The following is a 264,473-nucleotide window of genomic DNA, read 5'->3' as shown; positions in this document are numbered from 1 at the left end:
TGGTTGGTCGTGCCGAGGTGATGCCGCGGTGCCCGGTGCACGGATCCGAGACAACCCGAAGCTCGCCTGAAAGGCCTGAAATGCTCGCTTGGAGGCCTTTGTTCTTTATGTGAGACCTCGTCTCTGTTGCCCTGCCTGTGCTGATGGGCCAGGATGGGGCCGCCGACCTGGCCTTGTGGGGACGCAAGGTGGACCTCGAATGGAGGGTGAGGGTCTGTATACATTCAGATTCCTGAACCCCGATCCTGGTCTCCTGAGTCAGATGCGGCAGGGGCAGAGCCTAGTGTCTGTTTTCAGAAGCTCCTGGATCTGGTCCCATCTCACCACTGGAATGGTGGCAGGACGGCTGTGCCGGTCGGTGTCCATGACATAGCACAGAAATGGAAGAGGGGGCAGTAACAATGGGCCTGAACAAAGGGCCAGTGAAGCAGGAACAGGGTTTCCATAGCGCCCGCGTTTCCCAAAACCGTGATGGCAGAACACTTCTGAAGGGGGTTGATAAATGCTCGATTAAAATGGACTTTTATTTGTAATTTGCCTTGGAAACTACTGAACCCCCAAAAGTGTGTACCCTGGCTGGGTGGCTGAGCTGATTGGAGCGTCACCCCATATGCCAAAGGGTTGTGGGTTCGATTTCCGTCAGGGCACCTACCCAGGTTGCAGGTTCAATCCCTGGTTGGGGCACATGGGAGGCAGCTGATGGATGTTTCTCTCTTCGATGTCTCTCCCTTCCTCTCTAAAATCAGTTTAAAAATGTCCTCAGGTGAGGTTTTAAAAAGGCAAAATCTTTTTTGAGGTGCTTAAATAGGGTTCTTTTTGAAGAAGCTCTCAGATCCTATAAGGCTTCGGCGCGCCAGGGAAGACAGGACTTTACTGGCTTCCTGGCTTCTTTGACCCCAAACCACACAGACCCACAGGGCTCCTCTGTGACCCGCCCCCTGACGCCAAGCCCTGTTAGCTCAGTGTATTTTCTGAGGGCACCCCTGCCCTTGGCCCCTTCCCCTGACCCCAAGGAAGCACCAGTGCCTGCCCTTCCCCCAAATCCCAGGCTTCCGTGTCTCCCTGTCAAGGTGGAGGGGGGGGGGGGCGACGCAGGGCCTGGAAGTGCCCCAGGGCCCAAGGACACACCTGGCCCTGGCACCCATCCCACGGCACAACGTACAAGTTGTGAGTGTGTCTTACCCCTGCGTCTGATGCTGTCAGGTGGGTCAGAGGGATTACCCCAGAGAAGGCATGATTGCTTCGATTCCTTGGCTTCTATTACAGTAAAGCGGAGGCATTGAAAATGCCTTCTGTGGGGCCTGTGTGGGGTAAAGGACCCTCCCCTCGGAGTCCGCCTTGTGACCCACAGGACAGTGGGCGTGCTGAGGGGGGGGCTGGGGGAGAGCGAAAGCCATGCGGGAGCCCCCCCGAGGTCCAAGACCACAGTAACACAACCCATGTGGACCAGCCGGTGGAGGGATGGAGCCCTCGGGTTGACCGGCTCAAGGGCCTTCCTGACTCAGGCCCCCTTGGAGCACACCTCACCCTGCCTGGAGCATAGCTCTAATTCAACATGTTCCCACCTTCGATTGTGGAGATACTGCGGTGGGGACAAGAGGACAAAGGACCACTTGTTCTAAAGACTGGGAAGGGGGCCTTTTAGAAGGTGGTGGCAGTGGCTTGGCGCGGGAATCGTGTGCGAACAGAACCCTCCCGTTGTGCAGGAGTTTCTCATGAAAAGAAAGTGGGCTCAGCTCCAGCGGGGTTGAAAGCTGATGACTCAACCTGGGATGAGAGAGGAATTGAATCCTCCCTCTCCCCACCTGCTGCCAACGTGTCCTCAGAAATCATAGATAATTGGGGGTTTGGAGGCTGGAGAAAGCTTCACCATCCAGGTTGAAAACTCCAGTGGTCAAGGAGTCAGCAGGTAAGTTAACCACATGGGGCCCGATGCAGGCAATAGGGAGGGGTGGGGAGCAGGGCACACCTGAGATTCTGCATTCTATCTGAGAGGGGAATTCTTGTCCAGGGGAATCTGGTTCTGCTGTTGCTGTTCAGATTTTCTAAGAAAATCCTGATATTGTGTGAAATCCCCCAACTTTTTAAAAAATATATGTTTTATTGAGCCCTGGCTGGTGTAGCTCAGTGGATTGAGCATGGGCCTGTGAAGCAAAGGTTCGCTGGTTGGATTCCCAGTCAGGGCACATGCCTGGGTTGAAGACCAGGTCCCCAGTAGGGGACGCATGAGAGGCAACCACACATTGATGTTTCTCTCCCTCTCTTTGTTCTTCCCTTCCCCTCACTCTAAAAATAAATAAATAAAATAAAATAAATATATATATTATTGATTATGCCATTACAGTTGTCCTATTTCCCCCTTCATTCCCCTCCACCCTGCACACCCCTCCCCCACTGTTCCCCCCCTTTAGTTTATGTCCATGTGTCACAAGTTCTTTAGATTCTATATCTCCCATACTATTCTTGCCCTCCCCCCTATCTATTTTCTATCTAGCATCTACGCCACTTATTCTCTGAACCTTCTCCCCTCTTCTCCTCCTCCCACTCCCCTGTTGCTAACCCTCCATGTGATCTTCATTTCTATGGTTCTGCTCCTGATCTAGCTGTCCTTAGTTTGCTTTTTGTTTTAGGTGTGGTTCTTAATAACTGTGAGTTTGCTGTCCTTTCACTGTTCATCTTTTTCATCCTCTTTTTCTTAGATAAGTCCCTTTAACATTTCATATAATAAGGGCTTGGTGATGATGAACTCCTTGAATTTGATCTTATCTGAAAAGCACTTTATCTGCCCTTCCATTTTAAATGAAAGCTTTGCTGGATAGAGCAATCTTGGTTGTAGGTCTTTGGTTTTCATGACTTGAAATACTTCTTTCCAGCCCCTTCTTGCCTGTAAGGTCTCTTGAGAAATCAGCTGACAGTCTGATGGGAACTCCTTTGTAGGTGACTGTCCCCTTATCTCTTGCTGCTTCTAGGATTCTCTCCTTTATTTTAATCTTGGCTAATGTAATGATGATGTGCCTTGGTGTGTTTCTTCTTGGGTCCAACTTCTTTGGGACTCTCTGAGCTTCCTGGATTTCCTGGAAGTCTATTACCTTTGCCAGACTGGGGAAGTTCTCCTTTACTATTTCGTCAAATAAGTTTTCCACTCTTCCCCTTCCCCTGTTCTTCTTCCCCTTCTGGTACCCCTATAATTCGAATGTTGGAACATTTAAAGATGTCCTGGAGGTTCCTAAGCCTCTCCTCATTTTTTTGAATTCTTGGTTCTTCATCCTCTTCTGTTTGGTCATTTTTTTCTTCCTTCCGGTCCACTCCCTTGATTTGAGTCCCAGTTTCCTTTCCATCACTATTGATTTCCTGTGCATTTCCCCTCATTTCAATTAGTTTAGCCTTCATATGTTCCTCTAATTTGTGACTAAAATCAACCAGTTCTGTGAGCATCCTGATCACCAGTGTTTTGAACTGTGCATCTGATAGTTGGCTATCTCTTGGTTGCTTAGAAGTATTGGCTCTGGGGCTTTGAGCTGTTCTTGAGTCATAATGTTTTGGTCTGTTCGCACCTGTTATGTATGAGGGGCGGAGCCTTAGGTGGTCACCAGGGCTGGGCAGCCCAGTTGCAGGGTTGTGACGCTGTATTTGGGGGCGGGGTCAGAGAGGGGCAATGGCGTCTGTTCTGCGCTCTCTTGGATTGCGGTCCCCTCTTCTGCTTCCCGCAAGCAAACTGGGCCCCTCTGGTGCCAGCTCCCAGGTGTGTGGGCTTGTGCACCCTCCAGGACCCTGTGGGTCTCTCCAACAAACTGACTGTGAGCCTGGGGGCTTCTCTCGGCACCTTGACCCCACAAGTCTTTCCAACTGGTGCTTTTAGGCTCTAATTCGCGTGGCTGGGGCCCTGGCCTGTGAGGTGTCTCTCATTGCTCACTCCTTCGCCTAGTTTATCTGCGTGCAAATGTGTGACTGCACTCAGCCAGCTGTCTTGCGCTCTCACTGGGTCTGCTTGTTGCCACCCTGCATCTGGGATCTGCCAACCGCTGCCTGTGCTCCTGGGTCAGTCTGGCCAATTTTTCCTGCTCAACCCCACTCCGCCAGCCACTGACTCCGCCCCTCTTACCGGTCTGGATGAATGGTTCATTGTTGTCGGACTTCCGTACAGTTCAATTTTCTGTCTGTTTTGGTTGCATTTTTGTTACTAAAATTTTATTGTCTTTAAACTTGATTGTGTGAGGAGACACAGTGTTTCCGCCTATGCCTCCATCTTGGCCAGAAGTACCCCAGCTTCTCTTTTAAAATATTGTATTTATTTTTAAAGAGAGGGGAAGAGGAGGAGGAAGAAAGGGAGATAAATATTGATCAGCTGCCTTTCACATGCCCCCAATCAGGACCTATGCACGTGCCCTGACCAGGAATGGAACCGTTGACCTTTTGGTTCATGGGGCAGTCAGTGCCCAACCTACTGAGCCACATCAGCCAGGGCACCCCCAATTTCTTTAAAAATCTTACTTATTGATTTTTTTATTATTTAATTACAGTTGTCCCAATTTCCCCCGTTTCTCTCCTCTGCCCCGCCCACACCCCCTCAATCAACCCCCACCCTGTTGTCCTTGTCCAGGGGTCCTTTATACATGTTCCTTGACTAGACCCTTTTCCCTTCTTTCCCCTGTTAGCCCTTCCCTCCTCCCCTCTGGTCACTGTCAGTCTGTTCCTTATTTCCATGTCTTTGGTTCTATTTTGCTTGCTTGTTTGTTTTATTCATTAGGTTTCACTTATAGGTGAGACATATGATATTTATCTTTCACTGCCTGGCTCATTTCACTTAGCATAATGTTCTCCAGTTCCATCCGTGCTGTCGCAAGGGGTAGGAGCTCCTTCCTTCTTTCTGCTGCATAATATTCCATTATGTCAATGTATCACAGTTTTCTGATCCGCTCATTTACTGACGGGCACTTAGGTTGCTTCCAGCACTTGGCTAGTGTAAATTGTGCTGCTATGAACACTGGGGTGCATAGGTTCTTTTGAATTGGTGATTCAGGATTCTTAAGGTATTATCCCAGCAGTGGAATCACTGGATCAAAAGGCAGCTCCATCTTTAGTTTTTTGAGGAAATTCCATATTGTTTTCCACAGTGGCTGCACCAGTCTGCATTCCCACCAACAGTTCCCTGGGGTCCCCTTTTCTCCACATCCTTGCCAGCACTTGTTGTTTGTTGATTTGTTTATGATGGCCATTCTGACTGGTGTGAAGTGGTATCTTGTTGTGATTATAATTTGCATCTCTCTGATGGCTAGTGATGCTGAGCATCCTTTCATATGTCTCTGGGCCCTCTGTATGTCCCCCGTGGAGAGGTGTCTGTTCAGGTTCTTTGCCCATTTTTAATTAGATTGTTTTCTTGATTTTTAAGAGAAATGAAAGGAGAGAGAGAAATAAAAACTCATCAATTTGTTATTCCACTTATTTATGCATTCATTGGTTGATTCCTGCTTCTGTCCTCAGTGGGGGTCATATGCACAGTCTTTGTTTATTGGGATGGCGCTCTAACCAACTGAGCCACACCGGTCAGGGCAGAAACCCCCCAGTTTCTAAATGTCAGGTCGAGTTCAAATTGTTTTACCTATTACTTGGGTCACAGGAGAGATACCTGAGGGCAGCAGATTCTGTCAGGAACTGCAGACCTGATTGTGTGACCCAGAGGAACCAGCTAGCGCAGAGGCTGCCCCAGGTGCAACAAAGGCTTAAAAACCGAGTTCCTTCGGGAAAGTGGGAGATTTCAATCTGGCCTTGGAACCTGGGCAGAGTCAGGTGGTGTGGACAGAGAGCTGGGCACTCGACAGGGGCCATACCTCGACCACATCTGAGTACAGGGATGGCCATGTGGCCCGCAGAAGTGCCCTGTTCCAGGGGTTACCCTGACACAGTGCCCAGTGGCGCTGGCTTGTCGAAACCCTCCCTGTGATTTCTCTGACACCCTGGGTACCCACCCAGGCAGACCTGTTCCCTGTGGTCACCTCAGGGCTAATCTGGGTCATGGAAACAGCAGCAGTCCCTGGGGAGGAGGTGAGCTGGGCTTCAGCGCCCCTGAGCCTGCTGTCTCTACGGGAACCTGGACACTTCTAATTCCCTCCTTTCTTAGGAAACCAGGGCCCCGAGAAGGGACTGGCTTGCCCACAGTGCCAGAGCCGGCCGGCCCAGGGCACTTGCACCTACTCAGCACTCGCAGGGCTGGAAGCTGCTGTCGGTTTGCTCTGTGGCGATTTCCAGGCTCTGCTGTCCCCTTCCCTGTCACCAGCCTGGGCTCCTGGAGCTCCGACCTCGCGGCTGCCAGGGTCCTAGCTGCCTCTTGTGGCCCTGCATAGTCACTCTGACCACAGGCTGAAGTGTCCCCACTGAAAGGTTTTCTTAGGCTCTGCCGAGGAACAAATGCCAATCAGCCACAAAGTCAGGCAGTATAGAGCTTTATTAGGGTTTGTGCACTGGGGCGAGGTTCCCTGGTCCACAGAGTGGGGCCTGGGGAAGCCACACCCAAGCAGGGAATGTGGGGGGGGATTTTTGTTGGCTCCCCGTGGGAGCTGGGGATTGGTCCCCTCTGAACAAAGCAGCAATATATCATTGGTGGCTTTCCTGGGGCTCAGGTTGCTATGCGGATATCCGCTTTGGCAAAGCCCGCCCTTTCGGCGCTCTGGTTTGAGGTCAGCCGTCTCTTCCGGGTTGTAGTCCAGCCGCCATTTTGTCCTGCCCCGCCCATCCTGACACCTGCCTCTCCTGCTGGCCCTCCTCCTGGCGCCCCTCCTCTGGGTTTGAAAACCGAAGCCGTGGTGCTTTAAGAAAGGGGCTGTTTACAATACTTGATGGTGGGCCTGGCTCTTCGAAGGGCGAGAAGGAGAAAGCTTTTTCGAGTTCGGCCCAGCGGGGCCTGACTGGAGATGAGGGCTGCGTCCGTGAAACTCTCAAGGGGTCCCGGCCATCCAGCCTGGCCCCTTGGTCCTCCCTCCTGGCCCTGTGCGGCTCTGGTTTTACGGAAGACGCTTATGGGGACAAAGAAGAGGCTTTCTTTCGAAAAGAAGGACAAAACTTATGGGGGAGAGAAAACTCAGGAGCAGAGGTTGCAGAGAGGAAATGGTAAGGCCATTCAAATTCCAGAGAGGTCCAAGGGGGGAAGGCTTTATAGGTTTTTCATTCTCCTGGGAAGTGTTGCCTGAGATGAAACAGGTGTATGGAATCCAGGGGAGCACCAGAGAGTCACCCCAAGTTCTGAACATTCCCATCCCCACGCACACCGAAGTCGCCACCCAGCCAGGAAGCAGCCCAGGGCACAGGACAGTGGGGGAGGTGCGTGGGCAGCCACTTTGTGTTTTGAGGGCTTGCTGAAGAAAGCTGCCAGGCCACAGATCCTGGGGAGGAAGGGGCCCCAGGCTCTGAGGCTGGATGGCCCTTCTGTGCACCTGGAGGGCGGAGCAGGAGGCCAGTCCCCACTTTAGAACCACTTCTGCCCACACCGGGAGCTGGACAGACAGCCCGTCCAAGTGCAGACCAGTGTTAGGGACTGAATGTGTCCCCCCAACCCACCAGATCCATGTGTTGGAGCCCTAACCCCCAATGTGATGTTTACTCGTGGTCATGGGGGCGGGGCGGGGCGGGGCGGGAGAGACATCAGAGCTTCTCTCTGCCCACGTGCACTCACTGGGGGAAGGAACTTGAGGCCTGGGCAGGAAGGCGGCTGTCTGCAAGCCTGGCTGTGGGCCCTCGCCAAGCACTGAATCAGCCAGCGCCTTGATCTTGGACTTCCAGCCTCCAGGACTATGAGAAATGAACGTTGTTTAGACACCCAGTCTGTGGTACTTTGTTAAAGTAACCACGCCGATTCAGACCACCGGTGTCACAGATCTGACTGTGTCAACACGGCAGAAGCCAAGACGGCAGTGGGCCGCTCGGACCCCTAGGGTTCTCATCCACTGGGTGCTGAAGTCAGTCAGATCCCACCCTTGGGAGTGTGGAAGCCCTGGGGCATCCTTTATTTCATTTTGGGATTTTTTGTTGTTGCTTCGTTTCATTTTCACAATTCAAAGGCAGGAGGAAGGCTCCGGAAGGGAGTTGACTGGTTTCTGGCTAACTCCCCAGGTGGGTGTTGGTGAGTCGTTTGAAAAAGACTGGGCCCTAGTTTTTGGCATTCACACAATTCGAGGTGTCATTTCCTCAGGGGTTTTTCGTTTCCTTGCTTCAGTCCCCCTATTTCCCTATATTCCGGGGCAGTGCCCTGAGGAGGCTGAAAGCAGCTGACACACAGGAGGGTCTGTCCCCGTCCTTTAAGGCCCAGGGAGCAAGTCAGCACCACAGGTGCCCATTTACCTCGGCCCCAGTGACACCCAGGTCTGGGCTCTGAGAAACCAGCTCGGCGTGGGAGGAAAACGGGGAGTAGACAGCGGTGATACCAGGCTCCCGACTCTGCACACCAGGGGACAAAATCTTGTCACACTGGCCAAAATGGGCCCCTCCACAGGTGGACTTTCAGTGGAGGGAAGGAAAGGTGGAGAGAATGTCGTTTGGCCTGGGATGGCACACAGACAGTGGGGGGGAGGGGGGAGGAAGTGTTTTGGAGGAATTTTTAACGACAAATCAGGGAAAACTCCCCTCTTTAAATTAATTGGTTAGAACTTTAAGGCAGAGGTGGTGCCGTTAAAAAACAAGGAAGCTACTTGGAGCTGGACCGATGTGCCTCTTTTTCTTGTTAATTTCAAATTGCCCCCCCCCCACACACACACAGCCACCTCCTGAATAACCTGTTTTAGAATGTTGCCAGAGAGCAACATCAAAGGTTCAGAGATGGTCTGTCATTGATGAAGCTCTTATTCTCATTTTTCCCCCTCTTGAAAATGAAGACATTGACATTGTTTATTCTCCTCCACCTCATTAATTCGTTCATTCATTCATTCACTCACTCAACACATTTATTGAGCGCCTGCAGTGTGCGCACGCCGAGAGACAGCGACGCTGCGTTTACAGGCTCGGTGCCCAGAGGCGGTCCTTGTCTGGGCTGGAGATGTTTTGCCCCTGCTCCTGTTCTGCCCTCCCTGTTCTGCCCCTGCTCCCCTGGTGGCCCTCCTTACAGTAGGGGGGGGCTGCACCTTCTGGCGCTGGGGGCTCTGCTGCCCCTCCACCGCCTACCGGGGATAGCGCCCCCTCATCCCCACGCTGTCCGTTGCTATTCCTGGCAATGGGGGCGCACTTCCGGTCTTTCTGGGCTTTGCTGCTCCGAGGCATTCGCAGAGATCCGCGCCACTCGTCTTCACTCAGTCATCTCTGCTTCTGTTTTTTGTCCCTGTACATCCTGATGTCCTTGTGGTCCCGCGGTGGTGTCTGGTTCTCATGAGCTGGGTGTTAAGGAGGAGGGTGGGGATCTTGGGTCACGGCAGGCGCCTCTGCTCTTCTGACGGGGACTGACCCCGCCGGGGTGGGCAGCGGCTGCTTCGGGGTGGGGGTGGGGAGCCCTGCAAGGGATCACAGACGAGGGGGAAGCAGAAGCCGTGACCGGCTCCAGCTCAGTTCTCGCCAGACTTCGCAGAGCTGTCCCCAGGGCCACCAGCGTAAACAGACAAAGGAGGGCAGCGCTGATTGGGCAGCGCCCCGGGACCTGACTCTGCCCGGCCACTGCCGGAGTAGAGACGCCCCGGTGACGAGATGCTAATTGCGCACGACCCTTCCCAGGATGCCCCGCAGGGCTGCTGATTCTAGTTGCTAAAGTAATTTAACACCAGGTATTGACAAGTAGGTGTTCCGGGGGGAGAGTCTTAGAAGATGCATGTAATTGATACGGTGGATGGAGTCATTTATAAACTATAACTAAAAATATCACTACAAGTAAAAATGAACAAATCTTAAGATGTTAAATAGTTCAAGCAGCAGGCTTTCTTGTTGGCTGGTCCGAAGGTAGTGAGTTATCTCAATTGATTGTCACAGTCAGTTACAGATTCAATTCCTGCTTCTACTCTCTCCTCCCTTCTCACTGCTGCACTCGACTAGTCTTTTGCAGAGCTGGGGGCGTTTGCACACTCGCAAACCCCTCTAGGTGTGACCTGCAGCAACCATTGCTCCTGGATGTATCTTAATGAAAAGTGTTTGAAAGTTAAGTCGGCACTAGCAAACAGTACTACTGTGTTTGAATCAGTGGAGCCAGGAGATGGGAATATAAAACATAAAAATATAGCCCTTTACCCCCAGGAGCTAGCTAACAGTGAATTTGAGGAAACCTGTTACAGACCCTGAAAGAGAAATAGAGACAAGGTAGAGTTACTATATGCTCTAAGAGGTCAATGCAAAGACATGATGAGAGGGTGAATTGGCTTAACCGTAAATTTCCCTCACCTTTTAATAGAGTGGCTTTTTCTTTAATTTCTCCTTTTTAAAAAATATTTTATTTGTTTATTTTTTAGAGAGAGGGGAAGAGAGGGAGACAAACATCCCTGTGTGGTTGCCTCTCACACGCCCCCTACTGGGGACCTGGCAGGCATGTGCCCTGACAGGGAATAGGACCGCCCACCTTTTGGTTCACACCCTTTGAGACTGTGCTCAATCCGCTGAGCTACACCAGCCAGGGCTAATTTCTACTTTCTTTAAGTAATTCATAAAAAAAAAAAAGAAAAAGAAGAGTCTTTGAAGGTATGTAAAGGTTTTGAATATTTTTAATATCAGCACGATGAAACACTAATATTTAATGATATGACACTTCATGGACAAAATTAGGGGACATTTCAAAGTTGACGATCCTGTTAGGGTGCGAAGATAGAGGTGTGAAAATTCTCAAAGAGGAAACATTTTACAAGAAGAAAAACCAGGTCCAAGAGTCTGAAACCAGAGGAGAGGGCGGAGAAGGGCAGAGTGTATAGGGGTGCCCAGGTGGGGGGCCCCCAAGCTGCCTGGGTCTCCTGCCCTCTCACCTGAAACTGTGGTCAGAAGACTCTCGTTTGCTGGGAGGAAGGGAAACCCCCTAACGCATCAGAACCCAGGTGTAGCGCCCTGGGGCGGAAGCCACAAATATGAGTCTAATGACGGAGAGGGTTTGGTTTGACCCTACAGCTGCTGCAGGCAGCCCAGGGCACGCTGGGACCACTGCATCTCCTTAGCCCTCCCTCGAGGATCTTTGTGTGCCGTCTGGCAGCAAAGCCCCAGAGAGGCAAGGCCTTGTTACAACACCACCTTCTAGGACTTAGAGAAAGCAAGGGCTCCCTATGAGTGTTTTGCGTCTGGACCTTGCCCCCCTTTCCTGTACCCTCACTGCTTCCTTGGGAATGGGTGTACAGGGAGAAAGCGAACCCCCTGCGCTACAGAGGATTGTGCAAGCCAACGGATGTTGCCATAGTCACACACCAGCAGCAGGACTCTCGGCAGCGTGGCAACAGGCGATGCTGTGAGAGAGTAAAAACAGCCCATTTGCACGGCCAGGGTTCTGTACTTGCCTTACATTTGTGAGATGTTTTACAGGCTGCAAAGTATTCTCATACATTTATTGGGTTGGTCAAAAAGGTCCCCCTCCCCCCGTAAGATGGCCTTAGTAGCATGTATTTGACCTTAACTTCATTGGACAATTTTGCTAGATTGTATTGTGACAGCTGTCCTATTAGCATGCATTAAAAAAAAACATCAAAATTAGTGAGGTTTTGTGTAGCCATTTTAATATTGAAGATGGAAGAAAATAGGCAACATTTTCATCATATTATGCTTCATTATTTCAAGAAAGGTAAAAACACAAACAGAAAAGATTTGTGCAGCGTATAGACAAGGTGCTGTGACGGACTGAACATGTCAGAAGTGGTTCGCGAAGTTTTGTGTTACAGATTTCACGCTGGACGATGCTTCATGGTCAGGTGGACCTGTTGAGTTTGATCAAATTAAGACACAGAGAACAGTCAACATTCTACCATGCAGGAGATAGCTGACATGCTCAAAATATCCAAATCAGTAAAGTTATTGGTGAAAATGAAAAACGTGTCTTTTATTTTATGGAACAAACCACACAGACTTTTTGGCCAACCCAATAGTTCACTTAATATTGTTTACCCATCCAGTTAGGCTGGTACAGCAGACATTGACATTTTACACTGAAGAAATTGAGCTTCTGAGAGATCACATGTGCAGCTCAAGGCCAGGCAGAGGTCATTCCTTGCAGGTGAGGTAGGAGCTATAGTAGGAAATCCTGAGACGCTGTAGCTGTCACCTGTCAGTATCCTGATAGCAATCAGCAGTGTGGTTTCCTCTCCAGTGGGCAAGCAAGGAGGGTTGTGGGAAATCCCATGTGTAGAAGCTTAAATAAAAACTCTAGCAGGAATATTCAACATTTTGGCATCTCTGGGCCACATATCAAATACACAAACACTAATGAAAACTGATGAGCAAAAAACAAAGGTGTTAAGTAAATTTATGATTTTGTGTTGGGCCTCATTCATAGCCATCCTGGGCCACAGGTGGCCTGCAGGTGGTGGGTTGGACACCCCTGTGGGGTCTGAAACCATTTGATAGAAGAGAGGCATTGCCTGGCCAGAGATGACCCGCTCCTGTATCTTGGGATGATGAGACCAAGAGAACCAAGGCTGAACCTACTATCCCTTTGGTTCCTGGAAGAAATGAGGATTTTCTGAGTCGGGGTGATTTTGACTTTGGAATTTGTAAGACGTGTTTACTTTGGAATTAAATGTTTTAGTGTAACCTTTCTGCACATAATTCCTAACTGGTCGATGCAATTCTTGACACTCTCAGTATGATTAGAGTCCCTATTCCTTTTTTTTTTCTCTTCTCTCCTGATGATTAGGCCAAGGGCTGGGAGTAGGGAAGGGATTAGCTACTAGGAGCAAAGAAAGAACTGACTTGGACCTTTTGAGATGTTCCCTACCACACTGTAGTGCTGTGCTTTCTCCTCTTTAAGTGGATTGGGCTTTTCCTGTCTTTTTGCCTGACCACTTTAGCTACAGGAAGGCACAGGGCCATTTCACAGTTTGGTCTCTCCCTAATTAAGTAGAACCTGTTTGTCAGGTTTTCCACTTATTTTCCTGGGTGTGTCGATGGTCAGTATTGGCTCTGGTGGGTGTTCCTGGTTTTAGGCTTTCTCCTATTTCTCAGAGGATTTAGCAGTTATGATGCCAGAAACTTTGTTTCCTTTGCTTCGCTTATCTTTGTTCGTGTAGTCCATTCAATTCTTTGTTTGTAACCACCAAGAGCCTGGACCCAGTCTCCATCCCCAGCACAAGGCCAGGGTGACCTTTCTGCTTTAAGAGCTCTCTCTGCTACCCCACAGTGAAAATCCCACAAGGAGACAGTGGCAACAAAATGACAGCAATGCCTGTCGTATCTCAGGCAGTGGAAGCATTGCAAAAAAAAAAAAAAAGATAGATAAATAGATAATAGAGTGTATGTGTGGGAGGTGATTATTTCTTTACTAAGACTGGTGTGCCTAAGATAAGGTTGCCAGATAAAATACAAGATGCTTAGTCAGATCTGTCTGAATTTCAGATAAATCATTTTTTAATGTGAGTATATGCCAAAACATTGCATACGCCATAATTTGAAGCCAAAGAATCTTGATTTGCAAAAGCCCTGCATTTGAGAACAGAATGGGGTTTTTTTTTTTAAACCCCAAATCTTTGTGTTTTACTAGAAAAACGAAGCTTGGTGGAACCCGGGAGTAAGCCAATAAATAATAGCATGAACCTGCTGCTCAAGCTGGTGCACGAGACATGGTCCATTCCCTAGGTCCCCTTAAACGGCTTCTCAAGAAACACTCCAGGGACAAGGGGACCTGCCTTTACAGACTCATGAACGCTGAGCCTGCTGCTGTCCACTAGGCTTCCCTGGCAGAGCGTCCTGTGCCGTGCATTTTCTGGTATTAAAAAACCATCAGGCAGGACCTAGAAAATTTTTTTCTCTATTTCCCACGAGCAGCAAAAGGCTAGTCAAGTGAAGCAGTGGGAGTGGAGAAGGAACAAAGAAATCTGTAACTGGCTGTGATCAATTAATTGTAGGCACCACTGCACTCGGACCAGCCGAAGAAACCTACTACACCGCTCCTTATATAAATCCTAAATATCTAATTTCTCTTTGAGTTATGGTGATTTTTCACAGCTGGAATGTTTCGTAATATGAACCTATGCGTCATATACAAACTACATATTTAAAAATTAAAGCATTAAACAGAGGAACTTTCAAGAAAAGAGTCTTTTCCTCCTCGACGCAATGAAAGGATCGCCAGGCAGCCGTCCTAGAGCATTGTGGGGGATTTGCATGCAAAACAAGTTCCGGCCACATCCCCCAGTATCCCAAAAGTGGGTCCCGGCGGTTCTCGAGAAGTGACGGAGTCCCACGTAACTCTCTCGGGGGCCAAGGCGTGTTCCTGGGAAGGACGCCTGCGGAGCTGGGCCGGGCAGCCCCGGGAGGGAGGTGGGCGTTCCCAGGTGCAAACAGAGAGGGAAGCAAGTGGGGTTCGTCCACGGAGGCCGACAGAGGAACGGCGGGATTGGCAGTAGTTTTTGAGATGAGCCGGTGGGGAAGAGGCGCACTGCTGCCGCGGGCAGAAGTGCCGGTCGGGCCGGTTTCTCCCGGGGAGCGGGCGCGCGTGCTGCTCGGTGGCCCAGAAAGGGGAGCCGCGGCCGGTGGACCCCCGGCGCGGCTTTCGGGCCTTTTCATTTTCAGGGTCGGTAGCCGGTACCAACTAACTTGACCTCCGGAGCAGGTCATTTTGGACACTCGGCTCCGAAGGGCCCGGGAATTTTCAGCAATATTCATGTAATAACCACCGTTCCCTTCATTCATCCTCTAGTTTTAAAACAAGCATCTAACAAGGTAAAAAAGGAAGACATTTCCATTTGAAAAGATTCTTTAAAAAAAAAAAAAACCTCAATATTTTCAAACTCAAATACTTCATGTATGAATTAAAAGTTGTAAAAAAAAGTTGTAGTAGTTAAAAATATTACACCTTGAAGTTCTTTCCCTCTGTTCTCCTGTTTTAAATAGTGTGTGTTTTAAAATTTTAACTAAATAAAATTTAAAAACCAATGTAGGCCTAGCCGGGTAGTTCAGTGGGTTAGAGCACGTTCCTATACTCAAGTTGTGGGTTCAATCCCCAGTCAAGACACCTACGAGAATTAACCAATGAATACATTAAATGAGTAGAACAACAAGTTGTCGTTTCTCTCTCTCCCTCCCTCCCAACCATCCTCTCTCTCTAAAATCAATCCATACATTAAAAATTTTATTTAAAATTTTGTATCAACTTATTTTAAAATTAAACTTTAACATTCATTTAAATAAATTTAATCAAATAAAAATTCCGAGTGGCGACATACAATGGTAGAAACGAAGTAACTCAAGTTCTAATGCTTGTCTGAATAGTCACTGTCCTATGGTGCTTTTTTTTCTTAATAGACTATTTTTAGGGCAGTTATTTATTTTTTTTTAATTTATTGATTTTAGAGAAAGGGAGGGAGGGAGGGAGAGAAACATCTCCCTGTTATTCCACTTAATTCTGCATTCATTGGCTGCTTCTGGTATGTCCCCTGACCAGGGATCTAACTGCAGCCTTCGCATATGGGGATGCTCTAATCAACTGAGTACCCAGCCAGGGCTTTAGGGCAATTGCATGCTCACAGCGGAACTGAGCAGAGTATGGAGATTTCCATCAGGCCCACCCACGGGCCGACACACTGTCACCATCCTGGACCAGAGGGGTGCATTTGTTAACAATCCACAGATCGATACATCGGTATCACCCAAGTCACACTTTATATTAGGGTTCACTCTTGGTGTGGTACAGTCTGTGGGTTTGGGCAGATGTGTCACGACAAGTGTCCACTATTAGTGTATCATACAGAATAGTTTCACCGCCCTAAAAATCCTCCGTGCTCCACCTGTTCGTCCCTCCTTCTCACCTAACTCACGGCCCCCACTGACGCTTTTACTGGCTCCATAATATTGCCTTCTCCTGAGTGTCATATACTGTGCTTGGAATCATACAAAGCATAGGCTTTTCTATTGGCTTTTTTTTTTTCACTTAGCGATATGCCTTTAAGTTTTTTCCATGTCTTTGGATGGCTTGATACTCATTTCTGTTGAGCACTGAGTAGTGTTCCATCGTCTGAATGTACCACAGTTTATGTATCCATTCACCCGCTGAGGGGCGTTTGCCAAGTGTTGCCAAGTTTGGCGATCACGAAAAAAGCTGCTACGAATAGCCAATACGCAGGTTTTTCTGTAGACATAAGTTGACGCCTTTGGGTAAATACCAAGGCACGTGATGAGGTTGGATCAATTAGTAAGAGTATGTTGAATTTTGTAAGAAACCGCCAAACTTCCCAAAGTGGCTGCTTGAATTCCCATCACTATCAGTAATGAATGAGAGTCCCTGTTGCTCCACACCCTCCTCATTTTGTGTGGTCCGCGTTTTGGATTTAGGCCATCCTTATAGGTGTGTCGTGGTAACTCATTTTTTTAAATTTGCAATTCCCTAATCATGATGTTGAGTTTCTTTTTAAAAAACGATTTTTAGATAGAGGAGAGGGAGAAAGGGAGAGAAATATCAGTGTGTGGCTGCCTTTCACATGGCCCCCGCGGCGGACCTGGCCTGCAACCCAGGCATGTGCCCTGACTGGGAATCAAACTGGCGACCTTTTGGTTCACAGCCCATGCTCAATCCATTGAGCTACTAGCATCTTTTCAATATGCTTATTTGTCATGTGTGATCTTCTTGGATGAAGTGTCTGTTCCTGTATTTTGCCCATTTTTAAATCGGATTGTATTCTTATTGAATTTTAAGCATTCTTTGGGTAGCAGTCCTTTATCACATGTGCTTTTTGCAAATTTTTTCTCCTAGTCTGTGGCTTGTCTTCTCATTCTGTTGACAGTGCTTTTCCCAGAGCGGAAGTTTTTAATGTTAATGAAGTTCAGCCTGTCAGTGATTTCTTTCACAGGTCCTGTCTTTGACATTGTAACTAAAAAAGTCATCACCATCCCCAAGATTACTTAGATTTTTTCCCATGTTATTTTCTAAAAGCTTTATATTTTTAAAAATTATTTTAAAAGATTTTATTTATAAAGAGGGGAAGGGAGGAAGAGGAAGAAACATCAATGTGTAGTTGCCTCTTGCACACCCCCTACTGGGGGTCTGGGAACGCAGGCATGTGCCCTGACTGAGAATCAAATTGGCAACCTTTTGGATTGCAGGCTGGTGCTCAATCCCCTGAGCCACATCAGCCAGGGCTAAGAGTGTTATAGTTTTGCACTTTACATTTAAGTCTATGATCTATTTTGGGCTAATTCTCATGAAGATCATAAAGTCTCTGTCTAGATTTATTTATTTTTTTGCATATGGCTCTCCAGTTGTCTCAGTGTCATTTGTTGAAAAGGCTATTTCTCTATTAGAATGCTCCTTTGTCAAAAGTCAGCTGACTGTGTTTATGTGAGTCTGTCTCTGGGCTCTCTGTTCTGTTTTACTGATCTATTTCTCCATTCTTCAATCCCACACTGTCTTGATTATTGTAACCTTACAGTAAGTCTCGAAGTTGGGAATGGTCAGTCCTGTATTGCTTATTAAGATTTTTTATTCATCTTCAGAGAGGGGAAGGGAGGGAGAAAGAGAGGGAGAGAAACATCAATGTGTGGTTGCCTCTTCTGTGCCCCCTAAGTGGGGGAATCTGGTCTGCAACCTAGGCATGTGCCCTGACTGGGCATCAGACCAGCGACTCTTTGGATCACAGGCCAGTGTTCAGTCCACTGAGCCACACCAGTCAGGCCCTCTTCATATAAATTTTAGAGTTAGTTTGTTTCCATACACAAAATAATTTACTACAGTTTTGACTGGGATTGTGTTGAATCTACAGATCTAGTTATAAAGCACTGACATCTTGGCAACATTGAGTCTAATAACTTTCCACTTCTTTAGTTTTTTTTATTTCTTTTATCAGAGTTTTATAGTTTTATAGATCTTATATATATTGTGTTATATTTATACCTAAGTATTTAATTTTGGGGGGTGCTAATGTAAATGGTACTGTGTTTTTAATTTCAAATTCTACTTATTCATGGCTGGCATATAGGAAAGTGAATGACTGTGGTACGAACTTTGTATCCTGCAACCTTGCTATCATTGTGCACTAGCTCCAGATTTTTTTTGTTTATTCTTTAAGATTTTCTACATAGATAAGTGTATAACTGGTGAACAAAGACAGTTTTATTTCTTCTTTCCCAATCTGTATGTTTTATTTCCTTTTCTTGTCTTACTGCATTAGCGAGGACTTTTAGTATGATGATGAAAAGGAGTGATAAGAGTGGGACATCCTTCTTTTCCCGATCTGAGCAGAAAATTTTTCAGTTTCTCACGATTAAGAAATTCTAGGTTTCTTGTAGATGTTCTTTATCAAATTGAGGAAGTTCCCCTCTATTTCTTGTTTGCCGAGAGTTTTTATCATGAACAGGTGTTGGATTTTGTTAAATACTTTTTCTGTGTCTATTGATATGATCCTGTGATTTCTCTTCTTCATCCTGTTGATGTGGGTGGATTACATTAATTCATTGTGAAATGTTCAATTCGCCTCATGTACCCAGGATAAATCCTATTTGGTCATGGTGTAGAATTCTTTTAATAAATTGTTCAGTTCAGTTTGTTACTATTTTGTTGAGAAATTGTGCATCTATGTTCATGAGAGAGACTGGTCTGCGGTCTTCTTCTCCTGTGATGTCTTTGTCTGGTTTTGACATTAGGGTAACACTGGCCTCATAGAATGAATGACTTAAGAAATATTCCCTTTGCTTCTATCTTCTGGAAGAAATCATAGCAAATTGGTATGACTTCTTCCTTAAACGTTTGGTAGACTTCACCAGTGAACCCATCTGTGCCACGTGCTTTCTGTTTGGGGAGGTTATTAATTATTGATTAAATTTCTTTAATGCCTCTAGGCCTGTTCAGATTGTGTATTTCTTCTTGTATGAGTTTTGGTCCTTCCCAGGTCCCCCGTACTGTAGCATGGCTCAGGGTCACATTCTTTCTTAGGGTGCGATAAGCCTCAACTAACTGTATGGATACACCACATTCCATTTAAGTGTTTGGCAATTGGTGAACGCTGGAATTCGACTATTACGACTAACGCTGTTATATACACCCATGTGCCAGTTTCCAGTGCAAATGTAAGTGGTTCTCCAGTGAGGCAGGTCTTGTTATGCTTTTTAGAACTGCGGGTAAGTGGATTGCAGGAGATAAAAGATTCTTCATGCCTGTGCTTCAGAATAAGAGAAGGATGGCCCACTGGGAGGGATAGACAGAAACCTCGTGTGTATCCATTGTGATTTAAAGCAAAGTTAAGGGGCAAAAGAATCCAACAGTGGTAAGTGGGCAGATTGCCCTCCCCAGGTGGTGGTGGTAGAGCCAAGTGGATTAGATACAGGATATGCAATGCATTAAATATTGATATCCTGTGAGCTCTTTGTGTACAAAAAAGAGAGGGGGGAGAGAGAAATGAGGAGAGCCCTTAGAAAAGCCCTGCACCCCCAAAACTCAGGGGAGACCCAGAGCCACGCAGTCCCGCCCCTGGAGCGTCTGTGCCGGAGACTCAGGAGGGCTCTCTGAGCTGCTGGTCAGTCGAGTGAGGTCCGCAGGGGGCCTTCCGAATGCACATCTGGTCACTGCGGCCCCCGAGCCAGGGGAGGGAGAGCTGTCTCCAGCACGGGCACCGTGTTCTGTCCTCCGTCCGTCCCCTGAATCCCGCCCTTCACTGCCATCTTGCAGCTTCCAGAGGGGCCCCTGGCTTAGCCCATGATGAGGAACAACCCGACTGTAGACCAAGGCCTGGAAAATTCTGTACCTTATAGTCAGTCAATGTTTTGAAATGTTTATTCACTCAGTTGTTCATTTATCCCCACAGCACTCTTGCTGAGTTATCAGTGGAGTGGGGGTTTGGGTGCAAGGCTCGGGGATGCATGGATGACAGAACTTGGGGGACATTTGCTCTCTGGTGAGCCAGAAAAGTGGGTGGGTGATGAGACTGTGACACATTAGCCTCAGTCAGTGGATTGAGCACCAGACGGAGAACCAAAGGGTTGGGGGTTTGATTCCCAGTCAGGGTTGCAAGCCAGGTCCCCAGGTCTCTGGAGGCCTCAGAGAGGCAGCCAATCCATGTTTCCCTCACACATCTGTGTTTCTCTTCTCTTTCTCCCTCCCTTCCCTCTGTAAAACAAGTAATATGAAATCTTAAAAAATGATAGCTGTGGTGGCTCAGTGGATTGAGCACCATGCTGGACTTCAAACCAAAGGGTCACCAGTTCTATTCCCAGTCAGGGCACTTGCCTGGGTTGCAGGCCAGGTCCCCAGTAGGGGGTGCACAGTGGCAAGCACTCATTGATGTTTCTCTCCCTCCCTTCCCATTTCTCTAAGTAAATAGATGATGCATGCTCTTGCTGTGCTGGTCTCTGGAACACTTGTCCTACACACGCACACACGCCTCAGGGAGCAGAGGTCACGATCTCAGGCAACTGAGAAAACGCTATTCAGATATAAGAGGCCAAGGGGTTTGAAGAGCAATGGGCAATCATCCTTAGTTATGAAGGCATGTGCTTTGATTCCTCATTTCCTGTAACAGTTGAAATCATGATGCGATTTGGACTAGGGATCATTTAAAGTGGTATTTCTGGGACTCGGACTGCTTCCAATGCAGGGGGGAAAAAAGGAAAAAAGTATATATTATGTATTATTTCCCCCCTAATCAGGAGTTTTTGAGAATGATCTCATCCTTGTTATTTGCTTTGCTTTGCTCTGATGGCCAGTCTCATTCTCAAGGAAAGGCTATTCTAGCTGATTATTATTAAAAATAGTTTATTTATTTATTTTCAGAGAGGAGAAGAAGGGAGGGAGAGAAACATCAATGTGTGGTTTCCTCTGGCGCACCCCACACTTGGGGACCTGGCCCGAAACCTAGGCATGTGCCCTGACTAGGAATCAAACCAGCGACTCCTTGTTTCACAGGCTGGCGCTCAATCCATTGAGCCACACAAGCCAGGGCGAGCTTTATTATTATTTTTATTATCATTACTATTTTAAACTAAAGCAACTATAGTAGAACAGGGTCGAGGAAAGGCTTGTGGACTTTGCCTGGCAGGCCCTGCACCTTCGCCCTCATCCCTAAACTGCTCTAAACCCAACGCTTCGTTAGAACTGAGAGGCTGAGAGATGCTTACAGAGTTAAGAGAAATGACAAGAGTTTGCAGCTCGATATTGGATAACCATGTCTGCAAGGAGACCTTTGATGCCCAGAGAGACAATCAGGAGAGACTGTACCAGATCCCCTGAAGCCTGCTCCTCCCCTCTGAGTGAGTAAACAGTCTGCGGGAACAGCCCCATCTCAGCCGGTTACCACCCGGGAGGTGTGCTCCGATCCTGCAAGCCATTTGGGCTCAGCACAGATGAAAGAATCAGATCTACAGTAGCCCTTTTCTGGTAAAACAAATAAAACAGAAATATTGTGTAGTTGTTATTAAACTTAGAAAAAGGATGGTTTTGTTCCTAATTGTCATGAGTGCTTGCAATTAGATACAAAAGCCAATAGGATAAAAGCCAGTCAAATTGAGTAGTGGGGGGTTGTTTTCCAACTTTAGTGACACTAACTTTAGTTGAGTTCTGATAATCCACTACCATCGGACCAGCCAGGAAGAAGGTCTTCCCTTCCCTTATATAAAATCCTCAAATTGCTATTCTATGTAAGTTAGGATGAGTGATTTCAGTAATTTTTAAAAAGTTATTTCATGTTATGTAAACCACATGGTATAATGCTATAACAAGCAACACGTTTTCTGATACTTTTTCTTGGATTTTTAGCAAGTCAACACAAACTGATATTCAAAATAAACGTAGATGCATGATGGGAAATAGAAACAAATTACCAGATGGAAGCCTCTTGTCATCCACAAACACGGTGAGATGTTCAGGGATCACAGAAAATAAAATAATAAAAAAACAATGAACGTACTTGGACCAAATGTTTAGCAATAAAAATATGAGACATTTAATGTCAACAAAATGAGCTTTGATTTTTTTCTTCTAAATCGTCTTCCCGTCTGTGATTTGCACAATGCCTTCCCGATTCAAAGCAGCAGGTGGCAGCAACGCGCAGAAGGTCCGGTTTCCACCTGCTTTGGTCAGAGAGCGTCTTAGCCAAGGATACATTAAATGTTCATTCACACTTGTTCTTATCTATATTTTCCTCTTTTCCTAATAACTTCTAATAGTTGTAACCACTCAAATAGTTATGAAAAATTTAATATGACCACATCCTTTACCTTTCAGATTGCTGCTTTGTGGAAGTTCCCGTAAAATGTTGAGAACAGTCTTTTATCAGTGGTTTTGTTGTGAGAGGTGGAAACCCACTCAGTGATCAGCTGTGAGCACCCTCATCAAGTTCCAGGTGAAACCCCACATTAGCCAGAAGAAAAGGGATGAGGAGGATTTGAAAATGACCAATAAATAGTTCTGATCTTTGCCTGTCAAATCTTAATGTTCCCATTTTAAAATATCCGTGTTTTAAAATACAAAACATTAAGGCAAACTGAAGTTTTCAAGGACAGAAGGAAAGGTGTGTTCCATTCACTTATTTAAAGAAAATGCTGTGTAAATAACCGCTGAAGTGAGACTTGGATTTCACAAAACCCACGTGGTGAGTTCCAGATGGCTGGGAGTGCGAATATAACGGATTTCAGGCAGGAGCTTCGCAGGTGCCGGAACCCAGGAGACCACAGAGGAGCAGTGCTGAGCCCGGGAAGGTCTGCAAGCAGGTGGGAGAGCAGACGGCACAGCTGGCCTGCTTCGTGCTTGGGGAGCCGGGCCACTGGGCCATAGGGGTCACAGAGGTGGAAATGTTTCATGTGCTAACTGGTGCTGTTCTTCAGAATGGGCTGGAAACCCATCCGTGCCCCCACTGCCTTCAGAGAAGTTTAAATTCCCTGATTTCTCTGGTCCTGTCTTCCACAGGCGCCTGTCTGCCTGCTGTCCCCACCCTTGCCCAGGACCTGTGCTCTCCAGCGAGACTTGAGGGTAGTGGTGGCTTCCTGCTGTTTTCTCTCCAGTCCCCTCTGATGACAGCCCACCGATGGGCAGGGAAGGAAACACTGATTTTGGAGGAATCGGACAAAAAAATCCGTCTGAGCTTTTATCCGACGTGTTCCTCCCATTAGGTCTCTGGGCCTGGAGCATCGACACATGCCTCTTCTAAAACGCCCGGGAGGACATCGCCCTGGAAATCACGGTAGCAGCACAGGGTCACCTTTGGGCGAAGGCACAAAGGAACGTGGCAACACGGCAATGGTGGAGCTGCGGGGTGAGCGTGCTGGGCAGGGCTCTTCCTTCTAAAGAGATACCGGCGTGAGGCCTTTCGGGGAGGTGAAAACGAGGCCCTGGAACTATGTGGTTGTGGCGATGGTTGTGCCACTCCGACAAGTTACTACGATTACCGAATTTGGTGGCACACAAGTTGCACCTCCAACAGTGTTCTGTATAAAGTTTGACTTGTGTTCTTACATGGTTTTAGCAATGAGTGAAAAGTCAGAAATTTAAAAAAAAACTGGACAGCAATGAGGCACTTTATTTTAGTCATTGTCCCAATATGTGTCTCGGTCCTGCCAGGTTCTGCCAGGACGATCAAGAATGCCCAGTGTTACTGTAGGAGTTTAACTGGACTCCAGAGTCATGGAGTCGGGGAGCTGTGTCCAGGGCCAGACGGGCCGAGGCTCCTGGCTTGGGTCCTGAGCAGGCTGGTTCAGGTGAATAATCGCTCAGATCCGTGTCAGCAAGAAAGGAAGCACGGGGTGGGGTGGGGAGTGAGGGGGGAGAACCAGCCTCAGGGGACAGGGAGGAGGTGCCGCGTGCCCGGCTGCTGGGAAGGGTAAAAAGCTGCATCTGGGGTTGGGGACATGGGGCAGGTCATCTGAGCCATCGGGGCTTTGGCTGGACTAGGGAAACAGGAAGAGGCATCTTGTTTGGCCACCTGAGTCACCCAGGAGGTAACAATGACACACAGCTGATAGATACGCCAGGGTTTTGTTCTGAAGTGATACATCTTAAACCCCCCAGCCCGACGCCCCCCTCTCTCTTTATCCCACACCTCACTGGCATGCGGCCAACCCTCCAGCCTCCCCAGGAGAAGCACAGCTGACCTGATTCCCGACAAGCATCTCTGCGAGTTCCTCTCTCCCAGCAAGCCCACCACCCTTGTTTCCTCTTCCCCTCGGTGGCGCAGGGAGCTTCCCTCCTCTGAACTCCTTACAGTGTCTTAGGTCATAATTTAGGAGGGGTATAAGTTCACATCCCCCGGCCCTCCTTCTGGTGCCTGTTTGCCGGCGTGGGGAGTTGGTGTAGAAGCTTCGTGACCAGGGGGGCTTGGCCCTGTGTCACTTTCCTCTCCAGCGAGTACTTCTCAAAATCTTTTAAGGATTGTTACAATGTTCAAGACTCTGGTGAGAGTGATACATGTATGTCCACAGAATTGTACACATTCTCAGACGTGCAGACATTCTGTGAGCAGTGTGTGCGTGTTCATGAACCCTGCCCTGACTGTGAACCCTGCCCCTGAGGGCTGCAGATGGCTCCCGGCACAGACAGGACATGGGTGTCACTTCCTCCACCCTTTCTCCACTCTCTTCTCTGTGATCCTGTCCCACGGGAGGAGACCCCTTCCCCTAGACTGCACCCAACAATCAGAAACCTTTTGGGTATATATTTTTACACATCCGCTTGACAGAGGATGCACGCAGATTTAAAATAGAGACTCTTGAAGACTGGGTGGTACAAGGAGAAATTCTTACGTGTCAAGGTCATTGGGAAAACAACAAAAATACTGTGCTCGCACCTGCGGGTGAACTCGGTGGGAATAAGGGCAAAGGAAACTGAGAGTCACGGTCACGGGTGTGACACTTTGGGCCAGGACCTACACTATCTGCCTGGCTGCGAGGTTGACAAGAAGTCTCATTCCTTGGCTGCCGCCACTCAGGTGCTTAGCATAACAGCAGCAGAACGAACAAGTTCCCACGGGGTGTGAAGGAGCCCATACACACACCGAAATGAACCTGAGAAGGGACTTGAAGCAAGAGCCTGTGGCGGGCCTTCTGCGAGGCCGAACCGTGCGCCTGTCCGAGCCTTGTTTTCCAGCTTGAAGAGGCAAGAAGTCGGCGTGGACCCCTGGCCCTGCGGTCCTGCCGAGCCCATTGGCCGCCTCCTGGGGCGGCCTGGGCTCGGAGGGCGCCCCTGTGGGTCCCAGGCCAGGAGCCCGAAGGACCCCGCGGCCCCCGAAAGATCGAGGTCTCGGCGTCGCCAAGTTTCTCTGTCAACAGGCTCCACCTGGAACCTGCCTCGCAGCCGCGGGGCCGGGCGGGCCGAGCAGGGGGCGGCGGAGCCCGGAGCCACCAGCCGCAGGGAACAGCCGGCCTCGGTGCCGCGCTCGCCGGTGGTGGTCGTCCGGGGCAGGTGGCCGATTCCGCAGAACCGTCCCGCGTCCGGTGAGCCAGCCGCGCGGCCCGCGCCTGGCGCGCGTTCCGGGTGCCGGTTCGGGCAGGTTGGCCCCGGCAGGAGCCTTCCCACCTTCCCAAACCGAGTTCCCGCCTCCTCCTCCTCCTCCTCTGGACCAGTCGCTCTGATTCCGTCCAAACCTGTTGCCAGGTCCCGGCGACGCAGCCGAGGGTGGCGCGTCCCCGAGGCCGAGCGCACGGAGTGTGCGCGCCCCCGGCCCCCGCCGCTCCGGGCCGTGCGCGAGCGTTTGGTCTCCTGGGGTCTCAGTCTCCTCCTCCGGACGATGGGAACGAGAGTAATTTCGGGCGCCCGACGGTTGGAAGCGGGACCGCGGGGGGGCCCGCCGGGGGCCGCCCTGGCACCGTGGCCGTGACCACCCCACTTTCTCAGCCTCCCCCTCGAAGCTTCGACGCCAGCTCAGAAATGGCCTTGCTCGAGGCTGTCAGTGGGTCCGGTGTCACGAAGCGTCACAGTGGAAGTTTTCCTGCCCGTGTCTCCGTTGCATCAGGTAGGAACCGCGTCCCCACTGGGCTCCCCAGGGCGGTCACCCGGCGGAGTCCCAGGCCCAGAGCGCGCGGATGGAAGTGCGGTTGGCGGCTGAGACGCCGCGCTGGTCGGGGACGGAGACGGAGGGCAGGGCCCAGGGGGCAGGCGAGACGCCCGGTGCCCGGTGCCCGGGCCCTTAAGTTCCTTCCCTGCTCCGGGAATCAGCGGAGTCCAATGATACCGCTGCTGCCAAAACGATGCTCACCTGTGCAGTGTAGCGCACGCCACGTCTCCGAAATACAGAGCAGGTGACGATCGTGATGGCTATCGTAGTTAAATGGCGTTAATTGCGCTCTTGCTGATTTGGACTGTGCTAAGTATAATTGTTCTCTTCTCCTATGAAGGAGTACTATTGTTATACCCACTTTTTTCTTTCTTTCTTTCTTTTTAAATTGAGATACAATTGACATAACATTATATGAGTTTCAGGTGTGCGACACATAATGCTTTGATATGTGTAGCAAAATGATCACCGCAAGTCTAGTTAACATCTGCCACCTCATTTAGTTGCAATTTTTTTCTTATGATGGGAACTTTTACGATCTATTCTTAGCAGCTTTGGGGGGACACCTGAAGTGTGTTCCCCAAAGGGTAAGCACCATGCTGTGCATGCTGTGCATGACACCCCCATGACTAACTTATTTTGTAACTGAAAGCCTGTTCCTTTCGGCCGCCTTCACCTGTTTGGGTACCCCCCTCCCACCCCCAATCTGTTGTCCACGTGTAACATGCTCCGGTTTTGTCTTACATTCCACACCTGGGTGAGGTCAGCCAGTATTTGCATTCTCTGTCCGACTTACTTCACTCAGCGTTAGCATAATGCCATCAAAGCTCATCCATGGTATTGCAAACGGCAGGATTTCCTTGTGTTTTTTTTTAATGGCTAAATAATATTCCAATATGTATACGTCTCACACTTTCTTCGTCCATCCATCAGTGAACACTTAGGTGGGTGTCCTGGCCATTGTAAATAAACACGGGGGTGCCAATCTCTTTCTGAGTTCATGCTTTCATTTTCTTTTGATAAATACCCAGAAATGGAATTGCTGGAGTAGACAGTAGTTCTGTTTTTAAAAACGTTTTCCATGGTGGCTGCACCAGTTTACATTCTCACCAACACTTGTTATTTCTTGTGTTTTTGGTAATAGCCCTTCTAACAGGGGTGAGGTGGTATCTCGCTGGGGTTTTGATTTGCATTTTCCTGATGACCAGTGACATTGAGCATCTTTTCACGATGGCCTGTGAGCCATCTGTGTGTCTCCTCTGGAAAAGCGTCTGTTCAGATTCTCTGCCCATTTTATTAATTGAGGGTTTTTTGTTTTTTTTTTTTGCAACTGAGTTGTATGAGTTCTTTATACATTTCAGATACTAACCCCTCCTTGGATGCATGTTTGAAAGTGTTTCCCCCCATGCAATAGGCTGTTTTTCATTTCGGGGAAGGTTTCCTCTGCTGTGTGGAAGCTTTTGAGTTTGATGCAGTCTCATGTGTTTAGTTTTGCTTTTGTTGCCTTTGCTTTGGTGTCAAATTTAAAAAAAAAAAGTCATTGCCAAGACCAATCTCAAGGAGCTTACCACCTATGCTTTGTTCTACCCGTTCTAATAATGAGAAAACTGAGCCTCAAAATACTGAGTTGTGCGTGATCACGCTGCCAGCAACTGGTAGAAATGGAATTTCAGGAGATGCGTCTCGGCTCAGACTGCAAATGACCATGGACGGGGTGGCTCAGACAATGAATAGCAATGTCTTACAGTTTTGAAGGCTGCAAGTCCAAGATCAGGGTGCTGGCAAGTGTGATTCCTGGCAAGGCCTCTGCGTGGTTTGCAGGCAGTCTCTTTCTGCTGCACCCTCATGTGGCAAGGTGGGGGATGGGAGGAGGGAGAGAGAGGTCGCCTCTCCTGTCTCTTCTTAGAAGGGGACTGACCCCATTCATGTGGGCTCCGCTCTCATGACATAATTATCCCCCAAAGGCCCCACCTCGAAAACCATCCTGTTGAGGATTCAGGCTTCGGTACATGAATTTTGGGGGATATTAACATTCAGTCCATAGCAAGGGGGCAACAGCCTTTTGGTTTTAATGTATCAGTCGTCCCCAGGCACTCAGGACTTTCCTCTGTAGGTGACTTTGAGACCAAGACACCTGCAGTGAAGTCGCTGGATCCCGACAGCACTTGTGGGGTGCAAAGGGAAATGACAGGTTATTTCAAGGAAGGGGACACTGAAGCTGAGACGGTGCTAGATCTCCAAGTCTCTCTTCCCTGTGGTACGACCACTCTGTGTGGCCTTGGAGACCACTGTCCCCTGCTGTAGGAGCCCCTCTACCAACCTCCCCTCTGTGAGCACATCCTGCTGAGTCTGAGGCCAGCAATGGCCTGCATTTGCCATCTGTGGTCGTCCGCCAAAACCTGCAGATGTTCTTTACTTAGAAATATATTTTTTCACCATTAAGATATAAGATATATTGGCCCTGGCTGGGGAGCTCCACTGGTTAGAGCATCGTCTTCACATGCCAAGGTTGTAAGTTTGATTCCCCCATCAGGACACAAACAAGAATCAACCAATGAAGGCATCAATAGGTGGAATGACAAATTGAAGTCTCTTTCTCTCTCTCTCTTCCTTCTGCCCTCACTCTAAAATCAGTAAATAAAATTTAGAAAAGATATACATACTATTACAATTTTATGTAAGTTTTTTTTTTCTGTAGTCACTTTCACAAACTGAATAGCCTACCCTGGAAATTGGATTGTGCTTATAATTTTCTTTAAAATGCAGTAGAAGCTCTTTATTTAAGCTGTGAATAGTCCCTCTCTCTCCTTGGGAATTCTGCAGACTGAATGTATGTTTCTACATATCCTCCAACATTCTGGGAAGATGAGCCCTGGGTGTGGCATCAGACAACCGGAGCCCTGTCCTGGTTGGGTCCTTTCTCCCCACTGAGCATCTCCGGATGCACAGGTGAGAGTGAGTTCTACTCAACCTGCCCAACCCGTGCTGTCTGGGGTTCCTCATCTCTAAACTGCGCTACGGTGGGGACCTTACATCGTACTTCGGAGTTACTTTGTGCTTTAGAGAGACACAGTGGCAGGTGAGTCTCAGTATTTAGCCAGTGACAGAGGTCATTTCTCTGGTCTCATATTCCTTGCTACAGTGCTGACCGACAGCAGGGGCCAGGAAATATTTGTTGACAGTGTCCTTGTTCAAACAAGAGTGTTTATATCTCCATGCAAAGGGTGGAAAAAGGAGAACTCAAGGGTTAGCGTATGGACACATGGAATCCTTTTTGAATTCAAGTTCTTCCGGATTGAGAGATGTGCACTTGAATCAAAAAAAGTCCCTGTGTGCTGTTACGCATGTTGTTAAATAATGCACAAGTGTATGTAACTCAAGTCACCATTGTTAAATAATAGGGTCCGCTGAGCTCTCATCTGGGAGCTCAGCAAAGGGGTCAAGTTCATGACCGATCCTCAGTCATGCCGAGTTCCGTGAATGTGCCTAGCAGTTTGGAATCTTTGAAACGTTGGCTGTAGCAGCTTGAAGACTGGACATCGAGCATCTTCTGGTGCTTGAATGACCTCTGAAGCCAACCTAGATCCTGCCGCAGCTGATTCTGTGGCTCCCTGGGCATCGAAAGTGTTCATTGATGATGAAAAAGTTTTCTTAAAAATGAGCGATGCCTACGGACAAGGCATGGCGAGGCTCGTGAAATGGATCCAGTTGCGGTCTTGCCACTAAGGAGGTTCTAATCTACCTGGGGACACTAACCATGTTTGTAAATTATTATGAGACAACAATATGCTAAATGGCAACATACAGGGAAGATGAAAACAAGGGTCTGAGGGTTGGCGGGAGGACGGACCTTCCCTTTGGTTACAGCCAGACGGGATGGACTCTCTGCTAGGCAGCAGCAGACGAAAGGGAAGAGTTATTGGCGAAGGAGACTTCTGCTGTAGCTCCGTACTTCCTTTTTACTTCTTTTTTCCAAAGGTTTTATTTATTTTTAGGGAGGGGAAGGGAGGGAGAAAGAGAGGGAGAGAAACAGCAATGTGTGGTTGCCTCTTGTGTGCCCCCTACTGGATACCTGGCCTGCAACCCAGGCATGTGCCCTGACTGGGAATCGAACCAGTGACCCTTTGCTTCACAGGCCGGCCCTCAATCCACCGAGCCACACCGGCCAGGGCTCCATGCTTCCTTTGAGGTCTGAGATGGGAGCACACCCTAAAGCTCTCTTCTCAGAAGCCAGCCTCCAGCCCTGACATGAGCTTTGCTAGCACTGGAGTTAGACCTATGAACCCCGGGTTAGCCAAATGCACGGACAGTTCTACGCAAACTGATATGTTACTAATTTTTTTTTAAGAAAAGGTCATTCAGTTCTACACAGAGACCAAACTCTTTCCTTGCCTGTTTGGGCTTGTACCTTCCTAAATTCGACCATCAGCTGCTTTCCCCTTCTGTTACAGAAGAATGTAGGCAGGATCATCAATTTGATATGCCATGTATCTTGTAGACCCATCAGTTTGAAATGTTCTTTGAGTAGAGGCAGAAGTGCATTACGATGAACAAGAAACTACCTGTGCTTTGTTGTGGTCTTGAGCCCGTCACGGTGTGAGATACCACTAGAAAACAAAGCGAACACAAAGGAACAAGAGAGCTTTGTAGCAAAGGGCAAAGCCCAGGCCTGCCAGGGTTAGATCCTGGCCCTGCCACTTCCTCTGTATGTTCCTGCAAGTGTTTTCCACCTTGGTTGCCTCATCTATGAAACAGAGATGCTGGCACCACACAGAAGGGTCACGTGTTAGTTAGATACAAAATAAACCCAGCCCAGATCTTTCGTGGATCGACCCGTGCGTTAAACAGCCAATGTGAGGATTCTCCCTTTCAAAACCATCACCTTGCGCGAATGACCCCAGTGGCGGCATTGCCATTGGCCAAAATAGATCCGAAACCAAGTGAAATCTGTCTTCAGAAGCCACGGCGTGTTCTTTTTCAGAATTCCTAGTTGCAGTGAATCTTCCTTATTGGAAAGCAGGTTTACTTCTAAAATAGCCCTAAATCCGTAAAAGTCAAGGATGGTGAATGTGATAAGATCGAGCTGGGAAGCACATTCTCAGCAAAAATGCGGTGTGGTTAAAGTAACTTGGTCCTTCTCCTTTTGTGGCTCCCACTCTGACTCTGAAGAAGACTTTCAAAACAGAAGGAGGGTTCCAAATATGCATCAGCAGGGACAGCCCTTTTCGGAAAGTGCATCAATGAGGTATCTATTGCTGCCTAATAAATTAACCTAAGACTGAGCAATGTAAGACAATGAGCATTTTCTCGCAGCGTCTTTCATGGGTCAGGAATCGGGTCATAGTTCATTGGGTGTTTGGGGTCTCTCACAGGGCTGAAATGAAGGTGTCGGCCAGGGCTGTGGTCATCCCAAGGTTCCCCTGGGGAAAGACCCACTTCCAAGTTCACTCATATGGCTGCTGGCTCATTCACATGGTCTCAGGCCCCGATTGGTTGTTGGTTGTATACACAGATTCTTGTCTCTGTATTATAGGGCTGTTCTCTACAGTAGCTGGCTCCCCCAAAGGGAAAGGGGAGTAGAGAGAGAGAGACAGACAGACAGACAGAAAGATCTACACTCTTTTTCTGACCTAATCTTAAAAGTGACACCCCATTACTTTTCTTTGTTGTTTGTTTTTAATAGTTATCTATCTGTATATACAGCGTCTGGCAGTCGTAACACTTGTCTGAGAGTGGTTGGTAGGGTAATAATATGAGTGTAATAATTTAGAGTTTTACTGTGAACATTCCACCTAAAATGCCATATGGTGTGGTTGACTGTGATACTGTTATGTTACAGAATTATACACTTATGATTTTGTAATAAAATATTTTTGTAATAAAAACAAGGTGTTATTTGTGCCAGACCCTGTATAATTATAAGCAAAAACACCAATTCTCTTCTATATAGAATATATATGATGTCGTTGATGCTGTTCGCTCAATTTCCAAAAACAAAGTAACATAGTTACATAATAGCCAATAGTGGAAAGAGAAAAAAACATAGACAGATAGATAGATAAAATGCACATGGACACTTCATTACTTCTGCCTTATTCTTTTCCTTACAATGAGTCAGTAAGTTCAGGCCTCAGTCAAGGACACAGATACCAGAATGCAGGATCATTGCATGATTCCTTGCATAACTTTTGTGGGAAAATTACGGCAATAAGAACATGATCTTAATCATTGTCATCTTGGGCCTAGGTCATGGGTTGAAATTACAGAAGCAAAAGCTTAGTTCTAGTCCCTTTCCTTCCCACTGTGCCCGACCTCTGATAGATTTTACTTATTTATTATTATTTTTTAATTCTCACCTAACGACATGCTTATTGATGTTAGAGAGAAGGGAAAGAAGGGAGGGAGAGAGAGAAGGAGAGAAACATCGACTGGTTGCCTCTCTCACATGCCCGACTGGGACTGAACCCGCATCCCAGGCATATGCTCTGACCAGGAATCCAATGCATGACCCCTGGGTTTACAGGAGGATGTTTCAGCCATCTGAGCCACACCAGCCAGGTTTGTGATAGAGATTTTATAGTCACCTGAAATGGATTATTGAAATGCCTATCAAGTTTATAATGTTGAACAAGCTTCTGGTATTCTAGATCTTCTAGAATTCCTAGTGCCTAGAATTGGGGGGCTTTGCGTATGAATGCTTTTAAATCCTAGATTTAAGTATTAAGTTCAACAGACTGATTGGTACAAAGCACCCATTTTCAACGAGCCTGTGATAGGGGCTCTCCAGTTAAGCATGCTCATTACCATCAAATGATGCCCTTTTCATCTACCAAAATTTAGTAAACAGAGCCTTTACTCCAAGTATTTTTTATTTTATTTTTTGAGCACTTTTACAATAGAGGACACACATTTCTCAACAAAGCAGTCAAGTTCGTTTGCTAATGAAGAAGCCAATGTGTTGGAACCCGTTGATAGGCTCTTAGTTGATTGACTCTAAACGATCATAGCAATTGAACTATAGAGGTGACAGCTGCTGGGTAACACCTGCAGGCAGGAAAGAGGGACTAGGGAGGGGTCAGGAAGTTTTGCCACAGAGCAGGAGGAGACTGATACACCCTTCCTTTACTACCTGGTTTTTAATTGGATACTGATCCTGGTCTGTGAACCTATGCACTTGGTATATGTGAAACAAATAAACAAGCTAGTGCAAAAAAAAAAAGTCATTATCTGCTCATTCACAGACTAGTAAAAAAAACAATTATTAAATTTATAGCAGCGAATTTTGTGTATCTCCTGAAATTTTCTTTACATGTCCTCCTCTGGAATCCCACTCCCTAGAGTTATGTAAACACGTAATTATTTGGTGTATATCCTGCTGAGTTTTCTCCCCAGGCACTTGGATGATTTTTTACCAGGAAAAAAAAACAACCAAGTAGGGTATTTTGATTGTCTTTTCCTTTCGGATTATAAACTAAGGAGCTACTTTTGTATGCATTTAGGAAAAGTGAACGTACTACAAAAACCGCCGTCGAGTGGGGCAAAACACACAGTCAGTCAAGTGTGGTGGTGGGGGGAGACAATGTTAATCAGCTTAACAATAACCCACAACCGTCGGACCAACTGGAGAAAGTGTCTAGTCTCTGAGTATTTATAGTCCCTAGTGAAATTCGCTTTGAAGTCAGGGTGCTTTTCATGATCTATGTCACAATCATGCAAAACACCATGTGTACACCTTCCTGATTGAATATAATGTAAACCCCCCTCTTATTAGAGCAATATTTGTAAGGATTATGTTCATCACTAACTGTTTTGCATACTATTTTGACAAATGCATTGTGGGTAGCACCCAGCTAAATATGAAAGTAAACCGGCGGCGGGACTGGCAGCCGCGAGGGCTCCGAGAGTGGCGGGCTAGACCGGGGGAAGTGCCGGAGGCCCACGCCAGGCTGGACCGGGGGCTAAAGGACCGAGGAAACCAAGTCACGGTGCTTGACTCCCGCCCAAAAGAGGGCGCTCGGGGCCGCGGGTACTGGTCTGTTTCGGGTCAGTTTCGGGAGCACGTGGCGGCGCCCGCGGCGGCCAGGCCGGGGAGGGAAAGGGCGCCTCCCGCCCGTCCCCCTCCGGGCGTGGGCAGGTGCCACGCTTGGGCTTTGTTTCACCCGTGGGAGCCCTTTTCTCAGAAATCCCCACCGTCCACAGCCACGGCTCTGCTGCTTCGGGATTGATTGAGACGGAGCCAGCGGGGAGTCAAGCAGGTGGTTCCAGCAAGACCTGCTCTTTCCCTCCGGTGACTGCGGGGAAAACCCTCGGGCGCTACGAAGGAATTTCTCGGACGTTTAAATCGACCACGAGTTACTCATGTTCTTTGGATCCACGGCAGGGGGCCGGGTATTTCTGTGCAAGAACTCGAAAACGCAAGACATTGGTGACCTTTTGAAACTGTAAATATTTATTAGGAAAGTTTAAGGACAAACCGAGAGTTTATGCGTACTTCGGTATTTTCACATGAAAAGACAGTGCCAAGAAAACATGAAGTTACTTCCCTTAAGGGGCAGGGTTTATTGGCTGAGAACGTGGGGCTGAGCCTCGGGTTTTATGTGTCAGGTAGGAATGATGGCCCCCAAAACTAAACTATGAATTAGATATAATAAGTGAACCTTTTGGAATATTGGATGAGCTACGTTTTTTTCTAAGGATAGTTTTGCTTTTTGTGTTGCTGTTGTTATTTTAATTAAAAATTTCCTCTTGGGGAAACTGATAAATTTCCTACATCTGCTCAAACAAAAGCTCTTATTCAATATATTTTTATGGTTTTCCTAGTAACTTACTGTTCTTTCTTCCTGTAAGGACAAAACCAGGAAAAATGCCCAAGCTGACTTCCTACTTAGCTATTGTGATCAGTGAGAAAAACTTGAGAAATTGGGAACATTGAGGCTGGCTTGAGAATTTCAGAAAAATGGAAAAAACCTCAAATTTAATAAAAGATACTTAATAATTGTCCTAGAGAAAATGGTGTGTACAAAAAGCTTAGAGATTTCTAAAGTCCAAGCTAGTTGACTTGGAGATTTAACAAACATATATAATCTAAGAAGGGCAATATAGTAAGAAAGATATTAGGAATGATACCAAATGCTATATTTTAAAGGTAGACAATTGCCCTAGTGACAGCCTTATAAATTTTGGGATTTTTGTCCTTGATTAAGGTGGCAATATTTATAATAGCAATCATTGTAGTTTGTACAATAATTTACTCTTTTCTTTATATTATCTCATTTATATCACATTGGGGATATCTTTATCTTTAGAATTTAGAAGAATACATCAGCTTTTCCCCCCACTTGTAATTCTTATTGGACTTAAAAGGAATCAGGATATACCACCCAAAATATGCCACTTTGGCATACGATTATTTCGAGCTGAAGGCAATTAAGAATCAGTAGATGAACAACAACAAAAAAATAATGTTTTCTAAAGCCCCAAAAATGCTTCTGGGAGTTCCCCTTATCTGGCCAAAAGCAGCAAGTTCTGGGAAATCAGTCTGCTATATATTCCCTGCTTGGGTGGGTCTACTCATAAATGCCCTCTCTAGGGAAATTTTATGGCTCTGAAGAAGACAGGAAAGGCCACTCAAACCCGTAGCAACAACATTATCACAAGCTTTCCTACCTCTGTTGTTCTGAATGTCCATTTGTCTTTGCTAAGAAAACCTATTTGTTCCTTCCACCCTGGCCTTTTCTCTCCCTTTCCTTTCCCTGCCAAGTTAGGTGTAGCGGCTTGGTGTGCTAACTGCCTTGTGGACGCTCCAGTATGTATGAGCTTTACATTCATACATAAACTCCACTGCTTTCCTTACAGCTCAGTGTTTTGTTCGCTTAATTCATCGGCCCCCAGACACTGAACAGGAGAAGGTGGAGGAAAAGATATTTTTTTCCTCCCCTGCTGACCTAGGGGAAAATAACATGAACTATCAGAACAAGGACTGATGACAGAGGTCACTTGGGCAGGGAGGCGTTTATTAGCCCTAGATCTTTACAGAAATAGTCTTAGTTTTAGGTCTGTGGGACCCAAGTTAAGTTGCTCTCTGTAATGTTTATGGGGATTTACTGCCCTGCCCAGGACTGTGCTAAGAGCTTTGCTGGTATTATCTCATTTCACCCTCAAAACCCCCCCATCAGGTAGATACAGATATATAAATATCAGAGAAAGTAAACAACTTCCCCCAGAGCCACATCCTGTAAAAGGTGGGGCAGGTTACCTGAAGGGCTGACTAACTGGGTCATTCTTTTCACCTCTCTGAGCCTCAGGATCTGCTGTGAGACGAGAGGCTTGGGCTGGAGCCGCTTTCGCCCTGAGGATTCTGAGAAGCCAGGTCTGGTGGGCTACACGAGAAAAGAATTTTGTGGACCGTTTCATTTGGGAGATTCTGAGTTACGTGCAGTATAAAAGGGGCAGGGATTGGTTTTATTTTACTTTGCCTATTATTATTTATTCAGATGCATTTACAGGATGCCTTCTAAACTAGACTTCCCGAGAGGTAGAGGTCCCTAGTCAAGACACGGCCTCTGTCCATTAGAGTTCATTCTGTGGAGAGAGTAGGCGCTGAGCAAGGCAAGCCAGTGCCTAGGGAGTGATAGAGGGGAACCAGGAACGTGCAGCAGGGCTCGGTCTCAAAGAGACCAGAGGGGGGGCGGGTGGTTGGAGCTGCCCAGGCTGTGGGAAGCGTGGCTGGGGCAAGAGCGTGAAATGTCACAAAACTGGTCCAAGTCCAGGCTGATGCCAGATGGCAGTGGACCTTCAATGTCTTGTTGAGGGGCAGGGTTTGAACAGTATTTCAAGGTAGACAAAAAGCTATTGCAGACACCTTCCTGGCTACTCGGTAGAGAACAGGCAGATGGAGGCAGAGCTGTTAGGAGGCCTGTAGTGTTTTTGAGGAGAGATACTGGCAATGCTGAGTGGCGGCAGTGAAAATGGGGCAAGAGTATACAGATTTGAGAAAAAAACTGGAGAGGTAATTGCAGGAGGTGAGGGAAAGAGAGGAGTCTGAAAGAACCTCCCGGTCCCTGGCTTGCACCAGTGGGCGGATGGACAGTGTGGTTCCTGTGTCCGGAATACAGGACGAGAGGTACTGCTGGAGAAGGTTTACCAGGTGGTGGCGGCAGGGATGTGTTAAAACCGATGAGCTCCGTTTGGAGCTGCCGTTGCAAGCCCCTAAAATAAATAGTGTGCAGCCTTTGTCAGTTTGACCTGACGTCTGTTTCTTCTTAGCAGAACATGTCTCGGGGCCAGGGTTCCACAGAACACCCGCTGGTCAGTGCTGGACTGGCTACTCTCAGAGGTCCTATAGCTCAGATATCTTTGCCATATGGTGACTAGGAAGTAAACAGCGTTGCGTGATGTTTAAGTGGACTTTTAAATTCAAATGGAAGAAAGACATGTAGAAAGTGCCCCGTTGACGCACCCCCGGTGTCCGCTGCCTAGAGCAACAGGACGTAGTAGCACAGAGGCCTCCCCTCTGGTCCTGTTTTTAAGCGTGTAAGTCCTACACTGGGCGGTCACAGGGAGGACGGAGTGGCGGGCTGCGGGGCTGAGACACCACTTCCATCTGGTCTCTGGGGTGGCCTCCTCCCCAGAGCCCAGCCGTGGACCTCAGCTCACCCATCCCTCTGCACTCCCTGGGCCTTTTTTCTTAGAGAAAGCCGTGACCAATAAATCTAGGGAAGGACCTTCATCCAGAGTCGGCCTCGCCTGCCAAGTGCCTTCCGGTGAGGAACTCAGGGGCGGGTGAATAGTTCCAGGGTTAATGAGCACTCCAACACCCACCTCTGCTTCCTGCGGGGGAGTGGGCTGCCCGGTTAACGCCTCCCAGCAAGCAGCCTTCCCTGGCCGTTTGGTGTCAGACCCTGAATGAACAAGTGAATGGATGGATGGATGGATGGATTTATTTCCCAGACTGAAGCGTTCTTCTCTGTCTCTCTCCATGGCTGGCTCTCCTGTGCACTAGCCTGAATTTCACGGTCTTGCCCTTGGAGAAGCTATTCCCCACCCCCAGAGGAGACCAGGCCTGCTCCCTTCCTCTTCCTAACGCTGCTGGGAGCAGCCACCAGGGGTCCCTAGGCCTGTGCGAGAACCCAGTGAGACAGCCTGACAACGTGGCCACAGGGGAGCTGGACTTCCTGGGTGCAGGTCTGTTCCATGTACTGCTTACTCACCAGCTGTGTGACTGCGGGGAAGTGACTGCACTGCTCTGTGCCTCCATTCCTTCGTCAGCTGAGCAACGATCGATCGTCGATGGTTATCTCGGTACCCACATCACAGTCCTGCTGCAAGGATGGGAGGAAAGCGCATCATGTAAAGTGCTCAGGGCAGGAGGACCTCCAAACCCACCGGCTGGATGAATGAAGGCTGAGTGCATCTGTGTGGCTGTTCCGACTGAGGGGCGGTGGAAGGTTCTGTGGGGCTGAATGGCTGAGGAGAGAGGGGAAAGGCAAGCATGGCCGGGATCGAGGGCTCGGTGGCCATGAAGGTGATGCTGGGCATCTAGTGGACACACATTTCATTTCTGTGTGGGGCCTGACCTGCCTTGACCACGTTTAAAAATAATAATTTTAAAAAAGCTTTGCATTTGCCCAAGGTAGAATTAGCCTGGCCTTGGTAATAAGAAGCCATTGTTTTAATATAAAGGTCACAGATTGTCTCTTCCTTCTGCTCGCTTCTGTCTTGTTATGTGAGTGGGGTCAACTGAGTTGACTGCATTTGGCTTCAGTGGCTTCTCTGGTGACCTAGGGACAAAGCAAGGGGCCCGGAGGATCCACATGAGGTTCGTGACATTCCTACAGATGTGCACAGCGAGGTGCATCATCATGGGCCCCGGCCCTGGAGAGTTCTTTCCCAGTTCCCTTTTTGGATTTAAAAGTTTGTGGACTTGTTCCCCTTCTACATGAAAAATATTTTTACGGCCTGGGGAGGTGGAAGCGGAAAGGAATTTTGGAACAAATACATTTGGTCATTTATTTTCTGGCGTAGTTCAGATGTGGTTTTGAGGACAGTGGAGATCTGTCAGCTCTGGGCTCTGTCAGCTCTCAAGATCACTTCCAGCCCTGTAATTCTATGATCGAATAGAATTCATAACGTTATGTATTCCAGTAGTGACTTGCGAAGATTGCTTTGAAGGGATTACAGACGGTTGTGTAAGTATATACTTTTAGAAGAACATAATGCAATTTGCTTTCTAGCCCAAAGCCCTAAAAATAATTAGGTAGGGGTTCAGACAAGTGTTAAAAGGCAGTTGCTTCTGGTGAATCCAAACGGTTTTGAAAAATCAATTTCATTTATCTTCAGAGGAGGGCTTGCATTTTAGATTTCGTACGGTCTATTGAATAGTAAAAGCATAGTGATCGTGCCAGCGTTAAAAAAAGCAGCGAGAGAGATCAGTGCAATGTTCCCAACTCAAGTTACGAAGAACAGAGTGTGGGGAAGGCATCCAGGGTTCGGGAATGAGGAACGTGACCGAGCCCCGGAGTGCTTGCGTTTGGGAGTTCTTGCTCGGTCAGATGTGCGACTGTAACATATGTGCTCCATCTGACCACGTCCGCAGCCCCTCGTGCCTGGGAATGGCCTGGCGCATCTGGTTTCCTTTAATGGGGTCCAAGGGAGACTTTCTCACTGAGGCGAGGTCGGGCTGCGGTTCAGCTTGGCCTGCACGGAGAGGGTGGGCCTGTCAGAGGGAAGGAGAGGGGCGCTCAGGACCCCGGATGGGGGGGGCCCTGCACTGTGGTTGGAGGGCTGTCCTGTAAACAAGAGGGGACCATGGAGGGGGGTGTTTAGCTTCAACAGCTTATTCTAATAAGAAGAGCATGCCTTTAACGTAGAAGAATTAGAACAACAGAAAAGCATGAAGAGGAAGATTCAGGTCCCTCCTAATGGAGTCTTTCAGAGCCATTGCGGGCTTTCCCCCCTTTTCTGTTTTTCTGTTGTTGTTGAAGAGAGATATTAGCAAAGCCCTATTATCAGGGACGTGACCATGATAGTGGCAATGTAGGGTTTAGGCTATGCCGAGGGGAGAAGACCCAAGGCATTATTTAGACTCTTTAGGAAGCCAACTCATGAGTCACTGGGCAAGAGGGTGGCGGTAGCAGTGACGGAAAGGAGAAGGGGGCAGGTTTGAGGCCATCCAAAATGAAGAACTGGCAAGTCTGAGGTGTGGGGAGTGAGACCTGAGGTGGAAGAGCTGAAGGTGATGTAGAGTTCACCAAGTCATTCATTCATTCATTTGTTCATTCCACTAAGGGGGTGGGGCACACAGACAAAAAGGTGAAATAAGTAACTATGAGGCATAGCACATGAAGTGGTAGTGCGTCGTTGGGGGGGAAAATTAAGGAGGCAGCGAGGGAGCGTGGCTGGTGCAGTTTGAAACAGGGTGGTCAGTGAACATCTCACAGAGGGGATTTCATTTCTTAGATTTTATTTATTGTTAGTATTATTTTTAGAGGGGAAAGGAGGGAGAAAGAAAGAGAGAAACGTCGGCGGGAGAGAGAAACATTCATCAGTTTGATCACTTGCTTCTCGTCTGCACCCCGACCGGAGACCAAACCTGCAGCTCAGGCATGTGCCCTGGGGATTGAACTGGTGGTTTTCTGCTTCCTAGAACGTCGCCCAACAAACTGAGCCACACTGGCCAGGGCACAGGTGGGATTTAAAGTAATAATAATTTGAGAGAGAAAGAGAGAGAAGAAGGGTAGGGAGAGAGAGAGAAACAATTTGTTTTCCCACTTATTGATATATTACTTGGCTGATCTTTGTATGTGCCCTGATCAGGGGTTGGACCCTCATTGTTGACTATCAGGGCAGTGCTGTAACCAGCTGAGGTGCCCGGCCAGGGCAGAGGGGATTTTTACATGAACAGCTGAAGGGGGCGAGGCAAGGAGCCATGTGGTTACCTGACCTTCCGAGCGTGCCCACCGAGGAGGAGTGACGGGGACAGCACCGGGAGAGGGGGACAGCCGTCGGGCGCTTTTAGCAGAATGCCAGTTGTTGTGTTGAGAATGGACAGAAGAGGGGCAGAAGTGGAAGTGGGAGGATGCGGTACGCCCACAGAAAGAGGGGGCGTGTTCACCTGCCAGGGCCCCCGCAACAAGTTACCAGCTGGGCGGCCCGTGAGAAAAGAAATGTGTTCTCACGGTCTGGAGGCTGGAAGTCGGAAATCCAGCCGTTCACGGTTTGGTTCCTCCCAGAGGCTCTGAGGGAGGATGCGTTTCATGACTCCGTCCCAGTGTCTGGTGGCTGCCAGTGTCCCTTGGCCGGTAGACACATCTCTCTGGTCTCTGCCTGTGTCCTCACGTTGCCCCTCCCCTCTTATGAAGATGCCTTTCTTCTCCCTGGGTTTAGGGCTCATTCTACTCCAGGGAGATCTGGTCGCCAGGTTGTTAATTACATCCCTCAGCACCCTTTGTCCAGATAAGGCCACAGTCACAGGTTCTGAATGGAGACACTTTTGAGGGGCTGCCGTTCAGCCACCACAGGAGGTCAGGAGGAGGAGGTGGTGTTTGGAAACGGTGTTGTGTGGCTGACTGTTCTGCCCGAGGGAGACTTGGGGATTGTCCAGCAGTCCCACGGGTGAGTGCTGTCTCTCATTCTCCAAAAACTCTACTCGAGTCACCTTGGCTTCTGTCAGCAATGTGATCCTGAAAACAGCCTGACGGCAAAAGGCCAAGGTCATAACCTTGAACCATAGTTCAACCATGGCGTTTCCCCAAGAAGCCTCAGGACTTAGGTGCAGGCTCATCTTGTGATCTGCGCTGATGAAGGATCCATCCTGGGGGATCCTGTTCCTGTTCAGTGCGGATCACGTTCAGTTCAGGCCCCGCGGCCTTTATTCTAACGAGGGAATGGATGAAGAACCAGTTTAGCTCTGACCTCTGGCCAGTGCTGAAATGCAGAAGAGATCCTAACGCTTAAAGTCGGAGGTTCTTATGCTTCCTTTGTGGCATCAAGGATGCCCTTGAGAACGTGAGAGAGCACCGAGGATCTCCTTTCCTGTAAAACTGCAGTCCTGATTCTCCTTGTAAACGGGGGGCTCGCTGATGGAGGCCCATGAGGAGGTGGCCCGTTTTGCAAGGCACGGCCACATTTTTTTTTTTTTTTTCACGAGAGCTGCATGGTGCCTCAAGTCTTCCCCTTGGGAAACTGCCCGGGTCACCTCAGGTCCTGTGCAGGACAAACAGGATCTGGGCCTGGTCGTCTGCCAGGGCACCAGGTTGCCAGAGAGCTTGGAGCAGGGAACACCCGGGCAGGAGTTGGCAGGTGCCATGCAGAGGAGAGGCCGCGGAGCTCCCTTGCTGGCTCTGGGGAAGGAAAAGAAGGTCAAAGCCAACACACATCCAGGAAGGGCAAAGGAAAGACGGTTTGCAGACAGGCAAGAGGCCTGTGGCCACCGAAAGTGAGTAGGGAGCTGTTTTAGTGACTCATTCAGTGGGTAGCTTAGCATCCTCCCAAAGTCCATGCTCACTCTGGAAACTTTGGCCTCTAAATGCTGAATGTGTCACTGAACGATAGCAGTGACACATGAACAGCATTTGTGAGCATTTTGGGCTTTTGTGGCAAATGTGGGCTTAAATTTGCTGTTGGTTTTGGGGGAACAGCTTATTTTTTTCTCTACGATTTCCATTTTCCCTTGTCACAGGGCCCGTATGACATTGCCTATAACCGGGTAATGAAAGTGTCCTAAACTTAAATACAAGCTCCTTGAAAGTGGTACTTACAAATTGCTCCTGTTGAACCCGCAACCTAAACCCTAAAAGTGCAGACTTGAGTACTAGGTGAAGATCTTGCATTGTGAAAATTTTCACGTTGTATGTGCAAGCCGTGGGTAAGAGGAAGGAAGGCCTGTGGAGGTTTGGGGTTAGGAAGGGAGTGACCTTTATTTTTAAAAAATACTTTCTAAGTGCTTACGTGGAAATATTACACATGTGGAAATATTATCGGTGATTACCTCTGAGCAGGAGGGTGGGGTGGAGGGGGTGTTCACATTTTTTCCTAAGTACCTAGTATTGTTTGATTTTTTAAAAGGTTTTATTTATTTTTAAGGAGAGGGAGAGAAACATCAATGTGTGGTTGCCTCTTGAGCACCCCCTACTGGAGACTCGGCCCACAACCAGGCATGTGCCCTGACTGGGAATTGAACCAGTGACCCTTTGGTTCACAGGCCAGCACTCAATCCATTGAGCCACACCAGGCAGGGCTATTGTTCAATATTTTAAATGGAGAATATATTCACAAATTGCTTGTGGACTTTAAAAGAATTAAAGAAAGGCAAGACACCAAGGCCAACATAGCTGGCTGGTCTAGAAGACTCCTAGGTCTTCTAGAAAATGGAAAGGTCAGTTCTTCTGAGCAACTCGGCAGATAGACTTGGTCTGGGGTTATCTTAAATGAAACACGTCCTCCGCTGGTCTTCTGGTTGAGGAGTAAGGTAAGGACCGCCTTCACAGTTTCTTCCTGAACTTGTAACTCAGGCTGCAGGCATGAGACCCATTTATTGATGATCTGAGAGTGTGCAGGAGTTTGTCCTGAGCAGAAACACGGAAGGCCAAGCGACACAGTGAATCACCACCTCCCTCCCCCAAACTTGTTTCATAACAGAACTCAGAGACCCAAAACACAACCAGAGCTTAATGGGCTTTTTTCCTTCCAAGTCACCCCATGCTTGCTCTTCCCAGTCCTGTGATACCTGCCTCACAGCCCGCTTTATTCCATGACAAAGTCTCAGCAAGACAGAGGGACAAGTCCAGCGTCTCCCGGCTTCCACATGTGGGTCAGTCTCCAGGGGCTTCTGTACCAGAGCACTGTAACCTGGGGGCTTTCGACAACACGGCGTGAGCGCCTCGAAGTTCCAGAGGCTGGAAGTCCCCAGTCAAGGAGTCATCAGGGTCCCGTTCTTGGTACGATTCTGGGGGGAGCCTCCCTGGCCTCTGGAACCCTTGGCCCGTTAGTAGAGTGTGGGTGAGTTATACAGATGATCCCTTAACGAAGTTCTGGGATGAGAGGAGAGAGGGCATAAAAGCGGTTGTGGGAAAAAGTAAGAACTAGTAGGAAAGGTTCAGTTTTCGTACTACGGTGAACACTTGTTTTGAAACTTGCTCCAACAGTGCGTCATCGCAGATTCAGCACTTCCGATGGTTTGAGTCACATTTGTGCACCTACGACTGTCTTTCCTGTGAGACGGTGCATCCCCTCGGTGTCTCTGGTCGCCTGGCGATGGCGGTGAAAGTTCCGGAGGTCTTTGAGCTGCTGCCTCAGTGAGAGGCAAAGTGGTGGTTGCTGGGCCCCATTCACCAGATCAGTCGCCAGACGGCTCATACTAAGGCTTGGGTCTGGGATTCTGCAGGCTCGGGAAACTCATCCACTCTGTGTACTTACTTACCTCTTCACCTAATGAATTGGTAAGGTGCAAGTAAATTCTCCAAGTGGAATGAAAGCCAAACGTACAGAAAACTGCTTCGGAGGTATTAGCTAACTAGGTGTGGAGGTTTGAGGGAGAAGTGGAGCTTAACTGAACCCTAAAGCTCCAGCAACAGCAGCGCCTCCAGTGGCACAGGGAGGGGAGGCCGCGAGAGGCGGCTGCTGTCTGGGCTTCCACAGGAGCTTCCCTTTGGCTCCCTTTGCAGTGTGGTTGTGTGGGCATTTCTGGGGTCAGATTTAGCGGTTGGGTAAGCCTTTGGTGCACAAAAGGGAATTGAAAAAACATGGCCAAAATATTATTATTATCGTTACTATGTTAATTCAACAATGAAAATGTATCAGGCGCTTGCCAAATGTTGGGCATTCTGAAGCACGCGTTTTCACCCTATGTGATTTTATGCTTGCTCTTTTAATTATAATTTTCTTACATTCAGAGGCAGGGCTTTTTTGTTTTCTGTTTCGTTTTTGATTTTGCAGAAGACCTGATTTTTTTGAACGGAAAGATTCATTTAGCAGAAATTTACTTTAAGGAAATTGAAAGAAATTCTAGGTTAGGTGAGTGATGTCTACACAGAGCAGGAAATATTAATATGACCTTAGGCAGCAACAATGTTGCTTCACATCCAGCACGTGAGCTTAAATCACCAAACAGCAACATGTTTTGAAGTATAGTCTTTCTTAAAGAGACAGACCACCTCCTAAGAAATCTCTGCCAGGGCAGAGACGGCATTTTACCTATCTCTGTGTTCGCCACGGCACCCAGCCCAGAGCCCAGCCTCTAAAACAAGCTCAAAAGATTTTCTGTGAAGGAATGTTCGATTTGGGTATCCGAACCCGAAAGTGCCATTTCTTTTCCTGTGATGGTCAGTCATGTTTTTGGTGTGTTTCTTCGTTTGTTTGTTTTTTAAATGACATTTTTCCCTGCTCTTGGTGACAATTAATGCGGAGTTCAGACTGCGGGGTTTGAGTGAAGAAATCTGAACAATAACTAGCTAGGCTAGACAAAGCCTGTTACAGAAGCCTCTTAGGCAGGCTTCTGTGTCTATTAATGTGGTTTACAATGATATGTTAGGAGCATTGCATACCCGAAGAATATTGATTGCATTTCACGTAATGCGATTTACAGTTAAGATGGTTATGCTGGTCCAGGGAAGTATTTGTTTTGTTCAATAACGTTAGACAGAAAACATAGATTTTAATAAATACTGCATGAGAACCATGCTTTTGGGTGAACTTCAAGGAGAAAAAGCCATATGGCTACACATTGGTGGGTACTTACATTTCTAAACCTGAAAAGATACATGTGGAGACATTCTTGGCTTTGCAAATAGATTCCTCTGAATTGTTCTTGTTTTCACATAGAAACCTTTGTCTGGCATTTTGTATGTAACCTCGAAGGATAATAGTAACAGGATAGAATGTACAGCAGGATCCCACTTGTTTAAAAACACATATTTGGACACATTTATAGGGACACACACCCATATCTGAAACTCTGGAAAACTGTGTCTCTTCACAGTGGTTAGGAAGAGGAGCAGGGCAGAGCAAGGTATTTTAAAATTTAGTTACATATTTCAGTGACATTTGAATTCTTATAAAACATGTTCAGAGAAAGATTAATCAGAGAAAGATTAATACGCAGAGCTGAAGCTGATAACAGAGACAATAAAAATAGTATTGCAAAGAGCTCAAAAGTAATCTAGCTGCCCGAGCTGCATGTTGAAAAATAAATTAAAACACTAAAAGGCTGCCTTTAGGTCCACAAACTACTACAAGACGGGCCAGGAACTGAGAAAATTTGGCGCATCTGGCGGTATTCTTCCCCCGAACAGGGCTGCTCACACCATAGGTAGTGAAAGGGAAGCTTTGTTTGGGTTTCATTTCCCCACTGCCTTGCAGACTGATACTTTAATAAAATCGATAAAAACGAACTACTGGGAAAATGAAATTAACAAACAACGAAGACTTCAGGGCCCAATATTTTTATTATTAGATCGAACAGACATAAAATTCTTCTGTCAAATTGCTTTGAAACGGTGTTTCTCAGCGGGGGTGGGGAGCTGTGACTTGGCCCCCCAGGGGACGCTCGGCCATATCTGGGGACACTCTTGGCTGTCACAACCAGGAGGGTGGTACTGACTGGCATTTAAGAAATGGGTCGAGGCCAGGGAAGCTGCCCCATGTCCCGCAGTGCCCGGGACGGGCCTCCCACACTAAGGAACTGTCGGGCTCGAAATATCATTGGTGCTGATGTGGGAAAACCCCGCCTTACGGTTTTCAGGTGGCCAGTCCCAGTGTCGTATTTATCTCTCAGCAGACGCAGTCTGAGAAGGTGGCTTTAACAGACCCACTTACTTTGAACTGTGACCCAGTGAGGTTGCCAAACAAATCACAACCAGAGCTTTCTAATCCTTGAAATCTGGGAGGCTTCCAAGTCAACAGCATGTGAGGCGCAGCACAGGAAAATGGAGCAGAGAGGTGGAATCAAATGACATACATGAAATTATCCTGGTGAGACCGGGTCTTCAAGCTCACCCTGCCATGGCCCACCCGTGTGAGAAAGTGAGTTGATATCTCAGGGCCCCCATCTTCCCATCTGTGAAATGGGGAGGCCGCCCTGTTCACAAGGCTACAGTGGGGACCCAAACAATACTACACCCGTAGGCTAGTTCTCTCTCCAACTCCTCCATTGAAGGACTCTGCCCCAGGTCACTGAGAACCCAGAGTATTGTCTCAATTCTTTTAACTTCTGTGCCGCCTTAGCACAACGCACCTGGCCTCTTCTCCTCCCCCTTTGGGAAGAGTGGGGTTCAGCAGACACTCTCAGCCGCCAGACCTGTGAATGAGTGCGGGGCGGGGCCTGCCTCTCCCCTGAAGATTAAGTGAAACTGCTTTGTAAAATGCAGAGTGCCATGCAAATGTGACAGCCACTCACTGGCTTGGCCAGTATTTAGTGGGCCCTTCCCAGCTGCCCTCCCTTACTATCAAGCTGTGGGAGAGGAAACTAGAAGGAAAAAAAAAGGGGGGCTCCAGAAAACTTCTCCCCCCCCCCCGTAGCAGTGAGCATTTTGTGAGACCCAAAGCTGTTTGCAAGGCATAACCAGGCTCCCGCACATTCATGAGAAAACAACAACAAATACAACTACCAGGGAAGAAGGGAATATACAATTTGTGGAGAAGCTTCTAGTACAACTTCCGAGGCAGCCACAGTGCAGCCAGCTCAGCTCTGGCTGGAACTTTGGGAAGGATCTCACCCAAGAAATTCCAGGTGCACCTTAAAAAGGAATTGTCCGGCCCTGGCCAGTGCGGCTCAGTCGGTTAGAACATCATCACCTACACCAAGGGTTGGGGGTCCGACTCCCTGTCAGGGCACAGGCCTGGGGTGTGGGTTTGATTCCGCGTTGGGATGCATGTGGGAGGCGAGCAATCAATTGTTTCCCTCTCACATCCGTGTGTCTCCCTCCCTTCCTCTCTCTCTCAAATCAATAAACATATTTGTTTGAAAAAGTAATTGTCCAGTTGGCGCTTGTCTTCCGGTCCTAACCTGGAGCAGGGCCACACACCCGGCCCCTGGCACCGCTGACCTGGCTCAGGGAAGCGGAACACCGACCCTCCCCTGTCCCTGTTCTGGGAACCGGGGCCCTGGGGCCGGTGGGTCGGGAATGGCAGTTCTCAGAGCAGCCCGATCAGATCTCTGCTTCCGGCACTCTCTTTCTCGAGAACACCTCCCTCTCTTGCACAACTGCCAGGTGTGAGTCATGCTCTGGGTTTCGCAGAAGCCGTGAGGACCTGTCCCAGGCTGCTCTCACGTCGTGTTCTGAGTCAGCACAGGTGCTGTGTGGGGCAGTGTCAGCGGTGCTCCTGGCTGCAGCAGGGAGGCCTCGGGGAGCAGCCTCGCCCGGCCGACCAGGGGCTGGAAGTGCCCATGCCGGAGACAGGGGGGGCTGGGGGAAGCGTGTGAATGAATAACAGACCTGTTAACTACCCACAGCTGCCCAGGAGGAAAACTCTGCTCTGCCATCCACGTTACTTCGCCTGCCTCTTCCCGCCCTCACCGCCCTCGCGTCTCCACTGTTGTCATGGGAGGGGCCAGAGGAAGGCGGCTCACGATCCCCTTCTGCACCCGAGGCGCCTGCAGACAAGGGGTGCACTCGGAGAGTTAAGACATTATTTTTCTTCCACGGGCATGCACGGCCTGCATGGGGACACGCACTGGAAACTAACAATGACCACAAGTGAGCACACTGGAGGAGACTTTGGGAACAGAGAGGGAGAAGCCGCTGAGCGCCCGCCGGCAAGGAAACGGTCCTTTATCCCTCCCCGTGCGCTCCTGGAACAGACTTGTAACGTTCAAAGCCAGCAGAGGTTGATACCACACCCTGGCAACTTTGTAACATTTTCTCACTGTAGGACGTTTTGGCCGAACACACAGTCTTGAACTGTCTTCTCCTGGCGCGTTATGAAAGTATCTTCTCCCCCAGCACGTGCTTTGTGTTACCGTCTACTTAGATCTCCTAAGATGTGCCTTTCACGTCCAAAAGCAATTCACTGACACAGACGCGCCTGCGGATCCCTAAGGCTGTCTACTCTGGTACCAGGCACACTTGGACATGACCCTCAGTCCATGCTAACACATACTCACACATTTCAGGTTTTTTCCTGTTTTCAAAGAAATGATACATGAGAGTACTCATATAGTCTCCTTTTTTTTCCCCATGTTGGTCTTGTATAGCTATTTCTTTTCTATTAAATCAGGCACGGGGTGCACTTTCTAAGGCTGAGCTCTTTGCACGGGAGCCCCGTGACTCAACTGTGCCCTATGAGGTATTCTGGGGGCTTTTTACAAGTTGGGAGACTTCATTAAGATTAGTAAAAACAGGATCATCAAAGTCATGCAAACCGAAAGTAGAAAAAAGAAACACCGTAGTTTCCTGAGGGTTCGACGAAACTTTCTGTTCACTGGCTTCGTAATTCATGAGCATCAAAGTCAAGGAAATTGTGGCGGCCCAGTTTTGCAGCCCCAGTGTCTGAGGCTCAGAAATGCAGTCACTCAGCTGAATCAAATGTCGTGTTTTTTTAAAATTCAAAATGGGTAAAGTATAGATTTATGGTTTTAGCATCAGAGTCAGTTTAATGACTAGGGAGAGCCTTTGAGGACATTTGTGCCAAACCCGTCGCTTCACAGAAGAATAGTGTCAGCTACCGTGTGACTGGCAGCCCCTTCACCGCCCAGGGCTCAGCTTCCTGATGTGTGAAGTGAGAGGCTGGGCTGCGTGAACTCTTGGTCCCCTTCCACCAGCGCATGGCAGGATCCTGATAAATGGTGGGTGAATGGCACTAATGCCCAGAGAGGCTGGTTAACCTGCCTGAGATCACACAGCTAGTCAGGGACAGGCATGAGTCTTCCTGTTCCCACACTTCCTGTACTCTTCCTATACAATAGGCTTAGAATAAAGACAGTGAATTTTGTACAAAAGTACCTAGAGATTAATGAACAAAATACCACAAGAAGAGGAAAAAAACCCAAAACAACTCTGTGCTAAAACCAAGTCAAACTTCTATTTATTTCAGTTACCTGCATATCCACTTTTTAAATAAAGATTTTGTTTATTTATTTTTAGAGAGAGGGAAGGAGAAGGAGAGAGAAGCATCAGTCAGGTGCCTCTTGCACAAGCCCCGACTGGGACCGAACCCGCAACCCAGGCATGCACCCTGTCTGGGAATCGAACCCACGCCCCTTCGCTTGCAGAATGACGTCCAACCAGCTGAGCCGCACCGGTCAGGGTGTGCGCATCCACTTGTAAACCACACACTGGCTGCCCCCAGACACCCAGATATGGGCCAGCTGTGCACCGAGGGGGTGGCAGCCAGTGCTCTGGTTTCTCTTGCTGCAGAACAAACTTCTCCAAAACGAAGGGCCTTACAACAATTTATTATCACCTCTTGTAATGGGTTAAATTGAGTACCCCCCCAAACACACACACACACACACACACACACACACGTCCTAACCACCAATACCTCTGAATCAAACTGATTTGAAAACAGGGTCTTCACAGATGCTCCCAGCTGAGACGCAGTCACCAGGCTGGGCCTGAACCCGATACAACTGGTGTCCTTCTAAGAGGGAAGTTCAGACACAGAGACCCCCGGAGGGAGGACGGCTGTGTGACAGCGGGAAGAAGGAGGCAGAGGCTGGAGTGATGCTGTCGTGAAGCCGAGGTGAGCCTGAGGCCACCGCTGCTGGAAGAGACAAGGAAGGGCCCTCCCCTAGAAGTCTCAGAGGCAGCGCAGCCCTGCGGACACCTTGATTTGGGACTTGAGGGCTCCAGAGTTGTGAGACGACGACGTTTGGAGCCACACAGTCTGTGGTGCTGGGGGTCCCAGGGCCCCGGGGTCAGGCAGCCCCAGGAGTGAGCACAGTGCTCCCGCCTCCTCTGTGGTTCGACCGGACTCAGCGGGTCCTTCTCTGTCAGGCTCCCTCCCACGACGGCTGGGACCAGAGTCACTGGGAGGCTCGACAGATGTCCCAGGTGGCATGGCCACGGGGCCACCATTGACACTGTCCCCAGCCGGAGGCCGAGCTGGGGCTGTGGTCCGGAGCGCACACTGTGGCCTCTCCGTGTGATTTGGGTTTCTGACAGGATGGCAGTGTCCCGAGAGCGGCCACTCCGCAGAGACGGGAGGTGGAAACCGCTCAGCCGGCGGGACCCTGGCCAGGAACTGGGCGGCCTCTGCTCTATCAGCCACACCCTCCAAGGAGTGGGACTCACTTTAAAGCCAAGTCTTAGCGAGTGGGGGGCAGTTCTTTGAGACGTTCTGAGCCGTCGCCCCACACTGGTGATTCTGATGAGCCAGACTGAGCTGCAGAAAGCATCTCTCAGGGTAGCAATGTCTTCTTTGGGACCCAGAGGAGCTAATGAGGCCCCCAAGGGCTCCAAGTGAAGAAGGGACCATCTCCGTCTCCGACCAGGTGTCCCCCAGAGCCCCTCTCACCCCTGGGTTGCAGCGCAGGAGGCCCGGGCGGCATTTCCTCCCTCCTTGCGTTTGAATCACTCACTGCAACTGTTACACTGCGTTCGGCGACTCCCAGGCTGATGAGGACACATGGTCCCTGAAGGCCTCACAATCTTTATTCAACGAGCTTCCTTCAACGCCTGCTGGGGGCCCTGCGTGCCGGCTGCCGAGACAAGAAAATAAGTAGGAACTTTACAAGTTCAGCAGGGAGAAAGTGCCTGCAGCCTGGGGGGACGGAGTCCGGAAGCCTTCCCTCTTGCTCTTCCTTTTTTCTCTCTGCGTGTGGGAGGGTAGGGTTCTGGGTCTCGAGCCATCCTGGCCATGGGTGTCTCTAGACACGTTTGCTTTTCCCGAGGGGTGGCTGGCCTGGGACACTGTCTGGGCCCGAGCACCGTGTCCCCCCGCCGCAGTGTCCTGGGACAAGCTTTCCAGTGATGAGACAGGATAGTTAGAGGCCAGGAAAACTGCTCGGCAGGTGGAGTGGGGAAACTGAGGCAGCCAAACGCAGTGGTGGAGCGGTTTACAGGCAGAGACAGAGGTCGCCTCCCCGGAGACGACATCTGGGCCCCAGCGGAGTGTCAGCTCCTGGCCCGGAAAAGCAGCAAAGCCAGGCCGGCAGCTCCAGAACCAACCGCAGTGACCAGAGACCCCTTGCCTGGCGCTGACCAGTCGGTGGACACCTTGATCCTGAAAACACACCCGGAGAAGTGATAATGTTCCACTGAAACCCTCCCCTGAGACCTCTCCTAAGAGCCCCTCCTGCAAGAGAGAGAAAAAGACAAAGGACCTAGCACAGGGGCTCTCCCTCTGGGGCACAGCCTGAGCCGTTCCCTTTCCCTTCGTTTTGCCCACTTCTTGACCCACAGGCTCCTGCCTTCTAAGCTCTAAGGCAGCTGGCCGCTGTCCCAGGCTGACCCCCTGCACCTGCCCCCAAAACCCCCTTTTCTTTGACTGCTAAGGCAGCCCAGGCAAGGCTCCCCTGTTGCTGATTCTGTGCTAAGCCCTTCCTTGTCCCGCCGCCCTCGGCTTTAACAAACGTACCCTGCCCTGACTGGTGCGGCACAGTGGGCTGGGTGCTGTCCCGCAGAGCAGAGGGTCTGGTGCTGTTTCCACTCAGGGCAGGTTCAGGGCCAGGCTGGCGTGCACGAGAGGCAGCCCATGGGTGCTTCCCTCCCTCCCTTCCCCTCTCTCTAAAAGTAAATGAATAAAATCTATGTACTATTTTTTTCTGTCTAGAGTTTTTCCGAATTAGAAGGTAAAAAGCATTAGTTTAACACATACTATTTAGCACTTGGAGGACGGAGAAGGATGAGCAGCAGTGGAGTGCTGGAGGTGGGCAGGGAGCAGTGAAAACTCAGTAGCATCGCCTGATCCTGCACAAATGGCCTCCACTTCTCCGGTACTTTGAGAAACAATCTTTTTGCCTTTTTAGACGCAAAAGGGTATAACTGGGTCAGTTAGAACAGAAAATGTAAAGATTCTCTCCTTGTTGTTATAGTGATTGTGAAATACCTATAAATCTCACCCCAGAAGGAATTAATTTGACCAACGCAGATGTAAGGTCAGAAATAATAGGACTCCGATCACTGGGCCATCTGTGCGCGCTCTTATCAAACGCTCCGGAGGACACGGGGCACAGTGTTGTTGTTACGATACCTGGAGGGGGCGGTGTGAGTGCAATGGAGGAAAGAGACTAGAGGTCATGTGTTTGCCTTGCTTGCAGAAACCCGATAAAGAGAGCTGGAGTCCCCACTGTAGGGCCTGGGCTGCGGGACGGGGAACCTGGCCCCGGGAGCCTCTTACAGTTGTGGGAATGGGCACTGAGGCACAGATGTCGTCCTGATTGGCATCAGGGAACTGGAGGCTTATGGGTAATCCCCCGCCTGGAAGGAGATGGAGAGCACCCTTAATTAGTTAAGGTCTTATTAGAGCCCAGCAGAAAGACAGTCAGGGAAGGGCTGAATATTTAGGTATTAAATCAGTGCCTTCTATACGGGCGGCCCAATGCCAAGGATGGGAAAGGGCAGAATGAGATAAGTAGGGTCTGAGCCACCAGGTGGCTGACGGGCCAAGGACTGCTGACCAAGGAGTTCCCACAGGACTCAGTTTCCCCGTCTGTGGAGTGAAACCTCCCTCCCTCATATGCGCTGGGTGAGGATGAAAGGGAATGATGCACCTAAAGTGAGTACCAGGCACTGGGCAGCTGCCTGGTCCCCACCCCCTCCTGATGCACGAAACCGGGTTGCCCAGGGTTCCTGTGAGTCCCGCCCACTCTGGGCTGTCCCCAGGGCAGCTCCATGGACCCGGCTGGAGACCTCGTGCTGCTGTCTTAACCCAGGCGTCCCGTGGGCCCAGAACTGGCCCTTGCGGTTCACCCCACCCCCACGCCCAGGCTGCTCACTGCAGGGCCAGAGCTCATTAGGTTAGGAAAGCCACCTCTTTTCAAAATGGGAATATATTTGGGCTGCAACAGTGATTTCAATTTGTGGCATTCGCCACAGTCATGCTATCAAGCAGAGTTCGGGTTTATTAACTTTATGTGCATCGGAGTCTTTGAAATTGTTAGTTCAGACGTATGGAAATAAATTTTCATAATATGGACTACAAGCCCTGTTATATGGGACATCTTGAACAGCAGAGTGAAATAGCTTTTAAATGACTACTAGTACAGCAGATTTCTGCTGTAAAATGGTGTAGAAAGAGGGGAGAAGGAAGCGTAGATGGAAAAGAAAGAAAGGGGGAAGGAGGGAGGGTGGGCAGGAAGGAAGGAAGGAAGGAAGGAAGGAAGGAAGGAAGGAAGGGAGGGAGGGAGGGAATAAAAGTACATGTGACGGTGCTGTATTTGTGGTACTGTTCAGGGAGAAATCCCGTCCTCTTATCCCTGGAACCAAGAACCGTAGGACAGCCGCCCTGTAAAGGCCGGAGTCCTCTCTCTCAAGCCGCTAGGGCTGCGGGGAACTAGGGACCTCAGGGCGGCGTGCGCCCTGGCTGGGCTGCAAGGAAGGGTGAGGGGCCCGTGCAAGGCCGCAATCGCGGCAGCCTGCAGCAGGCATCTGCTTTCCATCACCGGCCGACGACGGGAGGAAATAGGATCCCAGATGCTCCTTGGACGAACCGTGGGTTCACGGGGGAAGGGGGTGGGCTCAGTGCTTCACTCCGCCCTCTGTCCACCTAAAATCAGGTTCAGCGGGCTCTCTGCCTTGACCCCTGCATCTGCCTTGGGGGAGGTTTCAGAGCTGCTCACACGCGGATTCATGAGAGCACCAAGTACAGACTCCTGCAGAGACCCAGGGCAGGAGCCGGGAGAGTGCCAGCTGTTGGAGGGGAAACGTGAGAAGCTGAACCAGGCTGAACTTAGATTTTTCAACAAGCATCGAGTTGCACAAGTCAGCTATATTGGCCCGACAAAGAAGGAAAGAAAATCGAAGCGCAAAGTCTTCTAATGTCGTCAGGAAAAAGACAAAAAATATTTACATCTTCTATTATTCTCTTTATAGCCCCCCCACACCCCCCCGCCTAACAATGAACTTGGAATCACCATCATGTTATTACCAGAAATCCATCTCACGTTACTACCAGAGGTGACTACACAGTAAGGCTACTGGTCCCACAAGCCACGCTCGGGAGTCAATGTCCCGATTTTAGATCAAAGCAGAGGCAAGCAGTGTGCGTGTTTCTCAGACTATTGTTTCTTGTACCCGAAACTGATACAATGTTGTGTGCTAACAGCTTCATCTGAAAGACCATATTCTGTTTTCGCAGGGTGTCTGGTGTGATTTGGGACATCACAGGCAATGTCTGATCTTACTTTTTGAAACATGGAGTCAGGATTCAACTTCAAAATAACTTTTGCTCTTCTACCCTCTGATGGAAGGAAGGAGGCTTCAGCTGGGGTGGTGAACACACAGTACAATATCCAGATGATGTGTTATCCAATCGTATGCCTGAACTTCTTACATAGTTTTATTAATCGTCACCCCAGTAGACTCAATAAAAATAAATAAAAGTCGTCACGTATTATGTAATTACTTAATGACATTATCCATTCTACCTCCCCGTGACCCAAGTGAGATTATCAGCAGATTGTCTCAGATTGTTAGTGTTGGGAGCTGGGCCCATGCAGGTGACTGAGGGCAATATTCTGCAACTAGATACTTGATAATGAGAATGCTTTGACGTAGGAACAAAGTATTCATTTTAGTCGTTTTACTTTCAACATAATGAACCGCTGTTGATGCTGTCAGGGCGGTCATTCCAAGTTCAGGCGCAGAGAGGAGCCACGCCACCAAACTCGGAACAGCAGCCATCAGACGTGCAACACGGCCCCACTGGAACTGCAGCGCCCACCCCGGATGCTGTGCACTGTGGGGACCGGGTTGAAAGAAAGACTGACTTTGGGTGGATTTCTTGACTTAGTTGCCCATGGAGGGGTTTCAGGGGCTCCGGGCATTCCGTGATGTGCCCTGCTTGAAAACTGGTGAGCAGGGCGGTACCTGTTAGTTCCTCAGATGCTCAGAGGAGCTCAGCTTGTCTCACAACAACAAACATAGCGATAACGAAGGAAACCAAAGGTTAAACCATAATCCCATGTCTTCTGTGGTCCTGCCTCCCTCAGACAGCGGAGACAGCGGAGCGCAGCTACAGCGATGTGCAGACGTGGGGTGCCCAGACTCATTTCTTCTCTTCCTTCTGCGGACAGAGCCCTGACTTTGCTTAAGAAGACAGTGGGCCTGCCCGGATGGAGTGACTCGAGATATTTCAACACTCATCATGACCATCAGATCCTCTTTTATTAGCTTGCAAACTTCCCATCCTCCCTTTCACTAACTTTTCTTTTATAGTCGTGGGCTCGTGTTCTATTTCTTGCTAATGAGAGGTAAGAGGAAGTCTGCAAGGAAGTTTCTGGAGAGGTTTTGCTTTCTTTCTCCATGAGAAAGTAGTGGCTGACTCTACCCCTTCCCTTTGCTTTCTGCTTTGAACTTGCATGTGATGGTTGGCACTGCAGCAGCCATCTTGTGACCTAGAGGTGACATGCATTGTGGGTGATAGGCCAATATGCCAAATGGAGAGACAAAAGGAGCCTGGGTCCTTAATGACAGTGGTAACCTGGCAGGCCAATTCTGATATGGACTGTGTCTGAGCTGGTCATTAAGTAAGCAATAAACATTCTTCTGGCTTAAGTTACAGTTAGTAGAGGGTTTCTGCTACTTGCGGCCAAGTGCACTTCACTAGATACAGTAAATAATCTTTTGCAGCTTAAAGTCAAGTCAGTTGATTCTGTTGGTTCAAATGCACCACTAGTAGCTAGATGATGTTTTCACTGGGCAGCATGAACCCTATTATTATTACAGCCTCCTAAATGTGCATTCAGGAAATGTGTGGGAAAAATCAGGAGAAAAAGAGTGATTTTCTGAACTTAAATAGTTCTCTTCCTGATATTAGGGGTAGTAGACGTTACCTGATTTTTTATTAGTAATCCCGAAATCAATGAACGAAAGTCATGAAAGCGGCAGAGGCTGTCCCTCTGCTCCCCACTGAAGTAGAGGTCAATGTCAGGTTTCCATGCTTCTCTGTTCCCGGTGTTTCTATCTCCGTAAACTTGTGTGCTGTTTCATCTTATGGCCTCTGTACTAGCATAAAAGACAAATCCACTAATTAAGGTTTAAATTTTTTATTTTTTTATACTCTGATAAAGCACCATTTTGACCTATAAGTCACTTGGAAAATTTGAGGAAGAAAAAAGCCACTGAATTGTTAGCCTGTGTCCAGTAAGTTTAGTCACATGTATTTCTGTGCTATTTATACAGATTTATATACTATGTTACAAATCTCTCTCATTCTGTCTGTGCATTATCCCCATATGCTGAAGGGTTGGGAGTTTATCAGTCAGCTTTTGCTGTGTAACAAACCCTCCAAAACTCAGCGGTTTAAACAGCGCCAATGTCTTTACCAGTGTCCGTGGCCAGTTGGTCTAACTGGCACTTGGCTGGGTTTGGCTCCAAGCTGAATGTTGGACCCAGGTCTGTGTCACAGTTTTTGGACCAGCAGGCCGGCTGGGACATGTTTTTCTCATGGCAATGACAGAAGGGCAGGATGCAACAGGGCAAGTCCAAGTGCACATGTCAGGCCTTTGCTTGTATCATCTCCACTGATGTGCCATTGGCCAAACTTGAGTCATAGAGCCAAGCCCAGTGTCCATGGAGCAGAAATGAGCTTCACTGCTGGCCGGGAGGCACTGCAAAGCCACAAGGCAAAGGTCACAGGAAAGGGGGTGGAGGAAGGGTTTAGAGCAATGATGCTGTGAAAGGGAAGCAAGTTGGTAACAAAGGACCTGCTTCCGACATCGTTCTAACTCTTAGTTCTTAGAACCGGACAGAACTAAGAGTTGAGGGAAAGATGCCTGGGACTCCTACTGTGAAAGATGAAATTTCTCTTCCCGAACATGTTCAGGCTAGAAGAATCGACTCAACAATGCTTTTAAATAGCTCATCATCCACCTCTATCCTACGTATGTGCCCTTCTAGAGCGAGCCTGGCATCTCTGGGAATAAGGACAATTATTCCGTTGTTGTCTGTCTGTGCACAGGATTCATCGTGTGCTAATGGCTGGTATCTTTGAACAGCAACAGTGAATACAATGGCCATGCTCTTCACGGGCTTTCTTTGCCTTTAATCTTCACAGCAACCCCGTGAAGGAGGAATTGTTTATTCTTTCTGTTTCACAGATGACAAACTTAAGTCCTGGGAGGCACAGCTAACAGGACTGGGATTTGAACCTAATTAGAGTCATCCAGCACTCTCGTGTTTGCCCCCACAGCCCCTGTGAAGACACTGCCATCGTGGCCGCCAAATCGATGCATGTATGCACATGCTGTAAAATGAGACCATGCACGACTCTGTAAGACGTAGGTGTGTGTGTTCTGTAATCCAGAAAATTGCTCATCTAAATTGCATTTGAGCCCTACTGCATCCTGAGGATTTGGATTGTTAGCAGAAGGATGCATTTTACAAAACAAATGTGAATTTTTGAAATACTCCCTGGGCCTCACCGTTCTCTCCAACCAGTGAGGCCCAGGCCAGCCACGCCCGCAGTGGACCAGCAGCCTGAAACCTCGTTCCTGTTCCTCCCTGGCAGGTCCCAGCCCCAGGGCCCCTCACTTCCTGTCACAGCTGGGGACTGTGCAGGGAGCTCTTCATGACCCAGTGCCTCTTAAGAACCTTTTTTTTTATTTCCCTCCTTGCTTCTCTAATGTGCTCTGCATCCCCGACTGGTTGACTGGGCCCGTGGAGCCCTATTTGGAGAAGCCTCCCAGAATGCAAACCCTCAAGGACCCTCTTCCTGATCTGACCTGAACCCTTCAGCTTCCCACCTCCTCCTTTGCACGTTGATCCAAACAAAATGAACCTCTGGACTTTGAAATGCTTTCAACAGTCATTTGAGAACTTGTCCTTTTCATGGTTTAAGCTGTACAAATAATTCCTCTGAAAAGTCTATTTTTAGGAAAAAGACTTTGGGCATGAACTGGAGACAGCGCCCCCCACCCCTGGAGCCCGAGGGCTTCCCTGGGACCCAGGGGCCAACAGTTACTCCGCACCTAGGGTGTGTGTTTTGCTTCTTCAACAAGAGTGTCATATTTGGGGTGGCTTTAGGGATGGCTGACGGAAGTGTCAGGGTGATCAAGCCCCCAGAAGGGGTGTGATTCCAACTATTTTTGTAAGTGAGATGGCCCACACTCCGACCGGTGATAACAGGCAGCGGTCACGAACGGGCGGGTGCTGGTGCTGGTGTCCCTCGACCCTGGTCCCTGGCTCCAGCTCCGGCTCTGGCTCCTGACTCCTGTTAGGTGCTTTTGTGAATACAGCTTACTGTCCGAGGGAAGACATTCGTCACCCTCTAGGACATTCAGTTTCTTAAGGCAATTTCAAAAGGAGGCTTGCAAACACTAATTCATATGAACATACGCACCCCTATGTTCACTGCGGCGTTATTTAGTCACCAAGATTGGGAAGCAGCCCAAGTGCCCATCAGTAGATGAGTGGATAAGAAAGCTGTGGTTCGTTTGCACAGTGGAGTATATTACGCTGAGGGAAATAAGCCAGTCAGAGAAAGACAAGTACTATATGATTTCACTCATATGTGGAATCTAATGAACAAAATGAATGAACAGAATAGGAACAGACTCAAATATACATAGAACAGCTGTCCGAGGGGAGGGGTTTGGAGGGCTGGGTGATAAAGGTGAAGGGATAAAGCAAAAGAAAGAAAAGAAAAAAGACCTCATAGCCACAGACGACAGCAGGGTGCTCACCAGAGGGGAAGGGGGTGAAGGGCGGTGGAGGAGACTTGACTTTGGGTGGTGAACACGCCATACTATATGCAGGTGATGTGTCATGGAGTTACACACCTAAAACCTATATATTTTATTAACTAATGTAACTCCAATTCAGTTTAAAAAAAGGAAATAAAAAGATTGTTTGAGCAATGGCTAAAGTATGTTACTGCTTCTTAAGGTCCACTGCTGACTGAGGACATAGGAATTCTGGCTTCCTCATTCACAGATGAGTATTGTTCTCTTGTCATGCTTCCTGGTAATTGATACACTTAGCAGTGGCTTCCATGAAGTGACTGTCATTTTGACGAAATGTCAGTCAGGTGACAGATGCCTGACATTCGGAGAACCTTGAACCTGGAGAGAACAGGAGATCTTTATTAGGTTAGAGCACTAGGTGTGGAATTGCCGTGTTCTAGAGGAGAAAGTTAGATTTGGAAAGAGAAGTCTGTTGTGCCTTTTCGTGGGGCTTCTTCGGACAGCGTGGCCTCTCACAGCTGAGCCCGATAAAGCCCCGGGGATCATGCGGCTGGCTTCGGAGTTTGGGGATCCGAGCCGGCGATGCCACCGCAGAGATGGCTCCTCTTCGTGGCAACACGTTTTACCTGACTTCACAGACAGAAGGAAATGCAAACACGCTGTTTGTTCCAAAATGCCCAGCAGCAGAGGACCAGTTGAATAATTGCGGCATCTCTGTAATTTAGAACATGAATCAGGCCCCGAAAGCTGTTTTTAGGGAAGAAATACTGTATATTTCTCTGTCCATACATAGAAAACCCTGCATGGAAACGACAAATGTCCGACTCAAATCCCTGTGCTGCTCCTGCAGACGCGGGGAGGGGGAGGGGGAGGGGGGAGAGGGGGAGGGGCTTGAGTGTGCAAGTGGAGTTTGCTACACGCGTGATGTTTGCTCTTCAGCTGGGTGGTGGGCCCATGTGTGTTCAGTATGTGAGTTTCTATGCTTTTTGTATGCTTGAATTATTTCATAATTTAAAAAACATGTTCTCAAGTTCTAAGCACATGACATGTTCCTGATAAAATATTCAATAAAAATCAATCAGGCTATAAAATAGATGCACAATATGTCAACTGTACCTTAAAATAATAGGTATACAAGTATGTGTGTCTATGTGTATACACACACGTATACAAATAGAATAAAGTAAAAGAGGCTATCTCTGGTGGCTTTTATTTTCTTAATTATTCTGTTTTATGTTATCCGAGTGTTTTATCATAATATATCTCTTAAAATCTAAGAAGTGGCCTTATAAAATACGATCTCTGACAATTAATGAGAAGTGCATGGTGCACATTCTCTTTATTAAACTCCCCACCGAGGACGTGTTTACGGACTTTGTTTACGGAGAGAGCGGAAGGAGGACAGACGGACGGAGAAACACCGATCGGTGGCCTCTTGCACGTGCCCCCCCCCCAGGGGACGGGACCCGCCACCCAGGCAGGTGCCCTGACCTTTTGGAACACGGGGCGACGCCCCGACCCGCTGAGCCACCTGCCGGGGCCAGGATCACTGTTTAAAACGCCACCGGTGCGGCTGCCCCCGAGCGGATGCCGCGGGGTGTGCACCCTTCCAGGCCCTTTCTGCACACTTTTCTTTGTGCGCATCTGCGTTGGAGCCCAGAGCTCACTTGTATTTACATGAATGGGATCGCGTGACCCATGCCACTTAATGATGTACTGTTTTCATTTTATACTGCATCATGGGAGACTGGAAAATATCACTCTATGTAGGTTTACATCGTATATATATTTTAAAGATTACACTTGGTTATTTTGTAGAGAGAAGGGAAAGGGGGAAGAAAGAGAGGGAGAGAAAAATCGACAGGAGGAAGAAACCTCCATCCATTGCCTCTTGAACGTGCCCCGACCAGGGATTGAACCTGCAACCCAGGCATGTGCCCTGACTGTGAATGAAACTGGTGACCTTTTGCTTCGTGGGGCAAGACCCAACCAACTGAGCCACACCGGCCAGGGTGGATTATTCTTTTAATATTATCCTATGATGCCCTGGCTGGTGTGGCTCACTTGGAGTGTTGTCCCATAAACCAAAAGGTCACAGGTTCAGTTCCTGGGGAGGGCATATGCCTAAGTTGTGGGTTTGGTCCCTGATCTGGGCCTGTTCCACAGGGGTGGGGGCAGCAGCTGGTCAATATTTCTTTCTCATATGGATGTCTCTCTCCCTCCAATACCCTCTCTCTCTAATCAATAAGCATGTCCTCATATGAGGATAAAAAGAAATCCTGGCTACTGTGGATTCAAATACCTGCCTTCAAACCAAAGGATCGTGGGTTCGATTCCCAGTCAGGGCACATACCTGGGTCGCGGGCCAGGTCTGCAATATGAGGCGCACCAGAGGCAACCACACGTTTATGTTTCCTTCCCTGTTTTTCTCTCTCCTTCCCCCTCTCTTTAAAAATAAACAGATTTTTAAAAAATCTTTAAAAGGATTATCCTAGGATAATCTTTGTATGAAAGTACTATATCCAAAAAGTAACTTACAAGGTCATTTTCAGTGCCCTGTTCTAAGCTCAGTGATGTTTTTGGCAAAAGTTTCCCAGGTGAGATGCGTGACAACATTGCAGAATCTATTGGCTCTGTCGCTGCCATATTGCCCTCCCTTTAAAGTGGCTGCTTTTGAAAAACATATGGTTCCCAGCTGAAGTTTTACTACTGCTACTGCTTTTCTTCCCAAAAGATTATACACCAGTTTGATCAGTTTCATCAGTGAGAAAATATTTTCTCCTCAAGTTAGGAATGAATTTCTGCAGTTGGAAACGTTTCTTATATTAAAAATATGGAATCAGAACGTGCTCTGCGTTTAATGGTAGGGAATGTCTTTCGTCAACATTCACTAAAGCACTAAGAATCGCAAAGCCATGTGTCAAAATAGTGGCAAAAGAAGAGGAATTGCCTTACTCGTCCGTCCAGCCTGGTATCCTGGGCCAGCCAAGGTCACAGTGTTAGCTCTGAGTGTGTGCCCTGCCCCTGGCCCACGGGTGTGCAAGGACACAGGTGGATGGAGAACTGTGAAGGTCTAACCCACTGAGGACATACGAGGTCTGTGCAGAAAAAGTCCAGTCATTGTTAATATAACAAGAACAGTTTGTGTGACATCGATGTAACCTGGCAGCCAAGGAGAGTGGACTGGAATGCGCATGCGTGGACATGACAGAGTTCACTGTCCTGGTCACTGGGGGCGGTAGATGCCATCGAGCGAGCATGTGCACTGTGTGGCCGTCGCATCCAAAATGACTGAGTAGAGCAACGAATGTGCATCAAACTTTGTGTTGAGTCTGAGCATTCTTCTGCAGAAACTATGCAGATGACTCAGACGGCGCAGCTGTGGGCAACTGGGGATTGGCAGCTTCATCACAACATGCCCACTCATGCATCATGTCTCGTGCAGAGGTTTTTGCTGAAACATCAAATCACCCAGGTGACTCAGCCCCCCTACAGCCCAGATTTGGTGCCCTGTGACTTCTGATTTCTCCTAAAACTAAAATCACCTTTGAAAGGGGAGAGATTTCAGACCTTCGAGGAGATTCAGGAAAATACAATGGGGCAGCTGATGGCGACTGGGAGAACTGTGTGAGGTCCTAAGGTGCCTCCTTTGAAGGGGACTGAGGCGTCATTGCCTTATGTACAACATTTCTTGTATCTTCTTCAATTAATGTCTCTGTGTTTCATATTACATGGCTGGATACTCCTAAACAGACCTTGTAGAAGAGTTTGAGGAGGGGCACCATCCTGGAAGCGGAACAGAGGGAAAAAATCCAGCTCAGGATCTAGTTGTTGGCGAGATCTATTCTCCAGAGAGTCCTGCCTCAAAGCTCGCCCACCCCATCCAGTAACTCAGGCATCCCTCCCTCCCTCAGAACCTCACGGAGCCTGGTCCTGGCCTCAGGGTCCTGCCGACGCACACTGATTTTGAAGTCCAAGGCAGTGGTGACACTGACAGGCCCGGAGAAGTGGCCATCCCCTCTGTCCCTCCTTTCCTGAGAATCTTAGGTCCCTCCCCTTCCTGCCTCATCTACGGTCCCGATCTTGTCTGAGCAGAGCATGGATCAAAGCCCGCGTTGAGTGAATGTCATTTGAGTGAGTTAATGAATGCCCCTGTGTGACTCAGGCTTTCAAATATTATGCAAACACTTAAAACTCTTTCAGGTTTCTCCAATTACACTGTATTTTTAGGCGATGAGTTTTTTAAGCTTGTCACTTACTAAATAAAACAGTATTTTTAAAGATGAATAATAGACATTTACTTGTTGCATATATGTGCACATACAGGTCTGTATATGCCAATATGTGTTTACTTTTTATGTTTAGATCTTATTTATTTACTTCTTAGAGAGAGGGGAGGGAGGGAGAAAGAGGAGGGAAAGATTGTTGTGTGAGAGATATATCAGTTGGTTGCCTCTCACACTCTCCCTACTGGGGACCTGGCCTGCAACCCAGGCGTGTGCCCTGACTGGGAATCAAACCTGCGACCTTTTGGTTTGCAGGCCGGCACTCAAGCCACTGAGCCACACCATCCCGGGTGCAACAATTCTTAATTATTTTTAATATATATTGTAGAGAATGTAAGCCATGCTTTTAAAACCGAAACACCTTGGGATTCAATGGGAAAACCTGGATTCACTTTATCCAGCTCACGCGTGTTTTCAGAGAATTTGAACCTTTGACTCACTTCTCAGCCTTGGTGCTTTCAGCCCAGAGAGTACCGACTTGTCTGTCTTTGGCAGCATCTCTGCCCTTTTCCCTCCCCGGACTCCACTTCTTATCCTTTTAGGAGCAGCGATCAAAAAAGCTTGTAGTGTTTCCTTTTGCAGATCCATCAAAGTTTTTTGCTTTAAATGTGATACTAGAACAATAATGCTTTGTTGCCATTTTGGGCCTTCAGATTTCATTTTCAAGCAACTGACTTCCTGGGGGCCTTTCCTTAGGCTTAGACTCGTGGCTCAGGGGTCTTCATTTTTCACGTACAGAGGATTTCTTTTGTCCCTGAATGAGTTGACTCCATTTTTCCTGTGAGTAGGGTCTTTTAGTGGGGGACCGTCTAAACCAGTTTCCTTATCTTTGTTCCCCTGTGGGAGTACTCCTCCTTCCTTCTTTTTAAAAATAACTTTGAGATAAAACTTGTATGCCATAAAGTTCACCCTTTTACACTGTACAATTCAGGGGTTTTTCGTATATTTACAGAGTTGTACAATCATCACCATAACCTACTTTTAGAACATTTCCATCACCCCCGAAAAGACCTTGAAAATTTATCAGTCACTCCTCCTTCCTCCCACTCTCTCCTCCCCCTCTGGCCAGGCAATGGCTAATCTGCTTTCTGTCTCTACAGGTTTGCGCATTCTAGACATCCTTATAAACGGCACCATGCGAGAGATAGCCTTTTGTGGCTGGTTTCTTTCCTTACCACAATGTTTATGAGCTTCATCCGTGTTGCAGTGTGTATCAGCACTGCATTCCTATTTGTTGCCGAAGAATAATCTATCCTGTGGTTATATCGGACTTGGCTTATCCATTCACCAGTGGGTGGACATTTGGGTTGTTTTCACTTTTTGACCCTTATGAGCAGTGCTGCTGTGGGGGGAGATCCTTTCCTCTGCCCTCAAGGTTCTTTCAACTGGTCCAATAATCAAATCGACATGAGAAAGAATAACAAGGGAAAATAACTAAATTTACGTCCATAACGTATGCCGATCTGGCAGACACGTGAAAGTCAGAAGCCCCACATACATGAGGGATTCAGAGACAGAAAGGGAAGGCGGGTAGGTTGCTGTGGCCTTCTGAGCGGGGGCTGGGTCAGAAGCCTCGGGGCGTCTGAGGGTTCTGCAGAGAGAGCAGGTTTAGTGATTAGGAGTCTGCCCCGCCCTACGGCTAGGTCAAAAGAGGTTATCCTGATAATCTCGTATTATGGGCAAGGCCCCCAATTCAAATTCTTCTAGGTAGTTAAGGGAGGGGCAGAAATTTTTCTTGAGCCTTTAGCTCAAAGCAATCCGCATACCCCAGGGGCATGTCTCCCCACCCGAGACATGTGCTTATTGCTCACAGGCTGCGGCGTTTCACCCTTCACCCGCAGGGCAGGGTGTGCGGGTTCCCATCTGCCTGTGCCCTGCACGCCCTGTTATTGCCTGTCTTTTGCAGCACAGCCGTCCCAGTGGAGGGGAGTCCGATCTCACTGTGGTTCTGATTTGGTTTCCGTAACGACTAATGATGTTTTGCATTTTTTCCTGTGCTTTTTAGCCATTCACATACCTGCTCTGGAGAAATGTCTATTCAAATCCTTCACCCATTTGTAAGGAGAGGTATGCCTTTTTACTGCTGAGTTGTTAGAGTTCTTTATATATCTCAGATACACCTCTCCCTTCTAAATAAACTACTTTTGTGTGGCTTTCAAGACATTGCATTCTGCTTTTCCTCCTTCTTCACTGTTCACTTCAAATCTTCTTTGCTGTTTTTTGCTCACTTTCCTGATCCTTTCTAAAAACAACCGACTATTGAAACAAACATACACAGAGAAATGGATTAAATAAAGTTTGTTTTTGTTTTTTTTTCCTGAGAGAGGAGAAGGGAGGGAGAAAGAGAGAGAAACATGGATCAGCTGCCTCTCACACACCCTCAGCTGGTGACCTGGCCTGCAACCCAGGCATGTGCCCTGATCAGGAATCAAACCCATGCCCTTTCGGTCCACAAGCTGGCACTCAATCCACTGAGCCACACCAGCCGGGGCCTCAATAAGTTTCACGCAGTGAATGAACCTGTTTACCGGGAACCCAGAACTGGGCTACAACATGATCAGCTCCAGCGCCCAAGCAAGGGCCCTCCCGCTGGCTCTGGTCACTGTCCTTACCCCGAGAGCCGACTTCTAACATCATAGAGAAGTACGCTTGTCAAGGAACTTTAGATAAACAAAGTGATGTGATACCTGTCTCTTTTTCCTTTCACTGAAAGCTGCACGTATCCGATTCTTTCCTGTTGTATGTACTTGTTGATCATTCATTTGCACCATCGTAGGATATCCCATTAGATACATTTACCACAATTTATTCATTCTACTGGAGATGGGAATTTGGATGGTTTCCAGTTTGCGGCTATTAGGAATCGGGCTCTTTTTTTTTTTTTTTTTTTTTAAAGATTTTACTTATTTATTTTTAGAGAGGGGGAAGGGAAGGAGAAAGAGAGGAAAACATCAGTGTGTGGTTGCCTGTATTGTGCGCCCCCTACTGGGGACTTGGCCCACAACCCAGGCCTGTGCCCTGACAGGGAATCAAATTGGCGACCCTTTGGTTCGCAGGCCAGCGCTCAATCCACTGAGCTGCACCAGCCAGGGCAGGGATCTTGCTGTTATGGACATTCTTGTACGTGTCTTTTGGTAAATTATCGCCTACCTGCCTACCTACCTACCTATATACATACCTGCTAGATACATAGCTATGAGCAGAATTGCTAAGTTATAGAGTATTGTTATTTGTTAAGTTATCAATCTTCCAAACTGGTTCTACCAGTGTATACTTCGGTTCACGGTGTGCAGCATTGTTGGCTGCAGCCATTTTCCCCTCAGACAGTGGACGGGTTGCGGCTGCAGCTGACGCTGAGGCCAGCGTTGTCGTGGCCGATGAAGCCAGGACAGACGTGGACACTTTGCAGGTGCTAGGGCGCTGGCCCAGCCGCTTGCACAGCCGCTCCTTCAGGGCCACGTGCGCCTTGAGCCCCAGCCACCCCGTGTCTGCAGCAACGCTGCCACGCCCGTGCTGTTTCTTTCACGTCATGAGATACAGACAGGAGGACCCGGAGAACCCGCGGCACGGCCGGTTCATCCTCTGCAAGTGACTGGCATTTGTTGATATGGCAATCGGGTGGCTTGGACAAGGACCGGGGGCGTGTGGGATGCCATATACTGGCAAGGACTTTGACAAGGCCAGCCGAAAGGACAGAGACGGTGTCATTTGCTGAGCAGGCCTATGACCTTGTTAAACATGACTGTCATTTTACTCTTTTGAGCTTATGTCCCCCGGACTAGAAATTACTGGGAAGGAAGAACAGAAGTGATTAACCACCGCACTTGGCCGCCAACAGCCACAGGCAAAAGATAACACTGTTGCAAACTGCAGCTCATGCGAAGCCAAGGAAACCTCCTGCGTTGCAACTCCCCTCGCAGCCCAACAGCACCCGCCCCACCATTTTGTGGTTCAGTTATAATCAGTAAAAACTCAAAGCCCCCACATTTCCCTGCTGGTGGATGGCTCCACACCAGGCCCCTTTCCCCTCCTTGGAAAGTGAATAAAAATTTGCTCTCTGCCTTTTCTTCTCTTTGTGAATTCCCTCACAGTCCGCGTCACTGACCACCCTAACACCAGCTACCAGGTGTTCTGCTGCTTAAGAGATGGTGAGTCTCGGGGGCCCCATCTGGGGGCACTGGCCCTCAGTTCCCACTACAGTCTGGATAATCTCATAGCCATCTTTGACGTGAACAACCTGGGCTACAGAAGCGTCTTGACCACTGAGAACAGTGGACACCTATTGGAAGCGCTGTGAAGTCTTTGAGTAGAATGCTTACGTGATGAATGGCCACGACATTGAGACGCTGCAGGAGATATTCTGGCAAGCCACTCAAGTGAATAACAAGCCCACTATTGTAACTGCCAAGACCTTCAAAGGCTGGGATATTCCAAGCACTGAGGATGCAGATAATCATCATGGAAAGCTGTTGTGGACTGCTCTGCCTGGTTCTAGGAATTGTATCTCCACTCCCTGTGGCTAAGGGTGAGAGACGACCTTTGGAATGCAAGCTGCAGGAGACAAAGCTTGTATCTGGTAGCAAACGCTGCCTCAGTTTCCTCTCCCTGCCCCCAAAGCTTGGTCGGAAGTCAATGATGGGTAAGACCCCTCACAGTGGGGGGCAACCTAAGCCAGACTCGATCACTTGGGAGGCCTTCATGGAAGGACTTGGGGGGCTGCAACAAAGAGCAATGGACTTTTGCTCCCCCCCCACCCCGCTTTGTCAAACCCCGGGTCCCCATGTTCTCTGTGAGAAGTGCTTCCTGGCTCAAATCCCCTTAAGCCTGAATACCTGATGGGGAGAGGTGCAGCTCCTTGCCTTGCTAGAGCGTGTCCTGGGGGAAAATCTAGCACCACAAAGACTTCCTGATAAATCTGTGAAATCTGCTCTGCTAAGAGTGCTTTCATTCATATGTTAAGGGTTCGAGCAGGAAACCCTAAAACTGTGTTCCTGACAGACTCTGACTCATACTAAGCCCTCAGATTTCTTTGAAATGTTATCTAGTGTTTGATCCTTGCCGCCCTGTATTCCTGTGTATTTATAACCCAATAAAAGCCCTTGGAGGAAGGGGCTCAACTCCTTTTTCCTCTGGGAAACTGGCCACCACCTCTCCTCCCCAAGCAGATCACATCATGTCTCAGTCATGATTACTCTCATCCGTGTTGGCTGGGGGAACTTGCAAGGAAAGTTGCTCCCACAGAAAGCCAAGGCCAACAGAAAGAGCAGCTGCAATTATCAAATTAACTGAGAGCCAGATAGAGGGCAACAGGCATCTCGAACCAAAACCCTGTGTTGGAGACTCGCCTCGAATCAACATCACAGACGTAGAGATGACCTCTCCACCGTCTTGCTAAGTCAGTGACAAGGTAAATGCTCGAAAAGCACGTGGTTTGGCTCTGGCCAAGCTGGGCTGTGAAAATCATGCAGTCCTTGTGCTGGGCGGCGGCAGCAAGAACTCCGCCTTCTCTGAGATGTTCAGGAAAAAGCACCCTGAGTGCTTCAGCAAGTGTTTTCCTGCCGAGCAGTGCACGGTGATCGTGGCACTGGGATGCACCACCCGTGGTTGGACCGTTGCTTCTGCCAGCACCTTCGCTGCCTTTTTGACCCAAGCACTTCATCGGATCCGGACGGGAGACATCTTTCGAAGCAAACTTATTGGGTCCCACGGCAGGGTTTCCGTTGATGAAGATCGCCCCTCCCAGGTGGCCCTGGAGGAAGTGGCCATGTTCAGAGCCATGCCCAACCGCACCACTTTCTGTCCAAGTGATGCAGTCTCCACAGAGCATGCTGTGTTCCTGGCAGCCCATACCAAGGGCATGCGCTGCATTCGGACCAATCGCCCAGAAACTGACGTTATTTACACCCCACAAGAAAGTTGTGAGATTGGACCAGCCAAGGTCATTCACCACAGCGTCAATGGCAAGGTCACAGTTATTGGAGCTGGAGTTACTCAGCATGAAGTACTGGCAGCAGCTGATGCTCTTTTCAAACCAGATATTTCGATCCACGTCATCGACCTGTTTACCGCTAAGCCCCTGGATGCTGCCACCATCGTCTCCGATGCAAAATGCACAGGTGGCCGCGTTATCACAGTGGAGGATCACCGGCCAGAAGGTGACATCGGGGGAGCTGTCGGTGCAGCTGTTTCCATGGAGCCTGACCTCCTGGATCGTTGGCTGGCAGTGCCTCAGAGTAGGAGGTCGAGCGGACTGATGGGTGTGTTTGGAATGAGTGCTAAACACGTAGTGGCCGTGAGCTGTATTTCAACAAACGAAAATACCTGTTGCTTCACACTTAAACAACTAGCCTCTGCATTTATGCTTGTCAACAAACCGTCATTCAAATCTGTACTGTTCTTTGTTCTTCTTAAAGGCAAAGCCTGTTCCTGTTAAACTGTAACTACATATACAAGAGCAACTCTCATCTTTAAGAAATTAAAATGGGTTATAAGATTTTTAAGTGAGCTCTGCCTGGTGTGGTTCAGTGGGTTGAACACTGGCCTGCAGATAAAAGAGTTGCTGGTTTGATTCCTGGTCAGGGCACATGCCTGGGTTGCAGGCCAGGTCCCCAGTAGGGGGCACGAGAGAGAACCAATTGATATTTCTTCCTTCTCTTCCTCTCTCTCTAAGAAATTATTAAAATCTTAAAGAAAAAGATTTTACAGAATAGCTAACAAAACAACCACTTAATATCAAGTTTTATGATGAGACGGTATATCTCTGGGCTGGGATTTAACATAGGGTAGCAGTCTCTACATGTGTGCGTTTCCCCCTCACAGGAAATGGGAGCTGGAGCCTGCAACCGCCCGGGGCGTGCAGCACCGCAGCGCCACGCTGCGTCCGGCTGTCCCAGGTGGGCAGCTGACCTGCTGCCGTCCTACCTGCAGCTTCCCGGGCACCAGGGGACTGCAGACGCCCTGGACTTTCATCCCCCCTCTGGCAGTGCGTGAGCAGCAATGAAAACTCTTAGAATGTCCTCTGCTGCTGGTGGTGACTAGCCAGTGAAGAGAGGACACAACTAGTCTCAGTCCCTACACTGCACTCTTTTGTGAGGTCCCAGAATATCTCATTGGTCCAGGGACCAGACCAACTGTCAGCTCGATTATATTTATCTACTAAGGATACTAGTTAAAGTTAACAAGCATTTAAAAATGTTGCCCTGGCTGGTGTGGCTCAGCGGATTGAGTGCTGGCCTGTGAACCAAAGTGTTGTTGGTTTGATTTCCAGTCCGGGCACAGGCCTGGGTTGCAGGCCAGGTCCCCAGTAGGGGGCGCCTGAGAGGCAACCACACATTGATGTTTCTCTACCTCTCCTCCCTCCCTTCCCCTCTCTCTAAAAATAAATAAAATCTTTAAAAAATTAAAATGTGGTATTACATTATGGTTTTATTTGATAGCTAGTGAAATTGAACACCTTTTAATATTGTTTATTGGATATATATATATATATATATATTCAATCTTTTGGGGTGCCAGTTTAAGATTTTTTGTTTTTGTTTTTTTGCCATTTCATAGTATTTTCCCTTGTTTTAAAATTCTTTTGCAAGCGTTCTTTCTATAATAGAATGGGAAGTCTTTGGTCGGATATGGGTATTGTAGATTTCTTTCATTCTGGGTCTGCCTTTTCAGTATTTTAATGGTGTCTCATGATGAACAAAAGGTCTCAATTTTAATTTGTTCTTCTATAGTGAGCACTTGTGTTTTGTTTTGCCCACTTTGAGATCATAAAGCTGTTTCTCTGTGGGTTTTTTTTTTTCATATTTAAATAAGTGATTCAGCTGGTGTAAGGTTGGAGACCAAGACTTTCTTCCTCCATAAGGTATCTTGTACCAATGAGCGAGAGACAGTTCTCTCTCCACCGCAGGGTCAGGTGCCCTCTGTCGTCACTCAGGTGGCCGTGCGGGCGTGGCCCGTTTGTGGTCTCTGTGTATTTGCCCATCTTTGTTTCGGTATCACGGACTCATCACAGGTTTAAAGAGCTCGGTTTTCATGTCTGGTGGTGAACTCTCAGCTTCATTCTCTTTCAAGTTTGTCTCGGCCCTTCTTGGCCTTTCGTACTTTACGTACATTTCAGACTTGTCAATGTAAGAAACCTGTGGAGAATTTCTGTGAGCTTATTTGAGCCAAACTGACGACAATTGCCAGGAAGCAAAAATCTGCCCAGACTGAGAAAATGCTCTGGAAAATGGCAGATTTGCGCTCTATTTTATATGTCACAATCAAAAGAAGACGTAAGGGGGTTACGTGAAATCCACTGGGGAGACATGGGAGGCAGGAGAAAGCAAAGTGGGGGAGAACTTTGGACTTAAATAAAAAGGTAAAATGGTAGACACAGTCTTCTGTGGTGCAGGTGGGTACAAGGAGTTTAACAGTGGACAATTAACATGGTAACAATAACAATGAGAGGGCTTGCGGAGAAAGGGAAGTTCGCTGGAGATTCCAAAGGTCTGTTCTCATGGGATCAAGCAGACAATAGACGGGCTCAATCAAGGCAAAGGTCGACTTTTGTCGGGAAGATTCTGGCCTAGGACGAGGACTGCCCCCAGGGAGCTGCAGTTAGTTCATTAAGTTTTCATTTCAGACGTTCTTTTGCAGTTGAGGTCTCAGAGTTGGTAAGGCTGCCACGCAGGCCTCCCCCGAGCTGCTCAGGTTTCCTATGTGGCCTCTTTTCACAGAATCACCTTGTCAATTTTCATACCCACGTAACTGCACACACGCGCTCACGTCCGTAAACCCTGCTGGGGTTTTGACTGGCATTGTGCTAACTCCATCTTCTAATCTAAATGATGAAGACATGTCTTCTCTTTACTTAGGCCTTTTGTAATTTCCCTCAATACTGTTTTATAATATTTGGCACTTAGGTCTTACACATTTTTCATCGAATCTCTTCCTTACCTATATGATATTTTCCAAAACGTAAATGACTTCACTTTCAAACTCTAATTTTGTCTTTGTTTATTGTTGGTATATACCATGGATTTTTGTAAACTAGCCTTAAATCCAGTGACCTTGCCAGCTTCACTCATTAATTCTAGTACTTTGTGGGAGATGGGTAGGTAGTATCTATGACCACAACCAGGGGATCAGTTTCATTTTCTTCCTTTTCAATTCTCTCCCTAAAACCATGTTCTCTAGTTCACAATATATTTTAGTCATTGATCCTCTCTCTTGTCATAACTGTGGGAAGATTCATCAGTCCTCAGCTTCCCCAAATCCTCGGTAGTCCTTTATGGGACAAGGGTCACCTCTGTAAAATGATATTCTGCCCAGGAATCATGTATAACCACATTTTGGCTAAGCGTTCCTCAGCTCACACTTGACTCTCTTTAAAACTCCCAGTTAATTTCTAGCCTAATTGTTTAAATCTGTTTTAGTCTATTCACTTGACTTTATCACATTTCTCTTTTAAAAGTCTGAGTGTGAATTGGTTCAGCTGAGCTGTGTCTGGGAAAATACAGGGTGTCCAGAATTCAGGGTGGCTGAAGGGTGAGACAGAAAACTGGCGTGATAGCTTGTTTCATCCAGAATTTCAGAAGTGACCTCCCTTTATGCTTGCAGCCACATTCTGTTAGTGTGAAGCAAATCACCTGGTCCAGGGCACACTCAGGGTGTTGGGGGGAGGATTACACAAAGGTGGGAATAGCGGGGGGTGGTGATAATTGGGAACGTTTTTGAGGTAGCCCACCCGCACTTGCCTCTGGCTTTCTACAGTGTGACTATTTGAACCTTATTCTAAAAAGGACCAGGCCAATCTGAATCCTGAATGTTTATGTGATGTGACATAGGTAACATACGAACTACGTTCGACGAGCTCAAACTTCTTACCTGGATTTTATAGCCTAGTGGCTCTTCAAGGGTGCTCTAAAAATCTTTTAGATTTTTCACTTCGGCTCTGTATTCCGTGTACCTAAAACCAAAACCACCAGCTTTGTATCTCTGCCGGTCCTGAGAAATTCTTTTACGACTGAGAAGGGGGAGTTGATAGCAATATGACGGTCTAGGCATTTTTTTCGCCCCAACCAAACGGCACTCATGTGGACACTGCCGTTCTCGGTCGGGTGATTTCCGACAGGTGTCTGCGCAATCAGACGTGAACCTCCGTCAGATCTTCCCCTGTGCCCGCATTCCTGTCCAAACACTGCCTCTGTCCCGGTCACCCTCTCAGCAAGGCAGCATCCTCTGTCTCCTTTTACCTGCTCAACGTGTGAATCGCTTCCTTCTAACACACTCAAGGATGTGGCTTTGGCAGTATATTCCTCTTCCTGACTCATCTCTTTCCCCATCCCCATTGCATGGGTCTGTCATCAGCGGACCAAAGGGTGTGTTATGTCTCTTAAAATCTTTCTCTTGATCCCACTTACCCTTCCAGCTGTATTTTCTCTCCCTTTTTAGCAAAACCCTTGACAGAGTTGTCTGTAACAGATGCTCTGTCCAATCATCAACTCTACTTCACTATGGAATCCACGCCAGCAAGGCCACCGAAACTATTTCAGCGAAGTCACTGATATGGGAAACTTTGAAAAACCTCTGTTTAACCTTTATTTGCCCAGACCCCAGGCGCCCTAGAGAGAATGATGGGGTGGTCTGGGAGGGCGGGTGGCCGGACAGTGAGGACTGAAGATGAACGGAGAGGTCCCAGGAGACCTTTGCTCACCCAAGACCCCAGGCGCCATAGGAGAACAATAAGGCCGTCTAGGAAGAGCAGGTAAAGCAGATAGCCGGATAGTCACTAGGACTAGGGCTAGCACCCCCGCAGATAGAACCAATTTTCACATTTAGCCTTTGAACTCTGCGTCTGCCCCGTAGATAGAACTAATTACCGCATTCTGCTTCTGTATCCTGCTTCGCCACGTAGATAGGAAGACCCCTAATCTATATATTCCCCAAGAATCCTTTGTTCTGGGCTCAGAATTTGGAGACTGACTCCTCTGGGCTCGTGCACGTAAAAAGGAATAAACCTCGTACTCCAGAATCCCTCGGTGTCTGGTCGCTTCATTTCCCGTAACATCACCAGTGACCTTCATGTTGCTAAATCCAAGGGGCGAGTCTCGGACACCTTGCTGGCCCTGTTTGCACTTCATGCAACAGTTACTCTTTCCTCTTTGAAACGCTTTCTTCCCTCGGCTGCCAGGATACCAGCTTTCCTACTCCGGCCAGTGCTCCCCCATCTTTAGCGGTTTCTCCTCACCGCCACGATTTTTCCCTGTTCGGGTACCTTGAACTTCCTGTCTATACTCCTCCCCCTGGTTTTAAATACCACTTATATGCTGACGACTCTTGGTCACAGCCTCTCCCTGGACTCCAGACCTGTGTAATACAGTGATTTCTTTATACTAGAAGTGGTGGAACAAATACTTCAGAGGAGAAACCTCTGAGCTGCAACAGATACTGAAAGAACTTCCCGGGTCTGAGTGAAGCCGAGCTTTAGGAGGGTCGGTCGCGCCCTGTCTCCAGTCAAGGAGGTGCCTGATGGACCTTGGGTACTGGGTGTATCCTTCTCCCTCCCCACTCTCCTCAAAAACATTGTTTAAACAAGCCTCTTCAGAACCTTCCATCCTTTGAAGCCTCAAAACCCTTCCTCTGGTCTTTATTAAACTGATGTGTAAATCTTTATCTCTAGCTGTTCGGAGAGTTACTCTGGGTAATCACTCCTGTAGCCGTATTAAACTTTTCTCTCATCAGTGAATTTGCAGGACCCAATAATGATAATGAGGGCCTAAATTGGTAGAGGACAAGTTTTTTTTAAATTTTAATTTATATATATATTTATATTTTATTGATTATGCCATTACAGTTGTTCTATTTCCCCCTTTCATTCCCCTCCACCCTGTATACCCCTCCCCCACCATTCCCCCCTTTAGTTTATGACCACGTGTCTCAAGTACTTTAGATTCTATATTTCCCCTACTATTCTTGCCCTCCCCCCATCTATTTTCTACCTACTGTCTATGCTACTTATTTTCTGTACCTTCTCCCCCCTTCTCCTTCTCCCACTCCCCTGTTGCTAACCCTCCATGTGATCTTCATTTCTATGGTTCTGTTCCTGATCTAGCTGTCCTCTTAGTTTGCTTTTGTTTCTGGTGTGGTTGTTAATAACTGTGAGTTTGCTGTCTTTTCACTGTTCATCTTTTTTATCTTCTTTTTCTTAGATAAGTCCCTTTAACATTTCATATAATAAGGGCTTGGTGATGATGAACTTCTTGAATTTGATCTTATCTGAGAAGCACTTTATCTGCCCTTCCATTGTAAACGAAAGCTTTGCTGGATAGAGCAATCTTGGATGTACGTCTTTGGATTTCATGACTTGGAATACTTCTTTTCAGCCCCTTCTTGCCTGTAAGGTCTCTTTTGAGAAATCTGCTGACAGTCTGATGGGAACTCCTTTGTAGGTGACTGTCCCCTTATCGCTTGCTGCTTCTAGGATTCTCTCCTTCATTTGAATCTTGGCTAATGTAATTATGATGTGCCTTGGTGTGTTTCTTCTTGGGTCAACTTCTTTGGGACTCTCTGAGCTTCCTGGATTTCCTGGAAGTCTATTTCCTTTGCCAGATTGGGGAAGTTCTCCTTTATTATTTGTTCAAATAAGTTTTCCACTCATGACTGTTCTTCTTCCCCTTCTGGTACCCCTATAATTCAGATGTTGGGGTGTTTAAAGATGTCCTGGAGGTTCCTAAGCCTCTCCTCATTTTTTTTGAATTCTTGTTTCTACATTCTTTTCTGTTTGGTCATTTTTTTCCCTCCTTCTGGTCCAATCCATTGATTTGAGTCCCAGTTTCCTTTCCATTACTATTGGTTTCCTGTGCATTTCCCTTCATTTCAATTAGTTAGCCTTCATATGTTCCTCTAATTTGTGACTAAAATCAACCAGTTCTGTGAGCATCCTGATCACCAGTGTTTTGAACTGTGCATCTGAAAGTTTGGCTATTTCTTCATTGCTTAGATTTATGGACTCTGGGGCTTTGAGTTCTTCTTGAGCCATGTTTTGGTCTGTTCGTGTCCATTAAGTATGAGGAATGGAGCCTTAGGTGTTCACCAGGGCAGGGTGACCCAGTACCTAGGTTGTGACACTGTATGTGGGGGCAGGGTCAAAGGAGGGCAATAGTGGTCCCCTCTGCTCCTTCCCATTGCTGGGGCCTGCGCGGTCTGTCTCACTGCTCTCTCCTTCTCTGGTTTATCTGCTCGAGAATGTGTGACTGCGGTCAGCCTGCCGCCTTGCGCCCTCAGTCAGTCGGCCCGCTGCTACTCCACACCTGGGGTCTGCCCATGGCTGCCTGAGCGCCTGGGTCGTGTGCCTGGATTGATTCGGTGGATCTTTCCTGCCTGACCCCGCTCCGCTGCTGGCTTAGCTCCTCTTACCGGTTTGGCTGAAAGGTTTATTGTTGTCAGACTTCCGTATAGTTCAATTTTCTGTGGTTTGGCTGTGTTTTTGTTGCTAAAACTTGTTGTGTTTAAACTTGGTTGTGCAAGAAGGTACAGTGTTTCCACCTACACCTCCATCCTGGCGGAAGTCCTTTTAAAGATTTTATTTATTCAGTTTTAGAGAGAGGGAAAAAGGAGGGAGAAAGAGAGGAAGACAAACATGAGTGTGTGATTGCCTCTCACACACCCCCTATAGGGGACCTTGCCTGCAACCCAGGCTTGTGCCATGACTGGGAATCAAACCAATGACCCTTTGGTTTGCAGACCAGCACTCAATCCACTGAGCCACCCCAGCCAGGGCTAGAAGATACGTTTTTCTTCCAACAATAACTTACCACCTTAACATCTCTATTTGATTGAAAACAGGCATCTCAAACTTATTGTGTCCCGAAGTCACCTCTGATCCCCAAACCTCCATCCCCACAGCCCCCGCAGCCTCCAGCTCTGTTCTGACCCACTTGCGCACCCACCAGCTTGTTTTCAACTTCTTTTTTGCATCTGACATCCAGTCTTTCGGCAAATCCTATTCCCCATACCTCCACATAGATCCATATTGTGAGGATTTCCCTCCCCCAGCTCCCTGACTGCCAGTTTGGTTCCCCACTGCCGTCATTTCCTGCGTGCATGATGACGATAGACTTGTAGCTGTCTTCTGATTGGGCCTCTTCCCCACTTCCGCTGCTCTCAACGCAGCAGCGAGAACGCTCTTGTCTGAACTATCAGATCCCTTGAAATCCTCTCACCTCTTGGCCTCATCTCCCCCCCCCTCCCCCGTTTCTAGAACGCCCGGGCAGGCTCCCACGCCAGGCCCAGGCAGTTGCTGTTTGTTCTCTGTGCTTAGAATATTCTTGTTGCCTCCTTCAAGTTTTTCTTCAAGTGGCACTATCTCAGGGAGGCCTCCCCTGACAAAGTGATTTTAAAATGACAGCAAGCATTCCCTCCTTCCATGCTATGTTTTTTTCCCCCATTTTATTTATCACTATCTCATATGCAATATGATTTGTTTATTATTTGTTTCTCTCTGCTGAAAAACTCAGCTCCACCAACGCAGGGATTTTTCTTTTGCTCACATTGTATTCCCAGCTCCTAGATTAGTCACTTAGTAACTGCCCCATAAATACTTGTTGAACGTGAGAATAAATGAATGAGTATGGGGGCAACTGCCCGCAAAGTGCCCCTGACCTCCAGGGATGGAAGTGAAACTATCAAGACGTGATCTGCTTGGGGAGGAGAGGTGGCTGATCTCTCCAAGGAGAAGGGCCAAGAGCCTCTTCCTCAAGGGGCTTTTATTGGGTTCGTTTGCACAAGAATACAGGTAAGGATCAAACAATAGATAGCATTCAAAGAACTATGAGGGCTTATTCCCAGTCAGGCTCTTTAGTCAGATAGCTAAAGAGCCATAAAACTTTGAGGAACAAACTTCTTGCTTGGGCCCTTATCATTTCAATGAGAGCATTCTAAACAAAGCAGGTTTCACAGGATTTTACAAATTCTTTCTTAGGCCTGATTGCCTGGGGAACCCGCCCTTTCCAGCACAGGACTGTACCGCCTTCCCCATCAAAGGCTTTGAAGCTTAAGTGGATTAGAGCCAGGCAGTGCTTCTCCCAGATGGAACTGGGGACTCCGGCTATGTCGGAATAGCTGAGGGGGTGAGGGTCCACCACTCCCTCTTTGTTGCAGGCCCCCCCCCCAAGTCCTTTCATGAAGACCTCCAAAGTGATTGTGTCTGTCTTGGGTTGCCCCTCCTCTGAGGGGTCATACCCATCATAGACTAACTGACCAAGCCGTGGGGGCAGGGGACAAGCTTTGTCTCCTTTGTGGCTCCCATTCCAGAGGTTGCTCACTCATCCTTAGCCATGGGAGGCAGTTACAATTCCTGAAACCAGGCAGAGCGATTTCCAACATGTGAGAAGTCAGTCCTATTCAGGGGGTCGAGAGAGAAGGTCTGGGGTGCCGATAGTCTGAACTTTGCACTTGACTTTCTCCTGCTATCCCAGGAAAACCCGGGGGGCATATTGTGGAGTGTGAACAGTGGGAGACCCTGGGCCTGAGACTGTGCATAAGGTGTAGCTGCATCCTGACTTCTGAGTTGAACTGTGTTTTTGGTTTTGTCCTTTCTCTGTACTAGGGAATCTCTGTCTGCGACAGAGGACAGAGTGGCCTACCATTCTCAGTGTCATCACTGTGACCTGAGCATCTTTACACAGAAATGGAAAAGCCTGGTGACTCTCATCACGCTCACCTGTACCTTTGTGTTCAGCCTGGCTGTCTTTGTGTTCTGCCTGGCTGGCTGCTTCATCCAGGCCCCTTTGGTAACTAGCATGGGAGCACTGGAGTTCCCCAGGCAGGCCCACAACACATGTGTGCACACAGTCACACTCGCTCACACACGTGGGCTTGCCTTCCCTGCCTGGAAGTCTTCAAAGGAGTTTTCTTAGTGTGGAAAACGAAATATAATGGACTCTCGAACAACAAATGTTTCAACTATGCTGGGCCAGTTATAGGTATATGTGTGTGTGTTTCTTTCTTTGTTCGTATTTATTTAGGTAAGCCTCACCCAGGGATATGTTTGTTGAATTTTTAGAGAGTGGAAGAGAGAAAGAGAGAGAGAGAGAGATCAGTTGCTTCCATCCAGTGCTCACCCCAACCAGTTAACAACCCAAAGTCTAGGTAGGTGCCCTGACTGGAAATCCAACAGCCACCTTTAGTTGTCCAGGACGAGGCTCCAACCAACTGAGCCACCTGGTCAGGGTGTTTTTTTTCTCAATAAATATATTGAATATTATTTTGGAGATTTGCAATGATTAGAAAATACTAGGATGAACTTTATGATTCCCTTAGTAACGTCTTTCTAGATTATTTTATTGTAGGAACACAGTATGTAATACAATAACATACATGCATATGTCCATATAACATAACACATATAAAATATGTGTTAATCAACTATGTTATTAGTAAGGCTTCCAGTCAACAGTAGGCTACTAGGTTAAGTTTTTGGGTCAAAATTTTTATGTTGTTGACATAAGAAATATTCTAAGCTGCACCAAATTTTATGAGTTTATTTGAACCAAACTGATGACACTTGCCAGCAAGTAAAATCTCAACAAATCAGGAAAATGCTCTAGAAAATGGCAGTTTTACCACTTATTTATTTTAAAATATATTTTATTGATTATGCCATTAGTTGTCCCATTTCCCCCTTCATTCCCTTCCACCCTGCACACCCCTCCCCCACCATCCCCCCCTTTAGTTTATGTCCATGTGTCACCAGTTCTTTAGATTCTATATATTTCCTGTACTATTCTTGCCCTCCCCCCTGTCTATTTTCTACCTACCGTCTATGCTACTTTTTACCACTTATTTTATATGTCAGAATCAAAGGGGAAGACATAAGGGGGTTCCATGAAATCCACTGATGGTAGATTAGGGAGGCAGGAGAAAGCAAAATGGGGAAATCTCTGAGATGGATACAAAGTAAAATGGACAGACACATTCTTCTTTTATACTGGTGGGTACAAGATCGTTAACAGTTACCATTTACAGCACTCAGAAACGGTGCGTGGCTGAGCAAGATAACTGAGGGGTTCTGAGGTCTTGTGGTCTACCGGGAGCTTTGTGCCCTGGAGGGTCTGGAAAAAGGGATTTACTCTGACATTCCAAAGGTGTATTATACTCTGACATTCCAAAGGTTTGTTATCATAGATAAGACAATAGGCTCAGACAAGGTAAAGATTCACCTTTGTCAAGGACGATACTCGCCTAAGACACAACTACCCCTCATGGCTTGCTTTTAGTTAGCAACTTTTTATTTCAGACCATCCTACCTTGTTCCTGTAAGTCTCTGGGTTTGTAAGGCCTGCTATGCAGGCCTCCCCTGAGTTTGTGAGGGTTAGCCTGTGGCCTCTTTTCCGTCCACAACACGGATTTAGTGTGTGTGTGTGTGTGTGTGTGAGAGAGAGAGAGAGAGAGAGAGAGAGAGAGTGTTGGCGCCCTTAACTCCCATATTGTTCAAGGGTCAACTATATTTCTCCCTCCCAACTTTCCTTTGTCAATATACAAAACAGAGCTACAAGATACCGTATGTCCTCCATGTACAATAAAGTCCTTTTACAATTATTTTTACATTATCCTTTTTTCCTGCCATAAAATAGCTTGCTTAACTATTGCAGTGGCACCACCGCATTAGAACAGTTTTGTTTTGATCTGGCACCCCTACTTCCTGCTGCAGCTCAGCCTTCATGTTATAGTAAGCATGTACATTATACACATTATATTTATTGTATTATCCCTAGTATACCCTTTTCCAACTGGAACTCTCAGCGTTAGTGGTACTAAGTGCAACCAGTCTTTGAAGACGTTTGTTCCCATCTCAAGTGTCCTCCCTGCCCACTCAACCTACATCTCATGCTTTCTTTCTTCAAGGGCCAGTAAAATTTCCTTTTCCAAGAGTTTTTTTGGGGGACATCTTGATCCCACATCATTCTGTGATTCTAAATGCCTTAGCAATTCATGATGTTTCACACTCTGCCGGATTTGTTTAGGTATTGCTTTCTGATAATTCCTGGTAATTTCTTTGATTTTTCTTTTTAAAAGATGCCCAGGTTGTTTTAATATGTAATATAAAGAACAGATAAAAATCAGCAATTTGAGAAGCAACTTAGGGATAGGCAGTTGACTTTGGAGGTTTAAATCGCTGGTTAAAAATGAAGCGTTAACTACTGGTGTAGGTGGAAATCTTTTACTGTGGAATATGAAGGTATTGGTGATTGTTGTCACATTATTTTATAGTCATGTCTCAGATGCATAATCTGTTTTCGTATTCATATCATTTATTCATAGCTGTGCTTTTATTTGGGCACATGATTGTTTTTAATCTACGTTTTGATTTTCCTCCACATCCATTTTCGATGTTGAATTTGTTGTAGTTTGTGTGTGGAATGGAATGGCGAATTCGGACAGGTGGGGAAATTATGGGCTACATCAAATGAATTGTAGTTTATTAAAAACTCATTTAAAAATGTAATTAAAATATAAAAAACGGGATTTCTGTAAGCTTTTAACGCAGCAGTTCGTTGACCATGTTTTCCCCAGTCTCAACTCTCAATGTGGGATCCCAGGTTTCATGGGTGAGCGGTTCTTTTGCCCTGCAGCTGCATCCTATTAAATATAAAGCCGGAATAACCTTAACATCAGTGCCAGATTAGACAAAAAGGGAGACTGCATCCTACGAGGAATAGTCTTAATTCCTCTGTTGAGACTTCACCCCAATATCACTTCTAAGTAATTGAAAACTTGCAACCATCTTAACACTTTCCATGGGCATTAGTTACCATGAGGCCAGTGAACCACACTTATTCTGGATAAATGATTTTTAACGTGGACACGTGCTTGGAATTGCAAACAGTGGAAGGATCTCAACAAGGCGCTGTGAGTGAGGAATTTGAACCAACTGTAACGTCGCCCTTGCCCAGGTTTCTAAGGCGATGGGCACCGCGGGCTCCAACAGCGGGCCAGGGGGATCGCGAACCGGCCAAAGGGGCAGCAGCCCACAAAAGTGCCGGGTAGTGCGCACGGCTCGGGTAGGGGCGCATCGAGCCCGCCTGAGCGCGGGATGGTCGCAGCTCCTCGCTAGAGACGCGCGGGGGACCCCAGAGAGCCTCCCTCCGGCCGGCCCGGGCCTCGGCTCCGCGCGCGGGGAAAAGCGCGCGGCAGTTGAAACCGTTACCACACTAGAGTTTTGAACTGGTTCAAACTTGGCGTTCGGCCCCGCCCCGCCCCCCTCCGGCCCCGGAACTCAGAGGCGGCGGTTCCCGCCAAGCGCGGAGAGCGCGCCGTCCCGCCCTCCGACCGGTTCCCGCCACCCCTCCCCGTCTGCCTTCCGCCCACGGACCGCACTTAGGGGTCCGCGCGCTCCCTGTGCCCTTCCTGAAAGGCACCGAGCCTTCAATAAAAGAACAAAGAGCCTGCGCGGCGCTTCCACTCTGCGGCCAAGCTGCCGCGTCCCTCGGCTCCCACACTCGCGCACGCGCACGCGCGCCACCGGCCCAGCCCGGCCGAGTCCCGCGGGCGCCTCTGGTGGGGCTGGCTCGGCGCCACGGCGCCCGGCGGGTTCTGTGATTGGACGGGAGCCCGTTCGCGTCCCGCCAATCGGGGCGGCGCTTGGTTGGACGGGGGGGCCCAAATAAAAGCGATGGCGATTGGGCTGCCTGGTTTGGCGCTCGGTCCGGGAGCGTCCGACACCCACTGGGACGCAGAAGGCGGTGGAGCCCCGGCGGCGGCGGCGGTGACGGTGGCGGCAGTAGTGGCAGCGCGCGGGAGCGGCGCGCGGGAGCGGGTCTGGGGCTCAGGTAACACGCCGCTGTTGGGCGGCCCGCCGGCCGGCATGGCTGTGGAGTTACATGCGAGGCGGCGGCGGCGGCGGCGCCGGGACCTTCCCGTCTCTGCTTTGCCCGTCCGGGTGTCGCCCTCAGCGGGCTCTCCCCGGGTGCCGCTTTTGCAGGCGGGGTGAGGGGACGCCCCTCGGAAGGGGGCCGTGAGTCAGGGCTGGCCAGCGCCACCCCGCGGGCGGGCAGTGCCGGACTCCGTAGACCCGGGGTGGGGGCAGGAGCGGGCGCCGCCGCGGGGGGCGTGCGGAGGGGTCTTCTCGCATGCCCGCCCCTCCGGAGGCGCGGGGCCGAGCCGGGCTGCTGGGGTGTTCGGGGCGGGCTGGCTGCCCAAGTCTCCTTTGTGTGGAGCGCCGGGTGGGACGGGACACATACAAGTTGGTAGGACCTCGCCGCCGAGTGAGCACTCAGACAAAGGACGGACTGTGTCTCAGGGGAGCTCGGCGCGAGGAAGGGGCAGTGACACTGGGGCCTGACAGCGGGCCGGAGAGGGGCGTGCGGGCGCGGGTGGGCGGGCTTGACCCCACGCCCCCTCCCCTCGGGCGCGCGAGTCGGCGGGGCCGCGGTGGCCGGGACGGCCATCGGGGACCGGACTCCCATTGCCGCACCTGTGACATTTCCCCCAGAGCAACGTGAAAACCCCGTGGCGGTGCCGGATTGCCTTCGCTTTCCCGTCTGGCTTTCTGTTAAGTTTGAGGGGAGGGTCGAGCTGTTCTCCTTCTTGGTTTTGTTCGTTTGGTGGGCTTCCCGTCTAGTTCCCGCGTCGTGGTGCACCTCCTCCAACCACGGACAAGTCTGTGCCACGGGGGTCACTTTTCGAAAACGGGAGGAATCGGGAAGCACGATATTTTGGGAAAACTTGGTGAACTCACGGCTAGTGAGTTACCACTTTCTAAGAAATCATGATCTTACAAAAAATTAGTAGCTGTTTTAGCCAAGTTGATATATCTGAGAATCGCGACAGGTGCTAACGAAATCAGCTGTCATTTAGCGAGTATTCCTCCCAATCCCTGGGAGTTGAATGAGGACGAGATGGTAGTTAATAGTTGATCAAAATAAAATACTTATGACAAATGTGTGTTTAGATGGTATGGTTAGCAGTTTTTTCTATTAATTGGTCTTGTTTTCCCATGAACAATAGCTTGGGTGAGTCAGAAAAGATTGGATGCAGAAGTGTTTGTTGCCTAAGAAATTGAATGTGTGCTGTCCACAGTTAAGCTAAACTTCCTTTGTTTATGATACAGGGTCTGTAAAATTTAAATTCGTTTGGACATAAAAATCTGTCATCGGTGTTTAAAAATATTTTATTACAAGGTTTACTTTCTAGGTTTCAAAGGTCACGAGTTTAATTTCATCAAACAATTGAAAAAATCTTTAGTAAACACTAAAGCTGATACAGTTAAATGTAACCTGTATTTCGAGGGGTTTTGGAGTTTATTTTCCGATTCTCTTCATGAGCATTAGCAACTATTTCATATGTAGGAATAAAATGTGGAACAAATGACTAGTTTATTGATCATTTTATTTGCAAGAAAATGAAACTATTTAAGATATATTTTGTTTTCTTTTTATAGTCTCTAAAGTTAGGAATAGATAGGATTCTAGTCCAGGATATAAGGAATCCTGTTCTCTTTTTGGAGGTGTATTAGGGAACATAATATTTAAAGTCCCAGAAACACTTAGGAAAATGCATTTTAAATTCTGATTTTTTTTTTGTTAAAAGCGAATATATTAAAAGAAAAGGAATTTAGAATCCATAGGCACTCTTCTGATTTGCATTGTTCTGTCTGATGATTTACTGTACACCTAATACCTTAGGGTTTCATAAAAACGGAGACAAAGAAACGCAGTGTGAAAGTCTTCATTACGTATATTTTACAGAGTTGGATGCAATTGAACAGACATTACAGGTGCTACCCTCAGTGCTGGGATTGTTCGTAATGTTTTCATGTAGATTACTTGCCGGTAATTACATATTAAAAAGTCCTGCGGATAATTTTGTCCATTGTTATGAAATGAGCTAGATATACAGATTTTGGCAGAAATTTGGCTCTTTCAGGCCAAGAAATTAAAATTTTTCCCTTCTTGTGTATTCTGTATTTGATAATTACTGTCTTTATACTTGCCATGAGCTAAAGTCTTTTGGGGGAATTGGTTTAAAAATTGCTTAAACATTATTTCTAATTAAATTGAGAATGTTATTTAGGCAGTTAAACTAGCCGTGATTTAAACAAAACAAAACAACTCACTTGTGATTTAGTGTAGTTAGGCAAAAAAAGTTCTAATGCTGTTTTCCTAGCTCTGCCTTGTATGCATATGTAAGGCGTTATCTTTGTGTTGACCACTTGAAAATTTTAGGGAACTTTCCCCAGGAATGTAAATTGATTTCTCTATTGGTCTAAATAAACAGTGATTAAGAAAGTTGATTTGCTTCTTAAAACCAAGAACCAAGTTTATTGGTTCCTAAAACCAAGAACCAAGAAAGGAAAACCAAGTTTTCCTTAAAACTTCTCTAAGGAGCTAACACAATCTGGGGTCAATTAGAAATGATTTATGGATTTGCCTTGAAGTCTGTCAGTACAAATGATGAAAATGTTTTCTTTCAATTATGAAGGATTCTGTATGGTCAGGTGAAATCTCTAGTTTGGATGAGAGCGTGAGTGGAGAGGAACAGCTCATTGAATTCAGAGGAAGGTTCGGGGTCAGATGATACCTTTACCTTGTAGAGGCCTTCCCTGAATTCTCAGGCACTCTTGTGTTCCACAGGGCTTTGTTCATACTTGTATTATAGCATGTATCAAATTGGGCGTGATCACATGTTTCTGTGGCCAGCTTCTTTACTACGCTCTTTAAGTGCCTTACGGCAGAGGCTGTGTCTTATTTTTTTTCTATATATCTGGTAGTTTCTAGAGAATTGGGGCTTAATAGTTGAATAAATGAAGAAAATAAGAAATGTAGAGAAATAATTTGACAAAGAAACTCACAAAGGAAAGAGGCTATATTAATATTTGTGTTCTGAGGAACTTAGAAGGTGTGTTTTCTCCCTCTTGGAGAGGCAGTAATTACAAACAAAAACTGTGTCAAGATGAACAAGTTCCAAGGTTTCTGATAGTTAATATGAATCTGTGATTGAAAAGTGGATATTTTTAGGTGTGACTGTTGGTATTCACATTTGGTATTTTTGGACAGCTAGAGAAAAGCTTGAGTCATCTGGATACCTAGCATATAGTTTCTGCTTAATTTGACAATACTGATGATCCTTGTACAAAAGTATAAGGAGGGGAAAATGGTTGAGAATAGTAAATCTTTTAATTGCAAAGTGTCTAGTTATAATGAATTTCTTTATTGGAGTAATTAATTTGAGGTAGGTTTTGAAGCTAAAATGGAAGGAAATAATGCCAGTCAGTGTAAATATGGATCATTTATTGCAATACTCATCATTTCTTTGAAAATGATATGATAAATGTAGGTTAGCAAATCCAATAATCTTTCAAAAGGCATAGCTAATAAGTTTCTGACATGGTTGCACTGTTCCATATTTTGCCGCTGTTCTACATTTGGTGCAAGAAATATGACAAAAAGGAAGCGAAAAGAAGACATTAAAGTGCCTATATTTGCCAGATGCTGTATTCATTTGATTTTTATTGTAGTAATATTCACATCAGATGCTTTATTTATTTATTTCTCCCAATATTTTATTTATTTTTAGAGAGAGGGGAAGGGAAGGAGAGAAACATCAATGAGTGGTTGCCTCTCACATGGCCCCCACTGGGGGCCTGGCCTGCAACCCAGGCATGTGCCCTGACTGGGAATTGTACTGGCGACCCTTTGGTTCACAGCACACGCTCAGTCCACTGGGCTACACCAGCCAGGGCCCAGATGCTTTATTTTTAATTCTTGTAAAAACTACCCTGTATCCATCAACAGATGAATGGTATACACATACAATGGAATATAATTTAGCCATTAAAGAATGCAATTTTAATACATGCTACAAGGATGAATTTTGAAAACGTTATAAGTGAAATGAGCCAGACACAAAAGGAAAAAAGTTATAGAATAGGCCAATTCATAGAGACAGAGTGGAACAGAGGGTACCAGGGACTAAGAGAAGGGGGGACGGGAAGTTAGTGTTCATTTGGGGTACAGAGTTTCTGTTTGGGATGTTGAAAAAGTTTTGGACAAGTATGATGGCTGGCAACATTTTGAATGTGTTTAATGTTACTGAATTGTAGACTTAAAAATGGTTAGAATAATAAATGTTATGTAATGTATATTTTACAATTAAAAAAGTTGAACAACTCACTCTGAAAACTTGAACAGATAAGAAAATTGCTGTCATGAGGCTAAGAGCTTACCCAGGATAATCCAGCTAGGAATTTGCACTCAGGATCCAAACTTAAAATCTGTTTGTCTTCCTATTATCTATCCACGTTATCTACTGATCTCCTGGATGATTAAAGTCACGTGGGTTCCAAGATGATTCAAGGCCTGTTGGTTTGTTTGAATCAGTCAGAAAAGTTATATGTAAGAGTACATAACTAGTTTTTTGGGAGGTGCAAGCTGGTGCAAAAGATGATTGTGGATCTCTTCCTTAGCCTGTAATGGTGTGCACTCTGAGTTGGTGGGGAGGAGAGTATTTTTTCTTTTTTTTAATATTTTTACCCAAGGACATGCTTGTTGATTTTTTAGAGAAAGGAATGGGGGTGGGGGGAGAGAGAGAGAGAGAGAGAAACATTGATGAGAGAGAGAAACGCTGATGTGAGAGAGGAACGATAGGTTGTCTCTCATACATGCCCCAAATCATAGGTACCCTGAACTGGGATCAAACCTGCAAGATAGGCATGTACCCTGCCCAGGAATCGAGCCCAGGAATCGAACCCATGACATTTTGGTTTACAGGGTGACGCTCCAACCTGCTGAGCCACACCAACCTGGGTGGGAGGACAGTAATTTAAGAGTGTGGTCTTTGGAGTTGCTTCGCTTGAGTTCCGGTTCCTGAGCTGCCAGGTTGCAGCCTAGGTAAGTTGTCCTTGATGTCTAAGTTTCCCTGTCCATAAATTAATCATAATGACAGACAGTATTCAATCCAAAAAGGATGTTGAGAGGATTAAATGAATTACTACGTGTGAAACCTTTAGCACTACACTTCGGACAAAGTGTTTGATAAATTGTTTTTAGTTACTGTGCCAGTATTGTTTTATGAGTTGATGTGTATTCTCATTAACGGAACTAAACACTCCTCAAGTTTAAATATGTGCTTAGGGCCAGTAAATCAAGAAAGTGGTGTTACAAATGCTTTATCTATTTGTTTATTAAGAAATGTCTCCGTTAAATACAAGTCTTATGTGTTCGGTTTAGGCATTTATAAAGTGAAAGCCTTTTGATTTCTGTAATCCCATTCCCTACCCATAACAATTTGGTGTATATTTTCCCTAAATTTTCCGGTGTATTCATATGAATTATACATATATTTTACAAAAATTGGATTAAGTTATTTAGTTCTAAAACAACTTTTTTTAAAGGTCAATACAGAGAGCTCTATTTCATTATAAATAGCTGATATTTTGTTAGGGCTTGCTGTGTGCTTGGCATTATTTTAAGTGCATTAATTTATTTAGATACTGTAAATAACAGGAGATTGAGAGATTGGGGAACAGCTAATGTTAGACTAAGGCTTTGACTTCAGGCACTTTGGTTTCAAAGCCCTGATCTTAACCTCCCCCCCCCAGGGGGTGCGGTAAGGTCCACTAGCTGCCAGTGATTTTAGCCTTTCTTAAAAGAGTTGTAAAACAACAACAAAACATCCCAAAAAGAATATACAAGGAGAGTGGATGTGGTCTACCACACCATCCTCAAGTATCGTTCATGTGGCCCTTTGTAGAAAAAATTTGCTGCTCCCTGCTCTAAGCTACCAGGCTGTGTTGTGAGCAGAATATGTACTATTTCAGTTTTTATGAGTGTGTCACCCTCTGATGGACCTGGTGTCCTCTCCTCAAAAGAGAAGTGAAAAGAGAAGTGAACACGTATCTGAATATTTGTGTGACAACTCTCCACTGGGGATGCACATTTCAAGTTTTAATTGATGTCAGATTGCTTTCTAGAAGGATATCTATTTTTTAATTAAAAAACAGCTTTATTGAAGTGTAATTTTTACTTACAAGTTTGGCACAAATAATGCCCCTTTTTATTCCAAAATCATAAGCATGTAATTCTGTAACGTAACAATATCATGCTCAAGCACACCATATAACATTATAGGTAAAATGTTCAAATTAAAACTATAAGTTATCACACCCATATTATTACTGTACCAACCACATTCCAAGTAGGTGTTACTTCTGACAGACCCTGTACAATAAAATATACACATTTGAAGGATACAGTTTGAAGAGTTTTTGACAAACGTATGTACCTGTATAACCATCACCTCAATCAGGATAGACATTGCTATAATCTGAAAGTTCTTTTATGCTCCTTCACAGTCCTCCCCTCTCAAATTCCCCTTAGATTTTTCCTGTTCAAGAATTTCATATAAATGGAATTACACAGTATATCCTCTTTTATGATTAGCTTCTTTCATCCATTGTGTTTTAAGATTTTCTTATGTCGCTTGTGTTAATACTTTTAAAAAAACATTCTGAGTAGTATTCTATTGTATGGGTGTACTGTTTTTATTCATTTACCTGTTGATGGACACCTGGCTGTTTGCAGTTTGGGGCTGTTATTACTAAAGCTGCTGTGATCCCTTGTATAGGTCTTTTGTGGACCTTCTTTTAATTTCTCTTGAGTAAACACCTTGTAGTTGGTTGGCTGGGTTGTGTGGTAGATAACACTGCAAAAACTGCCAAACTTTCCCCAAGTGATTGTACCATTTTGCTTGAAGAGTTACAATTTTAGTTGTAGTTGTAGCGGGACTTGGCAACTCCGTGCCCCCATTGGCACTTGGTATTGCCGGTCTCTGAAATTTTGGCCATTTAATGAGGGTTATGTATCTCATTCTGGTTTTAATTTGTATGTACCGGGTGATCGGTGATGTTGAACATCTTATTTATTGATTTTAGAGAGATACAGACAGATAGACATGTACTTGTTGTTCCACTTAACTTGTGTATTTGTTGGTTGATTCTTGAATGAGTCCTGACTGGAGATTGAACCCTGCAACCTTGGTGAATGGGGGAGGGGGTGCGATGCTTGGACTAGCTGAGCCGCCTGGCTAGAGGATGTTGAACATCTTTGAAGGAGCTTATTGCCCATTTGCTTACTCTTTCTGGCCAAACTTTTTGCCCACTTTCAAATTTGGGTTTGTCTCATTGAGTTGTAAGAGGCCTGTACATATTCTGGGTATACATTATCCATCAGATTTATTGCAGATGTTTTCTCTTTAATTTTCTACATTGATTTTGTGTATTTTTGATAATAATGTACAGATGAAGTTGAATAATGTTAATACTGGAAGCATAATTGTTTAAAATCAGTTAAATTATGTGAAAGCAAATTTGTTCTTAATCCATAAGTCATCTAGTTGTTAGTATAATAAAATGTTGTTTTTGCAAAACCATGGAAATGAAAATGACATTATTTGTATAGATAATAGGTGTGTGGCATGAGGGATTTTTTAAGTTAAGCTAACTAGTTTTGAAAGTGATAATATTTGGTAATTTTTTTACATTTTCAATTTTAGGTAATTCAGAGCTTTTCATTTATTAGTGAGTAAAGTTTTTCTTGATTTTTTTTTTTCTTCATGGGATAAATGAGAATATTTAAAGTAAAATAAAAGTAACCTTGACTGTAGAATCTGGTGTGATGATAAAATTGCTAAACTTGGTCTACCAGTTTTGACAGTTCAGTAAAATTTTTATTATATAAAACCAGATGGCTTTTCAGAATATATATACTTGGTTTCTGCGTACTATTTTATTTCTACAAAATATCAGTTCTTCGCGCATCACCTAATTTACCTCTGTAATAATTTTCATTTTTATTGTTCTCGTTGTATAGGTAACACATGACCCCTCCTCCTTGTTTAATAAAGGGGGTAAAAGTGCAAGCCTTTAGGCATCTGTGTGGTACCATGCACTGCTCCAGGTGATGGACCATGTGATTGCCCAGCTCTGTCCTCCCATGGCTGTGGGATCAGGTGAACTCTTGAAGCTTTCCTTCCGGGCAGTCTAGAGAGCAGTCCAGATGCCCTTCACTAAGCTTATCTCTGCAGTTTTCTTACACCTTTGCCCTGTACTGGTCTCTGAGAAGTTCCACATGGCCTGTCTGTGCTCTGTCCTCTTTCCAAAATATCTTCCCTGCCATTTTAGCATTTCAAGATGCTCTTTAGCCTGTTTGGTTCAAAAGACCCCTCCCCCTCTCCCAGCCAAACCAGATAGCTTATCTCCTGCTTAGAAAGAAACACAACACATCCCCTTGGTTTTTCTTTCTCCCTCTCCCCTTCAATGTAAGCCCAGTTCTACCCATCTATATATATGATAGAGGTTAGAAAAGGACTTTGCACGTAGTAGACAGAAGGAAATTTTTCTGAGGTTGATTTAGGACCAGAGCCCTAAAAACTTGGGAGAGCTCTTCTTAAGCAGCAACTCAGTAAATGGTTATTGAAATAGCACCACCACCCCTAAAAGCAGAACTTCTGAGATTTTATCAAGTGCATTTTGCAAAGCTGTGCTATGTGTCACCCACAGTGAACTTTGCTACTTGCTGTCAGGTACTATTATTCCAAGTGTTAATTTATGTCTTTAATATAATGATTAAAGTCAAAGAGCTTGCACTCCGATGTTGGAAAACAAGCAGAAAATAATGATTCTTCAAACTTATTTAAGGATGATCTTTATTCCTTGGTTGCATTCAAATGAGCTTAATTCATGTATAGCATTATCAAGTTGTCTGTAGTAAGTTTTTAAGAAGTGTAAGAAAGACAAACATTCATGACTATCGATTTTAGTGCCTTTGTTTTTGATACTAAAGACTATCTGAGCAGTGCTTTGTAAGCCAAACACAAACATTTAAGAAAATCGTTTATCTTCTTTAAACAGTAGAAAACACCAATCATTTCATATCAGTCAATATCATACCGAGCAGCTTTGGTATGTTTTTGATGCCATAGCCTATAGTGAAATGTCACTGTATTTGTAGGTACATTACTACCCACCATATGCCTACAAGTAATAGGACTATCTACTATTTATTGAGAATCTGGCTTGTGCTGAGTAAACATGCAGCCTCAGAACCAGACATTTCACTTTTGAAATTTGTTGAAAATCATGCGTTCTAATCATTTAAAGGCAAATACCATATATTACTTGCTAAATGAGAAAAGTATTAACTGTCCTTTGAATATTTTAAAAGATTCTATTAAGATGAACTTTATAATTTTTAAAAATCTTCATCCAAGGACATATTTATTGATTTTAGAGAGAGAGGGGGAGAAAGCGAGAGGAAGTGGGAGAAAGAGTGAGAGAAACATCAGTGTGAGAGAGAAACATCAGTTACTTCCCATATGTGCCCTGACTGGGGATTGAACCTGCAGCCTAGGTATGTGCCTTGATTGGGGGATCAGTCCCATGACTTTTTTGGTATAAGGGATGATACTCCAACCAACTGAGCCACCGGGCGAGGCTGAACTTTATGATTTTTTAACAGTATGTATATTGATCTATCATTAGGTGGCAAAAAAGCTGTAGTGTGAGTATTATAAAATTTTGATTTAAAATGTTTTCTTATTCAAACTATTTAATAGTGAAAGCAGAATTTGCAAAATTAGTTAAACCTTAATGGGTACTAGGAGATATATTGTCAGGCAAATTATTCATGGCTCAGAAAGGTTTGGGAGATACCCTTGTCAGGACTTTTAAATGGCAGAAATGTTGCTTCAGCAGGCCCAGAGAAAGGAAACAAGTCGTCCCACTGTGCCCTGGAGGTAGTAGTGCCCTTGGAGAATATTTGCCTGAAGTGCAGAGCTCAAGCTTCACTACACAGACATTTTTTTTTTTTAATATTTTATTTATTTATTTATCTTTAGAGGGGAAGGGAAGGAGAGAGGGAGAGAAAAAGAGGTTTCCCGGGAACTGCCTGGGCGAGATTTTAAAGGGTGACTTTCCAGGAGCCCCTGGAGGCTCTGCAGACAACACAGGCTCCAGGGTAGGCTCTGCCATTGGGCTAGTTCACATCCTTGGCAAGTAGATTTGTGGATCTCATCTTCATCGTGCTCGAAGAGGGTGTCTCCGTTTTGCAGGTAGAGAAATAGGAGCGTGGTGAGCGTAAGTAACTTGTCCAGGTTCACACAGCCTGTAGGATCAAGGTCTTTTAGGGAATAGGCTTTTGCTACCTTGGGTCTTTTTTAGCTCAAATACTGGATGGCGAGATGCTTGGTTTGTTACCCATTTAGAACTATTTCCCTGGAGAGTTTGAGAAATATTGGACTTGAGTTCACATTACTATCACAGGTAATTGTGAGTCTCCCTAACTGATATTTAATTGACCAATAAAAAACATGTAATGCTGATTATAAGCTTATTTTTTCTCTCTTTTGTTTCCGCCTTATAGGCATAATAGCACCTTACAGGTTTTCAGGACTGTGATGAATACGACTAAACTAGCTTAGTAAACAGTCAAATTGGGATACTGTATTTTATAATAAATATATATTTGGGCTTCATCTTGTTTCTGGCACTGAGCTTTTAAAATCCTTGGAATTTACAAAGCGGTAAGAGCCAGCAATAAAGGTGTCTTTCGATATTCGCAACAAGCCCTTTCCAACACCCGAGTTCTGTTAGAGATGACTTCTGGAGCTTAAGGGTGGGGCTGGCTTTCAGGAACTGAACGGATTAGAAGGGTGGACCTTTCAGACCCCCTTCTCCGCCTCGGGGGAGGGAGGCAGGAGTGGATGATGAGCCCAGTCACCAGTGGCCAGTGATTTTATCAGCCTGTGCAGTGAAACCTCCACAAAAACCCAGAGATGGGGTTCTGGGGTTAGTGGTATGAGTCTACTCTTGATTCTGCCATCAGAATAGAGGGTTGCATCTTATGTGGGGTTTTGAATATTAGGTGAGTGTATAAGGCAGCAATAGCATGTCAGCAGAATTACCCACGAAAAGTTCCTGGGAAGATGCTGTATTGTAAATACTTTCTTTTGCAGTCCCAAACCAGCCCATCTTTCTCTAGTACTATTAGCAGTGATGTTGGACCTTGGTTCTTGAGTTCAGCTAAGAAAGTATTCAGAGTCAAGAATTCCTGGCTCAAAGAGCTGCCCTTGAGTCTTGGCAAGTACTCCTTGGCTGGGAGGGGCTAACTACTTCTTTCCTTAGGCTGACTTATCAGAGCCCGTCCTGCCAACTCCTGTTTGACTCCTATCATTGTATGGGAGTCTTTTCGGTGGTTCTCTGGCCCCTTGTTCCTCCTCTAAGGGGGCCTAAACTGCATGTCTAATGACACGCTAGGGCAGAAAAGGTCACCCTGGGGGCGAGGTCCTGGCTTATTGAGTTGTTTTCTCTAGTTTCGCCCATTGCCAGGCACCTGGGACTTTCCACCCTGGTGACATTCTGTACCTGGTGATGTTCTGTACCTGGCCTCATTTTCCTGCTCTGCACATGTCTGCCTGCTTCCTACTCTATCATTTTCTCTTCAAGGATGCTTGACTGTGAATTCTCTTAAGAGAAGGGGGCATTGGATCTCTTCTGTAGCTACTTCCTGCTGAAGAGGGACGAGTTTTCCTTCAGAAACAAGTGATCCTTGCTCTCTGTCAGAGGGATGGTGAGGCCTGGGTGTGGAAGGAGGTTGCAATGGTGCCTGGAGTCGGCAAGGGGCGGTATTCCCAGAGTTTGAGTAAGGCTTGCAAGGTGCTGATTTGGCAGTCTCTTCAGAGAGGAGTTTGAGGTCTCCAGTTGACTCTCAGGAGTAGTCTGGATGTTGAGTGCGTGTTGGGTCTTCTGGTACCGTAGGGTTTGACTCTGGTGTGGTGTATCCAGCTTGCAGTCCCGGGGACCTTGATGGCTGTAGGAATGGAAAACAGTACAGGGAAGGGCCTTTCCAACCCGGAGTTAGCTGGTATTGAGGGGCCTGTCCTCCCAGGTATTTGTGAATAATTGAGATCCCAGTAGGAAGGCCGTCCCTCCTGGGTCATCGGCCCCAGTGGGTGGGAGTCTTTTGTTGCCACATTCCTGGGTGGACCTTTGAACCTGTCTGAGGGAGGTAATATATTCATTTAAGTAAGGGATTCAGAATCTAATAGGAGATCTGGATATTGGAAAGGTTACCCATATACTGGATTGGCTGAAAGTTTGCTTTTTTTTCTATAAGATGGTACTGATAGCACTTAGTTGTCTGTAACTTCATTCTAAACAATTTTGTTAGACTGTATTGTGACAGTGTACATTTAAAAAATTTATCAAAGTTGGTGAATTTGTGCAGCCATTTTAATATTGAAGATGGAAGAAGATACACACCATTTTTGGTGTATCATACTTTTTTATTTCAAGAAAGTCTTTTAGAAAAATAGCCTGTAGGGCTGAGTATTGTTTCTAAGGATTGGGACAAGACTCCTATTTTTCTGTAACAAATACTTGGAAGGGGTAGACCAAGGGTGGGAGCCTTGGTGAGTTCTAGTTTTATTTTTTCAAATGCCCACTCTTGTTCCCCTTCTATGTAAGGGCTCTAGGTCGGTTCCTTCTTTTAGAGCCTTGTGGAAGGGGTCTTGCTAATAGTCCATATCCTTGTGCCAACCGCCTGCAGTATTCGGTTAGGCCTGAAAAACGCCTGTAGCTGTCATCTGGGACTGGGCGATAACCCTTCGGTTGCCTGTACCCAGTAACGGGAGAGGCTTTGTTCTCCAGAAGTGAGAATTTTGTCCAAGTAAGTAGCCTCCTGGGAGATTAATTGACTTTGTGTCAAGATACTTTGTAGCCCCAGGAGGCGGAAATTTAGGGTTTCTTGGGCATGCTCTTGGGCCTTTTCCTGTGGGAGAGTTGAGTGGGTCATTGTATCCTGGAGTATGCAGGGGTAGATCCTAGAGGTTGCCGCCGAGGGCCTGACCGAGTAAGAGGGGACTATCCCAGAACCCCTGGGCCAGGTCTGTTCAGTTTTGTAAAAACTGAACTTTTTTTGGTCGGCTTACCATCTGTGTCTGCTACCAGGCGAGAGAGAGGCCACAAGGAGAGGGATCCAGAGAAGGTTGTTGGAATGAGAATGTGGCTGTGGTGTAAACGGCCTTATCTGCGACTTCCAGGGTTGCCCTGGGCTCCATCCTGTGATGATGATGTTCCGTCTGCGAGCTGAGTGGTCAGAGCTCCTTCAGTCGAGGGCCGTGAGTGGGGATGGGTCCGACACAGGATCCCTGTGCTTCCCGGGCAGTCCCTTCTCCATGCCCACAGTCGAGACAGAGTGGAACTGGAGCTGGGAGGCTTACCCCACTGGGGATACTCCTTCCAATGCCCATTTTTCTGCAGATTTGGCAGTGTCCGGGGAGGTGGGGAGGTCTCCTTCCAGGGCAGCCAGGACCTGCTCTACCTGAGTAGCTGGATTGGAGTTTGGCTAATAACTGAGCCTGTCTCTGAGCTTTACTCCTCTCCTTCAAGAGGAGCCTCTTCTCCTTCTGTAGATCCTGGTTATAGAAGTCGGATGAGCCCTGACTGCTGTAGCTCAGTTGGTTGGGCATCATCCTGCAAAGTGAAAGGTCATGGGTTCGATTCCCAGTCAGGGTATATGTCTAGGTTGTGGGCCTGGTCCTGAAGTCTGGCTGCGTGTGCGAGAGGCAACCAGTTGCTGTTTCTCGTACACATCAGTATTTCCCTCCCTCTCTCCCTCCTTTTGGATGAGGCTGCCTTAACCAGGAGGGAGGTCTGGGGTAGGAATACAGGTCCTGCAGAAAGCTTTTGAAGTTTTCTCTGGGTATTGGGGGTGGCCTGGTTAAAAGTAGGTCTCGTAAGACTAGTTGGCCTGCCTCTGGCTCAGGGTCTAAGTTGGTATGTTCAGTGACGGCTTCCCGTACTCTCTAGGAAGGTGTTGGGAATGTCCTGTGGGCCCTGGCGTATAGTTGCTGTCTTTGTGAAACTAAGTGGTTTAGATCGACTGTGTCTCCCCCCAGAAGGCGTACTTCTAGGTTGGTCCTGGTCGGTTCCAGGCTCCTTGTGGGCACTATAGTCCTGTTGGGGATCGATGGCTGGTGCAGCAGTCGTCCCTGTAGGGTTTTGGGGGTCCGTAAGCCATCCCCAACTTAAATGGCAACCTCTGCAATCTTGTCTCTCCCTTAGTTAAAGATTGATTAAGGATTATAGAGGTAGCCCTCCAGGTTAGGTCAAAGCTGAGAGTCTCCCTAAGTCCTGTTGAATCTGTTGTAAATCTTTCATGGAGAAAGAGATGCGTGCTCTAATAGGGATTCCTGTTGGTGTCCACACTTCTTGTAAAGAGCAAGTTAAAGCAGGTACGAGAGGTCCCAGGTGTGGGGAAGGGGGAACTGGAGCCTGACTGGTGGTTCCCTCTTCTTCCTCCGGGGCCAAGGGAGGCAAGGAGAAGCCTCTTCCTGGAGAGGTAAGGGAGTTAGGAGCTGTGAGTGAAGTACAGCAGTGACAGAGGGGTCCAGTTTACAAGTAGTACACAGACTGTGTAGCATCATCCCTGAGGGCCACGAAGGCTCGGATACCTGCAACCTCTGTCCAGTTTCTTTGGGAATGACAAAATAGGTCTCCCTGTAAGGTGATATTAAAATTAATGGTGCTGTGGCTGGTCAAACCTTCCTGTCGCCCAGTTTATACTGGGGCCAGGCTGTGTTGCAAAAAGCTTAGCCTCTTTTGCTTGAGGGACTCAGGGTCAGATTTCTTCCATTTGGTAAGTATGCACCCTAAAGAGTCTCTCGAGGTGTGATGGACTGGTTTCCCTCTACAGAGACAGATATGTGATAAGCCAGGGGTCAGAGGTGTCCCTGTAAGTCTCTGAGCTGTTTTGGACTATTCTGAAGTATAGTAGGCTCAGCACCCTGCACGCTGGCACCCGTGAGCTGCCCAGGGTGTAGAGTACTTAACCTGTGCTCTGAGGGCAGCCTCACCAGTGGTCACAAGTGGTAGCTACAGGAACTGTGATGTTTGACTGCACTCAAGACAGGTAGCCTTACCTTCACACTGATAATGGGTGTGGTCCATACCTCAAGTGAGGTGTTCCTTGCTTGATGCTCCCCACCCTGGCTGGTCTACCCTCCCCCTTGTGTCTTTTTGTACAAGGAGTGCCTAGTAGCTCTGTCGCCTCAGGTGAAAGACTAGTCCTGTAACTCTGGTCTTCAGTAGTTAAGATAGTGGTTTGTTGCCTTGCCTTTCCTGTTCCTAGCACCCCTAGAAGGGAGAGGGCAGTCACCCCTAGGAGAAAAGATAGGGTCCCTGGTCAGTTCTTCCTGAGGCTCTCATGGAAGTCAATAATGCAAAGATGATTAGAGGAGTGTAGGAGTTGTTGAGGGTGGCCCTTTTCCTGGTCTCAGGCGTCCTGAGGGGGTACGCAGAAAGGGTGTTTTAAAAGACAGGGGAGGGGGACCTGGGAGGGATCAGGGAAGATCCCTGCTAACCTATGTATATTAGCTGGGCGGGCCAGAGGCAGGCAGCAGCCTGGCGGTGGGGGCAAGTCCTGTCGGCCTGCTCTGTGAAGATCACAGATTGCTGGGTATCCCTGGATACGACAGGGTGTAGGGTAAGTTTGCCCCATGCCACAGTGGGAATTGGTTATATAGGGAAATTGATGGAAGACCAGTTGGTCCAAGGAAAGAAACATGTAGGAGATGGATGAAGTGCTGAAGAAGCCAAGGAGAGAGGGTGTCCTGAAGGTGCGGCAGACCAGAAGCAGGGCTTGTAAGGAAGAATCATGCTAGTGCTTGTCATGGCATTGAGGGTCAAGCAGGCCATTGGCCAGCATTGGTCTCAGGAGACCAAGTAGTAAAGACGTGGACCTTGGGAGATGCCATGAGGGCTCACAGTGCTAAGAGGTGAGGCACGTACAGTAGAACCCTGGGAACAGACAGGACAGGGAGGATCCAAGAGCTTCTGTTGTCAGAGGAAACCTGGAGGCACACAAAGAGAAAGTGGTGGCTATGTATCTTGAGCCCAGAGGCCGAGAGTCTGGGTGGGTAAAGACGTGGGAAGAGGGACAGAGCCAGGGGGCAGGCCTGAGTTTTTGGCCTTGCAGGCATGGTGTCTCACTTTGAGGTCTGGGGTCTGGACAAATTTCTAGGGATGTTGTGTAGTGGGTTGAGCTCCTTGGGGCTGTCACCTCCTGAGTAGCTTCAGCCCTCTTACATGCCTCAGTTTCTCTCTCTGGCTGTCTAATACAGCCAAGAAGGCTCACGCTAGGTAACCAGCCTCTGTGTGCGAGTCCCCACCCAGACAAGACAATTACCTAATTACAGTTGTGTTGGAGTTCCCTGGGGGCTCCTGCTCCTGGTGAGGGATGCCCTCTGACACCTCCACATAGGTTCTCAGTCACCTAAGAATACCTGGAATTTGAGCTGGAGGGAGGAAGTGCCCCTGATTTTCTGACCACAACGAATTTCAGGCTCTCATTTGTCTGGCAAGAGGTTTTGTTCAGACTCAGAAAGCAACCAACGAACAGCTTCTGTTGATGGCGTCCCTGGTTGTAGGTCCCAAGGAAGGAGACAGCACACAAAGAGGCAGGAGTGAGCCGTGCTTGAGGTGTGGACTCGGAAGGAAGTCACAGCGGCAAAGGAAGAGTCTGTACATACAAGGCTCAGGCTAGCCTGGGATGAGCTGCCTCAGCCCACTGCTGCTCTGGAACAAGTCTCACGGAGACCCCTAGAGTCTAGGAAAAAGGAAGGGAGGTTATATGCCTGAAGAAGGAAGAGCAGGCATGCTTTAGAAGAAGAGTACTCACCCAGGAAGACAACAGAGACCACCGAGTTGCAGCACCAGAAGTTAGCAGTGCAGCAGGAGCAACCCAGGGATGTTGGCAAGGACTCCTTGAAGCTGGGAGGGGCTACTTTTTGAAGTTGACCTGTCAGAGTCTGCTGTCCATGTTGGCCTCCTGTCATTGCCTGGGACTTGTACGGGGCTATTCTCTGCCCCGTTGTTTGTCCTCTATGGCGGGCTAAACCTCATGACTAATGACATGCCAGGGGAGGAAAGGTCATTCTGGGGGCAAGTCCTAGCCTATAATAGTTGTTTTTTGTATAGTTTTGCCCATTGCCAGGCACCTGGGACTTTCCAGTCTGGTGATATTTTGTACCTGGCCTATCTTTCCTGCTCTGCTCATGTCTGCCTACCTGCCTACTCTATCAGTATGAGGACAGACTGTTCAGCTGCTCAGTTGGACAGAGTTGTTGGTTTGTGCTTGGGCCAAGGATGTATGAAAAATGCTTATCTTTTAGCACTAGAATTGTTCTGAGTTGCTAAATACAGTGAAAGACACACGGAGCAGGTTGTAGGAACTGTCGCCTAGCTCATGCTCACACATACATGTACTGACTGGCTGGAGTAAGTGGGCAGATGCCTTGTCATGCTCACACATACATGTACTGATTGGCTGAAGTAAGTGGGCAGATGCCTTGTTTTTACCTGAACCGAGACTCGCTTAAAGTTTTGTTCAATGTGTGTCGTTAAATTTGTGTTAGATGTTGGCTTACTTGAGGTCTAAGATTTAAAATAGACTTCCTAGGAGGAAGAATGTCTGTCATTGGACTTACCTACCTTTTCATTACGTTTGTTTGGGTCAAGTGGAGAACTAAGGGAAAGAATATGCTTCTTATGGCTCATCCTTGAATTGTAATGAGTTATAGGTCATAGTTTTAGTTTCTTCTGGTTCATAGTCATTTGTTCTATTTCTCTTCCAGTAGTGTGTCAGTAAACTGAGTACATTTGTAACAAAATGAGAGGATTTAGCTTATTAGATGAGCATAGTTTTCAAAGAAAACTTTAACCTCTGGATGTCAGTTTAGTTAACCTGTTTTATATATTTTTCAAGCAGATTCTTTAAAACATTTGTGATCAATCTCTCCAGTTGGCATAAATTACATGGCCGTTTCTTTTCTTGAACTTGTTTTTGTAAAACCGATATAACTTTGCAATAAACACAGGAGTGCTGGTGGGTAGACTCTAGTGAACTCATGAGTTTAGTTTACTCTTCTTCTGGAAGGAGGAGAGAGATCTTATTTTTGTGGAAAATACCTTAATGCAGTCTACTCACTGTTGCTGTGACAGTCGAGTTAATAGCTATCATTCAGCTAAGATTGCCTCATTTTTGTAATGCTCCTGTGCCTTTTAACACTATTGTGCTTTTTTTTTTTTTACCACTACTTAAGCCAGGGCTAAAATATGATCTCTATTTTTTTTCCCTTTTTACTAGTCACAGCCACATCTGTTTCCTAAATACTCCATGAAAACAAATGCTGTTCATAATACTTTCTCCTCTGTAGTCACTTGTATAAGTGACCCACTAAAATTTAGTCACTTAAGTCACCTGTTGTATCTTTCACAGTTGTGTCTCTCAGAGGTTTTAGCATTTTTTGTGAATGCTCCATAAATTCTTACTGACTGGTTGATAATACCCCTATTCCTGGCTTTTCCAAGTCCTTCCCACTGAAGTTTCAGAAGTTTCTTCGAGCATTTTGCAAGTCATTTGGGAATGTTTGGGTCCAGCGCTTGTGAGCTTGTGCATTTTTTGTCCTTTTCCTTCTTTTTAAAGGAAGCAGAGTCCCTGGAACAAGACTGCAGTTTAGCTTTCTTTCATGGGGACAGAGCTGGTCGGGAGGATGGGGCGGGCTTAGGCCCCAGAGAGTCAGGAGTGGCTGTGACTGTTGGGGACATCTGACAGTCAGTGGCACAGGGTGGATGGATGGGTGGGACAGGCAGGGTGCGTAAGACCAGATTTGTTAGACATTAGTCTCTGAGTTTGGCACACGTGTATGGCAGACTATCATTTGGATTCTGTAGCTTGACAGTTATAGCGAAATATCCCTCATTAAATATTCTTCACACAGACTTTCGTTTCCTTTTTTTTTTTTAGTTGCAAGATTGGTGGTTTCTAGGCTTTCATTCTTATGTCTTAAAAATATGTAATTTTACTGTATTGCCTGTTCTAGGCTCTCCGCTAGGCACCTGGAAAAAGTGCAGAGTATTGTTGTGATTTTTGATTCGTATGGTTCTGGATAAACTTACGGCAGCTGGACTTAAAGTGTGGCCTGTGGACCTCAGGGGGTCTGTGATATCAGAACTATTTTTGTAATAATACTAAGATGTTATTTGCCTTAATTTTTTTTTACTGTGTTGACATATACACAAATAAGAAATGGTGCGTAAAACCAGTTGGCACCTTAGCACTTGGAGTAAAAAAAAACATTTTTACTGGAGTTTGTCCTTGATAAAGTGATAACAATTATTTTTATTAACACAATCCTGAGTGCACACATTTTTAACATTCTGTGCAACAAGATGGAAATATACATAAGGCACTTGTAGTTCATACCCCAAAATATGACGATTCTCTAGCAAAAGCACTTAGGCGATTAAGTGGCAAGTTACACTAGCTGCTTTTTCCTCGGAGAACACCATTTTTACTTAAAAGGAAAAGGGGTGGGCAGACGAACTATGATTATTCAGGCTTGGGTATTTGGAAAACATTTTTTGACAACATGAACCTGTCACTGCAAGGGAAACAAGTGACCTTTGTCTTGCTGATAACATTTAAGCTTTTAAGCAAAACTTAGAATTTTTGGAAAACTTGTCTTTGTCACTGTGAGCTGGACAGCTTCCCAATAAATACTTAAAAACTTATGAGGAGATCAGTGGGTTTAATAAATGTAATGTTTGAAATATGTCTGCTTCTGGAAAATCTGCATGATTCAGTGGGCCAGTATTTTTCAAATGAGGAATGGTATAGAATCATGCATGGGTTGAAGATCCATTTGAAGTTAATAAGGCCAATGAACTTGAATGTAGCAGAGTAGGAAAAGTTTATTTGATACAGTTTCAGATGCAGCTGATCTTTTAAAAAACTACCCTTGTTTGTAGAAAAGTAGTTGTCTTGGAAAAGCACCCATGAGATTCAGTTGCGAGGTCAACTAGCCACTTTTTCGTAGAACAGTTTTGGTGTAGTATCAAAGCATGAGGTAAATCCACAGTTACTCCAAAGGCTGTCAAATATTCTCCCCGTTTTTGCTACATATCTGTTGAGAATAGATTTTCTTCATACTCTTTAACCAAAACAACATATTGGAGCAGATTGAATGCTAAAGCAGATAGGAGAATCCAGCTGTCTTCTATTAAGACAGATATTGAAGAAATTGTCAAAAACGTTGAACAGTGTCACTCACTGATATTTTTAAGAAGGAAAATAATTTTAAAAATCTGTTATTTATATTAACATAATTGGCTGGTGTTATTTTTAAAATGAGTTAGTGTTTTAAGAATTTTTCAGCTTTTTAAGAAAAAATTAATTTTATTTAGTTATTTTTCAAGTAAAGTTTATTTTATTTTATTTTATTTTTTTATTTTTTAATATTAAATTTTATTTAGTTACTTTTCAAGTACATTTTTTAAAATCTATTTCTCCCATCCCACTCCCCCCCAGAATTTTTCAGCTTTTAATTTCTAATATGCCAAGTACCGATAGATGGAGCCTATACAAACTAAAGGAGTCCTGAGACCAAAATGCTCAAGAATGGTGGGTGGTGTTTGAACACACATTCCGTTTGTCTATGCTGGTCACTGCAGATAAGTGATGTCGTTTCTTTCAAATTTATTGTCATCAAAAAGTTTTTTTGTCTCTTGTATGAGTACATCTGGCTTAAAAAAAATTTTTTTTTAAATTTTAGAGAGGAAGGGGTGGGGAAAGAGAGGAACAGAAACATCAGTCTGTCACTCCACCCATTCACGAATTCATTGATTGATTCCAGCATGTGCCTTGACCAAGGTCAAACCCACAACCTTGGTACATCTAGACGAGGCCCCAACCAACTGAGCTACCTGGCCAGGGCCATCTTGCATTTTAATTTTAGGTTATCCTTGCCATCCCTTTTCTCCATTCACACTGCCATCAATCCAGTCCGAACACTTATCACTTTATTCTTGAATTATTTCAGTTTTATAACGTGGGTTTTTCAACTTGAGTGTTGAATGGAACTTCAGGGTTGACTTGACTTTATTTTTAAAAATTTGTTTCCTAAAAAGGTACAGGTATAAGCTCCTTATGGTAAAACCGAAGCAGCGTTACAAATTATACACAATCAAATCAGCGACACATATTTAATGACGCTATTCTGTGAAAACTGGGTAGTTGCTATTAGAGCACACGGCAGCCTCAGGACCGGTTTTATTATATTTCTTTAATTTGGTTTAATAGTACTAACAGAATAGCTATTAGCATAAATATATTTTATAAAATCACGTTAACTTTTAATCTTTATTTGTTCAGGATAATCAGACGTAGTAATATTGGGTTGGCCAAAAAGTTCATTTAGTTTTTTCCGCACGATGGCTTTAGTAGTGCTTAGTTGTCTTTAACTTCATTCACAGCAATTTTGTTAGAGTGTATTGTGACAGCTGTCATACCAGCATGTATTAAAAAAATATCAAAATTGTTGAATTTTTGTGCAGCTATTTTAATATTGAAAATGGAAAAAAATAAGTGAAATTTGTGGTGTATTATTCTTTATTATTTCAAGAAAGGTAAAAATGCAACTGAAACACAATAAAAGATTTGTATGGAGCAGGTGCTGTGACTGACTGTCAGAAGTGGTTTGCAAAGTTCCTTGGCACTACTGACATTTTGGTCAAATAATTCTTTGCTGTGGGGCTGTCTTATGCACTGGAAGATGTTTAGCTGCACCCTTTGCCTCTACCCACTAGACGCCAATAGTGGGAGATAGCCAACATCCTCAAAATATCCAGATCAATAAAGTTATTGGTGAAAGTGAAAAATGTGTCCTGTATTTTACAGAAAAAACCATATACTTTTTGGCCAACCCAGTAGTTAACCCGAACAGTTGACACCTGGCAATCCCTGAATGCAAGTTTTAATGGCAGTTGAATATTATGTAAAGGGCTGATCACTGGAGCCTTGTGGAGTTATTGAAGTCCGTGTCAGATAGATAATTAACCCAATTGTTTTTGGAATCTTTACTAGAAGATTTTTATTGCATACTTCACTTCGGGGTTTGCTGTTAACAAATTGTTGCTGGTTGATGGGAACGAAGTGCCTGTTGGCAGGATCTCGGTGTCCATTCTCCCATTGGCTTTGTGGCACGCACCGCACCGGGTACTGAGTGCTCCAGCACAGCTTCCTGTTTGCCAGCCTTCCCGCACCTGCCTCGCCTTACCTACTGGTCTCTCCCTAGCACTCAGCACCATCTTACATACGAAACACTTTTTATTTTGATTGTTTCCTTTCAACCAGATTTTAAGTTCTATGAGGTCACAGATTTTGGTTGGTGCATTTACTGCTAAGTCTTCAGTTTCTATCATAGTGCCTACCATGTATTAGATGTTCAGCAAATATTGACTGGATGACTGACTGGGGATGAACACCTCTCTGTACTCAGATGCCGGTTCAGATGCTCTTTCCTGTGCTAAGTGCTTGCTGCTGTCTCCCAGCGGGGGCGTGTCTGACCTCCTGTGTTCGAGTCATTGGAATCATCTGCCGTTTTCCCTTCTATTTAACATTTTATAAAGCATTTTAACTTTCTCAAATATGTTTCTGTTCTGTTCATTATTTTAAAAGGTGGTTGTCATTTAGAAAAGGATGTCTTTATGTAATGGTTGTTGTGTAACTTGATTCTCTTTAAAAAAGTATTTTTGAATGATTTTAGTTTTCTATAATCATGATACATTTGTCAAAATTATTAAGAAACCGATGTTAGTATGTTACTGTTACCTAAACTAGAGATTTCATTTGGATTTTACCGATTGTTTTTCTTTTCTGTTCTAAGATCCAGTCCAAGGCGCCACATTGCATTTCATTGTTTCCTTGGTCTCTTCCTGTCTGTGACAGTTTCTGTCTTTCCTTGTGGCAAACTTGATAGTTTTGAGCAGTACTGGTCAGATGTTTTGTAGAAATGCCCTTCATTTTGGGCTGGGCCGGTGGTTTTAGTGCGATTAGACTGAGGTTATGACTTAGGAGGTTTGTCGGGGCCACATGACAGTGACAGTCCTTATCACTGACGCTGTAACCTTGACCACTTGGCCAGTGGTGTCCTCTGGGTTTCTCTGCTGTGGCGCTATTTACCGTTCCCCTCCCAGACGCCGCTTTGGGAGCGGCTCACGGAGCCCAGTCTACCCTCTTGGGGAAGGGAGAGAGTGCTGCCTGCCAGGTCAGGGAGTGTCCACACACACTGTGCTATTGGAGTTCCCGGTGAGAAGGATTTGTCTCTTCTCCGCCATTTACTTAGTCACTTAATCACGTATGAACGTCACAGACTCACGGATACTGGGTTTTACTGATTTGGTTTTAATATGATACTGTTGTGATTTATTTTGCTGTTCAGGTTATTCGAGCTTTGGCTGTGGGGAGTTGCTCCCTCAGTATGTGGTCCTGAACTATGGCACGTTCCCGGCCCTTCCTCTTTTGAGTAGTTCCTTACTTTCTGCTACAGGCTTTGGTTTTGCCCTGTCCCAGCCCTAGAAACAGCCATTTCTTTACTGCTCTGCTTCCTTGTGCTGGAGAATGGTACTGGGAACAAAAGATACGGGTGCTGGCTGTGCTCCTGTAGCGTCCCTGCTTCTAGGCCCTCCGTGAACAGAGCTTGGAAGTAAATGTATGTCTGCTAAACCATGTGTATGTGCATGTTTATGTTTCTGAACCCGTGTGCACATGTCTTTGAGTAAATGAGTTCATACCGATATCTCTGACTCTGGTCCATCTCTACCCCTTGCTTTTTGTAATTGGAACCCTGGTGAGAAATTTAACAGCTAGAGAACAGTGTTTATGCACAGTTCTTTTTTATCTTAAAAAATTATTTATTTACTTTTAGAGAGAGGGGATGGGAGTGAGAAAGAGGGAGAGAAACATGATATCAAGTGCTTGCCTCTCACATGTCCCCAACTGCGCAACCCAGGTGTGTGCCCTGACTGGGAATCAAACCAGTGACCTTTCAGTTTGCAGGCTGGTGCTCATTCCACTGAGCCACACCAGCCAGGGCTCTTTCTTATTTTTAGCTTTCCTCTATCCAGTCAAAACACAGATTTTTGAAGTTGCCCAGGGGAGGCTCCTTTCCCACGCTGTTCCATGAGGCTGTCTCAAAAAGTTCTAATATGGTTAGATTTATTGTATAGTCTACCTGCCTTTCTGTCCAGGCCTTTCTGAGGTCCGGTGACATACATCTTTGTATTTGGGCACAGTCTACAGTTTTAAAAAATGACTTTTCACACTGGATTGTTTCTAGCTTAACTTTTTTTATGTGAATGTTGTAATTCCTATCTTATTCTTCTGCTATTTGTGTAGTTCATAGCCAATATTATGACACTATCCTATCTTACATAAATTTGCTTCTCATAACACCTCTATGAGGTAGACACTCTTGTGTTAATCTCCTTTTCATGAGGGGAGAGCCACAGAGATGTTTAGTAACTTGGCCAAGTTCACAAACAGCTGGTATGTGGGAGACCTGGGGTCTGAACCCAGAAAGGCTGGGTTTGGAGTCTCTCTGTGCTCCTGTCTTTTGTTTAAGACTGGGTATGATTTAGAATTTAATGGGACTTAGAATTTACTGTTGACTTGCTAGTTTCTTGTTGAACTGAGTTTGGAATGGGGAGTGCTGAACACCACGTTCCCTGTTCCCTGTTCGAGCTAGAACGTTGCCCAGCCCCGGAATCCTCGGAACACTCGTAGGCCCCATGAACTGAGGTCTGCGGTCTTGTTGAGTCCTGAGTGCAGGGTGCTGTGCAGTGGCTTCTGCATTTGCCTCTCAAAGTCCTCACTCACTCACAGTCTTCCTTTTCGTGGAGTGTAGGTGTTGTATATTTTCCTTCGCACATAAGACCTACTTCTCCTAAGTAATTTTTATCTCTCGCCAAAAGTTACATCTCTGTCTGTCTAGGTTCTCTTTATATTATGCTCTTTATCTTTACCTACAAAATCTATTTACTATTCATTTACTTTAGAATTTATTAAAGCAATGGATTTTTACTTAAAAAATAAATGGAATTGTTAAATGAGACTAACAGATGTTCTCAAACAATTTTAAACATAAAAGCACTATTGAAGACTGGTAACTTTTCAAAATAGGCAATTTTAGGACAGTCTTGTTGTGAAGTAAAAAGACATTTTAGTCAGAAAAGGACAGCAAGCATATTGCAATTGTATGCTTAAATTTTGTTCGGTTTGGATTTGACCTTACTTAGTGTGGTATTCAGTTAAGAGTCGGAGTGAATGCTGTTAATTTATTTGGGAAGGATAAGGAGTACATGTAATTTATTGCTTAGTTTTCTTCCAATAAGTAGGAACAGGACTCAGCAAGACTAAAGAGATGGCTAATGCCTTGGTTTGGCAAATCCTTTAGGAATGAAGAACCTTTAAAGAAAGGCATCAAGGACCTTGAAAAATGCCCAGGAAACTTAAAACAAAAACAAAAACAAAACAAAAACAAACAACCCTCAGTCATTGGCAGTTTACTAAGGAGGGGCAGGAATGTTGTCTTAGGTGAAGGTCTTCACAAGTGGGCCAGGGCTGGACCCGACAGAGAAGATCTCCGATCCTTGGGGCTGTGTGGCCCTGTCACCGAGAGGTAGTGAGGTGTGTCTTGGCCACATCGCCGGGTTGTAGACACTTGGGAGAGGGGAGGAAGCTCTTTACCTGTTGGGGAGCAGAGCTGCCCCCTTGTGTACCTGCTGCTTCTCATGATGCCATTGATGATGAGAACCCCCCTTCTGTCATTTCAGGCTTTATTGTACATTTAAGCTCAGTACTAAGACTATATCTCGGACCCCTTCTGTATTTCAAGTGGCAGAGCACCTCATCCAAACTGGTTTCAGCAAAAACGGTGGAATTACTTGGCTCACCTGACTGACTAGTTCTGGAGTTGGTTTAGCAAAGCACGCCTGCTTCAGGAATGAGATGGGATGAGAGTCCATTTCTTGAGTGTTTTCTTTGTTGTTGACTCTGTCTTTGCTGGCACTTCCTCTGTGGCTGCAAGCTGGCTTCCAGCCATCCTCAGGGCAACATGTTTCCAGGTTCACATCCAAGTGGAAAAGTGAGCGTTCTTGCATTCACGTTCCAGAGACCCTTCTGAGATCCCCACTGTGGCGGGACCACTTCTGGTCGTGTGTACAGCATGGTACCGGCGACTCTGCGGGGAGCAGTGGGCCTTGGCCAGGCCGGGACGCCAAGCTTCCTCCCGTGGCAGTGGTGGTCCTCAGAGGGGGCGGTGGGAAGCCCCCAGAGGGTGGCAGAACTACCTGTGTCTGCTCTAGTGGGGCAGAGCTAGGTTACAAGGATGTGGTGTTTGGGGTATTTGAGTTGGTTTGATAAATAACGTGGACTCTAGACTATATAAGTTTGCCTTTTTTTTCTTTTTTTTTTTTTTTAAAGGGCCACTTAGCCACACCAGTTAGGGCTTTTTTTGTTTTTTTAAACTTAACTTAAAGTTTTTTGTTGATTCCAGAGAGAAAAGAAGAGAGAGAGAAACATTGATGTGAGAGAGAAAGATTGGTTGGTTGCTTCCTGCACACGCCCCAACTGGGGATTGAACCTGCAACCTAGGTATGTATGTGTCTTGACTGGGGATTGAATCCACGGCCTTTCAGTGCACGGGATGATGCGCCAACCAACTGAGCCACGTGGGCCAGGCTATATAATTTTCCTTAATTTCATGTATTTTGAAATTCCGTAAGGCTTTACTTCATTATATGAAGGTTTTGATGGTCACCTGCTGTAACCTGGTTTACCCTTTGAAATAAACCGTAACTGTTGTTTTGGTTTCACTGTACGGAGTCTTGTTTCAGTGACTCGGGCTGTACCATAATCCGTTGTGAATAAGAGAAGGTGTTTTCATGTCCTGGATGAAAAACATATTAGTGCTATTTATTTTACTTATGAAACAAAACAAATCTTGTGATTGAGAAATTTGAAAATTGGGTGTATTCACAAATTCCCTTCCACTTAGAGGTCAGTCATTTTACTAAAGGTTTCGTTTCGCTAATACATGCATATTCAGAGCTACATCTCAATACTTGGCTGTGGTCTAATGGAAAATGGAATCAGGACCCGCCTGGAGTCTGAGGATGCCTACATCTGAAGGCTCAGCTTTGAGGGAGGTGGCGTCATCCCTGTCGTTTGAATGGGTTGGCTGTCTTAGAAAGAAATTCAAACACCTCACTCAGATTTGCACTCAGGACTCTTGGTTGGTAGGGCAGCGGGACCATGGGGTTCTGTTGCCCCTGAGACTCATCTCTTCAGGGGCTTGGGAATGGGGCACAGCGGACCGTTTTCCACGCTCAGGCGCCGTAGCCACCCCTCCTTGTCACACCCGCGACACGGGTGGACTTTATGAGCTCCTCATGACTGGTGCACGCTGACAAACCATGTGTTTGTTTGCTTTAAAATCTGCTCTCTGCCAAGTACCTGGGATTTCATAAATGAGTAAAAATGGATCTTGCTACTGAAGAATCACGTGGGGGTGAAGTGGAGTGAAGAGCACGAAAATGTGGCTTTAATATTATAAATGCCACCGTGGTGGGAGGGAGTTTTGTGTACAGCAGTCCTTTCAGTGGAGCCTCATGTTTTACTCTTCACCAGTCTGCCTGGTCCTTCCGTACTTCTAGAGTTATTTCTTAGATCGTGTTTTTGATCATTTCCCCGAGATGAATTACTCTGATTTTCTTCATTTCCTCTAAGTTGTGCGATTACAGGCCCATCCTGTAGACTAAAACCTCCGCTCATGCACTTTGTTTGGAAGGGCTTTGTGAAATCTGTAAAGGTGGGAATTTATCCATATTTACCCTCTTTCGAGAGAGGCTGATTCTAGATTCAGTTGTGCAGTGTTCTGTTGCTGATCTCACAGCTTGTTTAGTATAGTTAGACTGGTCAGAGACTGTTGTTGAGACCCACTGCATCGTGACCGAGGTGGGAACAGCATGAGTCGCTCTACAGTGTAACATGAGGAGGGCTCCGGTGCAGAAACACGCAGCGCTAGTTAGCGGGACCGCTTTGCCACTACGGAGCTGACGTGCCCGTCGGAAAGAACTGTGACGGCACCTGCATTGGACATCAGTGAGAACTACGAGCCATGCTGTAGGTTTTATCGGGGGTTGCCTCCAGGGACCAAGAATTTGTGGAGAGGTGGCAGAGCGATGTGAAATAGTTTATGAGCTAATGAAGCAACAGATAATCACTCTTTATTGGATTCCTTTTTTTCCTACTTTCTAGGCCTTTGAAGTGTTAAATGTCTAAAATAATGTGCATAGTATTACTTGAGCTCCTCTGTTAACTAGCATTATTGAATGCAAACAATTGCCACAAAATTATTTTTAAAGGAAGCTCCAATTTCTTCTTCTTTTAAAGATTTATTTATTGTTCTGACAGAGGGGAGGGAGGGAGAAAGAAAGAGAGGGAGAGAAACATCAATGTGTGGTTGCCTCTCACAGTCCCTCCCTGGGGCCCCTACCCGCAGGCTTGTGCCCGGACTGGGAACAGAACCAGTGACCTCTTGCCTCGCAGGCCAGCACTCTGTTTACTGAGCCACACCAGCCGAGGGTGATTTCTTCTTAATTTTGGTGTCTTTTGCCCTCTTCCCCATCTTTACAGCCTTCTTCTTCCCTCCTGACTTCCCACTTTCCCTCAGAGAGGGTCATCTAGTCAGTTGTCTTCTCACTTCTAAGGACTGCTGCCTTTGTTCCACTTTAGCAACCCCCAGGCAAGGCCACATTCTTAACAGTTCATAGGAAAACTGCCGTTTCTGTGATCTCATTTAACTGGTTTTATCTCAGATTCTGAAATCTCTTCATTCTTCTCATTTGTTCAGCCCTTGGAGTTTGGAGTCTGCAGGCTGCACCGCTGCCTGGACAGCCCCAGCCCATCTCCAGGTGTGTCGCTCATACCTCAGCGTTGTTTTCATTCTCTCTTGGGCTTTGAGCTCCATCTCAGCTGGTAAGGCTGCATTGTCGCCATTTCTGCAGTCTAGTCTGTCCAGTATGGCCCCTCATATAAACCCTGTATTGGAGATTCCTTTGGCTTTTTTAGGTAGAATATCAGCTCCAAAAGGGCAAGTTCTGTGTTTCATTCATCTTTGTATATTCAGTGCTTGTGCCATAATCATCGCTTACTACATGCTTTCTTTGCCCCTCTTTCAGCTCTGAATAATCTGCCATTTGCATTCTTTGTCACTGTTTGGTGGTCGAGTATTCTTACTGAGAGTTACCCTGACCTTTGGGTTCTTTCTCTAAATCTGGTCGTCTTAGGCAGTTTTCTTTGTGCGTGAGGGTTTTGTGTAAGTAGGTAGGCAAGTGAAACTGTACTCAGTTATTCAAGCCAGAATGTCATCTTCCCCTACATTTAAATCATCACCAGGTTTTCTCCTGAGTATCCTGGAGTTCCTTTTCTCCCCGTCACCAGCGTGGTGGTAGAGCCGATGTGCCCTCTTGTCTGGAGACTGTATTGCGGTCTAGTCTACCCTGGCCTCGCTTTGGGCTTCTGTTTCTCCCCTCCCCTCCCACCTTGCCGGCACCTTCCAGGGTGGAAACCCCCCTCCCCCGGTATTTCAAACACTCAGTGGCTTCCCACTGCTCTTGGAGGAGTTACAGCAAAACTCCTGAGCGTGGCACCTCTGCACTGTCTTCCAGAGAAATGTTCTAACCTTTCGAAGGTACAGGTGTGGTCTAATAGTTTGAGAAGAAAATGTTCCAGAAGAGGACACTTACTTAGACTCAAAGTGGGGACTCTAATGTGGGTGGGACATCTGGTGAACCGCAGGTTGTCCCGACCCTGGAGCAGGCGGGTCCCTAGAGCCTGGGACGGAAGAGGAGGCAGCGGGCCTGACTTTGCATGTGCCGCCTTCCTTTTTTTCCTTGCTAGCAGAGGGCCCTCATGTGAACAAATGTAGCTCAGGAGGCAGAGATCCACACTTTTATCACAGTGTTCAAGGTGAGAATCATGCTTTCAAACTGTTTAGGGGGAACACTTTAATTTTTGCATTTATTGTGTATTGTACTGTTTCTACTTTTAGTGCTGTATGTGAATTTTACTTTTTTAGATTTGTCATTTTTAATTATATTACTCAATTTTGCCAGTGCTGTAATGATGAAAACTTAGGGTCATTCTACATTTTTGCACTCCACAGTGTGGATGTCATAGATTAAATACTAGCTTGTTTAAATAGTATACTTAATTCCTGTAATGGGATCATCTTCTATAAGATGGCTGGTCTCTAGGAGTGGGGAACCTTTGTAAATATATCTTTTAAAAGTTGTGATAAATAAAAATATATAGTACTTCGAATGAAATGTTTTAAGGATTTAACCATACAGATCAAATGAGCACCCTTCTGCAAATGTCTACAGTACAATTATGTATTAATTTCTTTTGTTTATTGTTAGTTTGGTGGGGATTAAAACACAAGTGGCCGTATTCAGCTGGTTAGATGAGTGATTTTGATATGAAACCATTGCTTTTAGAATAATCATGGGCCAGACTGGGAAGAAGTCCGAAAAGGGGCCAGTTTGTTGGCGGAAGCGCGTGAAATCCGAGTACATGCGGCTGCGGCAGCTCAAGAGGTTCCGGCGAGCCGATGAAGTAAAGGTATCGCTTCCCTTGTCTTTTGTGGACATGCATGTACACTTGAAGATAGCTTTTGTCTCCCTAAAGATAAGTTTTAATTTGAAATGGTGCATTTTCAGCCAAGGCCGTATTTACATTATGATCAGTGAAGACTGGGAAGCCCAGGTTCTTATCTCTCTTAACATAAAAATTGTGCCGTGCACGGCAGTGATAAGGGAAGGATTTCCAGCCTACTTGGAATTCACTGCCTTTTTGTGTGAACCTTTGCATCGCATGTGTAGCTGGTGACTGTGCCGGGCCCACAAGTACAGGGTGTGCATGGCTTTACGTTTCTAGAGTCATTGTAATTTTTAAAAAATACGAAGTCAGCAAAGGATGGAAATAATTCCCTGTTCCCCTCCCATTTGCAATAAAATAATAGGTGTGGTGTTTTTGTATTAGGTAGATGTGGGAAACCACAGTTTATTTTAAAATCTTTATGTATTAGAGGGAATGTTCCTGATATTTTTTAAAAAATCACTAGATTTTTAACCCACAGCAGAGATATTACAAATGTTCTAAAAATGAACAATTTTTCCCCTCCTCCTTCATTTTTTTAAAGAGTATGTTTAGTTCCAATCGTCAGAAAATTGTGGAAAGAACGGAAATCTTAAACCAAGAATGGAAGCAGCGAAGGATACAGCCCGTGCACATCCTGACTTCTGTGAGCTCATTGCGCGGGACCAGGGAGGTTGGTTAACTCACGTGCTGCGGTCCTTTTCAGTGCTCCCTGCTGTTGCTTGTTGAGAGAAAGCCACTGACTTCTGGATGTCCATCTTTTTATTGCCATTTCTCTTCCTGTGTAACTGTTAATGTCTGCCTTAGGTAACGCTAATACCTGTAAGGGAGCTCTAGTGTTCGACATACTTTCCACTGTTAGTAGGCAGATTGCTAGATTTTTAAAGACTGTTGTAGTAAAGTATCTTTTAAATTAAATACTCTTCAATGTCCTCATCAGATCACTATTTAGATCAAGGCTTTCTGACTCACTTGTCTTTTCCCCCCATTAATATGAATTAGCCATGCTGTAAGAAATCTCTCCTTTGTGTTCAAATTCATAGACAAAGTTTTCCACGTTTTGTTTAAATTCTAATGTTCTTTTAATAACGAATTAAAAAAATTGTCACTGTAAGGTATATGTATTGATCTTAGAGAGGGAAGGAGAGAGAGAAACTTCTATCAGTTACCTCCCATACACGCCCTGACTGGGGATTGAACCTACAACCTTGTTTTGGTGTACAGGCTGATGCTCCAACGAACTGAGCCATTCAAGCCTGGGCTGAAGCCAGGCTTCAAGCCCTGAAGCCAGGGCTTCTATGAGAATTTTTAAATTCAGTATTGAGGATTTGGAATGTCCTTTTCCATAGCATTTCCAAGTGAATGAGATGTTAATTCCTCCAAAAAAAACCTTAAAGGAAGGTGATAAGTCTGTGGTAGATTGTATGATTCAATAGCACAGGAAAACAGGTGTCAACAAGATGAAAGCTAGTGTGGACCCGTAAACAGTGTAGGGCCATGTAAAGCATTTCTATTGGAGGACCTGTTTTATACAGGAACATGGTGTAGGGTGTCTGTCTGAATGGGCTGAAGCAGAGAGAGGGGTAAAGTGATTTGGAATTTAGATTACCTCGTGTAGTAGATAATGGTTGACCTGAGCATCTGTGTAAACTAACGATTTTCAACTGGTGTGCCACAAGAAGTTTTAAAAACACACAGTACCCTCCCAGGCTGGTGGCTCAGTGGGTTGAGCATGGCCTGTGACCCGAAAGGTCACTGGTTTGACTCCTAGTCAGGGCACAGGCCTGGGTTGTAGGTCCCCGGTTAGTGGTGTGTGAGAGGCAGCCTCTCTTGAACATCCACATTTCTGTCCCTCTCTTTCTCCTTCCCTACCCCTCTCTCTAAACAATAAATTAAAAAATTAAAAAAATGCAATACCTAACTATTTAGTCAGGGGCATTGACCTCTTTTCTCTTAGATTGTTAAATAAGAAAATGATCACAGCCAGCAAAACAGTAGCTGGTCCAGTATGAATAAATCAAATTTATACCTATTATTTTTGTCCAGTTCACACAAAATATATTTTTTGGTGTTCCGCAGAATTTTAGTAATTAGTTTACATGTGGAATGACATGAAAAAGTTGAAAATTGCTGACCTAAACTATGGAATTTGTTCTAAAATATATTTCAATGAGTAGCCACTTTTGGTATAACACGGTGATAATCAAGCACTGCTTCGCCCCAGTCTGAGACCCGTGACTCTGATGTGCTGGCTTCAGAGACTTGTCGGCACTGTCACAGTAGCCCAGGTGCTGCAGACACAGCCCTGGTGACAATATTCTGACGGTGGGTGGTCTCACTGGTGACGCCTGGCTTGGGGTCTTCTTAGCCATTCATACATTTTGTCAGGTGACTACTCTTTAAAGCTCTGACCAGCACTTGTTTGAATACATGTGACATGCCACGAACACGTCTGTGCCATCTGGGACAGGTCAGGCCTGCGTGGTGGAGGTAATGACTGTTTATTGATGTACGAGGGGTGAAAGGGGTTTTTTTCTGTGCTGGTCAGAATGGTCTTGAAAGGGTTAAGCAAGTGGCTTCTAGTAGTTCTTTGGAAAGTTTTGTCTGGTGACCTCTTGAAAATTTTGAGGTGAAAGACAAAATAATCCTCATTTTTCCCCCCTCCCTGGAGGAACAAATCTTAGACATTTGGGGAAATAAAGCAGAAACACCTGGAATACTTATTTTTGACATCTATCACAAATCTCAGAATGCTATCACAAGCCCACCATACATTGATAATAAAGGTTAGCAGCTACACCTCTGGCACTGCAGGCGCTGTGCACACACTGGTCACTCGGTCTCCAGGACGTCTGTGCCGTGCCTTCCCCCAGAGGGGGAAAGCTGAGCCGCAGGAGAGGTCAGCCAGTTTTGCTTGCTCTGATGATCTGATGTGGGCCCAGAAGAGTACACTTTGCTCAGTTACATTTAAGAAATAGTGAAGTTTGTTATTTATGTACAGCTTCAGTTGCTCATAATGTAGTTTTTGGTATTAAATTTAAGAATACAGTATAGTCAGATGAATATTTACCAGTTGAAAGTTTCTTTTGGTTTTGTCAAATGGAGATGAACATCATTGCGTGTAAAGCTATCTAACTTTTTATTGTGAATTTATGCAAGAAATTGTGAGTAGACTTAAGCATTTTAATAAAACTGTTTTCTAAACTTAGTACCCCGTGCAGGTTGAGAAACACGTTCTCACAAAATAGGAGGGGGGAGGAGGGAAGCAACCCCAGCCTCAGGAATTCAGCCTCTGTCGCATCGCGCCTGGTCGGGCACGCTGGCTCTGAGCTGCTCTGGACAACCAGTCCACTTCAGGGGGTTCTTCCTCTACCCCCACCCTCACCTCCTTTCAGGCCGTCACTCCCCGACTTTCGGGAACTAAAGCTTTATACAGTTTGTGACCAGCTTTTTGCTGTTGTCACAATAACTAATAAAACCTTACAGCTGGAAAGGAATTTAATGATCCCTGTCTAATTGCCTTACTTTTCAGATGAGAATACATCCATTTTTCTCCTTCAGTTTGCGCCTTTTCAGCTATATATATTGACTTCTTTGATAGTCTCTAAAAGCCGTAGTGTGAGGCAGCTTAGAAGCAGGGGGATCAGTGCAAACCTGTTCGGTAGCCTTGCCCAGGAGCAGACCTGGTGGGGCTCGGGGCTCAGGGCTGCAGTGTCGGCCTGGATGCCTCGTCGGTGGCTTTCAGCACTTGGAAATGCTGCTGGGACACTGCTCATTTGTGTACACTGGTCCTTTATGCATCCTGTCTCCAGTTTAAATCCTCGTAGCATGATGATGATTCAACGATGGTTTTCCATCTTTCACACGTCTTCTGCTTCTCTTCTGTGCTTGTACGTACAATTCATTTTAAAGTGATTGATTTTATCTTGGTTATTTTAGTAAAGAATGTCTGACAAGTTTACTTTCTGGTGTAATGAAGTGACTGCTGTAGATGCTGACTTCAGATTAAGTAGCTCTTGCGGTTGAACCTGGAGACAACATCTGTAATACACTGTTTTCTTAATGTGTTTTTAAGGCACTTCGGTACCTGTTGTTTGGTGAGGTTACAGAACCTTCAGCAGCGTTACCTGCAGAATATGTGTCTGTTTTTGTGCTTTTAAAAAATACTTCTGACTTACTAGAGTCAGTGACTGTAATATATGTTTTAATTTACATTTATTTGTTTATTTTTTGTTCTTCGGTTGATCTTCTTAAGGGGCTTAAAAATGTCATTAACTGAAACCTACAAGCTGAGGGACACATGGCTGATTGCCATAATATGTGGCCATTCACAGTGTTTCCAGGTGACTTTTATTCCTTTGTCTTCACACGGGTGGTCATCGCTTCAGTCAGTGTGTCTTTTTGTCCAGTTTTAATGAAGAAACTGGTTTAAGAATTACTCCTGTGGTTCTTACTAGTGCATTTCTTTTTGAGCATTTATTTATTTCTTGCTTAAAAAACACAAAGCACTTTCCCCTTCATTGATTCTTCATTCCAAGCTTTTATTACCTTTCCCCATTATGACTGAAAGAGGCTTGCTCAAATGATGCTGTCTTCTGGGCAAGTGGCATGGTTGGCTTTGTAATTTAAAAATGCCCTGCTAATGTGCATTTGTAGATTCCCAGGAGAACATCATGTTCTTGCAAGAATTCTGTGTCTTGTGTACCACAAGAGTGAGAATTTTTCATGTGCGTTGAAACGTGGGGCTTCTTGAGAATGCTCGGCAGACAAGCAGCGCCAGGAAGGCCTCCTAGTCCTCGTAGTCCTCCTGTTCAGGAAGGAGTAGACGTCTTGGGCTTCTCAGTCCGTGCACTCACTCTTCCTAGTGATGTGCGAAATGATTGTAAGTTCATCACCTGTCATTTGACATTTCTGTATTTTTTTTGAGACTTATCAAAATAACATAGAACGTGTAAGTTCTTTAATATGTTTGCAGTTTGGACTTATTTTAGTTAAAGAAGATAACATTGTTTTGTTTACATGTAAACAGTTGACATTATTGACTTGCTAATACATTTTCCTAAATTAGCTGAAAATAAATTTAATTATTGGTTACAAAGAAAAAAATGTTAGTATATACAATGTATAATTTTAGTGTTCTTTTACTTAAACATACTCCTAACTTCCAACACACTGAAGTGCATTCTTTCCTTTGTAACTTGCAGGGTTACAGTGGACCAATAGGTCTAGAGTCTCCTGAGTCCTTGGAGCAGACTGGGAGGGAGCAAGGTTGCTTTTGTCATGTCTTAGAAATAAACTGATGTCTCTCCCAAGTGTCTGTTTTGACTTTGAGTCTGAATATATCTATTCTTTCTTGGCTCCTGATACAACTGGTTTTTGAGTTCCTTTCTGCTACTGTTTGCCTCTCTTAACCATTTGTTGGTATTTTCTTGGAGAATTTGGTTTTACATCAACTCTGCTGGTCCTTCCACCTGTGTAGCTTTTCAAATCACTGAAGCTTTTGCTTCTTTTCTGGCTTTCTTTTGGCTGAAATAGATGGAGCATTTCTTAAATGACTATAAAGGAAGTGTTTCGTCTCTTTTGAAAGGAAACTAATCCAGTAAAAGCATTTAATGCACTTCCAAAGGGTCATTTAACAAAAAAGAAAAGTCACTTACACAGTGGATTGAGCACAGGCTTGCGAACCAGAGGATCGAGGTTCGATTCTCAGTCAGGGCATATTTCTGGGTTGCAAACCAGTTCCCTGCAGGCCAGTTCCCAGCAGGGGATGCACGAAAGGCAACCATACATTGATATTTCTCTCCCTCTCTCCTTCCCTTCCCCTCTAAAGATAAATAAATAAATAAATAAATAAATAAATATCTTTAAAAAATTTATTAAAAGAAAGTCACAATGTTTTGAGTTTATATTTGAAAGATTTTATTTATTTTATTTTTAGGCAAGGGAAGGGAGGAAGAGAGGGAGAGAAACATCAATGTGTGGTTGCCTCTCGTGTGCCCCCTACTGAGGAACTGGCCCGCAACCCAGGCATGTGCCCTGACTGGGAATTGAACTGGCGACCTTTTGGTTTGTAGGGTGACTTCCCATCCACTGAGCCATACCAGTTAGGGTATTTTTTAAATTGCCCTAGAGGCAGAAGGGAGACATGCATTCTTTTTTAGAGGGAGAAAAAGGGAGAGAGAAACATCAATGCAAGGAGAAGCATCATTTGGTTGCTCTTCACATTCACCCTGATCATCAGGGTTTGGGGATCAAACCTACAACCTAGGTAGGTGTCTTGACTGGGAATTGAACCAACCACTTTTTGGTTATGGGGTGAAGCTCCAACCAACTGAGCCGCACTGGCCAGGACAAGTTGCATTTAATTTATTGTTTTTATTCTGGAATTCTGTGTATATAGTTTGTGTTTAAAAATTACTATTAAATTGACTATTACAAAGATTTTTCCCCAAAATGCAAAACCAAATTTTGACAGGTATTTTAAAAGGACACAGAACAAGCCAAAAACAAAAGAAATGTTTGTCTAGTCTGCAGTGTTAAAAAATGCTTATTGCTATGAAGAAATAAGAAGATTTTATTAGACCTAGAACTTTGGCACAATTTATTTAGCTTGATAATATAGATTGATTTAAATTCACTGCTTAGGATTCTGTTTTTTTCTTATTCGATTTTATAAAAGAATATCATTGTACCATTTTGGGAGGTTTGGGTAGATTTCATGAGCTGCCTTGGCAACTGACATGGCAGTTTTATACTAGCTAATGTGAATATCTGTTGGGTCAGTGAAATGCCTCTTTTTCATCTTTCTAATTAAAAAGGCATTGCAAAGTGATAATTTGACGAATTCAGATAAAGAAATACATAAAACAGTCCAATCCCCATGGCTTTTATTCTATGAGAGTTCTGTATCTGCAGTGTGTTGATAATCATAATATACATTCTGTTTTGAAAAGCTGCCCCCAGGTAAAACAGGTCTGCCATTTGGGGCCGTCACTTCACAGCCCGCCCTCAGGCTCCCGACCAGTGCACAGCGCTGGGCACTGTGCAGAAACCACGACTGGCTGCCCTGCTGTTGTTAACTGGGAGACATTTCGGTTTTTGTGTTTCACTTGTAATTAGTGTCACGGTGAATATTCTTCATATGCGTCTTTATATCTCTCGAGCACTTTTGTAGGAAAAGTTGAGGGTATGATGTTTAAAATCTTGACAGGGATTACCACTACATAGCCACCCGAAGACTTCACCTTTCTGGTCTGGCCAGCTGTTCATGGGGGTGTCTGCTTATATTCCCAGCATCAGATGTTATCATCCTTTTAATCTTTGTCCATGTGATGGGTAAGAATTACTACAGTTTGCCTTTATTATTCAGTGAGGTTGAGTATCTATTGTTCATATTTCTTTTACCAATTGGCCTGTATGGTCTTGGATCTTTTAAAATTAGGTTGGATTTTTTTCTTAAGATTTTAAAGGACTTCTTGTACATTACAAATACTAGTGTTTGATCATATTTTGCAGATTCCCCCCTCCCATTTTGATGTTATCTCTGGTATACTTCGGTTATGCAGAAGTTTTAAAAGTTTATGTAGTTAAATTAGAATCTGTTCTTTTGATTTCTGTGATTCTTAAAGGCTTAGAAATTCTTCCTGCACTTCAAGGTTGTAAGTTATCTGTCTTTACGGTTAGGACTGTTTTCATTTTTTTTTTTAATATTTTATTTACTTATTTTTCGAGAGAGAGGAAGGGAAGGAGAAAGAGTGGGAGAGAAATATCAATGTATGGTTGCCTCTCATGCGTCCTCTGCTGGGAACTGGCCTGCAACCCAGGCATGTGCCCTGGCTGGGAATCGAACCGCGATACTCTGGTTCGCAGGCCCGCGCTCAATCCACTGAGCTATGCCAGCCAGGGCAGGACTGTTTTCATTTTTATATTTTACTATCATTTAACAAATCAGGGATTTCCTTTGGCATAGTAAGTGGGTGTTTGACTTTTAAATTTTTCCTATTTAGCTTTATAGTTGTATTAACACTTTTTACTAAATAACCATCGAGTGATTGCATAGCATTTATAAATCTTTTTTGCAAAGATCAGCCTGATTGGTGGTCACCTGAGCAGTTTACCACCCGAGCAAGGACTTTGTCTTTCTCCTCAGGGACTCTGGCTGGGTACCAGTCTTGCTGCTTTTTAACTGGGGCCTCTGCTGCTCTGTAGCCTAACCCTGACCCTGACCCTGATCCTGATCCTGACCCCAACCCCGACCCCAACCCCAACCCCACCCCCACATCCATGCATAGAAACAAGACTTCACAGTGATTGTGTTGCCATAGCTTATGGAAACCAAGGACTTGGATAATACTCTTTGCTCGGTTTCTTAGTTTTTGTTTTTCCATGACAGAAATGATCTTATTTTCCACTCACAGGACTGTTCTTGAATTAGGTACTTGAGTTTGCATGTAATGGCTGAACATGGCTGTGTTACTTGCTTAATGTCCTTTCTTGAGTGTTTTTGTACTTTTACTAACTTAGGTTCTGTGTCTGATCTCCAGTATTTTAGCAAAACTGCAGATTATGAGGAGGTGATTTACCCTAACAGCCCCTTCAGACCCAGACTGTGTAGGGTTCTAGCAGTTGATGTATTTACTAGGTTTGTGGGTTTATGATGTTTTTCATTCAGGAGCAGGTGTCTGAAGCTAGGATGCAGGGAAGAGCTTTAAGTGTCTCAGTTTCCTGAGTCTGTATTCCAGATGTTCTGTGTTGTGTGTTAAATGCTACATATGGGCCCCTCTTGCCCCCAGAAGTATAAGAACTGACACAGGATGACATCTTTTTATCTTTATGTAAACTTGTGGGAGGAGCCTTGTGTTGCAGGGTGGAGGTTGTGTCCCCAGTCCAGATGGCTCTGCAGCATAAACGTTTAACAACAAAACAGAAATAACGTACAAGTTAGAGTGAACCCCTCTTTCATCCCTTAGCTCCATCACCCTTGATGAGCTGCTTGTAGTAAATACATCTGGGTCAGTCAGGACTTTTTTCCTTGCATATTTACTTCCGACACTTGCCTGTTGCAGCCACTCGTCTGTTTGAATCACCTTCTCCTAAGCATCCTCCTAACCTGCCAATGAATCACTTACTATTGAGCTTGTCTTAACTCGATCCAGGCTTGATGCAGTTTTTCTTCAGCACTTTCTTCACGTAAGAGCAGTCCGAAATCAAGTTCCGACACTCTCATTTCACAAGAAGGGCGAGTGAATTTAAAACTTGGCTGTGTTATCTTTACTCTGATCTCGAAGAACATGGGTAGCTTCAGAAACGATGGCCAGCTTTTCTCTAGAGTTGGGTGGCGGCTGATGCTTCCTCCTGACCCATTCTCTCCCACACCTTAGACGTGAGACCGTTCCTTATTGTTTCACTTGGAAAAGCAAAAGGATACTAGACAATGCCAGCACTTCACTGTGTCTCTGGAGTGAATCAAACGGACCAACCAGTATCCAAGAGTACTTTAATTTGGTTAACTGACTGTATTTTCCCTCCTACTACACCGAGTCGGACTTAACCCTTCTGATGTCGAGAGTGTTCAGAGCCTGGAGAGCCATGGCTGCTCTCCTCCGGGGTGTGGCACTGTGAGGTGGGGAGTTACCTGCCGCATAGGGTAGTGGTGAGTCGTAAAGAAGTTAACTGTGGTAAAGTCTCTAGCACAGTGCTTGGCACATAGTAGGGTGTGTTAATTTCTTTCCCTTCCCTGCAGGCCATTCACCTGCTCTTCCCTCTACGATTTTCCATAACACAGTTTTAACTTGGAACCAGCCTTCTGCCAAGAGTCTCAGTTTGGTTGTGTACTCCTACAACTCCTAGTTTTGGCTTGACTTCCCTCTCCAGCTCCCAGTGGTCCAGCCACACAGTCGCCTATTGTACCAGCTGGTTGATGTAAGTCTATCCATCCTCAGAGGAACCTGGTTACTTACCAGTAAGTTGTGTTTCTCTGAAAATGTAGCATCCTTGATACTTAATGTAGTTTTTTTCTTTATTGCTGATAATAAATCATATACGGTAACTTCCTTGTGATGCTCAAGTTGAAACTAGAATTAGAAAATTTATTTGTTGATATAGGTGGTCTCCTAGTGAGCTCCTGAGTGCAGGACACGTGCCTTTGATCAGGTAAAATGCTGTGGAGACCCACAAGGTCAAAATCCTTTTCAGTGTGCTCTGCGTGATAGGAGGCTTAATTATGTAAACTGTCAAGGATGATACATTTTCAAAGAAAAAAAGTTACTGGTAAGTAACTGGGATTTTTGAATAATTTTCCTGTAAGTCAATAAATAAGAATTCCCAAACTTGTTTTTAGCAGCAAATGCCTTTGCATTTGAGTATTATTTCATAAGTGAGAGAAGTATGGTTATTAGTTAAGGTTGATAGCTAAAGAGTGGGATAGGTTTCTGGAGATACTGCGTAGATAATGAAGCGATGCAGACCTTTAGTTTCCTACTTAGATGCTCACTTAGCTTTAAAGAGAGATTCAAATAATAAGTTCTCCATTAGGGAGAATCAGCAAATGCAGTCTGTGTATTCCAGAAACATTTTTTGAGTGCCTACTCTTTTTTGAGACACTGTGCTGAGTATCGTTGTGAGACAGAGGTAAAGCCACACTCTGCCTCCGCTGTTTCTGCCCTCCGAGAGCTCGGGGACTCTCATGTCACTGTACTGACGTGGTGGCCCATGGAAGACGGCAGGTGTGGGTGGAGGGAGCACCGAGTGTTTAGCCTTTGCCGTCTTATTTCTGTGCTTCTGTCAGTTCTTCTGTTCACGAGAAGACGCAGGTGGCTTCATTCAGTAGACCCGGAGCATCTCTCCATGGCTGGAGCAACCAGACGAAGCGAAGCCAGCATTCCTCTCGCTTAATAGTTGAATAGAGTATCTGGCTGTCTAACCTTAGGTGGGATCTTGGATTTAATATTAAAGCAGCTAAATCAGCCAAGAGTTGGAGAGGCCACCCACTCCCCTGCATATACCGACCCCAACCCAGGCTTAATAGGGGCCTAATCTTCAGAATTGAAGCCAGAGAATGATTACCCCTGCCAAATTTAAAATGAAAGTAAAAATAATAGTTTTGGAAGAAATGAAAATTACTCTGTACTTAAAATTGCTGGACAGTGTATAATACTTGCCCCAAAGTTACCAGCTTAAGTATTCCTATTTAGGAAGGAGGGAAGCCTCAGCAGTGCCAGGACTGAGAGGAGGGTCTGGGGGAGGAGGCGCGTGTGGTGCCCACTGCACGTCTGTAACGTGATGAAGCTCTCCGTGCTGGAGTCGGACCCAGGCCTCCATCCTGGCCTGGGCGTTTACTACCTTTCTGACTAGGCTAGCGATGCCCCTTCTCTCAACCTCAGTCTCCTCCTCATCTCTGAGGTTGTGAAGCCAAAGACTGAGATGAGTGGTTAAGATAATGTCTATAAAGCACTTAGCACAGTGCCTGCAACACAGTACGTGCTCAATAAATGTTAACTCTGTTACTATTGGGTTGTTGGATGGATGGATGAAGAATTGCATCAGAGACTAAAGGGGGGGGCTGGGAAAGATTGTGGGTTCTGGAGTATGGAGCTTTCTAGTTTTATTATCTTTATCTTTGCCCTTTTGGAAAGCAAATTAATAGATGAATCACTGTCACAGTTCTTCCTAACTACTCTGTCTTTAACCTTCCCTTCCACTGAGGAACGGACTGTGTTTGTGCTGCTGTGACTGTGACTACTGTTGCCAGATGATCCCTGGCCAGATGCCGAGGGTCAGGTGTGGCCTCTTGTGCCAACAGTGTCCACTCTGATGTCACCAAATCTAGTCCTGCTATTTTTAAGACCTCTTAAATAAAAGAGGTCTTAAATGCTATGTGTATATAGCATTATTATTTGCTTTATTTTACCACTTCAATTCTCCTTTATTTTGCTCTATTTTCATTGATTATAGATTATGACCGTATGTCCAGGGTATTCTTGAGAAGGCTCTGGAGGCCTGATAATTGGGTAAAGGTACTTACTCTTTAAGAAAAGCTGGATCCCTAGACAGGATGGAGACTGTTGTGGTTATTTGGGCACAGATTTTTACCGTATTTCATAGAATCAAAGACGCGAACTGTCAACATTATAACATCTGAAGCCACTGTGCATTTTAGAATCTCTGTGATGAGAGAGCATTATGTTACAGCTTAACTGGAACAGCAGTCATGACACGGAAGTAAAGGCTTGCCTTGAAATTGGCGTCCACGTGGATTGGATGAAATACGGTCCTCAAGGGGCGGCCCGGCACTCACACCCTGGAGGGCGTGCTGTCACAGCAGGGTGTGCAGGGCTCCGGAGTCAGACTTCCTGGGTTTAAATTCTAGCCCTGTCGGTGTGACTTTGAGCCAGTTACTACCCTTTCTTCACCTTTGTTTTCTCACCTGTAAAACGGGGGCAGAGGGTGGTCCCCGTCTTACAGGGTTGGAATGAGGACTGAATATGATCAGACGTGGTGTGTATAAAACGGTACCTAACACGTGCGAAGGGCTTGATGACATTAACTTACTAGTTTAGAGAGAGTGTGCTTTGCCGAACTGATTCGAGCCCATTCTGCAGTGACTGAGACTCGGCTCTGCTACCCTTTAATGTTTGTGCATCACCTGATAACTCAGCACAGACACCTGGGCTTTTTAAAAGGGAAGATAAAGATAAAGCTTCACCTAACAAGTTTCCCCGTTCTTACTAAGTTAGATGTAAGTGGCACATTTGGTATCTGCATTAGTAATCCATGTGGGTAAGGTGTGGAAGAAATTTTGAGCAGTTAATCCGAGGCTAATGTAAATACAGTTTTTGATAGGTAAGTATGGGAAGGGGTGGAGGACTTTAAAAATTGCAAAATCTGAAGCATTTTTTTCATCCTAAGTAAAACAGAAGGAGTGAATTACTTTTGGATTTTATGAACTCTACTGCCTTAGGTAAAGACAGTAATTTTTAAATTAAAAAATTTCTATTTTAAATTTAAGTAGGCAGCATCTTTTAATGATACGATTGCTATAGCTTCAGGTGGTCCGTTCTCACAGGTCATTTACTGTTTCTGTTCCAGTGTTCGGTGAGCAGCGATTTGGACTTTCCGACACAAGTCATCCCGCTGAAGACTCTGAATGCGGTGGCCTCAGTACCCATAATGTATTCTTGGTCTCCCCTGCAGCAGAATTTCATGGTGTGTACATGATGGAGCTTCTGCTCATTTGATAATCACTGTTCTAAATAAACGACAAGACAGTGAGAGTAAAAAAAGCTATCAAAATGATCAGAGTAGTGTTTTTAAACCTATTTATATATATATATATATATATCTGTTTTAAGCATTTGTAGTGTTGCTCTTTTCCTAGTCCTTTCTAGTTTTAAAGTGTTCTTCAAAGGAAAAGCATTAAGCAAAAACCGTACTTGGGATTGGTAGATGTAAACATATTTAACAGATGAATTACAGTTTTTAGCCTTGAAGAGGTCAGTCTGACTTTGAGGTTTTGTTCATTGAGAACCTATTTAGAACAATTTTCGGCAGCATATTATTAAATGATAATGTGCACTATGGAATATTCTTAGGGCTCATGAAACACAAGTGTTGCCACAGGTAACCCTGGCCCAGTAGCTTTCTTAGTGAGGGGCTAGTGCATCGTTTTGGGTAGAAGTAGGATGGAGGGTGGAACAGAAGAGAAGTTGGAGTGTGCATGCTTGACTTGTATTGTTCAAGGAAGATGTGGTTTTATTACTTGATATATAAAACAGTGGTGTTTCTTCCCAAGCTTTCATACGATTGGATATTTTTTCCCAGCAGGAGAAAAAAAAGAATAAAGTTACAAGATTCTTTTAATATTTTTACAATGTTAAAACTAAAATTGAGCTCTATGCTATGTAAGTAGATCTAAAATGCAGATGCTTAAATGAGATTTTTCTCATTTAAAGATACAAGAATTGAAGATTTCCTTACATATAACAAACTTCACAGAACAGATACTCAAGGGGAAGAAGTATAAAAATATATTTCTGTTACTTGATATATAAAACAGGGTAATAATGTTGATGAACATTCTTGGTGAGCCTGTAGAGAATTGCTTATATTTTATTGTCTTAATAACTTTTATAGATTTTATAGTGGAGGGTTAAAGGCAGAGTTTGGATACTCTTCTGTGGTTGCATACATTTGTATGTTTAAGGCTTTATTCAGAAGCATTTAGGTTTTTAAAAAAATGTATTTATTTTTAGAGAGAGGGTAAGGGAGGGAGAAAGAAAGGTGGAGAAACATGAATCACCTACGTGCCTTTCGCCCACTCCCAGCAGGGGACCTGACCTATGACCCAGGCTAGTGCCCTGACCGGGGATTGAACCGGCAACCCTTAGTTCACGGGATGATGTCCAGCCAACTGAGCCACACCTGTCAGAGCCAAAAACATTTAGCTTGAGACTCATATTGCAAGAGCTTAAGGGAAGTTTCATATTTTCACAGACTGAAATTCTGAGAGTGTTGTGTTTAAACTTGCCAATATATGCTATTTGTGAGCCACCCGTGGGTTTTACTGGGCACGGACTGAGCACATGAGGCAGACGTCTGTGTTGTGCTAGGGTGTGTTTTGGGGACAGGGTTATATGGATATGATTGGGAAGACAAAATAGCTATTGTCACTTAATTTTTTCTTGCATCCAGAAAAATGAACTTGCGTAGTTTGAATGGGATTAGTGCCAGTGAGATGTGATGAAAACTGGACTCCAGTTGTATACAGGCTGGAATCTGAATAGATCAGTACATTAAAACATAATTTTTCATCTATACACTACGTACTTTACCCCCCAATTTTCCTTTTCTCTCTCTACAGTACAAGCTCTGCAGTTATCCTTAATTTGTTATCATGGGATTATTGGGAAATAGTCCCTTTCTTCGAACTTCCTAACCACCACAGTACTCGACAGTCCCTGTGTCTTCTTCCCTGTTGGTCACGGTCCCAGCCTAAGGCACCTCCCACGAGCATATGTTTTTATTGATTTTAGAGAGACAGGAAGGGAAGAAGAAATACCGATGTGAGAGAGAAGCATTGAAGGCCCCACCCCCCAACCCCCGCCCATGTCCCTGACCAGGGTCAAACCCAAAACCGAGGAGGTGTGCGCCCTGACCAGAACTGAACATCTGGCCGTTTGGTGGAGAGGTCCGTGGTCCAACCAACAGCCACCCGGCCGGGGCCCCTCACACTTCAAGTAGGCGTCCAGACCTCGTGGTTCAGGAATTAGCTTGTCCTTTCTGTTTATCAGAATTGCCGTTCTAAACTCTGTTTTTAACCAGTACAGTACCCTGTTCAAAGGCCTGAGACTCAGAGCTATCCCCACTGTGCGTCAGTGTTCTTAGATGTGGACTTCAGAGCCCTCTGTCCTGATGTGTCATTACTGCCTTTCTGCCCTCCGTGGAAAGCGCTCCTCCTCCCACGATTGTCAGCTCTCTTCCTGTCCCTTGTATTCTGAAGTCGCCCACTTTCTCTGGGTTTTTCTTGGACTCTTCCCAGCTAAGCCAGCACCTCATTCTTCCCTCTGGTCTTCCAAATCTTGATAGGAACTCATCTGTCATTTTCCTTAGCATTATCAATTTTGATGTGCATTGTATTCATTCATCTCAGTATTGAAATATTTTTTATTCTGGAATGTTCCTACGTAAATGAGTAAATCCTTTTGCAGTAAACTTTGGTGGACTGTCAATACTCTGTTGTATAATCCTAGACTTTATTAGATTGAATGCCAGTAACTACATCAAGTGAAATTTAGAAACTCTTATGTTAGTGTTTTTTACAGTTCATTTTGAGGAATGGTATTTCATCAATTGCAAGACACTATCATTGGAAATAAGAGCGTGCAGATAAAATAATGGAAGGTTTTAATGATTGATGGCATGTTAGATTAGGTAAGCTCAGTAGTTTTCCTTAAATTTGTTTCAGTTACACTTACTGGAGAATGGGGTCTTTTTTTAAACCCTCACCTGAGGATATGCTTATTGATTTTAGAGAGGCAAGGGAAGAGGGAGTGAAAAACGGAGAGAAGTATTGATTCAAGAAACATTGATCTATTGCCTCTCCCACGTGCCCCACCCGGGGACCGAACCCGCAACCTAGGCTTGCGCCCTGACTGGGAATCAAACTCATAACATTTTGGTTTGAAGGATAACATCTAACTGAGTCACAGCTTGTCACAGACAAGAGAGGTGTTTTATTTTTATAAAGTTTGCTATTTATTATTTTAGGTCTGGAGATCTGAGTAAAGATACAGGCTTATGAAAAAAATTGTCAGTTATTTATCACGTGGACTTTTAAAAATTTTGATAGGATAAGGGTGTTTTTTAAACATTATTTTTTAACTTTTAGGTGGAAGATGAAACTGTTTTACACAATATTCCTTATATGGGGGATGAAGTTTTAGACCAGGATGGGACTTTCATTGAAGAACTAATAAAAAATTATGATGGAAAAGTGCACGGGGACAGAGGTGAGCCCTGGGTTCATTCTCCTGGAAAAGGGGGCTGGAGAGTTGCCAGATAATTTGATTTTTTTTAAGCATAGATATGGAAAAGATTTTTTTAATGTATAAATTATGTGCTGCCTGGCTCACAAGCCTAACATTTTCATTATTTTCCTTATTTATAAATTGAAGGACCATGTTTGCCACGTGAAATTTATGCACAGTGGGTTATGACATAAAGTAATTATCAGGAGCATAAATCAAATGGAATTGTTTGAGAACATCTACATGTTAAGATTCCTTAGCAGTAGGAGTAGGAAGAACTGGAGCGCTGCCCGTGGACGTGGGACCCTGAAGGCTCTGTGCTCTCACGTGCCTTCCCGCCAGGCTGCTGCAGTACCTGGACTCCATGGGCGGAGTTCTGGCTTTGGTGTCCTGTGTCCAGGAGAGCCTGCCAAGCAGTTCTGGCAGGAGGGCGGCATGTGTAATGTCATCAGCCATCGTCATCACTAGTGGAAAGCAAGGCCTGCTAGGAACACTGATTCGAAGAAGGCCAAGGCCACAGTTAGTCTCTAGTGAGTTAGGTTACAGCGGAGGCACTGGCAGTGTTTGGGGGAGGGGCGGTAAGGAGAGAGCGACAGGCGCGGAGGGCAAATTCTGCCCTAACTCTGCCTTTGGCCAGTCCTGGAAAGGGTCTTCCCCTCGTTTTAACAGTAGTGTTGCAGTGCTGTTTGATGGGCTCTGGCTGTTCCAGATCAGAGTCGCACAGACTTGTGTCGTTACCACTTCCCCCGTATGTTTATGATACCTGACTTGGTGAATTTCAGAATGTGGGTTTATAAATGATGAAATCTTTGTGGAATTGGTGAATGCTCTTGGTCAGTACAATGATGAGGATGACGACGATGATGGAGATGAGCCTGATGAGAGAGAAGACAAACAGAAAGATCTGGAGGAGACCCGAGATGGTATGTCTGAGGTTTGTGTGTGGCCATTCCAACAGTTTAGGAAAAAACAGTCGAGTACAAGTGGATCTGAACTCCTTTTTCGGAGGGGGGGGGGGCTGTTAAAATCACATCAATAGCAGTATAGTCAAAATTAGAGTGTTACTTGCTACTTTTCACTCTGCACTTGAGCATCTTTACTTCCTTTGGCTAGCAAAAGAGTATATTGTGTTTTTAGGTTTTACAGGGCTGTCATAGTCATCATTAGATGACACATGGTCATTTCTGTGTGTGAGTCGTGTGCTCATGTGTGTGCACCAGCTCAGTCCTCAGAAGGCTCCATAGGGTGGATCTGTGTCATCGTTGGGGAGAAAGTTACACTCTTGTGAAGGGACAGCCCAGCACACTGTGATGGGGACCCCTCTGATGGCCCCGGGGCCCATGCTTTTCACTCCCACACCCGAGACCAGGGTCTCCAGGTCTCCAGGCAGAGCCGAGAGTTGGCGGAGACTTAGTCAAGCTCGTTAAGACAATATAGAAGGATTTGGGGGGAATAGCAGTTTCAGAGAAGCTGAAATCTTTTATAACAGGCACCTCAGTTATCATGTAGTTCTGTGTGTCGATTTCCAGGTGTGGTACTAGATCCAGGTGGGTCAGGGACGAGCCCAGATCATAGAACCAGTCAGCGCAGAGCTGGGATGCGAACCCATGTTCTTCTGCCTCCCGGTCTGCTTTAAACTTTTGTTTGTCTGACCCCTTGTTAGGCCATAGGTACATGTAAATTACGTCAGAAGTGAAACACAAAGTTGGTGATTTTTTTTGAAGATGAGCTGTATTACATACAGTGATGTGGAGAAAATGAAAGAGTGAAAACTTATTTACTTTCATTCTTTTTCTCCTTTTGTATTTCCCTCTTTAGATAAAGAAAGCCGCCCACCCAGGAAATTTCCTTCTGACAAAATTTTTGAAGCCATTTCCTCAATGTTTCCAGATAAGGGCACAGCAGAAGAACTAAAGGAAAAGTAAGATGTGTTCTTCCGAGGCCGTCCCAGCTCGTCTGGGACACCACTCACCATGTGGTTTGTTGGAGGTGGAACTGGTGTCACTGAGGGTCCACTCACTTCATTTGTCACACGTTTGCCAAGGTGCTTGGAGCGGTACCCGAGCCCGCGGCCCTCTGGCCTCCAAACCTTTGCTGTCGATAGAGCAAACGCACACACAGCGGGCGGCAGCTGTCCGTGCAGAGGAGAGCTTCTCCGGACACTTGCAGAAATTGTAGTGCCGGTGGTGGTTCACTTTAATACAAGAACATTTTCCATGATTCATCTTGTGAATTTGATTCTTGATGTGTAGTATTTAATTGGCTCTTCACAAGATGGTTGTGGACTTTTCTTTTATGCTTCAGGCAAGATTAAAAAAAAAAACCCATATGGAGTCTGTTGAGAAACTTTATGTTTAGAGTGTTAACATTAGTTCTCCATTGACCTGTGCTCTTGGTTCCCGTCAGGTATAAAGAACTCACTGAGCAGCAGCTCCCGGGGGCACTCCCCCCCGAGTGCACCCCAAACATAGACGGACCAAACGCCAAGTCTGTGCAGAGGGAGCAGAGCCTGCACTCCTTCCACACGCTCTTCTGCAGGCGGTGCTTCAAGTACGACTGCTTCCTCCATCGTAAGTGTGGTGATTGTGTGTTTGCGTTTCCTGTCCTCACTGTGGACTCGTGTCTTAGAGCAGCTTGGGGCTTGTAGTCGTTCATTGCACCGAGAACTTACAGTTTGTTGTTCCAGTTAAGATTGAAAAATGTTGGCATCAGTGTCTCATTTTTATTATTTTTAAATTCTTTACCCACCTATGTATTTATTGATTTTAGAGAGGGAGGGGGGAGAGAAGCATCATAGTGAGAGAGAAAAACGGCGATCAGTTGCCTCCTATGCTCGCCCTGACTGAGGATTGAACCCACAACTCAGGCACGTGCCCTGGCTGGGGATCCATGCTCCAACCAACTGAGCCACCTGGCCAGCGCAGTGTCCAGTTATTTTTTGATTTGTTGCTTGAGGGTTGCTCTGCAGTCTTTGGCACACTTCGATGGGAGCTGCGGCCTCTCACTGGCGTGGGGCCCCACAGGTCAGTGGTTTTTCTGGAAGTGCTGGCCACGCAGGCTTTTCAGAGTAAAACTGAGTGCACCAGCTGATAGCCCAGGGCGGGAGTGCAGTGTTGACGGGCAGGTTTTGTTGAGGAAATTGGGTAACAAGATGGTGACATACACTGGTATCTGTCTAATGCTAAATATTCTTTTTGGTCCTTTAAAAAAATCCTCATTTGAATACAGGGAAAGCATAAAATGTTCCTAATGAAACTGAAGTCTGGCACATAACAACATAACTTAATTTTTCTGACATGCTGGGGAATGAGGTTTCTTGGAACTGGAGCTTCTTTAGGAACAGTTTCAAAAGTACCAGCTACATTTGAGGAGCGCATTTTGAAAGTATGTTTGATGCCACCCAGTGTACTGCGCCTGGTTTACCTAACATCGCTTAGCCTTTTCCATGTGACGCTTGCTGTGATGTTGGTGGCAGGGACACATGTTGGGGCTTGGGACCTGTGTGAGTTGTCGCCCCTGCACCGAATGGTCCATGTCGCTGTGGTGGTTTCAGTTCCCAGTCCCACCTCTCGCAGAGCTTTTCCCTCCTTCTCCTGTCCTGTGTCTTCACGTGAGTTAGCCTGCCCAGGCAGCTAGTTCTGCCTCGTGTTGAGTTTTGCTGTCTACTTAGATCTGCTGGAGCTTGGCATTTGTTGTGTGATGTGTATCTTGGTCTGGAAATAATAATTTCCATGTGTGGAATATTTATTTATTTTCAGAGAGGGGCAGGGAGGGAAATACTGATCACACGCCCCCAACCCGGAACCTGGCCTGCAGCCCAGGTGCGTGGGAATCAAACCAGTGACCGTTTGTTTTGCGGGATGACGCCCGGCTCACTGAGCCTTGCCAGTCAGGGCTGTGTGTGTGTGTGAAGTATTGGTGGTTAAATTAGAAACACCCAAAGTGGGCTTTTAGAATTATTGTATTTCCGTTTGGCGAAAACGGGCAACTCGGCAGTGTCGTCTTCACGCAGCCCTTGAAACGGTCGTTCTGAATTGCGCTTAATTGCCCTTTACACATGGTCATTTTATAAAACATGTCCGGTTCTTATTACAAATATTGTAGCCCTGGCCAGGCAGTTCAGTTGGTTGGAGGGATATCCTGATACGTTCAGGTTGTGAGTTTGATCTCGGTCAGGGCACATACAAGAATCAGCCAGTGAATGCATCGTAAGTGGAACGACGTGGTGTTTCTCTCTCTGACATCAGCAACAACACACACACATTAAACGAGAAAGTGTTGTAAGTTGTATTCACATACCACATAGCGAAATGACTGAGTGAAATGGTCCCTTCACTGGGTTGGTTGTAGATGTAGCATTTCACGTCCCTTTCTGCTGCCCAGGGAGCAGGATGCCACTTGTAAACGTTATGGGTCATTTTATCGGGCTGTTCAGATTTGAGTGATTTTGATGAACCTTGAGCCTGTTGATTATCTCTTTCAAGCTGGGGAGGAGAGAGAGACCTATTTCAGTCTCAGGGCGTCGGCTTCAAGGGCTGCCCACTGGGGGTGCTGAGCAGCGGGGGTCCAGCCGTGGCCGTGGCGTGCTCCTGTGGCAGAGCTGGTGTCCTTAGCACACAGCCGCCACACGTTCTGTAGCTGTGCCTGACACAGTACTTCACACTGTGTGTTTTCCTTGGGTCAAACACACCATGAAATTACTACACTTGTAATAAGCACAGCATTTTGTGCTTCTTTTTTTTTTTTGGTCTACATGATGAGAATATATATTGTCTTGGCCAAAAAATCCACGTGGTTTTTTTTCTGTAAAATAAGACACATTTTTTATTTTTACCAATAACTTTATTGAGCCTGTTGATTTGGATCTTTTGAGTATGTCAGTTGTCTCCTGCATGATAATATAACATTGACCATTCTTAATTAATGTCTCGATTTGATTGCTATCAACTTGAGCTCGGCTACCTGACTGTGGAGATGGTCCAGCAAGAGATCTCCAGCACGAAATTTCGCAAACCACTTTTGACGCGTTCGATCAGTCACAGCACCCTCTCCATACATGGACAAATCTTTTTTTTGAGTTTCAGTTGTATTATTACCTTTAAAAAATTTAAAAAAAAAAGATTTTATTTATTTATTTAGAGAGAGGGGAAGGGAGGGCAAAAGAAAGGGAGAGAAACATCAGTGTGTGGTTGCTTTTTGTGCAGCCCCCACTGGGAACCTGGCCTGAAACCCAGGCATGTGCTCTGACTGGGAATCGAACTGGTGACCCTTTGGTTCGCAGGCCGGTGCTCAATCCACTGAGCCACACCAGCCAGGGCGTATTTTTAACTTTCTTGAAATAATAAAGCATAATGCTGGAAATGTTGCATATTTTTTCGATCTTCAATATTAAAATGACTATACAACAATGCATGTTGGTTTGACAGGTGTCACCATATAACAAAATTGTTTCAAATGAAGTTAAAGACAACTAAGTGATACTAGAGCCATTTTATGGAAAAAAACTGAACAAACATTTTGGCCAACCCAGTATATATACTTTGCAAGATGTTCTGAGGACTAAATTTATTACTATCTGTAAAATACTTAGAATAGTACTTGGCTTGTGTTTAGGTATTGTTATTTTAAGAGTAGGTCCTCATTCACATTACTTATATTTCCAAATTGTGTTAAAAGGTGTCCAGTGGGGTCTCCTTACCTCTCCTGTGTCTTTCAATGGTTTCTTTGGGCAAATACAAATGTATTTTTCCCTCACTGCCCTATTCCAGTGGGGCCATGTTATTCAGGTCTTTTTCTTTTCTGACTTAATGCCGTGGATGTGGCTCCTGTCTGGACAGCTGCAAAGTCTTCTGCAGCAGGAGGTGCTGGAACCCACTGACCCTGTCCTCCAAAGGCCAGCGTTTGGGTGGTTTCCAGCATTTGGGTGGTTTCGCGGCTTCTTCTGTGCCAGTGCTGCAGCGAATCACCTGTGTGCACCTGTGCATCATTTTGAGCTGCAAAGTTCACCTGATCCACTCCAGATATTACTGGGTGACCTGCCGTATGGGGGCGTGCCACTTTACAGACTTACCAGCCGGAGCATCCTCCTGTAGAGTGAAGAGTTGTGGGTTTGATTCTTGGTCAAGGCACACACCACGTTGTGGGTTCAGTCCCTGGTTGGGGTGTGCATGAGAAGGCAACCATTGATGTTTCTCTCCCATGTCAGTGTCTCTGTCTCTGAAAGCAATGAGAAAAACGTCTCTGGGTGAGGATAAAGTAAGTAAATACCAGCAGAGTAAGCATGGTCATTCCCCAGAGACCTGCCAGTAGAATGTGTTGGAAACCTAATTTTGACTTTTATTGATGCGTGAAAAGTGTTTTTTTTATGTGTGTGTGTGGCTATTTACATTTTTTTCTTACCGTATGTTTGAGATTTGTATTTTTTTTCTTAGCATGATTTTTATCCTTTAGCTTGTTGGTCTTTTTTTGAAACCTAGGAGCTCTTTATATAGTCAGTAAATTAGTTTTTTTTTTCTTTGGAGAGGAATTGAAATTTTCTTTCTAGTTGTTTGGTAAAATTCCCATAAGCAGTGTTTATAGAAATTTTAGGGGCAGTTGAATTTATCAGCTTGCTTTCCCTACTCCAAGATTATAAATGGTTTCTGACTTTTTTTTGTCAGGTATGTTTCAGGCTTTGTTTTTCCATCTAATTCTTCAGTCCCTTTGGAATTCTGATAGAATCCACCGACCCTCCCACCTTTAAGGTGAGACCTGGTGGCCTCATACCCAGGGACCAGCAGGTCCCTCTCTCATTTGCTGTGAGAGCCTGCCCTCGTCGCCCTTGGGTCCCAGGGTCTGCTTTTGCTCTTTGTGTTCTGTTCCTTCAGCCTGTCTGTCCAGAAGGCATTATTCAGAGATCGCCTGCTAGTATTGTTTATTATTTTAATACAAATTTTAGAGTCAGTTTGTCTGATTAAAAAAGTCCAGGCGGTGTGTTTATTGGCATCTCATTCAATTTATTTAGTAAGTGGAAATTGACATTTAAAAATAAAGATTAAGTTTGTGTCCATTAACAACCTCAGATTTTCTTCATGTAACTCGTGTATTGATTGGGTTGGCCATAAAGTTCTGTAGTTATTAATGGTGTTTCACCTTCTTTCCCAACTTGGTAACTTTAATTTCTTTTTCTTGCCTTACTATGTAGGCTTGTATCTCCATTACATTGTTAAGTAATAATGGTGCTTAGTAGATAAGTTTTTGTCATTTTGGAAAATTACCCCTTTTTTCCAGCTATTGAAATTTATTAGTATAAAGTTGACTTGCATTTTCTGATTCTTTTATTTTGGAGATTATTCTTTTATTATGTATTTTCTGTTTTTTTGTCTTGAGATTAAGTGACATATATTTTATTTTCAAAAACCTGTTTTGCATATTTTCCCCAGATTCAACTACTGTATTAGTTTTACTATTTTAAAAAATATTTTATTAATTATACCATTATAGTTGTTCTATTTCCCCCTTCATTCCCCTCCACCCTGCACACCTCCTCCCCCACCATTCCCCCCCTTTAGTTCATGTCCATGTGTCTTAAGTTCTTTAGCTTTTACATTTCCCATACTATTCTTGCCCTCCCCCTGTCTATTTTCTACCTACTCTCTGTGCTACTTATTCTCTGTACCTTCCCCCCCCCCCACTCCTCCCACTTCCCTGTTGCTAACCCTCCATGTGATCTCCATTTCTGTGGGTCTGTTCCTGTTCTAGTTGTTTCTTTAGTTTGTTTTTGTTTTAGGTGTGGTTGTTAGTAATTGTGAGTTTGCTGTCATTTTAGTATACATGTTTTTTATCTTCTTTTTCTAAGATAAGTCCCTTTAACATTTCATAAAATAAGGGCTTGGTGATGATGAACTCCTTCAACTTGACCTTACCTGAGAAGCACTTTATCTGCCCTTCCATTCTAAATTAAAGCTTTGCTGGATAGAGCAATCTTGGTTGTAGGTCCTTGCCTTTCATGACTTGGAATACTTCTTTCCAGCCCCTTCTTGCCTGTAAGGTCTCTTTTGAGAAATCAACTGACAGTCTGATGGGAACTCCATTGTAGGTGACTGTGCCCTTATCTCTTGCTGCTTCTAGGATTCTCTCCTTCATTTTAATCTTGGCTAATGTAATGATGATGTGCCTTGGTGTGTTCCTTCTTGGGTCCAACTTCTTTGGGACTCTCTGAGCTTCCTGGATTTCCTGAAAGTGTATTTCCTTTGCCAGATTGGGGACCCTGTGGGTTTCTCCAACAAACTTCCTTGTGAGGGTGGGAGTCTTTTCCTATGCCTCAGCCCCCACAAGTGTTTTCGATGGTTGTTTGGAGACTTTATTTCCCAGCGCTAGGACCATGGGTTGTATGATCTGTCTCGCCCCCCCAGTTATCTGTGCACGAATGTGGGACCGCCGCCTGGTCAGCCAGCCACCTTGCGCGCGGTGCCCACTTCTCAATATCTGCCTGGCTGGGTCTGCCCGTTGCCACCCCATGCCTGGGGTCTGCCAGCCGCTGCATGGGTGCCCAGGGTCTGCCTGGTGCCACTGTGCGTGCCTGGGTGTCTTGCTCACCCAGTGTCACCATTTCCTGTGCTGCGACCTTTCTCTCCTCGGCCACCCAACTGCACCCTGCTTACCGGTCTGGGTGAATGTGTCTATTTTAACTCCTTGGTTGTCAGACTTCGATACAGTTTAATTTTCTTTCAGTTTTGGTTGTTACTTTGTTTCTGAATTGTTGTTGTCCTTATTTTGGTTGTTCAAGGAGTCACAGTTTGTCTACCTACGCCTCCATCTTGGCCAGAAGTCCTAGTTTTACTATTTTTTAAAAAAACATATTTTATTGATTATGCCATTACAGTTGTCCCATTTTTTCTCTCCTTTATTCTCCTATGCCCTGTACCCTCCTCCCACAAGCATTCCCCTACTGTAGTTCATGTCCATGGGTCGTACATGTAAGTTATTCCCTCTACCTTTTCTTCCTTTCTCCCCCTCCCCCACTGATAACCTTCCATGTGATCTCTATTTTGGTGGTTCTGCTTTTGCTCTGGTTGTTTGCTTAGTGTTTTTTTTGGTTTAGTTGTTGATAGTTGTGACTTTGTTGTCATTTTACTGTTCATGGTTTTGATTTTCCTGTTCTTAGATAAGTCCTTTTAACACATCACATAATAATGGCTTGGTGATGATGAACTCCTTTAACTGACCTTATTTGGGAAGCACTTTATCTGCCCTTCCATTCTAAATGATAGCTTTTCTAGATAAAGTAATCTAGGTTTGTAGGTCCTTGCCTTTCCTGACTTTGAATACTTTTTCCCAGCCCCTCTTGCCTGCAAAGTTTCTTTTGAGAAATCAGCCGACAGCTTTATGGGAACTCCTTTGTAGGTAACTGTCTCCTTTTCTCTTGCTGCTTTTAAGATTCTGTTCTTATTTTTATTCTTGGATAATGTAATGATGATGTGCCTTGGTTTGTGCTTCCTTGGATATATCTTCTTTGGGACTCTCTGAGCTTCCTGGGCTTCCTGGAAGTTATTTCCTTTGTCAGATTGGGGAAGTTCTCCTTCATTATTTTTTCAAATAAGTTTTCAACTTCTTGGTCTTCCTCTTCTCCTTCTGGCACCCCTATGATTCTGATGTTGGAACATTAAAAAATGTCCTGGAGGTTTCTAAGTCTCTCCTCATTAAAAAAAAAAATTCTTATTTCATTATTCTGTTCAAGTTGGATGTTTATTTCTTCGTTGTGGTGCAGACCATTGATTTGAGTCCCATTTTCCTTCCCTCCACTGTTGGTTCCCTGTATATTTTTCTTTATTTCACTTTGCATAGCCTTCACTTTTTCCTCTATTTTGCAACCACACTTAGCCAAGTCTGTGAGCATCCTGATGACCAGTGTTTTGAACTGTGCGTCTGACAGTTTGGCTATCATTTTGGCTGTCTCTTCATCGCTTAGTTATATTTTTTCTGGAACTTTGATCTGTTCTTTCATTTGGACCATTTTTGTTTGTTTGTTGGTCTCGGCTTGTCTGTTACGTAGTGAGGGGAGGTGCCGTAGGTGTTCACCAGGGCGGGGCAACCCAGGTCACTGTTGGGACGCTTGATGTTGGGGAGGTGTCCGAGAGGGAACAGTGCCTCTTGCTATGCTCTCTGCCGGATTTCAGTTACTTCCCCCGCTTCTCACAAGCACATTGGGCCCTTCTGGTGCTGATTCCTGGGTGGGTTGACTTGTGTACGTTCAGGACCCTGTGGGTCTCTCCAACGGACTCTCCTGTGAGGCCGGGTTTCTCCCGCTGCCCCCTCAACCCCCACAGGTGTTTTCAGTCAAAGGTTTTGGGGCTTTATTTCCACTGCACTGGAACCCTGGGTTGCGAGGTCTGTCTCGCTCCCCATTTGTTCCTCCCAGTTTATCCACTTGGTCTGCCAGCCACGCCTTGCCACTAGTCCTCTCCGCTGCCTGTCTCTGCCCCTCCCACCCGTCCAGGTGACTGTTTCTTCTTTAACTCCTTGGTGGTTCGACTCTGTACAGCTCGGTTTCCCTGCAGTTCTTGCTGTTTCTGTCGTCCGCCTTTTGGTTCTGGGAGGAGGAGCAGTGTGTCTACCCACGCTTCCATCTTGGCCGGAAGCTCTCTTTTCCTGTTACGAGTCTGATTATGTTTAGATTCTCTTATGAAAACATTTTGTTTTCATTCTTTCCTATTTTTGGAGGTATGTTTAACACTGAATTGTCTAGAGCCCAGCTTCAACTTTCCTCTTTGGTTCTGATACTTGGTATTATTACTGTATGTTTTGAGTAATTATAAGAAATGCTTTATATTTTCTCCTTAACTCATTGTTTAAGGGAGAATTTAGAAAACTTCTGGTTACAAAGGCCTTTTCGGATGTTAGCTCTCTTTATAGTTCTGTGCGGGAGCCTGATGTCGGGCCTCACTTGTTGCTGAGTCCTTAGCGGCATCCACCGCTTCATCCGGGGAAGGAGTTAGAGGTTCCGTGTCTCTGCCGCGTCGTCTCTGTTAGTGGGACTCGTGTACTTTGACGAAGGGGGAATGGTTTGGTCAGAGAACTATTCCACTTTATATTCCAGGTAACTTTTAGGCCACAGTCCATTTGGTAAATTGGAAACTGATTGTCCCGCAACTTTGGAATCATAGTAATTTCTTTATAAAAGCTCCAGCCTAGCTCTGCTGTGACTCGGTTGGAGCATTGTCCAGGTAACCCGGAGGTCGAGGGTTCAGTCCCCAGTCAGGGTACATACCTAGGTTGTAGGTTCTACCCCCAGTTCGGGGGCCCATAATCCCAGTGTGTGTGAGGCAACCAGTCGCTGCCTCTCTCTCCCATCAGTGTTTATCTCTTATCCTCTCTAAAAGCAATGAAAAATGTCCTCAGGGGAGGATTAAAAAATAAGTGAAAATGTAAACAAACAAACAAACGGTTGTTCCAGCCTGAAGTTTACTGTCCCGCACAGCTTAGGTGACACAGTTCTGATTGGCTGCGTGTGTGGGTGTCGGACTGAAGCAGAACTTGGCATGTTTGGTCAGCTGCTGTCAGACAGCCTGCGGAGGAATCCGTTGTATGCCTGGGACCCAGTTGTATCAGTTTGTCCTTTTTGAAATTATGTGAAAGTCTGTTTTGTTTGTTTGTTTTTTATTTTTTTAAATTGATTATGCTGTTACAGTTGTTCTATTCCCCCCTCCACCCTGCCCCCCCATCCCCACCGTTACCCCCCTTTAGTTTATGTCTATGTGTCTCAAGTCCTTTAGGTTCTATATTTCCCATGCTATTCTTGGCCCCCCATCTATTTTCTATCTACTGTCTATGCTACTTGTTTTCTGTACTTTCTCCCCCATCTCCTCCTCCCACTCCCCTGTTGCTAACCCTCCTTGAGATCTTCATTTCTATGTTTCCACTCCTGATCTAGCTGTTCTTTTAGTTTGCTTTCGTTTTAGGTGTGGTTGTTAATAACTGTGAGCTTGTTCTTTCACTGTTCATGTTTCTTTAACTTCTTTTTCTTAGATAAGTCCCTTTAACATTTCATATAATAAGGGCTTGGTGATGATGAACTCCTTGAATTTGATCTTATCTGAGAAGCACCTTATCTGTCCTTCCATTCTAAATGAAAGTTTTGCTGGATAGAGCAATCTTGGTTGTAGGTCTTTAGATTTCATGACTTGGAATATTTCTTTCCAGCCCCTTCTTGCCTGTAAGGTCTCTTTTGAGAAATCTGCTGACAGTCTGATGGGGACTCCTTTGTAGGTGATTGTCCCCTTAGCTCTTGCTGCTTCTAGGATTTTCTCCTTCATTTTAATTTTGGCTAATGTAATTATGATATGCCTTGGTGTGTTTCTTCTTGAGTCCAACTTTTTTGGTACTCTCTGAGCTTCTTGGATTTCTTGGAAGTCTATTTCCTTTGCCAGATTGGGGAAATTTTCTTTTATTATTTGTTCAAATAAGTTTTCCACTGGTGGTTGTGTCTTTCCCCCTTCTGGTACCCCTATAATTCGGATATTGGAGCGTTTAAAGATGTCCTGGCGGTTCCTAAGTCTCTCCTCATTTCTTTGAATTCTTGCTCCTTGACTCTTTTCTGTTTGGCCATTATTTGCTTTCTTCTGGTCCACTCCATTGATTTGAGTCCCAGTTTCCTTTTCAACGCTATGGGTTTCCTGTGGAATTCCATTCATTTCCATTAGTTTAGCCTTCATATGTTTCTCTAATTTGTGGCTATAATCATCCAGATCTGTGAGGATCCTGATGACCAGTGTTTTAAATTGTGCGTCTGAGAGTTTTGCTATTTCTTTGTCGCTTAGATTTATCTCTGGGGCTTTGAGGTCTTCCTGCGACATTTTTGGTCTGTTCTGGCCCTTTAAATGTGAGAAGCGGCGCCTTGGACTCCCAGGTCGCTGGGTTGTGACGCTGTATGTGGGGGCGTGGTCAGAGCGGGGAAATGGCGGCGCCCTCTACCGCCACTTGCCGCGGGACGCTGGGCCCCGGTCCAACCGCCCACTCCCTTGCCTGTCCGCTCGCCCGCAAATAGGCAACCGCAGTCAACACGCAGCACCGCCTCCCCACTGTCTCCTCTGCAGTCGCTCACCCGGTGGGTTGCTCGGTCGCTCACTAGGTCCAATCCTGCGTTTGGAACCCGTGCGTCTGGATTCGCGCGTCTGGATTCCGTGCCCGGGTCCGAATCAGTCCTCCTGTGCAACCCCTCACGAGACGCCGGTTTCGCCCCTTACCGGTTGGGCTGAAGAATTCGTTGTTAATGGACTTCCGAAAAGTTCAATTTTCCGTGTTCTGGTTGTGTTCTCTGATGCTAATATTTAGTTGTCCCTAAACTTGGTTGTGTGAGAAGGCACGGCACATCCACCTATACCTCCATCTTGGCGGAAGTCTGAAATTTTTTTTTTTTTTTTTAATGTGTATTAATGTTGACCGAAGAGATTTTAACATTTTAAAGGGTTAGGATTTCAAGGCAGGTATTATGAGTTTATGGCTGGTGGCTGGCTTTTTTAAGTGTTTCAATGGTATAATTATCAGAGGGACTAAATCTCCCTAGACCTCAGTTTTCCTCGTCTGGGAAATGGGGACGAGGACGTAATAGTATCTGGGGACTTGTGGGGGTTGAAGGAGATGACGCCTGAGGCTGCCCAGTCAGTGTGTGTGCGCTTGGAGCACAGAACCCCTGCCAGCGGCCGCCACTGCTTCTCTTGCTCAGACGTCAGCACTGCTGTTTTCTGAGGTGCTTTTCAGTGAAAGTCTGACTATACCCAGAATTCACATGAGTTCGCTGTAAGGCTGTTCAGCAAGAAGTCGTTCTTAATAGTGAGTCCTACTCCGGAGAGACGAGACTAGTGCTCTGGGCCGTGGTCTGTGCGTAAGCTGACCCTCCGCCCTGTCTGAGCGTCGGTCACAAGAGCAGGAGCTGGCTGAGTGTGTAAGAGCAGTGGGGCGTGGCCCCCGAGGCAAGGGGGTGAGGGTCTGGTCACACCTGCAGCCAGACAGGTGGCCCCAGGAACATTCCCTCTGTTCCCGCTCCTACTGTAAGCCCCTGGAAACGGTTGATCGCTGACGTGTGTTCCAGTCCCGCCCCTCGGATTCACCGGTTGTGTGTGGGAGGCATCGTGGCTGTGGTGACAACGCAGGGTCCCACGGGGACACTCAGTCTAAGTCAGTCTTTAGTGTTGCAGTTCAATCTCAAGGACAGGTGTACGGACTTGCTGGAATTACACATGATCCTTTTTACTTCCGCTTGAAAAACCTTTAGGTAGGTTTTTCATCCAGATTTTATAGGGTGCTTTTGACATTAAAAGAAACAAAACCCTCAGTATTCATGCTCTGTCCTTATAAAATTTAAAGGTATTTTGGCTTAATTGTTCTGATAATGACATTTTATATAACCCCCTTTCCTGTATATTTAGCTCGAAATATATTTTAATAAAATTCTTACTAGAGGATATGATTTGAGAGAGGAAGTGGAGGAGAGAATTGAACTCGTGGCTGTTTTGGGTATATGGAATGATGCTCCAACCGAGTCACCCAGCCAGGGTTTAAAAACTATTTTTCAAGTATAAAGAGGAGAGTCTCAAAATTCTGAAATGCATTTTCTTTGAATCACACACAATTCAAGGACCTAGTGAGACCGTTCAGTCAGCATCTTGTTACAGGAAAATACAAGTCAGATGAAGTAGCTTAGAAGTGTTTGGAACTTCAAATTCCCGTTTCAGTCCACTGGTCCGGTGCCCAGGCGCGAGTGCACCGCAGTGAGGGCTCGAGAGAGCCGGTGGCACCAGCGTCCATCAGAACCACACAAGATGCAAACTACTGCAATGTGGATGAAAACAACTGACATGCTCATGAAACAAGTCATTGTAAAAGTGTTTATAAAAGGCCGTAGTCTGCTGTGGCTGGTGTAGTTCAGTGGATTGAGTGCGGGCCTGCAAACCAAAGGATCACGGTTTGATTCCCAGTCAGGGCATATGCCTGGGCTGCAGCTCAGGTCCCAGCAGGGGACACACAAGACACATGAGACGCAACCATACATTGATGTTTCTCTCCTTCCCTTCCCCTCTAAAGATAAATAAATAAAATCTTTAAAAGAAAAGAAAAAAGCCGTACTCTTTCCACAGAACTTAAAGGGACATAAAGACAGATTGGTAAGAGGAGAAAAAAAGACAGCCAAGTTATGTTTTTAGAGTAGCAGTTCAAGGCTCAAATTCTTTTCAAGTGTATGAGTTTGTCCCCAGAGCAGAGCCTGATACCATATGACTGACCAAGCCACGGGTTCCATTCTGAACAGGTGAGGACCCTGTAACACCAGACCGAGCACAGGGACGGCTAAGCCACACTGGCAGCAGGAGTCACGTCAGCCCAAACCGCAGGGCTGTCGTCAGCCTGGGTCAGGGCCCGTAGTGGGTGCCACGTGGCTGGGGAACCCGTTTCCAGTCTGGCACCTCGTCTGGCGCACGCTGTGTGTGCAGACCACTGTTCTCCCCCCGAGGCCGTGGCAGGGGAAGGCACCAAACGGCTCAGCTGAGGACAGTGGCCGCCGGGCCTGGGCTCGAACTGGGGAACAGCGTAGAGTCTCCAACATAAGACAAGAACAGGTTCAGGCGATTAAGGAAAAATTAGCATGCTTACACTCAGAGGTATCATGACTAGATTTCCTCAGCAGAACTTCAAACAAGTTTATCATTTAGAAAACTGTGATAAAGGATTCCCTCTTGTAGAAATGTCTAGACTATTTTAGATTTCTAGAAATCTAACTTTTCAAATTGGTATCTTAATACTTGAAGTTATTGAAAATATTTCAAGCTTGCCCTGGCCAGGTGGCTCAGTTGTTGGACCGTCGTCCTGCACACCAACACAGTTGTGGGTTCGACTCCCCGTCGGGGCACATACCTAGGTTTCGGGTCCATCTCTGGTCAGGGTGCAAATGGGAGGCAACCAGTTGATGTTTCTCTCTGTCTTTCCCTTTCTCTCTAAAATCAATAAACATATCTTTGGGTGAGGATTTTGAAAAAATTAGTTTTTAGTAAGTGGTATTCTGTTTTTCTCCCCATTTTGACAGATTGTTGACCTTTAGAAAATAAAAATTGTGGATGTCAGAATTCTTTTGGTAAAAGTAGGAAATCTGGTTTCACTGTAGAGGATGTCTCAGTTGTTTCTATGGCGATATTAATGGCTCAAGTGAATGTTTGTGGTCAGCATTTAGCGTTTACACGTGTCAGTTCTACTTGTGAGGAGAGAAGTAAGAAACCACTGGTCACCGCAGAACTCGGCGTGTGCGGCCCGACCCGGCCGGGGGGGGGGGTGCAGTGCTCGGAGGGAGTCGTGGGGGCCACGCAGTGGGAGGTCACTGGGGGCTGGGAGGGGAGTTCTGGGACCTGAACCACAGAGTGGCAAGGCGGGAATGTATTCACTAACTTTTTCCACTGAAACTGGGGAAAATAAGTAGGTAAATACTGTGGAAAATATCCAAATATTACTGTATTTTGCAGCTTTCCACGCCACACCCAACACTTACAAGCGGAAGAACACAGAAACAGCTCTGGACAACAAGCCTTGTGGGCCCCAGTGTTACCAGCACCTGGTAAGCTCGAGAGCCGCGCGGCCGGAGGGCGCTGGACAAGGACTCTGGCCTTGTGAGGCGCGTGCAGTCAGCTAAGCACTGTGGCTCCCGCGCGTCTCCTGGCCACACGGGAGGCAGAGGGTCTTACCTGGTTCGTGTCTCTGATGTGCACACGCACACTTGAGTCCTTTGCTGGTTGATTAGTCTTTGTGTATCCGTGCTAATCTTTTCAGCAACAGTCCGAGGTTTTTAGGATCAAGGACTCTTACGGTACACCTCCCTCGAAGTTCAGGAGCGTGTGCAGCACAGGTAGCCGCCCACCTCGAGACCCTCGGCCGTTCTGAGCCTTTCAGTGAGCTTCGGGCCCCTGTGGTTTGAGCCGTGCATTAGGGCCCACAGTGAAGGTTTAGGAAAATAAGAGGTAGAAAAGTTGTTTTTTATGGGTACTATCTTATTTTTTTTACCATTTCCCCTTTTTGAACCAAGCCACTCCTACCTAGGAACTAAGACAGAAGATTCATTGAATGGCACCTACAGAAGGTATCCTGTTTTTAAGCAATTTGGTTTTTGTAGAAGTATAAAACTGTTGGCTGCTCTCAGACTTCTCCCATCACTAAACAGGGACTCTCGAGCCCTGCTGTGTAATTTTGTGTGGCTCATCTGGAATGTTCCTCTGTGACCTGTGTGCTCACCGGTTTCTCACACTTGAGACTGGGTGTTGCCCTTGGTAGTGCAGAATGTAGCCCCACAGCCTTGATCCGCAAGTTCCTGCCACGTCTCCTGGGGATGTGCGTCCCTCACGGGGGCCACACTGGCCCTTCTCGTTTGTAGTAGGGCGGGAAGTGGCCCCGTCGGCATGCTCGCGTGCTCTGTGTTCCCGTGCACTTGACCACGACCACAGCGGCCTGTGCTTAGAAACCCTGGACAGGAAAGTTGGACTCCAGATGCACATTATGTGATTCTCATAAAAACTCACCTTTAAAGAGACTGTATGTTACACAAAGGGCATTTTATATTTTGACTTACTAATCAATCAGTGCATTTCACAAATACACGGATCTCACATCACTCTAGCAATATATGGTACCCAAGTCTGTCTGTCTGAAATTTCCAGACTGTCAGAGGAGATGGAAAGAAAACCAGTGTGTGTAGATACGCAACCAGTTAATTGTAGAAAGTGGGTATTGTGTTGAATTTCTTGACTAACTTGCTCATGCAGGGTTTTTTTCTTCTTTATGAAAACGAGTTGTAGAACTTGACGTCTCTGTGTTTCACTCTAGGAGGGAGCAAAGGAGTTTGCCGCCGCCCTCACGGCCGAGCGCATCAAGACCCCACCCAAGCGCCCGGGCGGCCGTAGACGCGGGCGGCTCCCCAACAACAGCAGCAGGCCCAGCACCCCCACCATCAGTGTGCTGGAGTCCAAGGACACAGACAGCGACCGGGAAGCCGGGGCCGAGACCGGCGGCGAGAACAACGACAAGGAGGAGGAGGAGAAGAAAGACGAGACCTCCAGCTCCTCCGGTGAGGCCCGCTCGCTCCGTGCCGCTGTTGGGGAGTTCCGCGGGGTGCAGGGGTGCCCAGTTCTCAGGAAGGCGGGCAGTGTCCGCGCTGGGTGTGCCCGCGGAGGACCGGGCTGAGTGCTCACGGCTCTCCCTGCCCCAGGCCCGCTGTGATGTTGCCGCCTGGGTGGCTGAGGTTCGGGGCTGCCATTCCTGTCCACTGTGCCATCTTTTCCATTGTTCTCGGTCAGGGCGCCACGAGGTGCAGGCCACTCCGGTTAGTGTCCTTGCTGTCCTGACTAGAGTTTAGGTGCCTGTATGCTCTGCGGCTTAAACACAAACAACAGGAGGGCAGCCCGTTCGCCTTCCTTGGGGAAGGAGCCCAGGCTCCCTGGTTCCATGTGACGGCGTGGTGACTTTGTAGCCCCAGCCTGTTCTCAGCGTGACTCACTTCCGCTTTCTGCTTGAGTGCACTGCTCTCTGGTCCCCCCTCCTCACTGATGCTTACTGACCTGGCCTTGCAGAAGCGAACTCTCGGTGCCAGACTCCGGTGAAGATGAAGCCGAACAGCGAGCCCCCGGAGAATGTGGAGTGGAGCGGGGCCGAGGCCTCCATGTTCCGGGTCCTCATCGGCACCTACTACGACAACTTTTGTGCCATCGCCAGGTTGATCGGGACCAAAACCTGCAGACAGGTGAGCAGGTCTGAAGAGCTTCAGAGATGGGGAGCACAGGCAACCCTCTCTCGGTTATTGATGCCTTCTGTCTGTCTCCTGGAAAGGAGTTTGTTTACTGGGGGTAAACTGATTTCAGCCTTTAGCTGTTTCAGGCTAGGTGACAATGGACTGAGAAAGCCAGTAAGAGTCTAGATTGAGCCTTGGGACTCTTGACCATATTTACCATAATGTCATCGAAGCTGCTTGAGGGTTGGGACAGCGTCTGCTCTGTTGTCCCCAACAGCGTCACAGCAGGGACAGGTGTTTCTGGTGGGGACCAGTGTAAGGCTGTAAGTCTGCTCACCCTGATGGGCCTCACAGCTGCGACTGTGCCTCTCGTCAGGTGTATGAGTTTCGGGTCAAAGAGTCCAGTATCATAGCTCCAGTGCCCGCCGAAGATGTTGACACTCCTCCGAGGAAGAAGAAGAGGAAACACCGGTAAGTGTCTGCGGCCGTTCCCAGATGGCGCCAGGACGCTGTGGGCTGAGTGTGTGACCCAGGGCGGAGGCTAGCCATAGAAACAGAGGTGGAGTCTCCACGGGCAGTGCAGGTACGAGTCTCCACTAGAACGCAGCAGCGTCAGCAGACCTGGTGTAAGAGCCAGACGAAGTAAGCTCGCTCTGCTGTGTTTAGTCGAGACGGACCTAGTAGCTTCTGCAGGCGAGGCTGCACAGAATTTGTTCTGAGAGGTCTTCCTGAGTGTGAATCTTGGAGCGGTGACCTGAGCTGGTTTATGAGGAGCCGTAACCTTCCAGGCGTGTGGTGGTCGCACTGGTGGTAGACCTTCTTGGGCCGCGGGTCTGTCCCCTTTCCCGAAGCCTGTGGCTGTGCGTGGTGAGGTGACCTGGTTGTAGGTGCAGAAGGAGCAGGCCGTGGCTGGTCTGCCAGCTTTAGTCCCCCCCCCCCCTCCCGGCTTTTCGGAGAGAAGCAGAGGTGGGTGCTGGGTCGGGGAGTGGCGTAGCAGTCTTCCCGCAGGCGTTAGGCTTTAGCAGTGCCTCCCGGGTTTTCTGGTTGGATGATCTGACCACGTAGGCCAGTGTCACCTGCCTCAGCACGAGCCCAGCAGGCAGACTGGCCTGCATGGGAGGGCCTGGCCGCCCCAGGCCTGATGGTGTGCTTGCGAAGGGCTTCTTGGCCCACAGCGGGGCCTGGTGGTCACTGCAACCTGGCACACACAAGCTTGGACTGTGTGACCCTTCTCTCAGGCACTCGGATGGAAGGCACGGCCCTGTTGCTGGCACAGATGGTCCTGTTTCAGGAGCTCCTGTGCCCGCCATGTGCCCTCGCTTCCTGGAGAAGACCGTTTGCTTCTTTGTCTTGCAGGTTGTGGGCTGCTCACTGCAGGAAGATACAGCTGAAAAAAGGTCAGTGCCTTTCTCCTGCCCACCCCCCAGCCCCTGCACCGAAGATGTCTGTAATGTGTCAGAGTAGTGGCTGGGCTAGAGTTGAGGGTACTTTGATGCATGGAGGGTGTCTGTTGAGTATATTGCCAGCCAGTCCTCTGGTGGTTAAAAGAGTAGCACTCTGGTGACCCGAGATGTGGGGACCGCGCCCCAGCTTTCCCAGCACTTGGCAGGGGGTGGGAGGTGCCTCAGGCCATTGTCGCGTGGACAGGATTGGGCACCAGGCAGGAAGCCTGCTGCACTCCGGGGACGGAGGTGGGGTGTGTTCTCGCTCATGTGCGTGTTCCCCTCCGACTGCCAACTGACCTGCACGCTGTTGTCTTGATGCAGACGGCTCCTCCAACCATGTTTACAACTACCAACCCTGTGACCATCCACGGCAGCCTTGCGACAGTTCGTGCCCTTGTGTGATAGCACAGAATTTTTGTGAAAAGTTTTGTCAGTGTAGTTCAGAGTGTAAGTATCTGTTGCTTTAATGCCATTGCATGAGAGTTAAAATAGCGAGTAAAAAAGTTGACACAGCAGCTCCTGCAGGTTTTCCTTGGGGGAGATCCAGAGTGCGGGGCACCCCCAGCACCTGTGTCCAGCCAGTGTCCTGGTGGACGTGTCATGACGACAGGTTATGCAAAACGGGATGAAAGGAGCTGTTTTTCTTTGGTGATTTAAGTTAAATCATAGTAACGCTGGCCCAGAATGTAAGGGGAATCTAGGAGCAGCAACCCAGGTACTTTGCGGGCACCGGGAACTGTCCGAGTTGGAGGGTTCAGTGCTCAGCACAGAGGAGCTGGTCATCAGGGTGGTGATTCTTTCTACTGAATGAAACCACCCGTGAAGCTCAGGCACGTGTGACGTTTCTCCTCGGGGGCAGCGGGACAGGGAGGCTGCTGTGAGGGCTCCGCGCCGTCTCGTGACAGTAACGGCAGAGACGGTCTCTGCAGGTCAGAACCGCTTCCCCGGCTGCCGCTGCAAAGCTCAGTGCAACACCAAGCAGTGCCCCTGCTACCTGGCTGTGCGGGAGTGCGACCCCGACCTGTGTCTGACCTGCGGGGCTGCTGACCACTGGGACAGCAAGAACGTGTCCTGCAAGAACTGCAGCATCCAGCGGGGCTCCAAGAAGGTAGGGCCAGGGGGGCGTGGCCGGGAAAGGTGCCACCACCGGGTGGGGGTGCAGGCAGGGGGCAGCCTGTCCACTGTAGGGTAGGAGGGACCAGCTTCCCAGGCTCAGAGAGGTGCCAGTACTGGGTTCACATTTGGAGTAAGTGATATTTTTTTTCTAGTTGTCTAGTAGATGACTTGTAGATTCTATTTATGCATTTTACACAAAGGGAAAGGGGAGGAAGAGAAATATCAATATTCACATTGATTCACAGGCCGGCACTCAGTCCACTGAGCCAGGCCAGCCAACACTGAATTTCTTTTTAAGTTTAGTTAATGGAACTAGTCATATGGTAACCAAGTTTCCCTTTTGTGCAGAGCGAGATGAATTTCCCAGTGGTTTTGCAGGGTTTGTTCCTTTAATAACCTTGGAAACATCAAAGCTGGGAACCATGTAACTGGGGGCTGCAGGCAGGTGATTTTTAATTGTAGTGACCGCTGAGCAGAGGACACCACCCATGTGCACTCGTGTCTTGCTTTTTTAGGGTAGACAGTGCATTTCAATTAGTCATTTTTATAACAGCAGCTGGTGTTTATTACTTACCATTTAGTCAGCACTGGGGTGAAGTGCCGGGTGTTAACTCGTCAGTGCTCGTAGCTCCCGGAGGCAGCATCCCCGTCGGCCCCGTGTCCTGGGGCAGGGAGCCCGGCGTCTGTGAGGAGGTGGAGAGTATGCACCGTGCGGCCGGAAGCCCTGCCCCCAGGAGTTCTGGTTCTGGCAGTGGCTTGATTTTTGGCTCTGATGTTGCCAAGTGTTTGGACGGCTTTTCTCGGGGTAGTTAACGTCCATCGAGGTCCTTCTGTCACAGTGACGCACTACAGCTTTGCGTGGCATACCCATGATGAGCCCTAGAATCCCACCATAACTCCCCCACCCCACACTCACCTTTTGCGGTCAGCTCTTCACACTGGCACGCCTTTGCGCTCAGAAAACAGCTGTAGATAATACTGTCTTACCTACTGGGTTTCATTTGCCTCACAGCTTCACAGTGTTCTTTAGCTAATTTAGTTTCTACTCAGGGAGTTGTTTCAGAAGTCCCCTGATGGGCGTCGGGGCTGGATTAGAGTAAGAACAGATTGGGAGCGTGGGTGATCGGGGACTTGCTAAAGGACGTAAGGGAGTTTGGGAGGACTGCGGCATAGTGAACCTGGCACAGAGTGAGGGGTTTGTGCCTGATGCACACTAACCTGGAACTGGCCTTGTTCGTCATCTTGGCATTTGCTGAGAGCGGAATGCTGGGCTGGCGAGATGTGCCTCTGCCTCCTGGCAGTTCTCTGGGCTGTCTCTGAGGAGCTGCAGTGCAGGGACAGCTGAGCTCCGCCGCAGGGAGCTAATGCAGCCAGGGGCCTGAACGGGAAGTGGAGGAGCTGGTGTGAGGAGGTATGGAGACAGGCAGACTTGGCGTCCTCGTGTGAAGTTCACACTGGAAGTGAATCATTAAGGGGGTCAAAGGCTGAAGAAAGGGCAGGAAGTGCAAAGGCAGCCCTCGCGGGTGCCCTGTTGGGCGGCCGTCAGAGGGCCAGGTGCCACCACGGTTGGTTTTGGGGAGAGGTAAAGCTTACTTTTAGTTTATTCACAAAATCCAAAGTGAGGTCTTACAGTTTGTTGGGGGGGGGCACTGACCCCTCAGTTCAGGCCCTGAAGTCAAGGCACTTGGTGGCGTCTGGTTGGCTGACTTGCAGGGGTCCGAGGATCACACTCGCCTTGCGGTCTCCAGGGTCGGCAGGCCGCTCGGCTTTGGTCAGACTCGACAGCTGTGCTCCCTTCTCTAGCACCTCTTGCTGGCGCCGTCCGACGTGGCAGGCTGGGGCATCTTCATCAAAGACCCTGTCCAGAAGAATGAGTTCATCTCGGAGTACTGTGGGGAGGTAAGGCCGGAGCGGGTGGTCACCCTGGGCACGCCCAGAGGGGCTGTTTCAGGCCTGGTCACATGTAGCTTTCTCTGGGGATGAGGAGGGAAGGGGAGGAGTCTGTCCTACTTCACCTGCAGCCTCATTCACGGACCCAGCAGTGAGTGTCATTTATCTTGGGCTGTTCCGTTGCGGAGTCACTGAAAACGCACGGTGGTTTGCATTGCCTGTTCGTAGAAAAGGGGCTCCTTAAATTAATCCCTTTCTCCAAAGCCCACTTCCTTTGATGGGGAAGTGCTTCCGAGTTGCAGTCCTTAAGTCCGTCGTCCTCTGATGGACGGGCCAGCTCTGCTGAGCAGTGCGCCCCTGCCCGGCTTTAACGTGGCGCCGTCTTGTCCTCAGATAATTTCTCAAGATGAAGCCGACAGAAGAGGGAAAGTGTATGACAAGTACATGTGCAGCTTTCTCTTCAACCTGAACAACGGTACGTCTGAGGTGCCACGCAGGCGTGGGCTGTTGCTGTCACTTGCGGGGAACCTCTTTGTGGCAGAGCAGGTCTGGTTCAAGGGATGTGGCCTCTGAGCCACACGAGATGCTGGGGTCTCCAGCCAGCTGGGTGCCCTTCCTTCAGTGCTGGCCTCTGACCCTGGGGTGTTTCGGAGCCTCTCCCACACTCCGGGCGCCGCTGGAGGACTAGGAGCAGGGGCTGAAGGACGCTGCTTCCCCAGTGGGTGTGGGATCTGTGATGAAGAGCAGGCGTCTTGTACCCGAGGTGTTTCAGTGACCCTTGGCTGCACCGAGGATAGTGTTTTCTGTGAACAGAATAGATTAATTGTAGCTACAAAACTTACTTTTCTCAGATTCCATGTTTTTGCAATATTTGGCTAATACATATTTACAGTTAGGTAACAGTATTTGAGAGACAGTTATCCTGAATTAGCACAATTAACTTTACCTAGAACAGCAGTTTCTTACAAATATCGTTTCCTACTGAGTGATGTTGGCTGCATGATTTACTTTTGAAGGCAAACCCCGAGCACCTCCAGGATCGTAGTAACTTATTGTTGATCGATCTAAAACTGCAATTGTTCACTGCATTGTGCTCATTTTTTCTTCAGATTTTGTGGTGGATGCAACCCGCAAGGGTAACAAAATCCGTTTTGCAAATCATTCAGTCAATCCAAATTGCTATGCAAAAGGTAGGTGCTTCTGGACTCAGGCTTCCTGAAGTCACACAGTAAATCTGTCCTAGCGTGCTGGTGTCCTTCCCTTGCTGACCCCAGCGTGTCTCCTTGCAGTGATGATGGTAAACGGTGACCACAGGATAGGCATCTTTGCGAAGAGAGCCATCCAGACTGGAGAGGAGCTGTTTTTTGATTACAGGTCAGTAGCAGGGCAGCTCTGGTATAAACCCGAGGGCTTTTCCTCCTGGACTTGGGACAGAGGCTGTCTTTCTGCTCTTCGCTGGGCCTTGTGTTGTTGGAGGGACTAATTTTGGGTCATTCTTTGCCTTGGCAGGAGTTGGAGGATATAGTTCCCATTATACAAGCACCAGTTCTTTTAAAAACAGGAAAAGCATGCAGGCCCCATTTTTCCACCTCGATGCAGGGGCTGGGTGTGGGCACACTGCAGGTTGTGAGGGTGTGCCAGGCTTGTCTGTGATGTTTCAGTGCAGGCGGACTTGAGACACCGGTACTGGCCGATGTTCTCCCCAGTGGTGACACTCGGGGTCTCCGTGACAGCTCAAGAAAGCTGAGGACACAGGGCCCCTGGTTTGTTAAGCATCGGGCTGAGGGTCAGACTAACAAGCTGCCTCCTACCACTTACTTAAAGGCAGTCAGACGCCCGTCTGGTTGAACCCCGTGGCTGAGCATTGGTCCTGTTCAGAAGCTCTGTGTTGTTTATGAACTGGGGCCCACATGTTGTCACTTTGAAAGCACAGGTGGGACAGTACCAGAGACACTGGGCGTGTGTGCCTTTCCGTGTAGTGAGTGGGTGGCTGGGCTCGCGCTCACCTGCACGGGCTGCGGCCATGCCTGTCTCCTGCCCTTTCAGGTACAGCCAGGCCGACGCGCTCAAGTACGTGGGCATCGAACGGGAGATGGAGATCCCTTGACGTCTGCTACCTCCCCCTCCTCCGGAGCAGCTGCCTTCAGCTTCAGGACCCTCGAGTACTGTGGGCGATGTGGAAAAGGAAAATGCAGTTTGAAATTCTGAATTCGCAAAGTACTGTAAGAATAATTTATAGTAATGAGTTTAAAAATCAACTTTTTATTGCCTTCTCACCAGCTGCAAAGTGTTTTTTTTGTACCAGTGAGTTTTTGCGATGATGCAGTGTGGTACATTTTTCAACTTTGAATAAAGAATACTTGAAGCTCTGCCTCGGCTGGTTTAGAAAGGTCTGTTGCTGAGGGGGGGAACGCTCACACCGCAGGCCTTCGGTTTCGCTTAATCACAACACTGCGCGTCGAACACGGGGGGCTGGCAACACGGGTGTATAGTCACGAGTCACCACTTTCACAGAAGTTCATTCTTGTATTACTTGTACCTCAACTTAAGTGTGTAACACACACATGTGGTACTGTGTATTTTGCTGAGTTACACTTAATACTGTTACTACGCAAGTAACAGAACCTGCATCCGGGGACCAGGGACGGGCGGCGAGGTCAGCCGGGCCAGTGACCCAGGAGCCTCCACCCGCAGCCGGACGACGGCCTCGGGGCGCTCCAAGTTCTTCAGTCTGGGCACTCGCCTTCGCAAGCATCCCCGTGTCCCCACCCAGCCACAGAAGGCGGTGTCCACAAGCCAGTTTTCTAGCTTCCTGCAGAGGGTCTGGGGGAAAACCCCCAACAGACAGAAAACCTCCCCCAAGTCACAGGAGCGCCTCCCGGCACACTGACACGAGCCCTCACACGCTCGTCTCCGGCACACTCAGTTCTACACCGCCCACCCTGGGTGCCCAGGACCCCCGAGATGTGCAGCCCGGTGGCCTCTGTGACACCGGCCCTTCCCCCACTGCTCTCCGGCCTCGTCCAGCCGCCCCAGGTGCACATGGCTGGGAGGCAGCACCTGGCCTCCACCCAGGACGCTCCGCTCCCCGCACACACCCCAGACCGAAGGCAGCGCCCAGCACACGAGCCGTCACTGTAACGCACAGCGAGCTCTTTGTGCCCTGGCTGGCACGCGCCTCTTCCTGACACACTTGCTACAGGAGCGCACACAGACACCTACTCCGTCCTGTGGGGACCTGGCTGGGCACTTCAGACTTTCCTTTAAGATGTAAGGTATTCAAATACCCAATTAAGGAAGATAAAACGTGTTGGACGACACAGAGGTACGTTGAACAGCGGTGTGCTTCCCCTCCTTCCTGTACGGCCCCCCCATGACCGCACACCAGGAGTTTTCAACCATTTTCACCTTGTGGCACAAACCCAGTACTAGAACTCTGTGGCTTGCCAGAAAACATAGTTTTGCCGATCTGACCGGGAAAAAAAAAAGCAATTTTGATCCACTCACACCCTGACAGCTATTTAGCGTGTTGGCTGTTACTTTTCAGTTTGGCAGCCCAGATGAAGAGCGGTCAGTGCCCCTGCTGGAACAATCGGACACTGCGCACTTTTCAACCTCCGGCGGCACCGCTGGGGACGCGCTGCCGCGTGCAGTCGGTCCATCTGCCCAGCCGGCCCCTCAGGTCTCCCCTCAGACCCCGTGAAGACCACCCGCAGCTCTAGCAGCCCTAACCCCAGCACCTGGCCCGCAGACCAGCCTCTGCACCATGAATGACACTGTTCCACTTGTCCCCATTCTCTTCAATCAGTATCTTGTAATTCCTATTTTCAAATATCAATTATACTCACCTACCCAGAAACTGCCGCTTAATTATTTCTCACTATTGTCGGTGCCTCCAGCCGCCCGGGTGCTGCCCCTGCCCCACGCTCGGGCCGCAGCACACAGACGTGTAGACAGGTGGGCAAGAGAGGGTCCCCGGGGAGCACCGGCCTCTGCAGGAAGGAGCTGGCAGGCCCTAGCCCCTGCCGCTGCCGGCCCCGGGGGCTCCAGTCACCACGGACAGGCAGTCGTGTGCGAATACTCCCCATCCCCCCAAAGCCGTGTGAAGAGTCCACTCACCGCCATGATGAAGTCACCACCTGCTCAGCCCGGGGCGACCAAAAGCGATGTTAAGGGCGTCGCCTGGAGCCGGCGCTCAGCGGAGGGGCTGCGAGGAGGAGTCTTCAGCAGCAGGTCCACTCGAATGGCTCCGGCAGCGGGTCTTCTTCACCTGTGTGTGGTGAAACCCCGAGTTCCCGTGTCCAGCAGCGAGGCTGGTCGTACTGGACTGACCTGACCCGTCAGCGCAGGTGCTTCCAGTCCCAGGTGCTGCTTTGTTCCCGTGTCAGCGGTCTACCCTCACTGGTCACTGGGCCAGCGTCTCGCTGTCCTCACCATGTCCCCACAGAGGCCAGGCCTGCGGTCCCACCCGTGCCCAGAAGGCCTCTGACTCTGGCTGTCGGCCAGCGTTCACTGGGGGAAGGTCCTCCTCGCCTGGTCTGCCCCTGGGTGAGGGGAAGTGCGCCCACAGGGCTGGTCACAGGTCCCGCCCAGGCCGGCCTTCCGTGGGGAAGGCGCTGGGGGGGAGTTCAGAGCAGCCGGGCCTCCCGAGGAGACTCCGTGTGCGTCTCTCTCCCCACGTCTCAGCAGGCAGGCACGCAGGGCACTCGACCCTCTGGCTTGCTGTGGGGGCTCCTGACCATCCTTGTTCGGTGAGGACCTACTCTGGGGAGTAAAGTGAAAGAGCTGCGAGTTGCCCCCCGTGAGGCGGCACAGATGCCTGAGGGGGAGGGGCAGGCACAGGGACAGCCCGGTCGCCCACCCGGTCCGTGGCCGCCTGTTCCAAGCATCCTCACTTGGCCGAGGGGCTGACCCCAGGGCACTCTGGTCCAGGAGGGACTCAAGGGCAGCCACAGGATGTCACTGAATGGACTTCCCACCCCCACACCTGGGCTCGACCCAAGTTCTGGTCGTGGCTCCTGGTTGTACCTGTCCCGGAGGCCGGTACAGGAGCCGCAGGGAGGAAAGGTGTGCTGTGGCCTTGCTTCCCCTTCAGTCGGGGGGCCCTGGGCCCTCAGGGTGGTGGGGGCAGGGCAGGGCAGCGTCCCTGGGTGGTCACCCTTTCTTCTGGGAATCATTTGAGAAAGGTATTTATAAATAAGCGCAAACCATTACCTAAATGCTTAGTTTTATTACTCTTACTGTTTCTACCCTGTAACTTTTCTTAAACCTCTAAAAAAACCCGTTACCTGCCAGACGGCTCCAAGAAACCCCTAAGAACTGGATCCTTGTGTGCTTCTCTGGCTGTGCCACCTTCTCTGTTGGGACTTTGAGGTTCAGGAGGAAAACGGACCTGCGGGAGCCTGCCTGGGCGGCCTTGCTCCCGGCTCCGTGTGTCTTCCGGCTGGAGAGCGAGTGTCGTGACGTGTCCACCATGGGGCTGACTGCAGACAGAGAACAGAGGAATTGTTAGGGGACAAGCAGGCTAGAACCCAGGCCCGCACGCCGGGAACAGTTACCCTTGGGGGCACCCGGCCCAGAACACGCCAACTCACCAGCAGATGCCTGAGAGCGAAGGGTGGTCCTGATGCAGAGGCCCCTCAGTCAGGGACCATGGGGGACTTGTGCTGCTGGCTGGGATCCCGGGAGTTCCCCAGGAGCAGCCCGAATCCGTCTGGAACTGTGGCTTCTTGTGTTTTAAATGGAGGAGCCCCGGGCCCCACAGCACCTCCCAGCCGCAGCCGGCTGCCCGCGGCCCTCCCAGGGCCTCCAGTCACTGGGGCCAAGTGCCTTCTCCCCAGTTTCCCCACCTGCGGCGAGCAGGGGGCCTGTCTCCCAGGACAGGTGGTCAGAGGGGCAACAGTTCATGTGGAATCAACGCGTCACTGGAGGAAGGCACAGAAATGAGCCCCCTTTTCTGGGGGAAAAATTTACAAAGGGGATTAAAGTTTTAAGATCTTAAAAAGAATTCAGTCTAAAGAATACAGCCTGTTAGGCTACAGAAAACACTGGGAATGTAAATTTTGCACAATCATTGTACCTTATATTTACATACAGAAATTAGTAAAACTGAAAACAAAACCAAATGCAACTTGTACAGAAATCCTTTAATTTTCTTTATTTCCACACATTAAAAAATGAAACACACTATACAAATGGTTTTCCGAGCAGATTACACGCGGGTCCGTCCAGACTCCGGTCGGAGCGCTGCCGACGCCGAGGCGCTGCGGGCCGGCAGCGGCGCGCACGCAGCCAGTGGGTGGATTGAAATGCAGTAGCATGCAGCCCTCAGCACGGGAGGTGCGTCCCCTCTGTTCCTAACTTGGGTTAAATGGCATCGGTGTCCTTATTTACAGACTGGAAATGTGTCGATCCTGAGCGGTTCTGATGTACAGCTGGCCGGCCGAGGGGGTCTCGGTCCCAGTCGGAAAGGAGGGCCCCCGGGGTGGCAGCTGCTGGGGACGCGGTCGTCCGCGGCGGCACGGTCTGCCCCTCCACCGAGGGCTAAGCCAGGTAGCTGTAGGTGTCCTTTTCCCCGTCCACTCGCTCCAAGTACTCTTTCTCGATCAGAATGTCGATGCACTTCTGCGCGTCATTGTGAAAAGGAAGAGGCAGTGGAGAGAGACATTCATCACCCCAGCAGAGCTCGGCACCCTCACCACGGATCCCCACCTTGGAGATCCGGCGGGAGCGCGGTCCCCCCATGGATCTGTCGGCCTGTGGCTGAGGCCGTCTCCCTGCGTGGGGCCGCCCAGGACCCTCCGCAGGAGTAGGGAACGGGCGTGGGACACTCTGGCTGCGAGAGTGGCCCCGACGCTACCGGGAATCACTCGCCAGGGCACCTCTGCGCTGGCTGTCGTCTGCCCAGTGGCCCCAGGAGAGAAAGCCACTTTGCTTCTGCTTCAAACCACCCCAGCCAAAGAGGAGCTGAGTGGTGGCCACGGGGAGTCCCCACATGGCAACTAACGCGAGGTCAGCACAACGGGAACTGCGGTTCGGAGAGTTCCGCGCTGATGTGGCCGCCTCACTCTGCAGGGGTGTCGGGGGTCCCAGCGTGTGCACGGGAGGAAACCAGCTAGCTGCGCACTTACGATTCTGCACTCCTCTCCGGACGTCCGTGGAAATTTTAAAATAAAGTCAGTTTTCTCTTGTAGCCACTGCCCATCAGTAAGCAGGCCCCTCTTCGGGAAAGACCCGCCCCTAGTTCCACCTTTTCTAAAACAGTCCACCCAGCGCCTGTCACGGGAGCCCTGTACCTTGATGACTGGGACCCGCGGCTTGAACCGCGAGGACAGCTGTGTGAGCACCTCTCCCAGCAGCTGCTGGTGCTTCAGGACCTTCCGCATCTTCATGATCCTCACGATGGCTGCCTGTGGGGCAGGGCAGAACGAGCAACTTACCCCTGACGCCCACCGAGCGGCCAGGTCCTCCCAGGCAGCCCACTGCAGGCGGGAGGGCGGCGAGTGCTACCCACCCACCCCACGTGTGGTCTTCAGGGCAATTCTAACAACCCAACCACGGAGCATTTAAAGAAAAGGAGAGAAGGCCAGTCTCCCAGCCGCAGAAGCCGCGTCAAACAGGCCCCTCCCCTCGCATCCGAGCTCCGCCCCCTGACGCTGACGTGCTCCCGCAGCTGTTTCACAGGCCGCAGCCGGGGAGGGACACGCCCCTGCAGGGAAGGACACGCCAGTCACCTGAATCAGCAGCTTTCGGTCCTCCTCGATGTTTTTGTGTGTGGTTTCTTGTTCCTGCTTCTGCTCGGTTTTCATGGGCACGTTGATGTTAACCCTTAACTTCTTACTGTCAAGGAAGCCAAGGAGACAGGCACTGTCGTGTGGCGAGGCAGGTGGGGAGGGCGGAGGGCGGGGGTAGCCCCCACCCGGGATCGGCGAGCCGGCCCTCGCTCGGCCGGCCCTCCACTGGCTCCCTCAAACCGTGTCAGGAGAAACGAATCCCGACACTGGGGCACAGAGGTCCGAACTTCGGAGTGAACTGTTTAAGGAGACTTATTTGCCCATAGAAAAAAACCAAAACCCAAGACAGTTGGATGGAGAAACACCTACAAGTGTCACGTGACCCCCGAGGCCACACACAAGCCCTGCCCACACCCTGCGCTGTCTGCAGCGACAGTGGTGCATGGGCCCCGGGGCGGGGGGCCACCTGGTCAGCTGGTTTCCTTACTTTTTATAACCAAGGTATAATTTTATTAAGGTATCTGGCTTCAGTTCCACCTCGTCGACATTTGCATTTTCGTCTTCCAAGACCTGTAAGGAGACAGCTGTCACCACATACCGCACAAAAAGGCCTTCTGTAACTTCACATAAAAAGGGCACAAACATACCAGTAACTTTGATTTCAATAAAATCTGTAGGACTTGTGCCAAAATGTCCTGCAATTAGAGAGAAAAGGCTAAATTAAAAAAAGAGAAAATGCAGTTTTCTCTGCAATAAAAACGACAGGCAACCCCATAATTCATTTCTTCCCCAGAAAAACGTCACCCAAACCGACAACTCAGAGGAAAGAGATGGTGCTTTAGGAGGTTCTCTAAACCCACTGTGTCCCCCCAACACCTTTGTCTGGAAGTGGCGCCCCCTCTTTCAGCCTCAGTCGCCCAACAGCGACAGCCGAGGACTCTGGTGCACGTCAGGATCGGGGACCGTGCCCGGCCGATTCCCCGAATTGAACCAACAGCGACCGGTCCACTCAGACGCCCGACAGCCTCCAGCACACGGGTCCATGGAGGAGGTGTGAGGGTGTTCCGGCAGGGCCAGGAAGAACGCTCTGTCCACGGACGCGATGGGGCTCAGGCGGTGACCGCTGTCCACCTGCCTTTGGTGACTGCTTAGTATGCTGCGCGGCCCTGGGGCGTCGGCCCCTCTCCACCAACAGTGGGCGGTGGGTCCCTGCATTCTCCCCGGGGCCTCACGGCTTCCTGCTCCCAGGAAAGGAGAGAGCACCACCTGGCGACTCGCACGGAATCTGGACTCCTCCACACCCAGCGCCTCACCCACGGACGGACGGACGGATGCAGAGACTGCAAGGGCCTGCCCTTGTCTTCGGGGCACCATCTGGTTCACGGTACAGGGTTGAAGCTGTCGAAGTGACCTGCCCTGAAGCCCAAGCAGCACCAGAACACGGCTGGCCAAGTCCAGAGCAGGCGTGACAGGCACATCCCGAGCCAGACTGGACCGAGCAGCCGGTGCCCATCGTGTGTGTGGGGAGACCAGCATGTCCCCACCAGGGCCAGTCCCCCACTGAACGTTGGCTGAGACCCCAGTGTGTGCGTCAGCGTGGAGGGCGGGTGTCCGTGGAGCCTGGGGTGGCCGCGCCTCCACCGCGCCCCAGCACCCTCTCAGATGGGAGGAGGGGACGGAGACAAGACCCTTCTGTAGAAAGAGCAAACTCGTTCTGTCACTGGGATTTGAAGGCGTGTCCAGGGCCGTGTTGGAGGCCTAACCCGCACTGTGTGAGACAGCTTTACCCAGACCCAAGGCCAGGCCAGCACGTCCCCAGAAAACGGCCACCCCGTACACCTTAGGACTACAGAGGCTGAAAATCCCAGCAAAATACAAAAAGCACCGAGTGCCACGGCCACATGGGGCGTATCCCAAGAAGGCAACGGCCTGACACAAGGAACCGATCACAGCTGCCGCAACAGAGCGGGACTCGCCCTGCAGGCCAGTGCTCTCCTGGGGAAGACTCAGAGCCGACTTGGAACCGGCGGGGCCTCCGCCGTCTGATGACGCCCGCCCGAGCCGGCAGGCGAGAGGATGGATGCCCGAACAGGAGAGGAAGAGCACAGCTCTGTTTGCAGCTGACGTGTATTTGCACATTAAAAAGAAGCCCCAAGGAGTCCACAGAAAGCCTCATGCTGCCGAGCGGGTGCGGCCGGGCACAGGGCACAAGGCCACCTGGCGGCACTTGGCTGTGCTGCTGTCCACCCACAGCGGACAGGACACCCACCAGACAGGACACCCGCCGACCAGCGTCGCGAAGTGGCGAGGAATCAACTGAGCCGCAGGGCCATCGGGAGCAGCACGCTGGGAACCTCCGCCGGCGGCCAAGAGGACTGCAGACGGCCAGCCGGACACGGGGGACACAGGGGAGCCACCGCCTGACCCGAGGTGCTGGACGCGCTAACTGGGACTCACGTGGAAACGGACGGGCCCGGGCACAGCGAACGGGGGCCTGAGAACCGAGCTGGAGCCTCGATGTCGAAACTCACCACGGAACAACAGTAACGGAGCCCATGCGGCAGCGGCGTGGAGATGACACCAGACAGATGGGCGGAGACGGGCGGGAGTCCAGAAGACTCCGCACGTGTAAGGACGGCTGGTCCTGACGCCGCCGTCTGCACCAGCTGCCACCAGGCCACACTGCCACAGCCCCAGTTAATCCTTCAACTGCTACTGACTTTGTCTATACTTTTCTCTCTTTTAAAGATTTTATTTTTTCTTGGAGAGGGAGAGAAACAACATTGTGAGAAATCTCCTTCTGTCGCCCCTAGAACGCACCCGAACTGGGGACTGAGCCCGAGACGCACGCCCACGCCGGTTTGCAGGACGACACCAGCCGAGCCACAAGGGTCGGGGCTCGGCTTCCCTTCCCTTGCTCTGCAAGTACCCGCCCCCCCCCCACCCGGCTGCACTTGTCAGGAAGGGCGGACACGCCAAGGCGGGCTAAGCCCGTCGGCACCCAGTAGGCGAGGAACCCCAGGACCACAGCTAAGAATCTGGTCCGCGGGGAAAAGGTCCAGGATGGTGCCCGACACCCCTCCCCAGGGACCCACGGACACGGCTTCCTTCATTACATGCTGATCGTCACACCCTGGGCAGAAACATGTGACATATAGCCAGGCGCGCTCCCCAGAAATTCTGAGCGCACCGGACCCCCTGCCCACCTCCTGCCAAGCAGAGCGGTGTCCCGGAGCGTGAGCTCGCCCCTCTGCACTCCCTGACCCAAGAGCCAAGTTTCCGCTCGCTTTCCAGAACACGGGCTCATTCTATCGGTGTGACACATGGCAGGAGGACCTCATTTTGGAGTCCTGGACCCATAAGGGTTGGTGACACAATCAAGAGGGAAGGGACAGTCTTTGACCTTGGATTAGATATGACGCCGAAACACAACACAAGAAAACACGAAGTGGACTCCATGAACATGACAGCCGCGTGTGGGAAGGGGACGGACAGACAGCCCACGGACTAGAGGAGAGCTCTGCGTCCCGCGTCCCGCGAGGGCCTGGCTGCAGAACGCACAGGCACAGGCGCCTCCCCGCGCAACGGCAGGGGCAGGCCACCGGTCGGAAGGTGGACAGGAGGCGTGGACAGGCACGTCTCCAGAGGTGACCACAGACGGCCACGGGAGGGTCTTCACCGTCACCCGCCCTCAACAATGCCACCGGACGCGGCAACGAGCGCCCGCCCGCCCGTCTGGCTGGAAGAGCAGGGAACAGGGACTGCTGGCGAGGGGACAGAGGGGCGGCCACCGGAGCAGCCTGGCGGCCCCTGGAAAGCCAGATGTATGCTATCCTGACCCAGACGTTCCCCAACCTCGGCACGTACCCCAGGGACCCGAAGACACGTCCTCACCAAAGCCTGGACGGGGGTGTTCACTGCAGCGTTGTTTGTGACGACCGAAAGGCAGAAACGACCCGCCCACGAAACCCGCCGTCCGCCCACAAGTGAGTGGATGAGCGTGACGTGGCCCATCCACACCCTGGAATATACTTCAGCCCCGAAAAGGAAGAAAACGGGAATCTGCGCCCCAACACGAATGAACGTGGTGGGTGAAAAAAGGCAGGAGACGTGGAAAGCCACACGTGACGGACTCCGTGTGCGGGAGGCACACCCCGAGACGGGGAGAGGGCCGTGGACCTCAGGGCCGGGGTGGGACTGGGTTTCCTCCTGGGGTGATGACAATGTTTGGGACAGCGGTGGAGCGGTGGTGGTGGTTGTACACCTTTGTGGAAAACTCAACTGCAGACTTTCAAACGTGCGCAGTTTTATGTGAAATACGTCTCAATAAAAAAGACCCACAGGAAGAGCAATATTAAGTGAAGATTTAAGCTCAGCAGTAAGAACACTGTTGCGGGGGTGGGGTGAAGAATGGGCCACGCGAGTGGGAAGAGCATGAGGCGCATCTACGTGCGTGTGCACACGCGTGGCGCACACCAGGCCGAGCGCGCCTTCCACAGAGCGCTCTCTGCACAGTGGCCTCGCAGGGCGCGGAGACCCCGAGCTTTACCCTGGGCGGGTCGTGGTGCGCGGCCTCCGGCTCTGGGGAAAGGCCGTCAGCCAGCCCTGCCGGGGTGACAATGTCCTGGAAGAGGGTGCGAGACCCCGAGAGCCCAGCGGACCCTGCCAGCCACCCTGTCACCCAGTCTCCACCCGGCTTTCTCCACCCCCCTCCAACGTCGAATGTGGAGAAGGAGGATGCAACACTAGGGTCCTCCCAAGCACGTGACATCTTGCTCCCCAACATATTTTTGAGTCAGTTTGACTCAAAGTGTTATAAAAACACACAAAAAATTTAAAGTTTGAAAAGTGTGTATTAAAACCCCAGAAGAGCAAGTTCCCAGGCAGATATCTACTCCAAACCCGAGACCCCCGAGGCCGCCCCACACCCGCGGGACGGAGGGGTGAGGGCGGGTACCATTTTGATCTGCGTGCTGTCCGTCAGCTGCTGCACCGCGTAGGCGTCCTCCGTGTTGTACTGCAGCAGGATGGCCATCTGGAACGTGGACGCCTGCACGGCCCCACCCGGGAGAGAAGCAGAGGTAAGCACACGGGGACACCCGACGGCACACGGTTCCACTGCAGGCCACACGCTCCCGAAAGACGCTTCCCACCTTTCCAAACACTAAAACGATTCTGAATTCTCTCCTAAAGAAGGTTTTGTCCATGTAGATACACATGTGTCCACACTCATTCACACACACACACACACCCATCTGGTACATATGGAAACACTAAGCATCCATCTTCAAATTGGTTTTTGCTCAAAGGCCAAAGAGAAGCACCTGTCGGTACACCACCGACACAGCCACCTGCGTATCGCATTAGTACTGACTCTTTTTCCCCTAAGCACTTGCCTGTGTCAAGTCTGACATGGTTCAGAGCAACCCCCAGTGCTCAGGTGTATCTTTCTGCAAACCGTGTACCAGGCTCTGTGGCATAAAGCACTGCAGTGAACAGCCGTTGCAGAGCTGTGCCCCACAGAAACCCCTTCCCCTCTCTCCCGTGGTCCTCAGCAACAGTAAAGGTCCGTGAGCAGCAACCCTCGGTCGAGGGCCCCGCAGGCCTGGGTCACCGCCTCGGAGGGACAGTGGTCCCCGCCGAGCAGAGAAATGGTGCCCGGGAGGGAGCCGGGCCCCGCGGCTTCTCCCGAACAGGTGGGCACGATACCCCTCACCTCTCTCATCAGCAACCCAGATCCAAACAACCCCAAAGAAATGTCCCCTCGCTTGGTGGCACTTCCACCCATGCACACAGTCTGCCAAAACTCAGTTCACACACTTAAGTGCTGGCTGGTGTGGCCCAGTGGACGGAGTGCCAGCCTCTGCACCAAACTGTTGCTGCTTCGATTCCCAGTCAGGGCACAGGCCTGGGTTGCGGGCCAGGTCCCCAGTACCTGGGACACTCGAGAGGCAACCACACACTGATGTTTCTATGCCTCTATTTCTCCCTCCTTTCCCCTCTCTAAAAATAAATAAAACCTTGAAACAAAACAAAACCGACATCGTTAACAAAACTCTTAAAAAAAATACAACTGCATACTTACAATGGGTACCTTGTATTATTGCATGTAAAATATCTCAACACCATTATATAAAGTTACTTAAGAAATCAACAAAATAAAAAACAAAGAAAAAAAATTTGTATCTTAAATAAAAATACTAGGCAGGGAAGAGTGGGTTCCTGTCCCGCCCTCGAACCCTCCCTGGGCCTCAGGGTGCGGCCAACACGCCCCCCACTGGGCACGAGCACATGGACTCTGGTGGGTTGATGGGTAAAGAAAACAGGATGTCGACTGTGTAGCTTCTACACTCAAGTTGACAAAGACCCGCGGGCCTGGCGTAACCAGTATCACACATTTAACTGTTTTATCGGAGCAGACTTACTGGCACTGTGCGGAGCAGAGTGTGAGTGTGTGGAACGCAGTCCGAAGTTCCCTAGCACTTAAGACCGGCCCATGGCCATCTTCACACGCTCACCAGCGACTGTCCTCAGAGAACAGAGCTACGGGTGTGAGGCGCGCCCTGCACGGGCGGTCACACAGAAGGAGCCTCTGAGACGAGGCCCTTGACTGAAGGTCACTATCACTCAGCACGTGGCACCGTCGCCACACCAACAGTCATCACAGATGTGAGACCACTTGTCGCCGGGACAGAACGGCCCAGCAGGACTGGACCACACACTTATTACTAACACATCATTTCATCTCCACACCAACTCCCAAAGCAGAGGCACCACCAACACCCTCTCGTCATGAAGAGAAAACTGCTGAGGCTCGGTGTCGTCACTGAGTGACCAGTCCCTTGGCCGGGGGGACCCAGGACTCAGCTCCTCCGACTCCCGAGACCTGTGCTGCTTTGTTAACCTCTGCTCCACTTTCTCAGAAGCTTAGCTCTGGGTTCTGTTGCGCAACTCACTGGATTCTGATTTCTGTGATTTGTCTTATGTTCATTCAGACTTAGAAAACACTCCAAAATGACAGGGTGACCTTACCTGCAAAGTGTATCTGTTCTTGAAGCAGTTGGTGACCAGCTCGCCCTTGGACAGCTGGTACAACCACGTGAGCTTCCTGCCGCTGTGGCGGCTGGCGTAGAAAGCGGTGAACCGCTGGTAGCTGCGCTCCAGCTGGAGGAGAGAGCAGCGCCGTGTGAACACCGGCCTGGGGGGGCGCTGCCCAGCACGCAGGCCTCCACAGAGCGCCCGCCCCTGCCCCCCGCCCCCCGCAGCCTGTGGGCAGATGGCCGAGGCGCGCGCACCTCCGAGGGCAAGGCGAACGTGCAGGACTGCTGGAAGGGCCAGGAGCCGGAACTCAGGACCTGGATGCTGAAGTCCACTGGGGCGGGGGCAAACCGGGAAGGCACCGCGTCAGTCTCAGAACCTGCAAACGCTCCTTCAAGGCACACTCAAGACAAGGCCCGCTCAATAGAAAACTAAGACTCCAACTTCAATTAAGTTATCAATCGAAACTAGTGAAAGGTGAGAGAGCCAGAAATTCTTCTCCTCCAAAGAGTGAGTTTCCCGTCTCGCTTCTAACTTGGAACGAGGAGCTCACAGGCCCTCTCTCTTCACTTGCCTCAGCTTCACACCACAAACGGCGACCGTCAGCACCACTGCCCGCTGAGCACATGGCCACTGCACAGTGGGCAGGCGGACAACGGGGTAGCTCCCTTCCTTTGGGAAAAGGCCGTTTTTCATTTAGAACGATGCGGGGACTCTCGCCACATCTTGGCACAGCCGCAGGCCTCGAGAGGGAGCCCTGCCCCCTGCACCAACCTGAGGCCACATGCTCTGCATTAGCCTGACCCTGCTCATCTAGATGGCCGTCCATTTCTTATGCTTTAAGAAAAAATAACCTAGAACTGACCCGAACTAAGGTTCACTGGAACTCTGCACGCAGTCCTGATTTGGCAGATGCCCCGCCAGCCAATGGAAGAAGTCGGGCTCAGGACTCAGGCTCAGCAGCCCCAGCTCTGCCGCCCGAGCGCAACACGGGCCCCCAGGAAAGGCCCGCAGGCTCCGAGGCTGCGTCTCCAACGTCACACAGGACTCAGGAGGAGTGCAGGGCACCCGGGAGGGACTTGTTTGCTGCCCTTGAATTCCTGATAAAGAACCCACCACCCTTCCTATTTGCCATCTCTCCCGCTTGCCACGAAGGGCACAGGCTTCTCTCGGGACAGGCTCATGAAGGGCCGGCACGCGAGTGGTACTCACGGTCCAGCGGCTCTGAGTTTGTCAGGTGCTTCTTGAACTGCTCGTTCAAATCTTTGCTCACGCCGATGTCCTGAAACATCCGCTGAAGTTTAGAGGTATACTCAAACCCACAGGCTTGCTGAAACGAACCGGGTAACAGCCCTGTTAGCTCCCCGGGAATGTGAGCGCACCGCATGGGCATCCGCGAGAAGTCACTGTGCATGGCACGGGCTCCACTGCTGACCCACAACTGAAGCTGGTGCCGTTCAACCACAGCTCATGGAGCAAACATGCCCAGGTAAAAATGGACACACTACCCAGTAACGGACGTGCAAACTGAACACTGACTGAAGCCCTCACACACACAGTGACTATCACTGAGCACCTAAGCGCAGGATTTGGGACACCAGGTAGAACGCAAAGATGACACGATCTGTCTCTCTCTTCACCGCTGCTCCGGATGAGCTGGGCGCCCCAAACCGCTAGCTAAAGCCCTGACCCAGTGCAGTGGCCCACTTGGGCAGGGCCACGGGGAGAGCGTCAGCTTCAAGGTGGCCACGTGGTGAACCTCGGTGATGGGGACAGCCACTCTAAGACGACACCAGGGAGTCCACTCTCTTTGCCACGTGAGGACATGAGAGATGGTGGCCATCATGGAGAGCGCCCTCACCAGAAACTACCTAGGCCGGTACCTTGATCTTGAACTTCACAGCCTCCATCCAGCACTGTGAGAAATAAATTCCTGTTACTCAAGCTGCCTAGTCTATGGTATTTTGCTATGGGTCCTGAGCCAAGTGAGACACCCACGTAACTATAATTTCAGGTCAAAATAGAATAGTCTTAACACATAATGTAACAGCACTCAACCAGCCGGCAAGCCTGGAAACAAACAGGCTAAGTACAGAGGTGGCCAAGTAAATTAAGAACTTCTCCCCTGCCTGGTGTGGCTCAGTGGATTGAGTGCCTGCCTGCGAACAGAAGGTCGCTGATTCAATTCCCAGTGAGGGCACACACCTGGACTGTGGTCCAGGTTCCCAGGTGGGGTGTGTGGAAAGGGGCAATCGATTGATGTTTCTCTCCCTCCCTTACCCTCTCTCTAAAAATAAATAGTAAGATTTAAAAAACAGTCCTTATCAAAAAACTAAACCAAACAACAACAAAAAAACGCCTTCTCAACAGCAAAGCGATGGACTCCTTCTGTCCCCCTGCAGACACCGGGCCACAGGCAGTGACCCAAAGCACGACACGACCAAACACCCCGCTGCCCAAAGGCACCGACACAGGACGGTGGCCAGGGCTACGCCAGGCAGCTCTGCTGGGTGAGGATGGAGTTGAGCCCAGGTGTGAGGAGCCAGGGGCCAGCGCTCAGATGCGGCATGGCGGCCAGGCCGGGGTGTTGGGGCCCGAGGTCCGGGGGAGGAAGGCACGGCCTCCTCGTCACAGGGCCCTGGCAGGCCCCCCGCAGTGGGGCAGCAGAGCCCACCTGGACAGGGTCCTCGTCACATGCCGACACGGCTTTGCCCGCTGATCACTGTGTTTCTGGGGAAACTAGGAACTTTTCGTAATGACCTACGAAAGGATTTTTTTCTGGAAAAGGATAACGCTACCTTTAATTTGGAGATCATGCTTGCTTCAGCGTCATCGCTCGCACTATTCTGATGCACAAGTCTTTTGGCCAGCATCTTTGCGTAGAACTTCTGGAACACGTCCTTGTCCTCGATGTACTTGAAGACGACCATCTAGCAAAGCCGCCGAGAAAGCACCCTGAGTGCGCCCACAGCCTGAGGTGGCCGGGGCCAGCCCGTGGGTGTTGAGGCGTCTGCCTGGCGCCCCGGCAGCCAACGCGGCCCCACTGTCTTTAAATATGGCTGGAGCCCGAGAACACTTGTATGAGAGCGGTTTGGTCTGGATTTGCCACAGACTCGAAATAAGATGAGTGATTCTATCACTGCCTGAATTTCAGATGCCCTTATACGTAAATAGGCTCAAAACAACCCGTTGGGTGACGGACCACTGAAAGCGATGTGATTATTAGGCACCTTACCACTTGATTGAGCGTATCTTCCAGCTCTGCTTCTTCTGGGTTCTTGGAACTGGAATTTAAGAGAAAGGCAGTGTCTCAAAACCAACCAGCAAACACTGCACCGACAAGCCACGAGGTAGATGGTTACACCGGAGCGTGGGTTTGAGCACTGCCACGCCCGGTCTCCACAGGCCTGGTGCATAAGGGGGTGACCGTCCTCACCACGGCCACTCGGCCCCTCACACAGTGAGCCTAACACGGAAGAGGGACTGGGAAACCACCTTCAGAATAACCCACGCTGAAATCAGCAGGAGATAGTTATTAAAAAGCTCAAAAACACGTTCTGAATCGTTTTCACTTAATGTAGTCCATTTGAGTACAAGTAAATGGCACTTTTCTAACTGCCTCTACAATAGGCTTTCACTCTGAAGACTTGGAAAGGCACAGGTTCCATGGCCCAGTAACAAGAGACACAAGCACTTTGTGGCCGGGCCTGGCGGCGCAGCCAGTTGGACTGTCACCCGTGCACCGAATGGCTGCAGGTTGGTGCCTCGTCGTACCACGTGCAAGAGACAACTGGTCAATGTTTCTCGCCCCCTCCTCAAACCAATAAAAAATATCCTCGGGTGAGGACTTAGAGGATAAAGTTTACTAATACTAAAACCAGCAGGATTTGGGGTGTGAAAAACCATGGCAACGGCGTGCGTTGCTGTGGCGCCCGGCACAGTGGAGATGCCCGGAGCGGCCCTCCGCCGAGGAAAACCACAGCAGACACACAGCCTGGAGGGACCCGAGGGAGGCTCTCCAGCCATAAAACACGCACATCGGTGCCCAGGGCGGGTGAACAACGAGGCGGCCAACACGCAAACGACACGGACCGCTATGCCGTCCGACGCGAACTCCCTGGAGGAGGGGAGTGCCCAGCGAGTGCAGCGGCGGCAGCGCCGGGAGAGGCCCTCCACGGGAAGGAGGGCGCTCGGCCCGCAGGGGCAGCCCCTTCCTGCCGCCGCCCCGCCCGCCACAGCCGCCTGCCCAACGGGCTTTTTTACCAACAGAACGGGCCAAGCGGCAGGTCTAACACACGTGTGACACATGGCACGCCGTGTCTTTCAGGAGGACAAAGAGGATCATTAGCTCTAAAGTATCTTCATAGGAAGCACAGAATTGCACTCGTGTGTGTCAACTGTAATACAAATGTAAACTTCTCGATGCAAGCTGGGACTGTATGGAGGTTTACGAAGAAAGACTCGAAGTCACCATACCTCTTCTTCAACAGGGAGTCGCAGTACCGAGCCAGCAGCTCAGGGGACTTGCTGGACGACTGAGCCATCTTGGTGACCGCGTTGTTGTTGATGAAGCGCCCACAAGCCTGCGTCACACGGGGCCCGGTTAGGGGCATGCCGCCGCCACGCCACCCTCCCCCCGACACCACCCTTCCCCCCAGGAGAGCCCCCCGCCGACAGGCCCACCTTGTCCAGGGCGGCCACGAAGCCTGCGTCGTTGTTGAACGCCGACATGACCAGGGCGTTGTACTTTTTGTGGACGTCCAGCACCGTCTGGACGTACATTTTGGGGTCCTTCGCAGGGGAGACACAAACAGAAGGGGTCACTGGGAGTACACTGCGCGTCACTGTGCTGCCACAGCGGTGCCGTCTCAGAGGCCACCAGGTAGGATGAGAAAGGGCTGTGGTCCCATCACCAAAGCACACGGGGTATTTTGTTTATAGATGCAATAGTATATATTCCCCACACCCGAAATTTAATACCAATTTCAAGTTTGTACAAAAAACAGCCATAGTTTCTAAAGGAATGGCTCTGCTTTGCCAATTTTTGCTGTTAAAAATTCACATTCTGGATCCCAGTCGGCCAGTTACCTAGCAGTCAGAGGACGGGCAGTGCCAAGGGTGCCGGGTTGCGGGCCGAGGAGGCAGGGCCTGGGGCGAGCCAGACCGTGGAGGGAACTGACTTTCCCACCCTCTGTGGACAAATAAAGGGAACTGAGAGGGGAAAGGCCAGGGCCTGGGAGAGAGGCAGGCAGCTGGGAAATCTCTGGACCCAGGACCATCATGACAGGAGCGGAACGGAAAGGTCGGACACAGGGTTCAGCATCTCCTCCGGAGCTCGGGCAGGGGCTGGAGCCTGCGGGATGGGTCAGAGGCCCCGGCCTCACCCTGAGCCCCAGCAGAGCCGAGGCCGTGGCACAGCAGGAGGAGGAGGTCCCGTCACCACACAAAACACGAGAACCGAGGCACAGGGAACTTGAATTAAATGGTTTGCAAATGTTTCCAATTTCTTGGCAGACAGTAATCCTCGGCATTCAAGAAGAGAAACCGGAATTCCCCAAGTCTTAAATATTCTGCATTTTTTAACACTATTTACTTGTTTTTTAGTAATACTAAGTAACCATTAAAAATAAATCCCTTTTCTGTGATGGTTACAATAAATTTCAGCGCTTTCCTGTTATAACACACATGGAAGGTTTACTGCTACTGTGAGCACATATATTGTGACAAGATAATTCCGATGTCTGAAGCGCTCTCTACCCGATACAAGCATTTAATAAGAGAACACATTAAAAGGGAACTTAACACACAATCATTGCAAAATAAAAATCACTGAAGGCACTGAGAGCTAACACCAGACCAGGTGCGCCTGCCAGGTGAGCGTGCCCTGCCCCACGCACAGGGCGCCCCGAAGCGCCTCCTCGATGGGTGCGTGTCGGCTGCACACTCGCTCATTTCTTCGGCAGTGAAAACGGTGTCTGCCCGACTTCACTCGGTTTTGCGTTGCAGCTGATAATGCTTTGCCAATTCAGATCTTAGACAGCTCTCTGATTTCACGTCAGATTATGTCCCAACATTCACATATCCTTCTTTTCACCTTTTTCTGTAGAGGTACTGACACTGACCTTTAGCCTCCAGCTAAAACCCAAGCACTAGAAAATGGCAGCGAACTCCGCTGGGCACGTTCGAAGAGGATGACATTCAATCAAGGCCAACACACCAAAAAAACTGCAGGTCCGAATCGCCAACTTAAGGACTTGTTCTGCTTCCCAAACTTACTACTTCTTGGACCAGCACCCCCTCGGTCTCCCAGAGTCGTATGAAGTACCTTACGGACATCAACACGTTAGTACTTATTTTATCTGCACGAACGACTCTAGCAGCAGGGGGCCGCTCGCGCACACTGTCACCTACGAGGAGGACGGGGAGCAGATGACCCTCGCCCCCCACCGTGTGCCCTGGCCGTTGTCAGTGGACTCCTCGGAACCAGGAATTTCTGTGTTGACTGTGTCCTGGCAGGAGAATTACAATGCTTTCCCCTATTTTCTTGATAAAATTTTCTCAAATTTACGATTTGTAAAAATAAAAGTATCTCAAAAACTGCCAGGAAAGAATTCCCCATGGAAAGACAAATCTTCCCCAAGGGCACAGAAGTCTTAAGACTCTGATTTCAAGATTCTCCCTCTGACGGGAGACCCAGCCAGGAGTCCAGCTGGTGAGAAGCCGGGGTTGGGCTGGCACCCGCGAAGGGAACCTGACTTTGGCCTCTGAGGTCCTGAGAGCGAAGGTGCTTGGGAGCCCAACAAGGGCAGATGGGGACGGCACACAGTCGGTCAGCACAGGAGAGAGTTGAAAGAAAGGGGCAGCCAGGAGTGCCCAGGAGAGAGAAGACTCCAAAGGTGCGGGACCAGCAACCGCGAGGCCGTGGTTCCCAGGGCACCAGACGTGGCTCTAACGGGAAAGGGGTGAGGAGCGGAGGGGAGATCAGCTGGACCAAACGCATCCTCAAGAAAATGAGGACTCATGACTCTTCGGTGTGTCAGAAACGAGGGAGCAGTGCCTGGTTTGCTCAACCCCCACCCCGCCCCCCGCCTGTCACCCAGTCTGACACGAGAGCACTCTGTCTAAGGCACAGACACCCTGCAGGGCTGCCCTGGGGGACGCACCCAACCCCTAGGCTCCCGGCTGTCCTTCCCAGCCAGTGCCTGCCAGACCAGCTCCCACGCCTGCCCTAGTGAGCGAGTCTCCCCGCCCCCCACCCTCTTCCGGATTGCTCTCTCTCTCTCCATTTCTCTCTTTTCTAGTTTCCATTTCTTTCCTTTTGGAATTTTTGTAAGAGTTTTTTATTCGAGCCAAACTGACGACACATGCCAAGGAGAGAGATCTCCAATGCTCTGCGTCCACTTCTCTTCTTTCAACATTTTTTGTGGAAAAAAACCAAATACATTGGAAATCACAAAGAACAGTTAGTGGAACCCACCCCATACTCACCACCCAGCTTCTGCGGCGACTGAACACAGAACCTGCCCGCTGCACGGCCCGTCTCCTCCGACTCCCGCCCTTCTCCTCCCACGCCCAGCCCCTGCCGGCCCTCTGTCACTCTCCACCCGGACCGCGGCACTGACCTAAATGGCACACTCACAGTCCCCTTCATCCTCGAAACCCATGTCCTACACAGCAGTGACTTTTAAATAAGGCAGGAGGCGGCCCTGCCTGGGCAGCTCCGCTGGTTAGAGTTAGAGCATCCTCCGATACGTCAAGGTTGTGGTTTGAGCCCCAGTCAGGGCACAGATAAAAATGGAGTAGTGAAGGCATAAATAAGTGGACAACAAATTGATGTTTCTCTCTGAGAATCAATAAATCTGATGTCATCAGTTTCACGCTTATGACAACCCTCCGGCTTCCTCTGGGCTCAGGAGTCAGGCAGAGGCTCCCGAGGTTTCTGTTTTGCCTCGGGCCACCTCCCTCCCCGCGGCACCCCGGACCTCCGGGTTCTTAGGGCGGGTGGCGGTTACACCGCGGAGAGTCTGCGGTCTAGGAGCCCCGTGGGGCCGGTCCTCCGTCAGTCTCGAGCATTCTCAGGGCAGCCCTCTGAGCTCCCGAGACAGGCCGGGTGCCCTGGCACACACACGGCCCACACCCCACGGGAGCGCCAACGGCACCGCGAGTCGTGGCCAACGGCAGCCTCTCTGGCCAAGACTGCCCGGCCACTGCCTCCTGCTCCCCTAAGTGCCTCGGGCAGCGGCGTCCACCGAGCCCGTGTTACATGGCCAACTCAGAAACGCAATCATTGTGTTATTACCTCTTACTCCACGAATTCCCACGGAGAACGACGCCTCCCGGAACCGAGCTTCTCTCTGATGCTGTTTTAGACAGTGAAGGGTGCACTGCGTGTGAAGAGGTCTGAGGGCAGGGGCCCCTGGGAGCTGGTGGGTGTCTGACCTGACGCCTGAGGACCACCTGGGACCCTCAGTAATATCCTAGTACTGCCGCCAGAGGTATACTGGGTACAGCAGGCTGGGGGGACACCCTCACCTGTCCAAACCAGCAGCAGACCCGACCACTCCACGGAAGCCTGCTGGCACCCAGAGCTCCCGGAAGCACCATGCCTCTCGTCCGGCCGGCTAACCGCCCGTCGGAGAGCGCCCCAGGCAGGGCCCACAGCCTTGCCTCCAGGTCACTTTTCTCCGAGGAAGGGAGGGAAGGGAAAGAAATGAAGCCGCACCGACCAACAAAACACACCACGTCATGCTCTGGCGGCAGCGCAACCTCTTCCCCGTCGGCACCGGCAGGTGGTCTCACTGGCACCGAACGCAGGAAGCGCAGTCTCAGGTATCTGTGACCACGGCGCAGTCTTGGACGGTCACTAACGAGTCTTTACTGTGAGCATCTCACCTGTGGATTCTGACCAACGTCAGCGAGTTCCCGACCTCAGGCACACGCTGTGGGCCCGATGCCTGCCCTGCCCCGTCACACCCTGGCTGCTCGTGCCCCTCACCCTGGCTTCGCGCTCCGCGGCCCAGCCCCAGGAGTATGAAGGCTCGACGCGGACTAGGCAGCACAGATCAGAGGAGAAATACTAAATTCTCAAAGTGATACAATGTGGACTTGCCAGGAATAGCAATGGCTTCTTAAGAGGAAGGTCAGCGTGCAGGTGCTCGTCTCAGCAGGGGAGGTGGTGAGAGGCGGGTCAGAGGCTGTCCCTCTGGTCTTCAACCAGCCCGGGCCACTCCGGGACTCAGAAACACCTGCCAAAGGTGGACCCAACACGTAGTCTGAGGTGGGCTGTGAGGCCAGATTCAGACAGGGAGCGGCTGCCGGGGCCGGTCTGCTTGTGAAAGGATTCGAGCCTTCTGGACAGATGAAAGAAAGTGGGGGTGACCCTTCTTGCACACAGGAAACAACGCAGCTTTGCGAAGCCTGGCTGTCCCAGACCAAAAACAGACGCCCGAGTGCTTTTTCCGTCGGAGAAACCGGCCGTTCTCCGCACCCCAGGCAAGGAGGACAGGAGCGCACGGACTCAGGTCTGTGCTTTCCGACCGCGTCTGCGCGGCCAGCGTCTGCTCGCTCTCTGTACGACCGGTCGGTCCGGCTCACCTCAAGACGGCTTCGTTCGCCTGCAGCAGCTTCTTGATGCTGTCTCTCCCTTTCCTACACTCTGGTAACCTCCTCTCTTGTGCTTTTAAAAAGTGTTTTATCGTAAAAAATCGTCAACCATACAAAACGAAAAATAGTAAAATCAACTCCCTGCAGCCTAGGGTGTTCTCACCTCCCCTCTTCACACGGGCTATGACTTCATGGACGTGCACCCCACCTTCCACCAGCAAGGCTAAGTTCGACACCAACGCGAGGTTCCTGTGCTCATTCCTCACAGTGACGGTCACCCCTGCCCCCGTTTCTGTCCACAGAACGGTTACTGGGCTCCATCTTTCCTGCTGTCCTTCAGGCACTTCAGGGCGTGTGCAGCCCTGGGGACTGCGGGGGCACCGTGTGTGGCGGAGACTGAAGCACCAGAGACACTGCCCTGTACAGGGCTCTGTGCGGAGCTCTGAGGACTGGAAGATGGACTGGAAGATGGACGAAGCCGTCCCGTAGGGGACATTTATGCAGACGTCTGATGTATAAAGTAGTGTGAATGTCACCTAAACAGCCCAACATGCTACTATTTCAAGGGGGTGATAGAGAAAGGTTTGTGGAGGAAATGGCACCTCAGCTGGGTTCTGAAAAATGAAAGAAGGCACGTGTCTACGCAGAGATGGAGTGGCAGGCACGGAGGGCGTGTTCCTGCGACAGCGAGGACACACCAGTTCAGGGGAGGGACAGGACGTGGGTGACAAGGGGACACGACAGGGGAGGGGGTGGCCGTCACCGATGTGCACTTTGGGAGACGCCAGCAAGAGACCGCAGAGCGTACACCGTGGTGAGGGGTCGGCTTCCCTCTCGGGGGACCACCAAGGACGGCGCAGCGACAGGAGACACAGGACCCGCACACGCAGGAGCGGCACGTGGCCGAGAGGGAGGTGTGGCCGGGACACGGAGGTGCGGTCGCTCAGCGCAGACTGGTCGTCTTCTCAGGCGGCGGCGCGTGGGGAAACAGGGAGGGGCTGGGGACACGGGAGCCTGCGGTTCCCTGGGGGACGAGGCTCGTCAGAATGGGGCACGCAGGAGGAGGATTCTGATCTGATGTTGCAGATTTAGTACATTACTGTGGGGAAGAGGCTGCACTTTGCTTTAAAACAAATGAACGTGGGGAAAAAACCGTTAACGCGTTAAGTGGCACTTCTCAAAGATCAGACTGCTTGGCGCTCTGTGGGGTCAGTGGGAACGGGAGAGGTGGCAGACCGTCAGTGAGACGAAACGACAGAGCCCAGGCTGAGATGGCAGCTTTGGGACTGGAGGGAACACGCCCGGACCCCTCACCCACGGCAGGCGGCCGACACGGCGCTGCTGCGGGGGGCGGGGAGGGGGCTGCCTCCCGGTCTGAGGGGTCGGAGTGTGTCCAGACTCAGGAGGAAATTATCCCATATTGGATTACTAACGCTGCCACAGGCCAAGGAGAAGGCAGGGGACACTGAAGGTGAGGCCATGGGACTCGATGAGAGGACAAAGGCAAGGCATTTTAATGCAGAATTCCTGACGCTGAGTACATGGCAGGAATGCCACGAATGCCTGTTGAATGAGTGAAAACAACGATTTCAACTTTATCTGCACCATCTGTTGGCTGAGTTGCAACACCAGGCAGCACCAGGCAGCTAGTTGCTTTGGGAGATTTTACACACGGAGAGAGCACCAGCCTCCCCTGCAGAGGGCCAGCCACCCAGGGGTTTCCATGTTTAAGAACGAGCGCCTGAGGTGTGCGCTGCCCTTTCAAGATGGTCCTAAGAGCCTGAAGAGCACAGGGCGCACCATCCTCCTGCACCACGATGCCCGTTAGTGTCCCCTGTGCTGCCGGTGGCCAAACACAGTCACAGGCTCCGGTCTGTCTACGAACATACATCTCCCACAATCTGACTCCCGACGGAGTTCCAGCAAAGGGTAAAGGCCCACATTCACCACACTGCCCACTGTCTCCGCTCAGTCCAGAAGTCACACGTGGGTAGCTGGTCTATGGAACAAACCTGCCCATCACAGAGCCACACACCGGAGCCTTCGTTCGGCTCTGGACCAGTCTCCAGCCCCATCCAAGGGCGTGTTTCTGGGCACCAGGTCCCCAAGTCCGACTGGCTCCCCAGTGCCAAACCCTGGCGCACCCTGCAGCCCCTCAGTGAGGCACGACGCCCTGGCCCCTGAGGGGACTCTTCCCCACACCCGGGAACTCTGCACCAGGGGAGCTGGGGGGCCCTCCTGCTCCCGCCCACACCCCTGGAGCACAGCTCGGCCTGGTGCAGGGCAGGTCCCAGAAATAGCGCACGTTCTGGACTCTTCAGGGCACCTCACTGAGGGGGTGACTGTCGGAAGGGGGAGGCGCTGCAGGGACTTCCTGTGTCAGGTATTCCGGGAGAGCCTTTATGTTGTTTTAACGATGGAAAAAGTGCCTTCGGAAAATTCTTAAGCAGATACTGAGGTCTCTAACACTTAAATCTTATTTGAGTTGCCTTACCAATTTGAAACCTGTGATGATGTCAATCTAGGCCAGACTGACTAGCAGTAAAACTGCTTTCTAACCAAACCAAAGGTGAAAAGGAAATCACGGGGCCAGGTAATGGGCTTCGGCCCTGAAAGTGCAGAGGCGGTGCGTTCTGTGGCAGTGCACAGGCCGCGTACGACAGTTCTCCTGCGCCATGACTCAACTCTGGCAGGCACTCTCTGAGTTTAAAAACTGTGCTCTCAAAGTAAGTAAATCCCTTCTAAGAGTACGTATAATTGTGTGTATGTGTATTTTTTTTAAATCTAATTCCAACAAATCCCTGCTGCATTTTTTTAGCATCAGTGGGCTCTGGAAAATTACCACGGCTCGGCCACAACGTGCCTCCTACATTTGACTGCAGACGTGATGAAAATGAACGCCTACTTAAAGTTACAGGTTAGCAGCTGCATCGCTTTGTTCTTACAAGGACTCAAGCACCTACTGTGGGCCAGGCTAAGCACAGGCAAACATGCTGAGACTGCAGGTAGCAGGGCTTCCCCTGGCAGTGAACACAGGCACAGCCACGGCCCAGACCCAGGGGACTGGGCTGCACCCACTCGAGCAGACGGCCCTGCCACGTACGAGTCCACTAAGACTTTTGAAAGAGAGTTAAGACAGAAATTTGGGAAAAAACTTCTTTTGCAGAAAATAAAAGTACTTGCTTTCATAAAAAAAAAATTTTTTTTTACAAAGAAAAAACCAGTCTCATGAGTTCAATAGAAAAAGTTCCCATGGAAATAATAATTCTAATTAGTAACATTAAAGAAATGTGTGCTTGAAAAGTTAAGGCAGACTCAATGCACGTTTACTAAGTTTTATGTAATTATTCTTCATGGGGAAATCTTTGTTTTGGTTTTTAAGTTCAGGTTCCTGAGTTGCTGACATTTAAGTAATAAAAGTATTACATTATGTGAAGATTTAACTTTCTAGTAAAATGTAACTGTTGGTAAATATAGTTTCACTGTGCTGCTGCCTGCTAATGGTTAAGTTTCCACAAAGAGAAAAACAGTTTGGCCAGAAGCTGGACTTCTGCTGTAACTGTCCACGGAGAAGTAAAGACAAGGACAAGCCGCACGGACCAAGCCAGGTGGGCTGTGGACCGCGTCCAAATGACGGAGACCACGGTGGCACTCGAGAATCACAGAATGACCCTCTCTCCAGTTTAGGCCGCTACTTTGGTTTGAGAAAAAACAGACATTAGAAGTAATATGCCCTCATTCTATGAAGACAAAAAAAGCAATTTTTAATGTAACCATATTCACTTGGAACATGAGTGCCCCGAGGCCAACCTCGCGCATCTGACACGTAACAGTTTACACAGAAAAGCAAAACCGGCTCCATTTTTCTGAACTCCTCTGACCCTCATCCCAGAAAACGACAGACGGGACCCCCAACTCACTGCAAGGGAAGTCTAAAATTTTAATGCTTGGCTCTCTGCTCAAACGGCCGACCTTTGATTGAATGGCCATGAAAACACCTTCCACTATACAAACAGCATCTTCGCCATGCCAGCCCCTTCCGAATCACGTGTGTGGGTGGGTGTGTCTACCAAGCCCTGTAAAAAGGGCACTTGTTTTGGAAACAAGATGCCAGCACATTACAAACGTTTGTTCACAAGCTCTCCGCTCGTCACTATCACTAGCCCGCTTCTTCCCACACTGACAGGAAAGGCAGCTGAAGGCCCCAGTCAGTGCCGGGGGCGGGGCCAGCGCTCCCTGGCTCCTGTCACACCCCGTATGTCCCACGGCTGTGACGTCATCCTCAGGCTTACACTAAACCCTGGTGTTCTCCCCACCAAACCCACTGCTGCGCCAGCTCCCTTCCACCTTGTAGGCATAAAATCAATTGTTTCATGAACCTAAAGGAAGGAATTTACATTCACCCGGTAACTCCCAGATGTGGCAGCGAGCGAGGCAGCAAGCCCCAGGGCCGGCAGTGGAAAGGGGTCTCCCAGACAGAGAGCGGGGGCACAAGGCTTTTGAAACACACAGTGACGGAGCGCGCCTGGCCCGAAACAACAGGACACAGTGACGGCAGGGAGACAGGACGCTCTCTGGGGCAGGCATCGGCACCAACTGCGCCCCAGAAGAGTTCCTTCTCCACTAGCTGTCCCCGACAGCTAGAATTACAGTTCACGACAGGGACACGACTGAAGACAACCCACCTGTCTCGGACACGGCGACACTTTCTGTGTAACATCGTTACGTGACACACAGGTAACCCGGCAGGCACGCCCCACACACCCCGGTGGCAGAGCAGGTGGGTGAGGAATGCTACACATTTCGGGGCCTCGCCAGGGCCAGCAGCCCTGTGACCCTCACCTGGAAGGCAGTCAGTCCTCCGTTAATGTCCCCAAAAGGCCCAGCCTGGGGCCTGGCAGGGCCAGAGCAAAGCTCCAAGGAGGCGGCGGCTCTGGCCTATTCTCCCTGGGGTGGAATCTTCTAGTGGGCAGAGCGCAGTAGAGGATATACGGGAATAAACGTATACAGAAAGGACACCCCTACTGCCTGAGGAGTGCCACAGGAGAGTTTCTGGAGGTGTCTGCTACACAGTGCTGTGCACTGTCTTTAAAGCCACACAAGGTTCTCTCTGGGGGTGGGGGTGGGTTTGGGGAACTCAGCGGCAAACGAAGCTCACACCCGGGTCCGGGAACAGAGACCCACGGCACAGGCCTGCATTCCGGCCCGGCCGCACCGCCGTGGGATGGCACTCACATTTAGAGCAGCCTCTCCGCACTTTTCGATGGCTGCGAGGCCCTGATTGTGAATGTGCGTCTCCAGAAGTTTTTTCAGTTCTCCTAGGCCATCCTGGATTCGAGACACAAGGTTATACATGCGACCCAAATCTGAAAGAAAAAGGCAGCACCTTTACGCACCGAGTTAAACTCTGCACACCCACCCCACAAGTGTGTGTTTAACCCGAGAGGAACAATACCCTGAAGTGAAATAGCCATGTTTCTAGACTTCATTACATATTTTGCAGTTAGCATAGCGTGTTTAGCTGGCAGTAACAACAAAGTCACGCATCACTAAAATTTTATTTTTCCTCTCACTGTGAGAATCCACCAGCGCAGCAGAGAAAAAACTTCTTATCAAGAAACATCTGATGCTTCCTAAGCATCAAGATTAAATCTATGCCTGGCACATACCAGGTGCTCACAAATTTATTTGAAAAAATGATTAATTTAAGGAAATGCAAACATCCACCTCAACTATACAAACAAATGAATCATGATAGAGCCCCAAGTTCCTCATTTATTGTATGGATGGCAGATGTTAATTTGTGAGCGCCAAGGAAGAAAAACCCCAAATCCCCAAATCCATCTTTTTATTGAGCTCCTAATACACCCCAGTAAAACATGAGGGATAAGAGAACTACAAAAGAACTGCTTTTTCATCTCCAAGAATTTTCAAAAGAAAAAAGTTCCAAAACAAAACCAGGGGCGCTATCTTAATGTTAAAGTCATGCAACAAGTGGTACTTCAAACTACACTGAAAAGATGCTCTTCCCCAAAGCCACACCCAAAACCTCCCCAGGGTCTGTGGTCGATCCACGACAATGCAGACGCACATCAATCTCTAAAAACTGACGGGTGTTCATAACGCCATTAACTCTGAGGCGAGAATTTCACCTTCAAAACCACAGACAGTAATAAATACCCGCAGGTCTGGAGGCGGAGCGGCTCACCTTCGTTCTTGTCGGCATCCAGCAAGTTCTGGAACTCCGTGTGGAAGATCTCCAGGTGCTTCTCGATGAGCACCTGCTCGCACTTGCGCGCCAGCTCGTCCTGGGTGCTCTCGTGAAGGTAGACCTGCACGCGCCGCTGCTCCTCCAGCAGACGGGCCTCTGCCTGCGGGTGGATGGGACTCACTTGAGAAGAACTGTGACGTGAAGAACGGCAAGCTAAACTCACACACCTGCTCCGGTAAGACACAGTTTGAGAGAAAAGGGAGGAGGGGTTCTTTGATGTCGGGGTGAACGCAGCCGTACTGAAGGGGCCACTGGTGCGTTTCCTCGTCTCTGCACCACACACTTCCCACCGGCCTCCTCTTTACACGACTGGATGAGGTTACACAGCTCAGTGTCCTTCCTCCCGACACGCAGCGTGTCACCTGGGGGGAGCCCTCTATCTGACACTGTCGTGGCCTCGGGCCTGTCCTGCGTGCACAGCGCCAAGGACCACTGCTGCGGACTGGCAGCTATTTGGACTAGAACTCTCATTCCTGAAACATCCACGTGAGAGTAATTATTGGTAATTAGATTTTTTAAAAAATTAAATAAAAAACATTATGGCCAATTTCTTGCCGATCATTAAACATGCACCTCTGTTTCTTACACTTCCCTTCGAGAAAGAAAACAAAGACAGCTTAGTTCAACAGAGGAGCAAAACTAACAGAAGTCATGTATTTTTACATCATACCAGAGACATGTGTGGTATAAAGTACCACTGAGAGACCACTAAATTACTACAGCAAAAGACGTTTCAGTGATAATCTGAAATTATTCACACAATTTGAAAGAAAAGACAGAAATGACATTCTCATTATAAAAATGCCAATAGTCTCCAAAACAATTTTTAAATTTGCTGTAATTTTGGAGAAATCTGGAAAACTTCAACTGGAAGAATACACATCCAAGAGCCAAGAAAACATAAAATGAAAAAACCAATTAGAACTGGCAACTGTCAACAATTAGCAACAGAGGGACAACCGTTTAAACTACAGAAGTTAGATTAAAACCTAAATAATTACTGGTTAACAATAAACAAACAATAGCTGTAGTAGTTATAAAAAGGTCAATACCCTTAACATATTACTGATCCCTGAAAAATCACAAACAGCCACATAAAAACATGGAAAAGGAAAAGAAACAATTTACAGCCCTGGTTGGTGTGGCTCAGTGGATCGAGTGCTGGCCTACAAACTGGTTGCTGGTTCAATTCCCAGTCCAGGGCACATGCCTGGGTTGCAGGTCAGGTCCCCAGTACAGGGCGCATGAGAGGCAACCAAACCTTGATGTTTCTCTCCCTTTCTCCTTCCCTTCTCTCTAAAAATAAAATCTTAAAAAAAATTGACAGATGAAACATAAAAAACTTTAGTTTCCAATAAGAGTTAATTAAATATAGCATATTTGGTTAAAGAAACACTATTTTACAATAAAATAAATAAGCATAAAGTAAATTATTAGTGGGAAAAAAAGCTCGCAAAAGCCCTACAGCATTACTCCATTTTGGTTTAGTATACATACTTAGTAATAGTGCCACAACCTTGTTTTACTTATATTTCCCCCAAAGCCTACAGTTATTGTGCATTTTTCTCCGATTACAGTTACTTTAAAACGCAGGAAGAGACCTTTATGTGCTGTGACTCAGGGGTCTAAGGGCCGCTGCTTTGCTATCTAGTGCTGCATTAAGCACGACACACCTCAGGAGATAAAGCTGATGAAACACAGGGTGTGCAAACCCCAAAGTGCCACTTTTTCTGTTTTAAGTTAAATCATTTCCTGCAAGAACATAATCATCTTGGGCAGTAAAAACTCAGATCTCTCTTAAAAACTCTTTCTCCTGCAACAAACTTGACCGCTTCCCAGACAAGGCCGATTCACGCTGGGGCACGTGCTCTCCGTCCGGAGGTCTGCACCAGAGGCCGCACTCTGCAGACCCTTCCCGAAGCGGCCAGGAGGGAAGGGAACTGGAACTGGTACCCTGAAGGCCAGAGGGGCCTCGGTAATCACTGGTTTTACTCACAGAGAAAGAAACCAAGGCCCTAGGTGTTGTACTAGTAGGTTTCAGGGAGGACAGCCATTTACATCCTTGGTTGATTTTATTTTATTTATTTATTTTTAAAGATTTTATTTATTTATTTTTAGAGGGGGGGAAGGGAAGGAGAAAGACAGGGAGAGGAACATCTATGTATGGTTGCCTCTCAGAGGCCCCCTACTGGAGACCAGGCCTGCAACCCAGGTATGTGCCCTAGACTGCAAACCGAACGAGCAACCCTTTGGTTTGCAGGCCCCATGCTCAATCCACTGAGCCACACCAGCCCAGGGCTCCTTGGCTGATTTCAGGTCAAGCTCTTGACTGTCACTGGACTTGGCAGTAAGTGCATGATAATACCAAGATGAAATTCAAAATGACTAAAAATTAAGCAATTAAAGACTGTCCCTATTAATTCTATTAGAATCAGTTTATGGTAAAAACAAAAGGAAAAAACCCCCCAAAAAGGTAAGCAAATTAATGAAAGCATGCCATTTTTCAAACGTTTTAAACAACACTGGAAACCCAGAAGAGCCGTGCAGATTTTCAGTAGCTCGGACTGGTCTCCACGACCTGAGACGGTGAGACGTGTCACAACACTGCAGGGGCTCAGGCCTAGTGCTGTTCGCTCACGGAACCCATCGTTCTCAGGGAGAGAAGCCACTTGAGGATTCCGAACAACACAGAAAAGGGAGCAGAGACCCCCAAGAATCTGGGCACTGGTACAAGTTGCTGCGAAAGCAGAATACATCTTTCTTGATCTCAGTATTGTTCATGAGTTCTGTGTTCTATGTTCCACTAGAACATTGTAATATAAGCACAATTTCCCCACAGGTTACTGCATAAAACGTGCCCCCAGCATCCTGTGGTTCTGCACACCCTCAGACACACTGGAGGTTCTGAACAATGTACAGTGCAACGCCCAGCACATCGTGCTTGCTCTTCGCCAAGTATAAGACATACATTTATAACAGCTTATCACTCCCATTTTGCAGATGAAGCATCTGAGGAACAGAAGGTTAAGACCAACCCCCTAGTAAATGGAGGTGTGGGGGTTTAAAGCTAGACTCAGCCAGATTTGTGAGCAGGTAAGAGCATAACTGTTTGGTTACAGATCTTTGCTCCTTGAGTTGCCGCTGGTTCCGTGCCTGATTTTGTGAACAGGCCACACCCTGCTCTGGAGCACTTGTGCAGCTCTGGCCTAGCCAGCTGAGCTGGCTGCACTGGGGACTCCACCGCTCCTCAGGGCGGGCCACTGACAGGGCCACGGCCCACAGTGATGTTCATGGGAAGAATACGCTTGCTTCCTACAGTGATGTGCACCTTGACCTATTGATAAAGGCCTCACTTTTAAAACATGCCCCATTTAAAAAGACTCAACATAAATGGCAGAGTTCAACAGATGTCATATTTATGAAATGACAGGCAATGCCAAAACAGATGGTTTCAAAAGTCTGTCTGTCAGGCAGCTGTTTGAAACTCTGAATGAGCTGGTTACGTTCTAGGTCAGCATACAAAAGCTAGCTCAAGCATAAACATACACAAAGAACTGTTACTACTCCACACTTCTGAAGAGTTTCATTTTTGCTAGGTTTTGAGATACCAAAAATTTGTGTGTCAAGGACGTCCAACTTCCAAGGCCCACTTATCATTACTATCTCCTACGGGGCAATGCACTCAGAAGGTCAACACCAGTGGGAGGGACCTGACCTGGTGAGAGAGGGAGCTGCCGCTCTGAGGAAGCGACTTACTGACACTCTAGCTCAGTGTGCAGGCAAGAGAGTCTGCAGCCTGCGTGAACAGAGCACCAGGGGCGAAGCACACGCCAGGCCAGTCAGCCCTGGACTCCCTGGAAATCTTGCATATCTCGGTTGTGCCAAAACCTGCCCGGAGACGAGTCAAGTCTTACTGGAACATGGCCACTCCAACCGGGGCAGGCACCGCCGTGGCTGTTTGGGCAGCTCTGCAGTGCAGAGCTGAACAGCTGCACGGAGACCACAGATGGGCCAAGTCTGCACCGTTTACTGCCGGGCCTCTGTAGAAAGTTTGCTGACTCCTGACCGGGGTCACTCCTCTGAGCGAAAATCTAGGATGGCTGGAGCCCCCAAGAAAGAACAAAGAACAGCCGTACTGGAACCTTATGGCGACACTGCCCGTTACGGAGGCGGCTCCACGGCCCAGGCCCGCCCTAACCTCCCACATGAGGACCAGGCTCCTATGGGCATCAGGACGGCCTCTCCTCTAACACAGACTGAAGGCCAAGCCATGGATTTTTAGGAGACAGTTTGGAAGCAAAAAAGTGAAGCTTGAGTCTGCAGATCTGAGACTACTCGTTAAAAACGTATTTTCTCTTGACACGGTGAGACTGTGGCTTGCACCAGATGACGAGACAGTGCAAACCGCACAAGTCATACAACTACTGTGGTTCTACCCTCAGGACAGGGGAGACAGCACGGGGTTGTGACGATCAGGCTCTTCTACGCAAGCCCGTTGAGACAGGAGTGTCTGTGCGCACTGCAGACACACACAGCAGACTCGCACTGCAGGCACGCACTGCAGGCACGCACAGCAGGCACGCACAACAGACTTGCACTGTAGGCACGCACTGCAGGCACGCACAGCAGACTCGCACTGCAGGCACACACTGCAGACTCACATTGCAGACTCGACTGCAGGCACGCACAGCAGACTCGCACTGCAGGCACGCGCAGGCACGCACAGACTCGCACTGCAGGCACGCACTGCAGGCACACACAGCAGGCACGCACTGCAGGCACGCACTGCAGGCACGCACAGCAGACTCGCACTGCAGGCACGCACAGCAGACTCGCACTGCAGGCACGCACTGCAGGCACGCACAGCAACAATGCCCAAGAATGACATCTGAGCGCTGGAGAGACGGGTTCCTCTGGCAGGAGTAACTTCTAATGGAAGTCCACTCGGAGTACTGTATTGAAGCTTACCTTTTTCATGTATTCCGTAACTGGGTTCTGCTGCAAGAATTCAGTACTCTCTCTGGTATAAAATCTCTCTGTGTCAGCCAAAAACTGAGACTCAAAGGATTCTTTATACACCGTTAACGTAGGGCCCTTTGCAAATGCATCATCTTCATTCAGCCCCAATTCCACTAGAAAGAAATATGAACTATATTTCAATTACTCTATTTTTTTGTTATATTTTACAGAATATATTTAGGTGTAGCATCAAGTTTAAGTTGTGTTTAAACGGTAAATATGGCCCTGGCCAGGTAGCTCAGTTGGTTAGAACATTGTCCTGACAGGCCAAGATTGTGGGGGTTCAATCCCCAGTCAGGGAACATACAAGAAACCACCAATGAATGCACAAGTAAGTGGAACAACAAATCAATGTTTTTCTCTCTCTCTAAAATAAAAAAGTAAATGTGAAAATGGCAGGACATAAAGTCTTATTTGCCAGTATCAAAGCACATTGATTACATAAAAAACAACAACAAAAAAACCCTAGACACACAAAAGCAAGTAATCCTGACTCATGGCCAGGCATGTTTCAAAGTTATCATGAGGTTTATTTAGGTAACTTTTATATTTCCTGAAAGTGTGAACATAAGAAAAATGACTAATCTTAAACTTTAAAAAAAAATACAAAGCTACTTTTTTCAAGCACTGTATTACTTTACTAGAATCTAATCTAATATAAATTTCTACTTATAATTCAGCTCTATCAATGACACTGCCATATTGTATACCCAGCAAATTCAGCATGAGACCAGAAGAGAACATAATTCAGTGTCTATCCCATCAAAATTTCCATAAAGGTACAATTACAAGGATCAAAAAATTTTATGATCAGTAATATCGAAAAGAATCACAATGACTTAAAAGAGAATTATGAGCACCTGTAACACTAACAGTATTGTTGGGGGGGGGAAAGCCTAAAATCTTTTCAAAATGAACCTGTTGGGGTACTGTTACAATTGACACTCGATGAATAAACTGAAGGAAAAGTCTTTACCGTAAGACTGTACAACCCCACTGATCAGCCTCGTGTTGATGGTTTCGCCGTTTCTTTCCTTTTCGATCAGTTTTAAAACAGCATTGGTTACCTGTAGAAAGGACACAGGAAAAAGACATGCAGGTTACAGGCTACAATCAGTATCATGTGACTGCACATCTCTTAAGCATTTCCATCCATTACACAACGCAAGATGAGAGGTCCTCCTGAGAGGGGAGACAATGGCTAAGAGGCGAGATCTGCCTGGGATTTTAGGAGAAAGCCGCCCGCACTCACACAAGCAGGTACCTGTTTGTTCAAGGGCCTGAACAGACAATCTCTCCAAGTCACCAATGCGAGCTGGAGAAAAAGAAAAAGGGAAAGTATAAAATGTCTGTACTTTTACTGTTTTTCTAATACTGAAGCCACAGGAAACAGCTAGAATCCCTGATTATATTGATCAGTGTTTTGGACTGTAACTTTATGAAAATCTATCAACCCAATGAAATAAGAGCCACTCCCCAAGTTAACATCTTCAAGAGGATGTTTAACATCCATCAAAAGTACGGATGTGTGTCAGTTCACATTTCACAAGGAACATAAAAATTGAACTTAAGGAGAATGTACATATCAGTTTAAAGGGCAGAAGTGAATGCAATCTATAAAATTATTCCCTGGGTCAAACTTGATTTTTGATCTGAGATACTTAATGAAGATAATTTTTAAAAGTTTAAAAAACTTACACAGAGGCTATATCAGAAAGTGACTATAAAAAGTCTCTCCAAAAGAAAATCGTTATAACTCACACATAACTTTTAATCTATTTGTTGAGAGGCATTATTTAGCTGAAATAATATTCAAATTTATAACAATACTCAAATACAAATGGTTGAGAAATTCATTTAAACATAAATGGGATCGGTCTTATTTTCCACAAATGCAACCATAGATAAAACTGGGTTTATATAAGATATATCTTCCCGAATTATATAAAACTTTAATTTCTATAGTGAACTTTCACTGAGTGGTATTTCCACACACACAAAGCCTGAAAAACATACACCCTTGTGTTCCTCTCCAGAGCAGGAGCGATGCAGTGACTGTGAACTTTCAGGAAAGACACACCACATAACAGTAACTTCTTCTGAACATACCCTTCCTAAACTCAGACAGCTTTAGACAGTCCTAATGTGACTCTGGACAATGTGTCGCTTTGAAGAGAGAGAGGAAGAGGAGCCAGGCAAGAGCGGACAGCAGGACCAGAGGTAAATCACAGCAGCACCGCGGGCATGCTCTGGGGAGAAGTATGCTGGGCCACTACCGTATCAACCGTGAAGTTAACTTATGTCTGCTGGTTGACTGGAAAGGCGCTAACCGCTCTTTTTACAGAACTTTATAATTACAAAAGGAAAAAGAATTATCAGGAAAAAGTAAAACTTATTTCATAAGAAAGCATCCTCATCTTCTGGAGATTCTGGAAAACACGATGAGGTTACTGTATGAAAACCACCGTGTTGTGTCTACTGAGGCTTGAACTTTAAGTGAATTAAACAGGCTCCTTGGAAGAACATACAAGGCCTGTTCAGAAACAGTCCAGCCGTTAGCCATTGTTTATACAATGAGAATGGTTTGTGTGACATCGATGTAAACCGGCACCGGCGAGGGGACTGGAATGCGCATGCATGGACATGACGACTTCACTGTACTGGTCAGTGGGGATGGTAGACGCTGCTGAGTGAGCACGTGCACTGTGTGGCCGTCACATTCAAAATGACTGGGCGAGTGGAGTAATGAATCTGCATCAGATTTTGCATGAAGCTGAACATTCCTCCATGAAAACTATTCGGATGATTCAGATGACTCAGAAGGCTGCAGCTATGGGCAACTGGTGATCGGCAGCTTCATCACGACAATGCACCTGCTCATGCATTGTTTTATGCAGAGGTTTTTGGGGAAACATCAAATCATCCAGGTGACTCAGCTCCCCTACAGCCCAGATTTGGTGCCCTGTGATTTCTGGTTTCTCCCAAAACTAAAATCATCTTTGAAAGGGAAGAGATTTCAGACCATCGAGGAGATTCAAGAAAACACAATGGGGCAGGTGATAGCAACAGGGAGAAGTGTGTGAGGTCCCAAGGTGCCTCCTTTGAAGGGGTATGAGGCGTCACTGTCCTGTGTACGTTTCTTGCATCTTCTTCAATAACTGCTTCTATTTCTCAGAACATGGCTGGATACTTTCTGGACAGGATATACTGTCTCTAGCCTTTACTGAAAATTGATGGCAGTGTATTGTATTTCCAAACAGTAACTATAGCATTTAAGAACACAGAAAAGGTGAATTTTAAAAGCAATTTTTAAAAAACACAGTTTTGTCTTGAGAAACATACTCTGTAAAGTGTATTGGCACTTCTTTATACTTTCTTTACTGCACTGAATATATACAGTTGAGAAGAAGTGAACAGAAAGACTGGCTTTCAGGACTCAGTGACACCATTAGAGGTTGTATGGGGTGCTGTAGGTCAAGTAGGCTTCCAAGAGGAAACTGACCCAACTCATGCCGATTCCTACACCAGCAAGAATGTGCTTGTAAGTGGAAAAGAAAGGGGAAGCACAAGAAGCTCACATCAGAACAATGAGCCTAGTGAGTTTTGCTAAAGCCACGTAACTCTGGAACGAAGCATCATCATCATCATCATCATCATCGTGAAGCAGTAACACCTTGGTACAGACACTGAGCTGCACACATAAACGATAGAAGTGTGCTGTCATGCTCCTGTGTCACATTAAGTTTTTCTTTCTCTCGTTTAGTTAAATTGGTCTAGAGCAAAGCAACGTCGCTGCTGTGCAACATTCTTGGACACAGAGCCATCTCACTCCCCAGAGCTGGATATTTTCGTACGACTGGTTCGAAGGGTCCCATCTGCGTCTCTGACAGCCGTCACCAGCAGGCAGGCCGGGCTGCTGCGAGTCCTCCGGCCAACGCTGCCCCACGGCTGCTCCCAGCGGGCTGTGTACCAGACGGTGTGCCGAAGCAGACCGCTGGGCCCCACCGGCAGGTTCTCCTGAAGTCCAGGCTGAGGCCCAGTCATCGGCACCCGAACAAGTTCCCAGGTGGGGTGTGAGGCTGCAGGTTTGGGGACCACACCTTGAAAACTAGAGGGCTTAGGAAAAACCTCCTTGACTGAAGAAACGTAACAACGAAGGTGATTTACCAATTTGAAGTCTGCTCTTGTGCAGTATTAAAAGAAACCCCTCCACTTTCAACTCTATGACTGTCATTCTGTGCACCCCATTACTCTGTAGGGGGCGGAGCGCACAGTCCTCTCGGTGAGGCAGTTTCCCAAACCTGGGGTAGGGTCAGGGCCGCATGGGCCTGGCTTTGCCGGGACAGCCATAGGAAAACCTGACCACACCGCCATGCAACCACAGTCCGGTTCGTTTCCACCTAAGTAAGAAGCAGTGAGATGTAAACCTGAGCTAGCCTGGATCACAGGACAGGACCCTTTGTAAAAGGCAAACGCCCGCCGACAGCACAGGCACCAGCCCCTCTGCACACACAGCGCGCAGTGCCTCGCTTTAGCACTGAAGAACTATCCCAGCGGTCACTTCACAAAGGGCTTGCAGTGCGACACGGGGCGACCCGGGCAAAACCTGGCAGCTGGTCAAGTGACCGAAGAAGGGACTTCGGTAACCAACACAGGCGTGTGCGGGTGTACTTCCGAACTCCCGTTTACTCACCCTTGTCTTTTCTTGCCACAAACTAAGGGTCATTTATTGATAAATTAAAACAAGGGAAATTAGCTTGTTGTTCTGAAACAGCGTGACATCTGCCTAGAGCCCCTCACTGAAAAGATGATGCATCACTCAGAAAACACATCTGAAAGGTGTCCTAAGAAATCTTACAGAATAGATCTCATATATTCCTTTTCGTCCTTCGTCACACTCACGGCGAACCCAATGTCTATTGAGGTAGGCACAAATTCCATTCAGGACTTTGCTGGAGAACCGGTAGTCTTCCCACTGCTGCGTGTAGAACTTCAGCACACTCTCATCCATCAGATCTTCTCCATCCTGCAAACAAGGCAACCCCAGCTTAAAGACGGTTAGTCTGTCACACGGCAGGAGTGCACTGAAACACAGCTACTGCACCAGAACACACTGGTGGGCATGGCTTCAGATGGTTCTCTGAATCACTCTGTGCACGAAGACACGCTCATTGATTTAAATTCTCATACAAATCTAGCTCGTGAGGACTGAAGAGAGAATTTTAATAATTCTTTCATCTCAAACTGGCACTTTTTTTCATGGTGTTAAATATGCATATACACTCATAAAAAGAACCCTGAACTTTTACAATGAGGGTGATTCCTTTTTGTTAACAAATAAAAATTCACCTCAAAAATCATCCTCTTGATATTTTCTGTTAAAAAGTTAACTTGTCCTATTAACAATTTAGACCATAGGCTAATACCATTTATTTTTTTAATTTACCTTCTTCATTAGATTTACTTAAAAATTATAAACGTTTAAAAGCTTTTTGTGGTTTATAACTATAATGATAGACTAGTTCTTTAACAAGACTTCATGAGGAAAATGTGCATTAATGAAAATTATTTTTACTAAGATGTCTGCAACTTAAACTACAGATTTGTATTTGAAGGAAACTTGAAAATTTTTCCTTAGGTGTTAATGACATCTACAAAATGTAGCCTTCGACGCTGAGCACGAAACTGCGGAATCACTGAAATGTCCCGTCCAGGAAAGGGGAGGCGGAGGCAGAGGGAGGGGCCCTCCACGAACGGGAACGGGGACGAGGGGCCTGGCCGGCTGGGTGGCTCTCAGGCTCTGGGCTCTCCGGCCGGGGGGGGGGCCTTGTGTGGAACAGCTCACACTGTGTGGTCCACAGCGACCGGAGAGCCACACGGAGACCTGATCCCCTGACACCACCAGACTGTTGTTCACTTACACTTAAATAAGAAATAAAATGTCTCAGCTATTTTGGATCACAGTATATGACCTTTCGTAAAAGGCAAAAATCTCACCGATAGCACAGCAACCAATACTTCTGCCAACACAATATATGTTCCTCATTTAGTCATTACGAGTTCCAGTGTCCACTTTACAGAGTGTCGTGAATAAAAACAAGGACACGGTGGCTTCAGCAAGACATCGGAAACAGTTTAGGGAACGCGAAAGGGCAGTCAATTAATTGTAGTTTATTGGAATCTTTACAAGTTTCCAATTACCTTGTTAAGATACATTTAGAAAAACAATTTTGGGGTGTGCTGAAATTTCTGCCTATTGTCTGTGTAAATCAAAAATCTTAAAAAAATATATACACAGAGGGCCAAGATGTCGTCACTCACTCAAGGCAACATGTGTAGCACCAGATGCGGGGGCCACGGGCCGGCCCTGTGGCTGGTTGGAAGGCATCACACTGCCTTTGCTACAGAGGACGGAGACTGGGGAAGAGAAAGGCAGAAGGTGCAGGGAACACCCACCGCCGCCCAAGCAAGAGAGGCTCGGAGCAGGTGGAGCCCGCACTGGCAGGCACCGGGTGTTCTAGTGAAACCCATCCCAGGCAAGGACATGACTTCACCGTAGTTGAGAAACACTACATGGTCCTGTGTCAAGGTCAAGGTTCACACTGGGAAAATGGGACTACCAAGGGTGGGAAAACCTTCTGATCACTCGTACATTTTGATTTGGAACAGCACATTGGGTTTCGAGTACAATATAGGTAGCATGAACTCGTAATTACCTGCCTTACAATAAAGGTTCTCTGATTTCCAACCCAATGACAAATGCCTAGCAGTTTAAGGCAAGCGCACTCCTGCCGTGGCACAAGGGCACCGAAAACGTCCGACCACCCTCAGGTGGACATCGGTGATAAAATGACGGAAAAGGACAGCGCAAGACTCGGCACTGAGGCTGCGTTTATCATGCCGCTGCCTTTTGTTTTGCTGTTAGAAATGGTCATCGTATATGGAAAATGTCTTACCTTAAGAAGATTTGTCAGGTAATTCTTCAAAAATTCTTTAAGTCGTTTGTATAATTCCAAGCCAACAAACTGCGCTCCCCCAGGCGTCTGCCCCTTTTTCGATTTAGAAGGAGGGACGCCAGCCCCTCGCGCCTGGTTCGACTGGTGAACACTCGTGCAGTAGTTATAAACGTGACTTGAAGGAAAGTTAAGGAAGTCAATGATGTGAACAATGATCAGTACAAATGTATTTCTTATACAATATTTCAATATCAATACCTTTCCAATGTAGCGACAAAAGCCTGTTGACCACTAGAGTAGAAAAGAGATCACATTACTCACATCCCAATAAAGCTACAAGTGCACCGGCCCCATTCACAAGCTTGTTTGCAGTCCCGGACAGCAGCCGACCCCGGGAGGTGGGGGGAGGAGGAAAGGTTCAGGGGGAAGGTCATTAAGAAGATGCTGGACCTTCCAGACCATCCACTGACACTTTGTTGAAGAAGTGGTCCCAAGTGTATGAGAAGGCAACAAGGTTCGAGGTCGCAATGATCTTCTTCAGTAAAAACAGAAAGCTAATGACCGCAGTCTATTACAACGTTTAGCTATATTTCCAGAAGTATACAGTATAATTACTAAAATAACCAAAACTTTACAATATGTATAAGTAGATTTAAACAAACTACATCTTCAGGATGAAGGATGCAAAGCTTAAGAAATAGCAGGCAAGAGACCAAGTCCACTTACTCCTACGGGAAAGTCAGAGATGCTCGGCATGGTTAACCACTAGGGCAGTACACAGATACTACTGAGAATTATGAAGATGTGTAAAAGCAAAACAAAACACAACACCCCAGAAAATCCCAAGAAACAGCCAAAGTCTAAACTAGCTGCCTCTGGGAGGGGAGGAGCAAAGAGGACAGGGAATGAGGGTGGAGGAGACTCGAACCACTGCTGGGTTACAACCTTTAAAACTACTGCAGTGTACTGGTGTGTATTTTACTTGCTGATACTTATTGAGACAGAAAAAAATATAAATAAAACTATATTCTGGTATATTTTAAGAATTTAGTAAAGGTATTTAAAATTAGTGGATAAAAAAGGATTATTCAATAAATGGCATTATGGTAAGAAGAGATTTCAAAAAAATAATCTATATTCCAAAATAATTAGAAAGAGATTAAGAAAATACACAAATTGAAACCATAAAAGAAAGAAAATACACAAGAATATTTTCCAGATCTGTTTGGAAAAGGCCTTTCTAAGCAAAGTCATAAACAATCTGAAATTTTGAAAAGATTTTAGTAAAAGATATCTTAAATTAACTGTTACTATCTTTACTTTAATAACTTAAGATAATTTAAAATATGCAAAAATTAATCTCTACAGAAACATGGGCACAGCATTCCAACAGAAAAACCCAAAAGCTAAAAGAAATATGTATTAGTGGCCACCCGTTCTCCCCAAATTCCTCAACCTTAGCAGGAATCAGAGAACTATGCCTTAAAACAATGAATCATTTTACTAAATGTTTCAAATGCAGAGAGAACCACAGATTACAATACACAATGAACTCATTAGGTCATGATCCAATTTGGAGAAATCTCACTATCTCCCAGCCTTGTCTCATTTCGTCCAACAACCCCTCTCCCCCATTTCAGGACATCAACCAGTACAGAGAGTAGCTGAGGTCACCACTACTGCTCCCCAGCCCACTCCTCCCTCCACCGCACCGAGGGGCAAAGACCCCCAGGCGTTGGTCTCTGTCACTCCTGTGGGTGTTTCCACACAGGACACAGACCGTAACAGGGGCATGTGCTGATGCCATCTGTTCCGGTCAGGACCTGTGACAGCTACAGCTCCATGCAGTGTCCCGCACGGTGCGGATGTACAAGACGGTCCCTTCTCTCATGCACAGCCTCTGCTGATACTCATTTGGTGGGCTCCAATTTTTAGCACAACTCTACGTGAAGTCTGGTTTCCACACGCAGGCTGCTCACCCCTCTATATGTGTGCAACTGCGTGAGGGTGAGCAATGGGTCACACACCGTGCACTGCACGGTCTATTCTTTCCCACCACAAGTACCGGTGTGTTACTCGGAAGTTTTCCAGTACACCGCCCCACTGTTTGGCCTTCTCGCTAAAAAGTAAAGAAGCCTTAAATAGATTTTATGATTGATTTTGCCACTGGCTACTCTATTAGTCTTTTTAAAGAACTGGTTTGGGATTTATGAATTTTCAAGTGTATCTTTAGTTCATTTCTGCTCTTTTTAACTTACTTCTTTCTTTACAATTGTCTTTCTATAAATCCTTGTCTTGGTTGCCTAGTTCTGCAATTTCTCTGCTTCTTTGCTCTTCTAAATGTCAGCTTGAAAACTACAGGTTTCCTGCCCCAGACCACTTTGGCTGCACCACCGAGGTCTGATATTTAATTCCTTTATTCAGTGAAATTTTCTTTTTTCCACTATTAGTTCTCTTAATTCAGTTATTTATAATTTTTTAAGATTTCCAAAGGGTATTCTTCTTACCTTAGAAGACTTTTTATTTCATTTTAAAATTAATTTTTAAAATGTTACCTTTTTGCTAGTTTCTTTAAAACGGAGGAGCCCTAGAGCTGTGTGGGCTTTCCCTGCATGAGCTTACGGGGATCACCCCTTCCTGACTGTGTGGACCTGCTGTAGCAAGGTGGTCGGCCTGCCTTCCAAGTCTTATCCTGATGGTTATGTGTCTGTTTATTAATTAGTGAAATTCTCTATTGAGATTTCCCTGACTACGGACCTGTACATTTTTCTTACAACGCTCTACGACATCTGTTGTATCTTCTGAGGCTCTGTTAGGAAGTGTACAAATTTGAAACTGCATTCCTGGTGAACAGAGCTGGAAGTGACATTCCTTCACTGAAGGGAGGTAACAACAGTGCCTCTAAATCCCTCACATTTGATGTCAATAGAGTCACTCCCACCTTTTGGTCAGACTTTCCCCCTAATACCTACATTCTACCTCCTTATTTCCGCCTTTCACGTCTCCATGTCTTCGTGTGACACACCGCCACAGAAGACTCCGTTAAAAACACCGTGTCTGATCATCTCTGATGCCAGCTCTGGTTTTATGGTCACACTTCCTCACACTGCTGTTTGCGCCGCCTCTGTTACTTGCCTGGGCAACAAGGCTTTGTCTCTTCTGTGTGGCCACGGTTTTCCGCCCACCCCTTGCCCAAATCCTCAAAAGCTGCCACAGAGGCGCATACATTTTTACCTAGCAGCCAGCTCTACTTTGTACCCGGGGAATTTTTTTGGCTATCTAGTGCAGCCTGACCTCTGTCTCTTGGCAGTTTGTTAATGTGCAGCTGCTACATTAACAACAGTCTTCAAAAAACCAGACCCAGAGACAGCAGGAGAACAGGAGCCTCTACCCACTGGAGGGTCGGAGTGCACACTGCTACAGGTTTTCTAGAACAAAACTGAAAAATATGTGAAAGCCTTACATGCTATCCTTTTTAATATAGTAATTACACCTATAAGCACTCATCATAGAGCAGTGATCACAAGTACATATTTACCTGGCAAACTGTCTAAGCACTGCACGGTTGGGAAGGCCGGAAGTCAAGCCCGGGTGCCGCCAGGTGGGTTTCCGCGAGAACCCTCTTCCGGGCGTGCAGACAGCAGGCTTCTCCCTGCACCCTCAGAGCCAGCGCTCTCTGGTGCCTCCCCCTCTTCTGATAGAGACGCTGACCCTGCGGCACTGGACCTGTCTCAGGACCTCACTTAATCTTACCCACCCCCACAAAGGCCCCATCTCCAAACCCTGTAAAACTGCGGTTGGAGCTTCAACACATACGTTTTGGGGGTACAGAATTCAATCCCGAACACCACATAGTATGACTGTATTTATACAAAATGCTCAGAACAGACAAATCCATGGACAGAAAGTGTATCAGTTGGACATGGGGAAGTGAGGGTGTGGCACTCTAAGGGTACATAAAAATGCTCTAAATGGAATGTAGCGGCAGTTGAACAGATCTGTGAACCCACTAAAAACCAGTGAAATGAACACGCTTTCAAGGAGTAATTCCACGGCATGTCAGTTGTATCTCAATAAAACTCACTTTAAAAAACTCAATGCAACCCCAATCATAACTGCAGCAGTTTTCCGGGTAGAAAATGACAAACTGAAAATAAAATTTACAGAAATGCAAAGGATCTAGAATAATCAAAATAATCTTTGGGGGCAGGGGAGGAGAGGGGCAAAGTTGGAAGACTTATACTACCCAACTTTAAGATTTTTCATACTACAGTAATTAAGAAATGACAAAAAATAACACCAACCAACATGTCACAGAATGTAGATACACAGTACTCCCAAAACGTAAATCAAATTAGTAATACAGCATTCCTTTAGGATGGGTATATAGATAAATGAAACAATTCTAGAAACAGAAACATACTTAAAACTGTCATCTGTTTTAACAAAGGCGCCACAGCAACCCGCCGGGGAAAAGCCTTTTCCACAGCTGGCGCTGGAGTAACCGGACAGCCCCACGGGGGAAGGGTGTGCCTCAGGCCCCACCTCACAACGCACGCCAAACGAACTCAGGACGATCACAGACCTAAGTGTAAGTGCCCAAATTATACAGCTTCAGCGGGGTAATGCAGACCCTTTGTGATCCGGGCAAAGGTTTCTTACAGGCCACATAACCATGAAAGAAAACAAAACGAAGTGGGTTTCCTCAAAATAAAAAATATCGGCTCACTCAAAGACACCACCAGTAAGAACACAGCAAGCGTCAGACTGAAAGAAAATATTAGCCAGACATACCTGACAAAATACCAATACCCCAAACAAACTCCTACAACTCAGTAATAAAAAGTGCAGTGATCCACAAATGGGAAGAGAACAGTGAGACTAGAGTACGGTACAGAAAGAGGAGACAGAAGGAACCACCTAGCACATGAAAGGGAGCCAGTGTCATTAATTGTCATGACACGCAAGTGCAAGCTGTGAGATGCCAACACGCACCCACGAGAATGGCCAACCTTCCCGGACGGACACACCAAGTGCTGGTGAAGCCGCCACATAGCACCAACTTCCCCAAACACCGCTTGTAGGAGCACCACGTGGTCCAGCCACTTGGAAACAGTCTGCAGCTTTCTTGCACACCACTGGGTTGGCTGGACAGTGCACTTGGTCTTTTCTGGAAGATGGCTCTAAGTCATGCTTAGAGGTCTTTAACGTCATTCCAAACAATCTTGTTAGACTGTGTTGTGACAGTGTTGTATCAGTGTGCATTAAAAAAAAGTTATCGGAATTGGTGAATTCTTGTGTAGACATTTTAATATTGAAGATGGAAGAAAACACACAGCATTTTGGCATATTATGCCTTATCATTTCAAGAAAGGTAAAAACACAACTGAAAAGCAAAACAAAACCTTTGTGCAGTGTGTGGAGAAGGTGCTGTGACTGATCAAACATGTCAGAAGTGGTCTGTGACTTTTGGGCTGGAGATTTCTCACTGGATGATGCTCCACGGTCAGGTGGACCAGTTGAAGTTGACAGAGATCAGACTGAGACACTAACGGAGAGCAATCAACATTATACCACGTGAGAGAGAGCCGACGCTACTCAAAATCTCCAAATCAATAAAGTTATTGGTGGAAGTGGAAAATGTCTTTTACTTTATGGAACACAGTGAGCAGACCTTTCTGGCCAACCTAGTATCACCACACATACGAACACCATCCAGCAGTCCCACTGCTACGTACTTACCCAAGAGATACGAAAACACTGCACCCACGGCAAGAACCGAACTTGATGTCCATGGCGGCTTTGTCCATCACACCCCAAGTCTCCATCATTAAAGAATGAATTAAAATACTGCTGTATTCCCACAACATGACATCAGCCAGTAATGAAAACGGAAGACCCAGTGATACCTGCTGTAGCGTGGGCAGATCTCAGAAGCAGCCTGAGTCAAGGCAGCCTCGCATGAGGGGCCCACACGCTGTACTCCCCTTTCTGCGAAGCTGCCCAGGGGAAGGCAGGCTGACTGGGAGCACGAGGGCCCTTCTGCGGGGATGATCATGTTCTCTATCTCGGCACGGCTTTAGACTGTACAGGCAAGTGAGCCAGTCAAAACGCAGCTAATGGAAACCACAAACGAGTATCAAACCCTAATGACGTACTTGCCTAAGTATTTAGGGAGAAGTGCGTGAATGTCTACAACTTACCCTAAACCACAGGTGGCAAACACAAGGCCTGCGGCCGAAACCCGGCCCTCCGCTTTGTTTCTACCCAGCAGCAGCGCTGAACTCTCGCTTAACTATTAAGGAGCATTTACAGTCACACAGTCCTAAAGTTACACTCAGCCCTATGAAGGCAACCACGAGGCCGATGTGGCCCAGGTGAGAATGAGCCCGACACCCCTGCTCTAGACTGTACCGAGCAAGATGGACAGACACACAGGGGGAGTCAGGGCAGAGGGCCATGTGATTAAGCAAGTACGATAAAACTGTTAACTTCAGAAAGCATTATGCTGAGTGAAATAGGCCAGGGGTTGAAAGACAAATACTGTATGATCTCACCTTTAACAGGAAGCTAAACAACAAAACAAACAAACAAGCAGAATATAACCAAAGACACTGAAATAGAGAACAAGGGGACAGTGACCAGAGGGGAGAGGGGAGGGAAGGGAATTTAAGGGGGAAAAAGGGGAGGGATTTGGAGAAGCAAATATGAAGGACACAGGGATGAGAACTGGGGGGGGGGGGGGGGGTGGAAATGGGAGGGAGGTGGGGAGCACGGGGTGGGGGGCTGGGATGGGCGAAACAGGCAAAAAACTGCACTTGAAAAATAACTAAATAAAATTATTGAGAAAAAAAGAGAAAATACAGAATGAAACCAAGATTAACATCAAAAAAAATTGTTAACTGCAGAATACGGGTCTTCACTGTAAAATCCTTTTCATTTTTCTCTATGTTTGAAAATTTTTATAACAAACAAACAAACAAGAAAAAACCCCACCTCGCCTGACTTTCAAGATCCACCAGAACCCGGCACCGTCCTTTATCCAGGCCAGGTGAGCCACCCACATCACCTAGTTGCTTGCACAGAGCTCTCTGAGCTGCCGAAGGTGTCCTCGGAGCATGTCACTTCCCACTCTCACAGTGGCTCTTTCCCTCTGGCAAGACTTTCCACCTTCCCCTCCTTGTCCACCGTCACCCCTTGAGGTCCAGCAAACCCTGTGGGTTCATGAAACTTTCCAGCCTTGGCAGCATCGAAACCACCCCCAGCATCTCCTCTGAGATGCCAGCTGCGATGCCACACCACCCGCCGGGCACTGGTGTTGACAAAGGGAGCCTGTCAAGCGTTCCCCATCGCAGACACGCCACCCCACGTGCACACACCCCCTCCACTGAGGGGGCCTGTGAGTTACAGCTTATAACAACACCTGAAACATACAGAAAAATAAAACTATAAGCCAGAATAAATACCTACAGAACTAGGAAGTAAAATAGCATACAAAATTTCAATATCCAGGTCAGAATCCTAAAATTTACTGGAAAAAACCAAACTGAACCAAACCCAACCCGGACCTAACTATAAATTATTAGAAGTAAACATATCATTCATTTGGAGTGCCATCTGCCAAAAGCAGTTTTGGTTTCAGCATTTCTATTGACATGTAGGTAACAGAAGCAGCTGTTAGGCAACTCCCATTTCTGACTAAAGTCCAAACATTATCAAAGCCATCACGAACTTTCCCACGGTCTCCAGCAGAGACGCCTGTTTCCAGACCACACCGGAACAGTCGCAGGTGGCTAGATACAGGCGCAAAGCGACGCGATGCCAGGAGACCGCTTCTGTTTCCTGGCCAAGACGTTTCAGGCCAAGTTCACTTTCAGGATCAATGACCAGGGAGCCCTACGTACAAAAAACCAAAACCCCCCCAGATACGTTTCCTTTCCACTAGGAAACTGTGTGTGTTGCAGATTATTTTAAATTGCACACAAGCACTCGTCTGCTCTGTGCAAGTGTAGACAAACCCACGGGCGGAGGCACCCCAGCGGGTGGCTACCGGGCTGCCCGGGACGTAAGACACGGAGGGCAGGACCCTTCCCCTGTGTACCTTTGTGCACTTCTCATGTTTTACAAGATTTACCTAGAAACCAAAGACTGCATGTTACAAAGCCCCCAATGCATCTACTCTTGAGCCCACGCAGTGTTTCTGCGAAACAGCAGTAGTCCCCGCACTGTGCATCTGTGTCCAGCGGTGGAAGAGTCCAGCCTCGGCCTGCGCCTTTGTGCGATGCTGGCCCGGGGAACTCACGCCTGTTTCTGCGAAGAGGAAGCCGACCCGTGTGTGTGCAAACAGAAGTTTGTGCACTTCAGGGGGAGCAGCGGCCGCCTGTCACACAAGAACGGTGCCGGCATGGTCCACCACCTTCACATCCCAGTTTTCACACCCTGGCCATACCACAAATGCTCCTGGAAGAGAAAAAAAAAAACGAACTCCGGGGAGCCACCAGACAGAAAGCACCACGGATGTCAGACGCACTGTTGGGAAGGGGAGCCAGTCCGTGGCCAAAGGACGCCGCGGGGGGGGGGGCGCACTCCGGCTGCAGGAAGCTCCGCCTCAGGCCTCCGGCTGCTCCTCCGTCTGCAGGATGCGGGGCTCCTTCTGCCCCTCACAGGCCACGCTGCCACCCACCATTCCAACACGCGCACCACTGCATGTTAATAAATCATTTACTTTCTATGATGAGTATTAAAACAGAGTAAGTATGATCAACAATTAGGAGAAAAACGTCAAATCCAAAAATATTTTTAAAGCAAAAACAAAACAGATGAAGAGGAAAAATTAGGCCCTGGCTTATATGGCTCAGTGTTCAAGTGCTAGATTGCGAACTGAAAGGTTGCCAGTTCGATTCTCAGCGCACACGCCCGGGTTGTGGGCCAAGTCCCCAGGTGGGAGTGTGCAAGAGGCAGTTGACTGATGTTTCTCTCACACACGTTGATGTTTCTCTCCCTCTTTCGCCCTCTCTTCCCCTGTCTAAAAAATAAGTACAATCTTTAAAAAAATTTTTTTAAAAAGGAAAAGTTAAATATAGAAGAAGAAATTAAGGAAACGAAAAACCACCAAGAGGTAAAATAAACTAAAAATGTAAAAAGCACTAAAAGACACTTCATTCAGTGGACAGTGGGTTAGCTGTTTTATACTAAGGTACCCGGAACCTGGCAAACCCACACAGCTGACCTTTCAAACTAGAGGCTCTTTTTGGGAAGGGGCCCTGGAAGCTGTCTTTGGAAGCAGACACCGGGTCCTCTTGAGGGTCCACCCAGGTTCTCTGAAGGCAGGTGGGGACGCTGTGGGCAGTGGCAGTTTGTGGTGAAGAGCCAGGTCTGCTCCTGCCTCTGAGACAGGCCAAACACCTCGTCACCCTGGAATCGGGCAATCCCTTGCCAAGGCACACCTTCTGCAGGGCTACAGGGACGAGTCGGTGTGGAAGGGTCCCATCGAATGCACCGAGATCTCAGGCAAAGCCACACACGCTCGCTCATCTTTCCGCAGACATTTCCTGAACGCCTTCCCCGCCCGGGGGCTGGGCCAGGCAGGCCTTCCTGCTCTGGGAGTGGTCTCGGCCTCACTCTGGGTGACACTCAGAGGCCCTGGAGACGCTGCGGAGGTCCGGCCATCTCTGTGACCCACGGCACAGGGCCTCCTCTAATGGGGCAAGGGGAACCAATTTGAGACTTTCAGTTACTACCAACCTTAAAATCCATTTTCGCTTTCTGAAAGTTAACCCAATTAAGAAAGCAAAACCAAACAGAACAGAACCATTTTCTACCGCTACTTCTTATGGAACTGAGACTTAAGAGTGGAAATTCCAACAACAAACTTGTATTAAGATCATTTGCAAAGATTTGCACTACAAGTTAAACTAACAATACTTCCCACTCTCACACTTCACTGTGTGGACCACCTGCAGGAGCCGGCCAGAGCAGCGGGCTCCCCCCACCCCCCACAGTGGTCTGCGACGTTAGGGAAGAACCAAGTCTGCGCCAGGCCGTGTTGGGCAGGACTCTGAGCGGGAACACCCCTGACGAAGCGACTCGGTTCACACCTGGCGGCAGACACCAAGAACAAGAACTGCTGGTAACTGCCTGGAACTGACTGTAAGATTTGTTTACGAATACGCAGTGCTCTGAGTATATACGTCATGAATCAAGAAAAAAAAAAAAAGCTGACCATACCATATTCATTCTCATAAAAAACAAAAACTCAGTTGTAGAGGCAACTATGCAATATAATTATAAATTCTGTGGGTTTTCTCAAGGATAGATACAACTTCTCAATCCTAACAACTACTCAATTCAGCTCAGTAGTGAAAGGTAGAAACAACTTACATTTGCACAAGGAAAATAAACTGCCTTTTAAAATGCCCACTATATACTGGAAATCTAGAAAGCATAGGTCATTAAGAAAAACCATCCTTAAGTAAGCCCAACACCTACAAATCACCTCTTTCAAAGTGGCGCTGGATAAATTTTTTTCAAAAGTAGAGAGGGTGTGCTGGGGGTTCATAGTACACATACCACTTTACGTCCTGCTTTCTCTCTCACTGCAGACATTATTACGTACCAACAGTTATTAATATGCTTTAGTGACTATTCATGGCCATTAAATGCCAAATCCTTATTACAGTTCAGGACTGAGGTTGCTTCCACCGTTTCCTATTACTACTGTATTCTGAATGGCTCTGCACGCACAATTTGAATACAACTATTTCCTTAAGACAGAATTAAACGTTGAAAAAACAAAGCAAAACAAAAAACACCAGACCAGAGTATGTTTTTATGTCTTTACACTTCTAAACTTCTCTCCAGGAAGATCCGAGTAACATTTCCAGGCGACTGCAGAGCGCCTGCTGCCTCCACTCTTGCCAACACGGGCTATAATCATTTCTTAAAACTCTTTTCAACCGGATATGTTAAAGTTTTTTTAGATTCTTCACCTCCTTAATAATTATGAGGTTGAACATTTCCCTGTATGCCTACTGACAACTTAGAGCCCAGGGACTGCAAACCATGCTACCAAAGTCAGGGAACTGGTTAAATGTGCATCCTGAGGACGCCACTGGGGTAACTTACTAGGGAAGTCCAGTGTGATCCTTACTCTACTGGTTGGAGAAAAAGATTTTGAAAAGACAGACTAAGAAAACAGAATAAACCAATTCAACTCACAGCACTGCAAGGAGAAAAACAGAACCTCAAAGCTTATGAGAACTTATGCAGATAGATAGAAAAAAAGAGAAAGACACCAACACAGAAGTCTACATTGATTTCTAGGGAAGCTAAAATTATGACTCGAGCTGTATAATGACGGCAGGAAAAAAAAAAAAAAAGAGAAAGATTTTGACCTGGAAATGTAGGCAGGCAGACCTGGGGCCCTGCAAAACCAGACAGCCCAGGGTCTGGACTGGACAGAGAGGGTGCTATTCCCAGGCCACAGGGACCCCGCCTTGTGCTGATTCCCTCCCCAAGACTCTGCTCCACTCGGCATGACCCAGGCCTGTCCTCTGAGCCAGGCCTGACACCAGAAATAGAACGATGTCCAAAAATGATAAGAAATTTCATTTCCTATTTCAAGTTCAAAAGTAAGGTAACTGTTATCTACCCATGTGCACAGGAATACGCCCATTATTTTACTGCAAAAAGAAAAACCCACGTTGCACCATGCCTACATAAACGCACGTGGGACATGGCAGAACACTGGGCCTGCACAGAAGTGCCCCACAGACAGGCGGAGGCTGGGAGCAAAGGCTCGGGGCTCAGCCTGTGGAAGAAAATGAAGCCTCTGTGAAGGGGCCAGAAACAAAGCTAAGTGAACAAGATCCTTCCGACTGCAGAAGCTCTGGGACCTCCTTTACTGTCTCCAAATTCCCCTCTCTTTTCCTTTGCCATTTTGAGTTGGAAAATCAGGAAAACTGTTCATGCTGCGTTAACAGTCCCTCGTCCCGTACAGCACTGGTGAGCGCCAGAGGTTCCCAAGGGCTCCAAAACACGGCTGCACAGCCAGAGGCAGGCTGCTTTCTCCAGCACCCCTGGAGGGGGGTTCTCCAGGATAAACGAGAGGAGAAAACCTAGCTGCCAGCTGCCAGCTGGACTTAGGGGACAAGAAGGGTTCCTCCCTTGTTCTCGCCTATGTTCCCGCTCCAGCCTTTCTCAACAGGCTCCTGCACCCATCCTGAGGAGCCGGGCCTCACTCTGACGAGTGACCACAGATCAGTGACACGTCCTTCTCCCCAGGACCTAGAGTGCCTCCGAACCTGAAATGTGACCTCACAGTCCCAACTGTCAGATGTCCCTGTAAATGAGCCTGTAGGAGATTCTTTTAAAGGGCAGTACAGTTAAGTGGTTCCATGGGAGACTGAATATACACCTATGAGAACTAAACCCCTTAAAAAGCTGTTATGCAAACTCAGGCTGGGCTAAAATGGCAGGAATAGCAATGCAGTTTGAAGAAGTGCTGCGCATGTTTAAATGACTTAAATGGCAGTGAAGGCGCGCTCTAGAAAACGTGTCAGACGACTCCAGATCCTGCTCTGACAACGACACTGAAGGGACATACAGGATGCAGGCGAAAGCTCTGGCCAGGTATTCATCTGCTCTGGGAATCATCCTGACATGCTAAGGTTGTGGGTTCGAAATCTGATCAGGGCACAGAGAAGAATGAACCAATGAATGGAACAACAAGTTGACGTTTCTATGTTTCTCTCCCCCCATCCCCAAATTCCACTCCTCTCTCTAAAATCAATCACCATCATCATCCCCATCATTTAAGGGCCATATAGTAGATAAGGGCAGTCTCTAGATTCGGACTAAGGTCAGGCATGGTCATTTTTCGGGTAGCTGTTGTAACAATTAGCAAGTTGCTTGAGCATTTGGAGGCCAGGTTTCCAATACCGAGAGAGAAGGGTTACCCACACCAACGCTCCCGGGCGATGTACGCTTTCAGTAAGGTGTAGCCGGTCCCTAGCATAATGCCTGACACACAGGACTCAAACTGTGCCTGTGATTCCAAAATTAATACCTAAGGATCAAAAGTCAGATTCTCCACTGTTAATTAACGTATGAAGCTGTTACTGTCTCAGACCACATTAAAGCTCAAGTTAAGAGTAGCATTCCTAAAATAATTAAAATTGCAGGTATCAGAACTACAAATTGTTAATTATTCGTAGAATAAAAGTATTCAATAATTGCTGCAAGCATACAAAGTTTCAACTTTCTTCAAGTTTTAAGGGTGAAAACATCCTATTGGGCAAAAGACCAATCTCATTTAGTCAAAAATTACTTAAGAAATCCTCAGAGACAAATCAAATTTCCTTGCTTTCTACACTAATGCTCCCTGCTTTTTGCGAACCAGAAATCAGACCAAGCACCTTCGCTTTGTCTCACCTGTGGAATCACCAGCTTCACATCTATTACTTACAAGAATTAAACAGACAAACAAGTCCATGCCCAGCAAGCCACAACCCTCTCGAGTGGAATAATATCCTCTGACCGGCACAGACTCCATCCCACCTGCGTTCTCCACATCACACAACCCAGCAGCCCCGCTCCTCCGTGTGGCCCCGGGAGAACGGGAAAGGCGGGCCCCACACAAACGCACACACAGCATTCCTGACAGCCGCACTGTCCCGCACAGCCCAGCGTGGACTAACCAGGTGCCACCACTGGCCAACGGATGGACTCGCGGCACATCCAGCAGCCCAGCCAGGAGGATGAAGAGCACCAACGCCTGCTGCAAAAAGGATGAGCCTGGAAACGTCATCCCGAGTGAGAGAAGCCAGTCACGAAAGGCCACACATGGTGTGATTCCATGTCCACAAAATGTCCAGAACAGGCAAATTCCGAGACAGAAAGTAGGCCAGGGGTTGCCAGAGGCCGGGAGGAGAGGGTGGAGGGTGACTGCTAACAGGCACAGGCCTGCTCTGAGGGGTGACACACCGGGCACCGCCGTACCGTGCACTTTATAGAGCGAATTCCGTAGTGTGTAAACGATGGTCAGCAACGCTGTTACTTTCCTAAAAAGCATTCTATGGCATAAGTGTGTATACACAGTATGAGTATATATTGACACGTATGATAAATTTTAGATTTAGAGAAAAATGTATAGTTTCATATCTATTTAAATTAATGTTAATTTTTTTAAGACTCTAAAACGTTAGCATAGTTGAGGGCATACTGAACCATCACATAAGCAAGTCTGACAACCACTGATACTCACGGATTTAAGCTTAAATATCCACTGAACTAGCAACCTGAAACTCCCGGAACCAGTAAATCCGCAGCAACCTGCTCTCGAGCAAGTGCGCTTCCACTTCACTTCCTTACACTCTCCACAGCCTCCGGGGCACACGACAGGCGCCGCGCAGTGAGCGAGGGGCAGGCTTTCCGGACGCTGTATCTGTGAACAGGGCAGAGCAGAACTTCTGCTCCGTGTGGTAACCCTGCAGGTGGGGGTCGGCTGGAGAGCAGGTGTCAGCTTTGTGCACCAGACCATTTCTGACGCGGCCCCTCCACTCGGCCCCACGGGCCCTGGAAACCGACGCCCCCGGCCCTAACCAGCCCTCCAACGGCACCTGCTGCCACGAGAGAAGTCATCTGTTATCTACAGAGCCTTTAAAATACGGCTACTGCAACATAGGAACTAACATTTGACTTAATTACCTAATTTTAATGATTTCAAATGTAGGCAGCCACGGTGTTTGGGGCCATTGTACTGAGCAGCCCAACTTCAGACCACCGACTGGCCAGTTTTACCTCTGCTCAAAAAACTTAGAGGAAATGAGTTAATTTTTAAAGCTAAAAATGAACTTGGGATTTTATCACAAGTTGAACTGGAAAGAGAAAACACGAGGCCAAATTTCTAACCATCCACAGATCATACTAGTGAACAGACTTCTAAGCAAATCGCGCTCAGCCTCCGTGGTAGGATACGTGTAGAGCTCCATGTATCTGGACTTGGCCATGCTCTGCCTGGTGTACACCTGCTGGATGCCGGCACGGAGGTCGTCCCAGATCTGGTCGAGGCCGATCTGCTTCAGTCCATGGGGGTTCTGACTCCTGTTCGATGACATTGTGCGCAGTGTTCCGACAGTGTCCAGGGCAGCGATCCTCACTCAGGGCGCAGCTAATTCTCCATGAGACGGAAATACAGTCTCATTCCAAATTCACTCACAGCAGCCTGGAAAGGATGTCCTTGAACTGTAGAGAATGAAATCTCATCGCAGGCAAACCTGAGGAAGAAATAAAGTGAATGAATTAATTCTTTCTCAACACCCTGGGGTGGGGAATAGGGGTACCTGTCACACACTGAGAGAGAGATCCCATCCGTAGGCGTTAGCACCACGCTAACCCAAAGATCAGGACCTTTGTACGTGGAAACACTCCTACTGTATGATATATCTTTACACATGTAGTTAAAATCTTGAGGACTATTAGTGCCCGCGGGAAAAGCTGGGTAAAGGTTGCACAGGGACAATTAACATATTGTTCTTTCTTTTGTCTTCTAAAACAAATAGCTAATAAACAGGAAAAACCATTTACTCTCATTAGTTATCAGTGAATTTTTGTAATTTTTCACTTAGCAGTTGGCAAAATGCAAATACAGGTGAAGCTGAAGGTAAAGGGCAATGTTCCTTCTCTTTTTAGATGGGAGTATGTTAAGACCTAGCAAAATTTAAAATTTACTCTGAATTCAGGGAGAGCTGGGTGTGAAGCTTAGCTTCAACCTACTACGTATGTGGTCTTGGGTAACTTACTTAACTTCTCCCTTCTCCAAACCTTGATCTCCTAGTCTGCAAAGTGGGGCAAATCATTTCCCTAAATAGTTGTGAAGTTTAAGTAAGCTAGTGTATGCAAAATATTTAACACATAGTAAATGCCTAACAAATGCTATTATTTCTAAGTGTCTGAAGCGACTGCAAAACACAATTTATAATGCTCCAGGATCCTGGGTCCATAGATAAGGGGCCTTAGCTATGCAATATTGTACTAAGTCAGCAGTTGGCCTGTTGCCATACCACAGACATACTTTAAGGATCGCCTACGTACGTCACATCAGAATACGTAGGTTTTTAAATAAATATTTCTAGTGTGACATTAAGAAGCACTGAGTTTTGTGATGGTGCCAGAAACAATGTTGTCGGGAGGTAAACGGTATATAGAACAGCAAGAACAGGTAGTTGACCTGACAGGGCCGGCGTGAATCACCCCAGCATGTGCTGCCGTGGCCTCAGGGGCCTTACAGCTCTTTGTAAACTTAGGCACAGCAGGTCATGTTTAGGGATTAAGTCTGAAGTACCGAAACCTAAATCACCTCCAGTGTTTATCATCTAAGCTATTGGACTTAACCTTTTATGAAAACAAAATGTCAGTTCAGATCCTGAGGGTATTTTATGGCATACATTCAAATGGGAATGTTCAAATGTGGAAGAGAAAAACGTCCAACAAGACTTCCCTCGAGTTTTGAGGAAACTAGTAACTCAGCAAATGTTTCCTTAAATATAACTTCAGTCTGAGCTTCCGTTCACCTACCTTGGGAACATCACTCCAACACCCACCAGACAGCAGTCTGGTTGTTTTGTGCGGGTGGTACCACCTGATGGCATCCCCCGTGTACACCCACATCCTCGTCTCTGGCACTTACTTAATTTTCTCCTAAGGGGAAATTACCACTTAAATTCTCCAGCCCGGATTTCTTCTCCGAACTCCAGGCCTGTCTACACGCCAGTGCTGTGGTCACATCTCCGATGTCTCGAGCCCCACAGGTGCACACTGAGCTCTGGATTTGCCCCTAAACTCCACTCTCCACCAGTGGCGCACATCTCACTGAGTGTCAAAGCCACCTATCCACAAATCGGAAACCTACCACTTCCCCATCTACTCCTTGCAGGGCAGGGAGTCTAAGAGTATAGGTCTGGTTAGATGGTCATCCTGAGAGCAATGGCGGGGTGGCAGAAAGGGGGGCAAGGTCACGTGAAGCAGAGAAGTCCTTATTAAGGCGCCATCAGATCTCTGCTGTCCCGTCATGTGCCTCTTACCAAACTGTCCCCGTCGTCCCCTCGGGCCCGCCTCACAGACTTTCCCCCTTTCTTAGACATGCCGGTCTCCTCCCCACTCCCGAGAGTCTCTGCATTTGCTGTTGTTTCTGCCCGTACAGTTCCTCTCCTTTTTCATCAAGTTGTCTTCCAGTCACACCCGCAGCCAGGCCGGACCCAGGAGGGAGCTCCCTGACAAGGTCTGGGCTTGCCCATTTCACAGGACGCCCCCTTCGCAGCTCCCACGCAAGGTTGGAATTCCATGCCCCAGCCTCACCGCCCTGGTGAGGGTCCTGGGCACAGAGGCCATCTCTCCTGCTCACCACAGAACCTGGGAGCCTAGTCCAGAGCCCGGCACACAGCTCAATCAAGATTTTGCATAAATAAATGGAAGAATAAATTAAGTAATTGAAAGCTATGTTTTTAAAGGATTTAGAAAGAAGGATATACCAGTGCCGCTGAGCATCTGAACTTGCCCCAAGTCTCCCTTTAGAATCACTACAAAATTCCATCTTGTTTCCTCTAAACTTTTTCTTTCACAAAGTAGATTTTAAACTAAATTGTTTTTCTTGCTCTTTCAGTTATTAATGGTTTATGTGACGCTAGTTACTGCGAATGTATACACAGTTTCACAGAGCTTCAACAGATTTCTGAGAGTTGCAGGAATTTAGTGACCACTACAATGTACTTGACACTGTCCTGTGCCCTGCCACACGCCAGTAAATAGCAAACAGACCTGGCTCCCTTCAGGACACCTACGCTGTGGGAAAAGCATACTTCTAACGAAACTAACCCGTAAGGCTTTGGCATGTAACATCCTTGTAAATGGTTAACTTTATGTGCCATGCATTTGTGCACCAAAAGTATTTGCTCCTAAGAGCCAATTACAGTCACAGATGATTAGAGGTTAACCTTAAAGATGATTCCGGACCTTTCCTTTGCAGATGAAGACTGACCCCAGAAGCAATCCAACAAGTTGAGAGCCCGCCGGAAAGGGGCAGGGCCGCAGCTGGCGCTCTGGGCTCTCAAACCACCGCCCCCAACACTGCGGGTCTGAGTTTTAGGTTCTTTCGTTCTTTAGGGGTCAGTAAACAGGACACCACTAAAAGAGCCATAGAAATGAAACCCAGATTCACTGCTAATCTATTTATTAATCTTAGAAACTCAAAGAGCTCCAATTAAAAAAGCTGATAGTTTGAAACAGCTAACAAATCAGCCCTAACTGCATCTAGTCAAACAGTTTGAAATTTAAGAAAGCTGAATTTTTATAAAGCCTGACATTTAAAAAAATCTAAGGACACTGCAAATATCAGAACAGCCTAAAGGATTAAAAGTTAAGACACCACTTGTCACACGAACACTCCCTCCTCACACCCAAAGAAACAGTCGATATGGGTCCTCCCCACAGCCCTCTGCACCCGAGCCAACGCCAGCGCCCGTGTTCTTCTCTGCAGGGTTTCTTCCCGGCACCGCGCTTCTGATTCGGTGCTGAGTCTTCTTCATCAAGACTCAGCGATAATCTTAAGAGGTCAAATCCAACCTTTTCATGTTAAAACGTCAAGTTTTTATTCCACACGTTGTGTCCATCCCACATGTGGAGATACGGTGCCACAGCACACCCCAGTTTACACGCGGATCCCACTCAGCTTCTACCCACGCGTGGAGATACGGCGCCACAGCACACCCCAGTTTACACGCGGATCCCACTCAGCTTCTACCCACGCGTGGAGATACGGCGCCACAGCACACCCCAGTTTACACGCGGATCCCACTCAGCCTTCTACCCACACGTGGAGATACGGTGCCACAGCACACCCCAGTTTACACGCGGATCCCACTCAGATACGGTGCCACCGCACACCCCAGTTTACACGCGGATCCCACTCAGATACGGTGCCACCGCACACCCCAGTTTACACGCGGATCCCACTCAGCTTCTACCCACGCGTGGAGATACGGTGCCACAGCACACCCCAGTTTACACGCAGATCCCACTCAGCTTCTACCCACACGTGGAGATACGGTGCCACAGCACACCCCAGTTTACACGCAGATCCCACTCAGCTTCTACCCACACGTGGAGATACGGTGCCACAGCACACCCCAGTTTACACGCGGATCCCACTCAGCTTCTACCCACGCGTGGAGATACGGCGCCACAGCACACCCCAGTTTACACGCGGATCCCACTCAGCCTTCTACCCACACGTGGAGATACGGTGCCACAGCACACCCCAGTTTACACGCGGATCCCACTCAGCTTCTACCCACGCGTGGAGATACGGTGCCACAGCACACCCCAGTTTACACGCGGATCCCACTCAGCTTCTACCCACGCGTGGAGATACGGTGCCACAGCACACCCCAGTTTACACGCGGATCCCACTCAGCCTTCTACCCACGCGTGGAGATACGGTGCCACAGCACACCCCAGTTTACACGCGGATCCCACTCAGCTTCTACCCACACGTGGAGATACGGTGCCACAGCACACCCCAGTTTATATGCAGATCCCACTCAGCTTTTTCTTTAAGTCTTGCATTAAAAAAGTTTTTATTCAAGTTATTGGAGTGGCACCATTTAATAGGTTCTCGTAGTTTCAAGTGCACATCTCCACGACACAAGATCTGTACATTGCCCTGGGCCCACCAGCCCAGTGGAACCACCCTCCGTCACCGTGTGGTAACTGGGCCCTACCCGCCCCTTCACCCCTCCCTCAGGGAACCACCACACCACTGCCTGGGTTCACCCACAAATGAGTGAAATCATATGGCTCTTAGTTTTTGAAAGGTCACCACTGACAAGACACTCTGGTGAAAACTGAAAGCTTCTCTATTTGGCTTTGATGAGCTTCATTGTTTTCTCTTTTAGTCTACCCATTCCCTCTTTCTAGTTGTCCCTGCCTAGCGTCCAAACTTCACTCAGTTGATCTGAGGGTTTCTAAAAAAGTCATGTACGTATCTTTAAACTGAGAAGTTTAAAGAAGATAATCTTACTTACGTAATACTGCCTAGAGTGCCTCACATTTAAATACTTAAACGTCAATCGTCAATATTGCAGCAAAGAAATCTAAAATCAAGTCTAAAAGTAAACGATGAAAATAAGCATAATAGGAAAATGTCTTAACTCGGGGACGGTCACACACTGACAGCAACTGTGAGCTACTGTCCCGGCTGGGCTCTCTGGAGAGATGGCAGGACAGAGTCTGGGACGAAGCCAGTGAGGGAAGGGCAGAAACAGGACTGGGTGGAGAGAGGACTGGGTGAACTGGGACCAGCCCTCCAAACCCCCCGCAGAGCCAGGCCTCGGCTGAGTCGGCCCTGGCAGAGCGACTGCTGCCACTTTGCGGACCACACGGCCCAGGCGGGCACCTGTGTGTCCCCCAGGGTATCCAGATGGACCCAAGATGTTCTGGGAATAGAGTTTTCCACCTTAGGGTGTGTCTGTGAGTGTCTAACCTGCTTATGCGTCTTTTTTGATGAATTAAAAGCAATTGTAAAACTGACTGGAGCAGCCCTGGCTGGTGTAGCTCAGTGGATTGAGTGCAGGCTTATGAACCAAAGGGTTGCCAATTCCATTCCCAGTCAGCACACGGGCCTGAACTGCAGGCCAGGTTCCCAGTTGGGGGCGTGTAAGAGACAACCTCGCAACTGATGTTTCTCCTTCCCTTCCCCTCTCTCTAAAAATAAATACATAAAATCTTTAAAAAAACTGCTTGGAGCAGTAAGATAAAATATAGATGCCCATAAAAGATTGGCTTATCAGTCGATGTTGAATTTTCAGAAATATGCCACTTTGTAAGCTATAAACTCTCCATTTCATAACTGGGCCATATCAAGAAGCTTACGCAGACTTCAAGAAAAGTCAGAAAGGTTCGAATGCTTTCAGTTACGAGTTAAAATACTTTCCTAATAGTACATCATATCTCACAGCAAGAAGACTTACGATGGCCAAAAAGCCAACAGATATTAAAAACAAACTAAACGAAATATATGAGATCTGTCCGGAAAAAGTACAGCCACTGCTAATATAAGAACAGTGTGTGCGACTCCAAGCAGGTGTCACGGCAGCTGAGGAGAGTGGACATCATTCACGTCGATGATGACCTCACTCTACAGTGCGGGAGGAAGACACCACTGAGTGAGCATGTGCACCGTGTGGCCATCACATTGAAAATGACTGAGTGGGTAGAGCAATGAATCTGCATCGAATTTCACGTTAAGCTTGAGCGTTCCTCCGCGCACATGATTTGGATGATTCAGAAGCCAGCGGTGGTGGGCAGCTGGTGACTGGCAACTTCATCAGGACAATGCACCTGACAGGCATCGCGTCCGGCACAGAGCTCTGTGGTGAAACATCAAATCACCCTGGTGACTCAGTCCCACTACAGCCAACATTTGGCGCCCTGTGACTTCTGGCTTTTCCTAAATAAAATCACCCTTGAAAGGGGAGAAATTTCAGACTGTCAATGAGATTCAGGAAAATATGACCGGTTAGCTGATGGCGACTGGGAGAACTGTGTGAGGTCCCAAGGTGCCTATTTGAAGGGCACTGAGGTGTCACTGTCCTGTCTATAATATTTCTTGATCTTCTTCAATAAATATCTGTTTTTCACATGACATGGCTGAGTACGTTCTGGACAGCAGGAAATCAGGCAGTTTTCAAAAGTACACTGGCATATATGCGGGGGGGGGGGGGACGGGACCAAAAAGACCCCCAGAATTTATTGATAAAAACTTGGTTAAACTTCAGTCACCTTCAAAGTACTCTCCATTTGATGCAATATACCTATCAAGATTTTTTCCCCACTGCTCAAAACAGTTTTGAACTTGTTATGTTCATGTCTTTTAGTGCTACTGCTATTTTTTGCTTCACCTCTTCCACATCAGCAAAAAGTCCTTTCTGAGGACTTATTTCATTCAGGGGGAAAAGTCACTTGGGGTGATACTGGGTAAACTGGGGTGGGGCATGAGGGTCCTGCTGTTTTTACTGGAAAACTGCTGAATACTCAGTGTGGTGCGGGCAGGTGTGCTTGTAGATCATCCATCATGAAATCGGCAAATGTGTTGAAAGTCTTCAAAACAAAATTCGCTGAAGCCAAACAGAGCCTCTCACAGCAAAGCCAGCCGGTGCACTGATACAGACGGGTTCCTTGCACACTCACCTAGCAGAGAAGCCTGTACTACAAGGGGCCTGCCCTCACAGACCCTTAGCATTACAGGGGTTACCGACTGTGGTCAGGGGCACCCAGAAGGAACACTGCAGTCTTTGGACACAGAACCTGCAGATTTCTGCTTGGAAGTACACAAAACTGAGGCAAAAGTGCCACACACTGAGGGCAGCACCGGCCAGTGGCCATGAAGCCTGAATGACAATGCGCACGCACGCATCCCCCCGCCCCCGTGGAAGGTAAGACAATGGAAAGCACACAAGAGCCCCTGTAAGCAGGCCCGATGGAGAAGGGGGGCTTGTGTGCTTAGGGACTTGTCCTGCTAAAAAGTCTCATTTCAGGGGACATGAAAGCCAACATGATGAAAATTAAACAAACTCCAACAATTCAAACTGTGCACTAATCAAACAACCTGTTTCTCAAGATTAAGAGTGTACAGAATTCCTTCATGGAGTAGAATGTGAACTAGCGATTACAAATTCTGAAAAACACATTCTCTCTGGTATCGGTGAGTCAGAGCTTCATTAGCAATGAAAGGGCTGCTTGAGAAGAGGACACCGACCACGGGACACAGAGGCCGTTCGGGGGAGGGCTGGCGGGCTCCAGTGAGGCTACCTACCGTGTTTGCTACGAGACTTAGTAAGAGGCCTTAACAAGCAAACATGTCTTATGAATTGCAGCCAGAAAAACAACATAAAGTATCTCCCCAAACTGATTTGGCCATAGAGTATTTTTGCCTGAACATGACTGGTTTTTCAAGAAATCCCTGTTTCAAGGAACGACACAGTTAAAGAGAAAGAGAAATCTGTGCTGATCCCTACTGATTCCTAACTCTTGGGATCAACCTCACATTCTTCTGCAACTTTTCTCACTTAGTAACAAGATATACCTCACTTCACAGTGAAATACACCTCACTGTTTTTTCGAGCTGTTGGTCCCCAACAGTCTTTAGTCCCCGGCTAGGCTAAAGAGCTTCTAGGTGTTTACTTCTTACTGACACTAACTTTAGTTGAGTTCCGGTAATCCACTACCATTGGACCAGCCTGGGTTTACTCTTTAACAGTTAAGGAAACACTACAACAAGCAGCCACTGAAGCAGTTCTCTCCTGCTGGAGTAGGTATGATAAACACCTGCATGTAGCTGTGAGCGGAACGGACTGTGGGACCATCTACCGGGACAGCACACACTGGAGGAGGGACAGATTGGTGGCAGGAGGTTGACTTCTGCACAGGGTGAGTCTGCGGTGCTTATAATCATCTCTGATAGGCACTACCTGAACCTGGAACCAGAGGAATCAGAAACACTACAGAAAGGTGAGTCCAAACTGAGTTCTGAGGAACACTCTGAAACCGACTAGATGATGGGGAACCCACAGCTTGTACTTGCAAAGTTAACACCCCAAACAGTAAGAGCCTCCCCGCCCCTCTCCCTCCTGGAGGCCTAAGGAAGAAAAGGCCACGGTTGGCCAGACCCAGCAGCAGTCATTGCCATTACTTCTGCATGTGCTTGGGGAAATCTCTTACTTACTCAGAGGTCAGGATTAAATGAGGCAGCGCCGTGTTTCATAAATGCTAGGTATTATTTTCATCATCACGATGACTTCTGAAATGATGCTTTGGGCTTTAGTTCCATGTACGTCACTGGTGTCCTCAGCAAGAACAGCTTCATTGTGGTTTTAAGGATAGAAATGAAACTGAAACAGGTTGGAGGGACCAAAATGCAGACTATCTTTAAGAACCCTGGCCATGAAGAGGGAAGAAAGTTGGAAGGGGATGTAATGTACAATGAGGATGCCCTCATTCTTTCCCATGAAAAAGAGTGAGGGATTAAGGGCAGGGGGCTGTGGCTGGAAGTGGGGTTGATGACTCTGGATCAGAAAGGAACTCTGGGAGCGAGAGGTCAAGGCTCTGGGAGGGAGGGCTGCCCACGTCAAAGCTGGATCGCCCCAGATAATGGTGGCTGGAAGTAGAAAGGAAGACCTTGAGCTGGGTGCCCGAGTGTCCATTGAATTTCTGAAATCTGGTGGTGAGCAGATGACAGGGAGGGGCATGAGCAGAGCCTCCGACAAGTCTGCAATTCCCACATAAAGAACAGACAGGAATATAAATTCTTACGACTTCATTTTTTCCCCATCTACCAACTTCTATGCAAGGTAGAAATTTACCACTGCAACTAAGAGTCATCATTCAAAAGTCAAGACATACTTTCACTGTTGCCAGCTCTAAAAGAAATACGTCAATACAGGAAGCAATCATGAAAAAAAATCACAGAATCTTCTTATAGTAACTCCTGGAAACTCCAGTTTCATAATACTTTGAGCACAAATATAAGGCATAAGATCAGGGGGGAAGTATAAGAAAAACGGTGAACCATAAATTCTTAAGACTTTAATGAACATAACTACATTTCTACTCCAGGGGAGGAACCTATAAATTTTAAAGTAATCACAGAAGCCCCGGCTGGTGTGGCTCAGTTGGTTGGAGCGTTGTTCTGTAAACTGAAAGGTTGCAGGTTTGATTCTGGGTTAGGGCACATACAAAGATCAACCAATGACTAAGTAAGTGAAAGAACAAATGGAGGTTTCTCTTCCTATGGCCCTCTAAAAAATCAACAAACATATCCTCGGGCGAGGATCAAATAGATAGATCGATCGATCGATCAAACTAAGTATAGCTTTTCTAGTTTAGTGACATTTTAAATCTAGTTAAAATGCCAACGATCCTGGGTATTACTCACAAGCCACTGCTGGTTTTGTCAGACTGACTGAAATACGCACACCGCCAGCAGGACAGACGGTCAGATGCACAAACTTGGTGCACGCACACCAGGAAATATGCAGACATGTGCTTCTGTGGCACCATCTGTGAGAACGACAACAAAACCCCAATCGTGGAAAACACCTGCACGGCCACCAACAGAGCTCACAAATAAACTGTAGGAGAGTCACGCGGCAGACCACACACCAAGTGGGTCAACTTCACATCCACACTGCAACACGGATGAACTGTCAAGAGAGACCGGAGAAAAGTGACAGAAAAACCGTACAGTGTGATACCATTTTTATACAGAAGATTTAAAAGAAAGAAAAAAGAGCAATTCTACAAGGGGAGGCTAGCAATGCCCCCGACAAGACGGAGAGACACCGTCATGACCCTGCATTACAAGTCTGGTGAAGGCACCGGCCACCACGGTTCTGCGGCGCTTTTGTTTAAAACAGCAAACACAAAAACATCGTCCTTACCAGGTACACAGTTGTCTCCCCGGGGCACTAACAAGGCCTCCTCACTCGCCGCCAGCAGCCTCACCCCCTCCAGCCCACCCTCCACGCTGTGGCCAGGCGTGTTTCTAACCTGCACACAGCTACTCGCTCTGCTCAGTGAGCAGACTCCACGACCACGCTCTGCAGGCCCCTATGAACACACACCTGTGCCCACCCCCACATGGCGTTGGTCATGTGGAACCGTTGGCTCTGTGACAGTTTACCAACCCTGTGAGGGAAGGACCTAACTAGAGGCTACAACGCTAGACTCTGTGCCAGCGGGAGTTGTAATATTTCCTCTCACCGAACCCTCACGATACCACACGCTCTGCATGGTACTGTCTACCTCTTACAGATGAGGAAACTCAGGCTCACAGGTGTTAAATAATCTGCCTAAAGATGCTCTGCTAATAAGTGGAAAGGATTCAGACCCAAGCATGTGATGCCAAAGCCATGTTCTTTCCACGGCCTCCCTGCCCCTGAAGCTGTTTCCACAGAAGGTGAAGGGGAGCTCCTCTAAAAGGTGCTACACCAAGACTTCCACTTCAATTTGCAGTGAAACCTGCTCCCAGGGGCGGCTTGCAAAAGACAAGCAAGCAGAAGCTCCAGGACGAGACTGCGAAACGACAAGCCCGGGGGGCTGCAAACCAACAGGTCGGGACAGCCTGCAAGTTCATGAACTGGACACTATGCTTACATCTCCAAAACTATTTAGGGCTTTCTACTTCATCTAAATAATCATTAATTAGCATCTGAATGTTAATTATTATTTATTTTTAGAATTCTCACTTGAGGACATGTTCATTGATTTTTTTTGGGGGGGGGCAGGTGTGGAGAGAAACATCAAATGGCTGCCTCCAGCACGTGCCCTGACCAAGCTGAATGCAAATTATTTTTAAGTCTCAGTTGTTTAATCAAGAAGGAATCTGAACTTAAAGATCTTCTAAGTGTAGACCACTTATCTGTGCATTCAATAATTAGGGTTCTAGTGTGTATCTTCTAGGAAGGGTGTTTACCACTTTAGATAAGCCTACATGACTTCATTAGGAAATTAAAGGTTTGCAAAATGTATACTTATAAAGTGTAAGTGTATCATCCCATCTCTACATAAAAGAGCATAAATACAATTAAGTTCGAATAATAACAGATTACAAGTATTAAAAAATTCCAATTAACATCTTAACAAATGGCTTTCTAGAGACAAGAGCTGAGTTCATACTTAAAGTCATTCAAAATCTTTAAATCTATGGCTATAAAGAGAAGCAAGAGAGACACACACCCAAATTGGAAATGGATTCTGTTATTTCTCGAACAACCAAGAAGCCAAATTCCAAAGGCCTGACTGTGTTAAGAATTGTTCAAATAACATTGTTTATGTCTTTATTCAAAGTTGGTCATTAAGTGTAGGTAGAAACGCTTCACTTCCTCACACAACGAAAAAGGATAACCACTAATCTAAAAATAAAAAATAACCAGAACTGCCAGAAAATCAAGCAGTATGGAAGTCCAACAACCAAGGAGTTAAAGATGCATTCATTGAGACCAACAGGAGTGGCAGAGACTGGAAGCCCAGGCGGCGAGGCCGTGCGACAAGGCAGGGCTGGCTGAGCAGGCGGTCCCACAGCTGTGCGAGGGTAAACCAGAAGGAACAAATGGTCAGCGAGACACACCACGCAACTCAGGGTTCCAACGACAGGAAATAAAGCCTCAAAAACCTCTGACCGTAAAAATCTGTAGGGCCTGCAGCATGGGAGAAACTCCCAGTCTCACAAGAGAGTCTGTTGGAGAGACCCACAGGATCCTAGAACATACACAAATCCCCCCACCTGGGAATCAGCTCCAGCAGGGCCCAATTTGCTTATGGACAGTGGGTAAAGTGACTGAAAGCCGGCCGAGAGCTGGGCAAGTTCCCTCTTGGACCCCTCCCCCACAGACAATGCCACAAAGCAGCTCTAATTGCTAAGGCTCCGCCCACAACATAACAGGTGTGCAGAGACAAAAAAATATGACCCAAATGAAAGAACAGATCCAAAAATAGAACTAAGCGATGAAGAAATAGCCAACCTATCAGATGCACAGTTCAAAATACTGGTATTCACGATGCTCACAGAATTGGTTGAGGATGGTTGCAAAATAGAGGAAAAAGTGAAGTCTATGAAAACTGAAATAAAGGAAAGTATACAGGGAACCAACAGTGAAGGGAAAGAAACTGGGAATCGAATCAACGATTTGCAGCAGAAGGAAGAAAAAAACATTCGACTGGAACAGAATGAAGAAACAAGAATTCAAAAAAGTGACTAGAGGCTTAGGAACCTTCAGGACAACTTTAAACATTCCAACATCCGAATTATAGGAGTGCCAGAAGGAGAAGAGGAAGAGCGAGAAACTGAAAACTTATTTCAACAAATAACGAAGGAAAACTTCCCCAGTCTGGCAAAGGAAATAGACTTTCAGGAAGTCCAGGAAGTTCAGAGAGTCCCCAAAGAAGTTGGATCCAAGGAAAAACGCGCCAAGATACATCATAATTACATCACCCAATGATTAAAGAGAAGAGAATCTTAAAAGCAGCAAGAGAAAAGGAGACAGTTACCTACAAAGGAGTTCCCAAAAGACTATCACCTGATTTCTCAAAAAGAAACTTTGCAAGCAAGAAGGGGCTGGAAAGAAGTATTTGAAATCATGAAAGGCAAGGACCTACAAATTTAGATTACTCTATCCAGAAAAGCTATCATTTAGAATGGAAGGGCAGATAAAGTCAAGTTAAAAGAGTTCATCATTACCAAGACCTTATTATATGAAATGTTAAAGGAATTTATTTAAGAAAAAGATGATCGAAACTATGAACAGTGAAATGACAACAAACTTACAACTATCAACAACTGAGCCTAAAAAAAAAAAAAAAAGAAAGAAATCCTCCTTCCCTGTCTTTCTCTTTCCCTTCTCCTCTTTAAAAATAAATAAATAAAATCTTTGCCCTGGCTGGTGGTGCTTCAGTGGACTGAGTGCTGGCCTGCAAACCAAAGGGTCGCTGGTGTGATTCCCAGTCAGGGCACATGCCTGAGTTGCAGGCCAGGTCCCCAGTAGGGGGCATGTGACAGGCAACTACATGCTGATGTTTTTCTCCCTTCCTTCCTCTCTAAAAATTAGAAAAAATAAAATATAATAAACTAAGCAAACAACTAGAACAGGAACGGGATCACAGAAATGGAGATCCTTTGGAGGGTTATCAGAGGGGAGGAAATGGGGGGAAAGGGAGGAAAAAGGTACAGGAAATAAGAAGCATAATTGGTGGGTAAAAAAGGATGGGGGAGGTTAAGAATAATAGAGGAAATGGAGATGCCAAAGACCTTCTATGTATTACCCATGGACATGAACTAATGTGGGGGAGGTGGATTTTAGAGGGAGGAGAGGTACGGGGCAGAGGGGAATAAAGGGGAGAAAAAAATGGAACAACTGCAATAGTGTAATCAATAAAATATGTTAAAAAAACAAAGTCACTAAACATTTGGGGCATTAAAAGACAAGATCAGTTAACGTAAATTTAACTGCACTACTAGGTCTCTGGCAACCCAGACAAAACATGTGTCCCCCCGAAGACCTGCACACGTGTGCCCACAGTGCCTTGTTTATATCAGCCAAAGAGAGGAACTGCCCAAATGCCCATCAATGTGTGAATGGGTCGGCAGCACGTCACCCAGCCACACACAAGAGTGTGGGAAACGAAGTACTGACACATGCAACAACAGCACGACCACCCTCCGAAGCATCATGCCAGTGAAAGCCAGATGCAAGGACCACACACGATATTACTCCACTTACTGTACGGCATTGACAGAACAGGCAAACCGTGGGGACTAAGAGTGAGTGCTTTGCTGGGGAGGGGCGAGGCCTGACTACACACAGGCGCAAGGGGTCCTCTGGGCCGATGGGGATGGCTGCCCAACTCTGAACCTACCGAATATCCTGAATTATACATTTAATACCAGTAAATTCGATGGTAATGTAAATTACACACCAATAAGCTGTTAAGAAAAAAAACAGCTTTAAAGCATGCCATCTCTAAACATTTAGGGGTCAAATTCAGCTCACTCACAGAAGGACGTGTATCTCTACAAAGCGCCCAGGTTCTGCATGTGCAGAGGCTTCAGCACGCAAGGGAGCGACGTGGAGCGCTCTATGGGAAGGAGGCACTGCGAACTGCGGTTCAGATGCTCCTGACGGGGGCGGTTCTCACATTCTCCAGCACCATATATAAACGGGTGGCAGTGTGAGTTAGGAGACTCGGCGGAAGCTACCAGCGCTGTCAGGTGGGACGCAGGGTTTGCTGCTGTACTAAAGGCACAGACGAAAGCTGTGACCCAAGTTCAGAGGGTCTGCGCGCTCCACGGAACTGGGAAGACAGAGGGCCCTACGGGCACTGAGATCACCCGGGAGGCTGTCAGGGTCGAGGCCTGGCTCAACTTCCACACGCAGCTTAAAACCACACCCAGAAGGGATTATGGGAAGTGAGCCAAAGGGACACGTTGGCACAGGGGAGGAACAAGTGAAGGATGACGAGGGCTGTCTCTCAGACTTGTATTTCCAAACCTCCAAATTTTTTCTCTGTGTTCCAGCATTTCAGAGCACACTAGCAATTCCAAACACATTAAAGGTTGCCGGTGGGAGTGCTCGGTGACACAAGTGGTAGCTGGGCTGACCTGAGGACATTACCGACCCGTTCACCCTTTGGCCCGCAATCTCACTCCTAGGAGTCTCTCCCCCAAATACACTGGCCCAAACCACAAATAATAAGCTCAAACTGGATCATTGTAAAGACTGAAATCAACCCAAAATCCGCTGAGAGGGGATGGAGGACTAAAGTGTGTGTGTCCACACAATGAGGCATTGTGCAGTTATAAAAAGGAATAAAGTTGAGCTCCACTTACTGATGATAATAACAGTACCGTGATTTCTTAGTGAACGCATAACTGAAAAGAAGCAAAGTTTCTTTTGTGTGGGGAGGTGGACCAGGGCAGGTAACTCCAAGCACATAGGCAGAAAAAAGACATTTTTCTTTTCAAAAAGAACCAAGCAGGAGGATAAACCAGAAACGAAAAAGGGCTACCTACAAGGGAGGGCAGACCCCGGGCGGAGGAGTGGGACTCAAGCAAGACTCCCGTGGGGGGCCCAAGGATGAGAACCTGGAGACTGTGCACGCAGATGGAAGAAAATGACATCTTAGTTTCACCGACTGCTCACTGCAATGACAGTCCCTCCAGTCACGAATGGAGGTCACAGCACGAGCGACTTAGCAGCACCCGGCACAGCCGGCATGAAACTGCAGGCCCTGGTGTGACTCCACAACAGCTGTTACTAGTGTCGTTCATGCTCAGTGATACGTTGAGAGTACAGTCAGTACAAAACCCAGTCTAGACCTTAAAGAGGTATATGTCAAATATGTTAGCGTGTAATTCTCAGAGGTGGCCCTGGCTGGTATAGCTCAGTGTATTGAGCGCGGGCCTGTGAACCATGCAATCGCAGTTCAATTCCCAGTCAGGGCACATGCCTGGGTTGCAGGCCAGTCCCCAGCAGGGGACCCATGGACAAGCACACATTGATGTTTCTCTCCCTCTCTTTCTCCTTCCCTTCCCCTCTCTCTGAAAATAAATAAATAAAATATTTAAAAAAATTCTCAGAGGTGGACATGTTTGCTACACTTTAATTGACAACTTCTATGGTTTTAAAAAAGCCCAAAAAGTTACACTGTAAAGCTACAAAAACATCTGTGAGCCATATCTGACAAATAGGATCTCAACCAATTGACTGTACCTCCGTTTTAGGTAATGCCTGGCAACGCTGTAATTGTAAATAAATACCAACTCACAAGCAAAATTTCAGGGGCAGTTCTGGGTTAAATGACCATCCAGAGATTCCTACATCTGACTATACGAAACCTTTGTACCAATAAATTGAACACTCTTTAAAAAAATTCTCATGCTGGCAAACCCCAGGGATAAAGGAACTTAAAGACAAACCACCTAAAAGAGAAAGGTGATGTTATTAAGAGAGTTTCTCTTTAATAGTAAGTTATGTGAAGAAGCCTAAATCTAAAGGAGGATGAAGAGCTTAATCTTAGATGTTAAATATAAAATGATTTTTTAAAAAATTAACACCAAAATGAAATGTCTAAGCAGGCAGTTCAGAAATGTAGCCCAAAGGAAAAATCACACTTGAAGAAATAAATTTAATAGTGTGCAAAAAGGCAAAAATTGTTGGCATTAATGCAAATAAAATCCTTAAAGCATACAGGAAGAATTTAATAGACTTGCCGACTCCAGTTTGTATTTACACGGGCAAATGAGTCCCCACTTCCCTCCTGCCCCCGGGGGTGGGGTGGGGGTGCAGAGGAAGAGCTAGGGAGACTAGAGGAAGACGGTACCGGGGAGCAGCCTGGGAGGCCAGAAAACAGAAACCAGACAAGGGTGGTTTTATGAACTTCTAGTCTTTGGCAGAGTCCAAGGTCTGCAATAAATCAAAAAGAAGGTCTAGCCCTGGTTGGTGTGGGTCAGTGGACTGAGTGCTGGCCTGCAAACCGAAAGGTCACTCATGGCACGTGCGGGTTGTGGGCCAGGTCCCCGGTAGGGGCACACAAGAGGCACCGATCAATGTATCTCTCACACATGGACGTTCTTCTCCCTTTCCTCCCCTCCCCCCAAAGCAATAAGTAAGTAAGTAAATAAATAAATAAAGTTGCCAATGAAATGATTCAGTGCTCACCATCCATTAAAAAACCAATTAAAGCCCCAGCTGGTATAGCTCAGTGGATTGAGCGCAGGCCTGCAAACCAAAAGATTGTGGTTCGATTCCCAGTCAGGGCACATGCCTGGGTTGCAGGCCAGTCCCCAGCAGGGGATGCGTGAGACGCAACCACACATTGATATTTCTCTTCCTCTCTCCTTCCCTTCCCCTCTAAAGATAAATAAATAAATAAATAAATAACAATTAAAAAAAGGAGAGAAGGCCTACTATGAAGAAGTCACTGATGGCACTGAGTGTCAGGAGACGGTGGCCTTCGAGAATGTAGCTCCCAGAGCAGACACCAAGTGACAAAGCTGTGGAGACGGCCCCCTCAGAACAAGCAGAGAAGATGCTGGACTTGTCACGGTGGAAATCAGCCTGTCCTGGTGCTGTGTCACGGAAGGATTCCGGGCCAGCTAGGATAACCTTCCTGGCTGGGACAGTAAGTGGCGACTTACTGACCTGTTTGCCGTTATACAGTGAAGTAGGGGTGAGACTTGAATTCTCCTTTTAAACTCTAAAGCTGGCAGAGAAGCATAATATCACAGTCTCGTAATTAAAGCACGACAACTACCACGCGTCAACCTCCGAAACAACCCTCACTTAAAACTAACGCAGCACCGGTAATCCCCTGCAGCAGCAGTCTGTAACGGAACTCGGTGCACATCCCACAACTGACTGGCGTGACCCTGGACCAGAGTCTGACATAAAGCTGACCGTGCTCTGCCCGCATTCATGCTTCCCACTGCCCTCAGACAGAGAGATCTCATCCCCATGACCCCCACCCTCAGATCACCCCAGAGGGGAGCTCAAAGATGCTACGCCCGCCACTCCAGAGAAGAGACCTCTGCCACTGTGCACCGCAAGTCAATCCACTCAGGAGATACCACTCGGCTCCACTCCTGATGCTGGTTTTCACTGTGCTAACTCGTTTTAAATGAAAGACCTGAATACCAGCTTCTCAGAGTTGTAAAGACTCAAATGAGACACCGTATGTAAAAACGCCTGGTTCTACACTTGGCACATAGTAGGGATTCTCCAACTGATAGCTCTTTCTTCCTCTAAAAAAAAAAATGGGGCAATAGGAGATGACCTTTGAAGACCCATCTAATTCACCTAATTGTAGACAGAAAATGATTAAAACCCAGTAAAAGGACAACTTTAGTATGTTGAACATTAGTTAAGCAGTATTCACAAAACCTCCCTCAAAAATAGAATGGGAGTGAAACCGTTCGGCTCCTAGAAGCCAACAGCGCAGAGACCCCGACGGATGTCCTCGAGGATGGAGAGGCCTCTGCAGAGAAAACACAGCGGCAGGGTCAGAGGAGTCACGGATAAGCTGAACTGCACTGAAATCAAAAACTTCTGTTCTGTGAAAGACAATGTGAAGAGACTGAGAAGACAAGCTACACAGTAGGAGAAAGTATTTGCAAAAGACACATCTGATAAAGGACTGTTAGCCAAAATATAGAAAGAACTCTTAAAACTCAGTAAGAAAACCACTCAATTGAAAAATGAGCCAAAGACCTTACCGAAGAAGACACTCAGACAGCAAGTGAGCAAGGAAATGCAACCTAAAACGAGAGCCCACTCTCTGCACTCCGAGGAGAAAGGCCAGACTCTGAAACCCGGTCCCCACCGCACGCTGGCGAGGACGGGACACAGGGACTCGCACTGACGGCTGGCGGGCACGAGAAATGGTGCAGCCCCTTTGGAACCAGCAGTTCACGGTTTCTCACTAAACACACTCTAACTGTATAACCCAGCAACCATTTAGAAAAAAATTCTATTTTAAATTTTGGTTAAACACTTTCTGTAAAAAAAAAAATTGTGTATTTTATTATCATCCACACAATTGAGCAATGACACCCCTTGGTCTTTATCCAAATGAACTGAAAATGGATGTCCATGCAAAACTGCACACGGTGCTGGCAGCAGCTCTAGCCTGAACCGCTAAACCTGGAAGAAGCCGAGCTGGCCCTCAGCAGGTGAGTGGATCTGCTGTGCACCCCCAGTGGGACGTTACTCAGCACTAAGAATAAATGAGGCACCAAGTCACAAAAAGACACGGAGGAAACCGTAGTGCATTTTACCACGTGAAAGAAGCCAATCAGAAACGGCCACATACTGTATGATGCCAACTACATGACATCTGGAAAAGGCAGAATGACGCAGATCTAAAAAGATCAATGGTCGGGGAACGGGGCAGATAAACAGAGCGCAGAGGCGCTGACAGTGGGGGAGGCTGTGTGTGTGAGGGCGCAGGGGCCCAGGGGAAATCTCTGTACCTGTCTCTCCATGTTGCTGTGAACCCACAATTTAAAAATCAAGTCTTAAAAAAAAAAATCAAAACAAACAAAAACAAAAAAATTAGAGGCTTACTTTTGATTTTCATATTTTGCTCATGAAATACACTTGTATCTTATAATCTAGAAAATACCAGTATAAAAAAACTAGCACTTAATAGCAAATGGTATATTTGCTTATTTTTCTTAATTCAAAATTAGGTTGTTTTGTTAATTACTGCTATCTGAATAATGGATATTTTAACAAGTGGATTTTGAATTTATAGCTTTTTCCATTAAAAATGGAAACAGATAATGAAAGGTTCTCAGTAAACAGAGCATCTGGCTCTGGGACTTCCAGGTTGAAAAGAAGCAATACTCTGACTTGTGGGCCGTGTTCTGTGGCTGGGGCAGGGGCTCGGCGCACAGTCGAACCCTCAGCACACTTCAGGGGCTCCAGAAATATTGGTGAATTTACTGCTCCAGATATTAGGGGACAAACCTACACCTCTGATGACACTTAAAAACAGCAAACAAAAAACCCCGCAAACACACAAACAAAGAACCATATGCTGACGGTTCCTAGCCCATCGGCATATAGGAACATGCTGAACACAGTTAATAACATCATTTTATTTCTACCAGCATAGTAACAGTGCTGAGAAAAATGGGGGAGAACAACACCTTTACATCATGTATGAAATTTAAGAGAAATACAATTATTCAAACAAGCCAAAAAACCGTAAAACTTATAGCTTTAAAAAATTAAGAAAGAAGGCCAGAAACCACCATTCTGGGGTAGGTTAAGAGCAAATGTATTTAAAGCTTCCTGGTTCAATTCTCTGCATACGTCTTCCACTTTCTAAAAGCCCGCAGAGCTTTGAAATTAGTAGGCCCTTAAACTGACACTGAATAAATTAATACAGCTGCCTTCCACTGGAGATCCGTCTTTGTCTTAATCATATAATGCAGAGACGTGCTGACCCAACTCATTCCTGTACGCGCACACACACACGCAATTTTGTAATTGTGACAAATTTCAGCTGTCATTAGTGGGAATGTTCCATGAACATCTTAGTATTAGGAAATTGTTTTTGTTCTCTTTGATTTGGTACTTGAACAATTAATAAAAGAGGGCCATTTTAATTCCTAATATCCATATACAAGCACTCAGAACCTTAAATATTGTTCAATTCAAAACTGAATCTTCATTCCGCTGGCATACGAATCCTTTCCACTTGAATTACCGTGTGACTTCCAAGGAGGGTACCATGAGCACCACTGTATGCACTGCTTTAGAACCCCCGACAACAGGCAGAGGACCACCGCCACTTAACGTTTCACGGGTGCACTAGACAGCTCATCCCCACAAACGGCTTCTAACTGCTGAGGACCAAGAGTCAGGTCTGTTTCAGCATGACGCCTTAACGGACACCTCTGCTCAACAATCTAGCTCGGTGCCTGTGTATATTGTATTAGCAAACATTCTCATTCACGTTAAAGCAAGGCAGAGTGGTATTAGGTTTGCTCCTGATACCTACACTATGTATGTTTTTCAAACTGAGAACTGTGATCCATTCATGTGTGAGCCGTGACAGTGACTTAGTAAATGGCAAGGCAACTTTTCAAATGCTGAACTAGAAAGAAGAGAGCTCTTAGAATATAAGGAAAGGGTTCTTCAGCCATCTCTGATTTCACCTGTGTCTGTGTGAGTACAGGGTCATCCCATAAAATGCACCTCTTTCTGCACAAACAATTCAAGCATGGAGCCACATTACACAGTGACATGACCATTTCATCTTTCATTTAAAAAAAGGTTTTATTTATTTATTTTTAGAGAAAGGGGAAGGGAGAGAGAAAGAGAGGGAAAGCTACATCAATGTGTAGTTGCCTCTCACACAACCCCTACTGGGGGCCTGGCCTGCAACCCAGGCATGTGCCCTGACTGGGAATTGAACTTGTGACCCTTTGGTTCATAGGCCAGTACTCAATCCACTGAGCCACACCAGCCAGGGCTCACGCGATCATTTCAAATGTATGGGGGTGTTTGTGGAACTTCAACATTCTGGCTCGTCAACTCACAGGCTTCCTCCCCTTCCGTCCCTATAATTAACTGTGATGGGGATAGTAACAGTACATATCTTATGAGGCTACTGTGAGGACCGAAGGAGGCAAACCAAACACTCAGACGAGCACCGGGCACACAGCAAACACTTGCTGCACTCACGTCACCACTTTACAAGGCCTTCCAGATGTCCTGGAAATTTCTAGCATGGTACTTAAAGAATAAACTTCAGGGGGAAAATGTCCCAACAGACATGCTTTTTAAAGTCAGAATGAAGTAAGTTCACGTTGCCTGCAATTTTCACAAAACGCTGGTAACTGACAACAGCAGGCCAGTACCCCCCCAATTCCTCCACGCTTGCCCACCCCAGACCAGGACGACGAGCTTCATGTTCTGAGGGACTTGGGGATCCAGCAGGGGCACCTGCTGAAATGAAAGTTCAGATTTTCTCTGAAAGCTCATTCTTTCTTAAAATTCATCTGAGTCTTTCATTCTACCACCAAATACGGTTGCTGTCACAGAGTGCCTTCAAATGCCTGCCTGACAGGTGTCCCGCAGACCCTTCTAGTGAACGGGGGCGGGGGGGGGGGAACCCAAGTCTGGAGAACCCAGGACAGAAGAGCTTTCGCTGCGCACCAGCACCCAAATATGGCCTCGGTTTTGTGGTAGCAACACTCTCGCATATTCCCAAGTACGAAGGGCAAGCTGCTTTCCCCTCCTGGGATGACAGGATGGTGGTGACACAGGGAACATCCTAAGGCCACCAAGATTCTACCTTCAGCTGGAAAGGCACAGGCCCTCGTCACGTGCAGGTGGCAGGTCTGCTCCAGGAAAGGCTGCGTTACCCTGCTACACATGCTGGAACTGTCGCTTGAATACGGTTCCACTCAGAGCTCCCACAATTCTGTTCACATCAGCTCCAAACGGCCCGTTTCTGGTGAGTGCAGAGGTCGCTGCCAATTAGGCAGACTTGGAAAGCTACCACATCTCTACGGGGACAAGAAGGTACCCACCGAATCCAGGTTTTCGAGCCTTTCATTACTTTTCTTTCCACTAACACCCACAAACTAACCCTCCATTCAATAACTCTGATTGGCAACTTGCCCTGTGTAAGTGACCTCTGAAAGTCACTTCCCATTTCACAACAAATTGGTTTACAAAGGACACTGCCCTTCCCTCACCATGCTTTTCTTATTTGGAACTTTGTTTTAATTTATTTTGAATACAACTCACCAATATTCTCTCCCTATGCCCTCTTTTAGGTGGATGGACAGTGGTCCTGCTACCCTGGGTCCCGATGAGCTTGCTGCCTCATACCCGCTGCCCCGGGGCCACCCGCCAGTGACCTGCACCCCATCGGTGCTCATGCTCAGCGCTGCACGTGGTAACACGTGCCCTGTGGCAAGTGTCCTTACCAGCTACTGTAACATCAAGTACTTGCAAACGTAGTATTTTCAGACATTATAAATATCGGGGAGAAGGTGTGGGAGGAACAGGACACGCTTGGGTCCATCAAAAGTAAGTAGATTCGGTTTCTTAGTCATGGGGGTCATCTCCTCCTCTCAGGAAAACATGCCATTTGATAGTTACTTTCACTGAGAGGTTTTTTTGGAGGCAGGAGGGGGGCTTCTAAAAAACACCTCCCCTGTCACGCAAAACAATCTGGCCACACCTGTGACACAGGGGAAATCTGACGAAGCCCGCACAACGCCTTCACCTGCGGCAACAATTCCACCCCTGACTCAAGCTCTAGCAATTTTTACTTAAAAAAAAAATAGATTAAGAGGGTTTTTTTCCTTTTTTTAAAAAAGATTTTATTTATCTTTAGAGAGGAAGGGAAGGAGAGAAGGAGAGAAACATCAATGTGTGGTTGCCTCTCGTGAGTCCCCTGCCGGGAACTGGCCTGCAACCCAGGCATGTGCCCTGACTGGGAATTGAACTGTGGTCATGTGGTTCGCAGGCCTGCGCTCAATCCACTGAGCTATGCCAGCCAGGGCTTTACTTGTTTTTTTAATGAATGACTCCTAGTCAAGATGCGTTAACTTATGCACTTTCGCAGGCAAGGCTTTCAAGCCTATGCTCCAAACTGCTTATTTTTGAAAACTATTAAACCATGTTCCCACTGAAAATGTAGTTAATATTTTTTAAAACAATAGCAGGATCACGGAATCCAGATTTGCCCTATCATTTTGTATCAGTAAGTTACATATAAAAAGGACACTTCAGAGGACTTGGGCTTCCAAACACGATTAATTTCCTAAAATAAAATTTAACCTCAAAACTTTGCACATAAATCAATTTATGCAAAGTATAAATGCAATGAACTATACAAAGAATCACAGCATAGGACTTTTTTTCCAGATCACTTACACTCAGTCTACACAAGACTGTGGACAAACTAATGCACCCTCTGCATTTGGGGGGGGGATCTTTTTAATATAAAAACTTCAGTTCTTGATTCCCTACCGACGAGGGAGTCATCAGAATGTTATGAAATCGCGTTTCATTACAACGATTAAGGGAATCTACTATTCTAGTGACACGCGTATTCTTTCTTTCCCTCTCCCCCCTCCTCCCCTCTCTCCCGGCTACACAGCTACCGGAAAAAGCAATGGACGCTCGTCTTAATGCCACATTCACACTTTCAAAAGGAAACATTAGTGTAACATATGGTTTGTTGGTTACAGTCTGTGAATTCTTTAATCACGGACAGTCTCCACATACCAGCCTATCAAATGAAAATTTCTGCATTTACCACTTATAGTAAGTAAAATCTCAAAGTTAACAGAGCTTCCCCAAATTGGTTTGCCTTACTGAAATTTCCTTCCATCATATTCCCCACGGGCCAGGACGGAGGGCCAGGACGGAACGCAGCCCCCGTCGGGGAGCCGTGCAGCAGGCCACCACCCTGTGAGTGACTGCAGTGCCCTGGGAGCCTGAGGGGAAGAGGTGGGGCTGTGAGGCGAGGGACCAAAGAGCACCGGGAGCGGAGCCCACTCTGCTAAATCTTGGTGACTTGAATTCCCGCTGGGGACAGATGCTGTCATGGGGACCAGAACAAACCCTGAGCACGGGGGACACGAGGATACAAGGGCTAGATGAGTAAGTGAAAAAACCCACAACAACAACAAAAAGCTACAGCAGAGAATCAAGTCAAAGAGATCTCTCCTGAATGTCCAGTAACAGCAGAAAAGAGCCGAAGTGCAAAGTGTTCTCCACAGAAGCTAAAACAAGAGCTCACTCAAGAAAAAGGAAGGGTAACCCGGCCCAGGAGTCTGGAAAATGTGGCACATTACACCCCTTCATCAGGTGGCCAAAATGCTGTAGACCAGAGACCTGGTTCCAATTGCCCAAACAAATCTCACCTCACGCGTCATGTGAAGGCTTCACTAAGGAAACCACTGGGCTAGAAACGCAGGAGAAAAAGGGATCAGGACAGAAGAAAGAGCACCTTTAAGAGGAGAAGGAAAGTCTGAGTTTCAGGGGACTGAAAGCTTTTCAAACTCAGACAGTTTAGACCTTTAAAGGAAAAACTGAAATGGTATCTCTGCAGTTAATGTGATAAAGCAGTCTCTTCCAGGTTTAAAAAGGACACTTACAGGTGACGCCACCACAAAAATGCGAGTGACGTGAGCTGATTTTGCTATTGCTGCCCTGGAGGCCTGGGTAAGTGCCGATCCGTGTGTGTGCCTTGAATCTGTTTTAGATCCTTCCTGTAATGGCATTTACAATTTAGATTTGAACAAGGAATAAAGTGAAGTGTTTCTCTTTTAGAAACTACACCTGTACTCTACCTGTCAGGATCTCACACTCCCAAAGAACACCAGTGTTTCAAGATGCTAATCAGTGTCCCACCGAAGATGGGGGGGGATGAACAGATTTACCACGTCCATCTCCAACGCAAGTCCCCTAACCGTGCACACTCTGTGACTCTCAAATCAGTATGTGCTATACTGCGGGAATAGGGTTTTCTTCCCTCAAAGGCTATCGTTAAGTCAAGGGTAACCTTATATCCACACACACATACGTACATACACACACGTACCCACACACATAAACATACACACATACTGTAAGAGACAGATCCCCCTATGAGAGCTGGGGATACATACATACACAGCAACATACTGAACCTGGCTCCTCAACCTAGCATCTCCTAAACTTGATCACAGGCTCCCGTCCCCCACGCCTTACACGTCAGAGAACACGGAAGGGCCGACAGCACTCTGCGCAGATGAACAGAGAAATGCAGAGAACTCGGTGACGCGGCAAGTGCTGCAGCTGAGCTCCTGTCTTAGTCAAGGGACTCGGAACAGGCCTGCCAGGAGGTGCCGCTCGGGCATGCAGGCTACTCTGGGCTGAAGGAGGTCCTGCTGGCTCACAGGACACTTCTACTCCTTCAACAAGTGACGTTTGGGGCCTTGCCCACAGTAGAGTTATCACCAGAAATACCTTTTTATGCCTTACCAGTAAGACAGGGCCAGTGTCTACATAATTACCGAACATCTGCTCTTATCCTGCAAATGACCCTCTGCCCCTCTGAAGCCCAGGGCGTGGCCACCTCGTCCTCTGCTCAGAATGCCAGACACAGCTCATGTCAACCTTCTGCCTCTGAACCTCTCACGCACTGGGGTCTCCGACACTGCCAGGGATGTGGGTTCCCACACACAGGCATGGAATTAAATTTGGTTATTTTTCTCATTAGTCTCATGTTAATTTTTTTCTTTAAAAATTAAATTGATTTTAGAAAGAAAGGAAGGGGTAGAGAGGGAGGAAAAGACAGGGGGGACAGAGAGAAACACTGATTTATTGTTCCACTTATTCAAGCATTCATTGGTTGATCCTTGTATGTGCCAATGGGGGATCGAACCCTCAACTCTGGTTTACCAGGGCGACACTCTAACCAACTGATCCTATGCAGCCAGGGGTCATGTTGACTTCATTAGGGTAGAAGTAAAACAACTTCCTCCCCTACATTATAAAAATAACAGTGACCCAAACAAACAGTACAATGTCCAAAGTGACTACAGGAGCAATACGCAAATGAATGGTGCTACCACATGCGGGAAGAACCTGTCAGTAAATTTTGTGAAGATGGGAGGAATCAGCAGAAATCACTCTATGTTTTCTTCTCCACCCTCCCCCCAAACCAAACGCCTCCTCCGTCCCCAACAGGAGTGCAGGACTCAAGGCGGGAAAGAGCTGGGCCGGGAGCTCTGCTCCTGGGGTTCCACTGGGGACGGACATGTCAGTGGGCGGCTGGGCACCACACCCAGGATCTCAGACCTCTCCCGTGAGGCCGAGCACAGCGGGCCTTGGTCACCCTGCAGGCAGCGGGGTAAGCGCCCTGGCCTTGCCTCCCAGGTCCCGACTTCTGCTGTTTTCCAGATCAACTTAACTATTTTGGTTACTATATACTTAACTACTTCCTGCACAGTAAAGGCATTTCTCCCCCTGGCATTTGGTGACACATTTCTGTGCACCTGTCCTCTCAAAACAGTGTCACTAATTTGTGTCATTGAGAATACACTACTTAAATCAATAGTGACCTTTCAATTTTCCAAGCTACAACACAAACTGCACCAAAAGAACTTATTTTTTCTAACTTTTAAGGCAAATTATGTTCTTAAGCACACAGGTTTAAACATTTAATTTAAAAATACAACTACTAAGGGTTGTAAATAGCAAGAAAGGAAAGTTCACAATACCACTAAGAAAACTTCCACACAAAGACAATTCATCAGTACATAAGCCAGTATTATAATTGAATAAAATGCCCAAACATAAGTGTGTTTCATGAGATTAAGACAGTTTCGTGAAGGGCATGAAACATGAAGGCACCGGAAGTAGTTGAAGGATTGAGACATGGGGGGAAGAATGGGACGATTAGATCGACAAAGGAGAAACCGACCCAGGAAATACAGCATTCAGGAAGTCAGATGTTCACCCCTGGGTGGGGGTGGCGGGGACACATCTGGAAAGGGACCTGCAAGTACAGAGGACACCAGTGATCCCAGCATTAAACAAAGTGAAAATATCTCATTCCCAGGAGACCCACAGCTTCTACTGACTTTTTTTTGGTGGGGGGGGGGAGGCTAGAAACTAATCTGCTGTATTATAAATACACATGTACTGTAAAAAAACTGGAAGGAAAAAAATAAACTAAAAACAACCCATGATTCCACTGCTCACAGATAATCACTATTAACATTTTGGTTTATTATCTTTTTAAAATGCAATTACTCGCACCAAAAAAAGTCTTATACATTATGTGTTGTTGTATAGCATGTTTTTGTCATTCACTATTCACTGAATAATCATTACACAGTATCTAAACAATGATGAAATCATCATCCTTACTAGGAAAAAAAGGGAAAATGAATGCTCGGTAAGAGGGCATTAGTTAAACAGAGTACCCATGATAGAATGTTCATCTACTTGTCATTTTTTATGTTTTCTTAGACTAAACCCTTAGAAGTAGACTGGCTATTCCAAAGTGCCCGCATATTTTATAAGCCTTTGTTACCTGGTTCTCAGAAAAATCATACAAAATTATGCTCTTTCCAGTAATGGTAAATCTCATTTCTCCACACCCTCACCAGAAGGGGCTGATTTTTTAATGAACGCCAAAATTAAAACAACTACAACAAAAACCCCACAAAAAAACCAAAAAACAAAAACCCAGTATCTTATTGATCTGCATTTCTAGGAGGACTGCAAGTGGAGCTGAAAATTTTTTCATGTTTCCTTAGCAAGAAAAGTAAATCTGCTTGCGAATTACAGTATTTCTCTCAGTTTGCCACTGCCTTTGAATTCCATTTATGGCATTTTCACATACAGAAGTTCAGTTATTTTACAGTGAGCAAACCAATCACTTCTTCCCCAGTTCCTGCTCCTGGCGCGATGCTTCTCGAGGCTTTCTCCATCCTGAGATCACTTGTATTATTTTTCAGGCCTTAAATTTTTTTTGCAATATATTTTAAAAGCACAAAGTTCACCCCCCTGAAATTAAAATGTGTTCACCAATGCATACACACTTTATGCACGCACATTCCACACAATGTTTTCCAAAACAAGTTCTGAGACAGGCCTTTTAAAAAACTGCAGCTTGTTAGAGCTGAACACTCAACTGGTTTTACGAACTTCCCACCCAACTAAACTCCAGGCCCCGAGTTTCAGAATGTCCATTTTCACCCCGTCAGTGCCCAGTTACTCTCCCCTTCAGTGTCCGCCAGTCAGCGAAGACCAAGCAGCAGCTCATTCTTGGTAGTCGACCAAGTTCTGCATGATGAACTCTGTCGTGATCAGATACCAATTCTCAGAGCGTTTTCATTTTGACCTTTTCTCCTCTGCCACTTTCATGTGCCCCCCGGGCTGAGGGGGCTCTGGCTGGAGGCTGGTGTCTAGAGTCTCTGTGTCCTGCAGCTCAGGCCTCACCGCCCGATGGGCCTGACCTGACCCACTCACAGCCTGCTTCTCCGCCTGTGAGCTGTAAGGGGGGCCCAGTAAGAGCACCTGTGGGCTTGGGAAAGGGTCACAGTGGGAGGGTGTTCATGGACAAAGCAGGAGTTAGGTGAGTGTTGATGTGAGCAGTGTGTTAAGGCACCAGGGACAGACGGGCACCTTGCAGTACCTGACCTAAAGGAGGGCTGTGTAGTGGGAGAAACCACGGAGTCCAGTCAAAGGGTTAAGTGCTGGGACAGTGACACAGGCAGGGACTCATGGGACCCCAGGGAATCTCCTAGTCTGGGCTGGGCTGGGCTGGGCTGGGCTGGGCTGGGGGTGGGCACTGAGATGAACCTTTGTAAAGGAGGAGCCCTTCAGTGACAAGAAGGAGACAGGCACTCCAGGCAGAAGGGGTTGTGAGTGAAAGCAGAGCGGAGGGCAGCCTGGGACAGCCTGGACCAGTGCAGTGAGTGGCAGCCTGGAGGGGCCGCTCAGGAGGGTACTCTACTCACTCTGGCCAACTTTCCTCCCCCAAGGAAAAAATTTAAGTAATTGTCAAAGAGTAATTGAGAGCTGGGCTTCACAACCCTCAAACATGAGGAAGAGTATGGTTTACGGGACAGTGTTCCAAATACTGCCACTATTAAAAGCCATGACATGGCCACGGAATCCACTTGTCAAAGCCCACAAAGAAATCTTAAACAGACCATCTCCTTTTACAAAGGCTGACATAAACACCCAGCAAAATTAAGCTCAAACTAGACCCCACATCTTCTCCTCAAAGCAAAACATTCTGTGCCTAAACAAAAATAACACACAGCTTTTTCAGAAGCCAGAAAGATATCTGTGCTAATAAAAACTTAAAACACAACATTGTTAAAAGTCTGAAATTATCTTTATAGTGTGCATTAAATGTGTATGTTATAAACAGGGTGCTTCAAGTCCTTAGTAACCGAATAAACTTAGATTTTATTTAAATTTGACTTACTCATTTAGTGTCCATTTCTCAGTTTTGAAAAGCAAACAAAAAACATTCCTTACTGAGCAATTACCAGCTATCAAAAAGGCAAGGTAAATTTCAACTTGGTCCTTAAAAACGGCAGGCCCTCTTCTCCAGACACATCCCAGAGCCCTTCTACGCCAGCCCGCCTGAGCCACCGAGGCGTGGGGACCCACGGAGGCCGGACAGCAGAGAGTGAACACAAACACGAACGTTCCCAGGTGTGCAGGACCCTCATTCTTTCGTGTGCAGAATGGCAGCCCCTCAGCTTAAAGCTCATCCACTTGAACTTTCTGTGCTGCAAGAAAGGCACTCCGTGCCGCTGGGCACACTGGGAGTGGACTTCTGCCACAAGGCCCTCAGGACCACCAAGGGTGGCCCCTGGAAGAGCTGCACCACCGTGGAGTTTGTCTCACCTCTCCAATAGCAAAGAGCCTCGACCACCCAAGGATTTCATTTCAGAGGCAAGGTTGTCATACTTAACTGCCGAAAAGACTCCAATCTTGTCTCAAAAATCAACAAACAAAATCTCCATCTTAAAGCTAGTTTTGAAAGGCCCAAAAATTAAAAGCTTCACAAACTGTTTTCGTGGCATTTTCCTGCATTGCCTCAGCTACATTGCCCATGGCATTTTGTCTGTCCGGGCCCTGCATTAGATATGGGGGGGGCTGTAACAACAGTCATGGTAAAACTTGCACCCTTATGTGGTGTAGGTGCAGCGACTGTTCTCTGCAGCCAAAACCAGAAGCGGTCAACCACCAGGTCAGAATTATTCCAGAAGATGTATCCTTTCAAGAAACACGTGAAGGACCCATGACCAAGTTCTCTGCAAAAATAAATAAGGACTATCCCCTCCCTTCCAGGAACTCACAGTCTGAAATGCAGGAGAAAGGAGGCTGCGCTGCCGAACTTAATTACTGGGGGAAGATCATCAGTAAGAGACAAGGAGTCTGGGGCTGTCAGAGGCAAGGACACTGCAGAATCAGCTCTGGCATCATCTGTCCCTCCTTCTCTTGATGACACATGAGGAAGGGGGTGGGGTACACTTTGCAAGGGACCTGAGCTTGTGGAAAGGTGATTTCATAAACTGGTGAAAAGTCCCCACAGGATATTTTTCTCCCCTCTTTGGCAAAATAGTTTTATAAGATGACACCAGTGAGGAAAAAAAAAACAACAGTTTAACATTTTTAGAAAATAATTCAGCAACCTCCACAAATGGGTATAACAGGGTTAAAGTGAGCCAGTCTTGTGTTTGCAGCTTTCAAACTTGAAATGAGAAGCAAACTCTGTCCGATCACCATGAGAAGATACAAGCCTAACTTTTGAGCACAGTATTTTTCTAATATCCAAGAACCTTTTAAACACACACAAAAAACTCCCCTATCCGATTTTTTTCCCCCTAAACAAAGTAACCCTAACCCTACGACGCTCCAGGATTTCAGAATATCAGCTAATCAAGGCGGCCCCAAAATGGAGTGTTAAAATTACACACATCTGCGGAGTGTTAAGGTATGTTTAGGTCCCAGAAGCTCCGGACTGAAAAGTCCAAGTGACTTTGATTCCCCTTCTGCCACCCCGATAAGTGCTTTTCAAAAAACTGCGTGACCATTCATCCCACTCCTAACTTGAGCTGTTTTAATACCACCACGGGAAGGGCTATCACACAGAACAAACAAACACCGAGTTAAGTTGATGCCATTCCGTATTTGCACAATTATCACTAACCTCAACTATGAGCTAAAAGCGACAGCAGCCCTCCAATCGGAAGAGAGAATCCTATTTTTGGCAGAGGGCTCGCTACAGAGGGAAAACCCTGACTTGCGGGATTCGTCTCAAGGAAAGCTCCTAAAGCCTCTCCCTCTCTAGACCATCTCCGCGTCCGCCGCACGCGGCGTCCAGGGGGCAGAGAGGGGCCCCGGGGCCGCGCGCGGCTGCCTGCGGGGTCAGCGCGCGCTCCCGCGGGGCCCGAGGCGCGCCGAGGCCGCGGCACAGGCCCGGCCCGACTCGCGGAAGCCTCGGGCTCTGGCCCGTCCCGCCGCCGCACTAGCATCCCTGCCGCCTCCCCGGCCCGCTCCCCCGAGGGAACCCCGCCAAAGGGCGACTGTTACCCAATAATAGCGACCTGCACCGTCTCAACAACGCCGGCGGGGACTCGGGAGCGGGGCGGCCGGCTGGTTCCGCGGGCCCCGTGCTAACTGGAGAACACGAGTAGGGGAGGAGCGGCCCCGAGGGGCGGGGTGGGGGGGAGGGCACGAGGCCGCGCGCCCCGTGGGGGTCGCCGCACGAGGGGCGAGAGGCGAGGCACGCACGGCCGAACTGCCTCAGCTGCGCGGCCCCAGCCCGGCGCCCACAAGGCCGCCGCCTCGGGCGCGATGAATCGGGCTTTTCCCCGGAGCGCGGTCCAGGCCCGGCCGCCCCGAACCGGAGCTCCGGTCCGCGGGGACCTAGGGCCGGCCCCGCTCGCTCCGCGCCTGCCCGCGGCGCCCTCCGCCCACGGGTCCCCGGCCCCGCCGCCATTCCGCCCGACCGCGGCTCGGCGGCTCAGGCCTCGCCCGGCGCCTGCGCTCGGCCGCCGCGGGCCGCGTCACTGCGACACCGCGGCTCCGGGCCGGGCCTGCGCCGCCTCCCCTCAGCCCCAGCGCCGCCACACTCACCCGCATTTCCCCGCGGCCGGAACGGCTCCTGCGACGTCTCCGCCTGGTCGCTGGGCCTGGGCCCCGGTTAAATCCCCGTCCCGCCAAGGTCTAGCTGCGTCCCTCAGCCGCCGGGGCCGCCCCGCCTGGAGCTGCGTGCGACACGGCCCCCGCCTCCTCCTCCTCCTCCTCCTCCCTGCCCGCCCGCCCGCCGCCGGCCGGCCCTCCTCCCGTCTCCGCCGCCGCCTGCACCACGTAACCTCCGCCCTCTCGCCTTTGCTCCGCCGCTCCCCGCCCTCCCGGCCTCACCGGCTGCGGCTCCCGCGGGGGAGAGGCGCGTGGGGGAGGGTCGGAACGCCCCTCCGGCGGCGTCGGGGGCGGGGGGAGCCGGGAAACCGCCGCGGCTATCGCCTGGTCTGCCGGAGCGCTGGGGTGGGGGGCCCGGAAACCTCCCGCCGCCGCCGCCGCCCATGCCCTGGGGTCCCCCGCCGCTCGCCCGGCTGATTTCTACCTGAAGACCGGGCCCTGAACCCCACGCCGTCCCGGGCCGGGCGCTCCGGATCTTCCTCCAGGTTTTACAGCCTCCCTCGCCTTCGGGCCGCCTCCCAAAAGCCGGCTTCCCGCCACTTCGGACCCCACGAGGAGGGGGTCACCTTTTTAAGTGGAAGGCTCCAGCCTCTGAAGAAAGTGCCCCCAAACAGTTAAGGAGAGGGTTTTACAGCTCCTCCTGTCCCACGGCGGCGCGCACACCCCATATCCAGCCTGAACCCCCAAGGAACACAAGTACGCCCAACCAATCACCATGCCTCCCAGACCGGGACAAGCCACCAAGCAGTGTCCCCGGCTGGCTGATAGGACAGTCAGAAGTGGGCGAGAACCCTGAAAATCAGGCGCAGACCTCGGAGAAGCGAGCAGTCCACTCCTGAGCCCCTGTACGCCTTCAGGCCTTAGCAGTCAGCACTTGCAATCCTGAGCTTACCTGAATCTCTTGCTGTCTTCTGAAAATCGGTTCTAAAATAATACTATACTAGGCTTCCCGCTTCCAACTTTAATCAACTTAAAAATTTTATTGTATTTTTCCCATTCCCATTTATCCCCCTTATACCCTCTCCCACTTCCACCCCCCCCGCTTATTTTATTTTATTTTTGCAAATAATGACATCGAATCACTTTACCATTAATCTTTGTAAAGACGAATCAAAAACAGAATTTAAGAACATATATTTGGATGGTATGAGGTGTAACTAAGACAGTATTGTTTTCAGGTGTAGGCTGAAGCAGTTAATTGCATTCACGTGAAATTAACTGTCACATTGGGGTACTGGAAATACTCTAACTACAAATTTTTGGCAACACAAATAGCCTCCTGGCTAGCTATGGTGACAGAGTCTGGAGAAATCACGGATTTGGAGGGGCTCCTGCTTTGATACCATGGTTCATTCACAGCCTACCAGAGAACCAGCTGATTTCACGGAAAAGCAAGAAAGGATTTCAAGTGATCCTATGTGGGCAAACGACATGAAGAATGTCATTTCCTGTTTTGCTCCCAACTCATAACCGTACAGAGGTTCTAGTACCACCTTGGGGTAGAAGTCCTGGGCCACCCCCAGAGTCCATACTGTTTCCTGGGCCACATGGATTTCTCCTAGAAGACTTCTCCCATTGGTATATGTGGATCCTCAGGTTAAAATGTGGTCTTTTGCCAACACTTGTTAAGTATGTTTAGAAGTATTGCATTTCTGTGTACTTGTCATCAAAGTATGTAATCTCACTCTGTGCAGGGGTTTAAACTTCTTGGTTCATACCCTGTGCGTCTAAATAACCCAGCCAAAAGAAAATTTAGATGCCTTTCACAATTTTTTGTGGACACATGGTAAGATTAAAAATAAAAATGGAAGGCGTGTCCCTGTGGACGATGGCTTTTTCTATATCCTCGTTTCTTCCCCTTGTGGAGCCCGTGCTTTCTTCCGGGAACTTACCTCCGTCTTCTCCGCCTTTTCCAGGCTCATCACTCGGTGAGGTCTCCTCGACTGTGACTTCCCGCAGTTCTCACAGGACGCCAGTGGGACCACTTTCCCTTCACTGTTGGTTCCCTCACGCTCTGGTTTTTTTGTTTTGTTCACAAAGTATTTAGGCCACCGGTGCCGTGGTCTGCTCCTCTCACTGCCTCGGTTTCTGCTTCTTCACTTCCTCTGGTCCTCTGCTCTCCACACATTTGCTCCTCCGCCATTCTCAGCAGTCTGGAGGACGCCGTGGGTTTTTACGGCCACGTCACAACCAGGTCGCTTCCACAGCACTGCCACCCTGAGTGGACAACTTTGTCTCCCGCCTGACAGATCAAGGCCCTTTACTCCCAAACAGTCTTTCTCCATCTCTCTCCCCAATCTGAGCAAAACTGATGTCCCCCTTCCAGCTGACCCACAGTTTGGAGGGGTAGTTAACTTGCTAGGTGTTAGAATCAAAGTTCAAAATTGTCTCCAAACTAGACTATCAGCCCCAAACCAAAGACAGAGAATATAACTATACGCCCTGACGAGTGTAGCTTAGTTGTTTGGGTGCCACTCCCAAAAGCAAATGAATGGTTGCTGGTTCAATTCCTGGTTAGGGCACAGGCCTGGGTTGCTGGCCAGGTCCCCGGTTAGGGGCCTGTGAGAGGCAACCAATTCATGTTTCTCTCCCTCTCCTCCCCTCTTGCTGGAAATAAATAAATAAGCATCTTTAGATAGATAGATAGACAGATAGATAGATAGATAGATAGAGATAGATGTAGATATATAGATAGATACAGATATATATAACTTTACAAGTCTAAAATGATATGGTGAAGTTCAAAGAGCCAAACTTCAGATTTAGGCAGATGGTAGTTTATATTCTTACCAAATTACTATCTTTTGCTCTAGTCAAGGCAACTGTTAAGTCAGGATAAAAAGATCTGCCTCATAAGTGAAGGGTAATTCCTTTATAATTCCAGCACAATTTCTGAAACCCTCACTGTTAGTTCCATTTCTTTCCTGACTTTATAAAGTGGAGGTCCACAGCCTCCCCTATTGCTGGCGATCACACTAACATTTTCTAAGTCATGCAGACCTGAGAACTCAATATCCTGATCCACTGACCTTGCACCCCCCACCCCAGCTTGCCTCGCCCCCTCCCCCGCCCCACCCCAGGGAAATCTTCGGTTTGTTTTGGTCAGTCTGTGCAGGCAGATAATAACCTCTCACGTCCATTTCCCAAGGAGAAAAATCTAAGGCTCAGAGATGTTAGACAGTTTACTTCAAATCACTCAGCTTGGTCAGTGACGTAACCTGACTCCCAAATCAGCGTATATCCACTACTTTACTGTAATGTCTTCCACACGTATGTTGTTCCTTTCTTTAACCTTCTTATTGGTTTTCCTGGTTCTGATCTCTATCCTTCCAGACCGAATACCGACGGTACTTTCTAAACAGACCTTCAACATGGTCCTTTCTTTGTCCTTTCAAACTTTTCAGTGGCTCCCCATTGTTTACCAGTTCAGTCCAAACTCTGACCTGGCACTTCAGGTTCGCCATAATCTTGTCCTAATTCCCTTGTCCAAATTTATTTCCAGGAGCTTCCCCAGAACAGCTCTCAGCTTCATCCAGTCTTGATGGGCCTAAGATTGGCTCACAGATACTGGCCTGGGATCACCATTTACAAATGCTGGTGGCCGTTGGTTTTCTTAACAGAAATAGTTCCCACCGCCTTTCCTGCTTTTGCAAATTGAACTTTTTTTTTTCTGAGATCCGCTCACAACTCCCCTCCCCCGAACCTCCTTTGTACCTTCAACCAGGCTTTTATGATCTCTCCCTGAGAGCCAGCCTCGTGTGCCTTTAAACTTGGTGATCTGGGTGGCAGGTTAGACACTGTTTCCTAAACTTCACCAGGCCCTGAGCATGGTGCCTGAACAACACTGAAGAATGTTCGAACATGGTTGTTTACAAATCAGTGAAAGGGTTTTGTGTCATTTGACTAGCCATATGAGCTATTATTTCTAAGACATCCGTAAGGAACCAGCCATCCAGTGCCAAGTAAATGCATTTAATGTGGTAGCTCCCAATCCTGTCTTTGCTTCAGAATCGTCTGGGGACTTGAATATTGATTCCTGGGCCCATTTCAGTTCAACTGAGTCAAAATTGGGTGGGAAGGGGCAGGGAGGCAATTTGAACCTGCCAGAGTTTATATCCTGGCTTTACTACTTATTACCTGGGTAACTTAGGGCAAGGTACTTAACCTCTCTGTGTCTCAGATTCATCTATAAAATGAGGATGATGATAGTATCTCATATAATGTTGTAAACTCAATACTCAATAAATATAACCTATGAAGAGGAGGAGGGGGAGGAGGAGGAGGAGGAGAATGATTATTTAATTACCCAGGGCCAGACTGGTGACCTGAGTTTGGGAACCACCGATTTAATGAACCACTTCCTCCATTAAAGTTTCCAATGTCATGACCTTAACACTTCTGGCGTTGACATTATGACGTGTTACAATATGTCTCTTTTGTTGGGGAATAGTGTATGTTAAGGAAGAGGGTTTCAGTAAAAAGATTACGTTTGTTTATCAACTCCAAATCATGAAATACACATCATGTGTGATTTTTTTGAACGACCAGTTCCCCTTAGAAAAGTAACGACACATGTGCTCTAATTCTACAGAGTAATTCAACCAGCTTAGTATTCAAAGGAGGCAGGGAAGAGATAAAATAATATCATGATTTCTTCCACTTAGGACAATGAGTCATCAATCTTTTTGAAGAAGTAGGTTTTTAAATCCTCTATTTTAGTTCAGGAGAAAAAAATATCCTCGTAGCTCATTTTGGTCCATGAGATTTAAAACAACATTTTAATGATGTTAAATGTAACTGGATGGAAAAATAGGAAGCAGAAATTCACTTCCCAGAGTCACGGACTAAATTTATCTGAAGGGGGAAGGTGCCCGGGATATCCCCACCTTCTGAACTCTTGACTCATAAGTGGCCCTATACAAACTGATGCACAAAGGTCTTGTTTTTATTGGCTGGATTTCACTAAGGAGTCCTAGTATTTTCTCTTAAAAAACCCCACATGCCTCTGGGAGGATAAGAGAGCCTAAGAGTCATTCACACACCAACTTGAGCTTAACCAGGTTGCCTGCTTTCTAACACAAATCAGGAGCACTTGAAGAATGGCAAGTTTGGGAGAAATGCTGAGTGCCCCGCAGCAGGCGGAAGGCCTGGGGTCAGAGGTTCTTAGGAGTAGATAGGACAGCAAAAGAAGGGAACGGGGAAAGGAGATAAAGTATTTAAAAACCTAATCTGGCCAGTTTTAGATTTTGTGTATTGCGAAGTCATAGGCCTCTTGTTTTGGGAACCTATAAGACAGAAAAGATTGTTGAAAGATAGCCCCGAATTAATATTTATTTATTATTTTTTATTATTCTCACCCAAGGACATTTTTTTCATTGCTTTTTTAGACAGAAAGAAAAAAAAAAAACATCCAGGGGAGAGAGAAGCTTTGATTGGTTGTCTCCCATAAGTGCCCAGACTGGGAATCAAACCTGCAACGTTTTGGGAACAGTACGTACAACATTCCAACCAAGTGAGCCAGGGCAGACAAGCCTGAATTAAGCTTCTGAGGTCTGGGCTGGGGGACCTGAACGCCATTGTCACATTCTATTAGCCTGGACCACATGAACTTGCAACTCATTTTCAAGTGATTCAACCTGGTCTGCGTGAGAAAATTATTCAGAGTTCCAGGAAACTGTCCTAAAATCCCCTTTCCCGGGAAGCTGCTTGGACCTTCCCCACCTCACCCAGCCCATACCTGGAGGTGGGTCAGGTGCCCCTCTTTTATACCATGTACTTACTCTTTTTTTTTTTACTTAAAAATTTTTTACTTATTTATTTTAGAGGGAGAGGGAAGGGAGGGAGAGAAGAAGAGAACACCGACGTGTGAGAGAAACATTCATCAGCTGGCTTCTCCTCTATGTCTTGACCAGGGACCGAACCTGCAACCCAAGCAGGTGCCCCAACTGGGAATCCTCTGCTTTGCCAGAGGAGAAGCCCCCAACCAAAGAAACCACACCAGCCAGTGCTGTTTATTTACTCTCCAATAAGTTTAAATCCTTGAGGGGCACAGCAGTGCGTGGATGCTGCGTTTAACGGCCTCAGCAGGAGCGTTGCTTCGGAACTCAGCCCCAGCCACGCCACTGTTTCCATGGGTGCGAGCTACCTTTCCCTGGGTCGCTCTGGTTTGGTTCAATCTCCCACCAGGAGTCACTGCGTTGTTCCCTGCTTTGTGCATAGAAGCACATCTCCATCTCTTGACTGGACAGAATTCAGTTTCATCTTGAGCATAACCACCTTCCATTTTAAGAAGAGCCGTGGGCTCCCTCTGGTTTCGGGGACCCCGTTCACAGCCCAGACACCTTTGTCACTCTAGCAGTCCTGTTCCCCGCAACCTCCCCAGGTGCCGAGATGGCGGGAGAAGGAAAGCCACCATGTACCGAGTCTTATCAGAGAGCGTGTCAATACTGCGTTCCAATTTTCCCTTCCCTCTCTTACTCCCTCGAAGGCTGCAAACCCCCTTTCATCACGGTTTCTACGGGACCCATCGAGGTGCCCGGCACATTGCGCGCTGAAGGAATGGCAGGGACCCAACTCACACCTTAGTTGGGATTGTTTGTCCCGTGAAGCCCAGTCACGCTGCTTCTCTGCTCACAGGCCTTTAATAATTCCCTGCCTCCCACCCGAAGGATGACGAATACTTCGTTCCTAATACTGAAAACACCCTCTACGCTTTGGCTTCCACGGGTCCGTCCATACTTGTCTCCCTCTGGTTTCTTCTATGGTGAGTTCTCGCTCACCATTGTCCATAGGTTCTTGGAAACTGCGATTTTACCATAGGGTAATTAATAAGCTAATAAGCATTAAGTTCCCGTGGCATGTTTCTGGTCACAAAAACGTCATCGGCTTCTAAATAAAGACTCCGAACATTTCTGATGTTGAATGCTGAAATAAATGTGAACTATCCACAGATTTAAAGAAGATGAATAAAACCGTGATAGTTAGTTTTCCACCCCGCCTATTCCAGTTCGGGGTCAAGTGTGGCTGGAGTCCATCCCGCAAGCTCAGGGTTCAGGCAGGACTCAAGCCTGGACAGCGTGCCCTTGCATCATGGGGTCGTTCACACACCCACACTCCCAAAATGGGGACCATGGAGACGTGCCAGTCACCGACACAATCTCTGGAATGTGGGAGGGACCCAGAGAAAACTCGCGCAGACAGGGGGAGGGGAGCAAACTCCACACACAGTGGTCCCAACTGAGAATTCACTTTTTTTCCCTCGTTGACGTTGTAATCAAGGGACCTTGCATGAAAACGATGTAATACAAGGACCTGCTTTAAACACCCAGCCAAACCCCGACTGACGCCTGTGAATGCCTTAATGCCCCCCCCCTTACCCGATAAGATCCATCCCTCGTGGCCCACTCTGAACTCAGTCTCTCCAGTGAAACTTTTCCTGCTGCTCTGATGGGAGTTCTGCCCCACCCCTCACCCCAGGTAAGCCTCTTGAGGACATGCTTAAACAGTTTGTATCCCGACAGGACTGTGTCAGTCAAAGTTCTCCAGAGAAAAAAGAACCAGATATCTAGCTCTAGAGCTCAGTCTGGATCTAGATATAAATATCTTTTTGGACAGATCGAGATTTTACAGATTTGGCTTATGGGATTTTGGAGGTTGGCGAGTCCAAAATCTGCAGGGTGGGCCAGCCGGCGGGAGTGCCAGGGAAGGAAGAGCTGGTGCCGCAGATCAAGTCCGAAGGCCACCTGTTGGCTGAAGTGCCCTCGCCTGGGGAAGGTCAGTCGTAGGTCTAGTCAGGCCTTCAACTGATTGGATGAGGCCCACCCACATTAGGGAGGGCAATCTGATTTAAGTGTTAGTAGCATTCAAAAAAACACTCTTATAGACACATCCAGACTAATGGTTGACCAAATCCCAGGGCATTGTGGCCCAGCTGAGTTGACACATACAATTAACCTCTGCCATCACTGAGCAGGTTACCCTGCTCAGTGCAAATGGTACTTTACTTCTCTTATTTATTTTTTTAACTCTATTTTTATTGTGGCGCTTCTTTTGAGAGTAGCTTACACTCACTGCCTCACGTTTCCTACCACCTCGGGACTCCTCTGCCCGGTTCTACCGACCTCTCAAGTTCAACAGTCGCTCTTCTGCATCTGGTGCCCCGCCTGCCTTCCCCGCCATCCCCAAACTAGTCGCCCTTTGACTGCAAACTTGCACGCTCTCGAGGCTCTTCCAGCCTGTCCGATAAAACTTCGTCTTCATCTCGTTCTCTTCCACCCGCCAATTAAGTGTGAATCCCCGAAGGCTGTATGTTCGGCAGTCTTTTCTTGCTACATTCTATTTTTGTGCAGTCTTGTCATTTCTATGGCTTCAACAGCCAGTGATAACAAATCACCACCTCTAAGTCGACCCAGGGAATCGGGGAAGTTCCGTGGTACCTGATGTTTACACATCTTGGGGCGAGGGTGTTTTTTAAGGACATTTCTCTACCTGGATGGCTACCAATGACTTAACAATGTAGGGAGACCACAGATGTATCTTATTAATCCCACACTATAGAGTATTCCTAACTCAACTCCCCCCAAACACCTGGAGAACTCCAGCGCCATTGGATCTCAGAGGAAGGTGAGCAAGAGGAAGTTGGGTGGAGAGAGGGAACAGTTATTGTCTTTATAATGGCAGCTACAGCAATGTACTTTAGAAATTTTTACAAATACCTGTGATGACATGATTATATAGGCAGAGCCACCCCCTGCCCACCCACCCCCACCACCCAACCCCCTGTCAGGAGCTTGGAAGGGCTCCTGCAATTGGAGGAGCTCTGAAGCTAAAACTTCATGACCCTCAAGAGTATCCACCTCCAACCTGGCTGGGTGGCTCAGTTGGTTGGTGGGTCGTCTCATACACCAAACGTTTGCAGGTTCGATTCCTGGTCAAGGTACATACCGGGGTTGTGGGTTTGATCCCTGGTTGGGGAGCACAGAAGGCAACTGGTCGATGTTTCTCTCTCACGTTGATGTGTCTCCCCCCTGCCCCCCTACTTCCACTCTCTCTAAAATCAATGAACGTATCCTTACATGAGGACTGAAAAAAAAGTGTCCACCTCCATCTCTGCCTTCAGTCTCAACCTCTCCCACCCTCCAGATCTGATTTTCTAACAGTTTGCAGACCCCTCTACTTGAACGTCCTTCATATTTCAAATCATTTGGCCTCAGACAAAGCCCACTGTTCCTTCTCCTCCAGCTGACCCACCCTGTGTCTTGTCCCTTGTTTTCCGTCTCTGATACCGGTAGCGCCGTCCACCCTGTCGTTCCAGTTGGACACTGTAGCTGGGTTTTATTCTCTCCTCCACGTCCACCTGTTCATGAAGTCCTGTCCAATGCAGGCCTGGGTCAGCTTTCTCTTGAGCTGCTGCAATGGCCTCCTGGCTGGTCTCCCTGCCTCTGGTCTCTCCTCCAGCTCACCCTCACACAGCCACAGAAGTCCCCTTCTAAAACACAATAATCAGCCCCGGCCGGTGTGGCTCAGTGGATTGAGCACTGGCCTGCGAACCAGAGGGTCACCAGTTTGATTCCCCATCAGGGCACATGCCTGGGCTTCAGGCCGGGTTCCTGGTTGAGAGGCAACCACATGTTGATGTTTCTCCCCCTATTTCTACCTCCTTTCCCCTCTCTCTAAAAATAATCTTTAAAAATAAAACACAATAACCACTTCCTCAACTGTGAACAAGCACAGTATGGAGCTAGAGGACCTGGGGTTAAATCTTGGCTCCGCCAAACTAACCTTGTTATTTCATTGGCCTATGCCTCAGTCTCTTCATCTGTGAAATGGGACTAGAACACACTTTACAGGATGGCTTTAAGAAAGACGTTAGAACGCATCATGACGTGGGGCATCTGACATGTTACTGTCATCGATGCACTAGCCCTCCTGGGAAAGCCCTCCTGGGATCCGCATTCCGCAAGCAGACACTTAACGATAATCTCACAGCACGACCTCCATCTCCCTTCCCAAATCCCATTCCCAGACCTTATGCTGCAGTCACATTGGACAGCCAGGAGGTTTGGGGACTGCTGGTCGTGTCCTTTGCTGGGAATGTCCTCTTCCCTTTTGCTTTCCCTGAAGAAATCGGCATCATTTACCGGGTTCCTGATCCCATTCGTCTTCTCTATGAAGTCTCTTCAGCTCTTCTGTCCCCTCTCTCCGTCCTGACGTTTTTGTATCAACTTGGCCAAAGCCCTCTGAGAAATCCCCTCTCACCCGGAACTCTCTCTCCTGATTGCCAAAAATGGGCTTTAAGTGTCTGAGCCACTCTTCTTACATGTAAAGGAACATGTGTGAAGTATATCTTGGATTATTCCAAGTTTTTATTGGCATAAGCTGGAGAGAACATTCTAGTCATGACTGATGAAGTGTGTTTTCCAGGTCACACTGCATTTGTGCCAGGAAAAACTTTATAGCCCATCAGCACCATTTGTTTACATGATATAGTGGAAAGAGTAGCAATAGTATTTAGACAATGTGACCAGAGAATTTGAGAAATTCCAATTACTGGTGAGCTTGGTTTTTTGGTCTATAAGGTCAGTTGCTTTTTGACTCAATATTCACTTTGGGGATTTAAAAAAAAGGGAAAACACTCTAAAGTGACCTACAGCCTGGAGTTCTCAATGAGTAGATAATAACCAAAAAAGGTATTATACTGCCATTTTATGGGGAGAATTACATTACACTCCTCCCATTAACTTTTTCCTGTGGAATGGCAGGTGAGGAGACCTCATTCGAATTTGCATAATTTCCCTGACCATTTGAATTCCCCCTCATTTGAATTTGCACAATTTTGCATAATTTAAAGAGCATGTGTGTAACTCAGACTTGGAATCTGGGCCGGGAGCTCCTGGCGGCCTCTGCAGGTGGAGAACAGTCAGAAACTGAACTCTCGTTGGGCAGTGAGGACCACACTTCATTTTAGCCGATAATGTCCCAGACACTTAGGTCATTGTCAATCGTCGCTACTTCATCTCAGCAGTGACAAGGCCATGGGCAGGTTTTTGGCTTCCCTATGGACGCCATCAGCGTTCAAGGACACTTTTGTGAGCTTCAGTGGTTAATCGAGGGGGGGAAATATCAGGATAGGAATAGTGATTACTAATACCCCCTGAATAACCTGATAGGGGAGCAAGACGTACGAGACAGGTAGGAAATCAGCAACCAATTGTCCAAAATAAACACTGAATCTTCCCTCTCATTGGAAAGCGAGTCCCTGTTTCCCATCTATCAGCCCACGATGCTTTACTTTTATTTCTCCCTACCTCCTTCCTTCCAAACACTCTTTCTACTACAAGATTAGATGCGGCAATCAGTTCCCTAGTTGTTGGAAGATATAATTGACCCAACTGCCTTTGAGTTAGGAAATGCTGCCCGAATAGTGCAAATAGACGTAAATCCCGAACGTGCTAGCAAGGCCGCCTGGAAGAAAGGGGCAAGGGAATAAAATTTACTTTGCACCCCGGGCGCTTACATTTTCCTGACCGAATTAGCTGAGCGGATGTCAAGAGTGGACGTAAATCTCTGACAGTCAAAATAAAAGGATTTTTTTTTTATCCTAAGGTACTCACAGTTTTGAGAAATCAAGTAAAGAACTTAGCACTTGCTCACTGACCTACCCTCCCCCGACCCCTGACATGCTACACTGTCGTTAGGACACGGGGACATGGGTATGGCTCTTACCTCACACAGAGTAGGGCCAACCCCACTGGAAATGCTCCGGGTGAACTTTTTTCCAGAGCCACCCTCCGTGTGAGAATGACTGTGGGAAGAAGCCGGGAAGACCCTCCCACGGGAAAAGAGCAGACAGGTCCCTCACTCAGCCTGTGCGTGGAAGGAGGGCAGAAGAGGGAAAGCCAGAGGGGGAAAGCGCAGCCCCCCCCCTGCCTGCCCCAGGCAGGGCCACCTGGAGCAGAGGGGCACCTGGCATGATGGATGGCCCCTGGCCAAATAGTCCCATTCTTCTGGGTGCCCAGACGCCACATTGCCAGGGTTCTCTGTACCTCTTACTGTACCTAACGTGTTCTGACTGTGAGCTATTTGGGAGCAGGGCTATGTCCCCACTGCACTCGGTTGCACAATTTGTCCCCGGACCACCTTTCTGGGTTCACTTCCTCTCCTCTCCACCCATCCCTGGACATCTGCACTAGGCTACTCGCTCACTGTATAAACATTCTTGCACTTTCCTGCCTTGGAACTTTCGCTTACTCTGCCTCGGATGCTCTTCTTCCTCCTGGGACCAAATGTTGCAATCCTACTTATCTTTCAAATCCCGGTTCAGTCATCACCTCTCCGACTTCCCAGATCCCTTGGCTTACCGCGTTCCTATTTGGGTACTCAGAGTGTTTTGCTTAGGCCTTGGCCATAGACTTGATTCTTGTTGCTTGTGTTTCTGCTGCCCTAGACTCTTGCCTGCTTGCCTTTTTTATCCTCTTAATCCAGTCTTTTGCAGAGCAAAGGCTTTTGTTTTTATTTTTAGGAAAAAAATATTTATTTATTTTTTAGAGAGAGAGGGAGGGAAACATCTGCGTGAGAGAGAAATGTCCATCAGTTGCCTCTCACGCACGTGCCGTGACCAGGAATCAAACTAGGGACCATTTGCTTTGTAGGACGATGTCCGACCAGCTGAGCCACACTGGTCAGGGTGCGAAGGCTGATGATTTAATGATGTTCAGTGTATCATTTTTTCCCCCTCTTATCCATCATGCCTTTGGTGTCAAGTCTAAGAACCCTCAGCTAGCTCTAGATCCTGAAGATTTTCTCCTATGATTTTCCTAAACATTTTATAGATTTATGTTTTACATTTAACTCTGGGATCCACTTTGAGTTAATTCTTTTGTATGCAGGATGAGGTTTAGGTCGAGGTTCTTTTTTTTTTTTTTTTTTTTGCCTGAGTATATCTAGCCACTTCAGCACCATTTGTTGAAAAAGTGATCCTCCCTCCATTGAGTTGTGTTGCAACTTTGTCAAAAATTAGTCGAGCTATTTGTGTGCTCACACTTCTGGGTTCTCTGTTCTGTTCCATGGACCGGTGTGTGCAGATTCAAGGTACCTGGAGGGCCAGATCCACGCCTTTGGTCTACTGCCTCAAAACTAATAACATCTAACTCAGCACCTGGCACGTAGTAGATAGTCAATAAGTTTTTGTTGAAAGAACAAAGAGTTAATAATAAGTGCTTGATGCATGTGAGTTTAATCATCGATGAATTAATTCTTACAATTGGAGACTCAGACTTCCGTGCCCCTGTAGTCCCGCCTGGCTGCAGCCTGTCCGCATACCCCCGCCACAGTAACCAAAGCCCTTGCCCCCTCCTGCCCTGCCCCATGCCGCCTGCACACACCCGCCTGTGGCCTGGAGGGCCACACACTTAGCGGCAGTTCTTTCTACTAGCCTTCCAACCCCTGGCACGGGCACACAACTTGCACCCCAAGGCCTTCGGCCTCTCCTTGCTGGCTCCCCAACTCTCACTCCATGCCCACACCCCAGCTGCCGGTCACCTGAGCCCCGCTCTCCCCACCACCGCTGGCCCAGCAACTCTAGACGGGGATCAGCCTGGCCAAGCCATTGAACCTGTCTGCTCTCCGCAGGCTAAGTGGCCACACCTTCTCCAGTGAGACTGGAGCCCCTCCCAAGTGCGGCCTCTCACCGGTGCTCCCGTCACCCACCCAGCATTTCCTTCTGTCGAGGAACCTGTCTTTTGTCATCTTTAATAACTGTTTATATTCAGCTCCCCCATACAACCTTCAGTGTGGCTTCTGCCTCCTGAGTAGACCCAGACTGCCATGCCTGCTGGGCCCCCCCCAACGCCGCTCAGGGTTCCTGTGATAGGTGGTCTCCCTCCGACAGCCTCGCACCAATGAGAGCCGTGACTCACCTACTGGCGGGAGCTAAGTTGGCCTGTTACAGCAGGAAGATCCAGGACTTTGCAATGAAAAGCCCAGGCTGCTCCTACTTACGGACTGAGTGATGTTCAGCATGACACGGGCCCTCTTGCCTTGTCACTCTCTTCACTGTGCCTTGAGAATGATGGCCATGATGACATGTCACAACTCTGATGTGCTGACCAAATGGGGTAATGTTGTGACCTGTTTTGTGCAGGATGTTCCAAATGAATAGTAATCATTTTCATGCTACCTGAAGATAAGCTATGGAAGGAAAGCCCATGAGCCCTGCTGGGTAAATTTCAAACACAGGAGCTCTACCACCAAGGCAGAACCTGCGCCCAACACACCCTACCAGGTACATTCCCAGTGACAGGTAAACTGAGGCTTCTCAACCTTCTTCTGAAGACGAGGAAAAGGAAGTTAAATAGAATGGAAATATTGTATAAGGAAAACCTCTTTGTTCGATTATGTGATCAGGATTTCTTGCTATTTAGAAAGACGAAACACCGTATTTTGCCATGTATAGTGCGCACCCACGTTTTTGGCCCAAACTTTCAGAAAAATAATATTTCGTTTTGATTTTTGAATTAATTAATTAATTTTTAGAAATAAAACTGATGATCATATTTCAGGGTATTATTTTGCACATGGATATCATTATTGCCTTTCTAGAGTTATACTTCTAACGCATAAGCATAAATAAAAGAATTAAAAATATTTATGTAGATTCAGAATTAGTACTACCCATGTATAATGTGCATCCTTATTTTTCCCTCAAAAATTTGGGCAAAAATATGTGCATTCTACACGGTAAAGTACAGTAGTTCAGGGTGCACACGTCTGAAAGAAAAGGGCCAAAGCGTTTTCAACCAAAACATTTGAGAACGATTCTCGTCAGAAAAGCATGATGTCAAATCAGATCTTGGCAGGCAATTTTGAGAATCTGATGATTGAAGTAGATGTCAAAGAAGAATGTGAAAAAAAAAAACCAATTTGTGTCAGAAGGTATTTCTCAAGAATTTCTGAGCTTCTGACGCAACTTTAGCCCGGGTTTCAAGTTCTCAACACTTACATTTTACATACACACTCCATAGGCAGGGAGTTCAAAATGCTAATAAAAAATGTAAAAAGAAAACTCCAAATTGCAACTGTATTTAGGATATTTAGTATGTTAGAATGCTTTTTTTTAAATTAAAATATTTTTTCAATTTTTATTTTTTTGATTGTATAGAGAGGGGAAGAGAAAGAGAGGGAGAGCTACTCTGATGTGGGAAAGAAACTCCAATCGGTTGCCTTCCACAGGTGCCCCAAAGGGGGACCGAACCTGTGACCCAGACACATGCCTTGACCTGGAATCACACGGGTGACCCTTCAGTGTGCGGGACAACACCCAACCCACTGAGCCACACAGGCTGGGTAAGAATGCTTTCTGTAAATGACTGGGTAAAGTATATTATAATTATTTTCAGTAGCATTATCCAACAGAATTGTATACTTGAAGCCCATACAATTTTATTAATCAGTGTCACCCCAGTAAATTTAATTTAAAAAATAAGGTTAGCTGAAAATAGTACTTTGTTGAAAGATACATTTTTTGAATATGTCAATTTTTCACTCCGACTAGTATTCTCAAAGAACATAATAAGAATGCAAAGAGTTGTGTTTATCTAATTTTAAAGTCAGCTGTGATGTGGGTCCCATCAAAAATCCTCTGAAACACGTTATTTGAATAAGTAAAATTATATATTTTATCTAATGATTGGCACTTCTCTCCACCCAAAGAGATCTCAACCTCTGAATTATAGCAGTCATCATAGTTAATGTTCTTTTAAATTTTTAAAAATTTCCAAACATTTTATGTTTTTATGGTGGCTTTAATATATGTCCACCAACTTTTTTATACTCTTTCCTGTAAGGGGTGGAGCTGAATTCCTCTCCCCTTGAGGGTGGGTTGAACTTCTCACTCACTCTCCTGGATTGCTTGTCCTGGGGGAAGCTAGGAGCCAGGTCGGGAGGAGAAACTCAGGTGGGAGAATCCAGGGCTTCCTGCCAATTACTGTGTAAGTGAGCCATCTCAGAAATTCGTCCCGCAGCCCCAGCCACGCCTTCAGGTGAGTGCGTCCCCAGGTGACCTTCTGACTGAAGCCTCAGAGAGACCCTGAACCAGAACCACTTGGCTAAGCCACACCCACATTCCTGACCCACAGGAAATAGGAGATTTTTTTTTTTTTAATCGCCGCATGAGTTTAGGGTCAAGGTTTGTTTTTATACCACATGTACATCCAACAGTGTAAGTGCCATTTGTTGACTTGTGTATACTTTATTTTATCTTACTGATTTTAAGAGAGAGAGGAAGAGGGAGGGAGAGAAAGAGAGAGAAATGTGTTCCACTTATTTTTGCATTCAGTGGTTGATTCTTATGCAACCTTAGCATATCAGGACAACGCCCTAAGTAACTGAGTTCTCCAGCCAGGGCCAGCACCATTTGTTGAATAATTACCCATTCCTCGTTGAATTACATTGATACCTTAGTAAAAAATCAGTTGGTCAGTGGGATTTATCTCAGGGATTCCAGAATTATTCAACATACACAAATCAATCAATGCAATATACCTCATTAACAGAATAAAAACCAAAACAAAACACGGTCATCATCACATCATCTACACATGATGTAGAAAAAGCATTTGACAGAATCCAACACCCTTTTGTGATAAGCACGCCCAATAATAGAAATAGAAACAGACAGGAACTTCTTCCACATGATGAAAGCCAACTATAAAATGCCCACAGCTAACATCATATTTAATGGCAGAAGGCTGAAAGCTTTTCTCCCAAGATCAGGAACAAGACAAGGGTGCGCACTCTTACCACTTCTATTCAACATAAGGCTGGAAGTCCTCGTCCGACCAACCAGGCAAGAAAAGGAAATAAAAGGCAGCTCCAATGGAAAGGCAGAAGTAAAACTGTCTCCATACAAACATGACACGATCTTATACGTAGAAGCCCTCAGGAACCCACAAAAAAACTTTGGGCTAATCAATGAAGGTGACAAAGTTTAAGGATATATAGCCAACAGGCAAAAATCTGTTGTACTTCTATATCTTTGCAGTGAACAACCAGAAAAGGAAATTAAGAAGACAATTCCATTTACGGTTGCACGTTTATCCTTATGCCAGTACGGCGCTGAATTAATTGCTGTACCTCCATAGTAAGACTTGCGATCAAGCACTGGGGGTCCTTCAAGGTTGTTCTTAGAAGGCGGGATGAACATCAGTCTGCTAACTGGTCCATCAGCCTTCACTTGGGCCCCTCCCCAGTTGGTAATTTACCTGGTAATTGGAGGGGCGTCTTCAAAACACGTTTTTGCTTATGTTGTCTTCTTCAAAGGCATCTAATTATTCTTGGAACAAACACTAAACTACATGGCTCATAAAGCGGGATCCTCATCAAAATAGTCAAAATACATAATAACCAATATCGCATAGGTGCCGACCATCAGAACAGGTGTCAGCACCTTGGGGCAGCATTTTATTTTATTTATCCTTATTTTCAGAGAGAGGGGAAGGGAGGGAGAAAGAGAGAGAAACATCGAGGTGTCGCCTCTTGTACATGACTGGGAATCGGGCTGGTGACCTTCTGGTTTGCGGGACAATGGCCAAGCCACGGAGCCCCATCGGTCAGGGCTGGAGCAGCATTGAAAAAGTCTGCACTGGCTGCCCCTTTAAGCAATCGATAGTACTCCTGTGATCGCGAGACCCTGGGGAAGCCCAGAAGAGGGCAGTGGGCCTGGGGGAGGGGTGGGGAGCACCCCAGGGCAGTTCTTTACCCACTGGCGCAGAAGTATATGCTACTGTCTGAATGGCAGCATGGCCACACTGAGGTGGACTGGCCGACCGTCAGGCCTGCTCCAAGGCCTTCCGTGGTCTGACATCCACTCACTTTTTGGGCTTTATCTCTTGCCCTCCCTGGTCTGGCCACGCTGTGCTTTTATGAGAGCCTTGTAAATGCCATACTCCCTGTATGGAGCCCCTGGACCTTCTGTTTCTTCTGGGACCATCTGCTCTTCCTCACCTGGCTAACCCCCACTCATCCTCCCTGTCTGCAGGCTAACACAGGTACCCAGGGGAGTTGCCCTGACCTCCCCGAGGAGGCGAACCCCAGTGACAATCCCCCACAACCCCAAGTCCTCTTTTTCCTTGCAGTCCTCACGGCTGAAGTTTACAAATAGGGTTACGGGATGACTCGGGCACCCATCTCCCATAAGCTCCAAGAGGACAAAGATCATGTTTTCCTTGGCTTTACCACTGCACCCACAGGGCCGCTCAGTGATTGGCACCTGCAAGGGGGTCAATCAGCGTACGTTGAATAAATGAATGAAAAGCCAAACTCAGCCTTTTTCCTCTTTCTGGATTTCCCATTTTGGCTGGTGGCATTGTCTACCTGGTTGTCGAAACAAGAGACTTCGAAGTCATCCCAGATTCCTCTTTTTTCTTTATCCCACCATTGAGATAGACATCCGATCCTGTCAGTTTTATTCTTCTCCTAATCTGGTGCTGCCTTAGCTCAGGTTGGCATCATTTCTGGGTTGGCCTTGACCCGACTCCTCCGCCCTTCTCTCCCTGTCTCTAGATTGGTATCCACTTCGTCCATTCTTCTCACTGCCCTCGGGGTGAACCTCTGAATCTGACCAGGTTAGCCCCCAGTGGAAAACACTTCAGGGTCATGTTCATGACCTGGTTACTGCTCACTTCCGAGACTGGGCACCTGTGGCCACTTCTTCTGCACCTCCTGTGCTCCTCCCGCACCCCTTCAGGGAAAACGGGCAACTCCGGAGAGAGGACCCAGCTTTTATTCATCTCTATTCTTAGAACTCAGCATCATGTCTGTCAGGGAGGGCCAGCACGCCAACGTTTGTGGTTTTGAGTGGAAATGAATAAGACTTATTATTGTCCTCATGTGCTATGTGCTACAATGGCGCAGTATGGTGAAGGACGTTCTTAAGGATGGCTGCAAATCATGAAGACATGGATTAAAATATACTTATAAACTTAATAGAATTCCTGTTACAAAGTACTCAAAGGAGAAAGATTAGGATTTTAAATTTTAATCCTCAAAGGCATAGTTGTTCCACTGTTTTTGGAAAAGTCAGCCTTGCAAAATCACATCCTGCATGTCCCTGGGATACTGGGGAAACTTGACTACGGGTTTGCATTTTCCACGTGTGTGTAAAGATTTAACGACATCTGTGAGCTGGATGTTGTTACTCTTCCTTCAATTCCACAGTCACACCACTTCTCCATTCCTTCCAATGACTGTCACGCCAGAAACTCACACGCTTCTAACTTTTCTTGTTTTTATTTGCCGCTCTGAGGGATTATGTTTGAGACCACAATGAAATGTAGGTATAATTTTGAGTCTGACTAGAGCAGCCCATAGGCAAAACTGCACGGAATTCAACAGGAAAGGAAAGAGAGGGAGCCAGCAGGCACCGCAACAAGCGCAGCCTCAACACGGTATCGTGTTTCTATCTGTTGAAGGCCGCCGGCCCAACAAGACTCAGAAATAAAACAAGACTCAGAAATAAAAATCCAAGGGAGAAGGCTTCCGCTGTAAGTGTGATTTAAACCAGGGAACTCCAACCGGAAGCTGGCCAGCATCATTTTAGGGAGCTATTTTGGTGAGAGGGGAGGAAGTGGCTGGGAAG

General features: G+C 47.5%; 3 protein-coding genes and 2 long non-coding RNA genes across 19 annotated transcripts; 3 read left to right on the top strand and 2 right to left on the bottom strand.

Annotated features, from left to right (window-relative positions):
• The first annotated feature begins 33,932 nt into the window (after window positions 1-33,932).
• On the top strand, window positions 33,933-38,726 carry LOC119051018 (uncharacterized). The gene is made up of 3 exons (XR_005082855.2): window positions 33,933-34,492; window positions 36,350-37,813; window positions 38,053-38,726. It is a non-coding gene; the product is annotated as an uncharacterized LOC119051018 (long non-coding RNA).
• Window positions 38,727-50,257: 11,531 nt separating this feature from the next.
• Window positions 50,258-71,118, top strand: LOC119050988 (transketolase-like protein 1). Its single transcript, XM_053671847.1, is given in 6 exon segments — window positions 50,258-50,285; window positions 67,466-67,798; window positions 68,234-68,387; window positions 68,389-68,589; window positions 69,369-70,493; window positions 70,938-71,118. Coding segments are annotated over 6 exon segments (2,022 nt in total).
• A 12,664-nt stretch (window positions 71,119-83,782) lies between these two features.
• On the top strand, window positions 83,783-156,553 carry EZH2 (enhancer of zeste 2 polycomb repressive complex 2 subunit). 8 transcript variants are annotated; one of them, XM_053671858.1, is made up of 22 exons: window positions 83,783-83,926; window positions 110,544-110,641; window positions 113,954-114,019; window positions 114,550-114,673; window positions 115,254-115,382; window positions 127,796-127,912; window positions 131,094-131,214; window positions 132,015-132,155; window positions 133,051-133,153; window positions 133,639-133,802; window positions 147,717-147,808; window positions 149,068-149,308; window positions 149,811-149,980; window positions 150,345-150,439; window positions 151,325-151,365; window positions 151,735-151,860; window positions 152,343-152,521; window positions 154,333-154,428; window positions 154,813-154,894; window positions 155,529-155,609; window positions 155,709-155,793; window positions 156,466-156,553. In XM_053671858.1, the coding sequence occupies exons 4-22, from the start codon at window positions 114,557-114,559 to the stop codon at window positions 156,524-156,526; spliced, it is 2,241 nt and encodes a 746-aa protein (XP_053527833.1). In that variant the 5' UTR covers window positions 83,783-83,926; window positions 110,544-110,641; window positions 113,954-114,019; window positions 114,550-114,556; the 3' UTR covers window positions 156,527-156,553. The 8 variants fall into 8 exon arrangements, with proteins under 8 accessions (XP_053527833.1, XP_053527836.1, XP_037003485.1 ...); XM_053671861.1 differs by lacking the exon at window positions 113,954-114,019 and having other exon boundaries at window positions 115,254-115,355; XM_037147590.2 differs by lacking the exon at window positions 113,954-114,019.
• On the bottom strand, window positions 135,996-156,491 carry LOC128628369 (uncharacterized). Of its 7 annotated transcripts, none has more exons than XR_008392753.1 (5): window positions 156,426-156,491; window positions 147,936-155,222; window positions 147,118-147,197; window positions 137,303-137,448; window positions 135,996-136,328 (listed from the first exon to the last, which is right to left on the bottom strand). It is a non-coding gene; the product is annotated as an uncharacterized LOC128628369 (long non-coding RNA). The 7 variants fall into 7 exon arrangements; XR_008392758.1 differs by having other exon boundaries at window positions 147,118-148,154; window positions 148,480-155,222; XR_008392757.1 differs by having other exon boundaries at window positions 147,118-152,706; window positions 153,104-155,222.
• A 3,991-nt stretch (window positions 156,554-160,544) lies between the features above and the next one.
• Window positions 160,545-245,365, bottom strand: CUL1 (cullin 1). 2 transcript variants are annotated; one of them, XM_037147609.2, is made up of 22 exons: window positions 245,265-245,365; window positions 212,016-212,314; window positions 197,040-197,214; window positions 194,942-195,109; window positions 191,348-191,398; window positions 191,060-191,150; window positions 190,033-190,196; window positions 185,002-185,164; window positions 184,029-184,159; window positions 173,874-173,981; window positions 173,667-173,773; window positions 172,426-172,474; window positions 171,989-172,120; window positions 170,403-170,520; window positions 169,448-169,524; window positions 169,185-169,316; window positions 167,110-167,202; window positions 162,800-162,847; window positions 162,640-162,722; window positions 162,153-162,258; window positions 161,715-161,828; window positions 160,545-161,043 (listed from the first exon to the last, which is right to left on the bottom strand). In XM_037147609.2, the coding sequence occupies exons 2-22, from the start codon at window positions 212,153-212,155 to the stop codon at window positions 160,963-160,965; spliced, it is 2,331 nt and encodes a 776-aa protein (XP_037003504.1). In that variant the 5' UTR covers window positions 212,156-212,314; window positions 245,265-245,365; the 3' UTR covers window positions 160,545-160,962. The 2 variants fall into 2 exon arrangements, with proteins under 2 accessions (XP_037003504.1, XP_037003495.1); XM_037147600.2 differs by lacking the exon at window positions 245,265-245,365 and adding an exon at window positions 244,775-244,934.
• Between the last annotated feature and the right edge of the window lie 19,108 nt (window positions 245,366-264,473).

This window comes from Artibeus jamaicensis, unplaced genomic scaffold (assembly GCF_021234435.1).
Source record: "Artibeus jamaicensis isolate MK-2021 breed Jamaican fruit bat unplaced genomic scaffold, CSHL_Jam_final contig_718, whole genome shotgun sequence".
In the NCBI taxonomy this organism is placed as follows: Eukaryota; Metazoa; Chordata; class Mammalia; order Chiroptera; family Phyllostomidae; genus Artibeus; species Artibeus jamaicensis.
This window is presented reverse-complemented; position numbering and strand designations above follow the sequence as displayed.

What these genes read in the sequence shown, in the direction of transcription:
- EZH2 (XM_053671860.1), top strand. Translation starts at nt 114,557, where the DNA reads ATGGGCCAGACTGGGAAGAAGTCCGAAAAGGGGCCAGTTTGTTGGCGG. An exon ending in CCCAGTGTTACCAGCACCTG is followed by an intron (nt 147,809 to 149,067) that starts GTAAGCTCGAGA and finishes GTTTCACTCTAG; the next exon opens with GAGGGAGCAAAGGAGTTTGC. An exon ending in CGAGACCTCCAGCTCCTCCG is followed by an intron (nt 149,309 to 149,810) that starts GTGAGGCCCGCT and finishes CTGGCCTTGCAG; the next exon opens with AAGCGAACTCTCGGTGCCAG.
- CUL1 (XM_037147609.2), bottom strand. Translation starts at nt 212,155, where the DNA reads ATGTCATCGAACAGGAGTCAGAACCCCCATGGACTGAAGCAGATCGGC. An exon ending in TCGTGGCCGCCCTGGACAAG is followed by an intron (nt 173,774 to 173,873) that starts GTGGGCCTGTCG and finishes CGTGTGACGCAG; the next exon opens with GCTTGTGGGCGCTTCATCAA. An exon ending in ACCGAAAGCTGCTGATTCAG is followed by an intron (nt 161,829 to 162,152) that starts GTGACTGGCGTG and finishes CCTGCCCCACAG; the next exon opens with GCAGCCATCGTGAGGATCAT.